Below are 280,118 nucleotides of genomic sequence, written 5' to 3'. Positions count from 1 at the left end.
ATTGGAGAAGGGGAAGAACTTTGTAGGCAGGTTGAGACATAGACATGTTTGCACATGTCAAAAAGAAACCAGGCAAATCTAACTCATGTTAGTCAGTCTGTTGTCGACTGTATATTTCACTCTCAGGCAATTCTGCAAGTTGAAAAAGGCGGTTGAAAAATTAGCCAACATAATACTACATTATTATTATATTACAATATTATTATTTTTGATCTGTCTTGTTTGTTCCAAATATATGGATTGTTTATTTTATACAGATATTTATCTACATTATACAATTTGCAAATGAGCAATTTACACTTGATGGATGCAGTGGGAGACCATGGAGTAAGCACAAAGTCCTACATGTATACAATAAGTGCAAGGAGATCAGGCAAAGAAAAGCACTGAAAGTTCATAGTAAGTGTTAGTTAGGCATGTTTGGGCGTTAGAGATGTGAGCAGAGGAGATCCTGTCAGAGTACTAGCATTGTTCAACCATCAGTGAACCGCAAACAAGACCGGTCTGGACTGTGATTGTATTGTGTGCACGGATGGTAATGCCAGAAGAAATTCCTCGGAGGAACACAGACAATGGAAAGGAGCATAAGCCTGTACGACGAAGCCAAAAATAGGGTTGTGCACCCTAGAAGTAACTCTGAAAGCATTGACTGCTAGAGGGACAAAAAGCCGATAACTGACCCCAAGCCAGTAATGTCTATTGCAAAGTAGTATAATGCCACAGGTGTTACTACACCTCAACCGAAATTATTACTGTTTTAGGTATTTCTATCTGGGAGTAGAGGCGTAATTGAAGTTTACAAGTCTGGCTGCTTGGGCATTGTGTCAAGATGGGATCCCAGTACCAATGGAGCACTCCTGTAGCGATGGGATGTGGTAAGGATGTTTGTCCTTGCCATGACACATTGACAGAGTGCCCAGTGACATAGGAGTCAAACAAGAAATTGCTAATCCCGAATGCCCATGTCGGTAAGTACAGATAGCATCAAAGTCTGCTTACAGGTCCAACAAGATAAGAAGCGGGGGCTCAGCTACACCTCTAGCTGTCCTTGGGGGATGTCTCACAGGCAACATTTGTTTCAGTGGAGGGGCCACTCTTAAAATCTGACTGATTTGGATTGAGGAGGCCAGGTTTCTCCTGACACAGGCTATAGGCATGAGGTCAGAGCAGAGCAGAGAGACTCTGTGGCATCATTGGCCTTTGATAAACAAAATGTGCTAATTGGATGTTAGGTCATTCTCCAGCTAAAGGTGAACTGAGTACTCAAACAATAATGTATTCTGAAAAACTGTCACACAATTTTCATCAATCAGTGCTGTCACCTAATGGCTTCCTAGGCCTGAAATATATCCATGATTAAAGTACTACTGCCCTCCAGTGGCCTTTTGTGAGGACAACATCAGTCCAATAGGATGTCAAGGGATTGATATTTGTAGCCTGATATGGTCAGTCTTGTTCTTCTCTCTGTTTCCAACCACACTAAGTTTTGTCTTGTCCCAGCGTGTCAGTTTTATACTCAATCACATTTCAACAAATAAATTCAGAACCTTAAAGAAGCTAAGAAGATGCAGATAGAGAGTGGCAGGACCTAAATGGACTTAATGGAGTGACAATATAGAGAGTTCACTGACAAGTGTTAATCTGACTCAATGCCAGATGTTAGCCTTTAATCTGTTCCATTAAACAGGAGTCTATTGTTAGAAGTTCAGGGTAATCTTGAGAATAAGAGTGTGTGTCTTGTGACATTTCATCAAGAGGCCATTACAGTCCCCTTGTACAACAGAATCACTGTTGCATGTCGGTTGCATAAGCAGAGCCTTTTTCTCTAATCACTCTCACCTTGCTTGACCAGCAGCAAATCAAAAGACCCTCCATGTGTATTTCTATTGATATATTAAATGAAATACAGGTATAGCCTACAGCCTCTGTGAAGAGAAACCCCAACTAACCCCACCAGTCTTTTACCAACAAAGCAAAACATAACAGCAGTATAAAGTATATTAATTATCCATTGCCAAAGATTTAAGGGATTTTACCTTGGCCTTAAGGAATTGTGATGAAAAAATTGCTTGTTGCAGCCTTACATATTCATGCTAGAATGACCTACATACCTAGAATAAGCTACCTTGACACAGTTGCACTGAATAAATACACACACAAAAAGAATCATTGAATTAATCAATTAAATTCAACGCAACTGAATTTGAGCATAGGCACAATACAAATTGAAATAATACAAGTGAAAAACAATACAACCAGTATTGTTTTAGGAGCTTTGGGGGTTTTTTTTAAGCAGTTGGTTACTTTGTACAGTTGTGCAGGTGATCAACCTTTGACACTGACAAGCATTACATATTCTATAATACAGTATAGCCTATTATTAATAAGACTTTGAAAAGTATGTGTTTCTGTTTAGGGAATAGCTTCTTTTACTGACAATTATTTAATCAATACAAAAGTGTATTAGGGTGGGCTGAATATGAGTATCAGTTTTGTTGCATTGCTCATACCGGCACCTGACCATTTGTTTTGAGACAGACTTAAAAAGTTTCAGGATCATCATCCATAAATAACATAAAGTCTAAAAAGTATTAGTATCAGTGTCAGCCTAGTGTGTTTTCAAAGATAACAATAACATCGATATCACCAGCTTTCCCCCAGCCCCTCTCCTCTTCCCACCAGGAATCTGATGTCATGGGAGGAGTTTGCGTTGGGACCCACAAAACTTTTGCTTGTGCTCGTCTCGACGCCACGCCTCTGTGCAGCGTTTTCCTCCGCGCGTTGATTTCATACCAAACTCATACTTGGCATTCCGCCTTTTTTTCTGTGTCAAACACGGTTATTATAACTTTATTTTTCACCGAGGAAATACTCACGGTTCGGGAAAGAAAACGCGGCGGCGGAAAGAAAAGGCATAAGGAGAAGGAGTGTGTGCCCGGGAGAGCAGGGGCAGGAAAGCCGTTGTAAGGTGAGTGCGCTCCGGGATAGTTTCTTTGTTGTGTGTGCAGCAGCAGCAGCAGCAACTTTCACGCCGCAGCAGCAGTAGCAGCTGCTGCTTCGCTTCGTGTTGTAGCCTACGCTCGAAGTTTTGGGATTTTTGACATATTTTGCATTTTCCCGCTGCCACTATGCTGATTCAGTGCCTCGTGTGTTTAGCGGGGAGTTCCTTTTTTTATTTACTCACCCGCTCGTGCTGCAATTGAAGTGACTTTCTAGGCGTCTCTCGCTGAGTTACTTTGTGGAGTTTTTTTCTTTTGAGGTATTATTAGCCCGCAAGCTAACCAACTAGCATTTCAGCTCGAGTGGGGTTAGCGCTGACCTGTCTGTAACATTGTAACATATATCCACCGAAGGACAGAAAGTAGCATTTCTCCTGACGCTTTGAAGTCTTTGTAGAGTTTTTTTTTAACTAGCTTACCGGGCCCGGCTAGATGGAAGTTGTTATTTTTTTGTTTCCACTTGGGAGCCAAAGGCAGATTTGCCAACTCACACACAGTTAGCCACACAGTTACCATTGAGTGTGATTTCATTTCACCCCCCACCCCCCTCCTTTTTTCTTTTTCTTTTTTTTTACGTGCTAGCAGATTCGTGGGATTCATTTCTCGATACTATTTGAAAGTTTCTTCAACACGTGAGACTGGTTTTACGGGTTCAACAGAAGTCAGTGAAGAAATGCATAAATAACACCCTTGTTCCTCCACAACACAATTAGTCTGACTGAATTATCAAAGTGGTGTGAGCTGTGACCTTTTAAGTTCACGTCAAGTTAATGCAAAGTGCCTTGAACAGCCCGATAACTTTGCTGTTGAATAGTCCACACTGATACTTGGAGTATTCAAATGCAGGGTGAAATCTGAAAGTGCTATGATGAAATCAGGCTTCACAGTGTCACTGCTTTTTTTTTCTTGGAGTAGAAGACAGCCCGTAATGTGCATGTGTCTTGTTGTCAGTGTTTGCTGAGCTCATAGCTTTATTTAGCTCAAAGCTCCAGCCACCAGCCCCTCAGAGCACTAAACACCTGACCTTTTGGCCACTGGGGGCTGTGTTGAAAATGGCAGAGCTGCATCTGACTTGACTGAACTATGTCCTTAATTTAACATTTACCATAAGCCTCCTCGGTGACAAAGCTGTGGCTATGATGCCTCGGTTGAACTCACAGTTTCCCTGAATCCTGGCCAAATTGCTCTGAAGTAATCTTACACTCTGTCTGGATGCATTTCCCAACCACTTTAAAGCATCACCCACACATCAATGTAATCCAGTCCTATCAATAGACAATATGCTCATGCTTTGGTCAAAGTTTGTGAAAGAATCAACTCATTTCAACTTAATGTTTATTCAGGTAATAGGAGTTGTACTGGGTTGCATTAATATGTTACACTGCAATAGAAAAGTGTGTGTGTGTGTGTGTGTGTGTGTATGTTTGTGATGCAGCTACACAACATTTAAAAGGGATGTGGTCAATTTCATCACTACCACAAACCTCAACAATGTGCCTTGTCAATCAAAACTGAACATTACTGTATTTCTTGGGCTTTCTGACTCAGCTGTTGCATTGTACTGAGTTACATTTTACATTATGTACGATAAGTGACCACTGAGTACACAAAAGTTTGCTATTTAGCCTACTGTTAACAAATATATCAGTTGCATCAGTGTTTGGGTTAACTGAAGTGATTTAATCAAAGTTAACTTCAGATTTGTTGACACTGGCTTTACTTCGTCATTGTTTGTGGACCCGCAGACATGTAAAAAACAAGAATAATTGCTAAATGAACCTTTCTTCAACTTATTACACTGTTTTTTCATCTTTTGCGGGCTCTTTGTGGTTAAGTATTTCCATCTCAGAATATTATAAGGCGATAAGGGTCCTGACTCCTGACGATGTGTAAGTGTCAGCTACAAGGTCAACAGATATTAGATAATAAATAACACTTCAAAATGAAGTAAATCATCCCATTTTTTCTGAGTGAAATATAGTGGTCATGAAATAACACTGGTGAACTGTGATTTGCTGATCTTTCGAAAGTCAGGCCAAAGCATATAAAATCATAAAAGCAAAAGAAACGTTGACAGCTTAGTCACCATAAACTCAATAGCTCATTGGAAAATAATATAAAGTGTCAGTAAAAGAAATTATACACCTAACATCAAAACATGGGGTGAAGATCAGAAAGCACAAAGAACACTGACATCAGTTAGTATCAGTTTTTCCTCCTGTCCTCTGATGGCCTCCCGCCCAGCAAGTACCACTGGTACAAAGAGGAGGCGCTGGTTTGTCTCAGACAGTTGTTAGGTTCACAGCAATTTGTCAGTTTTTTGAGCATTGTGGAAAACTAAGATAATCAGTCAGACCACACAAATTATATTAAAAAAAAAGATTTTTTTTCAAACAGTTTTGCCTAAACTTTGACAGCACGTTGTGGTTGTGTAAAAGGGTTAAAACTTAGCTTTTCTATGTGCTTGTTGAACAGGTGGTTTGCTAAAGTTCTTATTACACTTTTGACAGTAATGCCAAGTATAGTAATAATTGTCAGCACAAGTTATTTTTACTTCCCATAGTGTCCATAGCACCCTCTCTGCCCTGTTGCTACTCTGTGTGGCGCATACAGCCAAGCAACATGAACGCAAACAATACAATATACAATAGATGTGTGGTGATTAATGTTTATAATATATTGCTGGCTGCTGCAAAAAAAAAATCAATGTATGGGAAATGATGCATTGATTGCTTACAGCGACTTATCGCGGCGGCCCCAGAGACAACATCTTCTGAGTTGCTGCCATCCCACACAGTACTTTGAAGGCTGACACATTTCCTCCCCTTGAATATCAAAATGTTCTTTTGAGCTTTGCTCTTTCCTAACCATCTCACCAGTGCTCGTCAAATCTCTATGGCAACAGCACAGTCCCGTCAGCAGTGATTGAAACTGGGAAGGCCCTGTGCAGAGAGTGTCCAATAAGCCCACCACAGCAGGGGAAGCTCAGTGACCACACTGATCCTCTGTGGTTCTCCTGTGGCCGGGACCATGTTAGCCACACTCTGGAAAACATTACACACCAAGCAGCACTCATGTTGCATATGTGTGCCTGTCTTTGAGGAGAGTTGGAGCATCTTCAACAATAGCAAAAGAATGTGTAATTTCCTCATGTGGCCTAGGCAGGCAAGGTTGCGGGCTTCTGGGAAGTTCATATGGCTCGAGTGTTGCCTTTGGAGCTTGTTTCTGTAAAACGCTTTGCCGAGTAGAACGATTAACCAGTCTCACCGTCCCTAACTATAGTCAATTTGTCATCTATCATCTTCCATCTACTGGTGTAACCTTAATAGCTAGACCAACTGGAAGTGTCTTCATTGACCTTGGCCAGTGTCTCATACATTTACAACCTCTTAATGTTTTTCCATTTTGTTTGTCAGGTCTTTAACCCTGGATGCCACAGCTATTAATATACTCTACCCATGGAACCTGTAAACAACTTCAGATGAATCTGATCTCACTCTGGGTTAAGTGTGGAGACATTTGAAGTCCAAGAAATCTGTCACCATTCTCAACAGCCGCAAAGTTAATCCTGGTCCCGTCAGTCCATCAGAGTGTGTGTGATGTAGATTAGTAAAAACAAACTTCAGGGCCACCCTGGAGTTTAATTACTTGCCTTGCATTGGCGCTCATGCATATAAAACACATGCTTGTTTTAATTTGTAAGCATAGGATGCCATAATATTCTTCTGTTGTGATTAATTGGTCTCCATTGCTAATACTGATAAAAGGAAAGTTCTTTCCTAAAGGTATGATAACAGTAAAACATAGCATAAAGTTACTTTAATACGCAAGGTTACAAACTAGAGCTGCAAGAATCTATAACTTTCATCATTGACATTTAGATTAACTTTTTGAACAGTGAAGATTTTGAAATGGCCATGACCACGGTGCATATGGTACAGCAGGACAGCCTAAACCCAGTGGGTGTGGCCATCAACAAGGCCAGTTCTTGATTTTTACTTCTTTGGGAAACCCCTTGTCCCTGTTTCCAGCTTCTAATACTTTGCCATGATTTTTTTTATCCAGTCTTAATTCAAACCATATTTTGTAACTTCAGTCCATGTGCAGTTCATGTCTGTCAGAGCTTATCGATACTATGGCAGTTTTTAATACAGAGTTTCAGTACCCATCACTGCACACAACACAAATTATTGGAGCATGTTGTTGCTGCCTGAGACTGATAAAACTGTTTACTAAGAACACTGCCGCATTATCAGAGCCTCTCTGTGTTTTAGAGGATTAGTCGTAACAAAACATTACTTGAAACTAAACAATTCGTCATCAATCTGGTCAGACTTGATTGGCGGGCTGGAGTGTGCTCAACGGCTGCCAGTTCAGTAGGCTATGTAAGGCTTTAATATTAAGGACTGGCCTACATACTATTTTTATTTTTGTATTTATGGAATGGCATAGTGTCACTACTCTGTATTTACCGATATGCAAGTTGAGGTATCATGATAGTGTGAGGGGAAAAAAACTGGCACTGGAACATCTCCCGTCCTGATGCAGTCATACAGGATTATTCTCTGTCTCTGTTCCTCCAAAGAATGTCGTCTGGCGATGCCATCGCTGCACACAAGGCAGTCATGGTGGAACAAGTTACCAGACTCAATCAGAGCAGGGACGTCTCTCTCCAACTCTCAAGAATCCCTTGAGTCATCTCTTCCTTGATCGCCTTCTTTATTAATTTCGCTTATGCACTGTTGCCCATAAAGTTGGAATCATTTTGTTTTCAGACACATTCCTAGTTTTATTCCTATTTATACACATCAGTATTCACCTTTTACCATGTGCAATGGTTACATACTGAGTCCCAGTTACCAGTTTTGAAGCGACATACACTTTATCTATCAAGACTAAATCATATTGTCACAATCATTTCATGAGAAGAGGTAAAATAAATATTTAATTCCAACTTTATGGGCAACAGTGTGTGGCCAACTAGCACTTTCTGTGTGCTTTAAAGGCATTTATTTACCTGATCTCCTTCCACTTTGTCTTATTTCATCCAAACCGATCACCTATGGTCAATACTGTCAATATTTGTTCAGTGCACCAGCACCTGACAGGCCACCAAAACAAAACATGTCGGCTTGTGGAATTTCTACAAAGTGTATAAGACTGATATAATGCACAGCATTTGCAATCCTTGCCAAAATGTTGTTGTGAGTGTAGGGGTGTGTATTGTTGAATTCCAGCTGTTGGTGAGATTAAGAAAAAGTAAATGTTTCAAACCACATAAATCACTTTGGTTTATCATTACCACCAGTGCGCAGACTATACGCTTTAGGGTTTGTATATTCTGCTTAAATAGATCCCTTAAGCTGGAATGTATTTTTAAAACACCCAGGTGACAGCTGCATTAATTTCTTTAACCCTGCTGATTGCAATTGCTTTTTTGTCTAAATTCATCAGCTATCAAAACAAATACTGCTCTGCTTTCTCATCATGGCGGATATTTTGATCTAATGCATTTTTAATGTGGAACAAAGCCTTGAAACTGGAGTTCAGAACAAGAATTGTCAGTAGGACTTTTTCTGTTGTTGTTGATGCGCCAAATTTCTCACTTATTTTTCCTATTATTGGGCTTGAAGGCCTTTAATTGATAGGACAGCTGTAGAGAGACAGGAAAAGGGGAGACGGAGAGGAGGAACGACATGCAGCAAAGGGCCACCGGTGGAATTGAAATAGAGCTGCTGTGGCGAGGACTATAGCCTCTGCACATGGGGCGCCTGCTCTCCCCAGTGAGCTAAACAACGGCCCGCACTAATTTTTTATTTGTATATCATTTGTTACTTTCCATCAGTAACCGCCAAACCCCCACAAAAATTATAAAACTGTGACATGTCATCAGAAACATGTCATTGTCCTAAGTCTATATAATATGCTTTGCAGCACTACAGAGTTATTTGAAATATATCGTCCTGTGTGTTCAAGGTGTGTTGTGGCCGGAGCCGTCATCATTGCGTCGGAGTGGAGTTGCCGTGGCAGCCCTGACGGGGCGCAGGAGGAGGAAGGCAATGGAGAGGGACTGGCCGATGGCGCAGACCGTGGATTGGACGGTGACCCTGAGGGAGTGTGGAGTACAGACATTGAGCAGAGCTTTCAGGAAGCTCTGGCCATCTACCCTCCCTGCGGCAGGAGGAAGATCATACTTTCTGACGAGGGGAAGATGTATGGTGAGGAACGTTGTATTTGTTGTCATTCAGCAGTCTTATTATCTCCTTTTGCATCCAGTCTCTTTCCCCAATATCTAATCTAATCCAAAGGCCAAAGTTGAAGTCTACATGTCTGTAGTGATTGCATGCTGAGATTGAACATAAGGGGAAAAGACAACAAAGTTGTTTGTGAGGAGCTTTGACCAAACACTGTCTCTCACAGAACAAACAAATATATTTTGCAATAATCACTCACAGTTGCAGAATATTAGGACAATATTTCACTGTATACTGTATACAGCATATTTCATATTACATGTAATTCAGATTCCACTGTACATATTTGTGGTTGTATGGGTACACCACAACTGCAGAAGCAGAAAATAGATTCATAAAGAAATCTAAATGATGTAAAGCCATGTAACATTAGGTTAAGTTGTGTGTACAGTGATACTGTTTAGTAAACATAATTTATAAGCATGAGGGCCCAATAGTCAATATCCCATCTGTGCACACTCGCTGACTCTTCAATTTCCCAGAATAATAGAGTATTAAACTGAAACTTTATTCCTGATGTTGTTTGGCTCCCTAAGGAGCCACAACAAAGCCCTGTAGTGATCTGCTCTGTGCACTTTGGAAGCCAGTGGTTTATTGATTCATCCTGTAAAGGTCTCTTGGTTTGTACCCCGGTGATCTGTTTGCAGCAATTTTGTGAGAGGTCATCGGGCAGCCAGCCGTGATGGAGCGATTAGACAGTGGGGTCAGTGGAGAGAACAGAAGACCTGACATTTCAGGCCAGGTTAAGTTAAACATATGCAGGCGTTGCTCAGTTGCATAGTATCTGCCAACTGACTGGTTCATATTTGTCTAACCACTACTATAGTGCTTGCACTCATGAAATGTGACCTTTGTTGTTTTTAGTTGGATCTTTCAGGATGCTGACTTTGAGCAGCGCTTTGATGTATTATGACCATTTCTTCCTACTTTATTGAAAGGCTTGGCTGGTGCTCAACATTCCTCGCATTTTTCTTATTTTTTTGGCTGAGAGTTGGCATTCCCGCCTGCAGCAGTCTGTGTCATGCATTTGTGTATGTGTGAGGGTCTGTTGAGAGGCGAACGGGATATGTGATCCCGCGCGACAGAAAGGGAAAGTTTGTTTCAGCATTGCAGGATTTTCTCCTTTTGTGGAAATGTGGGCTCACTCACTGTGTTGACCACCCCCACTTCCCTCTCAATAAACAAGAATAGTCCCACTGGTACACACAGTCACACATTGGAAAGCGAAACTGACACTTAGAACATAATACCCGTGCTCCTGTTAACCCACCAGTTTCTCATTTTCAAACCAGTATGTAAGGCGACGCCCCCACACTTTTCAGTCACTGCCTCCGCACACAATCTAGTGGGAAACTTTAAGAAACCCCCTTTTTATTGTTTGAGTTCTTAAATTTGTTGTGATGTGTAGAAACGGTTAGTTTGACTTTAGAAATGCATGGAATGGTTTGGTGCACTCTAATCACCTTAATCCGGTAATCACATCATATATTATAAATCTACTAAAATGTTTAACAAGCAGAGTACAGATATTCATAGCAACATTTGAATTACTTTATACTCCACATGTACATTTCGAACTTGTATGCACCCTCCAGTAGCATATCTGCTTCTATTCAGGTGGCAGATGTTACAGAAACGGTACTGGCAGTTTGCCAGAGGCCTGTGTACAGACGAATGAATAGAAGTCTTTTTCAAACATGAAGCCGACTCAGAAAAGTTGGCCGTGCATTTATGCAGTACTGTTCATGTCTGCAAGTGTTCCATCATGTAGATAGATGTAGATACCGCAGTCAAGCGACTGAAGTACTGTATTTAGTACTGATATCATTTAGCTGGAACAATCAACCTCAGTTTCGCTTCATGCACTAAGAAAAGAAAACATTTCAACAATTAGGATTATGCAATCCCAGAATATACTTGAATATGAGGACAATATTAATATAATTCTTTAAAATGTTAATATATTTAAAGCTTTTTCATCAGACACGAATTGGACTGTGTATGCAGACTGCTGGACTTGACATGATATTTTATTATTTTGAACAGTTTTAGTTTGAATAGTTAAAAAAAATAAACAATGGACAACTTGGAATAAATGTTTGCTTATTTAAAACCAATGTTCACTGTCAATTGGAATAACATATTCAACTTAGAAACCCCCCCCCCCACTTAGACCAGGCCTGTCGGCTTTGAACTTTGTCTCCTTGCTGTCTTCACTCTCAGTCATATGTTACTAGCATGATGTCATCCTGGATTATGGTTTCAAGTATGTGTTTCCAAATTAGGATGATCAGCAGACAGATCACTTGCCCTTGCACTCATAGGTTGACACACATTAAACAGGGGCTACTTGTTTATATGATGATATTCTCATGTAGTAGTAGTAGTTTAATGAATTTGTCTTAACTCCCATAACTAATGGGTTAGAGAGTGCAGTGAAGGTTTGTTTCAACACCATTTCTGTCTCAGCTGTGTGCAGTGGTGTTGTATGTGGTTTCAATAAATTATAACGGGATTCAAGAATTTCTGTCCCCCATACACATGTGGTGGGAGATGCATGAGCATCACCGACGTATTCTTAGAAAAGATTTAGCTTTAGAATAGTCATATATTGTTTGTTTTGGTAGATTTTCTTCATGTGTTCACCTCTGCTAGGCTTTAATCACTTGCCTGTGAGAACTTCGCTAAATGACGAAGAACCAATTTAAGACTAAAAAATAAGTCTACCTAATGTGAAAAATAACACATTTAACAACCAACTTATATAGCAATAAATAGCAACAGCAATAGAGCTATCTTTAATAGTATTTTTAAGTAAATTAAGTTTAAATTTGCTGAATGGCTATTGTTCTTATGTTTAAAATTGTTATAAAACTTCACTTTGGTCTGCAACTTTATTCCTAGCTTTTTGATAAATACAGGCTTAGGTGGAAAAAAAACTCCAGAGTTAGTAAATTAAATTTTGGAGGGGTTGTAGTTGAATTTTCCCATTTACCGGCAATATTAATGCAAATTGGGACAAAAACAGGCTCATTCATCTTGAAAAATGCATGTTTGGCACTGGCGCCCTGCTATCCCTGCTGAGAGGATCACACTCTGTATCCTCTAAATGAAATATGTCACTACTAAAATGTTAGGAGTTATATCTTATTTTTTGTCTTGCTGATTTTATTTTGGACCCAGTTAAAGAAGTCCCCACATACACCCCTTTTTTAAGGAGATATTCATCTCTACTTTCAACAATGAAGCAAATGGGCAAAGGCTTAGTCTGAAAAGTGAAATAGATAACACTGAACAAAAGGAAGTTCATCTTGGAATATAATGCCGTATTTCCTAACTTCCCATCTTACCGATATCCTCTCACGTTGAGGTGTAAATTAGGCGCTGTGCAGCAAATCTGTTGAGTTCTTGTGAAAAACCCTTTAGCCTTTTGTGGTGTGGTGCTAGGCTGCAGGAAAGTGCATGTGTCCTGTTTTGGGAATTGGAGCAGACTGCTGTGTCTGAGTCAGCCCCTTTTGTTGATTTTTGGGGAAATCTGTGTTCTGGTAACTTCACAGTGCTGATGTGACTCAGCCTGATGTGACCTAAGTCCCGACAGCATCGCACCACTTCCCAGAAAGCAGGATGGTGATGGTGATGGTGATGATGTTAGAGCACATGTATATGTGAATAATTGATTGCGGTAATGGAATCAGTATGTAAGGTTTACTTAATCACCTTTATCTTGAACTTCTCTTTAGGTTTTTGCAGCGGAGTGAATCAAAGGTTACTCACCAGTTGCTATTGTCGACAAATGGGTCATCAGGTGTGGGTTGGGGATGGGGGAGGCAGAGAGAGAAGGGCTGACCACGCAGTCTGTGCTGACCGCAATTTGGAAATCTGTTAACTATATGATGACCGCTCCTCTCTTTTTACCCTGAATTCCCATCACTTGTCCATCTGCTTAGGAGCACAGCCAGCAAGCAAGGCAAAATCCAAGTCCAAATTAACACAGGCTGTCCGTAATGGGAATATCATACAGCCACATAATTGAAAGCTTGAACGTTTGTGTCTGTGTGTGTTAGAGACACCTCAGGCTAAGCACAGACACATTAAACTTTCATATTATCCTGGCTTCCTTTCACGTGTATTTTGAGGATGGAAAATGTAATTGATTTTCTCTTTCTCTACACCAAAACTTGATCACTGAATCCAGTACAACTTAAAAGTAGATGTGAAAAAGTTTAAATCCTCAATGTCACTGTGACGGCTTAGCTGAAAAACATGGGGGGACTCGAGGTCTTGCCAGGTTTGTTATGATTGTACTTAAGAGGATTAGCATTGTAAGATAGAAACCAAAATAGAGACCGTCTGGTCTGTACTGCTGGACAGTGTAGTGTTTCAGTAGACGGTAGATCACGTTCTGATTATTATTAAAGTATTACAGCACTTGTCATCACTCCCTTCTGGGTTCAGTGAATAAACGAGCTTGATTGCAGCAGTTGAATGTAAGAGAGTGGTGTAATTAAAAGCATGTGGATCTATTTTGTGACTGTACCACAGAAAAATAAAAGCAGGACCAACTCTGGATGCATTCCAGTGAACAGCGTCCCATATCGGTATCAAACTTGACCTAAATGGTGGCTATCATCATGGTTTTTAACAGCCGTTTTCCTGTTGCCACAGTAGTTACAGATAACTATCTTAGATCATTTCGATAGAAAATTGCACAACTCCGTTTTTGAAAACTGACTTTGTCCAGTTTTAGTTCATCATAAAAAAATTATAGGGTCTCACACACTGCAAGTCTTGTTTTGCCAACAAAAGGGGGCCAGCAAAAGGGGACTGTTTACTACCAAGTAGGTGTACTGTAATAATGTGGATACTGAGTGAGGACAGGCTGTAACAGAGGGGTGACCGAGTTGTCGGTCACATTTGAGCAGCAGGCATATTCTGTTTCAGTGATCTTTAGGAAAATGTTGACCCTCTGTCTCTGTCTCATCCAATGTACAGTCTGCCTGCTGACACCCATAAATTATCACATAAAAGCTAGTATTCAAATAAAGGCCCCAGGCAAAACCTACATGAACAAATAAAGGATGGTTCTTCTCACTATAACAACTCACATGACAAATTCAGTTTAATGTACCACAGCACTAATTCAACAACAGTCATTTCATGCTCACCACTGCACTGCTCTGAGTATCTCTTCTTTTCAAGTGTAACACATATCAAAGGGAATACCACTTAACCTCTAATGTGTGTGAATCTGTGGAAAGATTTGACATGTCTCTTGCTGTACCAATGGAATTAGTGATGTGGACATGGACATTATTCTGAATTTATCAAGACAATAGCAAAATCTGGGGAAAGTTATGGTTTTATGTTAAAGTGGGGGCGGAGGAAATGGGAAATAAAAACCTATCCCAAATAAAGGCCTGGCACTTTGAGCCACTGACACACATAAGGGTCAGTAATAGGAAATGTATGGTATACTGGGTGAATAAAGTATACTTTTTTTACTCCATGGCATCTTACCAAAACACATTTGTGTATATTTTGTTGGCAGACAACATTTGTGTGTTTTTAATATAACTGGTCTCACGTTTCAATTCCAGGTCGAAATGAGCTGATAGCTCGCTACATCAAGCTACGAACGGGGAAGACACGCACGCGCAAACAGGTTTGTCCAGATGTTTTTGAAGACATAAGCATTTACATGTGTTAAAATATAATGGGATATTACTGGTGTCTACTGATGTTTTCTTTATGTTGTAAATTACTCATTCACCTTGTGAGAGACACAGTTGTACAAAAACTATCAAAGAAAGACTGTGTATCATAATATATTTTTGCCCTATTTTATGAATAAGAGCTTGTTAATCTTTTGAGTCTACATCTTGTATTTTTATTCAGGATAGAAACCACACATTTGTAACCAGTATAATGACAATACAACTGATTCTGTTCTGTTATTATGGACGATGGCTGTTTAAATTGCAAAAAATCATCATATGTGTCCAGGTGTCTAGTCACATTCAGGTTCTGGCACGTAAGAGGGTACGAGAATACCAGGCGAGCATCAAGGTGGGTGCCCGCTCTTTCAACTCTCCCTTCTCTCTGTAGTCACATCGCCTCCTCTTTTCCTTTTCTTTTTTCTTTCTTTTTCCTATATCCTGTCTTTCTTCAGGTCTCTAGTCACCTGCAAGTCTTGGCCAAGAGAAAGTCTCGTGAGATTCAGTTTAAGCTGAAGGTACACATGCTCACTGCCTTTGCAATGCTAGCCGCTTCGCTCTGCATGTCCCCCCAGATCCAGCTTGACCCACTGAACCAGCAAAGATGTCTCTGTCAGAGCTTATGGCAGGTTCAGACTTCTGTGTCATGGTGTTACAGCACCTTCCTGTTAAACCGTAGTTGACCTGCACCCCCTGATAAAAGTAACAATATATCATGTGGACATCTAAAGAACTAGTTGGTCTGATTAGTCCAGTTGAACCGACTCTCCTACCTTTTCACTGCTTAGGCAGCTGAGAACTCTTTTTTAGATTTTATTATATTATTTTATCTATTGCTGAATCCAGTTATCTGAACCTAATCTGAATCCTTTCAACCTCGTAAGGAATTTTGTCGGGTTTATCGTACAGTATTTCTGAGTGAACTGTGAGCTTAAAATTACTTTAACTCAAAGATGGTGAATCACATTTTATTATATCTGGTGGCAGCCATATCAATGCTCACAGTCTGTACCAGTTAACATAACTACTTAACAAGCTACTGTCAACATTCTTGATTTAGAACGAATAGATTCAGATTAAACTTGTGATCACACATCAGTGTTACAGAGTGATGTGTTTTTTCATAAACTGAATACAAACACCAGCTGCAGAGCTTGTATTAAAGAAGAGGAGGAAGAGAACAGCAAAATGAGGAGGAGTTTGTGTCCATTGGCTGCAGTAATTTAATCTACCATTGTTATTGTCTGTTTTGTGAAACAACTTACTTTGTTCTTTCTTATTCGATGAGAGATTCAGTCATGCCACAATTTAACTTCTTCAGTTGAAATGGATCAGGTTCCTAGACCCCATCCCTAAATGCATGACATCCATGCTATGTTGTCGTGATGCACTATACTAACATATAAGGCAGGAGCACTGGAAGGCCTCGACGGAGAAGAAAAAAAGCTTATTACATCTTAGTTACATGATCATAATATTGTTAGGGCGCTGTTGTGCACTAGGTGTAGCGGTGTGGCAGGCTCAGGCTTTGCAAACTCCTTGTGTTATCACTTATCAGACATTTTCTTTGGTGCGTGCTTGTCAGCTTTACAGGCCTCATTCATTTGCTTTTTGGCGATATTTGAAGTTGTGTAATATAATTGGTCATTTTTGTTAAAATGCATGGCAATGGACTATTTTACAGAGTTTGTGGCCTAGGGTAGAGTTGCATGAGAATCAGTAGGTGGCATGGTTGACCTAAGCATGTACATGGCTGTAGTACATGCACACGAAGAGCTGCATACACACAAACATGCAAGAAGATTTTAACGAGCCACTCATTCATGAATTTCAGTTTTCTCCCTTGACACAGTTCTGATCTCGCTCTTGAACGTTTCCCTCAGTTCTTTATGTCTTTTCTGTTTAAGCACTCTTCTTGTGGTTTTACCATACCCTGTTATAAAGGCTGTTTGTGACATCATTTTTGCACCAAAGGCATTTAATTTGCTGCTCTCTAATTAACATTTGGAGAGGATCAGTTGTTCAGATTTCCAGGTCAGTATATTATCTGGTATGAATGTCAGCAGTCGGCATTAAGGCGGCACAGATTAACGGGATGGAACTTCTGCTGCTAATGTAAGAGAAATGTTTTTGATTTTGAGCTTAGCATGTGGGATGAGGTAGGTTTATAGTTTAGTCACTTGTAGCAGTTCTGTGCAGTGGGCAAGGTGTTTTCCACGATTGCCCAACAGTGACTCTGTGATCTGCTTTCATTTTGTGTGTGCTGAAGTTAATTAATATCGTGTTTTTTCTGCCATAGGCCATGAACTTGGTAAGTTTTGGTTACACATCTACAGTTTTCTGCTTCAGGCTTAATGCTTTGTGGTGGGCATCACATTACTTCTAGTCCACAGTGCAGTTCTTCTGCCAGACTCAAAAATCCTGCTCATTACTCTTTTGTTTTTAGTGGCTTTAGTAAAATACTGGTGATGGCTCCAGTTAGCTCTCCTAGCCTGCTAGCGCGGTGCCCCTCCTGCTTTGGCATCCCCCTGTATCTGCTTTGCACTCTGTCCTGTCTTCCCTCATTACTGCATCATGTTGAAGTAAGTTGGCTGGCTCGCTGTCTAAACTGGCCTTGAAGTTTTCGCTGACTATGTAATAACCAATTTTTTCTGGCGAGGTTTTTCAGGACGGAGCTTTTTCATTGTGTGTTACTTTGTTTTTCTCATTCAGGACCAGGTATCCAAAGACAAGGCACTGCAGACGGTAGCCAACCTCTCATCAGCTCAGATTGTGTCTGCGAGTGTAATGAAACCCCAGACTCCCTTCCCTCCACCAGTCAGAGTGAGACGCAAACACACAGACAGACACACATCTGTTTTTTTTACCTTCTGGGTAAAAGTCTGAGTAATACTATCTACCCCCGTTCCCTTCTTTCCTTTGTCTAGTTTTGGCCCGGCCCTGTGCCAGGACAGCCTGGACATTCTCAGGAGTAAGTATCACTGGCAGATGACTCAGTTTTGTTTGTGAAATCGGAGAAAGTTTTCTTATTAAGTTGTAACAGTTGCTCATTTTTCAGTGTTTATCTTTCTGTTTACAGCATTAAACCCTTTGCACAGCCACCATACACTACACTACCAGCCCCTGTTCCTGCTCCTATCAGTAAGTACTGTACGAACACCGACCAACTGATTTGACCAAATTGTTGTGATGATTGTCGTGTTCATTGTGTTTTCCTGGTTTGAATGTTCGGCAGGTTATGAGCCCCTCCCACCACCTCGCCCTCCAGCTATAGCAGCTCCCGTATGGCAAGACAGAACCATTGCCTCATCAAAACTACGGCTACTGGAGTTCTCTGCTTTTATGGAGACGCAGAGAGAGAGAGAAACGGTAAGGACGTTAATTTTAATGAAAAATCATCATTGCCTCTACATTTTCCCCTACTCCTGTCTTTCTTACTGTTCCTCCTCTCTTTCAACAGTACAAACATCTTTTTGTACACATTGGCCCATCGAACCCAAGCTACAGCGATCCTGTGCTGGAGTCCATCGATGTGAGGCAGATTTATGACAAGTTCTCTGAGAAGAAGGGAGGCCTGAAGGAGCTGTATGAAAAAGGGCCGCATAATGCATTCTTCCTTGTCAAATTCTGGGTCAGTACACAAAACTACAGTTCCCACAGTGACAAGACTTTTTTTTTTTGACCGATGTTTTTGTCACAGGAATTCAGAAAATTTGACAAATCATCACAAGTAGACAGGGAATCATGGGGTAATGGTGCAACAATTTTATTCCATTCATTTGCACCATAGATAGTTGGTAGAGTGAGTGTTTGTTTACAGTTGGAGGTCATAACCTACTACACCACATGGGGGAAGCAAAGCTCATGTGATGCTAAAGCAATGGTTTCAACAAGAAACAACTTATTCACTAGTAGGTGCTTTGATGATGTTACAAGCATGTTATTTGACCTACACATGCAGAATCACTTTTTTTTTTTTTTTAATCTGCTTGAGAAGCCATATTAGTAATGTTGAGTGATAAGTGTATTTGGCTACATGTGTGTGTGATTTAGTGCAGTTAGTAGTCTTTTTCTTATCATTTTCTACTCTGCTCTTTCCTTTCACATTTACTTTCTGTTTACTTTCCCCCAGGCTGACCTGAGCAGTGACATCGAGGAGGGTTCTGGTGCCTTTTACGGTGTGAGCAGCCAGTACAGTGGAGCAGAAAACATCACAATCAGTGTTTCTACAAAGGTCTGCTCCTTTGGTAAACAGGTAGTGGAGAAAGTTGAGGTGAGAAAATCAGCTCAGTATTTTAAGATACATAAAGTATGTCAGTATGTCGTATCGGGCAATGTCAATATTAGTTTTAATTGAGACGCATGATTTCCTCCCCATCCAGACAGAATATGCACATTTGGAAGGAGGGAAGTACGTGTTCCGCATCCATCGTTCGCCCATGTGTGAATACATGATCAACTTTATCCACAAACTCAAACACCTGCCAGAGAAATACATGATGAACAGCGTACTGGAGAACTTCACCATACTACAGGTGTGTATATACTGTATGTGACGATGCTAACCGTTTCGCCAAGTGGCCAATGGCCACTTGACAAATTGATTAGCACATCTTTTATGGATGAGTGAGTTTAACTTCAGTACCGCTAACTGCCACACGCTGTCACTTCTCCTAACTGGGACCTCGTGATTGTGTCTATACCCGCGGACCTCCGTTACGTGTGTGTGTGTGTGTGTGTGTGTGTGTGTGTGTGTGTGTGTGTGTGTGTGTGTGTGTGTGAAAGTTAACTATATGACCATTACAACAAATATTGTTAGATACTTACCTTGAGAAGTTGTGATGTAATAGCTCCTCCCTCAGAGCATTTCCTCACAGAGAGATGTGGGCCACAGCTTTCATTGAAGATATCTTTATTGAGCCAACTTTGAGATTTTGTAAACATTGTTTTACAAATTTGTTAGCAGAGATAATGGTCATATATTCACCCAGTTTTCTGATTTTGTCTTTTCCAGTGTTTAGCTAAAAATAATAATAATATGGCTGAACCATTTCATCAGATTACATACTCATTTGGTCAGAGTTATTTTTTTTTTCGTTCCACCATATGTCCCTCTTCTCCCGTCTCTTGCCAGGTGGTGTCCAACAGGGAAACTCAGGAGACTCTGCTGTGCATTGCCTTTGTGTTTGAAGTATCCACCAGCGAACACGGAGCACAGTACCATGTTTATCGACTAGTTAACGACTAGCAGCACGTTGCGTGCCTGCAGAGACTCTCCACAGACTTTTTCATGCATAGAGCAAAAAAACACTATTTCCAGCTCAAACACACACAAACCCCACTCCTCTACTCTAAATGCACTCGTTTTAGCAGACCAACAGTCCCACTGCAGTCACACCCGATGTTTAATGTGTATGCATTTCCAATGCTGCAAACCAGGCCCACGTATAAGTGAGTGTGCACAATTCTCAATGCCAAGCTCGAATTATTACAATTTATGGCATGTGCTTTCTTTTTACAGAGAAATTTATTCACTGACAAATATATATAATGAAAACATAAAATAAAAGAAGAATATTAAATGAAGTGTAATAGATGATATTCTTCCATCCTATACAATGAGGTTGAATCTGTGATGTACTAAAAATAGGCCTTTATTAATTTCTAGACAGTTTTTCATGCACACATTTTTAAATCACAGTTGTGACTGATGTGAGACGAGTTTGAATATAGGTTGGAAAACAAACCATTTAATCAGTGTTAATGTAACTCTGCCACAATAACTTTTTTTTCTTCTACAGTTTGTATTGTCTCTGTAAGGTAGGAATTGAATGAGCCTGTAATGGTGTATCTTCTGTCACTGCTTTAAGTGGAGTCGTGATCTTCAGTTTGTTCGATCAAAAACTCTGAAGGATCATATGACACCAAGAATGAGTGTGCCTCTTCTCAGAATATAATGCACTACAATGTAAAGACATACCGGTCGTATTTATATTTGAAACACAGTGTCACAAGTGTATAGAGAGCCATCATTTTAGGTGTTTTTTGTTGTTTAAAGGTCTCCAGTGGTACGTGGTGGCGTTGGAAAAAGATTTGTGCTCAAATCTCAAGGAGGTGTTGAAAAGTTTGACTCACTTGCCTTTTGGAAACAACAAAATGGTTCACACACGGTTTCAGATTCAGTTCACACTTGGGTGTCAGCAGCAGCAGAATTACCTTTTACTATTAGACACAATACTGTTTTTACTCCGACTGTGTGGGCTTGCTGCAGTATTTCTACCTCCACGTGAGTTGGGATGAGAATGTGCTTTGGTTCATAAAGCCTTAACCTGAGGAGCACTGATGTATAGGATGTGTACACTACACTTGCAATGGTACTGTTTTATAAGCCAAAACTAGGTAAAAGACTTGTTTTTGTAAAGATGAACTTTGATCTCTTTTGTATTTTACCAGGACAGCTAGAAGTGTTACACTAAACATCATAAATGATGGCTGTTTCAGTTTTTTTCTTTCTTTTTGATGTATGCAAAATGTCTGGTACAGACCACGCTAAAGATACCCATACCACACTTGAGTAGATTTTTGCCTGATAACACTAACATACTATCCAACTGACACTTGCTTTTTTTTTCTTTTGTTCTATGTAATGGTTTTGATTTCTGGTACACATGGCTACCAGCATTTTTTTTTTTTACTTACTTGACGCTATCACACCCTCTCCTGACGGGATCATGTTAAACCATGTGGAAAGTAAGGATTTGTCTTTTGACCATATATCATGAAAGTAAGAGCCAACTGGCTCAGTTTAAGATAAGATCTTCATTTAATATTCACTGTGTGGTTGGCCAAAAGTGTTTTATTTTATTATTATTTCTTTCCTATCTGTGTACTCTGGTTGGCTGTGCCTCATCACTCCTTTGGTCAAGGCTGCTCAGTGAATTAAAAATGTGCCTTCATGCTGTACCAATAAAATCACAAGGTGTTTGCAGAATCATGTAGCCTTAAGAGTCTTGATAGTCACATTTAGACTATTTCATTAGACAGGAAATCATACATAATAAAATGTAAAAAAAAAGATATATGTAATTTTTCACTAGAATTTCTAATGCATAATTTTGCAGTTTAAGTTCTTGCACAGATACTTTTGTAGACAATATTTGACATTTGTCTTGCAATGTTATTTGTTATGAGGAAACATTTGTATTTGTATTTGTATTTGTACTGCATATTTCTAGCACCAATACCATAAAGATACCCAAACCTAATCTTGATTATTAAATCTTCAGTGAGACCCCACTTCTGTGATCTCAATTTTAAAGTCAAGGTCAAGGTAATCCTTATTACCCCCAAAAGCGACTAACAACTAAACTAAAATCAATAGATATAGCACAGCATTAATATACAATTGAAATCATCTCACTGCGTCATCACTGTTCACCTCCAAGTTTGATACTATTGATATTTAGTTCTCATTTAATCTGCCAGGTGGCGCTGTTGCTTCAGTTTTACCACTGCTGTAATCATGATCAGTTGGAACTTGTGACATTCATCCAGAGCTACTGTGTGTGTCAAACTGGCAGTGTGCCCCTTCACTTGTCACACTTCATTATATGTCATCCCTTCAGTTTCGCAACATTTTCGGTTTTGTGATCACATAACACCCGTATGTTAGCAAAGATCGTTTGCTAACACAACGGTGCTATAATGTGATTAAATACAAGTTCAGTGGAGGTCAACTGTACATACAAACACAATTCATCTTATCAAACATCACGCTTCTATAGTTCTGTTTCTTCAGCATGTTGACCAAGTTGTATGCATCACATCTGTTGGTATAGAAGTCATTGGCAAAAACTACAGTAGTCTTCTACATTTAAGGTTTTATTCAACATGTGCAGCATTCATGGAGTGTAACCACGTTTCAGGGAGAAGATAGGCTACTTATTAGAAAACTGGCAGACTGATTGACCACATACTATACATACCATTGCAACGCTGTGTATTGAGGGCAGAGGTTGGTAGTTATCAGCAGTAAAGCTTCTGCTATCTCACCTTATGCACATATCCAGTTGTATAACTCCACTTCAAGCCTAATGCAATCGATAACACCATAGGACACCTGTGGGTGTGTCTATGCCTGAAATTCCACCTTAAAGCTCAGCATTTCTCAGGATCTTTCAATTGTACATATATAACATATGACATCTGTTGGCATCCCTCCAAGGTATACATACATGTTGAGTTTTGAGTGATGAGTGATTTTCACAACTTAGAACACGCTCTGGTATTTTCCTGTGTTTACAGGGCACTGCTTTTTCACATAAACTTTGTCACATGTGCAATTTTCAACAAAGTGAGGAAAACATCTTCTCAACCAAACTGAGAACTTGACCACATTGGCCAAGCAAGCATGTCAGGTTTAATTTATATTACTTTTATAACTGCAAAATGTGTTGCAGAGCTTTAGAGTGATACTTGGCATGATACACTGTCCTCGGTGTAATATTGTCAAGTTTATAAACAGCCTGTTCATTTCCAATATTTCTCTCACTCTCTCTCTCTCTCGGGGCTCTTTTGTTTACAGACATTAGTCAGTGTTTTATCTGTCTGTGAAGGCTCCACTAACGAAAGCCATGTTGCCAAAACTGTGAGTGGTGATTGGTGACACGCACACAAAGCCTTGAGGCAGGGTGTGGTGCTTACTCCTGAGTGCAAGAATTTAACTAATATAGTTAACAGGTTGCTCTTGGCTGTGTTTGAGCTTGAAAAAGTCCAAGTATATAAGTAAATAGCAAACTCATAACTCATTCTAGTCATCTTATCAGTTAATCGGATAAAACCATACAACCCTGTCCTGGGCCCAAAATCTCACCTAGATTTAACAAATCTCTGACTCATGAGTCTGTCTTTCTCTCTCTCTTTCTCCCCAGGAGGGATATACCAAGAGGGGCTGGATTTAGCTGCTCCCACTTTGGCTCACCGCGGTCATTATCATTAGCACATTGTGCATTGCTTGCATGACAGGATTTTATTAGTTTGCAGAGTTGAAGTGAAGGGTGTGGTGGGAAAATATCACCTGAAAAAACGTAGCCAAAACAATCCGGTTGTGCAGAGAGCATGGGCTCATATTATCTCCTCCTCTTCCATTCTCTGCCCTCCCCTTTTTTCCCTTTCATCTCACTCGTCCTTTTCCCTCCCTCTCTGATTCCTCGCCTTTTTCTTTGCTGCCGTCTCAAGTTGACTTCATGCCCCGACCTGTCTCTCCTCTGTGCTCAGCAATTAATCTGATCTTAAAAGTTCAACCAACTTAACCCTCATTGACATTAGTGTAGCCTACATATGCATGCATCTGCACGTTATTGCTCTGTATGCTGCAGATGTGTCTGTTTTGGTGAGATTTTTCTTTATTTTCCCCCTTTCTTTGCTTTTTTTTTTGTATGATCTAGTATGATCTATCTTATTGGACTTTTTGTTTCTTTAAATACCACATCAATTATATATAAATCATAATCATTAAATCATTAGAAAACTCTTACTTATACTAATTTGCTAACTCCAAAATGATAAGACATCATTACATCAACAAGTTAAATTAAATACAGTAGGCCTTATGTCTTGGAAAGTATATTATTGCAGCTAATTTCAACTAGGCTAGCACAAGCCACTTTTTTTCCATCAACAAAAGCTAGAATAGCCTACAATTAACTCCTACTAACAAAAGGCGTACAATTGAAATAATAACGTAGGCTACCGGAGTAGGACTAAATGTTTTGTCTTTTCATTATTCTGTTCTTCTTAAATATGGGAATTGTGGTAGGCTATGTTAAATTGTATTTTCACTACTGTCATCTTTAGTCTATAGGCTAGGCTAGACTGTAATGCCAGGTAGAGGGAAGCAAAAAGCATTTATAGCAGACAGCCAGGCCAGTCGCGGTTTCGTTGCATTAAACTTGAGCATATATCACAAACTCTATAACCTCCATGTTTGAGTGTGTAGTTACCGGCCCCTCCTCTCCGCACCTGCACGCCAACAGCTCCTGTTCCCACCTCGACGGGGCGCGGTCCCGAGAGGTGGAGCTGAGCTCACCGCCGCGGCTCTGCTTACACTAAACACATCTACATACTCGGCACATCCGCTGCTCTCACTTCACCGAGTCTGTGCTGCACTTCTCCTCTGGGTCTCAGTCTGGGCAGCTTGTTTTTGTTTTTTTCTATCTCTCTTTTCTATTTAGTGGCGGGAAGTTGGCTTGTATCAACCCCGGTCACTACGATAAGGACACTGATCCGGGAAGATGATGGCTCCGGAGCCGCTGCGATCAGCGATGACCATCATTAACGCGGAGGACACGTCGCTCGCGCTGCCCTCCGATGACAAGCTGCGCACGGGACAGCGGCGCGTGCTGGATCAAGTGCACACCATCAAGAGGAGCAAGTCCAAACCCGGGAAGAGCGAGTCCCCCTCTCCTTCAAGTAAGGAAGTTTTACAACCTCACAGTTGAAGGAAAAACATGGCATGTTAGCCTCGGTTGTTGCTTGCAATTTAAATAGAGGATGCTAACAACATGGCTAATAACCTGTGAAAGGCAAATAAGAGTTTCCTGGTAACTTAGTTTCCTGTGAATGTGGAATTATTTTTAAAGACAAACATTTCTGTTTCCAGCCTGAGACAGTTTAATTTGGAAAAAAAGCAACAGTTGCTGAGTTGTAGCTTATAACTTCTGTTTATTGTTTTGTATTTCGCCTTCATTGAGAATGCGGCTGCTATTAGAGGCACCATTACAGATGTTAATCACTATTATATATAGTTTGTATCACAGATGTGAAGTGTCACATCAGGGTGCTGTTGAACATCACTATGAGCTGTGTTGGTGTGGGCTCGGCACTGACACACACACATACACTGGTGAACCTGAGCCAGTCAGGGTCAGGGCTGTTTGCTGTGAGGGAGGAACGCAAACCCACATACACACGCTCATTTTCCAATTTAGCTACGTTTTAATCTTTCGAAACAGCTCTGGTATTTGGCATAAGAGCAAGAGGCATTATACAGATCCACCAAAACTGAGAAACAAAATATTTCTTATATTGTGAAATGTGTGCAGCTCCTCCTGCAGAGTTAAGATGCAGTGTGTGGTGGACAGAGTAGCCTTTGTTACTGTAGAAATCTCTGAAGTAGACAGTGTATGATATTTTACTGCTTTACTGACACTGTCATTATTTGAAAGGATTGTGAACTTTACGGCTCACATGATAAGACACCTGTGAACTATTTAACACAGCCTTCATCTGCAACTTGTGCATATCAGAACTAGTTAATGAACAAGTTAACAAGACAAAAACCTGCATGAAAAGTGGAATTGGTTTGTCTTTTTGTGTCCACATTAAGGACAAGTTTAAGGCCTGGCAGGGAATACTATTCCCATGACAAAAAACACAAAGAAATAAACACTGAATGATAAGAAAAACAGCCACAAGGTCAGAGTTGCACACACCCCTCAGCATACCCAACTACTCTAAGCTTTAATTGTTAGGCAGGGAAACATGCCGTTGAAACATTATTCCGAGTTAATGTCACCGGTGAAAGATGATAAACTTTGGCATAACCTGGACACCAACTGTATCAGCACCCATTCCGTTCCTGTCACAGTGTATTGAGCAGATCTTATCAAGCCACACAGTTTAGGTTTATGTGAGATATCGACTCTGATGTTTGTGCTGCTCTTGCTGCCACGATGGAGGCAAACAGATTTTTCTGTGCTGAGGTTGAAAGGTTGAAGGGGAAGGATCGGAATGCTTAGAGGAAAACATAAGGAGAGATTTGGCGCATGCCTCCTGTCAAAGGTCCATCAAGAAGGTCGACAAGGAGGATTTGCTCATCAGAATCAGTCGATGCTTGTTTACCTTTTGTTTAGCGCGAGTAAAGTAATGAAGTGTGCAGATGGTTCAGCTTTGCCTTGTTCAGATGGAACTGTTTTCCACTGCAGAAATTGTCTTTCTGTATACAAACTGCCTAAAGCACGGTGTGTTGATTACCTAGAGTAACTGGTTCTGAGACGTGTTACTATATGTTACTCTATGAGGGTGGCAGCAGAAGATTCAGATCGCTGAAAATCACAGCATATGAATCTGAAACAATCTGCTTGGCGGGACAGAAGGCAGAAAGACGTAAATGTGACATAGGAGGACTGACCCATTATGACCACCTTTAAAGAATTCATCATCGCCTCCACAGAGTTTACATGTCGTATGTTCAGTTTGTGAAGATGATTATGCCAGAGTTTTGACTGCAGTAATCCTGTAATGGTGTGTCAACCGTCTATTTGGCACAAAATATGCAGTGTGCCTCATATACACATGAATCATTCAACAAGTCAGACAGGTGACGAAGGTGCAAAAACTTGCTCCCAGGTAAACAGTGGATTTCCCTTAGTTCATGCACAAACTCACTGACATGATGTCATGTCTGTTCCTCTGTATGACTTAAGGGTTGTCCAGCATGTATAAATACATGTGTGTAAAGATCTTCTAAACAAAGTAGTTATAGATCAAATATTTCCTGTTATCCATTTCAAAATTTAATCTGACAATAAACATATATCTTAACAAATACTTGGATGGATCTACTTAAACTACAGCAACAAATAACTGAAGGAACACACTTTAAGGTTAAGTTTCATCCTTCAGCTTTGTTTTTGAATGAAAAATAAAAAAGATAAATTAATTAATTAATACAATTGAGAGTTATGATAAATATAAATTAAGCAAATCATTTCCCTGTTTTAAAATGCAGCGTCTTTGATTTTAAATTCAGGTATTAATTAATTGAAATCAATAAAACACAATTTCAATCAATCTGGCTTCATGATAGCACCTTTTTTTCAAGAACAGAGAAATTTTAAATCAGGAATAAAAAGTACTGTGAAAAAAAGGAAATAACCCAGATGATAAAATAAAGATAAATTGTACAAGATTCTTAGCCTAGAAATCTAGACGCACCCTAGCGGCAGCAAATATATTTGCTCCGTAGGTAATGATATAGTCTGGCTTGTCAGGCTACAAGATTCTATAAAATGTGTTTATATTCGATAAACCATGAAAGCAGATTATTTACTCAGCGACACAAACTTGGGCCATTCTGATGCCTCTGTACACAATGAGGTTAGATAATTGTAGGTTTTCTCAAAGTAATAGGCAGTGTAGTATAATTTCAAAGGGAACATTGAAGCAGAAATCAACATAAACATGTCCACGAACATTTTACATCTCACTATAGTGTAGAGCAAAAGTGAAAAGACATAGCCTAGTTGAACTATGATCGAAACCTGTTGCCCGCATGAAGACACCCTCACTTTGTCACGCCAGCTCGATGCTCACTGGAGGGTTTATCTTCCTTGACATCAATCAAAAATAGGTGTGTTACCAAGGGCTTTATTTTTTCAACTTTTTTTTTTTCTGTCGCCGCGCCCTATCTTTAATTTGTATTTTCAACTTTTCTCACGTGTTTTCTTTCAACAGGCTCAATGTCACCACCACTGATGTCTGTCGATTTTGGATCATTCAAGTTTGCTCCAACCAAAGCCAATGGCAACTTCACCCGCACCAGCTCCACCATGTCATCGGGCTTCACCAAAGTGGTAACTGTTTCATCCATGTAACAGCACCATTTGTTGATGTAGACATAATCAGAGCAACCCTTCTTCCTTTTATAGATTCTGCCCTGAGGTCAGGGACAATTTTTTCCCCCTATAATTCAACATTTATTACATTGCTGTTTAGCCATTTGTTTCTGGTTAGAAAAATTAAAGAAAACATGCTTGTACATCGCCGTACATTCATCAAAAATATTTATTTATTTTACACCTGCTTTCATTTTTGTCCATAAGAAAGTTGTATGGTAAGGCAGATACTTAAATGAAATGAAAAACTGCTTGACCATGCAAAAGTAACAACAATGAAATAGTAATGAAAACTATTGATTGCATAGAAGTAACAGTTTATGGAAATCATCGCCTTTTCATCATAGAGACATTAAAAGACAGCCAACCTGCCCATCAGTAACACAGAAGCACATTAGCGAACATGTTAAGTCTTGTTTGTTTAATGCAAATACAAAGACCATAGTGTAAAAAGGACAGGTTGTTGTTTTACACTGAGTTATGTTCGGGTGCTGGTCCTCTGGGCAGAACAAGGCTTGTTCTTTCCCACAGTTTCCAGTCTTCTTAGCTATTTCAACTGGCTTTTGGCTCCAGCTGTAACTATCTGCTGGATCTAGCCAAGTGTTCATCTTTTAAGAGGTTCTTTGAAGAACTTGCACCTGGTTTGACAATACAGTTAAGAGTGAGTAAGACTTTTTTTTTCATTTGGGCTTAACCTGCAAAAATGCTGATCTAGTCCTTAAAAGACACACTCCCTTATTATTAATATGTAGGTGTTAACCGCCAAATGGGAGGATTCACTCAGTCATGTGTCATTTGAAGGGTGTTGTTGGTTTAATACATGTGCTGTATACATGCACCTACATAGTAAAATTGTATTTGAATTGATTACAGACCATTCTTATAATCTGAGCTCATTTGTTACTTACACCAGTTGGAAGTTCATGGTTGCCAGATTATAGTCGAGTATCCCCCGTTTCCCAGTCTTTCACTTTCATTGTGAGAATCCTGATTCTCACAAGAAGATTCGGTATAGAACACCCAAAGCCATTGAAGCTCTTAAACGGGACTTAGGGGAGCAGAGATGGACAGACATTTATTTAAATAAAGATCCAAACAAAGCATATGAAGAATTTCTGTCTGTTTTTACCACCTTATATGATAAACACTGTCCCAAGAACAAAAAAGAAGAAGAAATATGATGACAAACCCTGGATTACGAGGGGATTAGAAAATGCTTGTAAAAAGAAAAATGTACTTTATAAACAGTTTCTAAAATTGAGAACGAAGGAAGCTGAAAATAAATATAAAAAATATAAAAATAAATTAATAAGCATAATGAGATTTAATAAAAAGGATTACTACCACAAACAACTAGAAGAGCATAAAAATAATACACAGGGTATATGGAAAGTGCTTAACAGTATAGTTAATAAAAGTACAGGAAAATCAAATTACCCAAATTATTTTATTTAAAAAAATCAATCAATTACAACCAAAACAAGGGAGATTGTAAATGATTTCAACAAGTATTTTGTGAATGTTGGTTATAATTTAGCCAAGGAAATTGTGAACCCAGTAGTAAAAAATGATGTAGACGAAAGCACTATTAACATACACCCAAATACCATCTTTCTTAAAAAGATAACTGAGAGGGAACTAATTGATGTGGTAAAAACATTTAAGAATAAAAAATCTACTGACTGTATTGATGTTGATATGGCATTAGTAAAAGATATTATAGATAGTATAGCTAGACCTCTGACCCATATCTGCAACCAGTCATTCCAAACCGGTATATTTCCCAACCAAATGAAAATAGCAAAAGTCATTCCAATATACAAAAATGGAAATAAACATCAATTTGAAAATTACAGACCAATTTCTCTACTTCCACAGTTCTCAAAAATCTTAGAAAAATTATTCACCCATAGACTCGATCATTTCATAGAAGCACAAAACTTACTAAGTGAACATCAATATGGGTTCAGATCCAATCGATCCACCTCAATGGCTGTAATGGAACTTACAGAAAAAATATCATCAGCAATAGATAAAAAGGAATACACAGTAGGTGTGTTCATGGACTTACGAAAAGCATTTGACACCATCGATCATAATTTGTTAATGAGGAAGCTGGAAAGATATGGGATCAGGGGCATAGCATATACATGGCTAAAAAATTATTTAGACAATAGAAAACAATATGTGCAATTAAATAATGAAAAATCTGACTTGTTGAGGATCACATGTGGAGTCCCACAAGGTTCTGTGCTGGGTCCAAAATTATTTATTATGTACATTAATGATATTTGTAATGTGTCCAAGTTATTACATTTTGTTTTGTTCGCTGATGACACCAATTTACTTTGCTCTGGTAAAGATCTGAGGCACCTTCTGGACACAGTGGAGAGAGAACTAGGAACGATAAAAAGATGGTTTGACATTAATAAGCTCTCACTAAACTTAAATAAAACTAAATATATAGTATTTGGATACCGAAAAAATTTAGATCAAATACAAATCATGATAAATAATATTGAAATAGAAAGAGTTAATATAAATACATTTTTAGGAGTTATTTTGGATGACAAACTAAGTTGGAAACCACATATAAATCATATAAAGAACAAAATATCAAAATCTATTGCAATATTAAATAAAACAAAATACATCCTCAACAAATGCTCATTACATTTATTGTATCGAACATTTGTTGAGCCATACATTACTTATTGCATAGAGGTCTGGGGGCATGCGTATAAAACAATTACAAAACCAATTTTCATATTACAAAAGAGAGCAATAAGGATAATCAACAGGGCCGATTATCGAGACTCAACAAACACATTTTTCATAAACCTACAGATCTTGAAATTTAATGATCTTGTGGACTATAAAACTGCTCAAATTATGTATAAAGTAAATAATAATCTGCTTCCAGATGGTGTCCAGAGGATGTTTCAGACCCGAACCAGTAGATATGAACTAAGAGGGACTCATGTTTATACAAAAGCAAAAGTACGAACAAATGTGAAACAGAGATGTATATCAATTACAGGAGTCAATCAATGGAATAATCTAGAATTAGAAATCAAACTGTGCAACACACTTAATAGATTCAAAAAGTTATTTAAAAATAATATTATTAATAAATATAAAACTGATTTATAAATACCAGTGTGCTTATAAACTGCAGTATGTAGAATATGCGTTTTTTTTGTTTGTTTTTTGTTTGTTGTTGTTGCTCTGTAAAAAAAAAAAAGTTTTAAATTGAGTGAACGAAAAATGTTAATTTAAGAAGGGTAGGCAAAATAAGCTGATGCTTCAGCCTACACCTTTTCGGTCAAAGTAAATTGATTTGCTTGTTGTGTTTTTTGTTCTGATTTATTTTGTTTTGTATTTATACCTTTATATTTGTCTACTGTATTTGTTTTTATGAGACCGAAATAAACATACTAAACTAAAACTAAACTTTCACTCTCATAAAGCCATAATAACACTCAACTTTGCCAACTTATAGTTGCTAATTAGATCATGCCAGTAACACAGTGAGGAATTATAATGGCAAGATGGTTTCAGATGGGTAAATATACTGGTAAGGACACTTGAGCAACACTGACAGGGTGATGTCCTTACTGTGCATACACACGTATTGACCTTTTTGTTTATCCATGAAAACAACAAACAATTAGCGTTAATTTATTTTCCATAGATGCAAGTGTGGATTTTTCACCTTTATATACTGTATGTGTGTTCATGTGTAGTAGTGAGTCTGTGTGAATACAATGAATAGTTTACACAACATCGTTTTGTATCTAACACAAGGGTGTGTGTGTGTGATTTCCTCATATCAGATATTGTTTTTGTAAGTCATTCTTAATTTCAGTCTTTTCACAAGGAGTCAGGGCGAGTTCAACTCATCTACAGCACTGGACTAATCCAAATACCACAGAGGATTAATTCTGACTTCACCACTGTGTGTGTCTGTGTGTGTAAGTGTGGGTTAGTCTGACCTGACCCACTCACAGTGAGTTGAGGCATGTCTAGGGAGTGTGAAGATGTGTTCTCGCTGATGAATGTTGTTATTCATCGCACATCATTGTATGCACATCAGTCCCCTCCTGCCTCTATAATCTGCATGTTGATTCTGTCACCTCATCGAAATTCCACGCAAAATTAATTATTTAGTTGCACTGCAGAGCTAATGGCCACAAATCAGTCAGCGGATGCACCTCACTGACTGTGAATAGAACTTTGAGTCTGCTTTCTTGTGTGGGCTTGTAGTTGTGTTTTCAAGAAAAAATGATGAATTACTGTAGAGTTCATCTTCAATACAGCAGCAGCTGCATTACTGAAAGTAAAAACGTCAGAATAGTGTGAGAAATGAAAACAAAATTGCAATCCAATCTATTTAGCAGTGGTGGAGTTTTGAGTTGCCGACATTGACCATTGATAATTGATCACAAATTAAAACATAAAAGTTCCACATTTGATGATTTGATCATGTTTGTTTAAAGCAGAAGTAAGCGATCCGGTCGTTTTGGCTAACTTTCTGTCAGCCGATGGAGTTAGCAGTCCCCGCCCTCGTCCCTACGTCACCACATGCACGCGCATCCCTTGGCTGCACACACAGAGAGGACCGCCCCTTTATGCCGCTCTCTCTCCTCATTGGATAAAGGTTGTAGGATACAAGGAAAGTTTTCTCCTCGGCTTACAGCAGAGCAGAGTGACTGACAGACCCGTGTTTCAGACCAAACACTCTATATAAGTGATTGCTGTCGGAAGATATAACTATTTAAAGGGACAACGAGGAGTTTCTATTTGGTTATAAAAAAGTCTCACGTTAATGTGGATGAATCTCCGCTACCCACACTTGTTAATGGGCCCATTTTCGATAAATATATCGTTTAGTCTCTATCGTTATTTTGTTATTATTAGTGGTGGTGGAAATGCTGGGCGAGCCGACCAGCGTTTCCTTACTTTCGGTTTTGCGGACGCTCATGAGAATAACGCCGTCGAATCGCCGTTTGTGGTCTGAACTATCTCTTTGAACCTCTGACTTTAATTCTTGATGAATGAAAACATGAGTCCGTCTTGCGCCGGTCGAAGAATTCTATGGTGCGCGTGGAGGCTCATAAATGTAGTGTGAAAACACTTCGCTTTTCCAAAACTCCTCGTTGTCCCTTTAAGACTTAAATTAACACAAATATTCCGCTTACTTCTGCTTTAATTATGGTTGTTTAATAAAGAGGCAATGGGTGTGTCATGTGCACACCCTTCGCTTTTCTATTAGCTCAACGTTTTCTACATTACTGTTGGTAGTGCTTTTTTTTTGCAGCACCCTGCCCTCTTTTAAATGTCCTAAATTAAATGTATGACAGAAGCATCACACTGTGTATACACACGTTGCTTTTATTTGCTCTGCAGGATTTGCATATTATAAACGATCAAGCATAACAAGTATTAACAACCCCAATTGCTCGCACGCTGTCAGTTGTTATCAAGTATGTTACCGACAGATCTCTCCTCCATCATGCAGGGCTGACGTGACGTGGTCACTAAGCAACCAGCTCACTTTTAAATTGAAACAGGAAAGAGAGATGGTATGTGTGTGCGTGTGTGTTACCTGCTTAGACGATATTCCTTCCTTATGAATTGCACAAATCAAAAGGTCAACTAATCAGCCGCAGTGATTTACTGTGGGAACATTGTTGCGATCAAGAGAAAGAGAAGGCTTTTCCTGTCATTGTTTCAGTGGTGTACATTTCCTCCTCATTAATGTTCACCACACTGAAATTTTTCAAACCAACCAATAGAAGACAATTAGGACAAAAATTGATTTTGAGAGTGACTCATCTTTGAAGCAGGGAAGGACATGTTCTGTCATTTTGCTCGAGTTCAATCTATGCCAAGTTTCCTTTTAGATTATTGTGTGGCAAAGCCTGAATAGCGTGTTTTGTACAGACACACACACGCACGTACACAAGGTCAAAAAAGCAAAGTAAACGTGAAAAAATAACGATGCATAATTACAGGAGATTAAATTATTACGTCATATCAGGTTGGGGAACGTTACTGAGTACCGTGTCTAACTAACACACACAAAGCTCCTCTGTGAGAAACCGCTCAACTGTGCCAGCTGTCCTACAATGAAACCAGCTCCCAATGAGTCAGTCTCCAATGGCAGATATTACGTTACCTCGGTGTGTGTGATTGTTTGGGGCATTCTGCTGCCCTCAACATGAAGTGAGAGGGACGGGAAAAAAAGGTATGCAGGTCAAATTCTTGTCTTGGATAACAGCGAGTGTCTTTGAAAACTGTTCTTGTAGAAAGTGGGCTACCTACTTTCTGTTTTTTTTTTACCTGCGCTGTTGCTACAGAGAGGCCCTCAGGTTAAACAGTCTTTTAAGCAGGTTACAGCTAAGCTTCATTTTTCCACAACTTGCTGATGTGGATTTCTTACCATGTGTGCATCTTTCAAAATGACCTGGATAAAAGGGCGTGTGAGGCTCTGTCATTTTAAGACCGATCATTATGGAAAAAACATACTGGGAGATAAGATGTTTATTGCAAATAAATCCCTTGACCCACCCATTCTTTCTTTTCTTTTCAGAACACTCAGAAGAGTCGCACTCTGTCCACTCGAACTGCGGGGCAGTACAGCTCGTCCGCAACATGGGACCAGAAAAATCAGGTTTCCACCTGGCCGAAGAGTCCCAACGGGATGACACCCAGTCGCAGTGACCCTGCCTTGGCTGCTCCATTCTCTCCTCTCCCAGCACCTGTCATGGTGATCACTTATTTTTTCATTCTCTTACTCTGCAGTATGACTGAAGTTCCTAAACATGTTGTGAAAAATGTGTGTAAACATAAAAACTGCAGTACCAAATTGGTAAAAGTGTAAACTGCTCCTTACACAGCAAGCCAAGGGGCAGACCTATCAGAGCCAGAACACCCTCCAGACTCGTGTCCATAGAAACAGCACCTACTCCATGGTGAACGGCAGCCAGATGACCAGCAGCCAGACACGCATGATGCGGCCGCCTTCTGCCCAGTCTCACACCGAGGGAAAGATGGGGACCATCAAATTAACTACGAAAGCACTACAACAAACAGCGTGAGTTTACTGGCTTTCAATTCTCATTTTCATTCCCAAACTTTTCCCACAAAAATGAACAAATAAATCTATGTTGTTTACTTGAACTTGTAATTGATCAAGTGTCTGATTTCTACTATTTCTCCAGAGTGAACACTGGGATAAACATGTCAGATGTGACCCTGAAAGAGGCCGTAGAGTACCTGTCTCACACCGATGAGAATTATCAGCAGTTTGGAGCAACGTTCATCCAACACACCACCTTCAATGAAGAGCGCGCCAAACAGGAGGTCTGAGCACTCGTACAAATGATTTACTGTTAGTGATTCAACTGCGAACACACCCTCTAAAAAGGCGCGCTTGCACTCCGCTGTTACTGTCACATCGCATTTATGTTAGGTTTGTTTTGTGTTGTAGACAGACACACAGGGTAACACTCTGTGAAGACCTACGCGTAACCTGCCTTGAGGGAAAGGGAGGAGGGAGAATTTATCATTGTGTTAGGCTGATTTCTGTGATTGCAATTTACACTGCTGTCAATGTGATGCCACGCCCATGAGGTCTCCTCACCCGTTCCCTCCCACGTTTCTGTGCCACAGGTTTTGCAGCTGGGGGGTATCTCTGCTCTGGTTTCCCTGCTGCGGAGCCCCAATCCTGCAGTGAACCAGGCTGCTGCTGGAGCTCTGAGGAATCTGGTGTTTAAGGATCAGAACAACAAGCTGGAGGTTCAACACTGTAGTGGCATTGCGAAGGCCCTGCAGCTGCTGAAGGAAACTGATTCAACTGAGACTCAGAAGCAAATCACAGGTTGGACACACATAGTGGGGGTGTAACTTACTGTTTACATGCCCTAGCCCTGTCCCTTCAGGGAGAACCTCACATACACAGAGCTAAAACATGTGCTTTACAACATTATGGTCTCCTTTATTTATTCTCATAGTTTTTAGTTGGACTTTAAGATACCAAAATAAAAGAAGAAAATATCAGAACAGTTTAGATACAGTTTGGTTTACTTTATGTTTAAAGTTAATTTCCAAATTTTCACATTGAAAACAAGTTCACACAAGAAACACCACAACTAGATCTTTAACAGTAATAACAATAATGTGAGTTATTAAAGTCAGACAATACCACAGAAGGCATGTGAGAACATTCAGAAATAGAGGTCGGTGTAAACCACATATAAAAGACCGAGATAAAATCAAGGGTTTACCTGACTGCACCATATTCAGTATAGTGTACAAAAAACATTGTTCCCAGCATTTAATGAATTCATCAAAACATTTTCAAAGAAAAAAAATTGTTCCTTTGACTATCATATGTGATAATCTCAGAAATGTGTGGTAGATTTTTTTTAAATTACTTATTCATTTGAATCTTCTTGTGACACATAGGTCTGCTGTGGAACCTGTCCTCCAGCGACGAGCTGAAGGAGGAGCTCACGGCGACGGCGTTGCCAGCTCTGACTGAGAATGTGGTGATACCGTTCACCTGCTGGTCAGACAGCAGCACCAACAACAACATCCACCCTGATGTCTTCTACAACGCCACAGGGTGTCTGAGGTGAGAGCATTTCATTCGGTTCACGCTGTACTTTTAGATGGATGAAATTTAAGAACCACAATCTATCCTCATAATTCCCAATACAGTTTATTAAATAAATCAACAAAAATATCCAATAGATAACATACCATAAATAAATCCTCAAATATTTTTTTATCTCAAATCTTTTCTCTGGCTCTCTAAAATCATGGTTTGGGTATTTCTGCACACCATGTTGTCTGATCACCATGATCCAGTTTTTGCTCACAGGGTGTGACGGTGCATGTTACCAGTTGTGGAACATTATTGTCTGGTTCTTATGTTTTTGTGCAATTTTAAATGCATTAAATAATGCGTGCAGGAACCTGAGCTGTGCCAAGCAGAGGGAAAGGGAGGCAATGAGAGGGTGCAGTGGTCTCATCGACTCCCTCATGGGTTACGTCCAGTCCTGCGTGGCAGAGGAAAACCCTGATGACAAGGTACAACTTTGAACACACAGTCACAGCAAGATTTTCTGTTCTTGTTTTTTCCCCTCATCATTTACACAGGCCATAACAAATAGAGATGAAACAACAAATCAGTTTTATAATAAGATAGAATTTTTATCAGTAGCTCTTTTGATGATTGAGTTCATAAGTGTTTTCTGGACAAAACAAGTTATTCCAAATACTTTGAGCTATGGGGGAATTATGACAGGCCCTTTTCAGTAAGATAAATCAGTAACAAAACTAAATACTGATTGCATAGGGAGGAGTTGACATTAATTGCATCACTGATTTTGAGGATTTTGTTTATAGGGATTGTTTATAGGGACAGTATTATTTGTTTGTTTATTAGGTCACACTTTGGTTTTCTGGCTCCTAGCATTGTTATTTCTGTGCACGTTGTCCCTGTCACACTGAATTAAAGTTGTGTGTGTAGCTGTGGTTGGATTCATGCATGCTGGCTATATATTAGTTAATTCCTGTAAATCAGGGTGTGTTAAGATGAGATGCTAAATATATCACATAAATATAGTACATACATACTACAGATACAAATACAAATACCCATACATCCCTTTGAACATATGTATGCGCACTGACTGCACATCCGTAATACATGTACAGGGTCAAGAGGGTAAATAAATCAGGCAGGTGAAAGGTAACATGTAGTCAGAGCTCTCACATGAACATCCACCTCGTCTGTGGAAGCTTTGGGCGTGGAGCTTAATGTCATGTCTGTGCTGGTGGTGTTTACAGAGGCCACTTTAATGAAGCAGTAAAGTCTGACTGGTGTTGTGGCTTTGTGTTGTCTGTGCCACAGACAGAGAGAGGATTTGTTTTGTTTAATTTGTGTCAGTCCCATCAAGGCAAGGCAGGGCAACTCTAACTGGAGATTCTAAGTCTTTATTGTAAGGTAGGAGACTAGTGCTGTACTGTATGCTTACAACTAACACATAACATTTAGAATACACATGGTCATTTCTCTTCTTTAACTAAACCCACACCAATTCAACTCATTTATTTTGGTCAACAGTTTGTTTGCTTCCTAGAACAATTCATCCATTCCCTTTTAAATAAAGTTACCAGCTGACCTTGTTAGCTGTTGCCTGTTGTTAGCTCTTGCCTGCTTTCATTGTAGCAATTTGTGATGGGCAGGTTTTTTATTAATTCCCCAAACAAATTGAGTCTTTCTTTATCAAGTAGGTGGAACAGATGAGAAGTAGGCAGTGTTTCTTTTATGATTTTCATAATCTTTGTATTAGTTATTGCTTTTCATGCTCACTTACATATGTGCATAAATGCAGCAGGTAGGTCAGACACTGCGCAGTAGATTCATCAGTTAATAAGTGCTCTTGTCTTCTTTAGTCCGTGGAGAACTGTGCATGCATCCTCCATAACTTGACCTATCAACTGGAGTCGGAGGCCCCTGAATGCTTCAGCAGCTACTGCCCTCAAAAAAACAGCGAGCAGGGGGGCAGGAAAAGCCCCACAGTTGGATGCTTCAGCCCCAAGAGCAGCAAGGCGCAGAAGCAGGTGGGCATCAACCAACGCGCCTCCATTTGTGTTTGTGTTGGCTAAATCATGACAGACCCTTTAATGCCTTCATTCTCCCCTCTCCCCCCTCTTCAGCATCTAATCAACATGAATCAGACACTAGAAGACAGCACCCCGTCAGGTCAAAATTGGCTGTGCCATCCCAAAGCCATGCAGACCTATCTGTCTCTGCTGGGCTCATCCCAGAAAGACTCCACCCTGGAGGCCTGCTGCGGTGCCCTGCAGAACCTCACCGCCAGTAAAGGACTGGTGAGTGAGAAAAAGGATGATTAGGATTAACCCAGTTTGATTTAAGAGACGAGAAAATCAACACAGAGGCGGGAGGATTAATGACACATCAGTTCCATGAATAAGATGAACTAACTGGTTTTGTGAGAAAAGATATAGGTTTGTCTCCATGATTCAGCGGTTATTAGAGAATAGAACTGGAACTGAGAAAAAGGGAAAGTGTGAGGCATGCATTGTCAGGGGTTTACAACGTTAAATCAACTGGATTTCACACTGCAGTTATGGCGTGATGTCTTCTTCTCTCTCAGTCCTTGCACGTTTTGTCTTTTCTGTTTCAGGGGTCTTCTATCATGAGTCAGATTCTGGTTCAGAAGTTGGGTGCGCTGCTGCACTTGCCCCCGATGTTCAAGTCCCAGAACCCCAGCCTGCAGAAGACTGCCATGTCCCTGCTGAATAACATGTCTCGGGCCGGCGGTGTGCAGACCACCATGGGTGAGGAGAAGCATGAGTTCTGTTGCAGGTGCGTGGATGTCGCTCTAGTCGACACATATCTGATTTACTTTCTTCCTTTATCCTTCTCTCAACAGCAAAGCAGATTCTGCCTGAGCTCACAGGCCTCCTCTCATCTGGCCCTCGGGAAATGGGAAAAAGCGATGACACCATAGCGACAGCTTGTAACACAGCACGGACACTGATGTTGGCGGACAGTGAGGTCAGCAAGAAGGCCATCTCTAATGAACTGGTGACATCGTTGGCTGACCTCAGTGAGAATGGGTGAGTTTTTACTTTTTCATCACCTCGTGGGAGGGAAACTTAACTGCGTCTCACTGAACTGCCTGAAGCATTTTGAGTTGACTGACTTGACTAAAGAGTTTTTAAAAGGTCCATAAAATGGCCATGCTTTGCCTAATGAATCTTGAGGTATTTTTTCACACAGTTAGTGTGGGCTTTTATCTGTTTCGAGATCTATGCAACAGCGTGTGGCACTAACATAAAAAACATTTAATATATACAAAACAGCGTCACAGTCTTCCTGTTTCTCTTGATAAAGTCATTGTCAGTAGTTTAAAACAAGTAAAATTCATTCGAAAAGAGACTTTGGCACTGATTTTTTTTTTTAAATATACCCTTTCACTACTGTGAACATTAGAAACAAAAATTAAATTCACCTCTGCTCTACTTATGAGAGACACATATCTTCAAACACAGGACGAGTAAAAACGAAAACTGGCGCCTATAATCCTCCCAAACAAAAAGAGTAATCTAATCTACCATCAGCACTGCAGCTGCTGCTGTAGTTTATTGTCAAATGGTTATTTAAGCACCAAAACAATCTCTCAACTTTTATCTCAAAGTTTTTGGAAAACCCATCATGTGGGTTATATCTGAAATGTCTATATTGCTTATTGTCCTGTCATCCATCTCTTTTTTCCTTATGTTTTTTTTTTTTTTGGTGTTGTGTTTGTGTCCTGTCCTAATTTCCTTCATCCCTGTGTCCCAGGTCTTTCCCTAAAGGCAGCAAAGCAGCCGGCCTGCTGCTCTACAACTTATGGAACGAGAAGAATTTGCAAGGGGTTGTGAAGAAGGTAAATTAGACAGTGGCGAAGTGCAAAAATGTGTGGTCGACCTGTGAGTTCAATCCTCAGAAGGCAGACTCTCCAAACCTATTGTTCCTTTGTGTCAAGTTAGAGCCTAGCACATGCTCCCACTGCTTTGTGCAAGGAGCAAGAGGAGGGCCGAGCTGAAATGGGTGGGTGTTTGTTATTACTCCTCTAGCTCGCACAGTCACTTTCCCTTCCCCGCCTGCCACACCCAAGAGTTCAGTGAGCACAGGAACAGTCACACTGGAATCCGAGCAGACTGGTTTTCAGTGTTCGCTCTCGAACATGGGTGGAGTTACGTGTGGAAATTTGAAAACAGATGAAGAAGAGGTCAAGACAGTGACAGTCAGAGATGGGCAGGGTGGGGAACACGCAGAATGCATGAAGCATTTTCTTTTTAATGCATGTATGAGTATGTGAGTATGAGCAAGTGTGCTGATCGTATCAGCAGTAATAATGCATGTTATGAAATATGTTGTGTAATTGATGAGGACAAACAGTGTCTTGGCTCGGAAGAGATTGAAAACACTTGGTTTCCACACAGTCATAATTCACTCACGGCTCCACCGAGCTAAAGAGCTTTTCCTCTCACACTCACCTCGGGGGTGTGGAGTGTGTGTCTGTGTGTGTGTGTTCATGTGCTTACATCTGTCTGACACTTCCTTTTGCTATTTGCTCCACAGCTGGGATTGGCCAAGTCGCTATTTGTCAATGACAACACCACAGCACTGTACAAGACGATGCAAATTATTGATTGAATATGATGGACACCGCACAGGCCAGGAGGTAGGATTTGCTTCCGGATGCTTGTAGCTGCATGTATTCAGGATTTAAAGGCTCGATGGGGCCAGAATGAAAATAATTTGTATTAAAGGAATTACATTTTTTTCTCTCTTTTCTCTTTTCCTCCTTGCGCTCAGGTGTGTACTTGCAGATGGAAATCAGCATGTTAAGACACTGCTGTGGCCACACCCTTGCAACAAGGAGACTAAAACGCTTCATATAATGGCCTCGCTGAAAGATCTCAATCTATTAGGAGTCAATCATACAAGATTTTGTACATAGTAGAAAAGAAAGTTTCTTATTTCGGTAACCCTGCGGTGTTGAAAGTATTTAATTTGGATATGTTTCTGTCTGTGTACATAAATGGGTGAGTGTGTCTATGACAGGTTAAGTGTGCGTATGCTGAAACCTAATTCATGCAGCATTTGAGATACAATATACGATAAGTCGAATGGTACTTAAGACAGTCAGTGATTATTCTGTTTGAGAGATGACATTTCTGTCCAAAGTGGCTGCAAAATAACATTTTGGCTGTGAGGAGTGATCAGCATAAGATGAAAGTAGAAAGAAAATATATTCGAGGCTAAAAAACAAAATAAGATTTTTGCATTTATGATACTGTAACAACCAAATGAAATCTTGTGCACCTCAATAGCAAATAGTGTGCTCTGCAGGTATAAAGTAAATATATATATATATATTTTTTTTTTTTAAATCAGCTTTTTGATTTCTAATGGGTTTAAGTTAATAGCTTCAATATGGTTTAATACGGTGAATGTGCCGACTCTATGTTAGACTGAGCAAGAGCTCAGTTCAAGACAGAGATTAAGGTTTCAACTTAATAGCAAAGAAATGCTAAATTTCTAATGTTTGATGCAGTTTATTGGATTTTTTTTTATTATTATTATTATTTTGATACTGTTTCATTAAAAATGAGTAGAGCAGCTGTCATGCTGCACTAAAATGGCTTGACATTTTCTGCAAACAGCACACAGCACATATGAAGCTACAGTTAGCTTATCTTATCTTGGCGTAGCACAAAGACTGGAAACAGGTGGAAGCTGGCCTAGCTCCAACTAGCAATAGCTGCAACAATTACGCCTACTATGTTTGATTAATCTGGACAAAAAGCAAAGTGTTGAAAAAAAAAGTTTTTTCTACACCTGGCTAACATACAAGCATGTTACCTTGGGTCAGAGTAGAGGCAGGCTACCTGTTTGCCTATGTTTCTGGTCTTTGTGCTAAAATAAGCTCATATGCTTTTTTTATTTAGCCTCACATGTGATGTCTCCTCTACCCGAATATCCACAGCAAGAAACTAACTTCCCAAAATGTCAGCCTGTTTGTTTTTTTTATTATTAATGTTTGCACCTTGTTCTATCACAACACATTGTCATTAACTTGCTTTTGAAATGAACAGGTTTTGTTTTATCCTTTGTTCGTTTTTTTTTTGTTTTTGTTTTTTTTTCACATTCTCTTTCATAAACTAAGCAATAGGAAAGGAATCGGAGAATAATCAATAACCTGTAACAGTTGGTGCCTATACAGTTCGATTGGCTTTGTGTAAAACCTTAGAGGTCAAATATAAAACTCTTAAATAGCTGATATGTGCTCAGTCTGCACACAGAGACTCTTGTAAGTGGACAGTGGCTGTGTGCTACTTTAAGTTGAGAGGTGCACATTCAGATTCACAGTAAAGAGTACTGCTCTCCAGGCCAACTGCAGTCTTGTTGACTGAAATCAGATCTAAAATACAGCACACAAAACAAAACAAAAATTATATATTTATATAAAAGTTCAGATACTTAAATACTAGATATAGATACTTACATCAGAAATCATCACTAAAGCTTACCTAAAGAGATAAGATTCTTGGTAACTGTGGGGACTCCCCACAGCTCAACACTACACTGCTGGAGACTGCTTAACTGCTTGGTTAATTTGCCTCAGTCAGATGTCAGCATTGCTTTAAATCTGTTTGTGGAGAAATGTATAATTAGGACCATTCCCTGTCATTCAGTTGTAGAATAAACAACACAGATGCATCTAAGAGTTGGCTTTTTTTTAACCAACACACAGAAAGTATACACTTTGTTCATATATGATATTTACAAAGTATAATCTATTTTGGGAAACACTGTTCATCATGTGTTCATCATTTCTTAGACTTCTTGAACTAATTACCAGGGTATTTGCGGTGTTTGTGTATGCATACCGTTCTCTGACTAAGGGAACAGCTATGAAAACAAAACAGTTTAGTGAGATTTAAATCAAAGGCTGATTTTGAATGTGTTTTCTACATGATGCACTGTCTTTACACAAAAGTATGTTCAGCGTTAGTTTCAAGTATTCACAATGGAGTTTCCTTTTCAGCATGATTTAGATTTTGACTGGTTTCTTTTTCATTCATAAAATGATTCACAGGTAATGAAGTAGCAGGATAAACAACAGATAGCCCACAGACTTTCTAATATCTCCATGGTTTGTTGACACATAATAAAACACATTGCACCACCTCTGACTCATACGATTCTGGAGAAAGATAACTCTTGTAAAACCTTTGTGTTCTTTCATTCATGTAAAACACTTTATTGTTAACTAGAAATGTTCTGGGTTTCATTATTATCCAGTTAATGTTAATTCTAATTAACACTGCAACTCCACACTAGGATCAGGTGTGGGCGTGTGTGTGTGTGTGTAATATGAGTTATAATTAACTGCAACATCTAAACAAATATAAATTCCCAGATAAAATTCATGAATCATAGAACCACTGACAGAAATGCTTGCTTCATTGCAAGTTTTCATTTTTACATTTCCAGCGAATTTGCCAGCTCATCAGATTCACATGAACTTCACTCGTATTTGCATTTACCTATCTGATCAAAACCAAGAATGTTCTCACATAAATCCACCTTGAGATGAGTTCCTGACAAATTTGGTGGTGAAAGAGGAACATCATTTCTTCATAATAAGGATTTTCCCCCCTAAATTACTGGAAATGACTCATTCTGTGTGCGTGTAGTACATGTGTGTATGTGCACGTGGGTGTGTGTTGGGAGGAGGTCTGGGCGTTGGCCCAAGGAGCATCATGTCAGTCCGAGTCATGTCAGAGCCTGTCACTGAGTTGGAAGATGTTTATTTCCTTCTAGGCTTTAGACCATTGTCTGGTTGTACTTCATTTACACTGAGATTTGATTGTAAACCAACAAATGCAGCTGCATTCACGGTCTGAAAGAAGCAAGAAGCAAGTGGTTCAGCTGAGATGATTTTATTTACACCATTAAAGACAGAATATCTCATTGAAATGATGGGGAAAATGAAAGAGTGAGACAGATAATTGGTTATAATTTGCACTGCAGGTGGTAGTTAAGGGAAACGGGCGGGACTGGGTGTGGAAGAAAAGACACTTAGCCCTCAGTCTTGACATTGTGGCTGGATTGAGTGCTCATGGTGACACCGCTCATGCAGCATTTCAGCATCTATTTCCTCAGGCCTCTCTTGCTCCTCTTAGATCTGTTGAAAACAAAGAAGGATTATGTCAAGCAAACAGCAGGTCTAACTAGTTTGTCCACAAAAAGCAGTCAGAAAGCTGCCATTTCCAGATCACAGAACCCTCTCCGGCCCATTCCAAAAATAACAAGGCGAGCATCTTACGATGTGAGACACGCTCAGGCCTCTGAGAGCTTTCTGTGCGACTGTAACAGGTGTGACAGCTGACCTGGCCACCACACCCATATGTTGAAGTAACAGCCTGTATATTACTGCAATTACAATTGCAGTAATATTTAATACTCTATTAGTGTTCCACGGTTGCACAGCGTAATTACAGTTTTTTGTGAACTGGCTGCACAAGTTTACTTAAATCTTTGAATAACAGGCCTGCACATGAATAACACTGGATATTTGCGCAAAATTTGGCAGTCAATAAACAAGTTAGCAGGCCTTCCTTTTTCCCCCCGGGGTGATTTCAGAGGTGAAAATCATGCTGCACAGTAACAAAGTGTTGATAGCAACAGCCTGGGTATTGAGCTTCTTCATGTTCTGCCAGATACTAGACAATTAGACTATGCATTATGTGGGTGGTGCAGGTGTGAGACAAATGTCATTAGTAAGTCAAGAAAAAGAGAAAAAAAACATCTCACGTTTTCTGATGATCGCTGACACGGTTCCTCAGCACATTAATCTGGAAAAAAGAAAACATGAAAACATTTACTTTCATGATGTCTGTTATTTTTCTGTGTCTTTAATAATCTGAGCTGTGTGTCTTTTCCCCCACACACCTCATATTTCTGTCTGGAGAACTGGTACTGCAGTTCAAACTTCTCAGCCTCCAGCTGGTACATCCACTCCCACAGCTCCGTGGCTTTGTCCCTGAGAGATGAAGACATTTGTGTCAAGGAATTGTTGTTTATCTCTGATTTCCCTTTAGAATGAATAAAGCAATATTTTCACAGAAATGATGCCTTTTGTGGTATATTTATGTCTCTCCACCTACTTGAGCTTATCCTGGTTCATGTGCTCAATGTCCAGACCTTTGCGTCTTTCATTCAGGATCTTCTTCTTCTTCTCTCTCTCAGTCTGCCGCTTACCGCTGCGTTTCTCTGTCTGTGGGAAGTAATTCATGCCCTCATGGTCTTTCATTACTTGAACATTTTGGAAATCCTCACACAAAAAACCCTGCATTTGCTCACCAGCTTCTGCATGTACCCTCCGAAGTGGAGGCTGGTGAGGGTTTTCTTCTTCTTAGCATCATCCTCTGCTTTCCTCTTGGCCTCCTCCTCCTCCTTGCGAGCTCGCTCGTCCTAGAGAAACATGGATCAAGAGTGAAAAAGAGAAATGGTTGAATGCTGGCAACTGTGTAGTGTACATTACAGCAGCTGGAACAGGACTCTACCTCAAGACGCTTCTGCCGCTCTTTCTCTCTTTCACTGCGGATCCTTTGCTGCTCTGCTCGCTCAGAACGGCGTTTGTCCTGCAAAGCAACAAATGATCCCATTTTCACGTATCAGATTTAAGCTGACTCTGTATGTGTGTGGTTTACAGTAGGTTAGCCACAGCATATGGAGCTTACAATCCTGTCCTTGAGTTGAATGAGCTCATCTTCTTCCTTCTTTCTGCTCACAAAGTGAACCTCAATCAAGGTCTGGAGCTCCATCAGGTCCTTCTCCATCCTTTTACGATGTATATCCTACAGACATGGGGATTTGATGTTACATTCGCTTCCACAAAAAAAGGGTACAAGTAATTATATTTGTATGAAGAATTATTTACACATATGAGTCTCTTTTAAACAAGAATTTAATTCAGCACAATATTAACATTGACAGATGTATCCCAGTTTATCATCCACGTAGTTTATTTAAAATTGTTACTAATAATAATGGTTATGATCGTGAAATACTACTACCATAGTAATGATACTGCATAGAAACCTATGTGTAGTATAGTATAGTAGTTTATTAAAGGATAGTATATTTTATTAATATTACCTATATTAATTAGTACTGTAATTTACCATATTATGTTATAGTATAGTACTTTTAAGTATTTCATAAATTGTAAGTAAAAGGGGAATCCCATGTTTTGATTCCACTTACATCAAAATCCACCTTCTCTCCATCTGGGATCTTGGGGGGGATGAGGTTTGGCATGATAAATGGCCTGGAAAATGAAAATGAAAAAACAAAACAAAAAAAACAGACAGTACAATGAGATATAGGGCAGAGTAAAAGAAATGTTGATGAGTAAATCTTCAGTCAGTCTTTATGACTGTGGATGTCAAAAGATAATGAATACAATTTCCCTTCAAGTCCATTCATGCTTGTCTTTGCCTGTACGCTGCAGATACGGAGAGGCACATACCATAGCCTATATATATATATGTGTGTGTTATTTGAGATGATGGATGGGTCTGTGATTAAGGTGTGAGCCATTTGTGCAGTTAAGATATGGAGTAAATATGGAGATACCTTTCACAGGATTATTTTGATGCTGAACAGCTGAAGCAACCAAAAAAAAAAAGTAGGCTAATGATTGTCTGACATGTTCTGAACATAAGAGGAGTCATGGTCACTCCTAACACTCTGCAAAAAAAACAAAAAAACAAATGTATTTCCCAGAAGCTATGCTTTTAATTCAAGAGCTTTTTTTTTCTTTTTCTTTTCCTTTTTTTTCCCGCAATAAATGAATTTGTCTTTGCACATCCATGAGTGTAACTCACTTGAATTTTGGCTTAGCTTCTTCCTCTGTGGACAGAGAGAAAAAATAAAAGATATGAGCTTGCTTCCAGACACACACCCCCCACCCACACACGCAGATCTCATAGTCACAAGGAAATGCCAGCATGTTATGACAGTTTAGTGTGTGTTTATAACAACTGTAACTGAGCTGAAAGTTTTCAGTTTCAGTCTTTTCAGTTTCTGCTTCTGAGGTTACATGCAATAAAAACAGTATCAGAATGTGCTGGCACTCATTTTGACATAGTATCAGAAAACAGTGTTACCCTCGCCTTCCTCAGCTTCCTCTTCTCCATCTGAAACACAAACAAACAAACAAAATGTTTGAGAGGTTTTTATGAACTTAATGGTGCGTGTCGAATGACTGCTAAGTTGTATTTTACTACAAACAGAGAAAATGATACGTCAGAGTGCATGAGGAGGAAATCGGGCAACTGTTGGCTTGTCTGTGTTTGGGTGAGTCAACAGTGGAGTGCTCAGTGTGTCACTTCATCATAAATAACACCATGGAACAATGAGAGACATTGATAATAAGCATTAGGTTTTAAAGACATGCCATCTGTGACCTATGAATGACACTCAACAAGCAACAACACTCGTAATAGCACTTGTTTGCAGGATTTTAACTGATGTTATACTTATGTAACACGCCTAGGTCACAGTGTGATACTTAGGCACGGGAGCGTACCTATGTTCCCTCTTTTTGAAAATGGGTCCTATGTTCCCCGTTTTTACCAAAAAGGGTCTTATGTTCCCCGGTCGCAATACATACTGGGGAACATAGGACCCTTCTCCCACCCGTTCCCCTGCTGCTAGACCGGCCTCCCCTCCCTTCCCATGGACCAGTCTACCACCCAGTCCTCCCATCGAGCTGGCCAGCTTTTTTTCAAAAAAAGGGTCCGATGTTCCCCGCTGTTGCTGGTTGATGGACTCTCTCTATCTTGACTCTCTCTATCTGGCCTGTCTAGCCTCTACCTGGTCTTTTTACTAAACTTAACCAACTCCTTTCTTTATTGCCTAAACCCAACCAATGGGACAATTCCACTTCTCACTCAAAGTCACAACTCAACTTCTCACTCAAAAATAGGCAAAAATATGCCAAGTCACAACTCAACTTCCAGGTATGGGACCAAAAATTGCATGTTCCCCGGGTCCAGGACCCGGGGAACATGCAACATCCTGTGTTCCCTGCTTTTCCCCAAAAGGACACAGGACCCTTTTTCTAAAAAAGGGTTCTATGTTCCCCTGTCCCATACAAAGTGGGGAACATAGGACCCGGGGAACATAGGGATGATCCCCTTAGGCACAGTGCTGCTTTGAGCTAAATGCCAGTAGGCCTGTGTCAATTTGCACACAACTTAAATGTGAACATGTTTAACTGATGTAAATATTAACATACTAATATTTGCTAATTAGCATGAAACATAGCAACATTACACCTGAGGCTGAAGTTTGCCGGTATAATACTAAATTAAAGCTAAGTGTAGCTATGGAAAAGTCATAGCTAAAGAGTCACTTTTACTAGTTTACTAGTTTTTGAGTTAAAATCCCACAAGGCCAGGGTTCCCAAAATTTAATTTAAATTAATTTAGTTTAGTTTAATTTGTAGGCTATAGCATTAGCTTCTGGCTAGATAGCCTACCCCCTTTGCAAACCTCAGAACTGCAGAAAATGTGCAAATAAATAGATGAATGAATAAAACCTCTGACTAATGCAGTATAATTACATTTGGAACATTATTTTCCTTGTTAATACTGCAGCTATTTTTGTGCCCTACATGCTAGCCAGCTATTTTAGAGGCAGCGTACTTTGAAGGTGTGTGTGTGTGTGTGTGTGTGTGTGTGTGTGTGTGTGTGTGTGTGTGTGTGTGTGTGTGTGTGTGTGTGGACACAAGGCCAACAGTAGTTTATGACCTGATAATTGATGTTTGATTTGCAGACAGTAAGCATGATAAATAACATTTCAAATTGATATGAACTTGATTTCATAGGCTACTCATGAAATAATTATTTCACTTTGAATTACACTTCATCATCCTTCCAATTTGCTGAGGACCCCCTAATGTCCCTTTGGCGCCCTGGCCCCCACTTTGACTGGAGGTTAAAAAAAATAAATCAATAAATTGTGTTCACAAACTATTCTAACAAGATTGTAATTGCGTGTGACACATGGGCAAAGGTTGACGTGTGCTAAATAGGGCGTTTGTTAGTTGAAAAGCTCAGATGAGTATAAATCTGACTAACATCTCTGCAGTTTCATGTGAGTGAAAGGAGAGAGAGGGAAAACGCCCAAACACAACTGATCTGATTAAACGTGACATCAATGAGCCAATTCTGACTAATGACCTCGACTGTTAGGACCGGTTGCAATAGGAGGCTTGAGGATCTTCTGACACAGAGGCTGATGTGATTAAGACAAGAGACAGTGAGACATTTGAACTTCACACATACCAAAGTGAAGTGTGACTGAGATAGCATATCATTTCTTGTACGACTGTCTCATGGTTACTGACAAAATAAATTAATCATCATCGCCCTGTTGTCAACACATGACAATACACTTGGAAACTGTCATGCTGTGACTGACTTAAATGTCTTCACTCAGAAACAACAACCTCGCGACAGTTTTTTCCATAATGAAGTCCCTCACCTTGTTGTTCACCTGGCTCCTCCTCTGCAGCTGTGGTGTCTTCCTCCTCCGCGGCCTCTGGCACAGAAGGAAGCGGTAAAGAAAACATGCATTTCAGTGAGTTTGACAGTCTTAAGATGTGATATTGGCTCTATGCCATGCTCAAATAATCACTCTTCTGTGGGAGTCACCTGTCATTTTTTAAAGTGTATTTTGCACAGAACGATGTAGGAGAACAGCTGTTAAAGCCCAATCAGTTTATTTTTCTCTTTCTCTCTCTTTTCCCTTGTTTATGCTTTTTGGAGGTGTATTATGTTACTGAGGATGATGGACTACAGAGGCCAGATAACATCTGATCACTTCAGACTGAGAGCTGGTGAAGTGGTGCTTGTTTGTGTGTGTGTGTGTGTGTGTATTTATGATGACATTTGACTCTCTCAAATCTAACTTGAGATCATCAAAAGAGAGAAAAAGAGAGAGAGAGAGCAAAGCAGTAAAGTAAGTCTGAAATATATGATATGATCAGATGATACTGAGAAGTAATAGTTGTCTCTATGGAGGACAAAGACTGGCCTTTAAAATGAATGGACAGTGGACACACTAACCGTATCTCTTGATTACTGTCCATTTAATTGTATATAATTTCTATTTCTATTTTTTCCTTTTAGTAACATCTAACTTTCAGCATCTACATGTTGATAAGGTAGGTTGTACTAACCTCACTCCATCCACCAGTGTGCAAAGGTCTGCTTGATGTAAATTATGTCATCAGTGGTTGTATGCTGTGGTGCAGGTGTCCACCCACCAGTTTGTTATAGCCAAATCAGTGATGTGTGGATCATTACATCCACAGCCACTGTGGTAATCTGATCTGGCGGCCATAAAAATGTACACTCTGATCAAAAGCAGAGGGGTTGTGGGTGAGTGAATTAGCACACATCCTAATGTATGAGGAAAATGTGAATGTAAATGGCTCAAATTATGACATATTGAGCTTGCTGGGCTTGTTTTGATTTATTGTCTATCCTAAACTGTGCACCATATCATCTTTTCTCCCTAGAAATGCAAAAAGGAATGAGATTACAAATATATAGAATAGAAACATCCTTTATGTTTCTATATCTATATGCCTCTATTTTTGCCCTCCACTAACACAAGTCATCTTGTGACATTGATTTTGAAAATGTTTATTGGACATTTTCAGCTCATGTATTTCTCATTAAAATGCTCATATGAACCTTGAGATATCAGAATCTAGAATAATCTGCGAGAACATATCATTTAATCCTTCAAATTAGAATTTCCCCCATAATGCATATACGTACATCATCACACAAAATAATTTCAGATTAAAGGTGAGATAGCTTCCCCAAATGGAAATGGAAAAAAAGTGAAAATCTTTTCAGCCCAAAGCTCAAGCAGTACCTTCCTCTGCCTCCTCCTCCTGCTCCTCCTCCACCTCCTCCTGCTCCTCCTCTGCCGAGCGAAGCACAGGTCTGGTTAGTGCAGCCAGACAACTGGCAAAGCAGCCAGCAGCATTCAGGCACACACAAAGAAAGACATAAAACACAAACTAATAAAATATGTCTTTCAAAGCTTGGTGAGATATAGCATGACCAATTTACTAAATCAGCCATCGCTTTTTGTACGGCACACCCTGACTGTCGAGACAAACCAGTCCACCTGTCCACCTGTCTCCCTGGTGGCTTTTGATGTTTATAATTAATAATTATTGTAAGGTGCTAAAACTGTCTTGTAAAGTTATTGTACCTTCAGCAGCTTCCTCTTCTGAGTTGGCAGCCAGGGAGACACACAGAAAAGGAATTAACAAATGGAATCACAGAAATGTGGGTTATGGTAACCCAGGTTAATACACACAACCCCTTTTGCAATAATGCCACCAAGAAAATTACAAACAAAAGAACAGGATGCAGGAAATCACCATCAGGACCCTGAACAAATAACTTTAACATCCTGTATATTATCAAAAAAAAAAAAGTTACTGCAATTTTTGACTCCGCAAGGAAGTCCCTTAGTTCAAATGCACTTTGTGCTTCATCGTGATAAGCCCCAGATTTTAGGAATTGGGGGAAAAAAACAAGCACCCTTTAATTATGAAGTGCTGTAGCCTGTTTCTCATTTACGTCATTAAATTATAGGGCTTAACAGTCCCAATACTTGCAGCCATGGAAACTGCATGCTGAGTAGACAACCAAACATTTTCATTTACATGAGATACAGCAACCTTTCATTTTAGATCCAGTTATTGCTGCATGTAGTCATGTACTGTATTATAGTATCAGGTAACTATATTAAGATCAGTAGATTATGCAAAGAAAACATCCCGCCTTTAGTTTCGAAAGTAGATCAGATCCTTATAAGTTATTGTGTGTTTTAGAGGTGATAGTGAACTTGAGATGAGTCACAAGACAAGTTCTTACCTTCCACCACCCTGTGAAATTCAAACAAATGAATAGGTTATTATTCAGAACCCATCTGCAAATATAGCATAGCAATCCACTGTGTCACCTTTAAGGCAGCATGAAGCTGCAAATCCAATTCAATGTAAAGAAACTGCATGTCTGTACTTGTGCTCTTGTGTGTTTAGGTAAACAGAGCTTTGCTTCAATGTTACGCATCATAAATGAAAATGAGTTTCAACCTACTCTTCGTACTCCACTTCCTCGTTGTCTGACATGGCAGCAAACGTTCAGGTGCGCAGCAGTGGATCTGAATGTTAAACAGACGCCTTAACATTCCCCTTTACATTCTCACCACTTCCTTGCGACAACATTTTTTGTATCTTTTTGCACACAGAATGTGAGACACTTACCTAGAGATCAGATGGAGCGATGGAGAAAGAGAGCTGATGGACAGATTGAATGTACAGCAGAGGAGAAGTCCTCTCTCTACCAGTAACGTGAGGTGAGTCTCAGAGGGCAATGGGACTGGCTGTGTAGTGGGAAAAGGGGGCTTTAGGACCCCTTGTTGTGTTATTAATAAACTTTTAGATAGCATGTACTCTTCTTTATCACCATTCCCAAAAAAGGCCACTGTGTGCACGGCTGTGGGCCACAGTGCCGAAACCATCCAGATAAGTCCACAGTCGCTCACTGACAATGATTCACACACACACATGCCCACACACACACTGTGGCACCCAACCATGTATGGCATCCTGCCACTGACAAAACACAGGCATACACCTCTTTATCTTCACTCTCTCTCTTCTAAAGATAAGCCGTGTTCAAATGTATTTTATGACTTCACACTGTTTCTGTGTTGTGGTTGAGGAGTTGAAATAAATATTTGGCAGACATACTGTATATAGGAAAATGTTTTATTCCACAGACAGGCAGCATCATGCTGACAACACATTACATTACAACACACTTGCCGGAAAAAAAACATTACATTTTGGCAGATTAGACAAAAACATACAATTAAAAACTTCAGGATTCCCACTGCTGTTATTTACAGTTTTTCTCATTTGCTAAAACACTAAACCCTGCTGTCTGAACCAAATTCTCAGTTGCCTGAACCCACTGATTGAATCAGTCACTCTTATGGCAAAACCATCAGCACTTTTCATAGACACAACTTGTGATGCAGTTTTGCAAGAAGAGTCTGATTGTGTTCACAGTTTAGAGAAAAGGAGAGAAGCTTTCAAGAAATGTGTCTTAGCAATCGAGAAAAACTGTAATAAACACAAGCTTGAAGACCTTCACCTGTTTAAAGTGCTTGAAAGAAATTACACATAGTTAAGGCAAACAGCTGAAGAGTTTTAAAACAAATATGTCACTGCCATCTCTCTTTCCTGTCACTTTCCTTATATTCTCTTTACCTTGTACTTTTTTTCTTATCATCACTCCATACAACGTCTTCGTTCCAAACCTCCTAATTTTAAAAAGCAGACTCCTCCTTTTCTTTGCAGCTACAACTTCAACCCTTTTCTTAGATTTTTCCGTCTGTTCCTCCCATGTGCTTTGGCAGTGACAAAAAAAGGGAAAAAAAGAACATACAGTATAAAGGCTGAAGACACAATCAGTCAGTCATGGCATTCATTAATCTCCCAGTTCTCTTCGTCTCCTCTCGTCATTTTCTTCTTTATCCTGCAAATTACCACACAAAAATGACAGCAAGAAATATTTTTTCATTTCATATTTAAATTAACTTTGTCATAGTTGCTGTCATAGTAGCTTTCTATCTGCTTCATTTAGATAACATGTCAACTTTTTTCAGAGTGTCCAGGCAAAGACGTACCACTGTGTGTTCTCTTTTAGCACAGTAATCCTACCTGTTGGACATGTTTCACTTGTGGATTTTCCCAGGGCTGTCTTGAGAGACACTGTTCTCCCCTCGGTTCTCAAACAGGCTCCTCTTGCTGGTAATGTCCACATGTCTCAAGTCCTATAAATAGTAGCGAGAAAAATGCACTTATTTGTCAATTAACCTTTGACACAGTAGCAACACAGGCAGGAAGGATATATATAAAATATATATTCTGTATACATAAAACAGGATGTGCTGATATCTGATGAGCTTCACATTCATTTCTCTTTAAAGACAATGACCTTGGTTTTGCTCAGTTATATCAGAAATCACAGTGTCTTTGTAGACTATAGTGTCATGTCACAGCTTATCTCAACTGAAATAACTTATAATTAAACTTTTGGTTAAAGTGAAGTCAACTATCCCATTAAGGCCTAACTTTATTTTCTACTCATCGTAAGTCAAAGTCTGTGTGAACAGATCAGAATATGAACAAGGATAGTCATAGAAAAGTAATGTAAAATGTAAAACAAATGGAAAGCGAGGAGAACAAACTGAAAAAAATAAAAGCCATCCTGCTGAGGAGTCCAAGGCATGAGTAACTGAAAGAGTAGTACTGCCCTCTAGCTGCTCCTGCACTTAAATTGCAACATGACGCAGTTTCAGTGGAAGTGCTGCAATGCAAATAGCCTGATTAATAGGTGACTTTACAGAGGGACTGTGTGATGGCCCAGTTGGGCTGGACTTGTTGAGCCAGCGGTTGATCCGGTCCGACATCCCTGATGCAAAGCTCCTAAACTCCTGGTAAAACCAGAGATGTGAAACAATTAGAGTCCACTCATGCTCACAGTGTCAGTACAGAGCTACAGTATAACATTGTAACACGTACCAATTAATAATGTAGTGTGTGTATAGCACTTTCTAACTCTTGTAAATCCAAGTTGTTTTTCAATAGGTGTTCCTCAAAATCCCTTGTTACCATTTATTTGTTTCATTTTATAATTTTTTGTCATAACTAAAGATTAAAGTGCACATGTGCATCAAATACAGGACAAAACGGGAGCAATGAGTTTACCTGTCTGGAAACTCCAGGGCTGGTGGAAGCTGCTTCCTGCTGCTCCTTCTCAAAGAGTCCTCTCTTCCTGGACACCTCGTCCAGCAGGAACAGGGTCCTCTGGGTCACGTCTGGGGATCGCGTTACTTCTGACTTCTGCACATATACAGGAAGTAGAATCCAGAGAATATATCACTTATATTACTGAGAGTCATGATGAGTTATGATGTTTTGTGCTCTAGAATCCGACCTGTGCAGCCTGAGCCAGTCTCTCCATTTTCTCCTGGATGGACCTTGATGAAATCCTCTGCTTGGAGCTGAACAAAACAGTACATAGCCTATAGTGTAAACACACACTATCCGGCCGCATTTACTCACTTTGACTGAAATTAAACTAGAAAAGGAACCAGAAATAGGAACTCACTTTCTTGTGAAAGATGATGCCTTGTCTTCATCTTCATTTTGGTCCTGATCCAGACCCAAGTATATTTAATATTAGATGCAGTTTAAATCATTTATGTGCAATTTAAAAATAGTTTCATAGTCTGTGAATTAGTTCAATATCCAGATGTGATGAAATACAGCAGATCTCACAAAGAGCCTTCATCTTGCCACAGTGATAATATGATCATTCATAACTTCTGTTTAGCACTTTTCTGTTTTTAAATGATTGATTGAAATGCTATACAACAAAATGGTCATTATTATATTTCTCTATTTTTACATCTGGTAATACGAATTGTTATCTTACTGTGTTGGATTCAAACTTCTTGGAGGCCATTCTCACACTCGCACTAAAACAGAATCAAACAATTTGCATTTGACAAAAGGTGGGCTGACACAAAGCAACTCAAAGTAAAAGCACTGATGTTTCTTTACCTCCTCTGCAGCGGTGCACTCCCCTCTTCTTTCTTCCTCATCATCTGTGGAGGACCAACAGTAAGACAAGCACGCATGTTAGCAGACCCAACAGTCTTCCGAGTGTCAGAAGAAGTTCATGACCAGCACAGCCTCCTCTCTTGTGATGTGCCCAGGTGTTAACAATGCAACCAGTCAGCAGTCAGAGCTGGTAAATACTGCTTCAGCTATTAGCATAAGCCCGAAGCTTCAGAGGCTCAAGCAAATCATCCTGTGCTGATAGTCTGACACGTCATACAAGATTAAATCGTGTTTTAACAGTCAAATAGGCAACACTTGATGGTGACATTTCCGTGGGAGAACGTGTGTGTATGTTTGTGTGTGTGTGTGTGTGGTTAGGTTGATGTGTTTACCCTGAAAGATATAGTCCTGGAACTCTGTCTGACGAAGGCAGGTTTGGTCGATTGTTCAAAGTCGCCATTGGAGGAAGAGCCATTCTTGCTGGTCTGAGGTAAAGTAAAATAACTTGAACATCAGAGTTGACTATTCCCAGTCAGAAGAAGATGAGGTGAAGTTCCCCAGAGCATCTCTTCTACACTTCCACTTTCCATTATGGAGCCAGTATTAGTTTGTAAGTTGTAAGTACAAAGAGTGTGACTTTCACTCTTCTAACACTGGATGGTGCTGTTGTTTTATTGAATAAATAAGCAGCTGCATCGGCACTTTGCAAGCACTTTGACAAGCAAAACATGAAGCAGAGATAGTTATGCTGTAAATGATGTCATCTGTGTGTGTGTGTGTGTGTGTGTGTGTGTGTGTGTGTGTGTTTATTGACCTACCTCCTGTGTGTGTCCGTTCTGAACAGGGCTTTGAGATTCCCTGGGAGTGGGACTCTGGCAGGGCGATGGCCAGTGTTCGCGGGGTGACATGGGGGAAGTCGGAGAGCGAGGACTCTTGGGACTCATGGGACCTTTGTCGAGGGAGATGGACACAGAACTGCAGCAAGAGAGACACAAGTGAACTGAAAGGTCAGTTGAAGATGTGCATGAGAAAGCACCCAGTGATCCAGGAAAAACTCACAGTAAAGCTGCAGAGTATTAAAGTCTCTACTGTTCCCCAGTCTGCCTCCGAAATATTGTTTTGTACGATCTATCTCTCTACTGTTCGGGGGCTATTAAAGGGTTAGGGTTAGTGTTTTCATATATTAATTTATCAAAACACTCTTGAACAGATGATAAGATTTAGAGCTCTTAGTAGCTATAACAGGTTTGCAACATCAACAAACTGACTGAAATGTATATTGTAAGTGATATGAGACAGGCTTGTGATATCTCAAGCCAAGTTCACAGAGGCTCAAAGAAATTCAAGCAACAAACAAGTGAGCCAGGAGGAACCAAAGTTGCATCAAGACATCCCAATTCTTCAAAGCAACAGAATGATTCCACAGAGATCACTGTCTTGTTATCCTGGTGTTTTAGCCAGTGTTTGCACCCACCAGCTTTCCAGCTAATCATGACAGGACAGAAGTCTGTGATTAAATACTGTGTATACTGTATTATATGGAAGTATGTACAAAATTTCAAAATACTGTATTTAGCATTTAGAGAGTTGTCATCTGAATCTCGACAAATATCCCTAGACTTGTTTGTGGGCACATATGGTTGCCTTATAAGCAGTAATCCATTCACCACTCTACTAGTCTGTCCTCTGCTGCCGCATTTCAGTTTCCTTGTGTGGAATCAATAAACCATATCTTATCTTTAGAAAAGGTTTGATCTATATTGGGAATACACTCACAGTCACTGCCAAGCAAAAAGAAGAATAGAAAGTCGTGCTCGTTAACCTGACAAACTTGCGATGCGGGTTGGACAACGGCTTGGGATCAGGGTCTTTGCTCGGCGACTCGCCATTTTCAAGCTAACAAAGAAACAAACAGAGTGGAAACAATCAATATGAGCACATAGCATACAAGCCTTTGTACAGAGCCACCTCAGACACACCTAGCATTACATAACGCTCTACTGTTATGGCCTCATTTGCAGATTCAGTGAATTAGAGCCGCCTGCAAGTGTAATAAAAGATAAAGTTCAAATTATGACCTTAAACTTAGCTTATCAAAGTTTTGCATGCTCTGTTGATTCAGTGGAAGAGTCCAAGTCCAGCAAACTGACAGGTGATGAATATACAAACAGTCTTTAGCTCCATTTCCTCAAACCGCATCATTTTAATTTATATAGTGTGCTTGTATCAGACAATATAGATGTAGACAATGCTATAGATTCTACATCTGTATACATGTGAGTATCATGTAGCCTCTCTTTAAATATTTGCTTATCTAGATAATTCTATCAACAAACACTGAATCTTTCCATCTTGAACATGAGAAAACATGAGAGTGAGATCTTTCCCTGAGGGGACAGACGGTGGTGAGTTGTTGTTGTTAGACTCTAGAAAAAGATTAACACAGCTCTCTCTGTGTGGGGTAACACTTAACGGTGATTAACCACACTGTTGGTACTGTAGCACTGTGTTGTGACTCGGGCTTCTGAATGAAGGTTTGTTGCCTGCCTACCTGTCTCCTGTCTGACAGGAAGATACTACATGTCAGTTCTGTCTTCAAGCAACATCTGTCAGTTAGGCCAAACTAGTGGATGGACTGACTTGGAACTTTTCACAGTCATATAAGATGAATCCTAAAGAGTTTAGTGACTTCCTGAACTTTACTCTATCGCCAACAGGAAGTTTTCACTTATCCCGTCAGCCTCAATTGCAATGAGTTGCTCTTGTTGACACATGATAACTCCACTTTATAAAAGGCAAATTGTATTACGAGGGTAATGAGTGACTCCATTCTTACTTGTCTGTTGGTGGTGTTGGTGTTGGTACTGCTGCTGGTGCTGCTGCTGCTGGGACTGTAGGATGTTGTCTTTTGGGGTGGTTTTGGCTTGGTTTTCACAGAGGGCAACCCACTGCCCTGCTCCTCATCCAAGTCCCCCAGTAACTCTACCCTGGCGCCCCCTCCTCCTTCGCTGCCGGCCTCCGCTTCGTCATCGCCTACCTCCTTCTGCCGTCTCAGCGTCTCCACGTGTCTCATCCTCCGCTTTTCGTCACGGACTCGCAGCATCTCTACGAAATCCAGCTGCAACTGCTCCGCACTGGAAATAAATACAGACATGACCGATATATACTATATACTGTATATGATGGATCATCTCTAGAGAGAGGTGCCTGTCTGTCCTGTGTCTGATCAGGTTTCTCTAATGAAAGGCCCTACAGTTCCTTTCTGTCTTTGAAGACTGCTTCTGCTCCAGGTACTCAGCTGGAGGTGTGTTTGACAGCCTTTCATACTTTCTATGCATGATATCAGGTTTTTTCCATGCGTTTGAAAAGTGTACACATGACACACTCCCAGGGGCAAAAAAAAGAGTAAGAAACCCCCATGTCTGTTTCTGAAATCCAACCACTGTACTATCAGATAGGGGTGGATTCTTACATCCCAGCTTCCCTGTGGCTCCATTAGATAGAAACCAGAAACAGAAGAGAGGAGAGAACTACTTGATCATTTATAGCGACAGAAAACATGATCAGAGAGTCCACAAATTCTGTTTTACTAAATCGTGAGAATAACCTGCTGAGCCCCTGGGACGTCTCACTTGTGGCGCCTGTCCCAGTGGTGGGGCTGTTGCTGGGGGTGGTCGTGTCGCCGGGTGCATCTAGGTCAGCGGTGCTGCTCGAGCTCTTCACCCTCCTCCTCTTCTCCCTCTCCACCTCCTCCTCGTCCTCCATTGTCCACTGGCGTGCCAGGCTGAGGGCAGGGTCAGAATGCACACAGAGAACATATAATAACACATAATGATCAGTGGACGAGAACAGAAAATGAAACAAAGGCGAGGAGACGAGACGAGGCCCGGGAATAATGTAGATTCACGTGGCAGTCAGTCAGACAATTGGCCCTACAGAAATGAATCCAACTGAGTTGCTTGTTTTTGTAGTTGAAAAGCAAAGATTACCGACATAATAACCGTTAAACGAAACCTGCCGTACTTGTTCATCAACTATTTTATTTGCAAAGTGACAGTTGCCTGTGGAAGTAACTTCAGTCAAATTCTACATGATATGCATCATGTGTGTGTGTGTGTGTGTGTGTAGAAAACACAGCATTTCTTAGGTTTATTGCCACAGGCAGTGCAGCAAAGGTGTGCTGTTATTTAGAAATAAGACATTTTGGGTGATCCAGTTATTTCTAAACTTAAACCATGGCTTTATAGTTTGTTATTCAAACATCACAGCAAAGGTAGAGGTGCCTGTACTAACATTAGTCAAGATAGCAAGAGAGGAAGAAAAAAGCACAGTGTTAAAGAAGGTTAAAGTAGGCTCTTTAAGCTGCTGACTAGATCACACAAAGTCCCTGAGTTAATATTATAAAATCTGTTTTTCTCAAGATAAACTGTTTGGAGTGAAGTCAGCTCAGTGAATAAAGTTAAAGCCTATAATGTCTGACAATGTAACAGCTGCTGAAGATGTCATACACTCTCTTTGGAAAATTCAAGAAAGAGTAAAACAACGATCTTACCTGGACAAAGCCGACCAGTTTTTCCGACTGATGGACATATTGGACCAAACAAAGCAGAATCAGATAAATAAAGTTTCCAGGTGCACTTCACTCAAAGACAGGAAAAAGCCGAATGACTGGCACTCTGAGGACGACAGTGAAATAACAGTTCAGCACGACACAAAGCAGTCCACCTTTACCCTGACGGTGTCACATGACCACAAAGGTAAGCTACCCACCTGAGAGAGAGAGGGAGAGAGAGGGAGGGAGGGAGGGAGGGAGGAAGGGAGAAAGAGAGAGAGAGAGTTTCTCCTTGTATGGTGGAAGTGTGGTAACTCTGATAGCTGTGACAGTCACTCCTGTAAAGCCAGTTTACCTGATATTATAACAGGTAGCAATACAACAAAAATAGAGTTGGTGTACACAAAACAAGACAGGAAAAAACAGCTGTTAAAATTAGTTGTTATTTTTTTTAAAGTAAAGATCAGTTGAATTGGATTGACTAAAAGTAAACAGAGAGGTATGTAACAATGCTTTAATGAAAGTCTAGCTTTTGTTGCTTTGTTGCACTGGGCAGTGAGCCTCTTTGCAGTGTGAAAGAGACTGTTTGCTTCATGTCTGGCCACACCTTTTCCCGAGAGCCCAGTGTGCAGGACTCTGACCCAGACTCAGACTAAGTCCAGCACACACACACACACACACACACACACACACACACACACACACACACACACACACACACACACACACACACCCTCCACTTCGCCTAACTTTAAACCACAGCTGTACCTGCTGGGTTTTTTTGTGCAAAGCAATAGGCCACAATAATGAGGGTGAACTGCTATCATGATAACGATAAAGTGATAAAGTGAAGCACATGATTTCTCCTTCCTTTGTGCATGTACATGTGCAAACATGAGTCTGCTCCAATTATATTTGGAGAAGATTGGCTTATAGCATGTACTATTACTGTAAGATGTTATCTTATGGAACCAGTTTGCTTGTCACTCCCTGGCCAAAGAAGCAATGCATGCATGTACAGTGTAGTTTCATTAGAAGCGCTGAAGGCTGAACTTTGTGTAATTGTGTGTAATAATATCAGTGTGTGCCCTTACACTGTTGCGATGTGTTATAAAATTAAAAAGTGTTACACTTTCAGGGAAGACCAAGCCGAATAAACAGAAGTGAAATGGAGCCTCCACTTCCCTCAAACCCATACATGAGGGAGAAATTCAGGTTCTTTGCATCCGCAGGGAGAGACGATAAGGAAGCACTTCTCACAGTGTGCTCGCTGTATGAGCATGCAAAACAGACTGAAGCGAAAGAGGACTGTTTTACAGCTGTGGACAGATGGCGAAGCATATCTGCAGAAATGTGCAGCATGTAAGCAAAGGTGCCTCTACGTTATGTTACAGTAGATGTGCTTTTCTGAAAAAACCTTCTCTTTACATTCCTCTAACCCAAAACAATAATCGAGAGTCCTAAAACCTGACTCATGACTGCATTGTTAGCACTGTAGCCATTTGGTCATGAACTTAGTTCATTGACGAATTAACTTTTTGACCCTTTGGCAGCACTGGATGACATAAAAACATTCACTTCAATGCATCAAGTAGTTAAAATATTTTGGGCTCTACTATAGACCAACACTGTGCTAACATGGTCCTAAACACAAAAGGCTGTGCAGCCTGTAAGTTTTTTATAGCTTTGACAGAACAAAGTCTCTGTTGACCGCAGGCTGCAAGACTGAAATCCTGTTTGATTTAATGCTTGCTTAGTCCTCTTGTCAAAGGTGTGTATCCCAGATTGCGAGATAACTCTGGCTAATACCTGGACCACATATTTGTGTTTCTTCATTGTCAATATGTGTCTGGATCCTCTGGCCAAAACTATGTATATGCACTATGTACAAAATGTGGACCATGAGTCTACATAACAGCTAAAATACATTTAGAAAAAAAAAATAGAATTTTTCTATTTCCCAGACTCTTTTTTTATCACTTCACTGCAGCCACTGGTCACTGCTCACACATTTGCTCAGAAAAAAACACTAAGAAATTACATTGAGCTTTATTAGTTTTCATGTGAATACAGCAGGTGAAGTACACATCCTTTTTTCTTTGCAATGTATAAAACCACAGCTCATGCTAATCAAGCAAGAATATCAGATATACAATTTTATCTTACCATATTCTTAGCTATAATATTAAGCCTGCTGAAGTCACCATGCTATCCACATTTGTATATATGAGATACAAGCTGCACATTATGACATTTGCCTGCAAACATAAATACAGTACCTGGGGTTCAGGTGTGTTGTCATTTATGAGAACAATAACTGTTCATTGTGCATAGACAGTCATTTTAACAACTTATTAAAGAACAGCAAAAAGGAGAGGGGGGAAACCTTGTGTGTGGGGGGACATCTTATCACCTCCATGGCAGGAGCATACCCAAAGCTGAGAGTGTGAGACAGAGATGCAGAAACTGAAAAACAAGTTACAAAGCCAATTCAGATGCAGCAGGACACGACACCAGCCCATCCTCTGTGTTCACTGCGCAGGACCCTTAGCAGCGTCGAACATCTTCTTCCTTCCCTCCATCCCTGACATGGCTTCCACATTCTTCCTCCAATCGCTGTCCTCTACCGGCCTCTTCTGCAGACAGATACATTAGATTAGTAGATAGATGCTGGTAATGACAGGCTGAGAACAGTCTTTGTTGTTGTTGTTGTTGTTTTTGTTCAAAGAGACTGAACTACACCAGGTGCAGAAGTTCTTATTTTATCTAAACCTTAGAGACCCACACTGTCAACTGGGAATTCTCTTTAGAGAGCATCATAGTTGTGTAACTAGTCCACAGCCCCTAATACACCCAAAGACACACACATCTCTGCAAGCACATATACAGATACCAGCGTTGTCTTATCTGCACACGCACACGCGCACACACACACACACACACACACACACACACACACACAGTGACCAGTGAGCAGAACCGGTCACAAAAGCTACTGTTCTGTGTACAATGGGAACATTGTTTTGTGTTTGGTACTGCCTCTCTCACACACACATGGTCACCGCCCTGCATTGGCCTGCTGCTCGATATCTCAAACACACCTTTCACACACACACACACACACACACACAGGCACTAATAGATTCACAAACACAGACTTCGATGATGATGTCATGTGTATCTGTAACAGCTACCTTGCCCTTAGGAAGCTACACAGCCTGCTTGGGCTTGCTTGATGATGCTGTCTCTCTTTCCTTCCCTGTATGTGTGTGTATGCGCGTGTCTTTTCTCCACACAAACCTTCTCAGTATCCTCTTTCTTGACAGACTTGAGGTTTGCTCTGAGGTCCATGGAGACTTTGTGCTTGGAGCCCAGCAGCGAGCGGAGGATGGCGTCAGCAGACACACGAACACGTCGCAGATTGGGCCTCTTGAATTTCCCCCTGAGATCCAACACCTTGATGTTCAGATCTTTAATCTGGGCCAGGGACAAAAGACAGTAAGCATTTCTCCCTGTAACAGTACCTCTGTGTCCCAATCATCAGATCATGGAGAAAATACCACATACCAACCTCACGTGTGTTGAGCATAACTTTGGCTTCAATGTCATATCGCTCCTCATCCACCACATCTATTTTGGCATGGAGCTCTCTGCACAGATCCTATACAGATACATTAAGGTAGTGAATGAAGACAGAAATGTGGCAAAGGTCTCAAGAGGGTCCACGTTGGGGGAAAAATGTTTTACTGTAAACTTGGATTGCCTGCAGTATTACTGGTGATGCAGCTTTCAGTGGTTTTGAATAACTGGGAAGTGAGTGGAGAGCAGAATGGGGCAATGTGAGGTGATGTTACCTGTAGCTGCCCAAGGCTCAGGCCGCTGGTGTTCAGAGGAGGAGCTCTCTCTGCCAGATACTTGTGTTTCTCCTCTTCTTTGACAACGACCTCCTGCTCTAATTCCTCCTTGGCCTTTGCCACCATCAGACTCTGCACAACCATGAATTAGCATGTAGATGATAATGTATTACAGGGCACTTTTATCTTGTGAAGCAGTTGTTATATAAGATAAAACTTTTGGGTTTATGAATGTTCAGGGTTTAATGTAAGAGTATCAGGGGACACACAACAGCTCGATGACCTCTGCTGCTCTCCTGTGGTTAAACATGTGTATTACAAAACAATATAAAATCATGCTCACCTTGAGCATCAGCTTCCTTGAAGCTGAGATCTTTGGTTTCCTCTGGATCGAGAACACAGTTGAGCTCATTACCACAGTTAAAATCATCTTCTTGCAGTTCAAACTATATTACCTGAATATTTCCTTCTTATTAGACAATATTCTTTAATGATATCAATGATAAACTGGACTTACCTCTTGCCTGTAAAAGAAGGACAGGCAAAAATTTAAGGAAAGACCAACTTTTCGAAATAATGTCAAAACAAGAGTTGTGTGTGTTTCTATGTGTGGAAATTACAGTTAATGGTCTATAATAAGAACACAAAGCCTGATCACTCACACATGCTCAGGCATCCTGCTGATTGGGTCTCACTGGAGGAGAGACAGAAGAGATTAGAAACAAATACTCAAACACACACACACACAATGAACAGTTGTCAGTGTGTGTTCAACAGCTTTTCAGGGGTAGATCATCTTTCTCTCCTCTCTATGAGCGCTCTCGCAGAATGTGGAGTCATGTAAGCAGGCCAATCAAGGAAAACCCTTCACACTCACTTTCACCTTCTTGCTGCTTAGCACTGTCTTGACACTTTCATGGCTCGAATAATGAAAAATCCCTGCTTTTTTCCCCCTGTATACCACACCTACACTTTCCAAAAAGCACCATATTATGGTTTTTGGGTATGTGGAGCAGCTCAACTAAACTGGGTATATTTTATATATGTTACATATTATAATTTAGATTAAAAGAAATGTATATCTACACTCTGAATTATCTGGACTTTGAATCAGCTGTAACACTGAACACCATGTGCTGTGAGTACAGGAAAAATAGCTGAAAAACATGCAGGAACATCAAAAAACATGCTTAAAAAAAATATATGCAGCTTAAATATGTCCAAAAATTCTAAATAATGGGTTAAATAGATTAGTTATTAGCTTTAGGTAAATGGTTAAAATCGTTAAAGTATCTCATATAACTGAAATATCCTGATAAATGGTAAAAAAAATAAAAAAAAATAAAATAAAAAAGAAAGAAAATGGCAAAGATAGATACAGTCCATGAAAGTAAGGATAAGTGATTGGAACAAAGCTAAGTGTACAAAATAAATGGTCAAACTCATTAAGTATGGATAAATGTTACCTTGAATTAAAGAATAAATAGAAGTTTCAGAGGGGTAATACCAAAAAATGAAAATTGTGAAAAATGTGGCTCATTTAAATGGCTATAATGTTGACTTCATTTGTCAACCCCTCCTCTCCCCCAGCATCAGGCCCTTCTGCCCTTTATCAAATCATCAAGTAATTATCAGTCTCACCTTATCTCACCCTTTCTCTGTTTATACCCCTCTTCCATTTATACGTGTTGGTTTGAATTGGGAATAATGTCACCTAAGACCTCCTAGTATGACGGGGTTACAAACTGCTCCAGCGGATTAGGAAAATTCCTCTCTGATAGCCATCCCTCATCCACCTCTCTCGTCTCTTATCCCCATCTTTCTCCTGAGGATTATCTCAGGGAGAGGAATTTAGAGTGGCCTGTCTCCCCAAATAGACCGGGGGACATCTGATAGACAGCTGTGGAGGCTGATTGTGCTCTGGGGTGCCCAGCCTGGATCAGGGATTTGCTGCCAGTAACCCATGGATGCTTGTGAGCCTCTGTGGTGCAGCCAATTTGGCAGTGCAAAAAAAAAAAAAAAAAGGCAGCCAAAGGTGCTTTGGAAAGTTCACATCCACCTTGGATTAGAGCTGATTTGGCTCCAGATTTCAACCAACCTGTTCACATCATTTCACTCACTCGCAGTGTTAAGGTTAATGCAGTTCTGGTTTAGGTTCAGTTACAGGGTGAAGTCAAGCTACAATTTAATTACATTAAAAGAACTTTATAGATCCCCATTAATGTCCTTGTTTACTGGATTGAAATTACATACACTACATACACTGATCCCCTAAAACACAAGGAACATGCAGATCTGTTGAAATTAAAAGCAGCTGAACAATTGGAGCCAGAATTGTCTGAAAATTAAAAAAGGATTTTTAACAATTAAATGTTTGTTCCAGCAAAATCTATTTAAATTGTCATCCATTCATTTTTATCAACAATATGCACACAGTAAGATGAACACCACACCTGAATAGCTTTGGAAACCACACCATGAAGGAACCTTACCAGTGTCAGAGGCAGGAGAGAGAGAGATGCGACGGCAGCAGAGGCAGGATGGACAGAACAGAGATGGAGCAAACGATTTGGTCTCAGTCTATTTAACTGCACCACCCATTGTCTCCCTCTCTCTTTCTCTTTTGTTAGTGGAGGCTATTATTAGCCAAGCCCATCTCTCTTCCAGTCTAATCTCACTCTGTCCATTCGTCTCTCACAGATTTGTTATAAACCTTGAGGCAAGCAGCTGGAGCCTGGAGCTTTGACCTTGCACAACAAAGGAGGATGAAGGCGACTCATGGTGAACTACTGGGGATGTGTAATCCATCAATTCATAATTTTGGTCCACACTGAAAGATTTTAGCAACTTTTTGCAGATGCATCATGTACTATGGTCCTCAGAAGATGAATCATACTGACTAGTGAGCCCTCGACTCAAACTTCAGCACCAGCAGCAGATCAACGTTTCTATCTCAGAAATTAATAGTTCTCAAGTGATTAATCCAGAATTTGGTGATTATTACACTTTCCCCTATCTTCAGATTAGATTAAAAACAAATAAACAAACAAACAAAAACACAAACAAACAAAAACAGGAGGCCCTGTTAGGTAAAACCAATTACCTCTACTATAGCTACACACACATATAACATGCCAACACGATGAATTAAGAGTGTCTAACATGGCATTAAGTAGTCTACCTGCTAAACAGCATGCCAGTGTTGTCATTTGAACATATATTAGCATACTGACTTTAGCATTTCAGTGGCTAAACTTACAGAGCTGCGAGCATGACGGTAGATTCTTATTTATTCACACCTAAATCTCAAAGGACACATCAAAATACAAGCCATGCTTGCCTTGCAGGGAAGCCTTAGGGAAAAGTGCAACACACAGGATCACTAGATGACTGATGTGATTTGTAACCAAACACATTTCTGAATTAAATGTTGGAATTAAGCTGCAGCAAAACAGCATAAAAATGAGCATTTTTTAATAACAATTATTCTGTAAAAGCTGCAGTCTTCAGAACTCAATTTTCCTATTTAAACTGGGTAGTAGCTACATATCATAGTACATGTTCAATACTTGTTGTACTGTAACATGCAGGTGCTCTTTAAAAAAAAAAAAAGTCAAATTTTTGTCTGCCAATATTTTTGGGCATAGATTATAGCTAAATTACAAGGTTTACTATTACAACAAACATATTGTGGGGAAGTTGCATGCATGGTATTCAGTTAACTCAGTAGGCTAGGCTACTATTCCAGGAACTATCATGTGGGGAAAAAAATGTAATATTTCACAGTGAAATGGTATTTCAAACTCATATGTAGTCCTAGCACTCTCTCTCTCTCTCACACACACACACACACACACACACACACACACACACACACACACACACACACACACACACACTGATGAAATACTGTTGGCTTAGCATTAATGGTGAGGTGAAGCAAATAGAAGCCTGCTCTAAAGACTGAAGGATTGCCAAAAACCTAGATATGCAAACCACTGAAAGGTCTCACTCTCTTTCACACACACACACACACACACACACACACACACACTACACTATCAGTGTACAAAAAGAAGTCCAAGTCTCCAGTCAGTGTAACAAGAGACACATACAGACCTCTAGTGGTCAAACACATGTAGCACATAGCAGCTCACTTCACGGAAGCCCATGCAGAAGAAATGTGACTTGTAAAAACATTTTGAAGAGTATAGTCTTCGTCAAGCAAGTTTTCTCTTTCATCAACAAGCACTGACAAATAAGTCAGGTTAGTGGTGCTATCTGCAACAGCATCAGTGTCAAAATAAGGCAAACACTAATGCAGCTTGGACTGACCTGTGTTCTAGCATTTGGTTCATGAAATGACAGGTGTGTGTTTATCTGCTGAGAAAACCAGATGCCCTGGACAGAGGTTGTGATGTTTAGACAGGGCATCTCACTGAGTAGTGTGAGCACACAGACGCTTAAGGACACACTGCACATAACCACACAACCAAGCATACACACACACACACACACACACACATACACACTGGCCATCACTGGGTGCCTCTGCTCCTTGTAGCACTCCTGGGCCCTTGCTGACTCACGCGGTGTGACTTCGGGGTTTTCCACCGCAAGGAGAGAAGTTGCTTCACAATCGGCCCTTTATCCCTGACCTGCACTGAGCTCCACACACACATGCACACACACAAACACACAAAACAAGCTTGAATGCACAATATATGCTAGTCCTCACTAACGAGTGTCCGCTGATGCAGAGACTTTGCTAAATTACATGCTGGGTGTGCACATAAGCTCCTGTAGGTGAATATGTGTGGGTGGATGTTGGTATGCCTCAGGCTCACCGAGCTTCTCATTAGTCCTCCACACTGCTCAGAACAAAAGGTGTCCTGGCCACAGTGTGTGTGTGTGTGTGTGTGTGTGTGTGTCTGTGTCTGGGGTGTGTGCATTTTCCAGAGGCTACAACAGTAAGGTTGCACCACAACTGGAAACAGGCAGGCTTAGCAATTAATGGTCTAAATAAACTGCAACTGTCTCTTTAGAAATAAGAAACATTATGTGCTCCAGTGCAGAGAACAGCAGTGTAGAAGTGTTGGACAGAAATAATGAAAATGAAGTGAAAAATATCAGTACCTTGTGTGATACTGAAAAGATGTATTTAATATTGTTAAGCATGTAATACTGTACATGGTTTTTATAGAATATAATAATATGAGCAAAATAATTATTCTTCATGTGCAGCTTTAAAAAAACAAACATGCAGATCTGTTCAGTCTATAACAAATTAAGACTGAAGAAACAAATAACTCCTGTTTCTCCGCAATGTTGGAAAATGCTGAGAAAATTCGCCTTATATAAATTACATTTTTGAATCATCAAGGCACAGGTGTAAACAGTGTCCCAGCTCCACAGTCTTTGTCCAGATGACACCGTCGTTTCATTATGCAACGACCTCCATGTTGACCTTGGTTACTGACAGAAAAAACAAACATATCCATGCTAACAGCATTTCAGATTCCTATGCTTTGATTGACAGTGTGAATAACCTCATAGGAATATGAGCATATCTGCAGCACTTTTTTTCAGTCCATTAATCCATATCCAGTGTTGGCTGTTTGGCGCATCCCATCATGCTCAGCACCACAGAATCAAGCTGATCTGGTGTCTTCTACCCTTCATCACTCTGATTGGTTCACTCGCCCAGGAAATAGAAAGGCCTGAAAAAGAAGAGACAGATTTTTAATATTAATTTGTTACTTTATATATTGGACACTGATGGCAGCTGATGGTGTCACTATAAAGTGCATTTGTGGTGAGTTATAACACTGTTACCACGGCTACTAAGTTAATTTGGGCACTTGACTACTGCAGCGCTCTTAAGGAATCATCGCTGCAGATTCCTGGACTGTGAGCTCATAGTTCAGACTTGCACACTCCACTTCATGAACATTCAGCAACCAGTTTCAGCACATGACACTGTTGTCACATGGTGACAACCTAAATATTGAAAAGCTGATATTGATATATTGGGAAATTGGCTCTGGTCACACACCACGTGCTCAATCGTCTTCATATCAGTGAAATACATAAGTAGTGACTCTGTGAGTATGTGTGTGTGTGAGTGTGTGTTTAAAAATACTTGGCTGCCTAGTGAGGGAGAGGCAGGCAGATGTTATTTTGGAGGCTCACATTGCATCGTAATTATGTCCTCAAGTGAGAGTGGGTTTGTGGTGCAGTCAGGGCAGATGACGACCGTTGTAAGGAAACATTGACATGACTTTGACTCAACAGCAAAACATTTTAACACTGAAGTGCGACTTGTAAATAACCTTTAGCATGACTGTAACTTCAGGCCTGAGGAGAGCTCCATAGCTATGAGCCCCTCTCATCCCCAAGAGCCTGGATGTTGTCATTCCACCAAATCACTGCACCATCTTGTTTCATATTAGCACCCCTTCAACTACAGAGGGAGGGGGTGGGGTTACCACTGATGCACTGGAGTTTTTGGGATCTTTGATGGCAAATGGTTGAGAACCTCTGGCAGGAAGAGGTGGGGCAAAGGGGTTAAAGTGATGTTTTGACATAGGCTACATCTGTTTGACTGTCAATCTCACAACACAGAGTTAATTACAGTAAAGTGAAACTGAGGCTTTGCTGCTGTGTGGTGATAACACTCTCTCCTCCAAAGCCCAAACATAATAGATAGATAGATAGATAGATAGATAGATAGATAGATAGATAGATAGATAGATAGATAGATAGATAGATAGATAGATAGATAGATAGATAGATAATTTATTAGTACAGACTCTGGGTCCAGTTAAAAATACAACAACAACAACAACAATCAAATAATATTATAGTGAATGAGTTAATGAATGAATGAAGAGCCTTTTCAAATCCAGACTAAGTCTAATTCATCTGTCACCCTCCCCTTACCTCAGAGCTCCACATCCTCCCCTGTGCTGCCCAGGTGTGTTGTTGACAGGTGTCTGTTCCTCCCGGTCTGAATGGCCCGTAGGTTCTTGTAGCGCACCAGCGCCAAAGCAATCTCCGCGTTCCACGGCGTGCCGTCCTGCGGACACCGAAAGTCAATTTCCTTCCCCGTGGCCATGACCACGGTGAAGTACACCAGCCCCCGCTTGTACTCCACGCAGTCCACCGTGACCATGCGCTCAAAGCGGAGCTCCTTGGCTTTGGAGTTCCACGCCGAGCCCGGAGCATCACCGTCGCCGGCGCCCTTGCAGTTGTGCAGACGGAGCCCTTCCTCGGTGAGCACGCAGCGCTTCTTCTTCCACAGCTGGAGGAGCCCGCTGCTGCGCTTCTCCAGCCTCCCGTCTCTCATCACTTTGACCGGGAGAGACATGGCCACCTCGAGCCACGGTCCTCAGACAAGAGCCCAAACTTTAAAAGTCCTCGGCAGTGGCGCGTATCGGGATGAATCAATTCAAAAACCTACGCATCTCTGGTGATAGATATCCCTACCACTGTTGTCCCTCAGGCAACAAAACATCCGTTTATGCTATAGGTAATGATGACAGCCTGCACAAACACTGACACAGTGGCTTGAGCAAGTTCCTTTGGATAAATCCAGTCTGTGCGCAATGACAGCGCACCGTGGAGCCTGGTAGGCTGGTCTGCGTGGATATGTTTGAACATGCCCAGCTCCTCTGTGGACCTTCTCCCCCTTCAAGTGGAGCACACCGCCTCCTCCCGGTGACGACAGGAGGAGACCCATACTGTTTATGAAACGCTTGTGTGTGTGTGTGTGTGTGTGTGTGTGTGTGTGTGTGTGTGTGTGTGTGTGTGTGTGTGTGTGTGTGTTAAACAGAGCTCTATAATGGTTTTTAACTTAAATGCAGGTGAGTGGGTTTAGCCACCTCCCACTTTCTGTCTCTCTGCTCAAGAAAAGCTTCCCCCTACCCCCAATATTTAATATAAGATGTAAGCTATAGGTCAATTGCTCAAAAAAAGTGTTTATGTCAAGCTGTTTTCTCCTGTCTCTGCTGAGAGCAGGAATGTGAGTGGGAGGCTAAAGGGTGGATACCAAGTCAAATGTTGTAATGTGTGACTGTGTGAGAAACAAAGTGCAAGGAAGACAGGTTCTCCAGAGCAGACAGAATGATGATTAATCTGCCAATTACCGATCATCACTTTTTGAAAATCATGTAATTGGTCTAGGGTGCTGGGGGCAGGCACTTCCAGTTGAAACAGTGATTACATAACATGAAATGACAGAGTTAAACTCTGAAAAAAAGTCTTAATGAGGGGAGTTTAATTCTTTTTTCTTTTCTTTTCTTTCTTTCTTTTTTATTATTATTTCCTAACACCTTTCTACACCACCATAACATGGCTCAATTGTCATGAGAGAATTTGATCTGAGATGAACTCTGTGGGTGGAGTGAGGTGGTAAATCCCTAACTCTTACAAGATGCTATGGCCTTACCTTATGCAGCATGATGTGTCACAGTGATGTTATGTCAGGAATGGAATGAATGTGTCATTTATTGAAACTAAAACACACCACATCACTTCCACGTTCCACTGCAAATACAAGTTTCACTCATAAGTGTTTACATAAGTTTGCACAAATTGAGAAAAGAAATGGCACCAAAATCAATGTGTTTTACTTTTTTATTTATCATCATGCTGTGTAACATAGACTGCGGTGAAACTTTTGATAGTGAGATTTCCTTTGGAGAAAAGAAAACCAAAAGAAAAGGGTGTCTCAGAGCGGATAGTGCAAGTCACAAATGCAGCTTTAAATAGATCAGAACATCCATATTAAGAGCGGTGTATGGGTCAAAATTTACTGTAAATAATCAACTTTGATTTGAATGTGACTAGAGTGGTGTTTTATTCCCTAATCCTACTGTTTATGATGCAGCTTTTTAAAATTCAAGCATGTGTTGGTAAGGTGCATGTTTACTGCCCTCTGCAGGAAGAAGACGGGACTGCAGTGGTCTGGAAACAGTCTATGGCCCTACTGCGTGTGCGCCAGCGCCCCGGCTCCCAGGCCGTATCCAAATCCCTTGGGACCAAAGTTTTTGCCATAACACCCTGGAAGACAGAGAGGTAATACATGAGTAAGTCCTTCGGTATCAACATCAGGTGTTGCACAGCCAACTATCCCCATTTTTTAAGTAGCCACATTAGGCCATATTGGTCTCACAAATATGTTTAGGCCTATTTATTGGTTCTTTTATTTACTTATTTATTTATTTATTCATTTTATTTCTCAAATAAAATTGTTAAATCATAGTGCGTTAGCACTTCATCTTATTGAACTTGCACAACAATAATGGTGCGAAAAACGTAGAATCTGTCGCTCAGTGCCGCCAATTAAATTTACCTGAACGATCGCGCTACAGGTTTCTAAAACGTCTTTGCTACAAATCATAAGGTAAGTTAGGTAACTTTATCTTATTTCACTTAGCAGAGGAGGAAATCAAAACTTTGTTTTGCTTTCTTACTTCTCCCCCGCAAAACACCCACAGAAGGTAAACGCACACGTGGATTTTAACCATATTGTATTTTAGGCTACAAGAGGGGGGGGAAATGGTGTTAGCCTAAATGTTGCTAATGTTAGCTAGGCTGTTTGTTTATCTGAAGGTTCTGCTGACGAAACAGATTCATCTTTTTAATGAGACAGACAGATTTCACGATTGTTTATAAAGTACAATTTGTTTTAGTTGACTTTATGTTTTCTGTCTTTGCTTGTTTAACAGCTCTGTGGTCAATTGATGTGTTTGTGATCATTTTGCATCAGTTTGTCTTTGTGCCTATTTAAACTGATTCTGACTCAGACCCTCTGTGGACCCAGTCAGTCTGTCAGAAACCTTTTTGGGTTGTATGAAATGATGAATAGCCTACTAGCCTACATTGAGTACTTCAATAGAAACCACCATAATACTGGGTGTATATACTGTAGCTAAAAAACAAAAAATAATTTTATATTTGTTTGTAGCACTGTAGCACAAAATTGTCTGTTCTCAATTCAATAAGCACAAAAACTGCAAGCAGTGGGTGTAACAAGCTTTTGAGCTCTATTTTGATGATTTTAATGTTGTTGTGTGCTTGAGGATATTTTTCTGAGTTTGTGGGCCCTCTGCCCTCTGATTGTCTTTATGACAGCTCACTTTGCCAAAATCCCCGTTAAGCTTGGAGATTGTAGCCCTCTTAATAATCACACTACTTATTATTAGTTAGCTGTATTTAGATAGTTGCTTCCTTATCATTCATCATCTCTGTCCTGTTCTTTCAGATTAATGCACCATGAAAGGATCAACATGGGTCAACCACCCCTGGCCTCACTGCTCTAAACCAGCATGGAAAACAGTTGGTATGTACAGTAAAGGTTGCATTTGCGTTTAATTATTTTTCCATTTACACACTAAAGTAAGAGAAAAAAATCTAATAATAAATAAAACATTTTAAGTCATTGTTTTATGGGAGGTGAAGACAGTGAAGTTTTACCTTTGCAGTAGATTTCACCATCCTTATCAGCTAGTGTAGTTGACTCGAGGCTCTTCCCACATGTGGCACAGGTGAAACATCCAATCTTATGCCACGACTGTAAACAAATAGAAGATTCATATTGATACGGGCTTGTTTTTGCATGCTTGTGTGTGCATGGGTGTGTTTGTGCTTACACTCCCAGCTCCAATCACTTTTTCTGCAGCATAGACGGCCTTGCCACAGCGAGGGCACTTGTCTGAGCCTCCAAACTTCTGAGCCAGCTTGGATGGGTTTGAGTTGGTGGTGGGACGATGAGGAGCGGGTCTAATTGAAAAAAGAGAGAGAGAGCGCAAACACATAGGATAAAGGGCCATAAAAAGACACAAAGGTGTGTGTATGTTGGTGTGTGTATGTGTGTTACTCACTCGTCATGTGTTATACCCAGAGACTCTCCCTTGTCCATGCTCAGGGTGCCTGCACCTTGACCGTAACCGTAGCCTTTTGGCCCATACTTCTTGCCGTAGCATGCCTTGCAGTAGATTTCATCCATATGAACAGCAACAGTTGTGCTGTCCAAGTTCTTCCCGCACACCACTACACAGTCAGACACATGCACACGCACACACATAAATACATGTTGATGTTTTGCATATTTGTGGACATGTTTTTGAGCACATTCATGTTTTTAGATAAACTTTCTATTTCCTTTTATGGAGCAACTCTAGAAAACATGTTCTCATCCAAATTCCATCACAGGAATGTCTGATTACGACGTGGGAACACAAATAACTCCAGTCAGACCTCTTTGAACCTACATATTTGTTTAAGTTGAGGCAAGGAGAAGCTTTGTTTTTTTAATTTTACAATAAAATCTTTTAATGGTATTAATTCCTGATATTCAGGAGGAAAAAATACACCTACTGCAATTCTAAGCATAACTTATACTTTTCCAAGTGTATTTCTTTATTCACCTGCATAACAGCGCAGACATACAAGGTAAAACTGGAAATGGCAGCTCTACTATAATCATATTTTTCAGATCTTTTTTCTTTTTCTTTTTATGAATCCAACTAATTAACAGCAAATTAGCCTCTGAGAATCAAAACGTATACTGTAAGTATTATAGCATGTGAAATTCAACAAAACTTTTTTTTAATTTAAGCAGCCATATGACATGACTGCATTTTCTCCTGCAATTGCTCTCCCTACCTGTGCATACATTTTTCCTAAAGAATATACAAGCAACAGTCCACATAAGGGGCTATATTACTTGCGGCCATAATGACAAGTGGCAGAAGTTAAGTGGTTTCCAGAGTGACAATCACAGGAAGCAGCATAGAGTTTACTCACTGCACAGGAAGCAGGACCTGTGGAAGCTCCGCCCATCACACAGCACCTCCTCTGCAAAGTAAACCGTCTTCTGACAGCGGCCACACTTGTTTCCTCCTCCTAGTGGCATCCTTCAGTGTATGCAACACCAACACAGAAACACACACACAAATATACACAGATGCTGTTAGTCTGATGATGTGAAGACTAAAGTTTTTTTTAAATTGTATTTTGTTGTCCATTAGGTGTCTATAAGCATAAGGGATGTGGCTAAAACTATACTAATGATCTTTATATATTCTTCCACGGTATAAAATCCAGATGTTATTTTACTGAACTGGTTTAAACGCCTCTCATTTACATGTAAAACTAGGCTCAAAACAGAAAGACAAAATGGATCAAACTACTAAATTCTTTTCATGGCCATTAAGCAAACACATTTACAAGAGTATTTGTTGTGAGAAATCAATTTAAACATCCATATTTAGTTGCCTGTAATTTTGGCTTTGTCAGGCCAGGCCCACAGACTGTAATTTCATGGCTGCCAGTTCTCTGTGGCTTGTGTGAAGGAGCAGAAAACCAGAGGCAAGTGGAAAAAAAGGATGAATTCCTTTTTGAGGGTTGATGAAAGTTGCTCTCTCTTGAAAACTTAAAGGCAACCAGTGTGGAAATAATGTTGAAATTGGACTTTCTGCGCAGCCCTTAAATTGTTGTGATGTGGAAGGCCCTGGCATTCTGCCTGTTACTACCCAGTGTGTTTCCCAGCATGACCCTCCCAGTCCATTCTCATGTGTCCACATTCCTGACCGTGTAAACCCTCCCACCTCCCTGCCCTGTCTCACACACCGTCTACTCCCTGCCTGACCGTCTGTCCCGTTGTGCTTCACTTCAGAATTCACTCTCAATCTGGATTATATGTTTGTTTTATCAGGCAGGAAGAAGCTGCACCTCTACCTGGGTCAGCTTCTTTTTTTCAGCGGTCAGAGGGAGGAGCCGAGCTGTCAGTGCAGAGTATGAAGTTAGGCCATTTCCTATCACCCTTGGACACGCTTCCTGTTTTTTAATGTTTTTTGTATTAGCAAGTCATAATGTACAGGTCATGATATCATCCCATGACTCACCCGGAGAAATCCGGCTCTACCAAACTGTCTCTTTCTTCAAAAATAAATACAACACCCCAAAATTAAACATAACCTCTGTGCCACTGACACCAGAATGGTACTTAATGTGAATATGAGCTCATGGTATGATCTTAAATCATTGCTCAGAGTGAAGCACTGGGTGGAGCACTTTGTGTCAGACTGCTGCTGCCGTATTGTGCCTTTAAGTCATTGGTAGCACCTCATTTTACTTGTTGGGGTTATTCAAAGGCCAGACAGTAAAATCTCAAGAGATATGGTATGGTAATAAATGACTGCAAAGAAGAAGTTATGCATGAGTATATGAGTATTTTCTGGCGTTTACATATAGATTTATTAGGGTTGTAATGTACAGTAATAAATGATGTTATACAAAGACTATCACATAGAATATTAAAGTGCTGCAACCAAGGGAAGCAATAATTTAGTTTTCTTTGTTCTTTTGCTTGTTTCATTGCTTTGGGTTCACACCCAGTTGTGTGACAAAACTTGAAATTGAAACAACGAGGACAATTCAAACTAACAACTAGACATAGCCACAGAGGTCTGAAATGAGTGAGGTTGGGCCACGAAGCAGCACGACTTACAGGATGTGAAACGTAGAGTCAAGTGAATTCATTTGAGCAGCCACAAGATTATTTTATGTAAAATGCTCCTAGTTTATGTATTCAACAGTCCTGGAAACACAACCCAGTGCCAATGAAAGCAGAAATGCCTGGAATGTTTTTGTACCCAAAGGTTTTTTCCTTCCATTTTAGAGCTTTCCAGTGGCCTAGCTAGGAAAGCATGAATTGAAGTGGTGAGTCAGAAGTGTCAAATAACGTTTTAACTCAAATTATGTCATTTTTCAGCAATTTTGGAGCGAATTCAGTCGATGGGCAGAAGGAGAAGATGCAAGCTTGGACAGGAGCTGAGTGTCATGAAGTGGGAATGACCCAAACTCCAAGCTCCAGGATGAAGTGCATCCATCGAGCAAAGGGTGAGAAAAAAAAAAGATGAACAATATGACGAAACACGTTATCTCAGAAATTAAAAGGGGAAGTCAGTCAATATGTGTTTAGATCTGTGCAGATCTCTGTCTTGTCTACTCTCACTGTCATCACTTGTCATGTCACAAGAATTGACATGACTGCAGGACTGATAGGAGTCACATCACAACAGACTGAGAGGTTATTAGAGTACTTCTGGCACTATTTTGAGATGGGTGCGGCTTATGATTGCTTGTCTATTAATCCAGGTATTTGTTCAGTTATTTGCACAGTTTTCTTGGGGATAAATTGTGGCACATGATAACGGAGGCTCTGCAAGTTTAGGCATGCAGGGATGCAGGGAGTTGTACAGGAATGCTAAAATACAAGAGAGTGAAGCACAGTGAGGGAGCTTTAACGTCGTAGTAAATATCAGGAAGTCCGTTGGTCATGAAGTTGATGCGACCATGTGACATTTGTGTAATTTATGATTAGATTGATATCCGTTTTGCCAAGTGTTCTTCAGTCAGTGATCTTCACTGTATTGCCTTAAAGCAGAGTGCATGAATATTATCTGTGTCCTGTTTTAGGTTTTAGTCTAGTTCAGTGTGTTACTGTTTAACTGCATGCACGTCATAGCTCTCCAAACAAAGAGGTCTCCATCAAAGCTTCATGGAAAATAAATTTAGATTGTGACAGAGAATGTTTAGTTTATCATGCATCAGCAGAAAGATTAGGAAAGATTAGGATACTGTAAAAAGCAAGCACAAGGCAATGAGCTCAAGCAATCGGTAAAGTGTTAACGGTACTTACCTGTAGTTTGTGGGAGCTGTCAGTCGGTGATGATGGACAGGTTGAAGTTTGACTCCTTGATCTGAATGGCGTTAGCACAGCACCAGAGTGTGTTCAGGAAACCAGATGACTAGAGCGAGGTGGAGGAGTTGCACTTTTAGTCTGCTAGAGAAAGGTATCCAATCGTGTGACTCGGTCCTGATTAGTCAAGTGGTACACACAGGCTCAGACACACTGCTGCTATGTGCCTCTCTGCTCTTCCGCTGCTCCAGATGTGTTGAAGGGGAGGTGCCTCTGTTGTTTCTGCTCCAATCTGCAACTTGCTGCGTTGAGGAACAAGGGAGTTTCTGAGTGACTGGCAAAGAAAAGGAGAGAGAGAGAAAGAGAGAGAAAGGGGAGGGAACTAGGATTGCAAAATTGTGTATTTTACATCAGGAATAGTTGATGCCTGCAAATAATAAGTGTTAGAATAGGAAGATAGACCTAATGCTGAAAAGTATGAATTTGCACTTTTGCACTATAACGCCTTCTCCTTGATTTTAGGCTTTACTTAACATGAAACCATGCATGCCATGATAGAGATTTGCAGCACAATAAACAAGAGCTCCGCTCTGTGAAAGCAGTTTTATAGTGTGTGAGCTGCAGTGTGCAAAATACCCATCAATATTCGGGGGGGTCCCTAACTCGCGATTGTTGCGCAGTACCGTTATTTTTTTTTCTTTTTATAAAGTAGGACTATAACATTACAATAAGCCAAGAAAATTAGCCTATAGCCTAAAAAGGAGAGGCAAAGTTGTGCATTACAATGCAGAAAGTAATTGATAATAAATAGACGATAATTCAATAAATAAAAGACAATAATTGGCACCACACTGGCGCACTTGAACAATGAATAAATGCCAGGTATAGGAGACTGGCGCGCGATCAGGGCAATGCAGAAACGAATAGACAATAAATAAAATACAACAATTAAAATGAATGAAAGACACCAAACTCGTGCACTCAAATAACAACCAACTGTATAAATCTGGAGATCGGAGACTGACGTGCAATTATGTGCACGAGATCCTCAGCCTGCAACTATGACCGATCATGTAGCCTTATCTAACCATCCATCTGGCAAATACGTTTAAACACAGCATTGAACACATCCACAAATCACATTCGTATAACGGGCCATCATGAAAATTGAAAAAGCACAGACAAATAGCTCACAACAGGCGCCTGGCCAAACAACACCACTGGGGGTTCAGGCCATAGTATGCTGAAGCAGGCTAGCCTCTTACCTTAAGTTATTTTCCTGCCTTAATGTCAAGCCAAGGGTTGCGGTATTTCCATTACCCCACCTGCTTAGGTGTAAAAAAAAAAAAGAAAAGAAAAGCGGCCAATCACCAGTGCTAGCAGCAGGGGCTGCGGCTACGTCTTCAGAGCACTCGGCCTCAACTTCACTTTCTTCGGCAGAGGGTGGGAGAGGAACGGGATCCTCTGTTCTGATAGCGATGGGCTGGCGCACATGGCTAATTTGCATAATGCGCAGGTGACACGGTTCAGCTTAATGTTAAACGAATAAATGTTTTGAATTATGAATACTGGACATGGTGATCTTAAACACATTTAATTGACCACAATAAAATTATTGTATTATATTATATTATTTATTTTTTTGACAAGATTGAGACCCCCCTCAGATTTTGCTTTTGAGTCTTTCAGGGGGTCTCAAGGGGTTAATCGGGGGGGTCCGACCCCCCCAAACCCCCCCGTATTTCGCACTATGGTGAGCTGTCTGTCTGAATGTGCCTTGTGAGGTTTAACATACCTGCACAGTGTCATTATCAAAACCTGTTTACAGGACTGAAATATGGGAAGAATGACTTTGGTCTCCTCTTAGATCAAGATTTATTATCTTGGCCATTATCCTGAACGTCCTGATTATTCTTGTTGTTGTCAGATTTTGTTTGATTGACTGGTGATTTTCTCTTCTATTCCACGTTTGATCTTATAAGATGGTAATTTCTTTGCTCTGCCTCTCTGGAGAGGTTAACCTTTAACAGATAATCAGTCTGAAGAGTCAAATGATAAATCAGCTGTTTTCCCTCTTACACAGTAAATTGGACGCAGAGTCAAAGTAATCCCGGCCTTTGTGCTCTATCACCACTTCAGTAAATGACCTTTGGAGACTAGCTCTTAAAGGCCACTCAGATATGCTTAATGGATAAGAAGACATTAAAATAAAATGGACTGTGGAGCTGATTGCTAATGCAGACTGAGAAGACAAAGTTGATGATGAGCTTGGGGCTTCATAATAACTGATATCTGCTACCATCATGTGGTCATTGTTGGTACAGAATATTAGTAAAAAGCTAGAAGGCTCACATGCAAACACTGAATGTACATTTTCTTATATGAATTAACAGTACCAATAAACACATTAGTGTTGTTTTATATTTTTGCATGCAGGGTTTTAACTAATATTTTCATTATACTTTAAAGCAGAAGTAAGCGATATTTTTGTGTTAATATAAGTCTTAAATAGTTATATCTTCCGACAGCAATCACTTACATAGAGTGTTTGGACCGAAACACGGGTCTCTCAGTCCCTCTGCTCTGCTCTGAGCCGAGGAGAAAACTCTTCTTGTATCCTACAATTTTTATCCAATGAGGAGAGAGAATGGCATGAAGGGCTGTGTGTGCAGCCAAGGGATGCACGTGAATGTGGTGACGTAGGGACGAGGACCAATAGATCCATGACGAGGGCGGGGACTGCCAACTCCGTCGGCTGACAAGAAGTTATGGTGCGTTCAGGGCAACCCGTAACTCGTGTTTTTCCGACCAGTGAAGTGGTACCAGTTCGATCTGGTGCGAGTTCACAGGTCGGAAGTTACGAGTGGCCGTTATAGTGCACTTTCACAGACAACAGGTCGGAGAAACGCGAGTTGCGGGTTGCCTGGAACGCTACAAAGTCGTAAGTCGTGACTTGAAGCTGTAATTTCAAAAGCCTGCCTGGAACGCAGCATTAGCCAAAATGACCGGATCGCTTACTTCTGCTTTAATTTTGAAATAATTTACTCTTTTAAATTGAAGAAAACAGAAAGAAAATCTAAGAGGACATCTCCAAATGTTTTACTTTGTTGGACTTTTATCTTCCTGCAGACCACTTAGATGAAATATTTCAGCTCTATTTAATCTTGTTAATATATTTGATTATTAGTTGCAGCCAAGATATAACCTCCTAGGCTGGAATATGAAGCCAACACAGAGGTACTGTACTGTACTGCACTTCTTCAGATGGCCACTGGAGGCTCCCTTCAAAAGTGAATTGCATACATTGATCAGGCATAACATTATGACCACTGACAGGTGAAGTGAATAACACTGAATAACACTTCATCATGGCGAGGCCTGTTACAATTTTTACATAATTGCCGGATCACTGTTATTTGAACTGACCACAATTCAATCAGGACAGACTATTTACGACAAGAGAGCCAGGTTTGAAGATGAAGATGAAATTACATTTATTGTGCACAAAATAAACTTAAAAGTTATACACCCCCCCTGGGCCTCAACACTGGTGATGGTAGGGAAGCTTGAAGTCGCCTGATGAGGGAACTTCTCAGTTGAAGATCCAGATTAAGACAGTCTGTATCTTGATGGAGGTGGTGCAGGGGTGGAGGTGGGCTGAGAGTTTTGCTGAAATGAATTGCTGGATGACAGTAGAGCACTGGAAAAGAGAGTAACGACACCACCATTGACTCCCGTGGTAAGGGTTTTGCGAGTGACAGGATATGGGTATTGCAAAAGCGCCCAGAAAACTCATTCATTCCAATGTATGTGTGTTGCCCACTTGCTTGTAAATTGATGAAAACGGCAGTGTTTTTGTTTTTAGGTGTCTTGGTCATATCAAATTATACCTATAATTTGTTTATTACAAAATGTAGATTGAAACATTAATGTAGACAACTATTTATTTATTTATTTTTTTACTCGCCTAGGTGTTAATATTTATCTGTAAAGGATCCTCAATGATGCTATTAACGTGGGTGATCTATAAATGTCCTTAAATTATTGAAAATACCACACTTGCTCATTCACCAACAATGCAGAGATGTCAGTTCTTGGGCGCTTTTGCAATACCCATATTCCTCCATCAGGAGGCGCTTCCATTGAACCAATGCGTGTCGTTACTCTCTTTTCCAGTGCTCTAGATGACAGGAGAGAGAGAGAGAACTTTTAAATGTGATGCTAATGATTGATTGGTGGAGAGAGAAAGAGGATGGCAGACAGTGATTGGTTGAATTATGAGAATAAGGGTGGAGCGAGAGGATAGCGGGAAAACAGGGAAAGGGCTTTGAGGCGTGCTTAAAGAGATAGTCTTCCTGTCTGAACTTTCGCTAAGCTTCATTTATTTGTGCTCGTTAAAATCGTTCCATTCATCTGTATAAAACAGCTGGGTGAAACTAACAGAAATGTCACATTTCCATCACGAGCAACATGATGGAACAGCTCACTCATGCTACTTACCTATGTACAGACTGGTCGCAAACATAGAAGTAGTCAGTTCACTCATAAAGGTTGTCAGCTGTTATAAGTGCTGCCTTAAAGCTCCAGTTGGTAAGTTGACGAAAGTGAAAGTAAACTCCGCGACTTGGTCGGAAATTTCAAGACAATACTCCGTCAGGTCCCTTTATGAACCTCTGCCAAGCGCCCCACACACACACAGACACACACACACACAAAGTAGCCATGAACGCACCCACAGAGAAAAAAAAAAAAAAAAAAAGATGTACCGTATCCATAGCACGACGTGTAGGAGCGGCGATTGGCTGCTCCTCCTGCTCCCTCTACCTGACTGGTGGAGAATCGTCGGGCGCGGTGGATTTTGGCAAATACGATTACAGGCTGTAGGTGGAGCCAGAGGAGTTGGATTTTGTCCTAAATTACTCATTTAATGTCTGACCATCAGAATATAGTGACAATTCCAGCAAATATGACTGAATAATTGTTACCAACTGAAGCTTTAATTCTAATGTTCACATAGTTCATGAACACAAAGTCCCAGACAATAATTGTATGATTAGGAGGGTAGCACTGTAATTTTCATGTGAAAACAAAAAATCAAGATTTGCATTAACTAATAACACATGGTTTTACTACACGGATTATAACAGGCAACCACACACACACACACACACACACACACACACACACACACACACACACACACACACACACACACACACACACGTAAAGAACATTATTATACTTCAAGGTTAGCCAAAACATCTGTAACTGGTTGATGCGCAGGCACAATTCTTGATGAAATGTGTTATATACTGTATAATGCATCTGCAGCCTCAGCTTGAGGTTGAGGCGGTCGGAAGTGTGGTCTTTCCTGCTTCCACCTTCATCTCTGGAGCTGGCCCCTCCCACCATCTCCACAACTTTATGAGGCTCTTTAGCTCAGCTGGAGATGCTGTGGTAAAACAGCAGCTGGTTACACAACACGGAATCTGCTGTACAGATCACATGTTGCACTCTCTACGGAGATCACAGAGGAAATGGTCTTACTTTCAACTTTGTAGCTCTCAAATAAGACAGTTATAGATGAATGTGATAGGATGCAGTCTGAGATCATCCGCAGTCATATCTAACTGGGACACGGATGTATCCAAAATAATCCTCAATCATCTTAGTATCTGATTGTGATGTGTACAGAGAAGTGAATTAATGTGAACTTCTTATGGTTTATAGACAGTTTTTTTTTTAAACGGTAACTGACATTTAAAGTAAAGGCAAACCATAATAACTGTTGTAGCTAATGGGTCGATAACAATTTAAAATATAGTAAAATTCTTGAAAAAGATTGTCAGACAGAAGTAGCAGCTGTGCATACTACTAGCTACCTGTGAAGTTGTGCGACTGTCACCTCTTGTGTTTGGTGCTGTTATTGGGACTGGGTGGACATTTTTACTCCCTGTGATCTACAGTTAGCTGCTTTAACTTGTCAGTACAGGTATTGTAAAAGCACAAATAGGTTAAAGGCTTATCTTAAAGGTCGAGTAGGAGATCCTTGAAAAACAGTTTGAGCAGACTACATTTTAAAAATACACAATTCAAAAGTCCAAGCCCCTTTCTTCAGGCTCCAGAGCACTGGAACCCACAATGCCTGTTCATTTCTGCCGTAACATTGCTGTAACTGTTTCGTTGAAATTAGCAAGCTAGCATAAGCTCTGGCTCTGGCGTCATCTTTTCCGTATCGTAAATCGCTGAAGACTCTGCATGTGCAATTAGTGCAGGAAGAGTGGTCTGTGCAGAGGGGAAGAGGGGCAGATGGCAGTTTGACAGACGCATCATGATCCAATGACTTGTATGGTGTTTTTACAGGATTGTCCGTTCCATAGGTGACTGACATTTTTCATTTTTGTGAAAAAGCAATTCATTAATTGGTTACAATCGGGGTGTGAAGTAGAGGTAAGATCGGGCCTAAAAAATCCAGAGTACGTGGCACTTTAAGAGAGAGAGAGAGATGCCGCTGATATTTGTGCTGCTCTATAATTGCTCTATTGTAAACATCAAATTGACATTGGTTCCTGGTGTTGGTTCCTATAGCAGAGTCCATGTGGAAGATCAGACCGACAAACACACAGACAGACAGCGCGCATCACCTCCAAGGCCGGTGCTGCAGAGAGGGAGAGAGAGAGAGAGAGAGAGACGCTGCGCTCTCCAGCCAGCTGACGTGTAGTTCACCTGCAGCTCACCTGCAGCTGTTTTTTTTCCCTAATTATTTATTTTATAACAAGTATTCCTCAGTTTAGTATCTCCACACATCGTTTATACATTTCTATAAACATATATTAAAAAAAAAAAAAAAAAGTCAGCGAGAGAGAAGCCCGTGTGAAGAGGATCTCAAGCAATACAGAAAAAAAAATGCTCCAGAAAAAAATCTCCCCCCCTTCCTTTAAGGCAACTACTGCATTTATCATAGGGCACACAAGATGGCAGTCAACTGTCAACTCATAAGCAGTGCTTTGCAGTATGGTTGAAATCGACCGTTCTACTTTCTTCAACGTTTTTTATTATTCATTTGGTGTTTGGAATACAATTTGATATAATTCACAGGAGAACTCTGCAGTTTAATCACACACACACCTGTTTTTATGTACTCTGTGTTGGGGTCAGATGATGAGGACTGGAGGAAATTTCATTTTAGGAACCATTTTGGACAAACAGCCTCTGTAATGATACTTTATTGTAATAAATGACAGGAGATAAGTGGCTATTTAGTTCCTGCTTGGTGAAATGATTACACCTTCAGTGCTGCGTGCTCTATGTGTGTCAAGTTATTTTCCCAGACCTTTTTATAGCAGACTTTGGATAATTCAAAGTGACACAGCTAAAAATGTCTTCTGTAAAAAAAATAATTAAAAAAAAGGTGCGTTTTAAAATATTTATTTGAACTGACTTCCTCTCAAAGTGGAATACTAGAGTGAGGCAGTCTGGCCCATCAGGTGTCACATGAGTCACAGTCATACACGCACATACAAACACACACACACACACACACACACACACACACACACACACACACACACACACACACACTATAGAGACAACCTCGGGATGCTGATACACTTCAGATGAAGAGCTGTGGTAATTAGATACTAACTTTCACAGGGAACTGGTGACTTCCTCTAAGCTGAATCAATGCAGTACTTGTCCTATCTTTCGTGTGTGTGTGTGCGCGTGCATGTGTGCATGTGTGTATGTGTGTGTGTGTGTGTTTTAATTTTGCTAATCTCAGTGAAGCTGCACATCTGAGGACGCATGTTCCAGACAGTCAACATGTTAGAGTAACCCGCCCCCACCCCCCCTCGCTCAGCCCCTCCAGATGCCCCTCGGGGTGACTGATACAAGTGTCCCATTGTCACAACAGCGTCTGTCAGGGTCTGCCTCTCATTGGGGGGGGGGGTGGACATGCCTTGGAGGACATCAGAACATTAGCTATGACATTAACCCCCACCCCTCAACATGCACACACACACACACACACACACACTCACACACACTCACTCATTGCAGACGCTTGCACGCCGCTACCCATAATCCTTCTGCTACAAGTCACTTCCCTTTTCATGAGCCACTGAGTCAAAGCAACAGATCATTTGAGTGTGTTTTGTTCTTGCAGTCGTCGCTGTGCATCAGTTTTTACTGATAAATCCAAAACTACCAGGAGCTGGAAACACAGAAGAGGGGCCTCAGCATTTATGTGAGTACTGTGAGCACTTAAGTGATTGAGGGCTCCAGACCATAATGTATGTTCGTGTATGTGGGGGGACAGAGGGAGGAGGGGCGTGTATGTATACAGTACAGTGTGTACATCTGTGTGTACTGTATGTGTGGGGGAGGTGCTGTGCTTTCTGGGTAGCATGTTGTGTTCTAATAGCGCTGCGTTTATCAGTTCATCGTGATTGGCTGATCAGTTGATTTATTTATGTGTCTGCAAGCTGCCACATTTTCTATTATTTATGAATTTGTCCAGCAGAATCTTGCAGAGAAAGTCAAGTGCTAGCACCGTCAGTCAATGGCTGATCAATATGTGATCAGCCAGAGAGCTATGAGCTGTAATTCACTGCAAGGTCAAGACTGCAAAAACCTTTACAGACCGCCCCCTAAAGATTAATACACACACTGTCAGACAATAACATGTCATGATTCTTAATACTCTTTTAAACAATACAGTAATTAACTGGTTAATCTATGCTGTAAGGATGATGAATCATGGACACAATTGTGTGAGTCTGATTCTGTTTGTGTATCACAATTCTCATTAAATATTCAGCATGGTCCCTTAAGTCAGTGTGTCAAACTGTAAGCCAGCTCAGCGGAAATATGAGATGAGAGAGCGGACAGATAGAAGAAAAAATAAAGAGATGGAGAGAAAGATACAAAAGTAACTGTTGAGAAAGAAACTGACAAGCCAATAAAACAAACCAAAATCCACAAAATAAACTGATTTTATTTCTGTTGAACTCATAAAAAACAAACAACCTATGAAGAAACACAGGGAAACAATGTCCAGTTGTTGAAATAGCAAATAAATTGCTATTCAACAAAAACCTAGGCCACTCAGTCTGCAGAGCTTTTTGTGTTTTAAATTCAAATCCAATATACCGACCAAGGAAAAGTTGAATGAGGATTTATTTTTATGTCAGCCTTACAGCAGGTGATCCAATTATACATCTGAGCCTGCTCCAATACCAACTCGATGGTCTGTGTTAGTTAAATCAGTCACATTTACCACGATCAAAAACGTATCACGATCCACAACTTGGCTGACTTCTCAATGTTTCAAGACTTCTCCAAAACATCAAAACTGCTTTGTAGCGTGATGACCACCTGAATTAAATGACGCTGTATAACTGTACAAGTTGCAACATAACAAGTTTAACAATAGCAAAAATCAGCACTTAACATACACATTGACTATTATAGTATATGGACTTTAATAATTTTGGAATCTAAATGTCTTATCAGCATGTTTTATTGTTGTTGTAAATATATAATCTATTTAATTGGCTTTTGTTAACATGTTTGTGGCCTGTTGAGTGTTTACTCTCAATCAAGCAATGTCAGCGCAGTAGTGTGTCTGACAAGAACACAACATTTTTGGTAACACTTTATAATAAGTACCCACTATTAAGCATTAGTTAAGCATTAAATACTGAATTCTTCATTTATAACACATGAATACTCATTAGTATGTAGTTTATAAACACAGTTAAAAATGTTTTACTCATTGATGAGCACTAACTGTACAGTATAAACTACATACTAATGAGTATTCATGCTTTATAAATGAAGAATTCCCTATTTATTAATGCTTAACTAATGCTTCATAGTGTGTACTTATTATAAAGTGTTACCACATTTTCTTCTGTTGGTAAGAACTATAGACTGGCTGCATGTGATGAGGATTTTACAGCCTGTGGTAGATGAAGACAGACGGACAGTCTGTCGAAGGAGAGTTCACGGTCAGGCTTGGGGGTGTGTATTGTTTCTCTCTCGTCTGCCAGCTGGGGGAAGACGTCAATATAGAGGGTTTTACTCCAGTCTGCACGTGTGGATTTCTACATCACCGCCTCCTGATTCCAGCCTCTTTTGTATCTCCTCCATTTCCCTTTGTCGCTTTCATTAGAGGTGTGGGACAAAGTAGAGGAGTGATGGATGGGCTGCCCGTCCTTCAGGCTCATGCAGACATGTGCACTGAGCAGCAGGCTATAGCCACAGATAGAGACTTTAATTATACGTGTGTGTGTGTGTGTGTGTGTGTGTGTGTGCGTGTGTGTGTGTGGTGATGCACATTTTCATTTGTCTTTGGTGGCGCTATCATTAGAATGCCTTTTTTTTTTGTTCATCCTGCTTTCTCCGACCACCAATTAGACCTCGAAAGCAGGATGATGGGTTTGGGCTTTTCACATTTGTGGCCACATCTGCTTAATTACAATGTGTTACTCACACTATACAGGCAGCCTTGCAAGTACACACACACACACACACACATACAAACCACACTCATCGAGCTAATGGGCCTGCCGCCTCTCTTTCTCTCTCTCTCTCTCTCTCTCTCCCTCTCTCTGTGCCTTGGCTGGGCTTGTATTTCACCTCAGAGAGGGAGAGAGCACAGCCAACAGGTCCATTACTGCGAGAGAGAGATGGAGATGGAGAGATAGTGACTGTGATGAAGGGAGGCAAAAAAAAAAGAAAGAGAGGGGCGGAGATACGGCTGCGGGCGTACTGCGGCAGCAGCAGAGCGGCATGACGTGATAGAGGAGAGGAATGACAGACAGAGACACACACACACACACAGATACACATGCTCGCAGCTCAGAGGCCTGCCAGGCAGAAGTGGACAGAAGCAAAGGCAGGGACTCAGCTGCACGCACTCAGCAGCATACAGATCGGAGACAAACTCAGTTGATGCTTTGTATCCTGATGCTTGCAGGGGGTGAGTGTATAACCTTGTGTTTATTTTTATACAAGTTAGTATTTAATATTTGTTGTTTTAGGCATGTGTAAACGTGGTTGTTGTATTGTATATCATTATTACCCTGTGAATCTTCTCTTCTCTCGTTTGTGCAAAATCCAACTGTGATTCTGTGAACAGATGAACACAAACACTACATCTTGAATCTGATGTGTTCACAGTGGTCTCGCAATCAGCGGCGTAACGGAGGGATGGCAGTACAGTGAGAGAGAGAGTCAAACAGAAAGAAAGGCAGAGCTTAAGTGGGATGAAAAGAGGTGGAGAGGGGATGAGAGAGGTGGGGGTATCCTATTAACCAGGGGTGACATGATGTGATCGGGCTGAGTCAGCTTTATAGGGGCCGTATGACTCAGTGCAGCATGCATAGCGGACATACTGTAGAGTGTGTACATCTGAGGTGGATGAGGAGAGGATCTGCAACGGTGAAGCAGAGTGGAGGGAAACAGTGCACACATGGTCATGTTTATATTGCTGGTAGTCTGGTTATGCTCTGTGTTGTTTAGTTTGTGGCTGCGCGTGTTTGTACCACTAAACCAGCTTCTATAATGACTCCATCTGGAGTGTGTGTGTGTGAGCGTGTGTGTGTGTGTGTTAGATCTTTGCGTCTTTCTGCTGCTTTATGAGTGATTCACGCTCCCTCTAAAGAAATCCTGAGACTCCTCAGCTGATGACTTCTCCATGTGGTTGGACTGATGCTGCGCAGCTGAAAACTCTGTGACACCAGCTTTGGGCCATTTTTGTGTTTTGAATTGAATCCAGTTAAGTTGTTATCCTCTCAGTGATTGAAACAGTCTGAGAAGCCAGTGTCTGACATGAAAAATGTATTGTTATGAAATTTACAGGGTTCCTTTGCAGCAGATTTGATTGATTTGAATGAAATGCTGTGTTGTGTCAGGATGTCATTGTGGGTCACTGTAAAGTAAATTTCCATTTGGGTCACTGACTCATGATAACATAAACAGTCATCATTGTTCAGACAGACACTTTGTCTTTGTGTCCCTGTGTGTGTGTGGAAGTTAAGCTTTTTATGCCAAAAGATGAGAACACTGATTTAATCATAGAAAGTCACTTTGAAAATGAGTCACTTTGGTACGGACGCCCCTGATTGGATGAAAAAATATTGTTCTTGTTTGTCACAGCTTCCTGTCTTGGTGAATGGTGAGGCGGCGCGGACCAATGGGAGGGCAGCGGTGAGGATGCAACAGTGATCCAGGAAAAAACAGCCCCATTGTTCCTGGGACGTCGGAGAAGTGTGACCTCCCTCCTGCCGGCTCTTCCCGCTCAGCTTAACGGACACACTGAAGGACTCGCTGCCCCCAGTGACAGGTAAGACACACGTGTGCGACAGCAGCTCTGACACATGACATCTCCTCATAGGCTGTTTATATAGTTGTTTTTATGCTGTGTTGTTGACTTCTAAGAAAACTCTACCTCTCCAGGAATTCTGACAGCTCGATGTAGTTTGTTTGAACCAGTGCGCGTTCCTAGTGCTGTAAGATGATTTATAACACACACACCATTGCAGTTGTTTCTGTTGCTGCGACTATAAGAAGTAAGAAGTAATTACACACATCTACAGTCGACTTTTGAGATCGGGTGACACGTATCTGCTAATGCCCTTCAGTTCACAAACAGAGAGGTCTGTGCTGCCGCCTCAGTTATTGATTTTGTGATGAGTCAGAGGGTGTTCGTCACAAGGCTCACCCTTGTATGTGAGCCTTGTGTCTGTGTGTGTGTGTGTGTGTGTGTGTGAGAGCGAGAGCGATGGGATGTTTCTTTGATCAGACGAAACTCAGTTCAGGCTCGGTGTGTCATGGGACAGAGAAGCCAAAATGGTGTAATGTGGTTATGAAGTTAGAAGCTGACATCTAATTCCAGCTGCCACGCCGTCCTGCTCCTCCCCTCCTTCCAGAGAGCGCCTTCCAAAAAACTCGTGTCTCATCTAGTGCAACTGTCTATTTGGAGATAGGCAGAAAATTACACAGAATAGAGGAGAGAGAAGAAATCTGGGTCCTGCCGGTCGGTGCAGCTGCCCACAATGACCAGCAGGTGTCAGTACCAACCTTGCATAATGAAAGGGAACCGGCCAAACACTCACATTCACCTTCAAAATAGAAATCTTCTCTGTGTTTATGTGTCAAAAGCTTTGGTCTTTTTTGTTTTGTTAGTGCGCTGTTGATTATTTCATGTGGTTCCATTATTTGTATTTTTAACGGCTTGATTAGGGAATAGCTAATCCAACTCCAAATCAGTCTTGATAAGTAATCAATGGTTTGTCTCTTTGATCACATGAAATGCCAGAAAATCTCTTTAACAATGCGTCTTTCCTCTGAATTTAAAACATTGAGAGGTTGCTGGTCAAAACAAGCTTTTGTAAATAAGGGCTTGGTTTTTATTAAACTATGATAATTTTATGGACTATTTGATAATTCTGTTATGGGGAAAAAAATGGCAGTTGATTGTTAGGTGCAGGGCTGAAGGGCCTGGCCACTGACATTTTCTTCTTCACCTGTTTAGGACAAAATTCTTTGCATACCTCTGCATAGGCCAAACCAAAAATCTGATTTCTTTCACATTTGTTCATTTTTAGACATCTCCACAAATTGCTGCACTTTCTCGACTAATTTCTGTAATCGGATGAACCATCGGACCGACGGGGGAAAGCGTCAACAAGCCAACAATCCAACCATTGTCAAAGCACTTACGTAACAGAAAGATACACAAGGATCTTGTCTTTGAAGCCTATATGGAGTCTGAGCACATGATGCAGAGAACATGCTCTATATGTGTGACAAGGTTGTGCTGTAAAAACATCCCCATATCTGTGGGGGAATCAGAAGAGAAATTGATTTGCCAGTTCACCCACTCTCTTACAGCTGCTGGGTTCAGTCAGCAGAGATATCTTATTGTGTCTTTTTTTTTTTTCCTCCTCTGGTTTCTTCCTCTGTCTGCGTGTATATACACACACAGAAATCCACCCTCCCCACCACCATCTGAGCCTCTGTACATCCTTACGTGGGCTGCAGTATCGTACCAGGATGACCCCTGTGTGTCCCCAGGGATTGGCCAATTTCCATACATATAGATACACGGCCAGACCGCACCTGTGCTCCTGGAAACCCTTGCAGGAATTTTATCAGACAGAAATTCTGATGCTCATTAGTGACTCGACCTCCCAGGAGAAAGAGACGGAGAGGAACAGAGACAGGGGGTTATGGGAAAGAGGGGGTGGAGGAATTTAGAGAGAGAAATGAGGGGAAAGGAGGATGGATGATCACATCTGTCTCTGTTTACCTTCTGCTGCATCACTGCTGCCACACGCTGCTGTGCATAAGCATCGGGCCAACTATGACAGAGCACCAGTCCTCGGCAAGACGCTTTCTCACGTAGGCAAGAGGAAGGTGTCTCTACAAAGACTCTGTCCTTCCTTTTATAAGAAACCGAAAGGTTATTTTTGGAAAGGTTTTGAGTTTTTGAACTGCAGCAATTGTGAAAAGAGACAAGCCTTCTGCTCAGACTGCTGGGAAAATGTGTGTGCGTGCTACACTGTGTGCAACACTGTGATTAGATGTGCTGTCAAATAATCCAACATGTTATCCTCGTGACTTTGATGGCTTAATTTGACACATCTCTGCTTTTCTAAAGACAGCTTCCCAAGAAATCTTCTGGCAGCGGAATTTCTGACATTTAAGAAAGGGCAAGAAGGGCTAAGCGTTAAATCTGCGTATTTGGAAGTGTGCGTATAATTATATTGAAATCTATTTGCACTGGACTGTTCCAAAGCAAACGTCACGTGCTATACAGAAAGCAGAAGTAGCTGTTCACTGTGGCTTGCTGTTGTAAAACAGAAGAGCACAAGGAATATGAAATATCTTAAATAGCTCTCGGGAGGTCTGTGAGCATCTGGGATTAAAGCAAATCAGGTGAGGATGATTCTATTACTCCACCAAAGGTGTCAAGAGACCAGCTGAGAGCAGTGTGTGAGTGTGCGGATGGTGTTTGAAGGTATTATGTGGAGATAATCAGTTATTGGAGAACATAACACTATAAAAACGCTTGTAAACGTTGTTGTGAGCATGTGTCTGTGTCTGAAACCCGGTCTTGTGTTTTGAACTCCGAGCAGGAAAATCAGATTGCGCAGACGCTCCACGGCTGACTGAAAATAAGTTCAACAACTCGTGGTTTACCATGACTCACTTTGTCATATGTGCTTGATTCACACGCTCACATACCATGGATACCAGCTGAGCTCTGCGACAAGAATCTGATTATCTCCAATGGAACTTTAATTTTGTTTAACTTCTAAATGGGTAAACAAACTTTTTTGAGCTTGCTCTTGTGCCTGATGGTTTCATGTTGTTGTTGTGGTTGTGTCTTGTACTCACTACCTATAGGCCAATGTTTTAACTCATTGTAGATGTCTCTCTTTCTCTGTGTTTGTCAGATATGAGTGGGGGAGTCAACGTGAAGTCGGCGCCCCGCGGGCCTGCCTCTTCAGGAATCCCCCTCCCACGAAGCCTGTTGCCCCCTTCCCCCAAAACAGACCTGCGCCGCCGGGCTAGTGAACTGCCAAGGCCTTCGATACACACCCCTAAACATACACCCACACATACACCCACACACACTCCCTTACACACACCCACGCACTCTCCTTCGCTACGCCCCAGGAGCTCCAACATCCCTGGTGCCTCCTCCAGGGACCTGCTGAGAGATGCCAGCCTGAAAGGTCAACACTTCCACCGGGCCGGAGCTCTGGCCGCTCCCCAGGTGTCTCGCTCGGCCTACAGCAGCCCGCTGACCCAGCGCCGGGTACCGCCGCCGCACTCCAAAGACACGCTGGACCTGGGAAAGCACGCCCCGTCACAATTAACTCACGATGGCAACCGCAACAGGAACACGTTCACCAATAAGAACCAAGCGTTGGGAGCCAGCAACCTGCGTCCGCCGCACCAGTTCAGGAGAGGGGACAACTCCAACTTTGTAACGACGAGCGAGGTCATCCCAGGAAGAGAAGAAGAACGGCCGGAACACCAGCCGGCCCAGCCCACCGTTACCAACGGTAACCTCCGTCCCTCTCTCGCTCCAACCAGCTACGAGCACGCCGGCAGAGGTCGCAGCGGCTCCCTGAGCCAGTCAGATGAGGAGATGGGGACTCCTGAGGACAGTAGTCTGGCCTCCTCTCCGGCTCCGCTGCTGCTGCCACCACTCACATTCACCATGCCAGTTATGTCCAAAATGGCTGCTGACACGCAGGCTCAACACCTAGAGCAGGAGGAAGTATTCACAGAGACACACACACCCAGAGTCAACATGGCTACTGTGGCTCCCTTTAGCTACAGGTAAGTCGCCCATGTACACACACACACACACACACACACACACACACACACACACTTATATCATGAACTCTTGTTCAGTAACCTCTTTGTAAAACTATTCTCTGGCTATCATCATATGATCACTCTTTCCTTAAAGTGTTTCACAACCCCCCTCTCCACTGACACTAACACACACACACACACACACACTGTTACTGAAGACCAGCCCTAGAGGCCTGTTTTGGCCATTTCAGTCTAGTTCCCTTGTATCTCTTCCAGTCATTCAGTTGTGTGCATACACACACTTGGTGTTTTCTGGAGCAGAGCTGATTGTTAAAGTAGCTTCTTAACAGCCTCTGGGTTCACTCAATATACTGTTGTCCTTTCTCTCTCTCTCTCTCTCTCTCCTTCTCTCTCTCTCACACACACACACATAGACTCTCATTCATCAAACTTGTGTAGGACTTGGTGTAGATCCTGGTGTAAATATCAGTGTATGCCAGGTGTCACGTGTGATCGGTTTCTTATCCGTCCTACAGTATCACTTTATTGTCTACACATGGTTTTTAATTCACCTCACTTGCTCAAACACTTTCTCAATTGCTAAAACACAGCACAGTTTTTGTGTTTACAGTTTAGAGAAAAGGATGGAAGGTTTCAAGAAATGTGTCTTAGCAATTGAGAAAAAACTGTAAAAGTAGAGTTAAGTTTTCAACATGGGCTGTATTTGAAGGCTACTTGTACTTGTAGTTATTCATCGTTATAACATTGTGAAGTCCGCATGACTGCATTTGTCCCTAATGATCTATTTCCAACACAGCCACCCTGCATGTTATAAGCTGAGTCAGACTTGCGTACACCACGCCAGACTGGTGTGAGATTTTGTGTTCGCCACCCTCACATTCACATTGATTAATGCCGATCCTTACGTCAGATTTGGCGTACGCCCATTTTTTGGGCATGTACACACGTTTGATAAATGAGGATCATAGTCTCTGATGATGTGGGATAAAAATAAGAAAAGAGAGAATCTAATAAAAAAAAAAATAGAATCTGTGTTTGGTGTGTGTTGTTGAGTGGTGTGAGGTGTTTTAGAGAAATGATTCAGTCCATGGGAAATAGATCAGCCAAAATAGGAAATAGTTAATAAGTGAATGCATGGTGCAGTGTACTTTTGTGTCTCTTTTTTACCTTCATGATGATGGCTTATTTACAGTGCTCTGTGGAGCATCTGTGATTTTGGTTTTATGAAAATGACACATCTGGGGGATGTCCACTTTCTCCTACTGTCATACACAGTGGCTTGTGTGTTGGATTGTAATCATGTGATACTGAGGGGATTTGCATGTTCAGTAACTGATGTGCGATGGCTTTGTTCATCTTGTTTTGGCAGGCTGCAGCAGGTACAGGAGAGTGATTTTTCAGTGGATGATCTGAGCGACTGTTCATCCGGATCCATAGAAGTCTGCTGTGACGACCTAACACCAGGTTTGAGGCACCGATACACATTTTTCCAGAACTTTTTTTGCTTTCGTTCTGTCTCCATCACCTATTACAAATCATCAGGACTAGTTTTGTCTGCCCGGTTAGCACCAAGAGGCCAAGAGCTCTTTCTGGCAGGTATTGGTGCCTACTTCATGGCAGCCAGACCCAGACGTATTTACTGCCACAGAGTCATAAATGGCGTCAGACGGGACATGCCAGCAGCCAACCTTTGGGTCTCATTGTGGAACCTGAATAGGCTCAGTGAAGGCTAAGGGACAACCATTCTCTGTCTGTCACGCTGCTACTACTCATCCCTCAGGAGCCACGTCTGAGGTTAGGTGGCCTGATGTTGTGTGTGTGTGTGTGTGACTGCAGCGGTTCCTCGATGAGGACATGGAAAAGAGAGATTGGCCCAGGATGTTCAGATGAAGGAAGATGGCAGGGGTGATGTGGATCAGTAATGGGGGTGAAACGGGGCACTTGTCAACTTGCTGTCAGGCTGCATTAAATACGTGTTGATTTCAGCTTCGTCCAACGAGTTTGAACTTTTCCTCCCCTCACATTTTCACTCCGTCCCTCTCTTGCGCCTTCTTCCTTTGCGTCTTCATTGACCTAAAAAGCCACACTCCCCGGCACAACCCCCCTCCTCATCCTTTTGAGTAATGGTTTGCTCAGTACCCGCAGCCATTGTCATGCATCACCATGGTCAGTCTGAGTCTAGAGACGTGGATGTGCCTCAGAGATATGACTTTATCAGTGGTTTAGTGAATCATTCCCTTTGATGTGGTGTCAGTTGGACAGGAAAGGGATTGACCGCTCAGCTTTGGATGCTGCAGTCCAGAGTTTGTGTGTATTAGGTTTGAACGGCCAAAATCTCCTCCAGGTTAAACACACCTGACAGAAATGTACAGTGTAGTCAGAGCACTGAGTGAGTCAGTGTGTTTGTCTGTCTGGCTGTTATTTTGCACACTGAGTGGAATGAAACTATGACAATGGGTTTCCGCTTTTAAGAATTTTAGAGGTGTTTCCATCTTTGGTAGGAATTGATGATCCCATCAGTGACCATTGTTTTATGTTTTGATATTTTATGAGTCAGAATTGTTTATATTTCCATGGTTCACGTTATTTATAGCTAAACTTAAAAGGCACAAAAATGAGTGGGAATAAAATCTATTTATATCTAAAAGGCCTGATTCATTTCTTATATATCTCTCCTGTATTAGAGTGTACAAATAGTAAACAAGAGTTTTGACAACTTTGACCATTTCTCCAATTATAATTTCATTGGTTTACATTTTTACATATCTTGGGCTCCTTTCTGTTTATAATTTATCAGATTTACAGGGGAGCGGTTTAAAATGTGCAACACAAAGACAGAAATGAATGCATAAAACATCACCGCCTCAGTTTTCTGTCACAATTTAAATATAAAATCAGAACGGCTAGACCACAGAATTTAATATTAAAGCACTTTCAGCCCAGAAATAACATATACATGTATATACTGTATATTGATCAACTATATTACAATTTACCATAGTACATGTAACTAATTTTGGTTCCATTATCTATTTTGAGGCGGCTGAGGAAGTGCAGCAAAAGAAAAGAAACATATTTTGTACTGAAACACTGTCAGGGAGTTAACTAGATACTCGAAATGTTTATTATTTATAAAATGTGCCAGTTCAATTGTTTTCAAACTTTACTTTTTTAAAAACTGCCAGCTCTTTGGGCTGCTGGTGGACCTCTGATAAAGATTAAAAATTAGACTTCTACTGCATACAATGAACCTTGAACCACACTCAGTACTATATATGATTGTTATTATTAATAGTTATGAATTATTTAGCATACAGTGTATTATGTCAAAGTTTAGCTGTGACTATGAAGTTTTCGCCTCCATTTATCTGGCCTGTCTATATCGAGAAGTGTGCAAATAAAACCATTGAAAAGCTTTTTGTAGGTTTCAACCAGCTGGTTGTGGAAAGGGGGATGGTAAGTGGTGGCGGACCAGCCCCAGCCTTTAAAGGCCTTCGGCTGTCGTGGGACTATGGTTGTGGCCTTGTAATTGCTCCCTAGCAGGCGTTAGAAACAGACCTAAAGTGTCTTAGACTCCTCTGAAGCTGCATTTACATGGAGGGTGGGCTGACACTGTAATAACTGTAATTTAGGGAGTTGAGGAAGGAGGTGGAAACAAGGGAGGAAGACAAAGTTTGGAAGGGAGGAAGAGAGAGAGGGGTCAGAGATGAAAAGAGGAGGCTGATGAGGTCACTATGTTGATGGGTTTTGTTTTTGTAAGGACCAAAGAGAAAAAACAGCAAGGTCTCCAGTCCAACACACAACACAAAGCCAAATCATGATGTAATTTTGTAATGGTTGTCCTTAGTGACTACGGTGAAATAGTCGTTTCCTTGAGACTGAATGTTTTCCATATGCTTCCATTCAGCTAGATTGAATCAGCAGTAACATAATCAGCGCTTAGATTTTCTATCCGAGACCCTAATAAAGACCTGAACATTTAAAGTGACTGTAGCACCATGTGCTCTTTCAATTACACCACAGACCTCCTGACCCCGTCACTCTCTGGAGAGGGGCATTTGAGCGTGCGGTCATGTCCGAGCATGTGTGTGTATGTGTGCTGATGTATGCGTGTGTGACAGTACACAGATGGTGTTTGAAAGATAAATGCGATGTGGGCTGTGTATCATTTTTCATCTCCCAGTGAGAGTATGGCCTGATGCTCCCTATGGACTCGCCCAAACTCTGTCAGCTGTCCCTCGCTCTCTCTCTCTCTCTCTCTCTCTCTCTCTCTCTCTCTCTCTCTCTCTCCTTCTCCCTCTCTCCCTTTCCCTCTCTCTCTCACACTCACACTCTACATAGACATACAGGACTGATTTACATCTGAAAACACTGTCCTCAAGGATATGAAGCACTGTACAGCGTCCCACATGCACCACACCCCATTATCTGACATTGTCATTACGGAGATAAAACAAAGCAAATTGTTCTTTCCAGGTGTGAGTTTGACCCGTTATTGTTAAATTAATTGGCATTTGCTCCTTTTGAAACAGTCGCAGTAGCACAGTCTGGACTGGAGCAGAGATTTCATTATGTGCTTCTCAATGTGAGCCAAAGAAAAGTGTTAGTGGCCATGTGCCAGCTTGTTCTTGTATTGTACTGCTTTGTTCAATGATTCCCATTATCGTAATTTCTTAATGTTTTATATACACTCAGCAGGTTCACCAAACTAACACTGATGCAGTCTAATAGAACAGCCCTGAAATAGATTTTCTAATCAGAAGGCTGCAGGTTGTGTTGATGTTGAATTTTATTGTGTTATGCTGGAAGGTGTTTTTCTTATTTTGTCCACCCCATATACATATCAATGGTTAGGCTGAATGAAATTAGTCAGTCATGTCTTTACAAAAGGTTAGTCCTCACTTTCAAAATCATATTTGTTGTCAAACTGAAAATTATTTTTGAGCATGTTTTCTGCTTACTGCAGCTTCTTGGAGTTAAAAAACCAAAACAGTCACTAAAACTGCAGATCCCACCAGTCATCGGGGGGGAGAAAGATGCCATACTCGAAAACATTCTCAGACAAGCCACACCAAATGCTTTACCAGGACTGTTTGTTTTCAAACAATATTTTTTAAACGCCTTTCAGGATGAAGACCAACTGGTTGGTTTTCCAAATGGACGTCTGGTTAATAGCTCCACCTACGTTAAAATGCAGCTCACAGCCTCCTTCCTCCCTGAGCTTTTTCTTATGGAGCCTCCAGTGGATGACACAGTGTCAAACAATGCTAGAAAACAGAAACTCCACTCTTCATGATGTAATACTGTTCAACAATTGAAGCAATGTGGCTCCACAACTGTTTCAAAAAAAGCTTAACATTATAACCTTCATGAAGGTGTGAACTGTGAGAACGGTAGTCGATTGCAATAGTTTTGATGTCCATAACAATGAGAATGTCGTCTGTGTGTGCAATCAATGCATATCTGATTTTTCTGTGATAATATGACGAAAGACTGGAAATTGATCATGAAAAATCTATGAAAGACAAGATGGTACTTTTCTCAGCTGACAGAGATTAAGTCAGTTACTGTGATAATACTGTAAGCACAAGTCAACATTGTACTTTTACATTGTGAGTTTTACATGCACCTTTATAGGAAAATGAAATAGCTATGAAGGCTTTAAATATCTTTTTGAAAGTCTTTTTCTATTGAATCCTAAATACTTGTATATATGTGTGTGATTATCAGTGATACATATGCATACGAGTTTAGTGAAAAAATAATAATTCAGTGGATGGTTTCACATACCTAAAGAATAAATATACTATTCCCTTTGAGGCATTACACAAAGAAGCACATTTTGAAATTTACTTTTAGAGAGATAAAAAAGCATATGTTTAATAATGAATATATGAAATCAGCTTTCAATGTATACATCCCATGGAAACTATTTCTTTAATGCCCCTGGACAGTTTAGTGAATAGCATTTCGATAACCCCAGGCCGCATCTCTTAGACAGTGCGTAATCCTCTTTGGCCAATCTAATCAGAGAGACATATGCCGATTTAGCGTCGGACAGTGATGAGTGGTTTAGTAGCTTTGGGGAAATGATCAGACGTAAGCGTGGACTAGATTATGTCCTCGCTCATCTCCAGGAGTGGGGCAGTAATCACTATTTAGGGTTTAATGTCACGACCTGCTCTATATTTGATCCCAACTTTGACCAGTCAAGAGTCGTGTAATGCAGTGCCAGCTCGCATGAAGCGGAGGCCACGTTGTTTCTGTTAGATAGTGAGTATGGTGGGGAGGAAGACATCACGTGTGTGGGAAAGGGAGTCGACTCGCCTTAAATGCACACATGAATGCACATAATATATATACACACATCTGAAGCTCCTTATTCTCCCATTCGTCTCACACACAGAGCCATCCAGCCCTTGTGTGCCAATGCGCTACGACAGAGCTGCCACCTCCTCCTGCCAGCTGCCCCCCAACACTCCACCCCACCCCAACCCTCACTCCCCCTTCACCCGGGAAATTTCCTTACAACCTAGGAGGCACACAGTAATGGCTGCATTAGACAGAACAAGAGATGAAGGAGGACGAGGGGAGGGGAGGGAGAAGGGTGAATTGAGGAATGGGTGAATGAGTGCACACACAAGATCCTTTTTGACCTCTGGGGTGACTCCCAACCCAGGGAGTCGAGTTATGGAGTCAGTGATGTGTGTAACCTCCCTGTGTCTCTGAGGAACCACACACACACACACACACACACACACACACACACATACACACACCCACTCACACAGGAATGGAGTCACTGAGACATCCATCTATCAAATTAATAACCCTTAAAGAATAAAGCACATACTCCCAATGTGAATGTGTACAGTTACAGTATAAAGATTTAGGATGCAGAGTCCTTACAGTCTATATTCACATATCTGTTTAATTCAGTATTTTGTTCATCTACTTCCGTATATCTCTCTTATTTAAGCAAGAGCAGTTTTCTTTTTTTGCAACTAACAGAAGCACAAGTGCACTAGCGGAACACACTCACACATGGTGATGATATCGCTGCTGTCTGCGCACCACGCTGTAACCAAGCAACCAGCCTCTGCAGCACAGCTTTTTGGGATACCCCTGGGAAGTGTGCTGAGAATGTCAACACTGATGCGACTGCAGGGGGGGAGCATCTACAAAGAGCAATTCCTTTACAAAAAACACACACTCACACACTCACACACAAGCACATTCATTTTTTTCCCCTTTCTCTTTACTTAAAGCTTCTCTGATTGGCTCTGGATGTTTTTCACCACTCAGCTGAGTGTGGCTCATGAGTCACCCTGGGAGAGAATGGTGTTTTTTGTTGGATTAGCATCTGTGCCTTGTGGATGCATGACTGATAACACTATTGTCATGGATAGCCTTTAAGTGGCTGAATTACCCAAATGCCTAAGCCAGTGACTCATGTTGTGCATCATCAGTACTGAGTAAGACCGGCCAGAAAGGTGTCATTGTGGAAGAAACTCTCATCCACACATGAACGTTTGACTCAGACTCGGAAGCCACGTACTGTACGCATCAGATTGCCTTCTCTGTGTTTTGTGTGTAAACAGGACATTAATAGCCGTGTCATTGTGTTGGTGCACTATCGTTGTCGAGTGTGACTGTGAGCGTTCCCTTGTGTACGAGTGCGTCACGGTCTGGTATTCTTCCCTGTGTCCTGTGGACCCCATGCATTAACGCGCTGGCGGACATAAGCGAACGTTGCAGGAGTGGCGAGGCGCTGAGGCAGGATTTCCCCTCTCTGTCTTACTGGCTTCCTCTGCTCCTCTGGCACACATACAGAGATCCTTCCTCACCCCATCCTCTTCCTCCTCCTCCTCTCACTTTTCTCGTTGCCTCGTTTTCTGAGATTATCATTTTGCGTTCTTTCATTCCGTCTCATTTTCCCCTCACCCGTACCATCCAGTATAGGCTTCTTCCATGGCGTCTGGTGTCCTGACATGCACCCTCTCTCTCCACCTTCTATTCTCAGTCGCACTCTCCTCTCGTCATTCATCTTATCGCTCCTCTGCCCGTTTCGCGCTCGTCTCAATCAATTGTGTAACTCTTTTTCTTCTCCTTCTTGCAAACAAAAAGGCAAAACAAGAGGCACCAGGAGGGAGTGAGTGACAACAGGGAGTGGGTGAGAGTGAGAACGCATGCCATCTGTTTAGTCAAAATGGGAACAGCTCCTCTTTAAGTTTAGTTACATTCAAAGCAGCAGTGATTTCCTCTTCTCTCACAGTACTTTTCCTTTCATCGCTGGAGACCCGGTGTAACCTTGTAAACATGCATATAATGCACCACAAAATGTGTGTGTGTGTGTCTTTCTGGCTACATGGGAGCTCTGTTGAAATACAGTAGCGAATCTGTTCCAAAGTGGTTAAAGATGCTAAGGCAAATATACACATGCAAAGCACTGAGACTCCCTGCCTCTTTCTGCCTGTCTGTCCGTCTGTCTCTCTCTCTCTCTTTCTAATTCACTCTGTGATTTCAATCTATCCATTCATCTCTATATCTCCGTCTACCTGTCTCTCTTACCTTTACTTACCTTTGCTTAAAAGTGCCTTTATGTGTGTCTGGAACTGTTTGCCCATCATCGTTGCAAATTTCCCCAAGGCTCCAGCCACTGTGGTTAGGCCACAGACGTGTTCACACACACACACACACACACACACACACACACACACACACACACATACAGACACACACCTCTGTAACTTACTGAATGTGTCTGTGTGTACGTGTGTAGATTAATACTGAGCAGTGGCACTCATCACGCTCTGAAACTACCAGCTTCTCTGAAGTCAGGCCAGATTGCTCAGGTCAGCTGGACACCCTGCACAGACGGCATGCTGGGTGTGTGTATGTGTGTGTGTGTGTGTGTGTTTGTGTGTGTGGAGTAAAAGAGAGAGAGACTAAGCAGAAAGAGAGGGAGAGAATATATGTTTACATCAGCCGTATATTAAAGTGATTAGACTGTGGAGCCAGAGAGACGAGTACTGGAACAAACAAGTAACTGTGTGCTGCCAACACACACTTCACCTGTGTGTCTATGTGCTTTCAAGAGCACTGACGCGTTTCTTTGCCCCCCGTGCACCACACAGACCTGCCTTGTGCGCGGTCACTCTCATTTGACCAACCTTAATCCCTCATCAGGGAGGTATAAGAGCTGACGTACAGCACCTATTAGCCTTAAATTACATCCCTTGCCCCCCCACTGGCCTGCTACCAGCCCCCAGAGCCCCCATAACTGTCACCGTGCAGCTCAGGCCTCGCTGTGGCATACAGTAACCACCTCAACATTGGCCCTTTTATTAAAGCTTGCTGCTTCTAATTAATGACTTTAGCCTTTACACAATAAAACAGCTAATGTTATGTCTGTGTTTTGGTCTGCTTCTCAGCTCCTGTATCAGACGCACTCATTCAAGGCCAGATGGATGTTAGCTTCTTGGCAAGTGAGCTGTGTGCGCACCTTAATGATTGTCGTTGTCAATTTTGAGTGCAATAGGCGCCAGTTTGGTTTCTGTTGAAAAATAAGTCGTTTTTGAAACTACCTCCCTAACACTGAGTGGGGGATGTGAGCAAACAGGACTTTGCCTGTTTTCTCTCCGGTTTAGAGTCAACCGATTTATGCAAATGGAACAGAAAATGGGCTTTAGCCCAACAGGCTGCTTGTCTGACTACTACTCCCAACGGTTTGAGGCCTGATAACATCATAGCTGTAGGCGCTGCTGCCTGCGTACAAGGGAAAGTGAGGTGCACTAATGGTGCATATGCACTACTCCAGTTAAAACGGCAAGACCTGTATGCAGACAGGATGCATTAATACATAAAAACAAATTGTACTGCAAACAGTTGTATTGATTGTTAAAGAGTTATTATGGGCTTAAAATTCATTTTATGCCCTGTCATCATGATTACCTCTAATGGAAATAAAAGCATACGAGAACTGAAGATAGTGTATTTCTCTGTCTCTGTTTATGTCTCTCTCTCTATATCGGATCTCCACCTAGCCCTTTGCGTTAGGAGGAGTAACTGGAATTCTGTAAGAATTTAAAGCGTAGACAGGTCGAACAGGGGTGATGATGGCGGTAAAACCAGTGGATGATAAAGGGAATGAGGAGGAAGAGGACGGAGAAGAGTTACTGTGTCTTGGGTTGATTTTAATGGGATGTCCAGAGCAATGAGATGACGTAGCTGAACGTGCCAGAGCTAACCGAGATCCCTGGATGGGAGCTGTGGCTTCTCTGGGCCTGTCTCATCAATGTGACACACTCTTAGAGACAGACACACACACACACACACGCACAGACATGCATGCATGAGGAGCATCGACAAAAATATAGACACATTCACACTCCCACACATTACACGCACGCTTGTTTTAAACCACTGAAATATCGTAATGGTTGTGCTGACTGATGGATTGAGTTTTGACTGATGATTGCCTCTATATTAACTGGAGGTTGGGGGGGGGGGGGGGGGGGGTCACAGTAGGAAGGAGGTTAGGAAGGAAGGAAGGAAGGAAGGAAATGAGAAAAGAGCAATGGAGATGAATGAGGAGGTAATATGAGTCAGGCTGAGGGGTTGTGTGGTGATCATTTGAGGTCTGTTGGCTACTAATTGAAGCATAATTAGTGACTGGCCGATCCCATTGTGTGTTAGGGACTGGTAAATGTGTGTCCTGTTCTCCTTTCCTAAGCTGATCCTGCAGTCACGGCTGGTTTTCAGATAATTTGAATCAGCTTAATCATGGGTGGGCCTCTTGTGTGATTAGGACTCATAAGAAATTCCGAATGTGAATGGATGAATAGAGCAGCTAATGTGATTATGAAAGATTGTGTGCGTGTGTGTGCGTGCAGGGGGTCTTTATTTTGGCTGCAATTTTTGGCATTCAGAATGATTTGAGTCACTCGCAGCTGAGCTTAATAAATACACTTTGTCTTCCTCTACTCTTTGTCTTTTTCTTTCTTTCTTTCTTTCTTTCTTTCTTTCTTTCTTTCTTTCTTTCTTTCTTTCTTTCTTTCTTTCTTTCGTTCTTTCGTTCTTTCTCAAAGAAGAGAGATAAGAATAAAGGGATTAACTGGTGAAGTGGACAAGGGGAGTAAAAAGAGGGATTAGAACCCCTGAAAAGGATGTGAGTAAAAGAAAGGATGGCTGTTAATGCAACACGGGAACAGGGAAGTGTTGAGTTTACACAAGATGCTGGTAATTTATCGCCAAGCCCTTATGTTCGCACTCACTGGTGTGTGCAGCATAACACAGCATCTGCGGAGTGTGTTTGAGAGAGAGAGGAAGAGACAGAGAGAGGGAGAGCGAGAGGGAGACGATTGGTGGGTGAGTCAGCCAGTGGGAGGAGAGCGAGTGAGAGACAACAAGAAAGAAGGAGGGAAGGGAAGAGGAGGAAGAAGGAGAAGGGAGGGTGAATGAGCCAGCGGGGGTAGAGTGAGCAAACCAGCGAGTGATAGAGAGATAGAGGGAGGAGAGCGAGAGAGAGAGACAGAGAGAGAGAGAGAGGGGAGGGGGGATGTTGCTGCTGCTGCTGCGACTCTTTCTCCTGTCAGTCGGCTGCTGCTTGCCTGGCAAGCAGGAGGGAATACAGAGCAAGCGTGCGGCAGTGGGGAGAGACTGAGGAAGAGGCTGGTCAACGCTGTACATTGTTCCAGCAGCGCTATTGTCATCTGTGTGACACAGGGAGCCGCTACACGCTGTGAGGGAGTGGATTTAGACGCTAGACTCCAGATCTGCAGATCCATGGATTACCAGCAGTGAGTAGGGGTGACTGCTACTGCCACTCTACTAACCCACTCGTCATTTTCAACAGAGAGGGGTGAACCCACAGTCTCACAGCGGGGAGTCTGGCTCAGTCTGGACCCAGTGGAGACAGTGAGGCAGAGAGGGAGAATAAACCAGACAGTCCTGGGCTTTTTACACCTTTCTCTCTCCCCATTCTCCCTCCATTTCTTTCAGTCTGCTAGTCTGTGTTTCAGAGTGTGTCACTGATGCTGTTGCTTGGCTCTCTGCAGGGGGGATGCTGGAGGCTAATGTGGCTAACATTAGCATGACGGCTAAGCCCAGAGAGCTGGACCTCAGGTCTGCTGCTGTCTCCTGCCAGGATACTTCGGCCCAGGCTATGGCCTCTAGGAAGCCCCCGCCCAAGCCCTCTGCTCTGCCCCAGGGACCTTCGCGTCCCTCTGGGTCAGAGCTCAAGGTCTACCGGCCGTCCTCCGGATCTGTCCCGATCCCGATCCCCAATCCATCCGGTCTCCGCAAGCAGCGATCACTTAGCAACTTGTGCGTGCTTACTGATGCTGAGAAGAAGCTGCACCTGTACCAATCTCCGCGGTGGAATGATGATGCCAGCCGGCCTGGCACCGGCCCCAACAAAGCTGGGCAGACTAAAGCGGGGCAGGCTGGGGGTGGGAGACCACCTCTCTCTCGGACACTTTCAAAGTCAGAACAGTCTCTTTTCCAGGGAAAGCCCAAACCTCTCTGCTCCCCAACTGTGACTACTAATGCAGGGAAACCGAGTCGAATTCCTGCTCCTGGTAAACCACGGGGACCCTATGCTGAGGTCAAGCCCATCAGCAAGGCCTCGGAGGCAGGCCAGAGTGCAGACACAGACCCTGCTGGCCATCCAACCAAAGCTAACTCCAATGGAGCTGGGAGTCCTGGGACTAATGGCAAGAAACCAGGGGAGAAGGGCAAAACTGCAGCTCTGGCAACAGAGGAAAAGAAAGAGAGGAAAGGGGTAGAGGGGGAGGACAGTAAGGGCTTTCTGAAGGTGGACCCTGAGTTAGTAGTGACAGTTCTGGGAGACCTGGAGCAGTTGCTGTTCAGCCAAATGCTTGGTGAGTCCGCTATTTCTATCCCTATTTTGCATGTCAACATAGATGTTCAAGCATGACACCTAACATCACCGACGACGGGATATGTCACCAAGTTCACTTACTCATTGGCTCAGCGGACACTGAAACATGTAAACATCCTCGCCTCTCTTCGGCTCCGCTCTCCACACCCAAACTGTTCCCTCCAGCTCTGGCTCTAGCACCGGCATCAACAGTGAATTTTAAATGAGTCGAGTCTCTATTGCAGCACAGCATAATGTCAGTGTGTTTTTCTAAAGTGCTTTTTTTCACCACATGACGGTGAGAGCCCCTCACTCTGTAGCTCTGTCACATGTGCTTCGTTCATATGTGTGAAATCGATTTATTTTACATGTATTTTGCTCAGATGTGTGTCTCAGAGTGTGTATGTAGTGTACACCTGCTCTGTGAGCTCCCGCCAAGCAGCTGAAGTAAGCATTTCCACAGGGCTGACATTGTTTTGTTGTGGATTCATGAGCTAGCGCAGGAGTGTTTTGTCCTAGTCTTATGACCCACTGCCACAGTGAGCTAGATATACAGTAGAATAACCAATCCAACACCTGTCTTTTATTCTCTCATTCTTACATCATTAATCGCTTATTTTTCCACGTTCACCACTATGTTGACAAATTGTGAAACCGTAAGCGGCCCCACCACACGTGCATGTGTCTGTTTATGCAGCGGTTCAGAGGTTAAATTGCATCTTTCATATCAGCACTGCAGTCTTAGCTCGGTCTTGGCCCACACCAAAAACCAGCCATTCGTTAATAAAGGCCGTGTGAGTGGGGACTAGTGGGGTGTGTGTTTTCGCTCGGTAAATAAAACGGCAGCATATTGAGCAAGGCTCTGGGTCACAGTGGGCCACATATTTAGCCTCGCACCACTCCCTCACCCCACCTCCCCTCCCCACCTCACCCCTTCCCTCCCTCCCTCCCTCCTCCCCGCTATTTCCATTGATCTCCGGGCCACTGACAGATGGTCACTATCCTCCCTCCCTGCCTCCTCACCTCCTCCCCCTGTTACCGGGGGCAACGTGTGGGAGGAGAGAGGGGAATCTGGGGGGGTGGTGGCATGGGCAGGTAGTTAGCGTGCTGCCATGCACACACATGCTTCCATCAACACACCGTGTCACACACATGGAAGTGTGTGTGTGTGTGGAGGGGGTGGATCTACTATACTAGGAAGTTTTAGCTATTGGGGTGTTAATGTATATAGAATGCAGACTGAATCTGTGACTAATAGGTCAAGCTGGGGTCTGAAATCTACGCATCTCTGTACCTATCATCCATTATTCATCCCATATACACACACACACTCTGTGGGTCTGTATTCCTCCCTCCATCTATTGCTCATTCTCTTTCTACCCCTCCCTCTCAGCAGGGGCAGATAGCATCAGAGAGCAAGGGAGATGTAGAGAGAATAGTGTAGCAGGTCGATTATACAGTATCTAGCTTGATATGAGGAAATCATTTTCTGTCTATCACCGTCCCCCTCTCTCTGTCTCAGTCCTCTCAAGTCATTTCCTCTTTTTCTCTTCACCAGCACCTCCTGCAACTCAGCCCCAGATCACAGCTTGTGTGACCTTGCTTTGAGTGTTTCCGTGCACTCTGCATGATATGTGTGTGTGTGTGTGTAAGTGTGTGTGTGTTGTGCATCTTTTGTGTGACCTTGTTCCAGCCCTCATTGTGATGTTGTTGGCCACACCAACGTCAGGCAGCCAGGTAGGGAGGCGGGAAAAACACACACAGAACCAAAAGTAGAGGGTGTAAGAATTGAGATAAATGGAGGAGAAGTGAGAGGGCTGGCCTGCATCCACACACGGAGATAATAAGAGTGGGCAATCTTCCAAAAAAAGAGAAAAAAATCACTTCACACTCTTCATAATCCACATTCTGAATTGCCATCTTTATCAGAGTGGTCTTCTGCATCATTTCCCACATTGCCCTCAGCTCTGAATGGCAACATATCCTAGTTAGACACAATTTCACCTCTTCAGTCACCTCTTTTCCATCATTTGCTGTTTACATCTCATCAGATACAAATGAATGGGGTTGTACTCACCCAATGAAATACTCTCGGCATGTTCCTGTGGATGAATTGTGTTATCTCTAGTTGTCTTACTGAACCACTCCCACACTGGCACAGAGTCCTTTTTTTTCTGGCACCTGCTCCTCATTCTCCATCCTGCAAGCACACGTTGAGATGTTTCTCTTTTATGTCATGCATGGCAGAGACCATATGATAGAGACACATGATATGATTTGGAGAATCAGCATAGCCATCTAGTCGGCAATCATTCTGACAGCTCTGAGAGAAAGAGAATAACCCTGGAGTAAAATAAAGGTAATAGCTAGTCTACTAAATTTCTTTCTGGTATCTCTGATGACTAAATGTAGCTTTGGGTCAGTGCAGTTTACTGTACCAGAACCTGCCCAAGGTTTATCGCAGGAACCACAGCAGGTGTGTTGATTAGTTATGTGCATACCCTTGTGTATCTTTGTGTGTGGTGTATGTGTATGTGTGTGTTAGGGAAAGGTTAATTGTAACTTGCCCTGTAGCTCGCGGCTGTGGGCTCATCCTTTATCATATCTGCTTCTCCATTTCCGATGGGAGGCACAGCTAATTGGTTTCTGCTCGGCGTGCTCTGTCATAGGAAGATAGATTATGGATGTTCAATGGATCACTCCGAGTGATCCGCTCCTCCCTTTTCCCATACATAGTCCCACCTTCCCACATACATGAGAGCAATGCCAGTCCGTTCTGTGGGATATTACATGTATATATCATGATGAATTGACCTTAACTCACTCAGAGCCAGTTGTGTTGGGAGCTACATGTTAGCTACAGGGTGTAGAATATGTGCCTGTGTCTTGTGAATGTCATGTTGCATGATGGCTAGCTGCATGCATGGTGACACTGTCCTGTTTGACTACAGTAGCGGGCAAAGATAATTGAGATTGCCAAGGAGGACTAACCGGGATGTATAACCCAAGATCATAAGCTATGCACACACATATGTTCAAACAGAAGAAAAGAAAAAATCCTACTCGAGGTTACTTGAAGGTTAGGCCTATACATTTATCTTGTGAGGCGATTTAGGATTAGTTTCAGTATTATCTGTTTTCTTTAATCGGACATACATGTTTAACCACTGAGTGATGAGGAGCTTTTTCCTAATTCAATTTAGAGAATTACTTGACTTGTGTGTCCACAGGCAGCAGCTTTAGACGTTCAGCACTAATTCTCTTAAATGCATCATATATTATAATATGTTATCAGCTCTGGCATGCAAGAAGAAGAAGAGAATAATGAACTGTGAACCTGAATGGCACCTTGTAAAGCGTACGCTGCACAGGCGGCCAGAGTATTCTAAAGCACTGAATCTCAGATGTCTGCCGCTAATGACACCTTACGGTCCCATCCAGCACCCATAATGAGGTGTGTGGGAGAGGGTAAAGCTCCCTAAAGCACTGGCCTTTCCCAGCATGGGGCACGGTTTACAGAGGATCCAAGTCTAAAGAAACTAGCAAGCATCCAGATTAGGCCTTGCATAAAGATAATGAGAAGATTCAGCCTCCATTCCACTAATCACGGATCTATCACCGTGGAAAGGGACTAAAAGACTAAAATGAATTACAGATTAAAGCCAAAAGGACATGTGTTTATATGGAGATTTGGGTATTTAGGGGAATTTTACTTTATGAAGGATCAGATAGAGAATATAGATTTAGGTTAGAAGATTGGAGATGATGTGTGGGTTTTTGGTTTGAGCTGAACTCACTCAAATTGGGGGACTGTGTCGCACGTGATGATGATGATGATGATGATGATGATGATGATGATGATGATGATGATGATGATGATGATGATGATGATGAAGGCTCAGCCGAAAAGAACCAGACGCAACCCGGTGACACATGAATGCTCATGCTAGCAGCCTCCACTGCCAGTGTGCTTGTTATTTTTGTGTGACATTGTATTGTGCGTTGGTTGTGTGGGCACAATTCTTGTGGCGAATGGTTCCTGCATCCTCATCAGCTGTCTGTGGAACAATACACTCCACAGGGGAATCGACAGAGCCTTTAAAAAAAAACTGAAGAAACACTCACACACCAACAGGCAAACAAAGACACAAGCCTGTTCAAGAGAACTTAAGAGCGCTGTAGGAAATAACAACAAAGCACCGCAGCTTTAAAGCTCACACATGCTCACACATGCACATTTAGTGTGTGTCACATCTCGTCACTGATATCCACACCTATCTATCAGCTCTTGTGCGTTCATCCTCGTGGCCGTGGCGGCTTATTTCTCATGCTCCGACCCCGCACTGTGATCACAACAGCGCTGAGTGTCTAATGCGATGCGGGTGTGTGGACAGAGCGCCCGGCTCTACCCCAAGCTTCGCTGACTGAAGGATTCAGGGCAGTCGTCCTCTCATCGAGGAGGTGGTGACAAGCCAAATAAACACAAACGCCCAAGGAAAGCGAGGAATAAAAGCATCCTTCCGATCCTCCCTCACTCCCTCTCTCGTCCTGTCTTCCTCTTCCTCCCTTTCAACTCTGATATGAGTTGACGGGTAGCAGTGTTCTGTCACCAGTCAGACGGCAGAGAGGATATTTCTGGTACAGCTCGATTCAGGAGGAGGACAGAGGCCATCTTTTTACTGTGACAGGGATTTTTTGACCAGGGAGTTTTCATATAAACAGGAAGTGTTTGCACATAGGGATACATGGATGATTATGTGTTTTTCACTACGGTTGTGTGTGTATGTGTTTGTGCATGTGTGTGCGTGCGTGTGTGTTTACAGAGCTTTGTGGTCAGTCTCTTAGGACTTAATGCAGGAGCCATTGCATTAGTGCTGTCTGCTTCCTGCCATCCTCCTCTTAAATCGTATTACTACTACTCTGTGTTTTTGTCCCATCAGCTCATACACAGCACACACTGCTTATCACAAAAAAAAAAGTTATACTATTATACCGTTCATGATATAGTCTGTTCATTTTCCAACCATCACTCTGACACTGGCAGGGCTCTATACGTTTTATTTCTGTGATGTTTGTATTGAAGTTTTAAGTGTTTATTGATGTCTCTTGAGCACTCGCCTACAACGAGTGTCACGGGAAAATTACCACTAAATTGCTACAGGATGAAACAGCCAAGTGAGTACTTACCTCAGATATGCTGACGAAAATAGAGAAGATGGATGAGGACATTGTATGATACTGGTCATAAACATCCTATCCAGGCCTGAAAATACTTTAATGTCTTTTCCATATACATAACACTACATTTATGGGACTGTAAGTCTTTCAATCCCACTGCTATTCAGTTTCTCTTTTTGTTTCATATATTTTCTCACCAATCTTACCAGAAGATAACATCAATGTTGTGTATACACAATAAGAAAACTAGGATATGATGTAATATAGTTTCTTACTTTCATGTCATTGCATTTGTGAGGGGAGTAGATGAGACAAAGAGAGAGTTATGTAGGCCGTCTTGTGATAAGGAATACTTGGTATTCATCCATTTCTGTTTTATTTGTGTTTTCTTCTGAAGTGTCTCAGATAAAAGTGCTCATTGTTACTGATGCAGTTGCCTGCATGTTTGAGATGTTCTGTAACGCAAGGAAACGTCATCAGTCACGCACTCACTCACATAGGCTACTGTATACATCTGACTGGGTCTTATGACAGTATCGGGGTCGGCCCCACACCAGTGAAGGCTGCAGCTGAAGGAATGGCTTTTGATATAACACCTCCTCTGAACCCATTTGTTGAACTATAAATATGCAGTTGTGTAGTTTTGATAACAAGTTGATGACATTGGCCGTCACCTATTTCATGGTAAAATTTGTTTTTTTTACTGCAGAGCTTGAGTGTTTGGGTTTGGGGAGAAGGACAATCCTTTGGGGGTTGATGGAGATTTTTTCATTCAATTACTATGAAGGTAGCTATGCTTTGAATATTCCTGGTTTTAGTGGGCTAACTATTCTTTATGACAATATTATATGTAGAGGATTCAGTGAAGTACTTTAATATGTCACAACAATATCAGGTTGTTGTATCAATAAACAGCTTTTTATTTGAGTTTCCAGATGTGTCATAAGGATAAAGTATATTATGATATAAACAGGTAGATTGTAGATCGTAAACTGAATATGTTTGGTGTTCGGTGTGTTAGTCAGACAAAACAAGACATTTGAAGGTGTCACCATTTTGACATTTATGATTTTTCACCGTCTTTTCACATTTTATGAGCCAGAAAATGATTGACACACGTCATGTTTCTCATGAAATAGTGACTCAGTTAGATTTCCAAAATCATTTTGAAGACGTGTCTGTGCAACTGTTAAATTCTGCCCATGTGCGTCACTCTGCCGCCTTTTCCAACATTTCAGTGAAGACTCTTGCTCACTGGCTCGCTGTCATCTGTCGTACCGTCTCTCCCACAGCGGGCAGACTGTCTGACATGTGAGAGCGGAGCTGCAGCTGGGTTTAAGCACATCATAAAACACAGTTCCACAGGAAACAAGTCTCTCGAACAAAAATAAACCCAAGCATTGCCACACATTGTGGTCTGCCTTGGCTCGTTGCTGGGTTTATTTAGTATGCGTGTAAGTGTGTGGCTGTGCGCTTGCATGGATGTGTGTGTGTGTTACACGTTCAGTATTTAGATTTATTCAGATTTAGATCCAAGCAGAAGGTTTTCAAGTGTGTACGCACAGGAATCACAAGAGCTACAACTGAAACATCTGACTTTTCAGAATGTCACACACACACACACACACACACACACACACACACTCATTCCTCGAAGTCTAATCAGAAAGGTTAGAGGTGAGATGTACTTTTGATATTACCTTGTTGAGGTCTCGACCTCCTTCACTGAGACAGTAAACTTCTCTCAAGTCACTTAATGCTTCCTCATCTTCCTCCTTAAGCGGATAGCGCTCTGACCTCTAAGCAGATAGCAGGGCTGTGGTTAAGGAGATATGCCGGGTGTGTTTATGTGTGTATGTTTGTTTGTGTGTGGGTGAGAGCCAGGTTTAGTGAGGAAAGGAGATCTGGGCTGAGAGGATAAGAGAGTAAAGATAGAAGATTTTAATTTTGTCCCAAAAGCATCCTTCCAATCCTCCCTCACTCCCTCTCTGGCCCCGGTCTTCCTCTTCCTCCCTTTCAACTCCGATATGAGATCCATGATTTCAGTTTTGTCCCAAATGCTTCTGGATCTGTTTGTAATACTTTCACATGTCTGTACAGTAGCTGAGTTTCTAAGGAAGTCAAAGTGTTGCTCATCTTCTCTGTCACGGTTATGGAATCGCATCTTGTATCAGGGTTTTTCCACTCTCTAATGGATTTCACCATCAGCTGCTCGGAACCGTTGCTATCTCTCAATTTCTTTTCGCCTCGTTGCACATGTACGTCGATACGCTAATCTGACAGAACTGCTGCATCATATGTAGCTTTTGAACCAACAACTGCTCAAACTTGTTGTACACAGATGCAATATTTTTTGCTCTGATATGCTCATTAAGCATTCAAGTCACACATCAGATACAATCTGCAAGGGCTCTAATATCCTGTTGCAACATCCTGGTGAAGCAGATGAACTGTGGTGTGTGTGTGTGTGTGTGTGTGTGTGTGTGTGTGCGCGCACAAGTGGGTGGATGCACATTTGGGTGCATTAGCGTGTGTTTGTCCGCGTTGTCCAGATGTGCAGGAACGGCTGTATGTTGTAATGCTTCCTGTTTTGCAAAAAACTGTCTGAGGGCTCAGCAAAAACAGAAACAGAAAAGACAAGGAATGAGAGTGTCCGACTGGTCACGTCAGACAAAATGAGAGGTAATGAACCGTCTAGGTGCTGAGTTCATAGACATTATAGACCGTCGTTTATCTGGGTTAAGCTACCGTCGTCTCACATTTCCATTTGTCGCCTCCACACTGTAAATAAAAAGCTGAAAAACAATAACAAAAACCACGGAGGTTTAACCAGCATCCTGTTTGTGCGATTGTTTACATCGCTTGTCAGGAATGCTCTAATGATTGCCTTTGCAGTAGACAAACAGCCACTTCGGAAGTGTAGGACTATTTTAAAGACTTAACACGCGACGCTCTGGGTACAAATGTTTTACAGTGCAGCATCAGTGATGCTCAACCCCACCCATCCATCATGTGATAAGAGTACTGTAGCCCGAGGAAGGGGGTTACGGTGACACTAATGTATCTGCACATACGTGAACAGGACGGGGACAAATGAACTCCGGGGGGAAGGAAAGAAAGAATAGAAACAGGAGCCATTACTCAAACCTTCATTCGTATTCCGCAAAAACTGAAGCTGCTGCCAGTGAACACACACCTTCATGTGTGGGAAGATGCATGAATACACATATAGCCACCACAGGACCGCACTGTCAAATAAGGATGAGATATTACTGCACATATAACACACACACACACACACAACTGCAGACTCCTCCTGTAAGGACAGAGCCATTAAGTGAATCTTTGGGGAGTTTGTTTCTTTCTAATGGAGAGCAGAGCCAAGTGAACCAAGAGAGGAAGTCAAGTGGACTGCACTTTCTCCTATTTTTTTCCACTCACTCTGTCTGTCACATTTTTGTATTTTTATTATTGTCCAAAAAAAATGAAGATACCAAAACTAGAAGTGCATTCATCAACCAGTAAAGTATTACTTGCATATCCAATGTCTGATATCTTCAGCATCTCTCATCGTTGTCTATTAAAAACACATAAATGAGTCACACTTGCGCTGGCACATGTTACGAATCAGCATAGGTACAGTAGTTTATTTTGAGTCAGTGCTTTATTTTACTTTAAGGTTTTATTCATCTGTAGCAGAAACTACTGTAGCCCCAGTCGGCATTTTTGTAATCAAAGAAAATATTTGAGGCGTTTTTAAGGATTTGCATCTTCACTACGAAGGAGAGAAAGTGCAGAGCCAGATTAAGACCGTGTTGGGTTTAATCTTCTCATATGTTTTCTTTGCCATAGAAAAAACCTTTAAAAATGTGGGGGTTTTGTTAGACTGCAAAATGCCACAAAAATTCCCATCAGACAACTCTGAGTATTAAAAGTTTCTGTCATGTATTTCACCATCCTTCTTGAGCGCTGTGTGAACTTCTGCCTTTTTGCTGTCTGCTTTCCCAAGGATTCAAACACAAGCTGCTTAACTTTGCTGCTAATTCAAAGGCCAGCAAATCTGTTGAAAGGACTTGTGACCACACCAAACCCACATTAAGAGGGAACGGCCAGTGCTTCTCTTTATAGCTATTGTACATTTTATGCAGTCTTGCCATTCTTTGATCTTGTTGTGGTGTAGTAAGCAGAATATGACAAACTAAAATACCCTCTTGCTTTCCTGCTTCACACCCACTTTACACAACTTGCCATTTCTTTGACCTCAGCCTCGGTTCTGCCCCTCTGTCGGTTTGTTTTGTCTGTTCTGATTGACTTAGGATGGACTTAGGTCGTCCTGCACACGCCGTCCATGCGCGCACTTAGAATAACACTCTCACTCTTAACTTGCTGACTCTCTTTTTCGAGAGTCTGAGTGGGCCATTATGAAAGGCTTCTCAGCTGGTTTCGCAGTCTCTTCAGAGCTGGAGTGTGTTTTCACGAGTGTATCGAGAAGAGGCAGGTGGAGCTTCCGACTCAACGCGCACAGGCACAGGCACATGCAAGCAGATACACACTCGATTTAAACCAGATGAGTGTGTAATTCATCTGTACCCCCAGAGAGCTGCCAGTGCTGACAGGGATATTTGCATCCCTAATTTCCCCAGCACCGCTGTTACACCCCCTCCCCGTGCCAGCTGGGACAGCCAGGGCCAGGGCAGAGACGGGACAGGAAGTCTTTTACAGACATGTACTCACACACACACACTGAGACACATGCACAATCATGCAGACCGTATCTAATCAATTTGACGCCAATGTTAAACAAAGCTCCGTTTAGCATCATTAAAACCGCCCAATTAAAGCCTGCATGTGTCTGAGTGTGTGTCTGCATGTGTTTGCATGTTGCATGAGCTCTTTGTTCCTGCTAGACACTCTCAATTCTGAGCATTTTAAAGCTGAAAAGTGTCTCCACAGCTTGAATGTCCACATAGCACTTTAGTACCTTTCATGTGAGCACCTTCTGCTGAGCAAAGTTCTATTTTTGTGTATATTTTTTTTGTTACGAAACACTTGCAGCATGTGAATGTGTGCGCCTGACTGTGTATGTGAGAGTGAGCAGCAGAAGGTTGGATCATAGTAACTTCATCATCTCTCCACCAAGCTCCCTGTCCCCAGGGCTGCCTAATCAATTGTCTGTGTGGCCATTCTCTTTGGGAGAAATCAATTGAGCTTTATAAATCTGCTCTGCGATTTTGGTGTGTGTGTGTGTGCGCATGTGTGAGTGCACGTACGCATATAAATATGTGTGTATGTGAGAGAACAGTGTTTAGTCTGCAGCTGTTGTTGAGATTGACACCTCTTGCAGCTCATGATTTGCCGTCCCGCTCATTAGAGTGCCCCCCCCCCTTCACCTCAGTAGCCAGCTGGACTGATTCATAGGAGGGGTGGTTGTGAATGGAGTGGGTGCATGTTGAGTGTGTGTATGTCGTCAGGGTCATCTGTGCTTGTTTTTGTTCAGGATACAGAATATGTTGTTCTGAATATTGCATTGCATTTTTTTTTTTTGAAAGGGAATTTTTATTTAATGTTTAACAAAAACAAAAAAAGGCAGGTCTTTGATTGTTTCAAAAATATCTGGTGAGAATTTATAAATTGAAAATGATGTATTTGATGGATTAGATGGATGGAGAATAACTGAAACTACCCTGACTTCATCTTTTGGTCTCAACCTGTCCCTCATTTCTAGTAAATCTCTTTCTGTGCTCATTGGGAGTCAGCTGGCAGAGTTCTAATGGTCTATTGAACTGAACCTCTAGGGTGAATAGACTCTCCCATATCGTAGCACCGTAACTCTTTCATCACCATCCCCCCATCACACATAAATACACACCAGAGAGCAGGAGGGTTGAGAGAGGGCAGAGGTCAAGGTCATGTGATGTGTGTGATTAAGGTGTGTTGGTTAGCACACTGTCTGAACGTGTTAGTTTATTTGTGTAGATGTTTCTTGGGCCTGTTTGAGATCTTAGTCATAGCTCCAACCCCATGCTGTGAATGATTTTGCAGCCTTGACATTTCTGTTAGTAGCCTATACCAACAAAAGTGGGAGCAGTTTGACGTATTTTTAACTAATTTATACTGTAAATTGAAAGTAACCAAATTTTATGAGCATGAATAATGTGTCTACAGTGTATCACTCAGTCGTTAAAATGATCTCGTTTTTTTTTGGTGGCTCAAATGTTTTTAAGACGATTTAGAAAATCTCATTGTCTTTTATTGCATCCCAGTCGTCCAATCCCCTGGGGGAGCAGTCTGAAGACACACACACAGACACGTAGTGTATGTGCGTTTGAAACAGCAGTGAGGCTGCACGGCCCAGCATGGAGCTATGTAGCCAAATCTGAGCAGATTATAGTATATTAGGAAGGGGTGAGACAAATGCCACAGTGTGTCCCCCGGTGGGTTTAAGTGACAAAGGTTTTAGCAGTCGAGGGGGCACAGGGGCAGAGTGCAGTGAGCGGGCACCGGGACATTTTGACTGAGTGTGTGGGTAGACAGACAGGAGGGAAAGAGACATCCAGACAGACGGAGAAGTGATGTGACCTGCATGGTCTTGAAGGACTACTCTGTGGCTTTGCCAGTCTGACTGCCATCATATTTAATTAATTTTGCTTCACTGCCATCTGGAAAAAAACACCAGTGTTCATACTATTTGTATTACTCTTGTCATGTATTTCCTCTGGTTTCACCATTTTGTTCCCCTGTTGTAGATTTATATTTCTGGCTTTGTTTTGAACATATAATCCCAGATTTTGGCCACTGACTGCACGGACTGAACATTATATTATTACCATAATATGACATGATTATCAGCCTGCGTAGTCAGTTTTGAGCATTTAGGAAACACCCATGAGTTCATCATTTAGTAGTTCATCCTTTATTGTTTCATATCTATTCAGGTATAATTCAAAATAACTCGCTGTATGTGTGTATTTAAGTGTGCATGTATCCTAAATATATGTCAATGTTAGAACAGGTAGGCTGTGTTTTTTATTATCTTATTATGTAACATGGCACTTAATCTCTAAAAATATCCTGTGTGTGTGTGTGTGTCTGTCTGTGTGTGTATTGTGCGTACACCCCCCCTGCAGACCCGGAGTCCCAGAGGAAGAGAACCGTGCAAAATGTTCTGGACCTTCGACAGAACCTGGAGGAGACCATGACCAGCCTAAGAGGGGTGCAGCTTAGCCACAGGTCAGCCACACATACAGCCATCACACACGCACACACACACGCGCATAAACAAACAAGACGACATCAGTCTAAACAAAAGCCAAGAAAAGGCAAACAAAACAAATAAGCCAGGAATGGTTTGAGAAGAGAAAAAAGCAAAGATCAGCAGTTGAGATGGGCAGATTCTTATTGACACGGCTAACAGTGTGTGGGGGTGTGGGGGTGTTAACTGCCTGTTTGTCTGTCTCTGATCAATATCAGTATTCCTGACGGACCGGTAGCCCTTCGTCTGTCATTTTCTGCCTGCTCGACTCTCCCTCTGCGCCGGTTAATACGGAACTGAAGCAGGATTAGCTCAAAGCTGACTTCAAAGCCGGCCCTGCCAATGCACACTCACGACTCACATTCACACACACAACAAGACATGCAATAACGCTCTGATTAATTGCATGTGAGCGTGTGTGCGTGTCCGTGCTCTCCCTCCCTTTGCTTCCTGTCTGTCATTGACTGATTTCGGTTGCGTCCAGCCCCATCTTCGTATTTTGTCCTTGAGAGCTTCCTCTCCCGTCTGCCTGTCCATGCGTCTCCTGCCTTGTGTCCTCCCTCTGTCCCTCAGTGGGAGCTCCCTACATGAAGAGCAAATTTAGCAGATGGTTCCCCACTAAAATTCATTTCCTTCGCCATTCATACTTTTACCTTACCGTAATAACCTTGAATCACTTCCTGCTGTCCCAAAGGACATCTTCTGTTTTTGAAGCCCACAGGCTGTCCGCGGAAGTTTCCTGTACAAACAAGATGTCATATTTCCTGTGAAAAACGAGTGTTTAGAGTGGGAAATTTGCATGAATTAAACAAATGGACTGGTGAGCGAGCAAACTGTTTTGTCTCCACATATTTTCACTGGTACAGTATACTCTGCATGTGTCACAAGCAGCAACCCTGTGAAAATCCAATCCAACAAGATGGGTAGCAGCCTCACTTTCATCCTCACTCCGCCTCCCTCCCACTTGTTTTATGTCAGCGGTTAAGCGTTTTTTCTTTTTGAAAATGTCTCTATTGACAGTTTTTGTGAAGATGTTTCTGTATCTTGAAGACAAGATTAATGTTAATGCAGCAAGCGAATGCACATACTGTCACCCAGCTTGAGAGCCAGCAACTTTTAATATGCTAATACTCATCATTCTCAGCCCGGGCGCTAAGCAGGGTTGTGCTGTGCTGCTTTAGCACAGGGGATGTGTGTGATTCTGTTGTTACTGAGTCAGAGGAAAGTGACGAAGCTCAAAACATAAAGACGTGAGAATATGAATAAAAATAAACTAAAAATAAAAAAATTTCAAAGCATACACGCACACAGAGTCAACTAGATACCAACTAATCCCAGATGCCTCTTAAAATCGGTAGAAGGCTTTTTCAGAGGGGGGCTCTATGAGAGAAGAGGATGGTGGATGGGGAGAGTAGGATAGAGGAAGAATATCCTCATATTCAGAAAAAACAGAGGAAATTAAAGACGGACATTCACTTCCTGTCTGTCAAAACTGTCCCTGTCATTTGCAGCTCTGTAGGGGAGCTCTCTGCTGTGAATGTATTTTAATCTGACAACATGTCCTGTTTTTCATCCCATAGCTGTGTGGAGGGAACCATGTGCTACGACAGTGATGAAGCTGCTGCCTTCTCTGTTTCCAGCCTTTCAAATCGCTCCTCTCCGTTGTCATGGCGCCAGGGTCAAGCCAGTCCCCGTCTACAGGCTGGCGACGCCCCCTCTACAGGTAACACCCAGACAGACATTCCCCTCCGGATCAACCACACCTCTCGCATCCAGCTCATCGAAGCCCTGGATGACTCCGACCCGTCCTTGCTGAAGGCAGATTACCTCAGCGACAGCGACCTCGGCGGGAAGAGCCCGAACGAAGATGACGAAGATGATGATGATGATGATGATATTGATGATCTGGGGAATGGGTACGTTCTGCTGCTTTTTATCTTCAGATCAAGTGTTTTCGCCCTTTTCTCATTAACATCAACGGCAGTAAGAACATTTCCTGTCCACATGACGCTGCAGCTTACATGCTTGTAAGGTGAATCCTGCCACCTGCCAACTGTTACCCCACAGCTGCAGTCCAGCTTACAGTTGGTGATTTACCCGTACAACAAAAGCCTCGATCAGCCCCTCTGTAATGCATCACAAGCCCCCCTCATAGTGTCTGCTGTAACACTGGCAGCTGTAGCCCCCCTGATGCAGCTGGCTCTGCCACAGTCGGAAAACCGCCCTCTGGCAGAGTCCGGGAATGATGTCACCATCATCAAGCCCCCTCGCAGAGATCATCCTGTCATATTCAGCTGTGAACCCGCTGGCTTTGCCAGCATGCCTCCATGTGGAGGACCCCTCGCAGCGTTGGCTCACCAGAGCCCCCTGGCAGAGCTAAGAGGCAGATGTCTTTGGAAAATGGGGAACTCATTCTGTCTCGCCAGTATAGGACCAGTCAGAGTTGTCAAGGTCAGAGTTTTGTTTTAAAGTAGCCATGGTTTCCTTGGATCAAATCTGAGATCACACCAGAAAACAAAACAAGGGCTATTTCTGTAGCAGAGTTGTTGCCGTGGTTGTGGTGTTTGTCTTTGAAACTGTTCTCCCTGCTATGATTGATACATCTGCTAATGCATCATTTCGCACATCACACATGTACGCACCTTTTTGTTCAGTTCACACATCACAGCTGGCCAACTCCAGCTGCCTGTGGCAGCAAAGACTGCGCAGTTTACAAGAGGTGTGTCATTGTCTGTACCCTTCAAATGTTACCTTCTGTATACTGGGCTGCAGTGGAAGAATCTTGGATCATTTTAATATTAATGGGATTGTGTCTTAGTGTCTTTGTGGGTGTTGTTGATGCCAGTAACTAGATGACCCAAAAAGACTGTTTTGTAAGAGATCCTCCTGGTTAGTGTCCAAATTGCTATTTATCTGCCTGATTTATCTGCCACAGAAATAGATTAAAGTAAGTTTTGAAGGTCTAGCGAAGAATGAGTTGAGTCTGAGTTGTGTTCCCTGGACTTTTCGCATTTGTTTTGGAAAACTTGCAGCTTTTGTCCCATTATAAGAAGGTATGACACAACGATTTCAACTCGGCATCGTGTTTCACTGACCAGCCCTAGTGCACAACATAGAAAAACACATTATCTCATTGTAGGGTATGATTCTAGTCGTATTTGTGTGCGTGTGTAAAGTCATCCAACCAAACAAACAAGAAAAACCCCATTGCTGGCCACAGCTTGACATCTCCATGGTGACCACAAAAATGCTCCCCCCCTAGCCACCAGGAAATCAATTGCAACACAGTTTGGCTCCCTGTAGCTTTACAGTGTATCTGGTTGTGGCTTTCAATTACTGGTTGTACAAGTTTATATTGTTCTCTGTGTGAGGAGTTAAAACCAAAATACAACTTCTGTGGGCAGGTTTAAGAAAAAAGATTGAGAAAGAACTAATGTCAAAATAGTCTCGCAAGCTTTTAAACAAGAGACAAAAGAAAGTTCAGCTGGTTTTATCATACTCTTTCTCCTTAAGATCATACTGTCAAATGAATTTATTGTTGAGTTATATGATTGTTGAGTTATAAGTTAAGATATGATAAGATGAACTTTATGGCCCTATCAGCTAGTGCCTAATGTTTTATGATAAATCTTAGACTATTGATCTGTTAGCAAAATTGTTGTTGATTGAATTCCTGCATTCTCATTTTAATTTGAGTCTGGAGTTTGTTGTGGGGCCTGCTGCAGCTTCAGACTGATATTCATTAGCCACTAGAGGGCAGGCTGGTGCTGCTGTCTCCCCCTTTTCATGCTGCTCTCTCCACCCTGTCAACTTCCAGTAACCCCATGCTGGATTACTCTCTCTTATCTCATAATTTATTACACTTCCTCATCCATTATACATGGAGGCACTACCCCTGTCATACAGAGGTCACACACTACCAGATCTCATCCCTGGCATATATAATACATAGGATTTCCGCGCATACATTATGCACTACAAATGCACACATGTTCTTTGTTTGGGTTGTGCTGCCCTCATCTCTTTGTTCTGTAACACAGCAAAGGAAACAACAATAAATACAACCGTCGTCATAAAATATATGGATGAACAGGATTTGACTCAGCATGAGTCTTGCTGTGACTCACCTGAGTTTTATTGTATACACATGAATCACATTCACACAACGATAGGTTTACAGTGCCTTTAACTTGACCTGCCTGACTCACAAACCCTATACACTGACACATACACACACATATGCACTGAGTCAGGACCCCTTATGTCAGTTATCCATTTCCTGTGCGTCTCTAGCCGAGGCCTCCGCCTGTCTGAAGAGTTCCACTTACATCTGGAACCAGGACCCTCCCGGTAACCCCCCACCACCACCAGCACCACGCACACACACACTCTCACTTACACACACATCATTCTCGCTGGGAAACAGCAGGAAAGGGGGTCCATGAGGCGGTCATTCCAGTTAGTGTGAACTTACAGTCAGCAGTGATGACATTTAGTCCAGTGAAGGCAGGAGGAATTTCATCTGTATCACTACATCTGTATCACAGCCCCTTCATTACTTCCTCTCTCTCAAACGGTTTAGTGCCTGTGACACAAACAATATGGGCAAGCTGTTTATAGAAGAGCTAACAACACTAAGTAAAATAGTGAAATGCTTAGTTTAAGTGGGCTTTTCAACATTTAACATTTTTTTGGTAGCACCTCCTGTGTATTGATGATTGTCTGGGGCTCATCTGGGCTTCATGGATGGTATCGATTGCCATTGTTGTCATTCGAGGAACGATAATGGGCTCAACATGCACTTACACACGTGTCATTGATCGGTTGAGCATGAGGCTTGTGGCTTGTTTTCTGCCCTGCTGGGCGCAGACGCTTTTGATTCTGGATGGAAGAGCGACCTCCCATTAGTACACGCACACGTCTCCATGGTTACGCTGTGAGACAAGCTGCTTCACTGCACTAAATGCCTGAATTATGAAAAAAAAAAATTTTCTCAGAGCAGGACACACAATGACATACACACTAACCTCCCTGAAGCTTTTCAGAGTGCTGCTTGAACTGCTTTCTAGAAAAGCAGAAGTGAACTGGATGTTCAGAGCAGTGCAGCAAACTGAAAGAGGAACTTTTTAATAAAGAAACAACATGTTTTGTACTCAAGTGGTGCCAGGACTTAGTTTTGATGTCACTTTTTTAGCTTTATTCAGACATTGGGGTTCTTTTTCTGCCTTTTATCTGGTAGATATGTGACCACATCAGCAGCACCTCTGATTAGGTGTCACTGCCCCGACACCTTATCTCTAGTGTGACAGGGCTTCAAAGGATTTTCACTATTAAGAGTGTGTGTGTGTATGTGTGTGTCAAACTGGCAGTGTCTGCCTTCACTTATCACACACTTAAACACGTGTCTTCCCTTCAGTTGTGTGTGCGTGTGTGTGTGTGTGTGTGTGTGTGTGTGTGTGTGTGTGTGTGTGTGTGTGTGTGTGTGTGTGTGTGTGTGTGTGTGTGTGTGTGTGTGTGTGTGTGTGTGTGTGTGTGTGTGTGTGTGTGTGTGTGTGTGTACAGAGCAGTTTTTTTTGCCTAGGTTAAGCTCAATCCAGCTATACTCTGACCCCATCTACTGGCCAAAAACTAGAACCTCACGCACACAAGGAACCTAATGCAGCCTGACACATCTGATTAATGAATTCCTCCTCCCACCACATCTGGATCAGATTTACGTTACAGGTGATAGATCCGCTTACTCATTCACTCTCTCTTTCTCTCAGTCTGTCTCTCTCCCTCTCTCGCACGCATACACACACATACACACACACCTCCTCTTGATGTGATCCTCAGTGGACACACCCAGGGCTTTCCTCTTGCTGAGAGCCAGGTCTTTACTAATGTGACTCATACTGCGGTCCAGTTACAGACGCCCTCCTAAAAAAGAGAAATCACTTTTTCCCTATCTACAGTCACAATGCAGTCATGAGCTGTGATTAAAAATGTGACCTATGGGGCACCAAGTGACGCAGGAGGTTAAGCAGGCGCCCCATGTGTTGAGGCTAAAGTCCTCGCTGCAGGCGGCCCCGGTTCAAATCCCGCATCGGGCGGCCCTTTCCTGCATGTAATTCCCCCTCTCTGCCTCCCCATTTCTGAACTGTACTATCAAATAAAGGCATGAAAAGCCAAAGAATATACTTAAAAAAGGGCTCTATATTAGATATGGTGCAACAAAAGTGAAGAAAACTGTACGAATGATGCTGTTTTTGTGAGATCCAGATGATAAAGACGTGCATTAATTCAATCTAATCTGTGAAGTACATTAGATTAAATGCTTTCGCCTGCATTTACATTTGTAATGCGCCATTAAAACCATGTTAACATCTCTAATGACTTGACGAGATGGAAATTGAATCTAATAGCTCACAGAATATGAAGGGATAAAACAACAGGGAAAGAGATACATTTATTTTCCCACTGCAGTTCAAAATATAGGACCATCTGATCTAAATGTTGACAGGTCAAGTACATTTCAATGGGTCTGCCTGATGATCTTTATACCATATTGGAGTAGAAATCAGTTGCTGGAATGTTAACAACAAAATGTAAAATATGATTTAAAGTTTAAGAGCTAAGAGTGGAAATTTTATCAGCCTCTCGGTCACTCATTAGTTTTGGATGTGGATATATTGCTCTCTTTCTTTTAGGATAACTGTGACAATCTCTTAAAATTAAGACATCTTTGACGTATATAGTCACATTAAAGTTTATAATGGATTATGTATACAACAAAAAACTGAGCATGATCCTGGTGAGTGTGACCAAATGATTACAAATCCTTTCCATTCTGTCCAATTTGTGATCCATTAAACTATAAAGGGTCCCTATTAAAGAACCAACGTCTCCAAAAGTCAGTCCAACCTTCATTAGTGAAACTCTTGAGTCTTACACAAATCTGTGGACAGAACTTATGCTACTTCTCACAAATGATTATTTTAACCACTTTGTTGCTTTACCTTACACATTAAAATACTCTAAGGATCTGTTGGATTCCAGTCAGGGGCACACTGGGTCAGGTTATAGTTTTCGCTTCTTTCTTGTTTGAAAACCTCTGGAGACTGGGAGGCGTCATCCTTTCGTTCAGTATTTGGCTAAATAAACTTCAGTGTGCCATCTATAAATGGTCGTGGCCAGTACTGTGCAGTCACTGTTGCTATCCTTGCCAGGTCCATGCCAAATATACTGGACCCCATCTGATCTAAACAAATTTATTTTGGTTTTACCCGACCAACGAATGTGCTGCCAATATTCATCAGGCCTATTTTCATGTTCTTTGGCCCAGTGCAATAGCGCTCTTCTCTGCAGTTCTTTTGAGCAAGTTCTCTTCTCGGACACTGTCCATAGAAGGTTGACATCATTGAGGTGACGCGATCAATCACTGAAGCACCAGTTTCCATAGATATCCATGTTTCCAGTTAGAATCACTTCCAACGCAAGGTTCATTGTAACAACTGTGTTTCTCATATCCTACTGATGCTAGTCACATTGCATTAAACAAAAATGTTACTAGATACATTTATACATAATACATTTATCAAAAAGTGACGGTGTTCTACGCAACATAACTTTTACTCATTAGTTGCTCAAATCAAACCATGTCACTATGCATGATGCTGACTTCATGGGGTCGACAGCAAACTCCAAGAATGTCAATTATTCACAAAAGCATCATAACCAATAAATAATGAAAGAAACTACTCATTGAAGTCTTCACTGCCTCTTTGTCCATTGATCGGAGTCAGACACAACCAAGCATTGATGCTCATGCGCATGATTGCTGGAATAACATGTCATTCATTTTCAGATTCAGATTTAGCTTTATTTGTCCTTTGCAGGAAACTTGTTTTCACAAACTCGTACAAACAAACATTTTTGTTTATGGGGGCTGTTGATGAGTTGATTGACAGGGAGACAGGCCTTTCTTTTCATGTGCAAGTTTAACAGTAGACGCGATGCTGCGTGTGTGTGTCCATCCATAACTGTACAGAATAGTCTATTTACGTGCTGAATTGTCTCACTGTATCAATGTGCTTTTAATTTCCACTTTGATATTCCTCCCTTTCTCGTTTTTCTCTTTGTCTCAGTGGCAGCGCGTGTCAGAGACGATTCACATGAAAAGTTGATGAGAGGCAGATTGAGGTGTGGTTCAGGAGGGCGATGGGGCATGTGTTGCTCTTGTCAGCCACTACCTGCTCTTCTCTGGGCCTCTCTGGCTCTGTGCAGCACTCCTTTGGCTCCGTCTGCTCAGTGTGGCGTGTAATCAATTACTTTTCCTGTCATTATGGAGAGAACTTGTCTGAGGGGAGGAGTGTGCTCTTTCTTTGTTCCAGCACGTGTGGGCAAAACACTAGAGAGAACACCCATGGAGAACGCACTCACACACACAGCGCCTCTAAATTAATCAGAGCTATTCACCGTGATGACACTGACAGTGTATGTGAATATGAGTCATGTGGATATCACTGTGTCTGTCTTGTGTTGTAGTATTCACACCAATCTCTGCATTTTGAGGAGGTTTTTCTTATATGTTACTATATTATTTGTCTGCTTGGCTTTTTTTCTCAAGGATGATGTAACCGGCTCCAGCTGTAACAGCAGGACGCCGCTCACAAACAATAAAGACATTAATCTGTTTGTCTGCTAAAGTGGCACAGACACACATGCACTCATATACACATATGCAAGCACGCACACACAAACACATTAAAAGATTTAACACAGTAACATATGGGGCTAGAGAGGGATTTGCAGCCCTAGAGACCCCCCCGACACCTCCTATTTCAGTGAGAAAAACCTCCTTCTGTACCTTTTTTATACTCTGGTGTTTGCAGAGGCTGTTTAAGCCACATGGTTTCATTATTAACCCTCTTAATGCACTACATTACACTGCGTAGTTTACTGTTAAGACAAAACAAACAATGGACAAACCGTGACTAAATGTGGCTTTCTTGTAACTGTTCATCCACAGTGACTTCCTCTGTTGCTTAAGAAAATATTTGCTCTACTTCTTTTCTTCCTCCACCCTTTTTTTTGTCTGTCTGTCCTCACACAGACGTACAGATTCATGTAGGATCACACACAGTGCAGCGTTAATGGCGAAGCAGACGGCAGTCAGTTGTTGCAGGAATGCTGGACCTGTTGGTCTGTGTTTAGTTTGACTGTGAGCCATCTCATTATTGTGAAATATAGTGATGTTGAGCAATAAACATGTTCTAGATGGGAGCTTGGGAACTAGATTTAATCCCCAAGGACAGGTATTCCCACATTCTGATTGGGAAGGAACAAAAAGTTTGGGAAAGTTAAGAAATCAAATCTTTTCTCTGCTGCTTTGCTGCACTTTCCTTGAACTTCACAGCATCTATCTTCCATTCCCAACATGAGTATTCTCTCTCTCTTTCTCTTTAAGGCCATGTTAGTCAGCTTCCTCTCTCCCACCCACCACCCAACCAAACGCCAAAACCACTGTCACGGCTACTGTTGCCTAGAAGCCCCCCACCCCACGCAGAGGCCCGGTAAATCCCTATAGAGACGCTACAGAATAATCTCCGTTAATCCCTGGCTTCCTCTTATGGCAGGTTTGGAAAAGAACAAGGGAACTCAGGGATATGATCGGCAGCCTGCAAGGACAAGGGGCCATAGATTGGGGGTTTATGATGACCATGGTGTATGTGTGTGTGCATGTGAAGGACCCCCACATAGTTCAGAGGGATGTGTTACCATGTCAACAATACGAGCGTGCAAGTGAAATAAATGGAGTTAGTGAGTGTGTGAGTGGAGCTTCTTAACTTACAGAGGTCAAAGGTCATGACTTTTGCCTGATGACCAGTTTCACCACATTTCCTCTAAGGAAAGAGCTGGATCCTGCTCTTCCTGAAGATGTTTTTAATTTTCTTTATTTTCTTTTCTCATGATATAATCACACTCGACCTACAGAAGAGATGAAACGGAGGAAATGACCTGAAAATAACAACTGATGGTTAACATGATGCTAAACCAACAAGCATAGTTGTGTAAACAATAGAGACCGACATCATTCAAACAATAAACCATTGCTTTTTAGACTTCAGAGGATGGCTATAGATTGACTTTGTTGATTCTTACATTATTAGAAAAAAAGTGTGTAAAGGGTGAAATTCACAAAAATAGAATAAATCTCACTTGTCTTGAGTGGTATCCAGCCAGACAAGTTAAGGTCTTACTTGTTCATGTTGTTGGATATCTTTCTCTGAAAGATATCTTCCGCCCCAACATTTCAGTGGAGGTGAATGGAATTTGGTTTGTGTTGATCACATCACTGAAAAGTTATAGCATTTAGTAATGTATCAGCAACATGTCCTTTGAGAATTTGTCCCCCCATTATTCTGAATAGTCCAGGCATCACTGTAAAGAATTTCCATTAGAAGGACTACCTATAGTACAGGAGAAAAAGAAATGACCAGCCTTGATATCCTAAGTCTTAAAAGCTTTCTTTTTAGCTCTTGATACAAATCCCAGAGAGATGCCGCAGTGAAAAGGCAAATAATCAATTTAATATTTCAACAACTAACAGATAGATTAGGATAAAGCAGGGGCCGACATTCATGGTCCACACAGGATAGATGGTGTTGACTTTGATGATCCTCTGACTTTTCCTCGAGAAAAACGGATCAGATTGACAGTTTGTTTGTTTGAAATGCTTAGAAACTATTGGATCAATTGTCCTGAATTAATCGTCTGTTCACTTTCTTTTGAATTTGAATCTCGTGCCATCATCAGAGCAAAACTTTGTCCACTACTTTGGTTTATGACCGAAGATGTACCCGTCAGCCTCTTGCTGTACTTTGTGGTTAGTACAGATGTCAGAATGCTATATAACACTACAGTTCATGAGCGTTGTTAACATTATTCATGGTTGACTTCAGCATGTTCGCATCATTGTGAGCATGTTTCTACATGCTCTGCCTTCCAGAGCTGCTTGTATGGCTGTAGACTTTTTCTACTACAAAGTCTGTGATAGTGTGTTTGGTGCATTATCAATATGAAAGTGGACACTGTTTCTGGAAGTAGATAACATCATTTAAATGTGTTACTAATTTTAAAAATGTGTTTTTAATTATATATTATAATGTATATAATTAGCTAATCTGTGTGGCTAGATGTAGTAGCAGAGGAAATTCATTGTTATGTAAAACTGTTGCTTTCAGTGTTAAATGAGTATTTTCTTTGTTATTAAGAGAAGGACTTTGAGGAAATGATCAGGTTCATTCCTCAGAGGATTGGTTCCCACAGTCAACTCCCCACCACCACCACACACACACACACACACACACACACACACACACACACACCCTAACCTTGCTCTCACTCGCTCATACCCTCCCTCTACATCCATACAGCCTTTAAAGTACATTCTTAGTTCCTCGACAGGGGGTAAATGAAACTGCATGGTTAAGGACAAGCTTTTTAGGAGCTTTGGATAGAAGCTGTCTCAAATCTACGCTGCATACACACACACACTCACAAACACACACACATACAATATGCAGACTTGTGCTGAGCCTTGGGAGTTTAACAGTGGGGTGTGATGGGGGTTTGAAATGCGCATAAGACTTAACCTTGCTTCCCTCCCATTGACTCCCACCGTGTTATTCTCTAGAGCTGTTTGGACATTAGTCACACACTTTTCTTTTTGCCCTCCTGCCATCATGCTCCCTTCCTGTTCTCCTCATTACACCATCTCTTAATCTCAACCTTTCCTGTGTGCACCAGTGCTCCCAACAGTGAACATATCCTCATTATTTTCCCAAGGAACACAGGTTGAACAGGCTGCAGCAACCTGTTGAGCCATATTTTAACTCTCTTGTATGCTGGCTGCTTTTTGTTGTCCTTCTTTCTGTGTCTCTTGAAAAAGAAAGCATCTTTGAAGTCAAGTTCTTTCAGCAGTTCCACTTTATATTGTTCTCAACAAATAAGTCCTCTCCAAGCAAGAGCCTAATTAGATGATTTTGGTGGTCCAGGCATGGAGGGTCCCTCAATTAACCACAAGAGAAATTCTTAGACTGGGACATACAGGCTTTGATGTTCAACCTTGAGTGTGTCACTCTGAGGTCATGTTTTCAGCATTTGGTTTTTAAAACGTTGGCCTGTTGTTAGTGAGCTCATGGACTGAGCATGCAGGTTCAAATATACAAACTGTGGTCTGACTCTTCCTCTGAGGGAGGAGACCATCTGCCAGGAAATCACATAGTGTGTTTGTGTGCGTTGACAGATTCACATTTCCAGATTAAGAAACAGGTTCATAACTCATCACACAGACTTAGCTTTGTGGTGGAGGATCTAAACATACAGCTTCTCCTGAGAAAATCTGTGAAAAAAAGAAACAGTTTTCATACACATAATACAACTTACATGCTTGATCTTGAAAAGTCTTTGAAGAAATATGTTTATGTAACTTAAATATTGTATATTCATTACTAAATGCACAAACTCAGTCAAGGTTAAAGTAACCAAAAATACAAAAAAAATGTGTTTTTGTTGTTAGTTTATTCAGTTTAACAGTTAAAAACTGCTTCATCACGACTGTGGGAGTTTGATTTGGTCAGATTCGATTGAGCAAATATCTAATGGGGAAATGGTCTCACCACAAGGTCCATAAGTATGTCCGGTAAGAATGATTAGTAATAATGAATTATTTATTATATTGAAGTTTCTATCTTTAATCTTTCATTCTCAACATTGATCTCACAGCCAACATGTACAAGGAGTCCTTAAAATGGTAGTGAGAAGATGGAGATCAAGAGAATACATGGTAGAGATTAATTTACATACTTTTGATCATTTTTGAGAAGTTGCTGAGGGTAAAGAAAAAAAAAAAGTTTTTAAAATGGACTTCCAAATTATAAAACAATAATTGATTGTGTGATTGTGGAAGAAAGTGTGCAAAGCAAGTGTTGTGGTGTGAAGGTTTTGCACACTCCTGTTGTGACAGTTGCGTCCAAGGAAATGAAAAGTTGGTGTGATAATAAAGGGGAGTATTCCGGTCTGATAACTGTGTGTGAGCGGGTGTTTTGTGTTTGTTGATATGCAGAATGTGGCTCAGCAAGTGTTGCATGTGTGGTTGTGTGTGTGTGCTTGTGTGTGTTCCTGGTCTGATAAGGGGGATGAGTTTTCCCAGGTCTGTTGTCTCTTTCATCACCAGAGTAGTGACAGGTTCCCAGGGTCAGATGGACGACCCTTCCTGTGTACTGTCATTACATAGTTACATCACCACCTAATTATACTAGCCCACTTCACCAACACACACACACACACACACACACACACACACACACACACACACACACACACACAGGGATGTTGAAAACAAGCTCTGTGGCCTTAGATACTGAGTGAAAAAGAGGCTATGAAAGAGTCGCTCTTTGATGGGGAGAGGCAAATAAACAGAGGCACAGACAGACAGAGAAGGCATGTCTGGACATGAGTCAGCGGTCACAGTAAAAGCTGGCCAGACGGACGCAGAGCGCCGTCCAGCTACCCTTTCCAGAAACTCAGATGAGAGTTGACATAAATCAAGGAAAACGCTCACACTGACTTGAGGAGGATTTCAAGTGTGTGAGTGTTTGGGTGCACATAGAAACTGTTTTCCTTTCTCTTTAGTAGTAACGCAGGGCAACAACGATGGCAGTGTCTCCACACACCTGCAGTTCAGCATGCCAATGTGCCAATCAGACTCCCCCCCTCTCTCTCTCCCACACACACACACTGTGTGCCCACCTGGCCCTGTGTGGTACGGGTGAGCAGTGGCCTGAAGAATCCTGCCTTTGTTCCCGCTGCACTTAAAAAGAGTGTGTTAATGATCTCTTTTTCCCTCTCTCTGTGGGCGTGTTTTCTCCGATCTCTCTATTTCTATCTCTTGTCTTTCTTTCTCTGCCACTCACACCGTTTTCTTTCTCCATTCATTAGTGAAAAGACAGTGTTAATTATCTCCACCCCCCTCCCCACGTCTGACTGTCTGTCTCTCTCTTTCTCACCCTTCATTCATTTATTGAACAGACCCCTGCAGACAGACACATCTATTCACTGGGGTCCACTCAGTGCATAAAGTGTTTAAACACCACTGGATGTTGTTAAGGGGGCAGAGCTCGGTGGGAGTGGATACATGATACCCGTTCTATTCCTGTGCAAGTCTCTAATAGCCAATACACACTCTGTTACAATAGAAACACTAGAGTCATTTACCCTCGCTGCTTCATTATATCCTGATTGAGGCTTATTCATGCCAGCCACATTTTGGCAGTGAGCCAGCGTTTCTTCCAGACCTTGTCAAAGATATTCACTTGTAATAAATCAAAGTTAAAGAAAAGTACACTTACTGTACTGACAGTTGAAGCTACTTAACTGGAGTGTATCCATTAAACTCCACTTTATTCTGACTATCATCTACATTTCACTGGGAAATATTGTAAATTCTATCATCTGACAGCTGACAGGTTCAGATATGATGCAGTGTTACTTCGACAATATCAAGTAGTCAAAATAACTTCACATACAGCACTTAAAAGACCAAGACCAAATATTAATAATTTACTAATTATACAGTAGGAATTACCAGGTCTGCAGCTACAGTAGGCAGATACTCTGCAGCTCTTATGAAGAAGTTATGGACCATTACATTTCAATTGTGAATGCCACGCTAAGAAATTAAAGGGCGAAAAATTAAAAATAAAAAAAAAATATTTCACCTGCAGCAGAACTTTATTCTTACCAACTGTTTTCTAGCTGATACATAATTGATAAATGATAATAAACCCTTTAATAAAAATGAAAAAGTTTGTAAGCAGAAAGAAAGTTTATAATCACTAAATGCTATTAGCCAATAGGCTAGATATCATATTAGGAGCCTTTACTGCGGTAGTGGGACGAATGCTCCATCTACCACGGTTCAATATTTCAAAACAAATGCCAAGTTTGACAGTTGAGTGTGTGTGGGAGAGTCGGTGGTGGTGTGCCGGTGCCGGTGCCGGTGGGTTGTGTCTTGCGAGTTGATCAGAGATTTCCTAGTGTGAATGAAAATGACTCGCTGGAGAGAATGTGATGACTGCGTGCTTATCCTGCGGCTGAGTCCGCGTTTAAGCCTCGAAGCGCTTTTTTGGAAAAGGCACAGCTGGTCGCGATCAGTAAAACGGGGACTGGAGGAGGAGGAGGAGGAGGAAGAGGAATTTGGGGTGTTGCCTTTCTAACCATGCCTCCCTCCCTCCCTCCCTCCCTCCGCTGTGTGTGTGTGAGAGAGAGAGTGTGTGTCAGAGTGGAGGCACTGCGGGAGTGGGTCAGTCAGTTAACGCTGCTGACTCGTACAGGCGGTTCCCCGGTTATCAGCGGCGGAAAGCACCGGGTGGATTCTCTCTCTCTCTATTCTCTCTCCACATCTGTCTCTTCTTGCTTCAGACTGAGCCGTAGCGGCGGGGACACGCGCTATGCTGAACGGGAACAAAGCGGCGTGAAAGCTGGACGGTTGTAGAATGAGCGGGCGCGTGCTGAACGGCAAAATGCTGCAGCTCCCGGCTCCGCAGCGCGCGGGGAGGACAATGCACTTTCTGTCAAGGTAAATGGATGAGAGAGCAGAGCCCCGCGTGTGATGATGATGTGTGACCCCACGATGCCGGATGAGAGGCCAATTGACGCGTTGGTGACATTGCTTTTGATTGCGTAAACGTGAGACAGTTGTGAGGTTATCAGACAAGACGGTGGTGAATGGGTTTGTAGAAGCTCCGGCGGAACCAGTGCGTAAAAAGCAACAGCAGCAGCAGCAGCAGCGTGTCTCGTTGATAAAACTCCAACAGCTGCATGGTGGCACGTTTCATTATTGTGACTGACATGCGCTCACATTAGCCTGTTGTAAGATAATGTGTCTCAGTCTAGACGTAGACTGAAGGATGGGCTGCTGGTGAGCATATAGATGGAGCTATAGTCTGTACAGCTGTAGGTAGGCTATAGGCTATAGGCTATAGGCTATAGACCACAATGCGCAAAGGCATAATGTTGAATCAGCAATGTTTTATTAGAGAGAGCAACCAAAGGGCAGACAGACTGTCTTGTCGTAATAGAAATCTCGGCTGCACTAGAGGGACGCATTGTTGCAAGTCATCTAATGAGAATTGTACGGATGTGTCAATGGACGTGAATGCAGCATGCGGATGTGTAGGCTACGTGCATGCGGCTCTTTAAGTGTTTCAGCATTTTTACGCTCTGCTGCTGCTGCTGGCATGTCCATTGTCTTGAGCAGAATGCGATGACAAGTGGTTGCCGTGGTGTTTGGTGGCTCAGTCAGCACAGGGCAGGTATGCACGCATGCAAGCATGTTGTAAGTGAGTGTGGGTGGGTGTGTTCCTATTGATTGATCTGCTGCGGGGACCGGACCGCATTCTCCTGAACGGCTGACCTACATTCTGAACGACGCCTTCTCCCCGTATATCAGCCGTGATTGGGTGAAAAAGCAGTCAAGCCTCCTTTCAAATCATCTTTATGCCCACGCCATGTGAGAATTATCTAACTGTATGTCTTAATGTGTGGGCATATGTAGGTCAATTGATACGTGTGGGCTGTTGGTGGCGGCAAGACAAGTGCATTCAATAGAGAATTTACTGCAGAAGGAGAAAATCTGTCGAGAATTATTTCTAGGAACAATACTGGAGCCGGTTTGCCTCACAGAGATGCATCAAGACAACATGGACTGACAGAAACATGCACTTAGGGTATTGATTTAGTGCGTGTGTGTCTGTGTGCGTGCATGTGTGTAAAGAGTTTCTGGGGGCGGGCACTGGGGGTCAGCTTTGCTCTTTTTGCTCAGCTGACCTCTATAGCATCCATCGACCCTTTATGTAAACCCATTAACAGAGTGGTCTAATATCAGAGCCTTAGAGAGAGACACACACACACACACACACACACACACACACACACAGAAACACTTGAAACCATCTAACTTAGCACACCATAAAAACAGCTAGAGTGCTTTTATCTTTGTTTGAGTTGGGCAAGTGTGCTTAAACAGACTGGCTGTCAAAAATGTAATAAATGGCCAAAAACATATAATCTGACAAGCACATGTTAACACACACACACACACGTACACAAACACACAGTTCAGCTCAGTCACCAAACTACATGACTTAAACCAGAGGTTAGTCTTTGTATCCTTAAGCCAGCATGTGGGTGTCAGCATGTGTGTCTTTAATCAAACATAAAACATGCATCATTAGCAAACCAGTTCCTGCCAACACAAAGATTTGATCAACTCCATTAGTCATATTGAAGGAAATCCAACATCAACTTAATCTCTGTCCCTGTGTGTGCTTGTGTGTGTGTGTTATTTGTCATCTGAACACTATACAAACAGTCTTCTCAGCAGGACCTACGCCTATCTAGATTCACCTCTGGTTGACATAACACAACCTCACCTCCGTGAGCTGGTGGTGACATCACTCATTAACACAATGTCACACACAAATGGCTTTGTTTCTTTTAGTTTAATAAAAATGGCCACTCAGTCACTGTGATTCAGACCAGACTCATGTCACGGCTGATGTCATTCATCTGTGCATGGGAAGTGTTGCTCACTGTTATAAAGCAGGTCTAATTGGTTGAAGGCTGTCGCAACCTCTGATCATCAGCAGTGTTGTAATTAAAGCTGAAATCCATAAAGTTTTCTCATAAATCATGATCATATACATCTGTATGGAGGAGGAGTGGAGCGAAACTGCACGTTCGCAATGCTATTGAGAAATACGTGCTGGTCAGGTTTGACAAGTGGCACCTGTCGCCAGGCTGTAACATAATGTAACATTTTCCCTGCATCCCAGCAACAATAAGACACATTAACAAATGCAGCCCGGTGTTCATCCCACACCTAAACAGGGTTTGTCTATTGTGGGAGAGTTAAGGCCTAAGAGTCAAAGACAGATTGTTTTGGAAACAGACTTTGCTGATTCAGTGAGAAGGGTCAACGGCCTGATTTTCACGCCCACATGAATCATGATTCATGAAGAAGACTCATTATTCTCCAGTACGCAAACATGTCGTCACAAGTAAGGATAAATCTGAAAACACAAATTAGATGTTGAAACTTCTTAATCTGCTTTGACACTTTTAAGGGTGTTACAGTGTTGTTGTTCGTTTTGGAAACAATGGAACGATTGAAAACCTTTATATCTCTCCTACTGGGCATGTCCAGGGCGCTTGATCCCGCAGCTGATGAGCCAGACCACATGACTTGTTATTTTATATCATTCTAAAATAGTCTGCAACACTTCATTTTCAGCTTCCACACTGCCAGCGTTTTCAGATTTATTCACAATGGCTTAATTTTCTAAAGAACCCAGAGTCAGTGTGGATGAAAGGCCAAAACAGAGAAAAACAGATGACCGGAGTAAATTCATGCAGCTACTGACTCTGGATGCTTTGTGATTAAGGGAACAAGTTTCTTGTCCTCCCTGCAAGGTCATTAGGGAGACCTGAGAGCACAACAACACATGCTTGTAACCTGTGCTTGTAAGGCACATGCACTGTTTTATTATACACACAGGAGCCTGTGTTCACAAACAGAGCTTATATTTTCATGAGGTGGTGCCTCCCGTGGTTTAGTGAGTTTCTCTGTTACATCAAAGCCTGAGAAGGACCGACAGACACATAACATTGCACCTTAACAGGCTCACTGGGGAGCAGAGTGAAAGCTATACGCCTTCAATCAGTGACTACAGAGAGTAAAAAAGCTCTGGATGTCATTTTCACCTGGTAGTGAAGCGTTGTTTTGTTTGTTTTTTTAAGAAATTAAGAATGACTGAAAAATAAAACAATGCCTTTCATTGAAACTTCATGGCTTCCTTTGAGTGGAATGGAAATTGACACTATTGGTCAGGTTTATGTTGGCCCGATGAACTTGAGGCTGCGGATTCCGGTTTGAATGGAACCTCTGGTTCTGTCATTTTATTTTTATGTGAGCTCGAGCACTCGTGCATTGGTATGCATATGTGTGTCTGCATATGTTGGAGGATTAGGGAGTGGGTCCCCAGAATACACTCGCTGGAATGTGTAGTGTGTGTTTTAAGCAGCCTAAGGGCAAGGAATGTCTCCCAAACTCACTGTAACAACTTTAAGTGGCATGACCAGGGTGTGCATGTGTTATGAGTGACAGCAGGTGATGGGTGTCCACTCCTGTAGGCTATGCCTCAAGGCCCGTCCGTCTCCCCCACACCACGTCCAGCAGGTTTACGTATGCATATGCACAAAAATACACACACAGTGCCCCTGTCTGTCCCGTTCACCCACAGCATGGGAGTAATGTGTGTGTTTTAAAAGGTGCTTCATCGCAGCCAGGAGGAGTGAAAGAGTATCTCTGCCTCCAGTCAATGAGGCTTTCATTCTTTGCTGTTCAGGTGGTGTTTGGACAACCTTTGGCAGGTGCATAGCTCTGTTCTGCTCAGATGTGTAGCCTCTTTGTGTAGCTTGACTCAATTTAAACAATCACATTTGATTCCCATGTTCTCACTTTATGCTTTCTCAATCATTTTCTTACTTCAAAACCGATTCAAGAGGAGCGGCTCCACTCCAGTCCATACAAGTAACATCTCACAGTAATGTGGAAGCCTCCTGTCTCCTGTACTAATCAGGGAGATTAACACATGATCAAGCGGGTTGGCTAATAGTTGATTAGCTGTTGTCATCAGAAAACACGGATGTGACCGGCAAATGCAGATCAGGAAAACATAAGCTGCTCCTTCCTACATTGCAGATTCTTTGTTTGGGGAGAGGATGACTTTTCAGATTTTATTTACAGATCGGTCACCATTTGTTCCAACTGAGGCATTTGGTTGCCATGTTGAGCCACTGCCCCTTTTTGGCCCGTGAACTACGGCCCATGTCAGGCTGACATCATAGCCCCTCCATCTGTTCCACGTGCATGAGTGTGTGTATGACAGTGTTTGTTGTGGTGGGCGGATCAATATTAATCATGATTACTGTAAACTGATACAAAACTATAGCTAGATTTCTCAGTTCATAGCAGTAATTCACATTGTCGATTGCTGACAGGTTTTGCTGCATCATATTTTCACTGGTTTTGTTGCTGGTGTTTGTTATGATGTGTTTGACTTTGTTCTAGCAGGATATTACAGTTCTCAGCCCTCTGCGCCCCAGACAGCTGTCGATTGCCCGAGGTTTACATGGCTCCAGGCTTTGTTACTTTACTGTATTCTGTTGATCAAAAAGGCAGCTGTCAGAGGAACTGTTTGTGTGTATGTGTTTGTTCTTTTGCACATGTCTGCAGCTCTATCTCTCGCACAGCTGCTTCAACTTAGCAGGAACCTGGAAGAAACGTGCTTCATTCAAAAAGTGGCACCTCCCTCTCTTTCTCTCTCTCTTCCTCCTCTTCCTTTTCCTTTTCGTCCTCTCGCTGGTTCCCCCTCTTTTCAAACCAAAACATCCCCTATGCGCAGTTAATTCACACAGCCGTTAAGTCAGCTGACACGTCTGGAGGGAGGCCAGGGGTAATCCTACCCCAGGATCCAACCCCTGTCCTGGGCCTCCGTGTGGTGGGGTTCCCCTTGTGAGCTCTTCCCCGTTCCTTAGCCCTTGAGTTTGGGCTGGGAAGCGCTACACACTGCACCGCAGGCTGAACTACTTATGAAGGTGATTTAAAAGGTCATTCCACCTTGTCCCTGGAGTGCCGTCCCTCTTCTGCTTCCTGCTCTCTCATAGGGAAGAGAGGGACTTTGGAGGTCAGTGGTTACTGTGTCATAGTAGAGCACTCCTGGTCAAAACCTGATGCACATACCCGGGACATTTTAATGTGTCTTTTGTGAAATCTAACACTCTTTGACCCAATTTGTCACACACCCTACATTAAGAACACAAGGACACTGAGCGGAGAAATTGTTTTCTTTAGGCCTTATTCTGCAGTTGAATGGCTTGAGTGACTGCATTCAAAGACCAGGGGCAGCCTTGTTTAGACTTGGGGCCAGTAACCTTTAAACTTTAACCCTGTTTGAGCTGAGTCAGAAGAAGACCAATGCAAAGAAAACTGAGAAGACAAAGAAGAATTTGTGACTGGTTTCTCTCAAGGAATCCTCTGTGCACCTCTCTCTACTGTTTTCCTTTTTGGGCCTTACAGTATGAGAAGATCAAGACAACCCAGTGGGCGTCAGTATGATCAACAGTCACACGCGTTTTGGTTCCAAGAGTATTTCAACACTCCCAAGTTCCTTATATGCAGCTTGGAGCCTTTCACAGTTTTGACTGTCCTGTTTCATTTCAGGAGGATAAAATAGTTCAGAGCCAAAATCTGAATCTGGGCTGCGACGTGTTGAACTCTGAACAAACTTGGTCGGTCCACCCAGGGGAGGTCAGGAGGAGAGAAGAGATTCAGAGACAAATTTGCTGTCTGAGAATTTCGCTGAAGCAAATTCTCCTCTCCTTTATCTGTGTGGCTTACCCTGTCCACGGATCTCCACCCTCCCCCGCATTAAGATAAAAGGAAAGAAAAAAGGATTTTAGTGACCAAGAGTCCTGATGCGTTCAAGGGCTTTTTCAGTGCTTTAACTTTCCATCCAGAAAGCCCCAAGCATTTGTAAAAGTGTGTCCCCGTCCTTGTGAGGAGAACTTGGAAGAATTATGCACCGCAGTATTCTTTCCAACGCACCTTGCAGCCAGTAATATGCAGACTGGCTGACATTTGTGTAACTCGCTCAGGAGCAGAGCTGTTCCCACCAAATACTAACACACGTCTGATAGATAATTCAAGTCTCACCATAGGGTACAGTAGCAACTCAGTGCATTTAATGTACATGCGTTTGGTCTGTGCGTGTGTGTATGCGCATGTCCTGCCAACCTTGCTGTGTGTGTGTGCGTGTGTGTGTGTGTTAACCCCCCAGGCCATTACTGTCAGGGTTATGCCTGTCAAAGGCACAAGAGGGTTTCTCCTCTCCTTGATGGCCATTTAGGGATGTGACCTCCTACTGGACTCACAGTCAGACACACACACATACACACACTACACCTCTCGCTGAGGCCCCTGGCCTGCTCTGATCCTGGTGGCAGATGGAATTAGCTGTAATTATGAGCTCATTAACTCCAGCCTGTTCTGTAATCCCCTGTAATGCCCAAATACTGCTGTGTGTGGTGTGTGTGTGTGTGTGTGTGTGTGTGTGTCTGTCTCTGTGCATGTGTGTAGACAAAAGACTGTCCAAGCAACCATTACACATTGTTCCATTTCACATCATGGAAACAGGACAGAGAGGAAATAATAAATAACATGGTAGAGGAAATTAATTTCTGTGTTGAGTGTGTACCCAAAGGCCGGCTAGTTCTTAATTGGGTCTTGTCAGTGATTTACTGTAAGTGTTAAACAATACAACTCAGCAGAGAACCTGTATTGAGTAGTTAATTAAAAGCCATTTTAATGACAGATTTGTTGCTAATTACTCCACATGTGCCCCAAGACAACAATATTCTGCCGTTAAAAACTGGTAGAACCAGTCATTTATCAGTGTGGGCACAGTGTGTGCAGACTGCAGAGGAGCAGGTTTTTTTGATAAGAACATACCATGACTCCAGAGAGCAGCAGATGGCTGGTACTTCATGGAAATCAGCAGCTAAAGCTACATTTGTAATCAATCTGTCTGCATCCTTAGTACAATAACAGATAGGTAATGTATACCATGATCACTATAGCTGCAGTATGTCTGCAGTGGTCCCACTGTGTTCTGTCTGTAGCGGCCGGCTGTATATGTCAGAGTTTGAGGCTTTCAAGATATAATATGGGCTGGGCCCCCACAGGGGATTCCTACATAGCTCTATATATGGTGTTGCAGTGATGGATAATCCTATGCAGAAGAACACAGCAGCTTAAACAATCAATGCAAACTACAGACTGTTATGAATGTTCATGCCACATTTCAGTGGCTCTGATTTCTACTTTCCATTTGATCGGAAAAATAATGGTTTTACTGGAATGATCTGCTGTGCTTTTAAGCCATCAAGGTGATTTTCAGATCTGTGTGTGTGTGAGTTGGTGTGTGTTTGTTTCCTGGTGTTAAGCCGCTGAAGTGGTCCAGGGACCCATAGTGTTAGCCATCTGTGCTCACTAACCACACAAACACTCTCTTTCAGTGTCATCAAGCAAATGACCAAATTCATGCATTTGATGGGAGCTTGTTCTCATAGTCATCATCTTATTCTACTATCTAAATAGGTTATAATCATGACTGTGTAAATAAGAAATACATGTAATGGGTGTGGCTAATGGCTGGTCATGCTGCTTTCCCTCGCAGATGAGTCACTTTGTGAGAGAGTGGACGTGTGTTTACTCCAGTGTAAACAGTGTGAGAGAACATTCATCCCTGTTGATTTTACATCTTGTTTGCCCAGACTGAAACCTTAAAGCAGAGTTGCTGTTGCTAATTTGGTTTTTATGGTTTGCATGTTTTTTTTTTCTTTCTTTTTATCTGTCAAACTTTCTGATTTTAAGCATCTTTACACCTGCTGTGGTGGAGGAATATAGCATTTTGGTGGCTGTGTGGTAAATGAGTCTATCATAGCTGCAATGTGTTTTTCTGTGTATATAAGCAGATGTGTCCCTCACCCTCATGTAAGGGCCAAGTCTCCTGCTGTTTACTTCATCTTCAAGCTGGTCCCAGATCTGTCTGCAAGTACTCAAGTGTACAGACAGACACACAAGCGCAGACAATGCATGCAATGCACTCAATTGTCATTTCTTGAACCAGTTACAGTCTCGCATATTTAGCCTTTAGAGAATCTAATGACTTCAGCAGCCCTTTCATGCGTGCCCCCTCTGGTCTCTGAACTGGCTGCCCAGTGCCAGTCTGGCAGTCCTCTACTTTCCATTTGCCTGAAAAGGCATCACTACAACCAGGAACCCGTCTGATTTAGCAATTTTGGGTTCTGCCATGTGACACTGTGGATTTTAATAGGAATGGAAAGTTCCTGTCCACTGTCGGCCTGCAGAAAGACTTTCCATGAATTTACACGTGTGAGAGAGACAGTGTCCAAATATCACCCTGGATAGGACACGTTTAACCCCATGAGCTAACAAAAGTTGAACTTGAATTCATAGTATATTATTCACAAGACCTCAAACCTTTCTCCCCTGCTTCTACTTCATTGTTTCCAGCCACCTGTTTTTATGCACATTTTCAATTTGTGCATCAAGAAACCAGAGATAAATCCTAGTGAAAACACTGGAAATATAAAAGGTAAAAACAAAATCATCCACGAAGATTGAAATGTTTAAATGTTGATAAAAGCAAAATGGAAAAAGGCTCAATGGAATCATGACATATGAACCATGTGGCTCAAAAAAACACCCACAAAAGTTTCTTCTCCTCTTTTATTGACATCTCACTGTGCTCTTTTCCTCTACACTGGTTAAAAGCAGCTGACTGGAAAATGAGTACCACTAACTATCTCTTGAAGCTCTCACCTCCTCATATTCACATCACAACACTGGCATCGAAATATGCAGATTTTCTGTTAAACTTGAGTCAAAGCAAAATGTAAAAAAAAGAATCTTTGTTTTTTTTTCCTAAACCTGGGATCTCTCACTAGTCCTTCCATCAATCAGGAGGTTTAATACTGCTGTCAGCTGTTAATTGATCAAATAGTTTAAGGTGACATGATTTCACATTGATAAACATTTCAAAATGACACATGATACATAACAAGGTTGACAACATTATGCTTCTCTTTGCTATTGATCCGTTGTTTAGCAGAGGGCTTAACATAAGTGCACTAACATTTGCCATCATGTGCATCGACTATTGATGAGGTCATTACTTAATTGTTTCTTTTCAATCAATCCCCTGAGTGCACCTCAGTCCCCACCATCACTGCCGTCATCTGACATTGCAGCAAAGTCAAAAATCCCTTGGTTGGAATTCAGCATAGAGCTTCTGCGGCACATTCCTCCAAATGGCCCTCATGCAGTTTTAGCAAATGTTTGATTAGATGGAGCAGCTTATCAACCAATACTGTTAAGTCGTTCCTCCTTAGGCTGGCAGGACTCCAACTCCCAGCAAGCATTGCTCTAAAAAAAACCCACAGCCAAAGCAGCTTTGTCCCTATAGTGGCTTTTTCCTCCTTCTGGAAGCTGCAGTATTTCTCTCTCTCTCTCTTTCTGTCTGTCTCCCATCCCTCGAGAGGAGAGGAGAGTGCAGAGTGCAGAGCTCTCATAATGAGCAGAAAAAAAAGACGATTCACGTTGAGATCAAAACAATTGGCTTCATAGTCTGAAGTGTGGAGGAGCATAGAAGCTTGTTAATAAAGGCTGACTATTTAGCTCAGCAGCAGATATTTAACTATTCTCTTGATAGCTTGTGAGGCTCAGTGTTTGTGTGGGCGGGCCGGTCCTCTCAGCAGACTATAAGGAACAAAGAAATCATGTCTCTGTGAAAGGAGGATGTGGTGTGTAGATTGTCCACCATGACCTTTATAAATCTGGTAAACGAAAGGGAAACATTTAAACCATTTAAAATATTCTGCAGCTCACAGCCGGAGAGGATGATGAAATCCTAGTTTACTCTGGACAGACCACAAAACGCCTCACTGTGGGTTTTTTCTTTTTTTCCTCGAGGTAGAGTCATAATGTCACGATAGAGTAGGAAACCACTTGTGTGCAGCTGGCTCGTGGTGACGGGATACACAGAGTGTCCATGTGGCATACTCTGTGCTCAGCTGGATGCTGCATTTCGCACATGGTGCACTGGAAAAAAAAAACTCAGCGGTCAGGTGGAGGTGAAAAATGAGTTTAATCAAATGTGTCTCAGCTTAATTGACATTTATTGCAGCCCAAATCGAATCACCATTGATATTCAGTTTGCTCATAAAGTCACAGTAATTGGATACCATTTTTCAGTGTCTTGATCCTCACCCTCCACCCTCACCCTTAAACTTGAGTCAGGTCTAAACCCACAGAAGACAATAAAATCTAACATGCATTATAAAGGCAAGCAGGTGTAGTTTATGACCATGCTTTACACCCTATATTTTAGTGACATCACACATGATGTAATATCATACTGTAAAACCATAATTTCATCCATTACATCTTGAGTGTTGTTGGTAAAAGATCAGCTTTTTCAGGAAGTGTTACAGTGCTGTAGCTGACTGAGGATAGCTTGCTTTTTAGAGGAAGCTGCACTGTACTGTAGGTCAGGCTAATTAAAATGAATATAAATGTGACAGGGATGTGGCTGGACTAAAATGGTGCTTGCCGTGAGACACTAGCTAATCTGCGAGAGGGGTGATGTAGATGAATTAGGTGCTAATATTATCCCTCAGTCTCTGCAGCTGCTGTCGAAGAATGAAAAAGATGAGGCGGCGGGAGGAGAGATTATAGCAGGAGATTTCAGCTGCTGCTGTTGAAAGAAGGAAGGATGGAGCGGATTGAGGGAGAGGGGGCAAGTAGGTGGAGGTAAAGAAGACGATATGAGAGACAATCCTCTTGAGAGAGCGCATTGTGTCCTGATAATTTGAGAAGTTTCTGTACGTGTCGTCAGCTACTCACTTCTCTTTCCACTATGGCTTTCTCTTTTCCATGCGTGTCAGTTCACTACTTTCTTCTCTCCTTACATAGCACTTCACCCTCTCCTCTTGAGTATCCTCATGCTCATCGCCCTCATTTTTAGCTCAGCTCCTTTTATCTCACCCAGTAGAGTTGATGGAGGGCCATAGAAAAAGTTGGATGACAGGGAATCGGATTTTGGTCAGCTCCGATTGAGAGTATCAGGTTTTGGCCGGGAAATCAGAAAATTCTTTTTTAGCCAGAAACCTTTGGACGGACTTGGACAGACAGAGTTTCGAGACCTTCAAATGATATCTTCTCAATTCTTTTGGGACTTGAGAAAAGATTTCTTACTCTCAGAATTTAAAGGTGTAGGTCATGGAAGTTAAACTGAACGTAATTTTCAAAGCTGAAGGCTTTCTAACTTACTGCCAAAACAGATAAACTCTAAGAAGAACTTATGATGTTCATATTGGCGCCACTTTGTCTAAACTCTAATTTACTCTTTGAGTCTCTGAGGCGTCTTTTGGGCTCATCAAAGCAGATTTTAATGGAAAATCTCACTTTGTTCTGACAGATGTAATATTTTTATTAAAAGAAGCTCATTTCATTTTTCAGAAGAGTCTGAAAACACAATACAGAATTTATCCTAGGTAATACAAATACTCAATTTTCTTCTTTCATTTCCACTGTGAGATGATGTCACAGATAGTCCTCTGTTTTAGATTTTATGCACCTATTTTGCTGGTGATGTCTGGTGATCCCTGAACTCGTCTCCTTTTTTATTGGTTGCTGTTTTCACATCTATTGGCTGAGCGACAACCAAACCAGCAGAGACTGTCTTTGTACTGATTCTTATCACAGCTGAATTATTCATCAGAGAGGGCATTATCATTCACAGAAGCCTTGGCGGACACACAGATACAATAACTCTGAATAACAGGATACAAAGAGACAGGTATTGCCTCAGAGCAATGCTGATGGTAAACCACAGCTGCCACTCCCAAAAGGAGGTTTATCATCCAGCAACGGGTTTGTTCAATGGAAAATTAATGACACAACCAGACAAATGTTGTACAAACAAATCACCTCTATGTGTGAGTTCAACATTTATTAGCTCCATTGTGCATTTTAGTACTAATCTGGTGTAAAACATGTGTCCAAGTTCAGCTTTTATGGAAAAACTACATCCGTCTTAGAAAGTCGTTAAATCTCTAATTGTGTCTTGAAACGACACATTTTGTCATAAAACTAGTGAAATCATCTGCCAGTTGATAAGATAATTCAACATGTTCTCAGTGCAGAGATTGAGTTTGTTTGACCAATGAACTTTTAATAAACCATTTTACAAACATGGGGAGTCAGATGTGTTTTGCACCTTGTTAACATATGTTATATATAAAACAAATTATTTCATAGCTATGTTTATTGTTCTGAGTTGTTTCAAAACAAACAAACAAAAAAACACGATCATTAAAAGGAAAAAAAATACTATAGCATCCCACTACAAGATTTATTTTGTACTTGTTTGAGCTTGGTTCTCTGGATGGGGTCTGACTCAATTTAAAATTTGCCCTAAATCTTAGTCTGGCATATAGACACGGGAGCTTGACAGCCACTTCAGACGTAAAATCACGTCTGATATCCACAGGCTAGACAGGGAGGGCTCTCCCTTTTGCCCCTCTCCCCCTGATCCCCGCCATCAAGTCCCCCAGGGTACACTGTGACCCATTCAGGCACCCAACCGGAAGGCCCATGCCGCCTACTCGCCCCTCCATCATCGGATGTGCCATAGCATACGTGACCTCATTAGACTAACCCTGCCCTTTAAACTTGCTTTACTGTATAGTATGATATTGGTGTAACCTATTGACCCTAATGTGAGGAAATCCCCCAACCCCCTAACTTCCTAAACATGACCTATTTATTGTTTACAAGCATGTGCTCACATGTGCTCCTCTTAGCCCCCCACTTCATCCCTCCTGTAAATCATTGTGTTGAGCTGGATGGCAGATTTGTGCCAATTATTTCTTGAGGCTTATATGACTTGATCTTTCACATTGCTGTAGATATACTGTTTTGATTCTGGCGATCCTCACTCAGACAGGAAATGTTCAATCCCAAGCAGATTTGTTGAAGGAAATCAATTTGCTAAATCAGTTGAATTTATATTTGAAATCATGTTGCAGTAGACACATAATGCTATTATGTATTGCAGTAAGTGCAATTTTGTGGTGCAATTTAGGTTTAGTTACAGTGTGTATAGATTTGATATACAAAGGTGATCACTGCAGGGGTTCCCCGACCTGTTTATGTCAGGAGTTTCAGACCAAATGCTCATGGGGGAAAAGACAAACAACAAAGCAGATGTGTACCAAGTAGACAGACTTCATAGTCCTGGCACAGACTCTCCTACATGTACTCGTGGGTGCATGCATCAGCGTATATGTTCCTCAGTGCTATTTCTGTGTGTGTGTGGGTTGAGATGATGTAGAGGGTGCTCTGAATTTCAGTTTGCCAAGTTCTCCCTGTCTGAAACTTAGGTACAGTATATAGAGCAGGCAGCTTTTCAAAATGAGGCCTTTGTATGAATATTTAATCAAAAGACATGGAGCCAAGTGAGCCAGTTGCTGATGTAACTGAGCTGGTGGAGCTTGGTACTGTATGCTGAACAAACACTGAGGAGGCATCTGAGACAGATTGCTTTGTTTTCTAAGATATTCTTGGGCATGAGGATGTGGTGGTATGTGATGCTTCATCAAACCCTGTAGAGATTAGCCATCATTATCATATGTATGCCCTTTGAGAGACAGGGCAAAGGCAGTTTCATGAAGATACTTGATGGCACAAGTTGACGGAGACTCCCAACCACTGGCCACATTTGTCCACCAAAAATAGGAGGACACCTCAACTATCCGTCTGGGTTTGACCTAATTAGACACATAACAGTCCTGCATTTAACACAAGTTGTTTTGAGTCCAGTTCAATTGATCATTTCATCTTTTTCTACAAGTTGTGGTCCTTCAAAACAGTTTTAACTGAATGATGCCTACTGCTATCGAGTAAAATGTACGTGAACACTCAATTTATATTGTTGTATGCATTTGATATGGTTTGACACATCTTCTTTGTCATTGTTTCTTTTAGTTGGGATGAGAGCAGCTCCATCAGCAGCGGTCTAAGTGACGGTTCAGACAACCTGAGCTCTGAAGAGTTCAACACGAGTCCCACCCTCAACTCTCTTCCCACCACTCCGATCGGCTCCCGCAGAAACTCAGCTTTAGTGGTAAGTAAGGCAGGCACACACAAACACACACACACACACACACACACAAGCTTAATAGGTAGACTAGACACAGCAGTCTGCACCAAAGTATCAACAGTGTGTGAGTTGAATACAGCTGTATTAATTAAGCGCTTAATCCAGTGAGATATTGATTAGGTGTTGAATGATGTGTCATACACCGTGGTGGTGCACTGAGGACAAACACTCACACAAATACACACAACAGGCAGCAGCAGGACCCTGGCATCAGAGACAAAGCCTGATTAGTATTCTATGCACATCTATAATATTTATCACATCTGCAGTGATCAGCGATTGCCTCAACACACACACACTTCATGGTGGACAGCAGCGTTTTTCCACAAAGCTCTCTTTTGGTCCATTGTTTTTAATCTTTTATAGAAAAATAGTCTGAAAAAGATCAGTTAGTGAAACCATAGACCTGTGGTTACTAGTCAGTGATCTAATCTAATCCATAAAAAGCCAGAAAAAAGCATTCAGTATCCCTAAATGCTTATACGTATGCCACTCCACTCAGTTTATCCAGAGAATGTAGTTTTGGCACACTTCAGTAATAATTAGCCTGGCTGACTCGAGTTAGAAACAAGTGTCCTGAGTGGTTATGTCTGTTTCGCGCAATACACTGAAGTGCACTTCAGTGATGTGTTTTTTTTTTTTTTAAACCTGCTGTGGGAACGGGAGGATTTGGGACCTGTGACCTCAGTGCATCTAAAATCCTGTCTGCAGCTCTGCTTCAGTGTCTTAAAGATCCATCCGTAGCTATAGCTAGTGTGTGTGTGTGTGTGTGTGTGTGTGTGTGTGTGTGTGTGTGTGTGTGTGTGTGTGTGTGTCTGTGTGTGTCTGTGTGTGTCTGTGTGTGTCTGTGTGTGTCTGTGTGTATGTGTCTTGTGTTTTCCCAGAGTGTATGATCTAGGTCACACCTCCACAATGTGGTTTATGTGACTGATGTAGTGGGATTGTAAAGGGAGAGAGACAGCGAGAGGCAGAGGGAGTTGAGACAGAGGGTGGAAATCTGTGTTACCATAGCAACCAAAGTGCAAGGATGCTGAGAGTGCAGGTCTTTGTCTTCCCTCGTAGTATATACTGAAGGACAGGTCTAGAATATGGCCATCTGCACACACACACACACGCACACACACACACAGACAGACATGCGCGCGCACACACGCGGCCATCTGCAGTCCCACATCCAGGCCAGCGAGCTGGAAGAACCGGGGCGCCTCCCTCCACGCCTAGTAGCAGGAGTCATAGCAACCATTACCCCCCCTATGGCATCATTACCATGGCAACCAACCATCACATCATCATGCACTCGACATTGTCTAATACACATGGCTCCCTGTTCTCTCGGCGTTCTCAGCTGATGTTTCTCTTTATCGGTTTCCCTTTGTCTCTGAGTCCTGAAGCTATTTCTTTGTCTCTGTGTTTGCATGCTTCCTCTTTTTTTGCTCCTTTTTGATTTTAATTTCCTCAAAAGGCAGCTCTGGCTTCACATCCACTCCTCTCCCACATAGTGTAAGATACTGTATACTCAACAGGGACATGAGGTTAAATGAGGGTGATGAGTAAAGGGGGCATAAAGAAGACATGTTACAGAGAGGGAGGTGGTGTATGTAGGTGGTACAAAACCTGGATTTCCTCGTTTCAATATGGAGGTGGATCAAGTACTAAAGTTAATACAGCTTGTTTTCCCAGTAGCTCCGTGTGTGCGCGTGTGTCTGCCTATCTGTCTAACTGTCTGTCTATTTGTGTTGTTATCCCTGTTTTGTCACGGCTCTCTGGCCAGATGTGTATCTCATCCACTCCTCTGTTTCAATAATCAGGGAATGTGTGTGAGGAAATGACAATGTTTTATCAACAAGGTCTGGTCAGACAGGACACACACACACACACACACACACACACACAGACACACTCCCCTCCTCATGTGATGTGAACCTGCCCATGGGGTCTATTGGTTTTAATAAAAAAGGAATTCACCATATGAGTCTTCATGAGAACCCCTGTGAAATGTCCTGAACTGGCACACACACACACACAACACACACACGCATACATAAGGTCCAGCTTCATATTCACACACCTACTGATGCATTGTGTAACCGTTTGTTCCCCTGCAGGGGAGAGTAAAATCTGCCCCTGTGAAAACCAGCGATATCCATCCTCCTTCAGTAGTCACTCACACACTTATACAATCATTGTTTATTGCAAGTCCACACCACAGAAGACCTTGACTCAGTAATGGTCTCCTTTTCGCATTTCCTTTAGTTTAGCATTTGGCTTCTGTAGTGGATGTGTGTAGGCTATGCTGTCTCTTTTCCTAGCGTGTGAGTCTTTGTGTCTGATCTGATATTTGTGTGGTGGAGTGTGTGTGCATTACATACTGTCTGTGCATATATCTGTTGGGCGGTTTCTTCCCCTGCTGTCTCTATCCACGTCTCTTTTGAAGTGTTCAAACAGAGCATACAATAGGATTTAGAGTAGGGAGCGGAGGCATCAGTCGCTTAGGTTTTAGGTCGGCCTGGGTCAAACTTGTTTTTCTGCTCACAAGGCATCGACATGAGCGTCTGAGTCCACACCTCTTGTCAAGTATCAAACTGTGACCAACGATGAACACTTGAGTATTTTTTAGGGGTGTACATTGTTATTTCACAAATGATCCAGTCAGTTGTTTTACTGGGGTATCACTCCTGTGTCCCGAGCTAACTCTGTGGTATGGACCCAGTCCAGAATTGAAGTTGTACTATTCAAGTGTGGTTTGGAGAAATACATGTGTACTACCAATACAGTGGAGTCCCTCATTGGAGATCAAGTTGGATTTATTATCATTTAGTATTATAATCATTTTACTAGTGGCACGCGAAAAGCTATTTCTTTCCTGTATCATACTGTATCTGTATGAGTTCCAACCAGACCAAAAAGAGGATTGAACTTTTTATGATTAAAGAAATAATCCAGTGCTTAAAATGTCCCAGTGTAGTTTGGCACAACAATCTTAACTCAAGGTTCACTTACTGTATACGAGTTTTAAATCGTATCACGTCAACAGAGCTAGTTTGTTTGAGGGTCAGATTTGTTGACGCATGAGCCTAGTAGCTGTTATGATTTCATCCATGGCACTCAAGATTAAGGCTATCCGAACTCAGTCTATCGCTCAAGTTCCTGTTCCTACACCAGGAAAAAGTATTATGAAGATTTTCCTGTTTGTATACACAACAATCTCAGTGGGACAGGTACTCAATACAAAGTCATATTAAAGATCCTCCCCAGATTTGAACAGTATGCCTCAGTCTCCAGTCTAGCCAGTAACCAGTCTAATAAGAACCACACCCAACAACTCTCAATAAAAGAATTTGTTGTAGTTTTTATGTGAATCCAGAAAAGCTTATTTCTCCCTCTGTTTCGATTTCTTAAAGCAGCCATGGTCCCATGGTGCTTATGCTCAGTTTTATTTTTTATGTCTGGCTGTCAGGATGTACTTAAGTGTGTTGGCTTTTAGATTTAGATAGGCAGAGAAAAGCCTATCTGTAAAGCACACAACCTTTCAGAGACAGACAATTTATTGTCTCCATGTTTTTACTCAGATGTCATGCACTCATTTCTTAAACCTTATCTCAATGCAGTGTCTCTAATCATATGTCTGTCTTTCTCTCTTTAGATGCGTACGGATGCAGAGAAGAGATCTCTGGTGGAAAGCGGTCTGTCCTGGGACCCTGACGATACCAAACCCAGCCGCAAGAGCCAGGGCAGCAGCATCTACGACACAGGAAGTCTCAAGTCCGAATCTGCCAATAAATGGAAAAAGACAAGGCCGCACGGGGAGGGGATGGAAGGAGGGAAGGGCGAACTTAAAAAACCTCAAACCCTGGGTCAAGGAAATGCCCTGAAGAAAGGAAGAAACCCACCTGTGGGAGTCACATCCCCGATCACCCACACCTCTCAGAGTGGGCTGAAAGTAGCAGGTACGTGCTGAAACACACACACACACACACACACACACACACACACACACACACACACAATGGGATGTAATATATATAGCTGCAATTGAAATGATTTCATAACCTACGCAGACTGACACATTTCTCTGGCTGTCCTTTAATATTGCCTTCTCTCTGGCAGTCACACACCCACACACAGTCACAAACACACACACTGTCTTTGTCCCACACATTCATCCACAGCTGCAGCCCACCCTCTGGGCCTTTAGAAAGTGGTGCCATGTATCAAACGCCCATCACCACCCGCTCCCTTCCTGCCAGCCAACCACACACACACACACACATACACACACACACACACACACTGACCAACAGTGTTTTTTTTTTCCTATTGGGCCAGTCTTTCCTCTCCAAGCTTTATTTTTGTGTCGGACAGAGAGAAATTTATAGCACAAAGATAAAGGCCTTGTACCCAAAACAACCTGACCAGAGACTGTGCGTGTGTGCCAGTGTGTGTGTGTGTGTATGTGTGTGTGTAAGTGCATGTAGACAGGTCTGACATTGTGCCAGTCTTAAAGAGTGTCACCCTCACACACAAGGTACAATAGTGAGGATTGTGCAGCTGCCTTTTAAGCTCACCATCTGTGTGCTGTTTACGTAAGCACATCCATACGCACACACACATACAGTATAGACAACCAAAACAACAGGATATTGGTTGTGCTGTTGTGTGCCAGTGTCCATGGGCAGTGTCTGTGTAAATAGTTCCCTTTCTGTGGGACTGCCCTGTGTTTGCATTGCCAGCTGTTGAAATGACAGATATGCCAAACAAGTGTGCTGAAGCAGCCTATGATCTATGAGCCAGACTTTTATTGTTTCTGATCTCAACAGTATGAATCTGCCATCGAGGCCACTCGGTCCACAAGCAAGTTTCAGACTCCACTTTATCAAATGATTAGGTCAAGCGAAAGCAGACTGGAAAAGGTTCAATTTTGAAGAACTCATGAATTTAGCCAAAAGAGGGGTGGACGTCCTTAGATAGTTAGAGAGGTCTTTATTGCTCATGCTTGAGTTCAGTTGATTGCTGAGGTTTGGCAGTATGGTGTGTAGCATTTCCAAGAATAGACAAGAACTGTGTCACATTTCCATACTGTGTGGAAATCTGTTCAGACCCCCTCAATTATTTTGTCACGCTGAAATAAAAGATGTGTATTTTTCCCCCATCAATCAGCATTCAATGTGCCATAATGACAGAGTGAAAACAAAATTTTAGACACACAAGAAGGTGACCTTGTGAGATTTCTTGTTTTGTTTCATTAGCCAAAACCCAATTTATGATATAAAAGACAGAACAGCAGCAAATTCTCTTGTTTGAAAAGCTGCCTGCTACCAGCTATTATTTGGTAGATTTCCTTTACCAACGAATTAAATGATTACTTTAATGACAATGACCAATTTTCCAATTAATTCCCTTTTTGTTTTATCTCTGATTTTATTTTATATTGACAGAATGATTCAGTAGACATACAACTACACAAAAAACTTTGCCTCAAACACTTTAAGTTATTAGATGTAAATTGATTTTATTTGGTATGTTATGTAACCTATTCCCATAGTATTATAAATATAACCCTGCTTTTTCTCTGAGGCCCATACATGTAACATCTGTCAATTGTCAGTTTGTTCTTTAGGCGCAAACTTTATTCTTGTTGTCCTCGGTTTGGGTGTTGTGTGTTGTTTAGATTGTAAAGCCCTCAGAGACAAGTATAAAAGTGAAACTGACTCAACTTGACTACTGCCAGTTAAATTTAACAAGAGATATTAAATGTTTTTCAGAAGAATTAATACTTTATTTTATTTTGTTGTGTGTTTGTCTGAATGTTGGTAGAGCCTTTAAACCCCCGTCCATGATTTGTGCTAATTTTTCCCAGCTGTTCTCGCCTCTGTTTCCCTTGTGCATAGCATTATGGGACAATATTAACCATTAATAGGACAGTCAAACATCAAACTGCTTTAGCTGCTTTGGCAGCGACAATAATTTCACATCTGGATGAGTATATGAGATACGTGTGAACTGTAGTTTGGAATTGGGACACAGTGTTCATTACTCTGCTGAGCAAATGGGTGATGAAAGTTATTTATCTCCGTCTTTGTTTTCTGTCACATAGACTCACACTGACACACATCTGCAAATGCATTCAGGCACCCCTCTGCAACAAATATTTACAAACCTCCCCTGTACAATCAACTGGCGCTGTATCTCAACAACCACATGTACAGTATTAACACACATGTTGTGTGAGAGGACGTCAGCAGAATCATGGCCTTAAGAAATGGGGCGACTCGTGTTTGGAGTGTTAATCTTCATTCCACATTTTTCTCTTTCCACTGCGCTCATCTCTCCCACAGTCACCTTAAATAGAGGAAGACTTTGGAGAGGAGAATTTAAATGAACCATTTTCCTTTAAAAGAGGGCAATGATGGACATTTTATGCACAGCATTTCTCTGACTGCCATCTCCATCTCCTCAGACATGCAGGCCTCTAGCATCGAGACACGTAGTGATTCACAGTCTCTTCTACATATGCCACTGTCAGACTGTGAGCTCCACTGTCTCCACAGCTGGTGTCAGTAAATCAGACTGCATATATGTCAAAATTATACCAAACGGCTGGGTTCTGTCAGTGTATGTCACTGCCAACTGTGTGTGTTTCTGCAGCCTAATGTTCTTGACTTGGATCGGGCAACGTTGCGGTTATACGATGGATTGGGTTTATGACTTGACATGTAAACCCAATTTTCACATTTACGAAAGAACTCCATGCGTAATGCGTTGTCAGTGTCACATTCCTATAAGATCTGATCACTGAGAGCTGTGAGTATGTGTGTGGTATATATATGTCTGCCCCTTTGTGTGTGTATGTGTCTTTTGTGGGTTTATAAATACCCTTAAGTGAGTCCAGATGTCCCCAGGCAGCACGCCGGTGGGTCTCATTCAACAGCAGTTCTTTGACTCTGTTAATGCCTTGTATATAAACCTCCCATAACAACTCCCATTAGATACAAATTAAGAGCGTGGGCTCACACTTGTGTGGGTGGTACATACAGTGCACATGTGTCTAATAGACTGTTTTTTCTCCCTAATAACTTCCAAACAAGTCCAATTAATTTGCCAACTGGGAAATGTATGTAAGTGTACAAAATCACCCATATTCCACCAAGTTATCTTCCACTCCACCCTCTTTCCCCAAAGAGTCTTCAAGAGTGGAGGATTTCAGCTACACGGGGTGTTTCATGCAGTTTTGTGCCCACAGACACGCTTCATGAACTTGAACACCGGTTTTCCACAGACATGTTGCACATGTTAATCTCAGCACTGCTCAGCTGTGACACACAGACCTGCACTTACTGGAAAACCAGAGAAAACTATTTTAGTTCATTGGGATGGAAAAGAGGAGTAACTGTGTGATAACAGTGTGTGTGAGGGTGAAGCTGGCTGTGAGTCTGGCCTACATACTGTCTGTCTGCTCAGACAGGGATATGTTTTTATCAGCTGACACAGTCAGACCTTGTAGGTGTTCAGATAAGATAACATGTCCTAATATGGCGTGGTTAGTCTCTCTCACAACAAGAGGCTCTTCAGGCATTAGTAAGTTCATGCTACTCATCAGTGTTTTTTCCTCCTCTACCTCACTAGGTACTATGAAGTCAGATGGGAAGCCCATGGATAAGTCTCGATTAGCAGTGAAGACTTCAGGTCTGCAGCGCTCCTCTTCTGATGCTGGTAAAGATCACAGGAATGGCACCGGTGGAGGTGAACAACGTAAACCTCCATCTGGCCTTGTCAGACCATCAACAGGTGGAAACTTTGGCTTCAAGAAACCCACCACAGCTATCAGTAACGGGACAAACCATGCCGGTATACCCACTGCGATGAGCACGGGTGGCAGTGGCATACCCAGTGGCTCTGCAACTGTGGGCAAGATTCCCAAAACATCAGGTATTCCTGTCAAACCAGGTGCCGGTGGTGGCGGGGGAGGACGTAAGACGAGTCTGGATGTTTCAAGCAGCGATCATAGCGGTTTTCTGTCCCCAAATGCCAGGACGTCCCTCCAGTACCGCTCTCTTCCTCGTCCTGCCAAGACAAGCACCCTGACTCTAACCCGACCGAGCTCGGCTCGCCCAGTAAGCACGACCATGGACACAGGCTCTGGACTGATGAAACCCTCCACTACAGCGCCACAGGGCTCGAGGCTCAAAGAACCCGCCTCAGGGCTCAATTCTGGTACAGGGCTGAGTAAGGCAGGGAGCCGTGGGATCCCAAGTCCCAGCCCTGTCAATCAAACAGACAGAGAGAAAGAGAAAGAGAGAGCCAAAGCCAAAGCTGTGGTATCTGACTCTGAGTGTGGAAGTGGGTCTCTGAAGGGCAGTCCTGCTCAGACCCCCTCAGAGAATGGCGGGAAGGTACAGGGACTGAGACCCCCCAGCAGCAGCAAGGGCTTAGATCTGCCCTCACCCAACACACACAGGTACTGAAGTTCATACTCTGCTACAGTCTACAGTATACATGCAGTACAATTTCACCCAATGCAAACACAAGTCTCAGTATGCATTAACTTAATTATCTTGTGTTGCTTTTAGGTTATCTGGGGTGCGGAGCCTGGTGAAGCCTCCATCCATGGCCCAGCTTGACAAGCTGAACTCCAACAGCCTGGAGGTGGGGGTACAGGACTCCCTGCCTCCAAAGATTCCCCCGTACTCTAAGCTCCAGGACCTGGCCAGCTCAGCAGGCAGCTCCACCAGCTCCTGCCTCACCCCCAGCCCTGCCCCGTTACTTAACGTGAACTCTTCGGCCTGCTTCTCAAGCTCTGGGATAGGGTTGGGCCCCAGGCAGGTCTCCTCACTCGGGGTGGAAGGGAGCGGAGGGAGCACCTCTCCCCTGCTCTACCCTCGTCTGTCTGGGCTGCATCGGAGCATGGAGTCGTTGCCGCTCCAGATGAGCCTGGCTCCAGAGCCCCAGAAGGATAGAGAGAGTCATAGTTTGGTGAGAGGCTACACCACCATAGAGTCCAGGGACAAAGAGAGACAGGAAGACAGAGGCCCTCCTGCCAGCTGGAGCTCTGGAAGCAAAGTCTCACTGACTCTCACAGACAGGTGAGTTCAATTCTGCTGAAAAATGATCTTCAACTGTACATGTTTTAAACCCAATTAGAAAGCAGACTCTTTTTTTCCCACATCATTACTACTGCCATGTAGCACCATCTGCTGGTTTGTTGTGGAACTACAGCAGCATCATTCATAGATCGCACAGTGAAGGCACTTTTTTCTTTGCAACAATCACACATTCCTCCTGGTGCTGAATGCGCTGGTGGAAAGGTGAATTAGTTGGCATTTAATGACAAAATGATGTGCATAATTATGGAAAAGGTGTGGAGTTGTTTTGCGAGCTATGGCATTTGCAAAGAGCAAAGAGCAGCACTTATTTGCACCTGCAAAGACAAAATAGAAATAATAAGAAGACATTTAAAAAAAATGTTTGTGAAAAATAATGGATGTTTCTGGTCTCGTATCATAATGACTATACAGTATATCAGAATATTTTTACAAATTATATTTGTGTGTGTGTGTGTGTGTGTGTGTTTGTGTGTGTGTGCATGCAATTTATTCTGAAAGCCAAAGTAAGAGCGTGTAATACGAAATGTCAAATAGCCCCTACAACAATTTTGTGTTACATTTGTTGCAAGTTATTTTTCATAATGAGGAGGCTAAAGTTCAGGCAATCTTTTGGATGCACATCAATCCACACACACACACACACACACACACACACACTCAGACTAAGGCTTCACTAGGCTGTTATTACTACAGGCCTATTATCAGTGCTGCACCAGCCTCTCTGACTGAAGTCATAATTAGTGGCTGACACCAGCTGTCTGCCAGTCTTACTGTGCCTCTTTGTGCCTGCTGCCTGTTCTTGAGAGTTTAATGACTCCCTGCACCAGTGGTTAAATAATGACATTGTTTAATCCCCACAGTTCTCAGAGGGACAGAAACACACTGCCAAAGAAAGGTTTAAGGTAGGTTGAAACACACTCATACACACACACACACACACACACACAGCTAAACGCTCCACACACTGGACTGTCAGGCTGATTGTTTGACACCATTTGGGCACAGTCCTTTAATTGCACACATACAGAGATCCCATTGATAAGATCTGTTCTGAATGACGGGCTGTGGTAATCCAGCCTGCAGGGCTATTAGACATCATTCCTTTCACTGCTATTTCAACCCCTGCCTTAATCCCCCAAAAAATGTATCTAATTTGTGGCAGCATGTTGTGTATCTTTCCATTCTGATGTGCTGTATATACAACGCACTGTTTCACTGGACATCGTCTGACTAATGTATGATTTATGCAGCACACACACATACAAAGGTCTCAGTGTTAAATTGCTTACATTTATCTACTCATATTGAGATGTCACTGGTCACAACAGAGCTGTATATAATGAGTCTATTTTCATAATTATTGTTTGAAATATTTATCATAAGGGAAATATGATATCTTCAGATTACATCTAATCTAATTGATCAATCGACTGATTTTTACTACAACATGACATATGACCTTGTCCTCTGTCTGTGTAGTTTCAGCGGTGCCTCCCAGGTTGAGGAGGAAGGGAAGGAGAAAGGAGAGAGGAGACACTCCCACACCATCCTCAATATGACAGACTCACTCACTCTTCCACTGCTGTCACCACCAACCTCCCTGCCCCGCACCTCTAAGACCAGTATGGGTGTGTATATCAGTGTAGACACACTCTTATGTATGTATGACTATTGACTGGATATTAACTACAATAGTGCTAAACTACACTGTTTTCTTGATAGTGCCCAGCCCTGTTGGTGGGCCTCCAAGGATGACTCGATCCAACAGCATCCCAACACACGATGCTTCTATGGAGCTGTATGGAGCATCTCCACTGGGCAGCACGCTGTCGCTGGCTGAGCGCCCCCGCAGCATGGGAATGGTTCGCTCAGGATCCTTCAGGGACAAGGATCCTGATGAAGGTGAGCCCACTGACTGATATTTGTTACATAATGTCTGGTGAAGTGTTGTGCAGTTTGATGTCTGATTGGTTTATTTTTTACTTTCCATTCACAGTTCATGGGTCTGTACTCTCTTTGGCATCCAATGCCTCCTCAAGCTACTCCTCGGTGAGTGTGGGCGGCATGCAGACTCAGGTAGATACAGTTCAGTTCAGTATGTGGTATTGTTTCTATTTGTGTATGAGTGTGTATGGATGTTTGCGTACGCAGTGATGGTTTCTTCTCGTCACACTTTTGACAGTAAACACTTCAAATGAGACTTCTTCCCTTGAAACCTGCCTCCCCTCCTCTCCTCTCCTCTCCTCTCCTCTCCTCTCCTCTCCTCTCCTCTCCTCTCCTCTCCTCTCCTCTCCTCTCCTCTCCTCTCTTATCTTATCCTCTTCTCTCCTATCCTATTCTATCTAATCTAACGTCTTAACTTTTATTCCCTCTGCTACGAAAGGCTGAGGAAAGGATTCAGGGAGAGGTAAGTGTTTTCTTTCCTGCAGTTTCTTCTTCCCCGTTTCATCAGTTTCTTTCCTTTCATCCATCACTTTCATCCCTGTGGTCTGTGGGAGAAATACTCCGTCGTTCATTTCACGAACACCATCCATTTTATTTACTCATGTAATGTCAGTCCTCGTCAGCTTTAATAACCTTGGTTGTTTTGTAATACAATGCTCTCTTGTTTTTCCTCACAGCAAATCCGCAAGCTGAGGAGAGAGCTGGAGTCATCGCAGGAGAAGGTGTCTAACTTGACCACACAGCTGACAGCAAACGTACGTACTGTTGGCCTTTTAACCTCATTAACGTGACAGTGCCCACTTGCATTAAGTGTTTTAATTACATGTTTTTCTTAGTGGGTTTTCTCAGGAGAAATGGTTCAGATGAAGTAATTTAACTTAAAGTCTTCAGGGTGTATTCTTAAATAAATGACAGTTTACTCAGAAATGTTTTTTCAACGATGAAAGACAATTTTCCAATGTGCACATGGAAATAAAGGAAATGCTCCTAACTTAGCAACACTGGCAACTCATTTTAAAAAACTGGGCATCTTAAAAACTGAAAATTCTACAAGTGAAAAAATAATAATCTGACACTAATGGGTTTGAGTGACATTTTGATGTCATCATTTCAGCCCCGCTATGCAACCTTTCACCTCAAGGCAGCTTTAGAAGTAGTTGTAGCCCCTCCCTCTGATTTAACACCCATGTACTTGTCACTCATCTTGATGAACTGTCCACCTCCATCACATGAGGCCTGAGGCTGAGGTAACTGATACTTAAAACGACCCTGTCAGTGTTGGACAAGGAATAACAGGCAAAGAAGGATCAATGTCAGGCTGCCTTTAGCTTTGTTGTTGTTTTGTATCTAATGCTTCCTTCATTTAGCTTTTTTTCAAATGATTAGACTAAGTTTAGGTAAATAGTTTTTCTGTGTCACGGGGTCACAGACTGATTTATTTTAATGTGAAGACAAACAAGACTTGCGTAGTCTACTAAACCTCTTTCAGATTAAGGTAGTGTACCAGTCTACTGTAGCATTGTTTTGTTTTTTTTAGCTCAGACCTCAATCCTTTTCCCTTCACTATTTAATCAACCCATCCAAACTCTTGCTGCCCTTCCTGTCAACCAAGTCAAGGAATTTACTTTTGATATGAAATAGCAAAGAGACACACAGAGAGTGATTTAATATCAAAGCTGTGGTATGTCAGTCATAGATCATTTCTCTCCAGTCTCAGCACATTTCTTATCCGTGCGGGCCTTGAATAATGCTCACCTCTTCCTGAACTTCTCCCCAATCCACTTAGCTCAGCCACTCACACACACATACACACAAAAAGGTGCCGCACCCTTTCTTTCCACTCTGAAAGGTTGTTAATGAATGTCCACCCTGTCAGCGTTTTCATTGGTGCATGAATACAGCACAGGCATTATGCAGTACAAATCAATCAAGGGTGTGTGTGTGTGTGTGTGTTTCTTCCCACAGGATATTTTTTCCAAGCTCTTTGACCTTATGCAAGGGGAAGGAAAAAGCAAAAAATGCTCAGATGACAATATAATTAGATAAATGACTGGGGTGTAGCCATTATTTTTATACGTTTTATAAAGGAGAATAGGGAAGTAATTTTCTTCTCTACTACCGAACTAAGGTGGATGTGTGTGAGGGAGAGATTAGGGAGGAGGGGAATGTTCTCCAGGAGGCAGCCTTTTCAGCCTTTGTGTGTTATTCAGCTTTTTAACACCTTGTATACAAGGAATAAAAGTCAAAGCAAATGTAAAATGTGTGCCAGAATGGGTCTGAGTATGGTAGTTCGTATCTGCTTCTTTCAGAATTTTATCCTGTTTCCTGTTAGACAAATATACATAGATGATTGGTTTAAGGGGTTTTGGTTCTTTAATTTATGTTTCTTCTTTTCCAAACAGGCAAATCTGGTTGCTGCCTTTGAGCAAAGTTTGTCATTGATGACAGCCCGGCTTCAGAGTCTGTCAATAAGCCATGAGCAAAAGGTAACACCGCCCAACGCATCCTGAATGTTATACTGAAATGCTGAATTTCTTCCACATTCCACCGTTGTGCTCGTCGTCTGAGCAGTGAGTCTAGAGGTTGCAGCGTTTGTGCAAACATAGAGCGAGGTGACTTTGATCACAGCCTGCAGTGAGGAGCTAAATGTAGGTGAGAGGCCGAGGCTGCAGTTACACAGTGAGAAGAAGATGCTGGATCGATGGGGGAGGGCGGAGGGGGGGGGGTTCTTCACTTTAGGCTCAACAATAACATCAGAGTGCAAAACATGCACGTGCACTCATGGCAAACATCACATTCCTGCATTCTTCTGCCTTTGTATCGGTTTTGGTGCGAATAAACCGATCGGTGCCTGAGGCGGTGTTCAGTGAGTGTTTGTGTGTGTGTGTGTGTGTGTGTGTGTGTATAGATGTGAGGAGTCTCTCTCAGTGCTTCATGCTTTGCTGCTCCCTCTGAAAGCCCCGTCTAGACCGCTTCAGAAAGTCTTTGTTGTTCGTGCCAGCGCGCTGACCTGTGAGGCTCAGCCTGGAGCACAGGCTCTTTAACCTTGAGGAGATGGGCCCGGTGGCTCCATTTATAGTGGAGTGGGATCGACTTCAGCACACAATAAATGGCACAGAGAGGCTCTGCTGTTTGGGACTCTTTGTCCTTTTGAACTGCTCACATCATGAGGGAGATCAAGCCCGAAAGGTGTGTGACCTCTTACTGAGGGTTTTAGTTGCAATGCTTGACTAAAACATCAGGCAACGCCACTCTTCCCTTAAAAAGTAAGAAAGAAAGGAGACGAACATAATCAAGTTATCAACAAGTATCATACATAGTGAAATACTACATTGCCATGGTCTTAGATTATTTACAAAATGCCAATTTCTAGAGTGTGCAAATAGGATTATCAAGGAATAATACATTCCAAAAGGTATGAATTTGACCCGGAGTGAATATGAAACACTTGTGATGAAACTTTTAAACCTATCCGCTTCTTTAAATTCGGTTACACAGCTCAGAGAAACAAACTGATTCATCCTAACCCAGCTCTCTGACATTTATTCATTTCATGTTTTTGCAGGACACAGAGCTGACGGATCTACGGGAGACCATCGACGCCCTGAAGGCAAGGAACGACGAGGCCCAGGCTGTCATACATGGAGCTTTAAACACCTCAGACAACATGAAAGGTTTGGAGATTCACCAGCTGACGCTGTTTCTTCTGCCTCTCTGCACATCTGCCCGTGTTTTGATGTTGACTTGCAGTATCTTGGTTTCCAGATATGCGTATTCGACGTCAGAACTCATGTGAGAGCATCTCAAGTCTGAACAGTCTAACCAGTATGTCGAGTGTTGGCAGCTTCAAGGACCAAGACGCCAAGAAGAAGAAGAAAAAGAGCTGGGTAAGAATGGACGCATGTGCTGCCTTGCATTGCAGTGTTTTACTCTCACAGCCTGGTGTTTGTCTGTGTTCAGCCTGTTCACCTTAATGATAACGACAAAGCAGCATGAAACATGAAGTGTGACCAGTCTTTCCCTCCTCTGTGTTGTGTTATTTTGCTCTTTTAGGTCTTTGAGGTGAGTGTAGTCATTGTGTCCTTAGAAAGCCTCATAAGTTTCTTTCAAACAGCATGATGGGCCATCTAAAACAGCAACACAGTTTTCAAGTACCCTCCATCTCTGCTGATTCATTGCCAAGGCTACTGATTGGCTGCCTGTTCTGTGAATATTTTAATTGCTGTAATTCAGTTAAAAGTGGCAATCAGTAGACATGATGTTCCTCTAAAAGTGGTTCTCAGTTGTTAGTTATGTTTTCTTTCATTTCCTATGTGCTTTATTTTCTATTTTATCCTCCTGTAAAAACTTGCGCAGGCAATACTATGACCAACATCCAGCTTTACAAAGATAACCCGTACTCACACAGCAGCTGGGGTCTATTTACTGTGTTCCAAGATGGATGACGTCTCTCCACTTCCTCCCAAAGGCCAAAACCGCTCACATATCAACCCAGTCGCATGTCAGTTAGTTGTCAACTGAGATGTTGTACTCCTGTTTTACAGCATCAAATAACTAATTAAAGCCAAACGTATTAGAAATTGACCTACTGCAGCCAGCCACTGGGAGGGGTTTCAGTATTGGCTGTTTTGGCTTCAATATTAGGGAACTGTTACGTCATCCATCTTTATATGCGGTCATTGTCAGGTACTTAATCTGCAAAAACACATACTGACTGTAACTGGCCTGTTTGCAGAAAATTATTAAAGGGAATTGTTTGTCATTTTGGAAATTCAGTTATTTATTTTTTTTAGCTTTAGATATTACATTTGCCACCAGCAATTGGTTAGCATAGCTTAGCATAGCCACTGGAAAAGGAAAGGAGAAAGCTTTCCTGATTGTCTCAATGGCTAACAAAATCTACATCTCTGATGCTCAATCAATTTCTGTGTAGTTGAATCAGGTTGTGCTTTGCGGTGAGTTGCACACTATGGAACAATGACAAACTATTCCTGTACGTTCAGCATGTGTCAAATTAACAATTCTAACACAACCTTTTTTTATCCTCGTAGTAATAAATATAGTCAACCACTTAATATTGGTTCAATAGTCTTTCTGTCTCTCCCTCCTTCCCCTTGCCTTCTGTTTCTGTGTAGCTGAGGAGTTCGTTCAACAAAGCATTTAGCATTAAGAAAGGCGCCAAAACCTACTCTGACATTGAGGAAATTGCCACCCCGGACTCATCAGCTCCCAATTCCCCAAAGATGCCTCATGAGGGGGGAGACGGAGGGGAGACTCAGCCTCTATCCCTCAAAACCTCAGCTTCTGCCACTTCCTCTGTGTAAGTACCCAAACACCTAACTCCAGCTCTCAGCTAAGTCTGTTTAGTCTTCCTGACTGTCTGGTCCTGATGTGCCTCCTGTCGCCTTCAGGATCATGGAGTCGACAGAAGAGGGAGACAATGAGGAGACAGCGGTGTCGGATCTACGCTCAGAGCTTTGGGAGAAAGAGAGGGAACTGACAGACATCCGATTGGAGGCCTTAAGCTCCGCTTCTCAGCTGGAGCAGCTTAGAGAAGCCATGAACAACATGCAGGTTTGTTTTTTACACTATGTGCACGTTCAGTAAAGTATATATTCAAAGTATAGAGGGATTATCAGTCTACGTCACTCTAGCCCCGACGACATTCTATTGCGCATGTCGGCTGCAGAAAGAGAGCAACAAGAGCCGCGATCACGTCTTGTTGTGCTGTTAGTTGCACTTAGCGTTTTGATAAAAATAACAAAACGCGCAAGTTTTATAGAATACCATCAACTCGCACCCCTTTCAAGGCAGACAAGAGAGAAAATAGTACATTGGAGATAAATTTCAAGCAATATACAGCAATGTGTTAAAGATTGGTTTGAATGGTGATAAAGCTAGATATACCCGCAGACAAAGCAAATGAGTTGTGAAATGTTTACGACAGTGACTGAAGACGAGGTTACATAGTAATGGAAAGCTAGCTAAGATTAATTAATGGTATATTATTTTTAAATGACATACCCAGCCATGCAGGTGCAGGTGCAGTTTCAGAATGCAGTTGTTCTCCCGTCCTCTTGCCTTGTCTTTGACTAGGCAGCACCTCAGTCCTCAGAGCCACAAAGTTTTGTAATCGTGTAAGAGTATGTCCTGAACATGATTGTCTGTTGCATAGCTGTAGGTAGGGATGCGCATTGTTGTTTTTAACCGATAACCGACGCTCGTTTACCGATGAATAAACGTTAACTGATTAAAATGCTAATGAGTATCTGTGGCTTGTGCCGATCGGCAACCCGATCCTCAGTCCTGAGAAGATGATTGACAATGTTCTTTGTTTGTTTTTTTGCCATTATAAAACCTACAGTCTATGTATAAAATACACACTTTTATCAATCGGTGATAAACTGTTGTAGTACGGTGACAACATCGCTAGCTAACATCGCTTTGAGTAAACCAGATTTGTGGAGTAAACTTCAAAGTAACCAAGACAACCGGTTCTTTCTGCAGTCAGGTTGCGCACGCATCCACCGTGTTGGTAAACAAATAATCCCTCTATATGTAAGAATGATATTGCAGTTGTGTGGCGATGTAACTTGAGTTTTCACTGGCTCACGTTCTCAGTCAACGGTGGAGAATCTGAAGGCAGAGAACTGTCACTTGAAAACAGGAAGTCAGATCAATCTGCCAGGCTCTGGTCCCACCTCCTCCACCTCGCAGCCTTCAGGCCTGGCCTCTCTTCTGGGACCCTCGCTGAGACAGCCAATGAGCATGTCGCTCACCAAGTCCTTCAGCCTCAGTCTGAACGACTGCAAAGATCCAGGTAAGAGACGTTCAGAACCCTCTCCATATTTGACATGGATGAAAAAAAGTTATATTTTATTCATCCACTGTTTCCTCCTCCTCCTTTCAGAAGTGTCCTCAGTTGACACAGTGAGTGTAACTTCACAGCGGGATGAGGTGTGTGCACGAGTACTGGTCCGCATCGGAGATCAAGCAGAGGTAAACACTGAACACCTTTCGCTAGAGCTGATATCCAATCAGGTTAGTGGCTTTAAAATGAACCACTTGGAAACCCTGCATTCTTTCTTTCTCCCTCCATGTGTGTGTAGGACAGTAAACAGCAGCAGGATTATTACCTGGGCTCAGTGCTGGTCAGTGCAAGGACTGACTGGACCTGTCTCGACTCTCTTATAGCGAAGACCCTCAGAGTAAGTCAATAATTACCCACTTTCACTGTGTAGACATTAGTGGTTCTCACAAATGGGCTAGCTGTGTTTTAATGGATTAAACTTCATACATTTTAACTTTGGCACTTGGATTTTTCTTTTTTCTTTTTGTTCAGGACTACCTAACTCAAGTGGACCCAACAGCCAGCCTGGGTCTGTCGTGTGATTCGTTGCACACGTATCAGCTGAGCCAGGGAGGCCTGAGGGTGATCGGAGGGGACAAGCCTCAGGCTTCACCTTTTCGTTGTCTCAGCAATGGTTCAACCCGAATATTTGTCACCTTAAAAGGTTAGTGAGTGTCCTCACCTGATAATAGAAACCATGCTTGTAGCTTTGCATCACAAACCATTTTGATTTGGTTTATTTATGAGCATCTAAGCAGCCACTTGAATATCATTATGCTATGATTATCAACTTTTATGGTTTTGTCAAAATTTTGTTCACCCCCTTATTTTCCGCTCTCTGTCTCCATGTTTTTGTTTCTATCTCTAGGTCTCAGAGAAAAATGTGTCGACTCCCTGGTGTTTGAGACTCTGATTCCTAAGCCCATGATGCTGCACTACATCAGCCTGCTGCTGAAGCACAGGCGTCTGGTTCTGTCGGGGCCCAGTGGGACAGGAAAGACCTACCTAGCTCAGCGTCTGGCCCACTACCTCCTGCAGCGCAGTCGCAGCGACTCATCTGAGGCCGACCATGAATCCTGTCTCCTGGGCCGCAGCCCCGCTGTCACTTTTAACATGCATCGGCAGTCACAGAAGGTAACAAATAGCTCTGGAGTTTCATCAGCGAGATCTGAATACTGATTTATTCACAGTATATATTCATTTATTCATCTTTATTTTGCGGTCACAGGATTTGCAGTTGTATCTGTCCGACATGGCGAATCAGATTGACAGAGAGAGTGGAGGAGAGCTGCCACTGGTTGTTATCATAGATGACATCAGTGATCCAGCAGCCATCACTGAGCTTGTTAACGGAGCACTTACCTGCAAGTATCACAAATGGTGAGTTAATTCAAACTGTTTAAGTGTTTTACTGAAGATTTACTGTAAAATAAGATCTGGTTAATCAAAGTACATCATTCCCTCTGTTGGTTTTAACAGTCCATACATCATTGGAACAACAAATCAGCCTGTGAAGATGTCGTCAAACCACGGACTGCACCTCAGCTTCAGGTCAGCACAAAGACAGAAAACCTTTCCACAGCCACCTCTGCCTTTGAAACACTTAAACATATACAAATGAAGATAATGAAACATGATATCTCTTTGTATGTTGTCACAGAATGGTGATGTTCTCCAACAATGTGGAACCAGCAAACGGGTTCCTGGTGCGGTACCTGCACCGTAAAGCTGTGGAGGCCTACCAAGAGGAGGAGCAGGACTCCACAGGCCATCAGGCTCTCCTCCGTGTACTCGACTGGGTCCCTCAGCTCTGGTACCACCTGCACACGTTTCTGGAGAAACACAGCACTTCAGACTTCCTTATAGGTGAGAACAGAGAACAGAAAACAGGAAGGAGTAGTTGTTTGTGAAAATGAGAACGAAAAACGTTACAAAAATGTCTACCTCCCCCAGGTCCCTGCTTCTTCCTCTCATGCCCAGTATCAGTGGCAGAGTTCAGGCAGTGGTTTATCGACCTGTGGAACCACTCCATCATACCATACCTCCAAGAGGGAGCCAAAGACGGCATCAAGGTGAACACACACACACACAGATACACTGCAAAGGGCATCACTAGTGGTAGCAACAAGAGTATTGTTGTTTTATACATAATTCTGTCTGTTCCCCAGGTCCATGGACACAAGGCAGTATGGGAGGATCCAGTGGAGTGGGTGAGAGGCACCCTCCCTTGGCCCAGTGCACAGCAAGACCAGTCCAGACTATTTCACCTACCTCCCCCCAGTATAGGCGCACCCAGTGAGGAGAAGAAGCCCCCCAAAGATACACCTCCACCCAGCACACTGGAGTCAGACCCACTGGTGAGTTTGTTTGTTTTGTTTTTTTGAGACATGGGCAACATGTCAGTCTATCAGCCCATCAAGAGAGAATTCATTCAAAAATAATTCAGATAGTAGACAGAAAGGGCAGACTATGCATGAGACATATAGTCTAGACTAGGCATGAAACGAGGGCATAGGGTTAAATGAAAGGAGAAAAGCATCACTTCAAATTGCCAGGCTAGGTTGGGGATGAAATGAATAGAAACAGCAGTAATTAACTGTAGACTGTCACGTGCAGCAGAGGAAATTATGTTTTGAACTTTCCTTTAAAAGCTGGTGTCAAATTTGCACCCTTGTTAATCAAACACAAACACACACAAAGAGAGATTATGATCAGTCATCAGTTATTTTAAAATTTGTGTCACAAATGTATTAAATGTATTTATCAGATGTCAATCAGTCACTGTAGTAATGACATGAGTCATTTTACTGATATTTTTTCACTCACAGTTCCTTGCAAGATGAATACACACTTTTAGCTCCAAAAATGTCTTGAACCAATATTCAAAGAAAAGAAAATAATGTTCAGTTTTCTATTTTTCAACATTTCACAAGCCAGATGATTATCTCATATCTCAATGATCATAGAAACACTTGGCATGTTTGTTAATGCTAATGACAGTATTACTCATAAGCTGTCATAACACAAGTTATACTAAGGGAGATGCATTTCGAGAAATACGTCATCCGTACCAAGCCAAAACTAACCCTGGAAAACAAAACATGTCTGTTAATCTGCAGTTTGACTCACTCTGCCTCTCTGTCTCCTCCAGATGGCCATGCTGCTGAAGCTCCAGGAGTCGGCCAACTACATAGAGTCTCCAGAGCGGGACGGCAGTCTGGATCCCACTCTGCAGGCTACACTCTGAGGATAACATACGACTGTTGTCAGTCAAGCTATGGAACTGTGGACTCTTTATCACGGCTGACGCAGCGAGTGAAGTCCCAATGAGACTTTTAAGACTCAATAATGAACATTACTGTGTGCTCAGTGAGCAGTTACAAAGCTAAATGTAAAGGATATAGAGAGATTATGGACGAAGGGTTTGCTCTGCCCTGCTATTACGACATTGGAAAGACAATTAAACTTCTTTCATAGGAAGCTGTGATGATCATGTCAGGGAAAGATATTGATTGGTCTCTTCTCTGCCCCCCCAGTTTGTCCCAGATGGGTTGTTGTTGAATCTGCAAGTGCATGGTAAACCGGAATAGTATGATGCAAAATATTACCAATAGTCCAACTGTTCAAGACCCATTTTTTTCCCTTTCTTTTGTTTCTGTTTGACTGCCACAACTTTCACTGTCCAACTATTGGTGCTTACTGGTTTTTCGTAGAAGGCACGTGCTTCATTTCTGAATGAAATTCACCTCAGAAGTAAAAAAAAAAAAAAGTCTGATTTCCCCAAAAGTAGGAGCATCACATGACAACAGCCTAAAAATGCACTTTATTTTCTACATGTGGTAATTGGATTTAAGGCGGCTGTGTCAGTGACTGTGCATCAAATGGGGGGCTATCAGTTTGGCCAAATCATCAGCAGTTCATCAGTAATTCCTGTAGATGGCAGCTTCGAGTTACTCCTGCCTCAGTGCCCTCCTGGTGTGCTTTTCCGTCTTTTATCAAAGGTGCTCAATAGAATATACCGGTAACACACTCTAAATAACACAACTATGAAAATGGCCTTGAATGTTTTCTTCCCCTTTCATTTCAGCCATTGATGGATGTCAGACCTCTGAAGCTGTAGGAGTGACATGCATGGGTGAATGATGAATTGAATAATGAATCAGTTTCAGGGTCTGTGCAGAAAAATGTCATAGGCATTTGACTCAGTAGCCAGTGGTTTACTCCAGTAATATACTGATCCTAACATTGACCCTATACTCAACATAGTGTATTGTGAACACACAGAGAAAAAAATCAAGAACTGCTTGTTTATCTAGTCTGCCAAAACGGCCCACCACTTCTGGCTATGCTTGCTTCTATCCTGTATTTAGATATCAGTCTTAAAACACAAACTTCTCTTGTGATGGCTGAGGATACAGCTTTGAAAATCTTGATTTTGTAGGTTTTTATACTGGGTCATCTTCACTCTGCATACTGCATACAGTATTTCATCACCTAGTATATGTATATATACAGGATATATATACACCAAACATGCCGTTATCAGCAAGACAAAGACACACCTCCATCACCCCTGGTTCATTTCTCATAAATCATCACACAGGAGGAAGAGGCGAACATTTTCAAAATATCTGTCATCGAGTGCTAAGAATATGTATAAAAAAAAAACATTTCCTTCCCCATTGCGTTTGCTATTCATGTCTCTGAGTTTTTTCATTCTGTAGAGATCAGTTTTCTTCTCACACATTGTTTTAAGAGTTACTGTAGGAGTAAGGGCTTCGGGTAAGAATGGTTGAATCTCAATTTAAAGTGGCTTCCTCTCATTTCTTTCCTCCATTGTTTTGCACATAATGTAAGTTAGAAAGTACTAGATTACAGTGAGTGTCTATTGCTCACACCTTGACTGTTCATGTGATGAAGGAAGACAGCAAAAAAAAAAGACATGTAAAAAGAGGATACATTTAAACCTCTCAGCTCTGAGCCCCATCACCCTGAAGTACCTCAGACTGCCATATTCTATCCAGATGCTCCTCTACTTTCCAAGCAGCCGAGTGCAGGTGGAAAGTAGAGACATGATGCCTAAGTCTATCTGTGCCTGAAACACAATTTGGCCTAAAGCTGCTTTTGAGCTGCTTCAATCTACCACACAGAGGCCTCAATTTAGAGGAAACATCTGTACTTCCTCTCACCTACTCTGATGTCACTTTAATGTCATCACCTTGATGCCCTCATTTGGGTGGAGAGTGGGTTAATGATTTGGGCCTGTTGCTGGTAGTTAAGGTAACGTGTTTGTCGGTTAACTCTGCAGTAGATGAGACTGTGTGTCGTAACTGGACTGCTTGTGTGTGGTTTTAACACCATTTTAACCTTCATGTTTGAAAGGTTGAACATTGTGAGACAGTCTCTGCAGCGTGAGAAACAGCATAAGAACAGATCAGCCTGGAGATGTAATGTTGATGCATGTATCCCTGGTGTGCTCCCAAAGTTTTTGCTTCATTGGACCTACCACACTTAAACCTTATCATGGGAGAGATTTTTAATAACTGGATATCTTCCTTTTTTGCATTGTTTTTAAGGGCAGACATTTGTTTTGTTTTGTTTTTTTCTTATGCAAATATTTGTAAATGTTTCTTTCTCTTTTGTACATGACATCACTATTGTAAACACTGTAAATATGTCAGTGCATCTGCGACAACAATCACTAAAAAAAATTGTAGAGGTCTAAGAGAAGGCATGGCTCCTGTATGCAGATAACAGGTGTACTCAGTGGTTTTATTGTCTTCCTCCTGTAGGAAGGAGCACTTGGCTTAAAAGGGGACCTAGTAATGGTTGTATGGCATGTCTCTATAACCACATCAAATCCCATATGTCTAACATTGAGCAATGGACACAATAAAGTCATGCCATTCTTCACATCACTACCTTGGATGTTGGCTTTCATACTCTTTTCCACTGGAGGGCGCTAATTTCACTGTTTCTGACTGCATGAGGCTGTGGTGATGTTAGTAGGATGTGTTTTTTTCTGGGGAAAACAAGATTTGGGCCTCATCCTGTTTCAAGAAATGCCAAATTATTTGGCATTTCTTAAAAATAATTTAATGATTTGATTAATGACGTGTAAAAGTGAAAAAGAAACGTTGGAGGGGTTATAATAAGGCAGGATGTTTCCTGTCTGTGTAGTTTAGGGGGCCTGACAGAGATAGGGAGGGAGGCATCAAAGTCTGGGAATGGGTGGAGTTGCGCACAACCCCACCATCCCTCACTCACAGCCCTATATATTACTTAAGACCCTCTTGGCTCCTCCATCCAGAGGAGTAGCCGTCTGTCAGCGCGATGCCAGGCAAACCTGCGCCCATCAAGAAGTCCCCGGCCAAGAAGGCTGTGGAGAAGGCACCTGAACCCGCCCCCGCCCCAGAGCCCGAGCCCGCCCCGGCAGAGGCTCCACCCGCACCTGCGGAGGCTGCTCCCGCTGAGGCACCGGCTGAGGCGGCGGCTGCCCCCGCCGAGGGAGAGGCGGCCCCCGCTGCCCCAGCTGAGGACACCCCCGCTGCGGAGGAAAGCGCCCCAGGTGCTGTACCATGGAGCTAAAGTCAACTTAACCACGAAAATTCCTTTTTTCTTTTTGCAGTAACTGGATTGGAGGTTAGCTCTACTGCTCTCAGCTAGGTTAGGTTCTCACAAGCATGGAGCAATAAATCACAGGCTGCTGCTTTTGTTGGTGACTAGAGTTTGGAAGCAGAGAGGTAACTCTCTCCAGTTTAGTAGGTACAATCAGCTGAAAATAGTGCTGCACTAAATCCTCCCTTCAACATTAAGAGGGTTCACTGCAATTTTATAACCTCCATAAAGTGGTATGGGGGTTATAACCACACCTAAGAGGTGTTGATTCAACTTAATGGTCATTTTGGGTGGTTGTAGTTTGTGATGTTATTGAACTGCATTGTGATAATGACTTGCATTCAAGAGAAACACAACTGTGTAGTCTATAATGCACCAGCACAGGTTTTCAGTACTGCCTCCACAATGACCATAAAGTTGAATCAACAACTCACTGAAACAGTTTCAATAAAAACCGAACCCTCATATAGGGAGGATTTATTACAGCACTGTTGTATAAGGGTTTATTAGTTTTATCTAATTGCACCTAGTAAACTGCCAGCTGAGAGTAAATGAGCATCATTAGAGAGAAATATTTCTAACCAGTGTAGTCACGCAATTTCCCTTATGTTGCATTTGTGGACACAGTGGCTCCTGTAATTCAAACCTTTTTTAATTTTAGTTGTAAAGGTCCACCAGAGGAGCAAAGCATAGCAACAAATTCAAAGTAGAGAAATGTCCACAATTTATATCTGAATTTATTGTTATGTTGTAATCATTTAACCTACTCAGTTTTACTGGAAACTTGTCACAGATAAAGTAGGTGTCCGCAGATGACCAGTGAACAAACACACTGTGACCACTTTGTGAAAAAAAGAAAAAAAAATTTAATCCTTGCACCTGCTCTAAGTCACTGCATGTGCAGCAGAGGAGAACACAAATTAAGAACAAACGCAGTGTGGCCATTTCACTTTGTAAAGCGTTGTATATCAATCCGGTCTTCTGTTTTATCATAGGGGTTAGGGAAATTTCAGACAATGCATTAATAATGATACATTTAAAATAATAGCAACATGATCAAAAGTATTTCAGATCAGATGGTTGCAAACCATCCAGTCTGGCAACACAGTAATCAGGGCTGCTGGAGACTGGACATTGCAGCTTATACTGTAGCAGTCGCCATACTTAACTTACAGTAACTGTGACTGGACAAATAGACCCAAAGCTGAATTGTCTTACACAGGATGCCTCCTTTATTAGCTGCAAATATGCATCTAACATCCAGCTGCTTGTTGTAAATCACAGTATCATTAATGCTACATACTGTTCATGACTTATGACCATTAACCCTTTAGAGTCAATTATCCATTGTATAAGTCCCTGTTCCTGTAAAAGGTAACAACAGGTAGCAGCCCAGAATACAGTGGACTTCTATAATGGTTAAATAGCTGAAACCACCATATCTACATCACCCCCAGGTACTGCTAACACCTGAGATGAACCATTGACTCTCACTCATTTGTGCCTATTTTTTCTCATTCAAATTTCCCATGGATGTCACTCACCTGACCTTGGTGTTAAAGTACATAGGCGGTGGCTGTGGTAGAGCGACTGGTTTTGTTTGTGCCCTCTAACCTCAACATGTAACCCCCTAACTTCAGCTGAGGCCGCGGCCGCCGACGGAGGAGCTGATTCAACAACTCCTGCTGAGGGTAAACACACACCACAGGCTGTCCACGCAAACAAGCTGTAATGCATGATATATGTTTGTGTGTGTTACGTTGCGTCCCACTACGCATGCCGTGTATGCCTATGGCTCATGATCTATTATGTGTATTGGTATTTCTGTGTCTGTCATGTGTGAAATTTCCTCTTTGAGTTCTGTGTCTTTCTGAAAGTCCATGAGGGTTTGGTTCTGTGTGTGCAGATCTCCTACATTGTGTCCTAAATGTGTTCAGGGGTCTGTTTTTGGGTCATAATTCCACCTAGTCCTGTCAGCGTGAATACAGAAAGCCTTTGTCCACACTGCTCTGTCTCATTGCATGCCTCACTCGAACATATCTTGATCAAATTAGCTTGAAACAGATTAATTTCCTGCATGAGTAATGTCATAATGTAAATTGCTAATTGTCTTCCCCTAATGGTATTTTAATGCAAGCTGCTGCTCCTGCTGCAGATGCTCCCACAGACAGTGAACATAAACCAGCACACAGACAATAACATTACTACTCAGCCATAAAATACACTGCAAACATTGATGACTTTGTTTAACATAATCATCAATCAAGTGCCAGCCACTATGCTTCTCCCCAGCTGTGAGAACAACTGGATATTTTACAAACCTACAACTTCCTGGGATCTTTTCCAGTAGAAACCCCAGAAATGTGATCGGGATGCTGTAGCACATATGCAAATTTGATCATATTAAAAAAGTTATTGCTTTGGAAAAGATGCTGTGGGGATACATCAGGTCCTCATTGCTGGCGTTTGTTTCCATAATAACATTAACCTCCTGCTTTGCTAGCTGCTCCAGCAGAAGCTGCTGTGGTTGAGGAACCACCCAAGGCCCCTACTCCTCCACCTCCTGCAGGTAACGCCAACTTTACGCTTTGCTGTTAGCTTGGTTCTGCTTTGAACACTCAGTCATGGTCAATCTGAAATGTTACAACAGGGATACATTGGAAAATCTATTCCGAAATGAGATTTTTACCATGTGAAGTGTGTGGTAACGAATTCTCCAAGATGGTTAAAACTTTTGAGAGTTTGTTTGGATGTTTACTCACATACTGATGGAACTGAAGTTTTAATTGTATCTAAAAATTCTGTCTTTAATCTGGCCATTTGGTTTATTCTTTCAGTCCAATCAGTTAACAAGCAAAAATACAAAAAATATCTTGTTCCAGCTTCTCAAGTGGGAAGATTCACTGCTTGAACAATATTGGGTGTGGGGTGTTTGGTTGGACAGATCAAATGTGTAAAAACCCTGGAAACTGTGATGGATACTCTCTTCTTTGTTCAAAATGATTAAACTGTAAATACTGATAATTAGTGCAGCCTTTTGTTTTCAGTGTCGCCTCAGGTCATGCTCCGCTTTAACCAGTACTTAATCTGCTGTGTTTGAACCTCCCTCAGTCCCCACCAGCGCTCCTCTGGATGTGTCTGTGGAGGACGTGAACGAATGCAGCCTCACCATTAAATGGAAGACGCCGGAGACCATCGGCGACTCCGGCCTGGATGGATTCGCCATCGAGTACTGCAAGGATGGAAGTGAGTTCTGTGTATGTGTGTGTACAGTATGTATCTGAGGCTGCGAGGCCTGCACCTGTCCCTGGAGTGTCAGAGGGCAGATAGACTCATAGCTGGGTCCAGGCCGTATACGGCAGGCAGCATTTCACCGGCTGTCACTGTATCTCCTGACACCACTTTTAGAAGCACTCGTTTGCTCAGATGACAGCATGCCTTCTGAGATTTCATCATGTTGGCCAAAGGGTACTTCTTATGGGCAGGTTGTTTGTAAACTTGTGTCGACAGGCGATAAACCACTTAACATGCCCCATTAAGGGATGTTTTACGCTTTGTGAAATTATAGAAAACTCACATGTTTAATTGTCTTTATGTACAACAGCTGTAAAATCTGCAGTAAAAGCTACACACTAACACCAACCATGGGTTTCCCTGCAGCGACAGACTGGGTTGTTAGTAACGAGGAGCTGACCCCAACAAACCGTTACTGCATCAAGAATCTGACAACCGGCGACCTGCTGCATGTACGTGTGGTGGCTGTAAACCCTGGTGGCCGCAGTGAACCTGGGACACTCGCTGAGCCGGTGCCGATCCGTGAGGTTGTTGGTGAGTGGCAGCCAGTGTCATTTCTCAAAGAGGACAGCACAGCAGTGTGCACTTAAAAGGAAATTTCACTCTATGAATCAATGCAGAGAAAAGCAGTTAAACCCCCAAACTGCACTTTTAAGATTGTCCCTGTAGAAGCTGACACTTTCTTTCAAAGGAGTAACAGATATGTCTTATGTGGTAAAATGAGGATTTCTGTCTTCTGTATGTGGAGCAGGGCTTTAGTGTCCAAAAGTGCAAAAAAAAAAAAGTCCAAAAGTTGTTTGGGTTTCTCTCCATAAATTTGTCCAGAGTTGATATTTGAGGTTTTCACTTGCCTTCAGAAGACAACTTATAAGATTGTGTATCTCTTACCTCTTTATCAAGAGCTCTCTGATAGTTGTAACTTATGACCTATCCTTAAAATACTCATGTTGCAACCAGGGAGGCAGTAGTGGTGTTGACCACCGGGGCCTCAGATAGACTGCACAGATGCATGCACATAAATCTCACAGGTGCTGACATGTGCTTTCATTAGCTGTAAATCAAGCTTTCAGTCATATGTACACACATCCTCAACAGTAACTGCAGGTTTGGCATCACAAATAAGAAGGTCAAGTACACAAATTTTCTCCTTGTTTCTTACATTAATAGCAAGTCTATGGACAGTCTTGGTGGAAAAGCATTAGATCATAGTAAAGTTTAATTTAGCACTCATCGGCATACTGTATAAACATAATATAATGTACTATGCTATTTTTGTTTTGGCACTCCAAAAGTCTGAACCATCAACTGTTTTTTGTCTGCAACTTGACCATTACTGATAAACCAATTGTATATGAAAAATCGTAAAGTAAATAAGTAAATAATTGATGCTTGATTACTGAACTGAATTTAGGCTCTACAGACATACAGGATCAGGGGCATGGTATAAACACTCACTGAACCTCTCATAAGTGAAATGTTCTGCCCTGACAGAACATTTCCAGCAGCCTCAGCTGCACTGTGTTTAGTGCTAATTAGCAAATATTAGCATGCTGTACCAAGATGGTTAGCTTGGTAAACATTATATCTGCTAAACATCAGCATATTAGCAGCTATCATTGTGAGCATGCAGATGTAAGCACTTAGCTCACAGAGCTGCAAGCATGGCAGTTACTACAAATTTTCAGTGGAGATATCAACAAGTGTTTTTTTAATAATAGCCTACCTGACTTTGAGAAAGCTAAAACAAAAAAAAGAAAGAAAGGGAGCTTTTTGAAAAGAAGCCGCTTCTACTCCAATTAAATGTCATACAAGAACTCTGCTTGTAGTCTATTGTAATCCTGCCAAACAAGCATATAATGTCAGCTTTAAGATTCAGTGAATTGGGTTTTAACAGTCAATCCTACTCTATAACATCTAAGAGGCAGGGTTTTTAAAAGAATTGGCAAAATTGGGCACCTTTGCTAATTCCATTTGGACTTTAATATATCAGGAATTGCCTTTTTCACAGTTAAATGAAAGTCAAAGTCAAGACTTTGAAACACATGGACACTGATTTCCTCACATCTCTTTAGTCTGCACCACCACACCCACATACATAGGTGGTTTGCTGAAATCGTACTGTCAATTTCCTGTTTGTTTGTTTAAACCAAACTTGGTTTCGTTACTGCAGCCGTGAATTACCACCGGCAGTCACACTGAGTCACATTGACGTGGTGTAGACCTGAGCTGACATACCCCAGTTATCCACTTTCAGTGGTGCAGCTCGCTGTCTCTGAGCTTATTCGCTGGTGTGGGGTTCAAACCACTGCGAACAAACAGGAAACTTAGGTGGAGAAATGCGGTCATGCAACCAGAACTGCTGGTCATCTGAGGTGAGCGAAACGTGAGCCTAATTGATGGATTCTGGGTGGCTTGTTGGGTTGTAAATTCAGCTGTGTGTCAGTCACACACTGCTGGACCAGACATCCATCTGATAAAGACATGCTGTCCTACATATGCTGAAAGCCCCCACCCCCCCACACCCCACTCAACAAAGACACTTTATCCAGAGACAAAGACAGATTACAGATTGTTTGCAGGGGGCCTTGCTGGCTGCTGGATACTGTAATGCCTTCAGAACTTCTGGGCATTGCTGGGAAGTGTGTTCATTAGTGGGGATTAGTGTTTGAGCCAAATCTGGAGGCAGACCTGATCTTCATGTGGAATGATAGTTCCAGGAGCCCGATCCCAGCATCTGCCGATGTGCTAAGGTGACAAATGTTAGAACTAGGTGGATGAGATATTTCTGGTCAAGAAATCAAGTGGTATGGAGAGAAACAGGAGAAAATGTGACAGTGAGATGGGTAGAAAAAAGATGGACAGGCCATTGATATGTAGTGAGACAGGAGGACATGTGGAGTGGATGAGCAGAAGTGAAGGCTACAGCAGGGTGATAGGTGATGGAGGGCAGCAGCCTGGTGGTTTTATGTATCCTGTAAGCCCAGAGAGCTTTTCAGACATTTGCTGCTTATGCAGAAACATGCGAGAGATGCTGTTGCTGATACTTAGCACCCAGCCTGAGTGAAACCACCCAGCATAGCGGCTGGTCTCACGGAGCCCAACCAGCGATGCAGCTTCAGCCATATGATAGTCCAGCTATCTTTTAGCCATAGCACACAAGCAGTCTTTGCAATTGATTTAGGTATTTACAGTTTTCAGACACTCTGACTCTAAATGTGACGTTGAGCCGCTCCTGTCAGCTGAAAGTGACGACATCTTCCTGTTGCTTCTTGTGCATGACATGATGGAACACGTGTCGAGGTTCTCGTCACCATAGCTATTTTGAGAGTTGCAGGTCAGGATGAGGGGTCTTCCTCTTTTGCTTCTCTCTGCCCAGATACTGTGCTTTTCTGCAGACATGCAATGTGTTGTTTCGTGACAAGTGTGATGTTGTTTTCCAACCGAATGTCAGACGTTGGGTTTATCTATGAAAGACTAGATCTAAGAATGCAAAACAATTGTTTGTTTTTGTGTCTTTACTCCTGTTCTTTCTGTGTATGTCTTTGTGTAGGTATAATGAAATGTTATGACTAATAACATTTACAATGATATTGTGTCTGCAGCCGTGATTAATGATCATTTTAATATTGATGAATCTAATGTTGATTCAAATATTTAAAATTCAAAGATATTCAAGCTGTTATTTATATCACAGATGAAAGTTGAGAATATTTGGAATTTTTGCTCTGAAAATCAATACCAAACCAGTTCATTTTTGGTTACAGTCATAAATCATTTTAAAAAATCCACCTTTAAAAGACAGCACCATATGAAACAATCTGCTTTCGGCAAAACTGTTAAAAATGGATAAAAACTTTTGTGGATTAATTTTAGCTCCCTCAGCAATGATGCTTTTCTTCACTATGGCCTGCCTATTTTGATCTTGTTGACCTGTCATTTTGAACCTGCACGGCCCCACTGGGGACTGTGCTTGACACAATTTGTACTCTGCACACTGACAGCTGGTAATGCTACCTATGGCTGTCAAATGGATGATTGGGTTCAGTTGTCCAGGTTATATCATATGTTAAGAACAGCAGATGAGTTAATCAGATTAGATAACATGGTGGTGGATGAGGCACAAGTGGAACTTGAGCTTGACTTGAGTTTCTATTTTTCAGACCGACCCAAGATCCGTTTGCCCCGTGTTCTCAGATCCCGTCACGTCAAGCATGTTGGAGAGCAGATCAACCTGGTCATCCCGTTTCTTGTAAGCCAGCACAAACATATATTTCGTAATAAAAGTCCATAAGTAACTTCTATAAAATCATCACACTTCAGCTTGTGTCACCTTCGTCCTCAGGGCAAGCCCAAGCCTGTGGTGTCCTGGCTGAAGGATGGTCAGCCTGTGGATACAAAGAGGGTCAATATCAGGAACTCTGACAAGGACAGCATCCTGTTTATCCGCACATCTCAGAGGGAGGACTCTGGTGTTTACGAGATGACTGTTAAAGTGGACAGCTTTGAAGACAAAGCCAACATTACAATCCAGATTGTTGGTGAGTTGCATGTGGCACGCATGTTTGCACACAACATAAACAGGTTTGCACACAGAGTATGTCCTCATGGCAACAGGTGTGCGTGCAACATGTGTAAATGTCTGACTTATTTCAGACCTCCCTGATGAATCGGCTCGTTAGTTTTGAGACTTGTGACTTCCTCCTACAGAAATCCAAAGCACTAGCCAACATACATCACACCTTTAACAACAACGCTCTTTGACCCTGTGTTTGAATCTGCTGTCAGCTGCTGCAGTTGAACATGCAGCCACACATTAGAGGCATTGCTAAACAAATATGTAAATCATTTTTGATCTATCATGGCTGGGAGCAGACATCTTACTTTCTCTGAGGAACACACTGCTTATGATTTGAATCTTCTTTTATGCTGTAGTTGTGATGTGTCTCCTCAGAGCTGCCCGGTCCTCCTGCCAGTGTGAAGCTGGTGGACAGCTGGGGCTTCAATGCTGCTCTTGAATGGACTGTTCCCAAGGATAGTGGCAACACAGAAATCACCGGATACACCATTCAGAAGGCCGACAAAAAGACTGGGGTAGGCAGATGTTGTACATGTACAAATCTACTCATTAACAAGAGCCCAAAGTAGAATTTTTTTTTTTTAGGTTCCAGCCACAACACTACATTAACTATCCTCCTTGGTTGTAAAAGGGTATTTTTTTATTCCACATTTCTCAACAATGTGTGTGAATTAAGGAGTACCTCTGCAAATGTAGCCACACACTGAGGCTCATGTAGAAACTGCAAGACCTGTTGTTATCCAGCACGTGCTGCTTGCATTACTTCAATCAATCAATCAATCAATCAATCAATCAATCAATCAACTTTATTTATATACCAAATTTAAAAACCACAAGGGAAGCCAAAGTGCTTTACATTGAGACATAAAAATATTTAGGATTAAGGTAAAAGGCATAACACAAGCACAAAGTCACTTCAAAAAAACAACAAGAAAAGGCAAACAAACAAAGCAAAAAGAAGTTGAATAAAGGAACAAACCAGCTCACTGCAAGTGCTTCTAGGGAATGACAGACAAAAAAATGAAGGTGAGTTAAAGGCGAGGGACTAAAAGTGCGGCCTGTCTGACATTCAAAGGCAGCTCATTCCAAAGCTTGGGTGCAGCAGCGGCAAATGCTCTGTCACCTCTGAGCTTCAGCCCTGTTTAGGGACTTAAATGAAGGGGAAGGAGCGAGAGAGAGTGAAAACTGTTGGAGACAGTGAAAAGAAAATCCTGAAAGAGGATGAAGACAATGGATTAGGAAAAGATAAATCTGTCTATATAAAAGTGATAGTCCATGGTTGATGATTGGTTGATTGACACCCCTTTGGTAATAACCCATTCCTGGCAATGTTGTACTGAACGAGCCGTCTTGTGTGTTTCCACCTGCAGGACTGGTTCACAGTGCTGGAGCACTACCACAGGCTAACCGCCACCGTCTCAGACCTCATCATGGGCAACTCGTACACCTTCAGAGTGTTCGCCCTGAACAAAGTAGGCATGAGTGAGAAATGTGCCACCACCAAGGACGTGGCCACCATCCAGAAGACAGGTGACTCTTTTGATATATACAGTACTTTAATTCTCCTGGGGTCAGATTGTGTAAATGAGCAAGAGTTTTGGAGGCAGGGCTGCAGTGGGTACTTTACACTTTAATGAGCATGTGTCTGCAAGAGTTGTCAGTGTGTGTTTGTGTGTGTGTTTAAAGAGAGGACCTGAGGAGTGGAAGTGGCTTTGGCACTGCTTTAATCATAAGTGGGCAGCTCTCTTGGCCAGTGCTCAGCTGCTACCGAAATAGATTTAAAGAGGCTCCGACATCATTAAGACAGCTGTGAGAGCAAATGTTTTTCTTGTATGTGTGTGTGTTTGAGGATGTGTTTATATTTACCTGTGCTTGCCACCCCCAAAATGTTGTGTGGTGACGTCCTGTAGGTCAGTACACTAAATCTCTGTGGTTTGCAAAGGCCTGTGCATACCTATGTGTTCCTTGGTATCATGTGATGTTTCTTTCTGTTCTCTCTTTAATGATCTGAAAGGAGGGGAAGTGGCAATAACACAATATTCAGTTGACTATATTTAGTTTGTTCTCTGCTAAGCTTTTGACTATTGACTATTTCCTTCAACTGAAAACAGAATTTCTATTAAGCATGTGCTGCACATTACTGCAAATGTATTGCCTGTGGCATTGTCCACGGGTCATCAGCTTGTGAAAATATGAACATTAATTATATATTATATTGTTATTTTTGAAGTATGGTGGCCCTAAGAGTTCAACTCATGCAACTTAATGCAACGTCCCACAACACGGCACTAAAGATTTTTGGGCCCCCTCGAAAACGAGATGATACATCTCAAGGGGTTTATCCAAATAAAGAAATTTCAAAAATAAAGTGATGAAGCCGGATGGAACTTGTTCAATGCCCTCTTATGGCTAGTTGTGCAGCACATTCATGTGTTTGCATAATGTTTTCTCAAGTTACAGTGTGTTGAGCTGACGGGGCCACCATACCTAAGTAATCTTACACAACCAGTGAAGTTGAAATGTGCAACTCCTGGCTGAAACAACAACAGTGATAGGAAGGCTAGTTAGTTTCACAGTTCTGAACATTATTATACAGACATATAATTGCATTTTAGGTAAAGGACGAGCTGAGAATTGCCAGCTTCTTGCCTGCAGGGGAGATACAGAGAGAGATACATGAATTGTACAAATATGTTTTTGAAAGCTTGAACGCAGCACAAACTTTTGAATGAAGGAGAATATTTCCTTTCCTTTCCTTGCTCACCCACTACTCAGCAGATGTTACATAATCATCATCCTCTAGTGTTCACTCAGTGCTCCTGTATGTCACATCACTGCAGCTGCTTCACTGTGAAAAGCTTCCAGTGCTGTCACTTATTACTATTCCTCAAATACCTACCAAAGGATCATGTATTCAGACTGTTGTAATTTTACAGGATACACTCAGATCTTTACCTTGCTCCATGTGTTCCCACAGGTATTGTGTACAAGCCTCCTGAGTACCAGGAGCATGACTTCAATGAGGCACCAAAGTTCACCACAGCCCTCAGCGACCGTGCCGCCACTGTGGGATACACAACCAAGCTGCTGTGCTCTGTTCGTGGGTCTCCCAAGGTGAGACACACACTAACTCGCTGCATGTCTCTGTATGCCAGTGCAGTCTGAATACAGGCCCATGGATCAGTGCATCCAGGGTAAAATATAAATATGCTCAGTTTCTTTACCAAAGACCTCATATTATCTAATATAAAGACTCGAGACCAAATATTTGCCAATAATGCCGTCAAAGAAATAAGAGTTAATTCAATCACAACCCTATCATCTATTATCTTGGAGTGCATCTTGTCCAGGATCACGGTGGTGTTCCTGCTATGCATCACTGATAGCTACAGTAATACCAGCTGTTGAGTGGTTGCTATTTTTACACCTGATTGGATGTTAGGAGCACATGCTCACAGCCAGGACACCCTGGGGAAACATCTGTTGATTATATGGACAAATGAAGGATAGGATGTCCTGTCAAGATTTTAGGCATTTCTCGTATGAAGCCTGAGTCCTTTTTTTTTCTGATCTGTTATCCTGGATTTAAAGGTCCAGTGTGTAAAATGGAGGGAAAACCGTGACATCATTCAGATTCTAGTTTGCAGTGCTCACTCGCTCGCTCACACTCACCCCTCCCATCGGCCTCCGAGGACAAAAAAACTTTTTTACCACCATGACTGGTAAACAACTGGAGTATTTCAGGAGCATGGAGCAATGAGGTGAAGATCTAAACCATTTTACAATATGTCTGCTGTTTCCTCCTCCTTCTTCTTTCCTTCCGCCTTCTTCTTTGTTGGCGAAACTTGCGAAACGTGTTCTCTGGCTGGCTGGATTTTCTGTTGGGGCTGCCGTACAAACATGGCGGCGCAAGATGGCAACACTCTAAAGCAAGACCCTTGCTATATGTATATATAAAAGAAGAATTATAAGGCAACAAAAATCAAACAAATTTTATTTTATGCGAACATATTCATGGGTTATATATTCAGATTTTGCCAATAAACCATGCCAATTATTACACACTGGACCTTTAAACCATAATGTTCTTAGTGAAGAGAGAGCACGGTACAACTGCTTCAAATGAGGTATTAATATCACTGCTGTTCACTGTATAAATGGGGCTGGGCTTGCACTGGAATGTCTGTATGAAATCTCAGTATGTCTCTCACTGTTCTTGGCGACCACTGCTCCGGTTAAACATATCTTTACAGTTGTCTGGCTGACGCAGACAGCTTAGGTGGCCAGCCATGATGGACATGCATTCGATTATGTGTCCTAGCCGTCCTTGGCCTGTCATCAAGTACAGCAGTGGTCGGACAGTGTGCACACCCTAGAGTAGTCAAGACAAAGAGGAACTGGAGTTGGCTCAGGCTGCAATCAACATTTCTTGGGACTAAGAAAAGAGGGAGTGATGGTTAATAGACTGGGTTGGGCTCAAAACAGCTGAGAAGAGATAACAAATGCATGTGTCTGTGTGCACGGGAGTAGAGTTGTTGATGGCTCGTGACACACTCTGCGGACTCCTGCATTTGAAAATAAGGATTCAGCTGTTGATTCATGCTCTGGGCCTACGGATCTTTGTGTAAACCAGGCATCTGCAACCTATTCCACAAAAGGCCGGTGTGGCTGCAGGTTTTCTTTCCAAACAAGCAGCTGCACAGTTGATTGGTCAAACTGTGTGCTCTTGGTTGGTTGGAACAAGAACCTGCAGCCACACTGGCCCTTTGTGGAATAGGATGCCCATGCCTGGTGTAGAGTCTACCCAACAAGTCTAAATTAATCTTGCTTGCATGGTTGTTCCTGTGGCCTAACAGGCTCGGATCCTTCAATTAGAGCAACTGGGTTGTAGAAGCTGTGTGAAAACATATCCACACATCATTTGTAGGGGACCATGGAAAGAGAGACATTTAATACTCTCCTTACTCTGGATGTGGACCTAACCCATGGTTGACCCTGTTCATATGAAACTCTCAGATTAATCCTTAAAATGTCAACAATCAGAGACTTAACTGTATTAAGTCACATAATTACATAAAATTAAATTTCTCACCTCAAACACTTTCTCTTTATAGCAAGTGTAAATTATATTATATCACATACAGTATATATGTGGCCTGCAAGTGTGTTAGTGAGCCGCCTTCTCTCAGCTGGCACAGGGTACACTGTTGAGGAGGTTTGGCAGAAAGGCATGTAGTGTGATAAGTTGTTCTGCTGCCTCTGATAAGGAGCTGTCACATAAAGAGGCAGAGAGCACCGAAAAGATAAGGAGGAAAGACAAAGAAGACACAGTGATAGGAGGTATAGCTTAGTGTCCTCTCATGGCTGAAGTGCAGAAGGTACTATTTTTGCCACCTATCCAGACTGCAGCTCTGTTATCAGTGTGACTGATTATCCCAGTGAGATCCATAGACACGTATGTCCAAACACAGAAACATGATGGGACAGAGGAAGATTATAAGAGCAGCAGAGACAAGTGGAGGGAGGATTTACTTTTTTTGTTTGGCTTGTTATCTTAATGTCATTTAGACAAAGCTGACCACCAGGCTCAGAGATACGCAACACAGGTGATGAGTTTTAACTGAAGGTAAGATAAATTAAACTGAGCTAAAGTGCAGTGTAAGATTTGATAAAAAAGTAAAGGTTGGGGAGGTCATTCTCTGGACATCTGTACAAAATGTCCTAGTGATGCATCCTATAGTCACACTGCTATCATGGCTAGAAATGTTTACACACCGGAATCCTACTTTTTTCAATCATCTAGCATCCGATTCCATCTGATGCACTGATCCAAACTATGATCTCATGCAATCATATGAAACCTGCACTTCTCCTCACATCACCACACAAGCAGCATTAATGTGTGTTGGAGGTGTTGGTTTGCAACAGCATCATCAACATCAGCAGCATCTGCTCCACTGCCAAAGGGTCAAATATACAGTGCTTGGTCGACATGAAAACATGTCACTCAATTTGTCATGCTCCACCTCCTCCACCAGCAGGGGTAATGACAACTGAGGGTACCCAACGGATGGCATTAATTTTCACCTCACAGTGTCTGCCCACCTTAGTACAACTTTTTTTGGGGGGGTCCAACTTCATTTAACATTTAAATCAAATCCTTGAATGCTTGAATGTCAAAATACTGATTGAATCTTTGTGAATTAAAATTTTATACTAAAAGTCAGAGGACAGCTGTTACCTCACTACAGAATGACCTACATACTCCTGCAAATATTTGCCCTTCTTTACCTTCTAAACCAATACGTGAGTTCTCTCACTGCTTAAAATAGAAGAAACATCTATTTTGAAAACTTATCATAAGCAGAACTAAATATGTTTAAGACATCAGTGAGCAAGGGTCGAAGACTCTCTGCTCTGAGATGCATCAGCTGAGGTGTAATTCAATAACCAGAATCACCTTGCAAGAAGTTGGACGATGAGGAAATCCATGCAAGGAGAGTGTCACTGAAACCCAGAGCAGTACATATCTGAGGTCAGGAGAAGGTTTATGTTATTCCCGTTATACCTAACTGTCACGCTTAGGACAGACTGTCTGAGCTCCCTGCAAGACTCAGGTTGAACAAACTGAATGTCGAGTCTACTCAGATGTTTTGTGTGCAAAAAGATTATGGATAGATACAAAGTTTGAAAAGTGGCTCTAATACAGTAGAAATAAGTACATGTTGTGAAACATGTATGCATCTGTATGCCAAAGTTTTAAAAAGCTCAATTTTTCATTTTTTAAAAAATAATTCTACAATATCATACTTGAAAGGATAGTAAAATTGATACTGGATACAAAAAATGTTATTTCATGGGCATCCATCAAGAAGATGATGAGATAAGACTGGACAAGTGAACTGCTGCTGATTGTACCAGTGAAAAGTCAAGAGATCACTAGGGTCGACAGGATTCTCTGGCCACCATGAATGTCTGTACAAAGTTTCATGGTCGACCATCCAGGAATTGTTGAGATATTTAATCCTGGTGGTGGGGCCGACAGCGTGGCTAAAAAAAATCATCAGCACATGTGATGCTACAGTTTCAAAACAGCAGCATGAGCTGAGAGGAAATCTTGTTTTTTGGCACCATAATAAAACAGGGAATGTGTTTATAGGGTACAGATTCATTTTTAATGACTGTCTCCTCACCCACTCTCAGCCAAAGATCGAATGGCTGAAAAATCAGATGATCATTGGCGACGACCCCAAGTTCCGTCAGATCTCCAACCAGGGCATCTGTTCCCTCGAGATCCGAAAGCCGTGCACCTTCGACGGAGGCGTGTACACCTGCAGAGCCAAGAACGCCCAGGGAGAAGCTGTTGTCTCCTGCAAGCTGGAGGTCAAACGTATGTATCTCCACACAAAGTTATTGTTAAGGCTGGTTAAAAGAAATTGCAGCAGCGCCCCATATGCAGAGGCTACAGTCCTCCCCCTGCAGTCAGCCCCGGTTCGAATCCCGCAATCGGACGGCCCTTTACTGCATGTCATTCCCCCCCCTCTCTGCCTCCCCATTTCCTGTCTCTCTATACTATACTATCAAATTAAGGCAAAAAATGCCCCCAAAAAAGGTAAATAAAAAATAAAATAAAATATTAGTGCCCACAAGTCCCACAAAATCAACAGTGTGTGGTTGCCCTGCAGACGTTACTCAACAATAGAAAATAGTGCATTTGTTGGGTGCTGTTTACAGTTCTGGATTTAGTGCATTAGTCACTGTTTACAGCAGTACATATGTCTGAGTGATGACTGAAAATAAACTGCAGTGCTCTTTTGCACGGTAGTGAAATGATCTGCACAACAGCAACCAAACAGTGTTAACAGTGGAGGTCTGTTTGATCAGACTGTATTCACAGTTAATAGACAACTTCCATGGGTATTCTTTGTCCCTTTTGGTCTTTTCATGGTATTTGTTAGAAAGACATGGATACTATCACGAGATTTATCCTTTAGCAGCCCTTTAAATCTTGGGAATTTGAAGAATCTGTTATTTGTCCCAGCAAATAATTCCTATTTCCCTGATCTCAAACTTACATGAAACAGTGTAACTGATATACGAACCCATTTAAAAGCATAATTAATCATACATGTCTCTCCCAACAGAGGTTACGGTTGCAGATGCTGAGAAGGGGAAGGGAAAATAAACTACAATCTACATGTCCAATGGTAGGTAACAAAGACAAATAAATGCTATTTTTTATTTGTGCATTGTTTTGAACACAAACACGATACACATAGACAAATTTCTCTTATGCTACAGCTATTGCAATGACAACACACAGCTCATTACTGCTTTTACACATGAAGCCAGCGACGACGAAGCTCAGTGTGGTGGGCTGATAATGCTCCTGTGTCTGCTGACCCTCCCTGAAATGCAGTGGTCTTAAACCCAAAGCATCAAAATAATGTTGCACATTACATGTTCCGCTTTTGGAAGTGGTAATGTGGCAAAGGTTAATGTCTGTCAAATAGAAATTCCAAATTTCATATTTTTACAGCTTTCATGTTTCTATCTATACCCTCACTATGAGGCAGCTATGTTCATGTTTTGGTACTGGCACTTTCATCTAAGCTTTTCAAATGCTCGAGGGGTGTAGTCTTTCAAGGAGTGCCAGGGAGGATTTGCTCACAGTGTCATTTCTACTGCTGACAAGAGAAGCCCTGTTTAATTATTGTTTAAAAAAAAGCACGAGGTGCTGAGAGAGGGAGTGGAAAGATGAAACAGACAACAGGGAAAAATGGAGGGAGAAGAGCAGGACATTTGAGCAGAGAAGAACAAGGAGAGAGATGATTTATTGACATGTCGATGAAGAGATGCTCAGGATGGTTGAAGATTGTAAACAAGTTAGAGAGTGAAGGATAATGCTTTTATCTAACTGTAAGGGACATACCACTGTGAAACACTACAACTGCCCATGCTTACTGTACATCGTGAGCAAGAGGCTAGTGTATATCTTAGATGGCACTTCCCACACTTATTCTCTTTCCTCATCTGTGCTCACTAGCCTTCACCCTGGTCTTTGAAAGTTAGACAAGAAATTAATTCATTAAATAATTTGGATTTTTCTATGCATGGTGCGGGACATTTGATAATTACTTAAATTCCTACCCCCACCACACTTGGGATTATTATCGTATTAACACTGGCAAGTGTATATCCTGTAAGAAAACTGACCAAAGACTGAAAGCCAAAGCAGCTTTAAGAGTTTTTTTTTTTTTGTGTGGGGTCTGCTTTTCAGTTCCTAATTTAATTCCTGTTTAAAGCACTTAACTGATGACTGGTGAGGATTTTGACCTTTAAGGAGAAATCAAGTAAGACAGCTGACAATGAGCTACAGTAAAATAGATTAAAAACATTAGCTAGCAAAAGGCATCAAAATTCATCTCAGAGTGGCCTCAGCAGCACACGGTTGTTTTTGTCATTGAAAAACCATGACCACTGCCAACATTTTGTACTCTTAGATGAAGATTGCAGTGTCACATTCGTACTCAACCTTGAACGTAGAACCTCAATTCTCAGTCTTACTTGTTTGACGTAAGCAAATAAACTGGATGCAGTTGCTGTGCAACATGTGCACTACAAAGTTGACCTTCAGTACGCTCAGGGACACATGTGTGTTCACACTATACTGCTAATGGGGTCACATGCCTTCCTGACCACCCCTCCAGCGTGGCTCGAGTGATCAGACCTTAATGCATCCTGGATGTATTTGGATGCGTTCACACCTGTATTTACAGCTGTCCACTTGTGATCAGATTACCAAAGGAGTCATTTCATGTCAAGTGCAAAATGCGCCCTATAGATGATGTGATCATGCTTGTGAGTCAGTACAGGGTGTCGGGATGCGGTCCCATAAGGCACAGCCATACATGGGAGGGCCCCTCAAGGGGAAAACGAGGGATTAGACAGGGAGCGCCTTTGGGTGGGGGCTAGGGGTGATGTCAGCACGGCACTCCACAGCTTCTAAAAATGACTCCAGATGATCTGACACACAGCCAAACTCTTCACATTACCATGAGTCAACAGGCCAAGTGGAGTGCTCTGGGAAGAAGGGAGAATGGGCTAAGGGGACAAAAACCAAGCCATTTAATCCTTGATGGAAAATACGCAGTGGATCTCACACACGCACACAACGTCATGCAAATCCACAGTCTCGCACACGCACTCAGTTTCTCCCAGAACATTCTTGGCTAAAGTGAATATTAACACCTCATGACCCCATTTAACCCTCTTCTTGCTTTAATTATCTTTCCACCAGTGGCTTTTAAGGACCAGCAGAAGTCCAGGTCTTATGTTTTAAGGTGGGTTCATGTGTATGTGTATGTGTATGTGTATGTGTATGTGTATGTGTATGTGTATGTGTAAGTGTATGTGTATGTGCGTGTGTGCATTAGCTCATATGTAATAAATCCCTCTAACCTTCTCTGTATGTCTCTCTTATCTTGTCCAGAGTGTTTGAGGAGGTGAAAGAAGTCATGGCTGGCTTTGCAGCAGTGTACATAATGAAGAAAGGGACAGAACATACCAACATCTCCATATCTAGTTCTACCAGCACATCCCAACTCACCCACTCCCCTCAGCAGGGAGGACCCATCCCAGTTTGCAAGTTATTTTAGTTGGTTACATGTATGTACGGTTATATTTACCATGTTTTTCTGCCTGTGTCCTTTTGCTGTTTGTTATAGTATATACACGTACTTCTCAATAAAACAGTGAATCCTTAGACATGCTATTGCAATGGCTATATTGATGTTTAATAAAAAATGTATTTTATTATATATTATGTGGATCTCTACACATATTTCTAAGCAAAATGCTACACAATGTTTTGGGCTGTGTAAAATGTTAAAAAAAAAAAAAAAAAAAATCATGGTGTGTTTGCAGATTTGTCATTTTATAATGATGCACACAGATCGTATGGCTGTCAAAGTGTGTCATGGTGGCAATGTGAGTACAGTGATAACTGTCACTCTGGAAAAATACCATTGATATGTTTTATTGGAAATACAATTCCAATTTCAGTATATTCTGTAGTATCCTCATCTGCAGAATAACATGAACTATACTATATTAATTAGAAGTGAGGCCAAACCATTGTGGCAGAACAGTAACAGGTGCAAACTGAACATTCAGGCATAAAGGGTGAGTTTCAAGTTTAAATTTGAAGACATCAGCAGAGTGGTCGTCCCAGAGGAAACGGCTCTGCAGCCAGCAGACATCCTTCTAAGTCTGGGGACTCCAAAACTGTCCAGAGGACTTTGGGGACTTCAGCTGGCTAATGGTCAAGGAGGCAGGTGGTGGGTTGAGGAGCCAGCACCAGCTTAGACAACGATTCAAGAGAAGTAATACCAAAACTTGCTGGGCAGAAAGAACTCAAAACATGATGCTGCAATGGTTTCTGTTTAAGAATTTTGTTTAAACCCCCTACATTTCCTTACAGAAAAACATAAAATTACGATCTCTAAAGGGGGAGCAGTTAAGAATGGCTGCTTTGAAATCAAAAGGAGATTGAAGGATTGTTTGTTTAGGATTCTTACAGTAGAAAAAAAAATGCATGCTTGTCTAACTACACACATGAGTGCTAAAGCAGATGGACCAGTGTATGACGTGGTAAATAGGCTATTGAACTGAGCGTTTCAATTGGGTGAACTAAATAATTTTCTGAGGAAAGAACCCCTTTCTCTCTCCATGGCTGGCCCTTTATGGCCCTGCAGGCCATGGCCAAAATGTAATGCTATCACCCAAATGTCAAGACTTTATTTTCCATATTGTACATTAAGTTTAGGCATTAAGTAATTAAATTGCCCAATGTGCATGTCACCGGGCACTTGATGGTCGGAGCGTTTGGGCTACGTACCTGTCCAGGTGTTTTATAAGTAGCCAAACGGTGATCTAGTATTTGGAACGGTCCATTTAAACGGGGGGAGACTCTCTCCGGCTATGCGGGTTTCCCACTTTCCCTCCATAACTGATTTAATGGTATCACCCTAGTTTAAACGCCTACAGACGTTCAAAACTGAGAAGCGCACACGGCAGTTTATGTCATCTTTAGGAGAAATTGTCGAATAAAAACGTCATTTTATGTTCTTTTAGGATAAACAGCTTGACGTCAAAACGTACGTTTTAGACCAAATTTCTCCAGCAGGTAGAGAGTAACAAGCACAGGTTGGTGAAGCCAATCCAACGTTGTGCGTGAGCCCCCAAAAGGCCCTCATAGCCTATCTACGTATATCTGGGGGCCGTGCAGGCTGACAGGACCACCAGAGAGGGCTGGAAACCTGGCTGACTGACTGCTGACTGGCTGCAGACCTGAACAAACACGACCAGCCACTTGCTCGTAAGGGATGAGCCCTGCATAATGTGCCAAGTAGGTTGTGGTAGTGCTAAAGCTAACATGCTCTCTACCAGGCCTGAGATGTGTGAAGTAGATGTGTTATAATGTTACGTCCAAGTGACGGTCTGTTCCCCACAGCCCCGCTCACTTTCAAATGATGGGCGACGCAAGCGAAGCGTGTGCGTAAAGCTCGTACCACTGTTGAACTACGGGAAGTGCTAAGAAGAGTCAAAACTCTTTTTAAGGCGATTTTCCACCTTGTTGCAGCTCAAGTCAAAGCAGAGAAACAGACTAGACATGGAGCATCTGTCACCCCAGCAACTCTCATCAAGAATTAACATGCCCAGCTTTCTCACTGACTTCCCCAAATGACAGGTTAGGCGAACTTTGATTTTATTTTGTAGATCTTTCATTATTTTGTGTAGTTTTTATATTTATTTTATTTATTTTTTGTCCATGCAGTGGTAATGGTCTACCTTCCTTAGTATTTGCTCGGAATGCAAAGATATAGGCCAAGTGAAATATCTCATTTTGTGGCCATAATTACTTTGTGCACTTTTGATCATTTCATTCACTTTTGTCCATGCAATTGTCATGGTCCTCCTCAGTTTCTATTACTGTGGCCTGAATGCAGTGAAAATGCCTTGTTTTGTTTTTGGGTCTTTATTTTGTACAATTGGATATTTATTCACTTTTGTCCATGCTGTTGCATGGTCCTCCTCAGGTTCTTCTGAATATATATTTCAGTTTCATTCCAGTTTCATTCATGTGCTCTGAAATGCACTTTGCTCAAAAAATGAGTATATTATGTTAAAGACTTGAGTTTTCAAAGGCTTTTTTAAAATGCATTTGCTTGGTTTGAATTCTATAAAAATGGGTCGCGACTTAATGATCATGGAAAAATGTGGGTCCCAGAGTGAGACCAGTTGAGAACCCCCGATTTAACTAAATGTAATTGCTTAGCTCTGAGTGTGAAGACCCAGGTTGTTCTGCAGGTTATATGGCTGACCACACCAATCTCCAGCAGCAGCTGGAGTAAACAGAAGAACTGAGGTAGATAGACAGGTTTCTTCTGGTGGCCTTCATCAGCCTCATCCAAAGTCTCCAACATCAAGGTGAGACTAAACCGACTCAATCTTAAGTAGTGCAGTATTGGAGATGAGATAATAGGCTAATAATAACAATGGATTTAATTCATCAGCTGATTTATACTTTTAAAAATGTGCATATTGCAGCGATTTGCATTTTAAAACAACAAAGTTGCAGGCCTATGGTCGACTCTCAGTTGTGATCAGAGATAGTACATTTTCTGTGTTACACTGACACCTAATGGTGTGTATATGATGAGATATTACTGTATGTCATATCATGACATCACCATCTCTACTGGAAACCACTGAGGGTGATAGCTTCAGCACAATCACTCTGAATAGCAAGAAGACAATGGATTATTATATGAAAAAGTTTTAGGGGAATTATGTAATTGTGACCAAACTCCTTTCCCATTATATTAACCTGAAGCATTAAAGACACCCTTTTGTCTTCACTTGAAAGCCACTTTCTAGACATAAAAATGGACAAGAGTTCAGTCACAATTAATGTCCCTTAATACAGTCACTACAGTTAGTGAATGTTTTTTTAATAATGTTTCACATTATCTCCTGACTTTTCAGAGTGATTGTGCTGAAACTGTCTAGAGAGTGACTAGAAGGATGTGGTTTTAAAGGCTGTGGTTGATGGTCTCACAGAGGTGTTAAAAAATGTTTTTAAAAAAATAGAAACTTCCGGCCAGGTTTCCATCATCGTGTCAGTCCTATATGTTTAAAAAGAGCTTGTGAAACTGCAGTAAGATAATATAGTCACTACAGTTTTCACACAAGCTTTGGTTCTTAGATCTGCCCGCTTCTAATTCTGTCAAGAATCAGTTTAGTTTCTCATATACAGTAAGGGTTAGTGTCATTATAAAATGTAACTAAGTGGTACATTTATTGTATTGATCATTAATATCAATACTATGAGTTAGGAAAAGAAAAATGTCTTTCAAACACTCTCAACACTCAACCTATATACAGAGTAAACAAATAACACAGTATTTATTTGATATGCAACACAAGTTGACCTATCAAGTACACAATTAACATTAGAGCAAGTTGTTTCAATTCCTTAAAACGTCTTGTCACTTTTCAGCAGAAATCAGCACTTAAAATTCATTTTGAGAACAGTGTGGTTGAAACACATTTCCTGTTGCTTCAACAGAAAAAAAGCAGATGTCATAGAGACAGGAAAGCTGCCGTTCTGAGGTGAGTGTATTTGCACGCCCATCTAGTCTGGGTTCTGTTTCCTTTGCTGAACTTCACTTCAAAGTAGATGCATGAATCGACTCAGCAACACACTATCTATATGTGCAGCTCAATGGAAAATGTGGCTTATCAAGGTCTTCTGTGTGATATGTAAGTTTTTATGCAAGTGCATTCATTTTTGTGATTTGTCAAAGTATCTGAAGAATATTTTCCTGTACATTCAAAAAATGATTTTCACTGAAAAATGATCATTGTCTGGTTTCACAGATTTCACTGCCATTTGTGCAGCCAATGAAGCAGCTGATGACGGTAAGAAACTCTTTGACACACTGACAAGAACTAAGGCCAGATCGGCACTTTTTAATCGCTGAAAACTTTGTATAGCGTCATACTAAACATCTGCCACATCTGCATTAAGTAGTCACGTATTCTGTTTCCACGTTTATTTATGTCAGTGTATTTAAATATTAAATTTTTTAACAGTCTGTACTACATGCGATACAGACCAAAATGATGATTAGGAAGTAAAGCATGGGTTATGTAAACATGAGGAACACAAAGTACTTCGTTGTCATGAGCCTGACAGTTCCTACAATTCAGTCTGCTGTTAGTGCAAGTTCATATTTCATTGTTCAGTCATGTAAACGTGTTTTTGTTGGTACTTTCAAAACTCTATTGTCCATGGAATGGCCCAGGATAAAATAACAACTGATGTTATATTGTAGCGTTCAATAATTGTTTTGGCTGATTGTTTTACCACTAAACTTTACTGATGCTGCTGGTTAAACCTCACTTGACATGACATGCTCATACCTGTTCTCTGCTTCCATACAGTCACTACACAAACTGTGACAGAAAGTAGGGGAGACCGGGGTTGGTTGGCTACAGGGGTTGGTTGGCACACCCCTGTTTTCTGGCCTCCTGTTGGTCACAGACTCACAAATGTGACATCAAAATGATCATCTTTTTGAGCTGCACTTATCTAGTTTGTTAAAACATCTGAAAATGACTCACTTTTTTGCTGAGGGCAAAATATCAGTTTTTTAGTGCCAAAAGTAAAAAATTGCCCCCCACACTTAAAGTGTTATAAAATTGCTTTGGATAAAGATATTGGAAATGTGTTACTTCCAGTTTGTAGAGATAGGAGTCAGCTTCAATTTGATATGAAACTTGAAAGTCTTTGATGAGTGATGTTAACTGGGCAACATCATATATTCACAAAAGTGGGTTTGTTTTGGTCGGGGTTGGTTGGCACACTCATGTCGGGGTTGGTTGGCACACACAAACCAACCCCAACATGTAGTATACATATATTAAATGTGATTAAACATAATTTCATACAATTCAGTGCACTGAGTGCAAGAAATGGGCACATGGCTTATGCAGTGAAATGGGCTACAAAGCCTACATATGCCAATACTGTAATTCCAGTGATTCTATATAGGCCTAAATGTAAATAATCTGCATCCACCCCACACAGCAAATCTAAAACACAGTGAGATGGAAAGAAATGATAATACAAAGAGGTGATATGCTATATTTAAGAATAAATTCTATGTTCATTGAATATTTTCTCTTTAAAAAAAAAAAAAGCTCAAATCATTTACTTTTTAATGTTCTGTGTACGTGTTATCTTGTTCGTGGCCTTAAATGCCCTGTTTTAGTGTTATACGTGCAAATATGCATGCATATACTATACATGCTATCTTCTTAAATTTGAATATAGAATTAAATTTCCAATGTATTATTATATTGGTTGCTTCATCCATTCATTTTTACATTGTGCCAACCAACCCCATGAAGTGTGCCAACCAACCCCGTGTCGGGGCTGGTTGGCACAAGTGCGCAGTATGATTTTATTCATAAATAAATAGATTTTAGAATATAACTGTGGACATTGAAATGTGTTTAGTTAAAGCTGACACCTTAACCTTTCATTTAATGCTGGTTTGAATATTCTCACATAAATGATGCCAGAGAGCTATGGCAAAGAGTGAAAAGTGTGCCAACCAACCCCGTGGCTCCAACTGTTTATGGTGAGATTTAACCTCCGTCATTTTACTGATCATACATCTACAAGAATAAGAAGGATCATGCAGCTCCTTCTAATATTTTGAATTGAATTTAAAGCAGTACAGAAAGCCATGGGTGATATTTAGGTGTATACAGACAATGGATTATGTAAAGGCTTCCTGAAAAAAACATCACTCTAACTCAGAGTGTAGCCTACATCATGGTATTCTGCTTCAGGATGAGAAATGAGAAATGGAACCAGTGATATCACCACGGGTGTTGTCAAAAGGTTTTATCAGTCATGTTACCTGTACCGTACTGATTTGTATCTACATAACGTCAGTGCAGTTTGACTCACTGCCCTTTACAAGAAACCTGCTTTAATGTGCAAAATTAATCTGGAAGAAACAATACTGAATATCAAATTATTCATATCAATTAATCTAATCTAATGTGAAATTTTAATGTGACAAACTTTGTAAGAATATTATCTTTAAAAATTAAAATGTAATTATATTCAACTCAAGAGCCACATTTAATGTGGCTCTTTTAAATATAAAAAAATCAGGACAAAAAAACAACAACATTAAAAACACTGTAGCTCCTAATGCTGCTGGGGGCCTAAGTGTGCATGGTAATTTCAGCATAATGTTATTTTTTCTAATTATATGAATTGTATGAAACTTCCAGTGCCTCCAACACCATCTTTGCAGAACAACACAGCCTTGGATGTGTTTCCCAATGAGAAAGTGGTATTCAGTTGTGTTATCAGTGGCAGCTCTGACTGGACCTTCACCTGGCACAGAGATGCAGTTGAACTAAAGGATGCAGACCAACATGTGTCTATCTCTGCTGAAGGATCAGTCCTTACAATCACTGCAGCAACATCCACGGCAGGAAGTTATTCCTGTAAAGGTCTTCACAAAACAAGGGCCGTTGCCACTCCAAACAGCAATCCACTTGCAGTCACAGTTTATGGTAGGTTTCTTTACCCGTACTTTTTTACTCAACGTTTGTACAGAGTGACAAATAATTTCAGCATAATGTTATTTTTTCTAATTATATGAATTGTATGAAACTTCCAGAGTTTCCAACACCATCTTTGCAGAGCAACACAGCCTGGTTGGATGTGTTTCCCAATGAGAAAGTGGAATTCACTTGTGTTATCAGTGGCAGCTGGACCTGCACCTGGTACAGAGATGCAGTTGAACTAAAGGATGCAGACCAACACGTGTCTATCTCTGCTGAAGGATCAGTCCTTGCAATCACTGCAGCAACATCCACGGCAGGAAGTTATTTCTGTAAAGGTCTTCACAAAACAAGGGGTGTTGCCACTCCAAAGAGCAATGTACTTGCAGTCACAGTTAATGGTAAGTTTCTTTACCCGTACTTTTTTACTGAATGTTTGTACAGAGTGACAAATAATTTCAGCATAATGTTATTTTTTCTAATTATATGAATTGAAACTTCCAGAGCTTCCAACACCATCTTTGTGGAACAACACAGCCTGGTTGGATGTGTTTCCCAATGAGAAAGTGGAATTCAGTTGTGTTATCAGTGGCAGCTCTGACTGGACCTTCACCTGGCACAGAGATACAGTTGAAGTAAAGGATGCAGACCAACATGTGTCTATCTCTGCTGAAGGATCAGTCCTTACAATCACTGCAGCAACATCCACGGCAGGAAGTTATTTCTGTAAAGGTCTTCACAAAACAAGGGGCGTTGCCACTCCAAAGAGCAATGTACTTGCAGTCACAGTTTATGGTAGGTTTCTTTACCCATACTTATTTCCTGAATGTTTGTACAGAGTGACAAATAATAACTGAAATGTCACCATTTTGTGATCAGGAAACCCAAAGCTGACTCTGAAGCGAACACCAGACTTTGACCAGATGTTCCCTGGAGAATCTGTCACCTTCACATGCAGCGTTGATGAGTCCTCTGGATGGGAATATTTGTGGTACCACAATGGAGATGAAATTCAAGCATCTAATACTGGTTCTTACACGATAAAGTCCATAGATCATTCCAAAAAGGGAGATTATCGCTGCAAAGCCAAGAGAGGCAAAGAGCCATTCTACACAGGGGAAAGTACTTCATCTCTGCAGGTCTCTGGTAAGCAGACCTTTGTCCCGGCCGTGTCACCTGTAGGTCGAACCTCACAACAGCCATTATCACCACAGTCCACTCACCTGCATGAGCCTCTTTTGTGAAGCTGGCAATTTGAATAGCTAAATGATGCACTATATATTTGTGTTGCTTATTTCCAGATCCCCCTACACTTACTGCGAGGCTGCAGTCTTCCTGGTTGGATGTGTTCAATGATGAGATAGTGACATTAAGGTGTGAGGGTGGTGACTCTAAGTGGATGTACACCTGGGAGAAAGATGGACAGAAGATAATCAGACCAGATGATGAGGAATCATGGATTTACAATATCACCTCCGCCACTCAAACTGATAAAGGAGCGTATACCTGCCGAGCTCATCTTGGACCCAGAAGTGTCAGCTCTCAATTAAGTAACACAATTGATGTGAAAGTTTATGGTAAGATTTCATGCCTCTGTACAGCACTAATCTGTTAACCACATTAACTTAACTTTAGTATTAAAATATTCTCTACATTTCTATGTCTTGATCATGATGGTTATTAATTAATGAAATTAAGAAGAGTGTCAAAGGAGGAATAAACCTATAGAGAATCACTGACAATTGTTGCTCCTCTTGGCCTCACAGAATTTTATAGATAGTCACAGTTCAGTGTAGCTGTTTGCATTTACCGTTCTGGTTAACTCTCAGTGCTCTCAGTGCATTGTTCTCAGTCTCTTAATAGCCACTCACTAGCGGCTCTGTATCAAAGGACAGACTGACAAATTAGGTCACCTAGAAACAAGCTGGTGTGAATATATTAGGGTACTTTTCAGCTGAACAAATGTTTCCCCTCAAGATTTGTTATAGAGACTAAAAACAGAACTACGAGAGGGTGAACACTGGACTTACATTTGACCAGTGGCCAGAGACTGATCCAAACCGATTATAATGTTGTTCTGTAGCAGTTACATGTGTTGGCTGATTGTTAACAAGCTCACCACATCAGCTTAAAAGGTGATGATATGTCAGTTTTGGTTTTACACCATGCTTAAACGCCTATAGCCTTGGGTGAACGCCCAGTGTGGCTCTGCCTCAGAGGTTACAAATTCATACTGAAACCTGACTAACAAACACATTGGATCATGTTTGTCTAATCTACACAGCCTGAGCCAGACTAGTTGTGTCTTTGTTTTTTCAGTTTTGTGCTAAGCTAAGCTAACTATTGGTTGCTGGTTAAGGGATGTGAATATCAGGAATCAGTCTCCTTAGCTCTCACCAAGAGTGGTGCGAGATTTAATTTTAAGTGCTCATATGGGTATACACTCACCCTTTATGAGGTACCCGTGCACAGTCTATTACAGTAGAACAGCTCTGTCATGAATTCTACTTTTTTGAAATTTATAACGTTTTGGAGTTTTAGTTGCTATTTACAGAAATGTGTACCTTTAAACACAAACCTAAAGGTCTTGTTGAACTAGACTATAATATAAAGAGGTCTTTCTATTTTTGTTGAAAAAGTTGTGTCAGAATCTTTGTAAAGTGGCTACTGTGTGTATAAGACTGCAACACAAGGTTTGGGGTACAGTGTGGCAGTAATATTGCATTCTGTTTCAGAAAATACACCAACAACAACTTTGAGCCAAAGCCCTCAACACAGCCTGATGTATGTTGGAGAAACCGTGACCTTCACTTGCACGGTTAGCGCGTCCTCTGGCTGGAGCTATCAATGGTACAAAGATGAGAATGAACTCTCACCATCTTCCCCCACTAACACCATCAGCATCCCTCTTCGTGTCTCTGATGGGGGGCAATACTCCTGCAAGGTCACTAGGAGTGTAACAACATCAACAAGCACCAAAATTCCCCTGGACGTTCGTGGTGAGTAAAAAACAGCAAAATAGTATTATTTCAAACAATGTGCACAAGAAATTGTTTGTGGTAAATGCACAGTTTGCTAATCATTCGTTGTAATTCAAGTCATGTTTGACTTCAGTAAAACAACATTTCAAGAGCATCTAGCTTCCGTCATTTTGTGCTCTCTCTGTTGAAACAGGATGTTGTGGTGTGCTATAATGAAGGGAGGGATAGCTCAGAATGGTGCTGTACTTCTACCATGCCTGTGTAGCACAGGAATAGGATGTTTTGTGCAATCTTTGATCTCAGTTCTTCTTCTTTTTTTTAACCTTTTCATGTTTATTTTCCTTATCTGGCTTCTTACTTTCAAGGTCAAACATGAAACCTTTTCTCATTACACACTTCCTCTATACTTTTGTTATAATTTTGTTGTGTGTGCTAGTGTACAAGCTAGTGCCGGCTATGCCTTGACTTGTATCTTTCCACTGATACGATATTATGTACAAAGATGCAGAGGCTGAAACAACTTTTCAATTAGTTGATGAAGTTGTTATTTTTGGTCAAAATTATTTGTCCATTTGGTGTATCTCAGTAAATTAGCTGCTTGTCTTTGTCTTATTGAAAGTAAACTTTTGAAGAACAAAACTGTCTGTCTGACAAAAACCATTTGAAGACATGCTGTACTAGGAAATTGCAGACCACGTGATTACTCAATTCCTCAAGAAAATACCCTGAAGATAACTTGATGAATAGCTGGTTTCAGTCCTACAAAATGATATCTTAAAGGATATGTGCAGTGGCTAATGTGTCTTGTGTGGTTTTAGAAATTCCTGTTCCATCTTTGACGAACCTGGCCCAGTGGTTGGATGTGTTCCCCACCGAGAGTGTGCAGTTGAGCTGTGGCATGAGTGAAGGCTCTGGCTGGAAATACACATGGGAACTAAATGGAGAGAAGGTCCAGAATGATAATGATGTGTCTCTTAACCGCAGTGCAACAACACTTTACATCCGTTCTGCTTCAGCTAAACATGCAGGACAATATCTGTGTAAGGGACACCTCAAGGGCAGATCAGTCCAAAGCAGGTCCAGCGATCCACTTACTCTCACAGTGTATGGTGAGTTTTTTTTATATATTCATTGAAATACTTACTTGATATACTGTATATTATTTTAGGGAATGTTTTCTCATGTGAGGTGTGATTACCGGTAAGTATTTTTGGCGATTAGGCTAAGTTGCTGGAGTGGAACAAATATGTGCTAAAGCTAACTTTTGTCATTTTACACACCGGTGGTAACAGCATGTTTATTTACCCTCAGGTGAGAAACCCAGGCTCATACTGACACAGGATCCAGAGTACAGTGTGATGTACCCTGGGGAATCTGTCTCCTTCAGTTGTCACATAAATGTCTCCTCTGGCTGGGAATATCTGTGGTACAAAGATAATAATGGACTTGGTGCATCTGATAGAATGTATTCAGTCAACTCTGTTGTGACAGCTGATAGTGGATTATATACATGCCAAGCAAAAAGAGGCAGGAATCAGGTCTTTCACACTGATTCTAGTCAGGCTATACAACTTCAAGTTCAAGGTAAGTTTTTGTTGACTTCCCCAAAAATATTTTATTTTCTGTAGCTGACTGGTCAGATATTTTTTCAACAGTTAACAGCTGCTGTTATGACAGAATATTATATAAATATACATACCGGTAATTCTTCTGCTTTGTGTCTTTAGGGGAAAAGCCGAAGGCTTTGATCACTCAAAACCCAGACGTTAACCAAACGTATGAGGGAGAGACGGTGCTCTTTGAATGTTCAGTTGGAGTTTCGTCAGGTTGGAAGTATCAGTGGTACAAAGATGAAGTGCCACTGTCTAACAACCATGACTTATCAATCCATAATGCCAGTTCATCAGATAGTGGGACTTATAAATGTGTTGCCAAAAGAGACAAATCAGAGTACAGTGCAGAGCCCAGCGGACGGTACTTACGTATACTGGGTGAGAATAATACTTTCTATTGATGTGTTGTGCTCTATATTTAAATGAACCATGTCTACAACTGTGTATGGATTTCATGCTGGTCAACATCTTCCAGAATAAAGATACATCTCAAGTTTTTCACGTGATTTAAAAGTGATCGAAATGTGTTTTCAGAAATTCCTGTTCCATCTTTGAAGAAGGTGACCCAGTGGTTAGATGTGTTCCCCTCTGAGAGTATGCAGATGGAGTGTTGGAACGATGGCAGCACCAACTGGAAATATACATGGTACAAAGATGGACAGAAGGTCCAACCTGGTAAAGCGGTGTCTTTTGACTCGGATCAAAGATTTCTCTCCATCAGTTCTGCTTCAGCCTCACATCGTGGACAGTACAGCTGTTCAGCAAAGCTTAAAACAAGGCACGTCAACAGCATCATCAGTTCTGAACTAACACTCAGTGTTTATGGTGAGATTTTTTTATTTTCTTCCTTTTTTGTTCTTGCTACAGTTCTAACATTTTTAAATTCAATGTTTTATACTGACTATAAAATTGTCTTTTTAAAGCAGCAATGTGAATTTTCTTTGCAAATACGCATATTTACTTTCTTGCCAACTGTCAGACTACAAAAGCAATATATCTGTCATGTTCAATGCAAAGCTGCAGCCAGTCAGTGGTTGGCTCCATGACTTGGTGCATGAGGGAAGCAGCTAGTCTGGCTCTATACAGTACATAGGTTAAAAAATCCACCTATCTCCTTGTGACCAATGCTCCCAGCAATATTAATTATGTGACCATTCTTAAAACCTAACCCTAACCCTGCAAGATTATTTATTATTAATGAGCATGATAGGAGCTGGTTGTCAGCTGATTCCCCTGCCTTAAGTCTTTATGCCACGCTAAGGCAAGAGGGTGGCATCAATCATCTCATCCACCTCTTGCAAGAAAGCGCAAACATGTATTTTCAAAAATGACTATTTCTGTAAAAGTGGACTGAGGAAAACAGTTGAGGGGAGAAGTTAATCATATTGGTAAGGAAGTAAGGAAGTGCAGTTTCAGTAAATCAAAGTTGCCATTTAAAGCATCTAGTTAAAGGTCAGCTTTTGGTTAATGTGCAATGCAATTTACATTTAAATGCTGTTTTACCTTTAGACATATCATTTTTTATCACCCCTCAGATGATAAACCCAATGTCACACTGGTGCAGAATCCTGAGCATGAAGACATGCACACCGGAGATTCAGTCTCCTTTACCTGTCACTTTAATATCTCCTCTGGGTGGGAGTACTTGTGGTACAAAGACAATACTCAACTTACAGAATCTGGAAACAATCATACCATCAGTTCTGTTGTGACGGCAAACACTGGGTCATATTCTTGCAAAGTGAAAAGAGGAACAAAAGAAGTCTTCCACTCAGACCAGAGTAAGGTTCGCCAGCTCAATGTCGAAGGTATGTTTTGTGTTCTTCCTCTTTCATTGTTTTTGTTTGCACACAAGTGTTGAGTGTGTTTATTACAGCTGTTACTGTGTTTCTTCAGAACGCCCACAGGCTAAGATAGTCCTGCTAACTGGCTGGTCAGAAGTCTTTTCCACTGACAGCTTGGTGCTCACATGTGAGGTGATGATGGTGGAGAGCAAGAATATGACTTGGAACTACACATGGTAATGCTCCTCAAAAAGGTCCTTTAATACTGTAGGATCATTTTCAAAAATGCATTACTATGTGTCATGTGGATTTTCACCTTGCTAAAAATTCAACAATGCAGAAAACTCAACTTCAACAAAATTGTGAACAGGTTCAAGGAGGACCAACCAATTGATGGGATGTCTAAGAAACATTTCGTCACACCCCAGAATGACCCAAAACAGAGCTCTTACACTTGTTGTGGCGTTCGCGACGAGAGACCATTGTACTCAAAAAACAGTGATCTTTTCAAGACCAAGAACCTTCGTGAGTACAAATGAAGCCTGGAAGGTGTAAATTTTAATTCTGCTAATTTCTCCCTCTCTCACTGATTTTTATTTTTAATCTGCAGTTTTGAAGAGGAGGGTGCTTCTGTCCATCTCTGGCTGTATCTTCTTTGGCCTCATCGCCGTCTTCCTCGGTTGCATTGCCCTCAGAGTCTTCCGAAAACCAGGTGTTACTTAAATTTGGGACATTTTGAATGCATGCATGGATTGAATGCAGGATTATAAATATCATCTTCATTAAAGTAGTTATAATCAATAATGCTTTAATAACAATGTATCAAGTGATACAATGTGACAGCATAGTAGAGATACATCTACATTATTTCCTTTGAAGGTTTGTGGTTTCAGCTCATACTGACGTCTTCACAATATCGGAAAATAACAAACAAAAGCCACACTGAGGTCACTGTTTTTTTTTTCTAATCACATAGATCTTGATGAAGACAAACCAGAAGAGGAAAACCTGTTTCTCACGATGGCTCAGATGAAGGACCGTACTGGTATGCTGACACCACCCCTCTGTGGTTTTTGGTTGCTTTTTTCATTTATACTAAAGACACTGTTCTGAATTTACTGTTCGAGAAACTCCCTATGTTTTCATGGTGACCTTAAGCTGTGGTGTTCGTTTGTGCTGAAAGTTCATTCTTCCCTCCTGCAGATGCACCCTGTCCGTTGGTTGAGTACATCACGGATGCAGCGCTGAATTCACCACCTAAAGGTTAATGACCCACACATGCATAATGCGCATAATTAAAGAAAAACAAAAAAGTTATCTCTAATAGGTCTCCAACTAATGTTTATTTTCATTCTTGATTAATCTGCTGTTTTGTAGGGTTTATAAAATGACAAATAACAACTATTGGATTAACTATCATTATCGTTTTCTGTCCACAGCTGGTTGATAACATATCGATTCATAGCATCATATCATTCGCTGACAGTTTCTGCTCTTCTTGGTTGTATTATTAAAAAACTGATCTGATTTGCAGAGGGTGATGAGAATGGCACGATTAGCAGTGAGACGACACCCCTACCCATAACCACACCAGAGGAACAAGGTGACATTGCATGTCCACTTTTCGAATGAAACATTTCCTCTGTTAGGCCAGTTTCTCTGTAGCTGACATATAATACTGTATACTGTATTACTGATCGCTCTTTCCACACCTCACTCTTATTCTTGTTTCACTAGCTGTGACGACTGAGAGCCACGACAAGGAAGAAAACGGTGGCCTGGCTTCCTTCAAGCAATGAGTCACTGAGGATGTATTCATGTCAGCATAATAGGTCATTCTTTGCAGGCTGAAATCTATAGATTATAGTCTATAAACTTCCGACAGCCCTGTGTTGCTGATTATATACCAGAGTGTATTAAACCTGGAGAGAAAAGGTAGCTATTGCATGATGCTTATTGCTAGCAGGGCAGAAAAAGTAAAGTAGTGCCAAGTTGAGGCCTCTGTATGTTGGGTATCATTGGATATCTAAAGAATCAGCTTTATATTGTCACTATGTTAATATTTATAGATCACTGTGTTAGTATTAGTCTTGAATTACACCTGAGTCTCATCATTATTGTTTAAATGATGAGGTTTGTTCGCATAGAAACAATCTTACTTGTGTAAAGTGGTAGATTAAAGTTGACTAAAGTCATTAGGATCCTTTTTCTGTGGACAATGTTGGCACAAAATTCTAAAGGAAATAATCTAATACTGTAGTTGACAAGATGGACAGACCATCATTGTATTTTAACTGCATATATTATTCATGTATTACTCTGCTGGACTGCATAGTGCTGGTGGCAATTGTACATTTTTTTATTATTTTTTAAATCTTTGTTTTGATGAATTAACTGTCAAAGGTACTGCTAAACTAAGACTTAAACTAATTATTTATGCTGTCATCATCAGTCATACACATTGTTAGCTTTCAGTTATTGCATGCATTGTGCATAATGTCATGTTCTGCAGGGTCATTTATCAGTTATCTTTCAAGTAATGTTTCAGTTCTTAAAACAAACACCAGATGTCACTAGATTTAAGTTAGGCTTGTCCAAACCTTATTTAATATTGTTTCAGCAACAATTATTGCCTCGTTTGGATACTGTATTATATATTTGCCTAGAAATACAACAATTTTGTATCACCCTGTGAATTTTTTACAATAAAAAATACAAAACTTTGTCATTAGTGTTCATTAAAACATATATTCATCCAGTGGTGATTTCACAAGTAGGTTGATTTGTGGTTCAGTCGGTGGAGAGTTCTGGAAAGAAGAAAAATAGCACAATTATTCAGGTGAACCTCTAAACCAACAGCTTGTTGACACAGAAAAAACAACAACACAACAAACACCACACTTAACACACTCACATCTACTTGAGGATTTCAGCCAGTTTCTCCACATAGTACTGGTAGTTCTCCTGACAATCCTCCCAGGGTGCAAAGCTCTGGTCCTCCTTCTCCACATACGTCTCCCAAACATGCAGGAAGTCAGAGGGCTTCATCATGCGCAGTTTGCAGCCAGCACTCGCCAGAGCCCGCAGCCCTTCTACTATCTCCGGCTGCTCCCACTCAAAGAGACGGGAGCAGAATATGCAGAGACGGACCTTTTTGCGCTGCTGGAGGATGTTGGTCAGCTTGGCTGCACAGGCTACACAGGGACTGGATGATACATACCATGTGATATCATACTCCTGGGAAGAGTTAGGGAGCACCTGGGAAGGAATTTATATTTATAGGAATTTATTGAGGAGAAAAATCATAATAGAAAAGGACAACTGCTTGGAGACTTATAGAAATCAGATCTCTGGTGGGATTTAACAGTGAGAACAGCTGGGTGTGAGCATTCATTACCTGTTGAAAGAAGGCCTCTTCAGCATGTGCTGTGGCATGTTCATCCTCCATATAACCTTTCAGAGGCTCCTCGCTGCCTCCTGCTGTATCCACTCTGAAGCACAGTAGGGTTTTGTTCCTCCCCGATGAGTACTCCACATTCCTGAACTGAAACTTGAAGTAAAATGGACTCATCTGTTCCCTGGTGGGCAGTGAAAGTGAGAGTTTCCTTAAATCTCATGTAAAGTAGCCTGTTTCCTTTTCAGTGAGCTTGAAAACTAGAGCTTTACAAAACACGTACACATCACTCACTGCCATCGTCATTGGATGTTTTTAATTTGCACATAGGTTGAATTACCAGGGCTAAGTGGGAAAAAAACAATCATCATAATTCATCTGTCAGCAACACTTTAAAAGTAGCTTGTCACCTTTCACTGTGGTAACTGGAAATACCTTTCCAGTCATTCACTTATGATGAACTTTTCAAACATCTATGGCTTTCAGACAATGGTTTAAAAAAGTGATGATGGTGAGTGCTCAATACAGACAGTGACACAGTGCAGAGAATATTAACACAGTCACCGCAGAGTAAACTGGTGGTTCTATAAATATTACTGGCTTTTAAATCATCCCATAATCTGTGAATGTGCCAGGCCCTTTGTGACTCAACCGCTGCACAAAACACATGGCCCTCTTTCTTTTAGTAATGTTATATTATGCACGAATATCCAGATGGATTACACAAATAGGTCCCTATAGCTTTGATATCAAACAGCTAATACTCAAAGGTAAAGAATGGGGAACAGATGCTAGGTGGAGTGATACAGCAGAGGCCGGCGTCTGTGTCGGCTCTGTGACTCATCCCTATTCTTACTGCTGCGTTAGTGAGGATGGCAGGTGCAAGTTGTTAGTATCCTTCCTCACTGAAATCAAATAGGACATATACAGGGAACAATATGGCCTAGACAAAGAAGAGCTCTTTAATCTAAAAAGGAAATAACATAACATATACATAAGTGGATGTGTTAGACAGCAGAACAGGTGTTTAAGTAAGACATGCTGACTTAATTCTTCTGGTGTGTGTATTAAATCGTACCCACCCTGTGACAATCTCAAACGGTGGCAGCTCAATGGGCTCAAACTCTCCATTTTCTTCATTTTTCTCCGGCTCTGTACCTGTTGCCCCTGCACTTTCCCCATTCGTCTTCTCCTCTTCTGTCTTGGGCTGCTCTGGGGTCGTCTCTGGCTTCTTCACAGGTTTTTCAGGCTTTTTCACACTTTTCTCCTTCCCTTTGTCCTTTTCTTTTTCTTTATCCTTCTCGCCATTTGTTTTAGTTTCCACCTTCTTCTCTTTCTTCTTAACACTGAACCGACTGTTTCTGTCAGCCATGATTTTGTGTAAGTGGGTGACAGTGTTAGATAGAGAGAGAGGGAGGGAGAGAGAGAGGGAGAGATAGTCTAAGTGGAGTGATAACCCTGGTGGATTTACAGAAATAGATCCTATTGTGCTGTGACTGGAGTCACAACATGTGCATGTCTGACCGGGGCAGGGGTAAGTGCCTCAGTCAACTCACTCCCCCTCTTTCCATGCCCTGGCTATTAAAAGGCCAAATACAAGAACAAGATTGACTGCCAACATGCTGCAGGATGAAAGTAGGGCAGGATAGGACTTACATTTCCTCCAACCACACTTAATGCCAAAATAAGAACTGAAAATGTCATATTTGCGTATAAATGTATTGCCTTAAATACAAGGAGTGGCAGCTTTTTAATCTATGGGGCTTTAACTGTCAACAGGCCAGCAACAGTAAGGTTATTAATAACGATACTTGGTTATGTGTGTCTGTGTGTATGGGGTAACCAGGGATGTGTTGATACTGAACTCCACTTTTGTTTGTGCCAGCACTCATGTCCTGCAGCCCATTAGGCCTTTGCAAAGCGCCAAGGCCAGCTAAAGGGCACCCCAAATCGGGAAAGACCGTGAGGTGAGCAGAACAAACAAATACAAACACACAATGTGCAAGAAGAATATTTGTCTCTTGAGTGCAGTGTGGCCCAGCGTGCATGTGTCCGTGAGCAATCAATCTATGAAATCACCCTGCATCAATACGGCCCTCTGCCGAGGCCGTTGTGTGGGGGAGGGGGAAATTGGTTTTGTCGGAGTGTGTGTATTTCTGTGTCTTTGTGTGTCTATATACAGACAGAAAATGGCTTTCTGCACTGCAGATGTAATAACTTGAGGCATAAGGGAGAGGGTGGGAAGGAGGGGGCAGTTCAATTACAATTTCCTCCACTCCCTCGGCCTCACTCTATGCCAAGTAATTCATTTCAGAGGCAATTACCAATAGGACCGCAGCCCGGCCTGCTCGTCTAACTCTAACTCGAATGGATGAGCTGTCACAGCCGAGAAGGGGAGGGGGGGATTCAAGCTGCTCCACATACACTCACAAACAACAACACACCCGTGGGGGTGAGCAAAAACACTTCTCAAAGATAAGCACACTGACACATCCACACAGATATCTAGCAACACATCTAAATCCACAGAGACATCCTGGGGTGATAATCATTAAGATCACAGAAATCTTTGATAATTGTGATCTATGGAGGGAAATCTCATTGTATCTCACACAGATAAAAACACTTCCTCTGAGCAACAACAAAAACAGTAAGACTATGGGGTGAAGCAGTTGGTTAAGAAGAGACACAATCCTACAGTTCTCACCATAACATCACTGCAATTCCTTCATCTTCAGGCTGATTGATGCTGTTGTTTATTGTTCTGCGTTAATCATAAAGCCTTATTCTATGTATTTAAATACTTTATGCCTCCTGAATCCTGATGTAGCATGAGAGAACGAGGCTACAGCAACCACACATATTTGAAGCCATTTATTTCTGTGTCCTCCTGCAGTAAGGTTTGTGGTCCTACTTTGGGGATAAGGGCAGTGTAGGATGTGACTGCTGTCTGCCTGCTGACTCAAATCTAACTGTAATGGAATTACTTGCAATTACCCAGACTCCCCACTGGCCCAGCCCAGAGTAACAGAGTCTCTGTATAAAGGCGAACACACACCACATAGTTCACAGTTTCTCCTTCAAAGCAATGCTCTGCACAAGTGGTTTCAAAAATATTTCCCCGAGGTCAGGCGAAGCAAAAGTCTCTGTTATGCCACATGCACTCATTCTCTGTTAGCCTTGTGGGGCAGAGACAGGGTCAAACTCATTTCAATTCCTCAAAGTTCAGAAGTAGAATTGGACATGAAATTGAAAAAGGGAGAAAAAAAACTGCAGATAATGAAAATGAAATGGAATTGACCTTGATTCTGGCAGAGTACACGTGGTGTTATAAAGGACTGACAGAGGAAAAAATAAATGAATTAGGGTCACAGAATGAGATATATGAAGCATATTTCAGCTCTTCTCCACCAGCAGAAAAAAGCTGGTGTGTGATGTACACACATGCACTCACATCCGCAGGCTGCACAAACCTCTACGTTAGGAAGTGAAACTCATTTATTATGATGTCCCATTGATGAGGCATACGTACAGAAAAAGAAAAAAAACAATAAAGGGATAACATATTGGTAAGCTGCTGTTAACGCTCTTTCAAAAACAACATCAGCTGAATTAGTCACAACCTGGGGTTATTGTATATTAGTGAAAATAAATTATATGCTACAGTATGCAATAACTGACCATTTGGTTTTTGTAGGTATATCAGTGTTGGCTGGTACAGACACAGGCTGTGAGTTGTGGTGGTGGTGCTGGGGGGGGGGGGTTCCTGTGGCTGTATGAAGACCCTGATCAGGCAAAATAAGTAAATACATAAATTTTAAGCTGCTTCTAGTCCCTTCAGTCCGCAGCAGTATGATAGTCTGTATGCAGGCCACATAGTAAACAGACAGAAACCCTTTTATACTCAGCCTTTGTACTGAAATTCTGGTTAGTTTCACTCCATCTCAGTGTAGTATCAGAACTGTGTTATGTTGCTAGCTCACTTTCCTTAGAGAGGAAACGAGGTTAGTATCCAAGGAGTAACATTACTGCAGGTACAAAGCTATCAGTTGCTGTTTAGTTAAAAAAAAAAAGTTTGACCCTTAGCTCTAAGTCCATAATAATCTGTAATTGGCTTTGAGGTAGATGAGCGTCTCCAGGTTCTTTGGTAAGATGCGGCCTCTCTCTGGCCGCAGGCAGCGCCCGGCAGCCGCGAAAATACTTCCCACCACAGTGCCACAAGCAGGTATGGTAAATGCCCTCTTGGCCACCTGGGCAAGCAAAGGAAAGTCAATTGCTTTACGCCGCCAGTAATGCAAAGCATCCTCATCTGTGGGTTCCTCTCGTAGATATACAGCCAGCTCCTGCTCTAGGCTCTTGGCCTGTGTTGTGGGTCTCTGCTTGATGAAAGAGAACAGCTTGCAAGGCCGAGAAAGTGAGGAGACTGGCGAAGGAGCCGGAGCAGGAGGAGTCTTGGACTGAGGGTGTAGGTCTGTTGTGGGGTTTATCGGGCTGGAGGCTGTGGAATGTTTAGATAACTCCTCTAGGAGAACTTGTTTGTGCCAGTCGGGGTTGCTGCTCCAAGTGAGCTTGAACTGGGGGTCCAGAGCGGTGGCGGTGATGTAGAGCGGGTCCTCCAGGATAGGAGCCAACCGACGCTCTACTGCCTGGCTGAGGCCCAACAGGAGAGAGGGGCAGTTGGGCGTTGATGTCTCAGAAAGATGCTTACGAAGGCCCAGGACACACGGCAGCCCCAGGCTGATGGATACATGTCTGTCTGTCTGAATGTCTGCCTGTCTGTCCCCATGCACCATGTCCCAGGCTTCAGTGAAGGGCTCCAAAGTGTCTGTGAGCTCCCTCAGGAGGGCTCTCTCCGAGGAACCCAGCGCCAGCTCTCCTGGACCACTCATCTCCTCCAGGAAGTCCACGGAGTCTAACAGCCGTCGAAGCACCTGGATAATAAAATAAAAAGGTTTTGGTAAACATTTTAGATCAATGGGAACACACTCTTTTGTTCATGCAGAAAAACTACTGAGTCTCACAATATAAACCTTACTGAAACAGTCAGATAATCAGTCTATTAAATTAAAGTTATTAAGGACACATACTGTGTAATGGTAATACTTAACCTATCATTCATAAGAAGCACATAAACATCTTATAAAAGGTTCATTTGCCTTTTTTCTGTGATAAAAACTAAATATCTTGTCTAAAATTACTGTCATAAATCATTAAACACTTAAAAAATGTTCGTTTATAGGCGTACAATTACAATAATTATAAATTGTTTATTAAGCACCTATATTTGAGGTGTCACAGTATAGCATAGTAACTGTGACAATAAAAACATTGCATATTTATATTGTGATACAGATACAGATGTGATAACATCACAATGGCAGATCAACAGGCCTTGTCGACCTTTTTGCTTATCAGCCCAATTTGTTTAATTGTACCTTTTGTATGCTTTTGTTACACTCTGTCTCCAAATTAATTTGTCAGTAAAAGGAAAAAAAACACAAAAACAAAGTTAAGGTGAATTTGCGAAAAACAAACAAACAAAAAGTCTAGTATTACTTCCCTCTAATTTTCTATACTTATGACTTTAATGTTCTTACTACTATGAGTTTTTTGGGCCATGATAATCTTGTGTGAGATATTGTGACCTCCCTGCTTAGAACACTGCTTTGCGACTTATTAATATTACATACCTTAAGCTGTGCAGCCCAGTCTCTTACTATAGGAGGGGTATTTCGTGGTCCTCCCATTGTCAGCCCAGTACCATCAAACACCTGGCTGAGTTTCTCAGGTGGGACAGCAGAGGTAATGTAGTTGTAGAAGCAGGCTGCCTTGGCCAGAGTGGAGGAGAGCTGTGGACAAGAGCGCAACCCCTCTCTAACACACTGTTCAAGAGAGCGAGAGAAACAGTCCACCCGACAAACTCCTAGACCCTGCTCCAATGAGTCCTCCCAGTCTGCCTCATCTCCCCCATCACCATGGCCGTTCCTGATCCCTTCCTCCACGTCGTTGCCATTCCCCATCTCTTCTTCATCGTTGTCATCTTGAAGGTTTGCATGACGAGGTGAAATCAGGAAACCAGGAAGACAGCATGGCTTTAATGTTGTTGTTACCAGGAGAGGGTCCGCAACAACACGAAATGCTCTCCCAGACACCCCATGAGAGTGGCAAACTTCATCAAAATCTGACAGCACACGACTCCCAGAGCTGCCACCAGACAGGGGAAGGCACGCCAGCAGAGCTGAACGCATCTGCCAGTCAGATGTGAGAAAATGGCAGGTGACACCAAGGTATCTACGGCGAGAGACAGAAGACTCAGCAGTGAGATACTGGAACCAAGTTGTAACTGTGTTGTTTTTGCTTGATTTGACCTTACCCTGACGTGGGTCCAGAAAAGCCCCTCCACAGATCCAGGCTGAGACTGAGAGCGTGTGCCGAGGCCAGGGCCTGACGGGTCGTCAGCTGGACTTGGTAGGTGTAGGCTGGAAGGAGCTGGCTGTGGATGTAGTGCTGAGGCTCTGGAGTGTAACGAGGCTCTAGGAGCTGCAGCAGCTCTCTGAAGCCTTGATTTTCCACTATGGACACTGGCTGCAGATCGCGCACAATCATCTTAGCTATGGCCTCAGAGATCAAAACCTACAGTGACAAAACCCAGTGTGAATGACCCTGATTTTTACGGCAGAGGATTTAATTGCAATGTCAAATTGCATAATGTAACACTTGTCATATAGGATTACATAAATAGAAGGACAGTTATTTGCATCTGAAGTGGTGATGGACTATTATGCACACCTGACGTGGGTCGTGTCTGTCAAACTTGGTCACCCCTCCGCCTGAACCTCCTCCTACTCCTCCCTCCACATTTCCCAATCCTCCAATACCACCTCCTCCTCCTCCTCCTCCTCCTCCTCCCACTCCGGTGCTGATGGGAAGAGTGAAGCGGGTATTCCCTCCATTGCTGGTGAAACTGTGCAGGGAACCAGAGGAGTAACCCTCTCTTTTCATATCCTTCCTTTTCACAAAGTCATCATACATGGCCTGGTGCTTCCGCTGAATGGGAGAGAGATAGAGAGGGACACAGCATTGTTAACTGGCTGACAGGTAGAACACTTAGCCTAATTCAGTGTTTATGTGTCTACAGTAGGCTACATCTCCTCACCACACTGCCTTGTCTAAATATCAGTATCAGCAGACAGTGTGTGGGTAAACCTGACTGTAGGGCCAGCTGGTTAGCTGATACTGACACTAAATAAAAAAGATAAGAGAGATAGTAAGTGTGCAGGATCCGTCCCTTCATGTTAACAAGCACACAATACATTTTGATTTTGAAATCATTACCTTGAGATGTGTTACGAAGTTGGACGTGACGCTCCGCTTCGCCTGGATCCTGGTACCACAAGCCTTGCAGTTGGACTCGATTTTGCCATTTTCACCTTCAAACACAATATTAAAGTAATCCAGAATAGACACCTTCGAAACTGACGCCATTGGAGCCAGCAGTTCCTCTGCCGCTGAGTGAAATCAACTTGCGATCAAGGGCAATCTGAGTGCGAGGTATCAATCTCACCTCGGCTCTGATCATGAGCGCAGGCCAGCGTGTTTACTTCCCCAACCCCTGACCACACATCAACAAATGTTGCTGCCAGTTGCGCAGACAAAGGGAAATTGAAGGACTTGGCGTCGCTCGCACGTCCGAAATCGGCCACAACAAATCGCGCTCCGCGAGCTGCTGCGGATGTCTGGAAACATCAATAATCAACCAGTGAAGCTACATCCGTTGTTTCTGCGCTCCCATCCGTCGATCGGACGCAAGTGGAGGGGAGGCAGAGCGGTGTGTTTCATGGAGGTATGTAGCCCAGAGACACTATTATAATTGGACCAGGAAGTACACACAATAAACGGGAGTTTCGTATCCCATTTCGACAGTTCCCGGTAACGTTCGGCTGTCCCCAGTCAAGATGCTCGGATCTGAGGGAGGTGGCGCTCGGTCAGATGTTTTCAATTACACCCATGTCGTTATAATAAGAGGAGGCAGCTTCCCTCTGATATTGTAGCATTTTCAATACGATTTTAAAGTAAGATCAGATATTTTTATTTGAAATGTAGCTACACACACTGACCTGATAATCACAATAAAACAGAAATCTGAATTAAATATAGGCTAAAAAAAAAAAAAAGATAATTAAACGGTATGAGAGAGAATTTGATAACACTGATTAAAAAAAAAAAAATCAAGAAATTTCAAGGTATTTATTTTTTAATGCTAAATATAGCCTACCCCCACTTTCCTCTGCTTGCCCACTTTGCACTAAGACAATAACATTTATTCACTTAAAAAATCAGTGCAACAAAAAACACAACACAAACCACACGCAAACATAAACATCAATAAAGCCTCCGACAGATACCACAACATAAGCTGCATGAAACATCCTAAGGTGTCAAGCACACGATAATGTTTAAGAAGATTATTAAGTATGATCCAATTAACTTTTAGGAAGGCAGCTGCAGAGAAAATAGATCAAAATCTATTTATTGTTATAACTGGATATTTATCAAATAAAAAGGATAAACAGACACCAATTTCCCCAAACCCTCCAACCTACAATTCTAATTAGCTTATTACTGATGTATATAGCATCAGTCAATGATTTATTAATAATTTATTATTAATAATATGAATATCCATAATTAATGAAGACCCCAATTTCAAATCATAAACTCTTTGCAGCTTCATCAGAAAGCGGAGGTGATCGTTTATTGAAAAAGTTCAAATAGTTCTATATTTATGAATGTGTTAAAGTTGGCAGCAAAGACTTAACTGATCCTGAAAAATCCTCAAAGACAGCGCTCACCATTCATCCATCTCAAATGGGCAGCACATTTCTCAGTCAAAACAGCATCTAATACCAACTAATCATCGAGAGGGAACAGCTACTTTTGTGATCTTCACTTTCAAATCTTGTAGTTAAAGTTCAGTGGTCCCTGAATTGTAATCCTCTGACTCCAGGCTCTTCTCAGATCATCTCTCCAGCTTTTGTGTCTTTGCCTTTATTCAGTCTGCTACCGTCTCCGACTGAGAAGCTGAGGTTTTCTTCTCCTGGAGAATGTGTTTGTCTTTCATACTGTCGCTCAGCTCCTGTCTGGTGTTCAAAACTGCAATCTGTAGGGTTGCAATCTCAGCGGACAGCTCTATAACTGTAATATGACAGAAATGGAAGAGAGAAAATGAAGGATGAGGAGGAGGATTTACAGGTTATTCACTCACAGCATGATGTGTGTACACTTAAATCAGCACAGATAAAGTGGTGTTTATCAAACACAAATATGTAACATTTAGAAATAAATGTACACAACATACACAGCCTTTATTGACTGTCGAAACCAGCATAAACATATGATTTCTCTTAATCCTATATCTGTACAACCATATCTAAGATAATTAATCTACATGTATACATTTAATCTATCTATTGTTTGGAGTATGGGAGCTCTGTGCACTAGAATCCAATGTGGCGCCATGAGCTCATGACAACTGTATCTGGAGAATATGCATGCAAATAAACAAATAACAATCAAATGAGGAAAACATCTTTACCAATGTGACAACATGCTGCAGGCAGAATAACAAAGCATGCTGCAAATACAGAAAATACAGCCAAATGAACTGCAAACACTGACAACACAAACAGACACAGAAAACACAACATATACGCCTGAAGTTACACAGACCAAAGCTGTTTAGGATTATTATGGTCAACTAAAACTAAGACTAAAACTAGCAGTGAAAAAATAATTTAGGTAACTGAAATGAAAATAAAATAAAAAATAAGGAAAATTAAATAATAACTATAATGAACAATGCAAAACTTATTAAAATTAAACTTCATTGCAGATAGAACTAGAAAATGTCTTTGCATATATTTTGAGAGTGCCACAGGGGCCGCTGCCGGGGATGTGATCAAGGGAATTAAACCCATGACCTTTTAGTCAACAAAAAGCTACTCAGAAAGACTCATGATAATTGTAATGGTAAATTTGTTTTAATCACTTGAGATGTCCCCACATCCTGCTTTCCCCCCAAGGTATCAGATCTCCTTTTGTTTGTTACCCATTTGTGTATTTTAATGTCTAGACCTTGGAATTGTAATTTCAACCTCTTGGTAAAATACCCAACCTCCCACCTTCTCACCAAGATACCAGACTTTTAATTGTAATTGTAAATTCAATTCCTTTGCATTTCAAGTACCTGAGATACCCAAGCTCTCACTTTCTCATCAATATTCAAACCCTTTTGTATTTTAAATTGTGTTGACTAGACCTCTTAACTTCTCACCTAAACACAATACCCTGCAGGATGGCCCAGGTGCCGACCCCTGCAGCAGACAAAGGGGTGTGGAACATACCTGAGGGGGCGTTCCTCAGGTATAAATGTTTAGGTCTCCCCATTGTCTTTGTCATTCTTTACTATCACCGCTCGGGTGAGGACTGACCTTTCCTTGCAAGGAAATAAAAACATGTCGGCCGGCAGAAGTCTCTATTTCATTATTCACCAACAGCAAACAGCTAAAAACTTCCTCGACATAATCTTTCTCTGGGCTCTGACATTGAGGAGCTGTCAACTTGTTTATGTGCATTTGTGTGTTTCATAGTGACGTCAGATGCACGGGAGAAAGGGGTCAGAAGTTGATTAACTGCAGAGATATCAAAGGAGTCACTAATTCATAAATTGACCAACCTCAGCTGTGACTCTGGCTTGAGGCTGAGAGGTTGCCACGGAAATGTGACTGAAATAACTGAAAAACTAAAACTTGGACTAAAACCAAATAAAAACTAAACTTAAACTTGTCAGTTCCTCAAAATAAAAACTAAAACTGCTTAGTCATTTTTTGAATTTAGGGTCTTGTATACATAAACAAAACACTAGGTGCATGGCAAATAGATCCAAAAATATACCGTAGTTAAAATGGAAGTAAATCATTAGTCTTTTTTAGATTGTGTCTTTTGCATTTGTAGTTTTGTTATGCTGCTTGTGTGTTTTCCAAATGAGCAAATAATTTGCCTATTTTTTTTTCTTTGCTGCCTTTCTTTTCTAGATTCAATATACAATCATGCTGGTGTAGATATTTTCTTCATTTGCTTGCATTGTGTCTATTTGCATGTGTTTCTCTTCATGTGCATTATGTTGAGCCAGTGTAAGAACCTCAAGAAAACTGTATCAATTTTTCCTACATATTTTTCCAGCATAAATGCTGCTTTGTGAATGAAAACTATATCCATTCTTTAATATAAAGTGATAATCTACAGTACCTTTAGCCGCATCCAGAGCTCTCAATTACTGCCCTTTGTATGGTCCCACTTTAAATTTAAACTCTAATAACTTTTTACACATACTGTATATGGACATGTTACATGATACCTTGCTTGAATGATGTCTGTGCTTGTTTTAGAGACTGCGGCACCAGAATCCCGAACCATTTCAGTGGATCTTGCTGTGGATTCTGTTCTCTATGTTTCACTTTGGCTACTTCAGGAGATTTCTCACTGCTCGCTTTATCATTTCCTTCTTTTTCCACGATGTCCTTTTTAGATTTGTTTCTTCTCCTGACACCTGTGAAATTAAATAACATAATGAATTTCAAAATAAAACAACAGATGCAAAAGAGATAGATTTTTAACATCACACAATCTCACCTTCCTCTTGAGGTCCGATATCCTCTACGGAGCTCACATCTTTTCCAGGCTCTTGGCTCTGTGTAACTCTCTCTGTGCAGAACTCCACTTCATTGCTGTCTAGTTTTCTGTAACACAGGAATCCCAGTTATAAAAAAATATTTTCAAAACTGACAGTGCACATTCATTTATCTTGGAGCATTTATTTCCACATGTGAATTCCTCACCTGGCATGAACACAGACCAGTGGCTCGATCTCACTCGCATACTGAAGTGCAGAGACCTGTTTGTTTCCCATAGAATATCGTGCCTTGGACATTGTGAACCATCCCTAAAACAAAACGGCAACTTTACATTACACATAATGCATGGCAAAATACAAGCCTTCAAACATAAAACAATACATTGTGAAGGAAATAATCCTGAATAATCAGTAAAGTATAAGGAGGTTGGGTAACCTGCTGAGGAAGTGGGCCCATTCTGATTGAATGTAGGACATTTGACAGTTGGAGGTTCACAACAGAGAGCCTTGGCAAAAGACATTCACCCACAAAGAAAATGTATCATACCTGGCTCTGATTAATGGATTTACTCAGTAGGCTATAGTAGGCTACGCATACATTAATTAAAGGGATAGTTCAACATTTTGGCAAATTGGCCCATTGCCATAATCGCTATAGTCATAGCAGTAGGTTCATTACCTTTAATTGTAGGTGTAAGCTATTTTCAGTACGGCGGAGCGCAGCAGCTGGCTGCTCAGAGCTACGCTATGGAGGCTAACGGAATTTCTTGGTTTCCCTCATTAAACTCATCAAATTCAAAATCCCAAAACTCCACAGCGCTTTTGTAGACAAGTTGTGACCTGCACAACCACCACGCTATGAGATAATGACGGAACGATACGAAACGGAGCCGTTTTCGAGGTAAATTCATACAAAACCGCTGATGCGCGTTGCCAAAATGTTGAACTATCCCTTTAAATTACATTACATTACCAAATATTTAAGTAGGCTATAGGCGCCTAAATTCTATTTGATGATTCAGTAGCATAGAGTAGAGGCCTCATGTAAATTCCACATGATTCAGTTTTTTTCTGTATACTGACCTTTGTATGATGAAAATAAAAACCACTCAGAGTATAAAATTCAATGACATCTGAATTTTACTTTTTGTGCCTAAAAATGTGGATACTGCTGTCTACAACTTCTTCTTTTTTTCATTACCATTTGGTCTCATGATTATCTTGGCCAATAGTTTATGTTATCTATAAAACAGGCACAGAGTAAATGATCAAGTTTGTCTCAGTGTCTTTTGTCTACAAACCCCCAATTTGCTACAATCCAGGATGAAAGGTGGAAACGCAGCATTCAATTATCAAAAATTGATCGATCTACAGCTACAGCTCTATTTCAAGAAGACTACGGGTGCTTTTGTAGCCTACAGATGCAATTTGTGGGGGGTGAATTCTTTAATGGAAATTACAGTCAAAGTGTGCTAGTGTGGATCGCGCTATGCTACCTGCTCTATGAGCGAGTTGAGGGTGGCTCGTTTTTCCTCCAGTAACTCCAGCTGGTCCATGAAACGCAGCAGCTTTTCGTCCAGTGACAGAGAGCTTTCCTCCAGTTCTGACACACCCATGTCGGCTTTTTCTTCTTGTTCAAATCCTTTCTCATAAAGCCTTTACCAACGCAGTTTTCACTATAAATCAGCCGTCCAAGATTAGAATAAACTGCACCCCATACTTCCGTAAAGTATCATGTGACACGTCACATGATTTCCATCACGTGTACAGTAACTGGATGTCGTGCTCGCGGTAGGCTATTACATCTTTCAAATAGATTATTTAGGGTAGGCTAATCTCGAGGTAAGTATTTTCATGGCAAGCCTGTTGTATGGCTGTCAATACGTCCAACTGCTCACCCAGTGTACTTATCTTGATTGTGCCATTTTAGCTTCATTCTCCAAAGCCGTGATCGTGAAAATATATTCAAAAGGGGAAGTTCCCATACCGGGAGTCGAACCCGGGCCGCCTGGGTGAAAACCAGGAATCCTAACCGCTAGACCATATGGGACTGGTGTTGGTGGAAAGAAATACCATACTTTTTCACTGTTATATAGTTGGGCAGTGCATGGTTTCTTATGTATACTGAATGAGTACAATGTACCATCGTAAAAGTAGCGCACGCATGTTATATACAGTCCATGGCACGCACCAACACTGAATGTACTCCTAGCTAGGTAGTCACTAGCATTAATATAATAGCCATGGTAGCTAATATTAGCTGGTGGCAAGCTAACTTAGCGAGTTAAATTTCACAGTTGGGACAACTTCAACAAACTTATAAAGACAACGACAAAGCACACTGCGTAATTTAGTAAACGAATCACTGTGGAGCAACAACCGTACAGATTTGTGATATTATACGTTGCTACAACCCCTTTTACAGTCTATGCGTATAACCAGGTTATTTCAGATCTTGGTGGCTGGCTACCAAAACTGTGGGATCAAGTCAAAAATTCGTACTTGTAACTTGAGTTTCGTAACTCGTAACTTCAGTCAAAGATACTGCTTCGTGTTGCAGCCATAGGTTCTTTTTACAGTCTATGGTTGCAGCTTGTAACTTCAGGGTCGCACTTGAAGGTGGGAAATGTGTCTTCTTTTTTTTTCGCAAATGCAAAAAATACTCCCACAGATACCAAACATTTTTACAGTTGGACAAAATTGTTTTACAGCTACAAAACATGTGAACATCATTGTACAAGTGCAAAAATCTTTTTGACCATTATTTAATCCAATAATATAGCTGTTACCATTAGCCAATCATATAAAAAAGTAAGGTATCAACCAACTAACTCTTTTGCCGTTGAGCACTGAAGATGTAGCGAGAAACATCAACGAGATTACAACACAGCGCTCTGCCTCCTTTATAAGGCCTTCTGTTGCGAGTTGTAGCATCCCTCCCAGTAGCTCGCCGTGATCGTATAGTGGTTAGTACTCTGCGTTGTGGCCGCAGCAACCCCGGTTCGAATCCGGGTCACGGCAGGGATAAATACCCTGGCACGGCTTGGGAGGTCTTTTTTTTTCTCGACATACGAAAGTTATTATAATTATGTCGATATATCCATCTATCTATCTTGGAAACTCACGTATTTGTCCCTGAAAGTTTATAAGTACGGATAAAAACATTCAACTCCTTCCGAAGTGGTAGAAGCACCTCGAAATTACACCAAGGTACCGAACATGCGTGCATGAATGAAGTCACTTTCCACCACTACAAATGTTGCTAAATCTTATCATATTATAATTTATTGTCTTAAACACAGTCCCGTTTCATATATCATGCAGTAAGTCAACCTTTACCCAGTGTTGTTGGCTTTTGCCATGAAAAAGGCGGACAGCCCTTTCGGACTAAGAGGCGCTCTTTCATTGGTGGTTACCGATGACAACGTTAATGTTCCGAGATGAAGAGCCAATGAACGAGCCGGTCGATCGCATGTGTCGCTAGGTCTATGCATACGGTCTTCTGATTGGTCTTTGTAATCACAGGCAGCCGCCCCTCACTCAAGTGATTTCCGCGTTTGACTTCACCTGTAGGCTACTACTATGGCATGTAGTTTAAACAGAAGTGGACTACTGCATCTCTGAGATATTAACACACACATAATACACTCTTTATTTAGTACAGAGACTACACTGCACTACCTATTTTTGATTGCATCACTGGTAAGGAAACAGATTATTGCTTTTTTTGTTGAGTTACACATTTACATTTGTTACATTTGTGATCTAACTTTTAATAGTCTGAAGCTATAGTTATCTATTATATCACACTGTTGAAATCAATCAGTCTTATGCCTATTATGTCTGTGTTTTTGACGTACAGATCATGGATGCCTCTTCAGCAACTGGAGTTCTTCATCCCTACTGGCCCAGGGACCTTTTGATTCCCACCTATGTTGCCAATGACCGATCAATGGGAGAGATCCTTGTGTTTCTATTTTCTGTGTCCGGTGTGTTCCTGCTGGTGACCTGGCTGATCACCGGCCGGAAAGGAGCCACTGGCAGGCTGGGGGCATGGAGGCGCCTGGCTGTGTGCTGGTTTGCTGTCTGTGGTTTTATCCATGGTGTCATTGAGGGCTGGTTCTCACTATATTATGATATTATTCCAGGAGACCAGAGCTTCCTGTCACAGCTGTGTGAGTATACAAACACAAAGCATGTCATATAATTACGTGCAAGCATTACATTGTATGTTGAAGTTTTAGCTCACACACAATTTTTCTCTCACAGGGAAAGAGTACTCCAAAGGAGACAGTCGATATGTAATGTGAGTTCATTTTTGCACAGAATTATGTGAAACATTGGTGTAAAAAGAAGGAACAATGCTTTAAGTAATGGCATCTTGCATGTATTTTTTCTATCCAGAGCTGATAACTTCACTGTCTGCATGGAGACTGTGACTGCTTGGTTATGGGGACCATTCAGCTTTTGGGCTGTGTTTGCCTTCTTGACAAACAAGCCTTACAGATTTGTCCTTCAGCTCATCATTTCATTAGGTAAGAAGGTGCAACAACAACTATGCCGGTGACTAATAGACAAGCTAAATATCAGTGCCCAAGTTGTTCTTTTTTAATTACAGGGCTCCAGACTAACTTTTTTTTACTAGGAGCACAGTGGCCCCTAACTTAAAACTTTATGAGCGCAACCAGAAAATTTAAGGGCACATTCCTTTTCATTCATGATCCTCACACACATTTGCCTGACACCTGTAATGACAGGTACCAGATTCTTTGAGTTGCCACTTCCATGTTTCACCAGTGTTAAAAGTAAAACGGCAAATGTACTGGTTACACATGTGCAAGTAGATGGAAATTGTACGTTCACTGTCTCAAATTTTAGGAGCAAAATGCCCCCATTTAGGGGCAGTCTGGCGCCTTGAGTTAGCATGGGTTTCAAACAATAATTACCTCTAAAATGTATATTGCCACTAATAGACTGATCATCTTTTGGGAAAAGCAGACCTAATTCTTACATCCAATGAATGTCTATAATATCTGTATTATCTGATTCCAGGTCAGCTGTACGGAGCGGTACTTTACTTCTTCACAGAGCACAGAGATGGCTATGCTCACAGCGAGTTGGGACATCCAATTTACTTCTGGTTCTACTTTGTGTTCATGAATGCGTTGTGGATCGTCATACCTTTGGCACTCATTGTCGATGCATGGAGACAGATGTCAGCAGCCCAGACACACACTGATAACACAAAGTCACACAAGTCGAAGAAGAAGTGAGGGGCAACAGGCAAAAACTAACTGGTGGACTGTGGCACTACAAAGGAAAAGAGGACTGGGGAAAACATGCGTTTTGTTTTTATGAAAAACAGAAGGGGCAAAAGAAATGTTTACTTCATTTGAGTTGGACATGCCTCATCTCAGGTTGTTAAGTCAGACCTATTAAACTGAATTTTAAATTTGGATACCGACAACAAGGGGCTCGTTTTAAAGTGCAATTTCTTCTTTGTGAATTTGATAATAAAGCTTTGAATTTTATTTTTGATTGGTGAAGCCTTATGGAGAAGACCAAAATAAATGATCTTTGTTCCTCAATACCATCTCAATGTCCTTTTTTACACACAACTAAATATCAACATAAGACTGTCACAACTCTGTTTAGTGGGAAATCAGCCGTGTGTTTACAGAGAAATCAAAAAACAATTTAGTTTCTCTATTTTGATAGGAGCAATGTAATTTAAGATCCATGTGTTACACAAGGAGATGATATTTACTGTTCATTTTTGATTCTCTGGTTGGGCTTTTACATGTAGGTAATGGATCAGACTGATATCCAGTTCATCATATGCCTTAAAACCATGACCTATACAAAATCCTCTGTCCATGCTCACTACTCTGCAGCTTTTACATGTAACTTGAAGGATCTGGGTTCGATTATCGGGCTTGGGCTACTTCAATGTGGATTTGGGATATTCCCCTTGATCTATCATGGGTTACCTGCAGATTTTCTGGCTTTAAGTCTGTCTTTAGTAGTAGTATAGTCTGACTTAGCTACTTTAATAGCACGTTTCACAAAAAACATTAAAACATTGCATTATATTACATTAGGCTACATTACAGAGACTGGACTAGATGTCTTTAGAAAAAAAAATCCACAACTCACACTGTCGACATCTGAATTGACAAACCCTATCGATACACATGGAGAAAGTGAAGTCATTTGCCTCCTATGGGCTGCCGTGATTGTTTGTCAGGAAAGATGGAAATAATGAACCGATTGGACGAGATCAGCATGTGTCTCAGCCCTCAAGTGAACTCGACTGGCACCGATAGGCCTCGTGCTATATCGGCGGGCTTCTACCATATCGTTAGGCTACTCTACTCTACTGTTGGTGTAAAGACAGAACATGAGGTATTTTAACGTGTAAGGAAAATGCATCCAGTAGCTACCAGTGAACAGAAATAAACGCTAGCTTAACTGTATTCAAAAACGTAACTTTAGATACGTCATCGGGACACGACGTTGAAGTTAGCCTCAGATTCGCCAGCCTCCGATCTACATCCATGCCGAGATGCCTCCGATTCGGCACTTAAGGGGAAAGTTAAGAGGAAATTAACGTAACGTGCAGTGCGACTGTTTGTACACTGATCGTCAGTTATTTGTGACACTTCTTGATGTAAAAACAGTTTAGACATTTTTGGTAAGACATTAACTTTGCCTGACACCCGCTATTGTGTTTGTGAAACGTTTATTTTATTTGTGAAAATGCTTAAGGGGAGATTTCACCGTTTGTTTGATACAGACCTCAATAGACCAAAACCACTGTACCCAGACTTCTCAAATGGACTAGATTAATCTACAGGCCCAGAAGATTCAAACCTTGATTCCATTTGTGAAGTCTAGGCATAGTGGTTTTTGATCAGGACTATCATAGTCTATGCTGAGAAAACGGTTTAAATCTACCTTTATAGCATTTTATATAGCATCAAAAATAGAATAAAGGTTTCACAGATCAGAAACTGTGTTATAATTAATTCTTAGCCTCTTTAGGATAATCAAGGCCAGATTTGAGAGGTACAGTAGTTTTTGACCTGGACCAGGTCTAATGTGGTCTATGAGAAAACGGTGAAATCTGCCTTTATAGCATTTTCACAAATAGAATAAAGGTTTCACAGATCAGGAACTGTGTTATAATGAATGTTTAGTCTCTTTGGGATAGTCTAATCCAGATTTGAGAAGTCTAGGCAAAGTGGTTTTTGATCAGGACCAGGTCTAATGTGGTTTATATGCTGAGAAAACAGTGAAATTTGCCTTTATAGCATTTTCACAATTAGAATAAAGGTTTCACAGATCAGAAACTGTGTTGAATGTTTAGCCTCTGTGGGATAATCTAATCCAGATTTGAGAAGTCTAGGCAAAGTGGTTTTTGATCAGGACCTGGTCAAATGTCGTCTATACGCTGAGAAAACAGTGAAATGTGCCTTTATTGCATTTTCACAAATAGAATAAAGGTTTCACAGATCAGAAAATTTGTCTGAATGAATCTTCGGGGCCTGTAGATTAATCTAGTCCAGATCTGAGAAGTCTGGGTACAGTGGTTTGTTTTTTGATCTGCACCTGGTCTAATGAGGTATCAAACAAAAACGGTGAAATCTCCCCTTTAGTAGCCTATTTTCACAAATAAAATAAGCGTTTCACAAACACAATAGCGGGGCCGGGGGTCAGGCAAAGTTAATGTCTTAGGCTACCATAAATGTCTAAAATGTTTTTACATCAAGAAGTGTCACAAAAAACAGACAAGGCTACAAACAGTCGCACTGCACGTTACGTTAATTTCCTCTTAATTTTCCGAATCGGAGGCTAACTTCAGCGTCGTCATCGGGACAAAATCCCAATACGTTTCATGGTTACGTTTTTTAAAATACCGATATCATGTCGATAGCATCCGCCGAAATAGCTCAGTTGGGAGAGCGTTAGACTGAAGATCTAAAGGTCCCTGGTTCGATCCCGGGTTTCGGCATTTTGATTCGCCACTGCAGAGCGTACCCGAGCAGGAGAATACAGAGCCGCAGACCACCCTTTATGGAGTAGATAGATCAAGCACGCCACCGTGTGGGCAACATTTAACATGACAACATTTGTATTTTTTCAGGCCCCATTTCATGCATTCACGAAGAGGAAATTCTCATATCCTTGTGACATTAACAATAATAAGTAAGCATCATGAGCAAAATGCATTTAAAGCATTGCATGGAAGTCGCCTACTCAGTATTTCAGGAAAATGGCTGCAGCAGCATCTGCTGTCTGGAATTAATTACATGGAAATAGCAGCAATTACTCCCATTTGAGCAGCTGGACCCACATAACATTTGTTTGTTTAAAATGTTGTTGTTTTTGATAATGTAGGGCCTACTTACTATCATAAATCAGCTAATGCTTTGTTACTACAATCTGAATTTGTGAAATAGCTAGCTAGTAGTTGCTGTAGAATATTTTGACATGTAGCTCTTTCCTTCAGGAAATTAATGGAGAAGAATAAGTGGCATGAAAAGACAATCTTCAAAGTACAGGTGCCTCAAACCTGTACTTAGTACTGTATGTGAGGAGATATGCTAAATACATATCACAACTGAATACCACCATGATCTCATGGACACTGCACTCTGATGAGCATTAATTGCAGCAAAAATAAATTGTTGACACATTGTTTTTACTTTGAAGCAGTTTGAACATTCGGCCATTTCACACACAATCAGCAAAAACAGGCCTCTACATTTAAGCTGAGGAAAGAGATACATAGTGAATCATGACAAACGCCCACATTGTCCTGCTGATAATATCTGACGACAATCTGATCATCTTTAATCCTCAGCTGAACATTTTGCTGAGTCTCAGTCCCAACTGCACGTTTGTCTCTTTCTCCTTACTTGCTATGTCCTTCAGTGCTTTTAAAGCAGCAGGTGATTCTGGTTGTAGCTCCAGGAGTTTTCTAAAAGCTTGCTTGGCCTCCTCCAGCTCATTCACCTTCTGGCAGGCCTGGCCCAGCCGGTACCAGGCTTTAGCCCCACCTGGTTCCAGCTCTGTTGCTTTAGCTGCACTGGCCCTAGCCCGCTCTGGTTGGTTAAGTTTTAGCTGACACAAAGATAGGTTTGAGTGGAGCTCTGCTTTGATGGTTTTGAATTCATTAGCTGAAGGAGGGTGCTTTGTTTCATCACCATTGCTTGTGTCTCTCTGTTCCTCTGCTTCTTGCTCTTGTCCTTTTTTCTCCAGCTCTCTGACATGGCCATAGAGAGTGATGAGGAGTTTGAGGGCTCGGCTGTAGCTGTCTGCAGCTCCCCACAAATCCCCACTCCTGAATCTCATTCCACCCCTCTCCTTGTGTGATTTCACCCACCCCCATTTTTCAACAGGGGACATCTCCCAGGATTCCCTGCCCGGTGTGAAAGCTTGGAGTTCAACGGTGGCACATAAAGGTAGGTGTTCCTCTGCAGGTTGTGGAACAGAGACATTGGATCCATGTCCAGCTGAGGAAAGTAGTATCTGAGGAGGAAAATACAATAATTAGACATCCTGTATACGTAGAAAAAATTACTATGAAGGGCAATCACAAAGGAAAGCAAAACCAGAAAGAAGGTGAGATTACTTTTACCCAGATGTCAGGGACCAGGGCCAAATTATTACATTATCAGCATGTGTAAATTCTTATCTTGTATTCTGAGAGCAGTCTTCTTTTTAATGCTGTCCGTACTAAGTCTTCTTTTTAGGCATCTCATAACAAATTTCACAGTGAACAGAGAACTATTTCTGCTACAGAGAATGATTAGTTTTGAGTGCCACTTGATATTAAAACAAAGTAAAAGTGGGAAAAGCTGATAAATCAACATATACATTCTCATATTACTGAAAATATCTGTTGTGCCACACCTATGCAAAATATTTGCACTGCATTTTTACTTTTTTGTGTATTGAGGTGACCTGGCAGCATCACCTAGTGTGAACAAAAATGAAGAAAAAGTTGCACACTGCAAGGGCTCCTATAAGTATAATTTAATAATAGTGACAACGTTTTGAGCTATTGCTCTTCCTCAGGTCATACACAATAATGGGAGACGCCATCTTTAAAGAGTGAGTGGTCACATGATCACAATAGCTCGAAATGTTGTCACTATTAAATTATACTTATAGGAGCCCTTACAGTGTGCAAGCTTTTCTTCATTTTTTTCAGTCTTATTTTTTTTTTAGCTCTGCACCTGCACACAGTGTTGTTTATGGATGTGCGTGCGTTTCTGCTACTTAGCATCATCTAGTGTGGCCATGTCATGAAAAGGACTATGACTATGTTACCACAGGTTGATAAAGAGGGAGAGAAAAGCAAGGATGGGCAATAAAGTTAAAAAAAAAAAAAATCTATTCAAGGATAAATTCTGCACACTCTCTTCGCTCTTACCTCACATTTCTCTCCTGCTCTCATCCCCTCCAAACAAGCCTCTGTGATGTCACACTGGCCCTCCCCCAGCCTCAGTGTGGTCCAGTCACCCAGTGGGACCTGCAGCACGGAGTCCTGACACCTTGGGAAGGCTGTTATCATTGCTTCTGTGACATCGCCGACTGCCTGGTCGGGTTGGATCAGCTGCTTCTCATTTCCCTCATCAGAAGCTGAACTATCGGTGTCTTCCATGTTAGCTTTAAGCCGCACTCGGACTTGACACAGTGAGCCCAGCCGTGGACAGGAACCAGCTGAACGTGCTGGAATAGACAGAGACATCATGTAAGATAAATTACACATTTTTATTCTAAACATATACACTGAAGATTGATCATTTAAGAGCAACGTACATGTAACATATCCAGCTTCAGACCCAGATTGTTGACTTTCCTCTAGTGTTTTCTTCTTCTGGACTCTCCAGAGGCCTCTGGGACACACTGACACCCAGGAGGTGACGTCAACACTGTCATTATCACTGTGACATTGCAGCGTGTCCATAGGGGGAAATGGATCCATCACTGGGTTGGCAAAAATATCAAAACATTAACCATCACAATCACCAATTCAATGCACATTAGAGTTGGTATTTTAGACTAGCAACGGAGCTGCAAACAAGTTTGTGTTGCCTGATGTGTGCTTGGGACTATTACTTTTTACTTTTTATTATGGTACTTCCTGTTAAAGGAACATTTCCTTTTCTTCAACATTTGTCCAGTTTTTATTTACAGTTTAATAGATTTACTTTGTTAAAAACGAATCTAATCCTACCTTGGTCAGAAAGAATTACTATGTTCAGTTTGTTGACACTGGGGAATTAGGAAGTCCTTTCAATCTAAATAAATGAAAAAATACAATACTATTCAGCAGCACCTCAAACTACATCCTCAGTAATGATCACACAGTTGAGTCGGTGATTCTCCAACACTGTACGTCACTCGAAAAAACAAAACAAACAAACAAAAACATGCATCTCATATTCTGTGCGCACCATGAATCGATGAATCAGGAAAACGCCAGACTAGACTAGAGTAATCGACCATCGAATGATTGACGGGTAGTTGTAGCACTAGTTACAATCAAGTACCGACCTGTTTGACAGTTTTCAGGTAAACATCACACACCAGTAGTTATTTTACGACTGTTTCGCCATGACAGGGAAAGTTATCGATCAATGCAGCAAAACAGATCAGACTAATCGATCACCATTTGTCCACAAAACAAAGTAGCGGTGCAGTTACAGCATCATCAGCTATCGAGCCGAGCCAAAGCTCCTGAGCTTCACGCATCAGTTAATACCTGACTAACTGCTAGGTGTAACTAAAAGGCATCTCGCTTACCTCAATGTGAAGTATTATTCATCCCATCAATGAGGAAATAGTTACTGTCAATCGTTCAGCGAACTGAACAGCCAGTGGGTACTTTCTTCTTCTCTTTCTCTTTCCCTCATTCAATCTCTTATTCTTCTGCTTCGTTCTGGTTTTACGTCAGTTCAGCGGTGCAAGAGCGACACCGACTGTTCCGGAGTTTAAACGCGCATCATTGAATTATGGCTGTATCATCATTTGCTTCATTTATTGTCAAGCAGAAGTAGCCTACCGTTTGCATCTGAATTTATTGTCTGTTCTCTCTTCTCTACAAATATCTACTTTATACACAAGTAGGCTAATAAAATACAGGATGCTTTGTAATTACTGCCTGACTGTAATGTTGATTACTAAGAGACCATGCAAGAGGATCTTATTAGCTTTAGACAATGTCACCAATCTAAGGAATAGCTGCATGCAGATTTTCACACCTGTGACCAAAAGAGTGCTTTTTATTGCAATTGCATAAACTTCAAAAACAGAAGAAAAAAAACATTGAAAAGGTTTGGGCAAACAAATCCTTTGCCAACAGCAGCCAGTGACACAGACACGGCCATGGTGGGAAGAATAGATTCCAAGAAATAAGTCAGATTACAAAGTTAAAATGAAACAGATTGACGTCTAAATAATCTGAAGCTTTTCAGTTCGCCCTCATCGTCCACTAACTGTAGCATCACTCGAAAATCTGTGGATAAATCTTCAACATGACGACACAGCCTACAAATGTCTATTTTTCCCTACATATAAACAGTATTTTGGGGGCTTCATGCCTTTAATTGATAGGATAGTCATAGAGAGACAGGAAAGAGTCTGTATGAATGCTGAGGTGGTGTAGATGGAATATGTAATAATATGATAACAGAGAAAAACACAATAAAGCTTAGGTTGTTTTACAGTAATTGGCGCCTGGTCAATGTTATACTTAAAGCTGTAGTTCAATGAAATTCATTATAAACTACACAGTATTTTATCTTTTAGCAGACAGCATAGGATGTATAGAACTCAGAAGAGCTTTGACTCACACACACACACGAGCAGTTTACATCTCTGTCTGTGTATTGACCTTTGACTTGCACCACTCATGTTTAAGTCCTGTGTGTTAATCTGTCCTGTCAGTATGAGTTAAGGCTCTATCTTTTGAACACTAGAAGCCATTAGGTCCAACAGAGGAATACCACAACCTCTGTGTGTACGTGTCTGTGTGTGTGTGGGTGACACAGAGAAACAGAGAGGAAGAATGTCGTATACTGGGGCCTGTTTAACCCTTGATGAGGATGAGACCAGGTAATAAACTTGCTGAGATTGCACCGCTGGATAAGGGGAGCCATGCAGTTTTAGTTATAGGTACCCTGATGTGAACCTAATGGAAAGTTTCACATGTCTCCAGGAGTTCATTGAAAGATTCATGTTGTAGGTGAATATGTAGACCTGTGCCTCATTAACAAAGGCACCTGCTATAATACAAGTGTTGTAAACAAAACTACACCAAGTTACAAACAAACAATACACATACACAAACATCCACTTCTCAGCCATAAAACATTTTGTGCATTTGTGCACACTGTAATTTCCCAGCTTGGGATCAATAAAGTTGATCTATCTACTTAATATAATTACGGGTATTTGAACTCATTATTTCTGTTATAAGGTTTACTTTGACTACTTGTTCCTCTTCATTGTCATTTGCTGGATCAATACCATTAACAAACACATTAAACAGTTCCCATATCTTTTCAAACATATCCTGCCTTCCTTTTCGTATGTACATCACTCTCTCCAAAGGAAAGGTTGTGAGCATTTGCTTCACCCAATATGTAACACTTGGCCCACTGATCCTTTTCCAAAACATTGCAATGGATCTTTTGGCGTGTAAAAGACACATTCGTTCACTTTTGTTGTATTTGTGACCTTTTGGGTAAAGTCCTATAATAGCAACCTGAAATATGAAGATGCATGAGGATAGTAACTCTGAAGCATAAATGGTTCAGAAAAACAAACAACTCTTAAACTCATCCAGGAGAAAGACTAAAAGATTTTGCTCGATAAGGAGACAGTGATTATATCATGGTGAAGTGACTAAGTTAAACTACTTTGTAATTTCAAGCCTGGATTTAAACACAAGCCTATAGAATTTGTTTTATGGACGCAACATTATGACATAAAGTTGCTACATTTCCAATTAAAGGTCATGAAGACCAGATGCCTGACTCATTTTCCAGTAGGGGTCTCCCTCCTCCCAGCAATATGGCATAACTTGGATAGGATGACTACATTGTACCATACCACGTCCTGTGTAGTTGATATCACCGGCTGGGTGATATTGACCACAGCTTTGCAGCACTTCTATTATGACTCTTGTTGCAAACACTTCTTCCAAAATGTTATATTTATTATGTAAGTGAGAAGTAAGTAAATTAAAAGAACATGTGACTTCTGACAGTTTGCTTACAGAAATCTGAGGAGTCTTGCAAAACTATGACTTTTGTGAAAGTTATGTTCACAAGTTTGTTGACATTAAAGAGCACTAACTCTTGCTGGGAATATTAGTTTGGAGTGACCATTGTTGTTTTCTAGGCGCCATAATATAACCCACAATTCTCAAAAATATTACATAAATATGTTGTGTGAGAGAGTACATCACTGATCATTTTCAGCTGAGTACTCTTCTCTCCTGACTCAGCAAGTGTTTATATCCTAAGGGCTCTTCTACGTTCACAGCTAGTGCTGTATCATTTCTACGTGTACTAATTCTGTGAACCAGAGCTGTAATCTGAAAACATTTACAGTGACTATCCATTTTGAGCAAGTGATGCACTTTTGCAGGTTATCCACTAGGTTTTGCAGTTTGTACTAATTGTTTTGAGAAATGCAATAACTGTTGTGCAAATGTTAATAGTATTGTGAGAAAAGCACCAAAGCGACTGAAGGGGAGTGAACTATGTATGCCCTATATTTGACCTCTGTTTTTCAAAATCAATAAAAATATTTGAAACAGAAAAGCTGAGACGTGTCAGCAGACTGAACTAGAAGTCTGTTCCAATATGCCAAGGAGCCAGTGCAGTAAAGACTGAAACATCCTTCGACCACAACCTGGTTAACCATGCCTCATCTAGCAGACAGTAAAGAAGTGATTGTGGTGATTTGAGATGTTCTCACACTAGCCAACCAACTTTCAAGTGAGGCCACCTTGTTAAACTCAGAAGACTTAACAGAAAGATTTAAATGTGTGTCCTCTGTGTAACATTGAAATAACAGCATGGTTGAACTCCAGTAAATGTAGTGAGAGCAGAACTGGTCCAAAAACTGATCCACACCAAAGAACAAAAAAGTTAGTGACTCAGCAACATCCATTTTCTGTTTGACAGGTAATAATAATAAATTTTATTTGTAACGCACTTTATATTCACCAAAAAATCTCAAAGTGCTACAACAGCAGCCCAAAAAAAAGAAAAGAAAAAGAAAAATGGATAGGATGGGAAGCAGCTTGTTCCACAAATACCTGTGGGTCTATTGACTGTATCAGTATTACCACAGTACCCTATAATTGCAGTGCATTTCCATTTAATTTCAACTGCCTTACTCAGGAATAATCAGAAATATTTTTCGCTGTGATTACAGATTTGAGAACATAGGGGAAAAATACTACCCATACTGTCCCACCATCTCTCCTTATGGCTCTCTTTCTCACACACAAACCAGAACCTTCATTTCTTTAATCCTTCTCCATGTGTTACCCATATCATCTCTTTATTCCCTGCTTCTTCTATCTACCCTCTCCTTCAACCCCCTCACCTTCCTCTTGGCTCCCACTGACTTCCCAGCTGGCCTCTTGTGAAATATCCCAGTGGGTAAATTCAGAAGCATGTATCCCAGGGCTCGTGGACCGCTCTATGTTCGCCAGAAGGGCGTTGCAACCTGCCAGTAGTTGGGTCCAGGGAACAGCTGCAACCTCAGCAGCCAGGGCTTAGCGCTGCTAGGAGGGCTGGTACAACCTCCGTTCGCCTCTCTGAGGGGTTCAACATGCGTCATTCTGGGAAAAGGTGGCGTATGAAGAGGAGTTCAGCAGTGTGCCAGATAGAGGAAGGGGAGATAAAAGGAGACAGATAGATAGATAGATAGATAGATAGATAGATAGATAGATAGATAGATAGATAGATAGATAGATAGATAGATAGATAGATAGATAGATAGATAGATAGATAGATAGATAGATAGATAGATAGATAGATAGATAGATAGATAGATAGATAGAGATTTTCCATCATGAGCATTGAGATGGACCGACCACCAGCAGCATCACACAGCGTAACTAACTGAGAATGTCAATCACACCACAGAGAATATCAACTCAACACAATCTCCTGGCAGAGAGCACGAACGAGGGAGAAGGTGATAAACTGAAAGAATTTCCTTTTCATCTACAATATGGTCACTCTCTTCTTAATAGAAAAAGACAGCAGGGATATAGTGAAGACAAAGTTATCTCCCTACCTACCAACAACTCTAAACACTGAGCTTGTCTAACATTTGTGTTTGGTACAATATTGCAAAGAAAATGAAATGACTAGTATATAAAAAGTATATAAAAAAAACGAAACCAGTTTGCCTGTAATCGCTTTATCATACATTCCCTAACACTCTCAGACACCAACACACACACACACACACACACACACACACACACTCACAACTTACACGACCCTGACCAGGCCACAGGCTCGTAAACAGATCGGGCCACACCACAGAGTGTTTATCCCTCACAGTGAGAGCGACCACAGCACATAATGTTGTCATGTGTCGGTGAGCGTGTTGAGCACGTTAACTGTAGCTAGTTTTACTCTCTCGAGGCTGTTTGTTGTTTATAGTTACAGACAACAGGCTCAGACTTCTTTATGTAAACGCAGTGTGTAGGGAGAGGCTTTATTCTAAGTGGTTCCCATACTCAGCATTAGAGGGATACTTCACCCAAAATCGATAATTCACCAATTTTCTACTCAGGGTTTGGAGAACTTTCAGAGTTATCAAAACGCTTTTGGAGTTCCAGAGGGGGTCCGGCTGGCAACAGATTTTCATATAATAGCGGTGGATAATGCTCTCTTTTGAATCGTCCAAAACAAACATCAACAGAGCCACTGGGAACTACTACTACAACAAGGCTAAAAACAGAGATCAAATACATTTTTTCCGAACAACTTTTTCATGCCGCGGCTTAAAGACACTTGGGTCAGTACGGACAAGCAGTATGGAGGTATTTGGATGTTTCAGAGTGTGTATTTTGGACGATTCAAAAGTGAGCACTATCCGCCGCCATTATGTGAAAATCCGTTGCCAGCCGGACCCCCTCCTGGAACTCCAAAAGCGTTTTGATGACTCCGAAAGTTCTCCAAACCCTTCCTTGGCCTCGATTTTGGGTGAAGTATCCCATCAATACATTAGACCATCATACTTCATCAGAACTCCTCCACTGGACTGAGTTCAAATTTAGACAAAATTGAGCAGATGAAACTCAATTTGTCAAAAAATTGCTAACCACAGGCTTCTGAATTACTCCAACGTTTACTATTGTTTTATTCTTTGGGCAAATGTCATATGGCACCAATGTGCTGCCAGTCCAAAGGAGTTTGATTTACTGAGGTTTCTAGGTCAAGTGGGGATCAAGGCTGATCCTGAGGCTGATTAGAGGCACTGAAACAATAGGGTCAAAAGAGACAAATCTAAGTAGAGTGAAAGCTATCACTCTGCCACTTATAGCACCAACATGTGGCATTTAGTTCCTTTTACTGTCATAGAAGTATCACTTTTAAATCGATCAATAAAAAAAAATAAAAAAAGAGACAAAGCCTGTCTTGGTGCATGGCCTTATAATTCAGACTGATTGCCAGCAGAGTTGCACAAGAAGTGAAATATGACTTTTCTCTCCTATTAGCATCTGCCAGGTCAGGGCCATTCATCTACATTATATTGTCATGATGAGATTGCTCCAACTGCAAAGGAAAAAACAGAATCCCAGCTCAACTCCCAGGGTAACAAGACATCATTGTATTGCATCCTGATGTGGCAGATGCAGTGTTTCATGCACATAACCTGCAAATTCATGTCATGTTCTTCCAACAATCTTAAGTCTCACAACTGTGAAATGTGCATCAGTTGCCATTAAAAACTGTATGATTGATTCACGATTTTTCCTATAGGACACAGAGGGAATGTTAATAACACATCGGTGCTCAAGCGGCTGATACAGTACCACCACTGCAGCCAGTCAAAAACACTAGAACCAATAACACCGCATATCACAGAGAGATGTATCTTTTCTCTCAATTACTATCAGACTCTGGACACCAACGAAGATGCTTATCAAAGCTGTAAATAAGACTATGAACGAATTAGCTGAATGACAGGAAATAAATCACCTGATGGTGGTCAGTCATCCTGATGGTCCAAGCATCTAAAACGTGAAGATCTGCTTGTTTGTTTTTTTCTAATATCATATTAAAGTTGGCAATCTTTGGGTTTGGACTCATGAAGGTGACTTTCCTGTTTCACGGAGCAAAACAAACAAGTAGTTTTATGGATTACAGTCAGTTACAGCATAATTAACATGTACGTCAACTGTATACACTGCTTTAAAATAACACACATTCTCTACACTGTTAGTAACTTTTAAAAGTAAAAACGTTTTTATTCATTTATTTTCACGTGTTTTGCACCTATCTTTAGTCCTCATGCATGTATATGCTATGTATATGTAATTGTGGGTTGCATAAAGTAACATACTGTATTTTAATCAATTATTGGAAAGAAAAAGATTTTATCTCTTTCTATTCCTTGTTACCTGCTGTTTTTAATCATAAACCCTATTTAACATAATTGTAAAACATACATTTTTGCAGTACAAAACATAAATCTCATGCACCTTATATCTCATATTCAAGAGAAGTGAAATTTCCAAAATGGTGCAAATAAATTGTGTTTATGTTTGAATGCAGTAATGTGTCAATTCAGAACAAATCGGTATCACAATTACACCAAAGCATCAGAAGAGAGAAGTTAAATTTCTGAAGCTGTGTTTGAAACACACAAACCACTGCCGCTCCTCGGTTGTTCTTTGGTGAGGTGATTAAATATGCACCCACCCACAGACATGCAAACGTGCACACACAAAGTGTGCCACAATTTAGCCATTATTGAACACATTTAAAACATAGCATGCTAATATGCCGCTGCCCACTAGCAATATGGGGAATCTGGCATTAAGTAAGGGTAAATTAGTTTTATCTGGAGCATAAACAGGCTCCTTAACTCCATTATGTTGTTTCTCTGGGGGCCAGTTATACAGTCGGACCTGCACAGCCTGAGTAGGAACCCAGTGAGGGGAGGAGATGGCTATCGGGAGCCACAGGGCAGATGGGGGGACCGTTTTTATCGATGCACACGCAGTAATGGGGTCTTCCTGTGAGGGAGCCTGAGGAGATTCTTTTGACAGAGCTTTCATGTGCTCTTTTGCTGTTGTGTGTGTTGTGTGATCGGACAAAGTCACTGTGAGCCATTAGGTCTCTGCACGCATGCATACTAGCACACATCTGGATATGCTTCTCCTCAAACAGTCATACCTACATACAGTCTGGCAGTCCATGTGACCCTTTAATACTATCTAAGGACTTTTAGATAGACCTCTCAGTATACCACCACGACTGCAGTATCTGTACACACACACGCACACACAAACCTGCTCATGTCATGTCACAATTTTTACACGCTTTCCTGCCGATGATAAATTTAGTTGCTCCCTGATGTCTGATTATTTGCAGAGGATTATTGGTTTTTTGAGAAAGTGGCCTTTGTAGAGTAATCAGCTGAAGCTGTGTCTGTATCTCCAGATGATGCAGACTACAGTATGAGTGGATTTGATGATAAAGTTTGGTCGACAGATCCATAAAGATTTTACTGCTGTGTTTAGGTGAGACCTTGACTGTGAGGCCTGGAGTGTTAAGTTAGTCATGTATCAGCTGCTCGGAGTTAACGCTGCACCAGCGGAGCTCGCCCACTTGCATCTCTCCCCGAAGAAGTGAGTTAATTCATCGTGGGTTAAGAGAGCAGGAGAGCCAGAACTACAGAGAGAAAGAGCGAGAGATAGCCTAAGTTGGCCTTTGAAAAGAAACACATGTCAGGATTCAGAAATCACCTGGCCAGCTGTGATTTATACAGGAGTTAGGTTTGGATCAGGGTCTGAGGTCTGCGGAGGGGGTGAGAGGCTCTAATTCAGACCAGGCTCCAGTCAAAGTAACAGTTAGCAGCTCCACGGTCTGTTAGCTGGTCGACCGGGGCATGTCCTGTCATGTGTGTCTGTCAGTTACACTTGGTGGTTTCATGCAGTGCTCTCAACAAGCTGTCTGTGGTGGGACAAACCAGGTCAATCAGATGGGGCTTGTATTTGTTCTTGGTGAGTTGCCCACTGGCCAATGGCTCAAGGAAATCGCATAACAGCACTGGAATGTCTTGGATGTAGTGAGCCAGCATTTATAGTAAAGATGCTGGCATTTATTATATAATGGATATTAGCCACAAATGTTGTCCAGCACAATGTGATGGATAATCTACTGAGGAAAGCCCAGAAAATTAAAGTTTTATGTGCATAATTTAATCATTTACAAGGATTTCAGTGGAGGCCAAATTTAATTGAGCGTCTGTGGTGCCCTGTATGTGAAAGATCCTTTCAACTATAACCATTATTGCAGCATGGGCATGAATACAGGATACAGGCTCACTTGCTGTCACTTCTTTTCTGCAGTCTGTCAGAAATCCTCCTCATGTGGTATAGCTCCAACATGTTTTGTTTTGTCCCAAGTTAGTTGTGAAACAGTTTTGAATCTGATTGTAATGGTCCTTGTACTGTACCTTGCATCTTTTCACCATGGCCAGGATCTGGTGATAGTGTAGGGCTTTGATGTGTCAACCATGGGTGGTCCAGGTCCAGGTACGTATCTACAGACAGAAGATAAGGAAGAACAATTGTTTTGTAAATGGACAATTTGATTCTCACATGTATATTCCTGTTCTAAAACTGGCTTCTCCTCAACAGCTGTGCCAGATTTCGATGCCCACGTTTTCATGTTTTCGGAGCTGAGGTTGTCAGTGTGGGACTGGTGGGGAAGTGGTGCCATCCAGTGGCAGCTGAAGGAGAACTTGTATCATCCTTGTATCATTCAGGGCCAGTCCCATGAACCCGTAAAAGCTTGGGAAAATGAATCAAGGATGCTGAATGGGAAAAATAGGTTTTTCTATCTCCAAATCATGTTGCACAATCTCATCAGCATGACCTTGACTGGGTGATTTTGTGCCTTATGGTGCAGTTTCAGTATAAACCTTTGAAGGTTATAATCATTCCATCGTGAATCACAAGTATCAGACTCTTCCCTGCAAATTCCTTTTCAGTTTCAGTACATGCATTGGTCCGACCTGTCCTGCACCCTAGGGAAATATATAGGGTAGTGTGAGGAGAGGGCAAAGGCAGAAAAGGGTAGCCCACCCATTGCAGTCCAACATGCGGAGGGCAGATGTACAGGCAGGCGTACAGGGCTCTTTCAAAGTACAAAAGATTTGTCTAAATAAGACCCAGCTGATGTTGCTGTTTTCTCCGCAGACCCAGCCCTCTCGCTTTCTGGTCCTGCACCTCGCACTCATCTTCGTAGGCCTCTTTCGCTAATCCTCTCACACCATTTGACCTATGACTTGGTGCCTATACTTTTTCACGCCCCCCTCTCCTCTTTTGTTCTGCTCAGAGCGGGTGTATGTGTGGCAGATCTCAGGGGAGCAGGTAATGTATAAATCTATAGCAGTTCTGACATCTCACAGTCTCTGGTTCCCATTTGGTTTGATGCCCTGCAATCAGTCACTCCCTCTGCTCTCCTCGTTCTCTTTCTTTCCTGTTCATTGTTCTCATTCTGGAATATTTTTACAAAAAAGTTCCTCTGCTGCACAAAAAATTCATATCACACACTTCAAAAACACCCACATCCAAATTAATGGTATCTACTCTCATCATCTCTCCATTGTATTTTTTTTCTGTCTCGTAAGCAGCTGTGTTAAATTGACATATAGTTTTAATGAAAACCTGAGGAGACTCGGTGAGTATTGTTGCTGACAGCTCACAGCAGCAGCACTTGGAAAGGTGGGGGGTGAGTTCCCACTCTGTTCTTTCATCTCCAGTCATATCAGCTTGATCAGTGAAATGGCTTAATGTGGACATGTGTTTCCCCCTGCTAACAGTCTGCTACAAGGCACAAATGCACACATACACACTGAATGAGGAGGAGAGCGTCTGTTTCAAATCCCACAGAGAGCTGGCTGATAAGGTGGTCTGTGAGATTTACAAGACCTTTAATTTGTTGTTCATGCTGTGCCATGTAAGCATGTTGTAGTCTGCCTCTTGTAGACTCAGTCTGAGTGCTTTACTTGTAATTTCAGAGGTTATGCAACAAAAATCACTTATTGAGTCAGATGTTTCAAACTGAAACCACACATATTTCTTTTAACTCCCTGTCTGTTTGCTTTCAAATATTAAGAAAATAATTAAAGAGACACTTCAATTTTCTGAGTAAAAAATCTCCTTGTTTCTGAAAATTTGATATCTGTCTGTTCAATAGCTGGAGCGAGGAAACAGTTAGCTTAGCTCAGCATAGAAACTGGAAACAGTTTCTGGAAACAGCTCTATCTAAAATGACAGAGACATGTAGCCCAGAACTATTTCAGCACATAGCCAGCACTACAACCTCAATGTGTTTGTACAGTAAACAAAGAAGCAATAACATCTTCTTCCATTGTTCTGTGACATTTTACTTGCCATTTTTTCAACCATCACCAAAATTAACTATTTTGAGTAAACAATTTACATCATGAAAATTAAACACCAAAAATGAAATGTTTGTTTCAAATCATAATCATAAAGATCAGTGATGGATGTGTCAGTGCTGTATGTCTGTAGATGTTTGAGGTACAAACAGAGTGGTGGGGCAGAGTAGGATGACAAAGTGTGATTTGAGACAATAGTGGGGGGTTAAGTGAAGAGGGCAAGATGCTGTCCCAGTGAGAGTGCCCAGAAGAGGAGAATGAAGAGACAGAAGACCACCAAAGAAGACCTTGGAGTTGGATTGGGAGCACATGGTGAGTTGTCCAGGCATTGCGGTATTTGTGTGTGAGGGTAAGAAGGGCCAGGGGACTCTAAAGGGAGGGTGGCCAAATATATTTGTAACAGGAACGACAGATTCATAACAGGACAACAGGACAAAACCTGTTTCAGAGGTGGACGGTGCATATATTCAAGCAGCACTGTCTTGAGCACAATCTTGAGGTATTTGTACCTTCCATGTCATGTGCCTTTATATTTTAACTTCACTACATTTCAAAGGATAAATATTGTTACTCCACTACATTTCCTCATCAGCTACAATCATTCGATGCTGTTGTTGAATTTCATTTTACTAGATCACACCTGTTATTCTGAACCCTTCGGGCTCACGACCGTTTACACAAATGGAAGTGTTTAGGCACATATTTAAGTGACTTGTCATTAGTAGCTCTGAAGTTTTTCCTCTCTAAACTTTTGTTCTCTGACCTAATGAGATAAAATCACCCAAAGAAGCCAAAAGAGGCAAAAAGTGCCTAAATGTCCTCATACAGCCCTCTGGATTTATCATGTGGTCCTTTAGAGGGGCCCAATTTGGTTGGCTTGGTTGGCAACCACAAGACTTAGTTAAAGCAGAAGTAAGCGATCCGGTCGTTTTGGCTAGCCGATGGAGTTAGCAGCCCCCGCCCTCGTCATGGATCTATTGGTCCTCGTCCCTATGTCACCACATTCACGCGCATCCCTTGGCTGCACACACAGCCCTTCATGCCGTTCTCTCTCCTCATTGGATAAAGGTTGTAGGATACAAGGAAGTATACAAGAAGTTCTCTCCTCGGCTTACAGCAGAGCAGAGTGACTGGCAGACCCGTGTTCCGGACCAAACACTATAAGTGATTGCTGTCGGAAGAAGATATAACTATTTAAGACTTATATTAACACAAACATTCCGCTTACTTCTGCTTTAAATAGCCTACCTCAAATTTTAAAAGTTATTAACTCCACCTTGACAAGCTACAACAGTAAAATGCTTCTTTGATATCTATACATCAGTATTAACAATCAAATGTCACATATGATGATGTATCAGTTACCATTTTCTGCTCTACATTTGCTTTTGATACTACAAAGGTTTTTTTGTGATACACTCAAGTACTTTTACTTTACTAGGAGTTTAAATGCGGAATGAGGACATTTGCTTGTAACTAGACTAGTGCCTGCAGTACACCCCAACAAGGAGAAAAATGCCCTCAAGCTCTCTCATCCTCAAGATCTACTGAAACCTGGCAGTGACAAAACCAGGAGATGCTTCCAGGCCCTTGAAGCAGTTCAGAGGCTGATCTAAGGCTCGGTCTATCTCAGTGCGTGTTAGATCTCTCGAGACGGTGAGAGGGCCCGTCCATCACAGTCAGAGATAGTAGAGTTTACTGAGAGCTGACATTAGAGCAACATTTCACTCTGACAGTCCAGGACAAGTGCCAGCCAGCTGCCACAGATATGCCAGCTTTCACTGGACTCCTTCAGCCAGCCACAACACAACTATTGTTAAAATATGGCGTGAAAGCTGGTGTTCTTCACCAAGAAAATGTTTTCATTCTGATGCCAACAGTCTCTTGCAGTTTTTCGACATTAACCTGGCAGGTATAAGGGCCTATGTATATGGAGCTGGTTAACTGGTGTCACCAGTTCACAGAGGGCAGAGTGTGCAGCTTAAACATTATAGACAAATACACACAATACACATCCACTTGCCTGTGACGTGTACACATCTGAGTACAATCTTCATCTTGTCGAATTTTTGTACCAATATGTTTAGATTCTGGTAATATTGTTCTGACATAACATGCTAATATCAATAATACGAAAGTTATTGAAGTACTTTTCATCCCACCCAAGCTGAAATCAAGACAGATTTTTTTGTCCAGGATTTACCAGGACAGGAAATTGAAAGCCAGAGACAGGCTTGCAGGGCCTCAGAGTCTTTCAGACATGCCTGCTGGGCTTGGAGGAACACACAGGATGAGCTGACTTTGACCTCAGTGACATTTGGACAAAACCAGAACACCAGAAAATTGTAGAAACGACATTAGACTTCAGTCTCTAATGGGGTGAAAAGATGTGATCATGCCTTAATCACGAATTTACATGCTTGCTTGCATTTGACTTCTGAGCCTGATTTCTGAAAGGGTTTTCCTTAATAACGTTATCAACTGATGCGCTCGACAAACACCAATTACACACCGATTACACACTCAGACACCCGGGCACATACTTCTGGAGTGTGTCGATGATTTCTCTATCACCAGTAATGGTGATGATGAGTGTTTGATCAATGAGTCACGAATTTAGTGAAGCATCGCACAGCCATGTGTCACTGAGTGTACACAGATTTGTTTGGACGTCTGGGATGTAGCAGTAGGCTGGTCTGAGTTCACTTGCTTGTCCGTGAGTGTCTGTTTATGTTGCATAAACTATCTCTTACATCCTGTTGTTGAACTCATCTTAGCATCCTTGTTTGGTGCAGTAGCATGCATTTACTTCATTTTATTTTATGTCTTGGATTTGTGACTCAACATATTGGTCACTAAGGGAAATCCCTAACTTCACACATAATGAGAAAGGATTTTACATTGTTTGTCACTGATTTTCTCATTTTCTGAGTGATGTGTGTCATCTAGGGTTGCAACTTTCACTTATTTTCAAAATCTGACTGTTTCTCAATAAATGTATGAATAATTTCCCCATGGCCCGAGTTTATGAATTGAGAATATTTACGACTAATAAAAAGCAACAAATCCTCACAGTTTAGAATCTGGAAATTGACAGCATAAGACTTTTTCTGCTTGGCAATGCGAGTCTGTTGGAGAGTTTTTGGTCTACCACATATGCCCGCAAATCTAATCCAACTATTTGATGGACAGTCATGAATCTTTGCACAGATATTCATGGTCTGCAGAGGATGAATCTTAATGATTGATGATGCCCTCACTTTTCCTCTGGTGCCACCATGCGGTCAAAATTTTAATTCGATTTTTAATTTGGTGCATGACAGCATTACTTGACAACCAATAACATCCCCATAAGCTTCAGCTGTTTATACCAAAGACTAACAGAGCTGCTAATATGGTTGTAAACTCTGTTGTTGTTTTTTTAAGAGGTTCTGGTTAATTTACTGCCTAAACTTTGTCAGTAAATCAAATAATTATTTCAGAATTAGTGTCACGTTTAGGACTGAAACAATTATAGTAGATAATATTTCATATTTCATGCATACTAAATTGTACATGTGAATTGAAAAATAATAATATACAAGTTATAAAATAACATATAATAATTAAAAGGAAAATGATACAGACTTAGGTCCACGTTTGCATGAAAATATTTTGGGGTTGTTATTGTCCTATTGTTTCTTCAGACAGAATATGAGTTAGACATATTTTTTGAATTCATCATTACTGATACCCCCTACTCAGATGTATTAGCGGACCCTTGGCAGACAAATATAAACAGGGTTTTAAGGGTTTGATAATACTGTAGTGTGGAGGTTGTATATGGGTTGCTGCTACTGTTTGTGCCAGGAATACTAGTCCCTGTCTGAGCCCCTTGATGTCTGCTGAGTTCACTCAGGTTGGTACTGGAGAGACTGGGACTGGGGGTGACCACCATGCTGGAGTCCTACCTCCCAGTGTGTGTGTGTGTGTGTGTGTGTGTGTGTGTGTGTGTGTGTGTAGTACAGAATGCCTGGGACTAAACCGCATTTGATTTTTATACGCTTGTGGCTAACAGGAGCCAGATGTAGCTGCCTCCAGGGAGCTTAGCAGTGAAACAGCCATTTATTTCTCTTTTTCACTCTCTTTAATGAGATGTGTACATACATACTTCTATGTGTATGCATGTAAAAACAGCCACAAAGTCACAACAGCATTTGCATTATGTCTTTGCTGGGTAATAGAACTTGTATGACTTTGCTCGCGTAGCAGCGCCAAAGATGGGATGTGTCCTATTCAGATGACAGAGCATGAGGAGATCCGTGATTTCATCACATAGAGATAAATGAGAAACAATAGATCAGAGTGTCAGAGCTCTGAGGACTCACAGTTCTCTGGATGCCTAACCTGGCCCTGAGACACGAGAAGATTCATGAAGGCTGAGTGAGAGGTGAAGAAATGAGCACACACCCACACACAAAACGCAGTTAGATGGTCAAAATCCTTCTGAAGAACAATGCTGGCATCGAGATTACAGGGCATTCATCAGCTCATTAATGAAAGTCACTCACTAATAATGACAAATGGGATACTGAAATTATTGCATCATGCTTTTCCGGCTGAATGGTTCTCTTCTGAATATATGCATAGCGAAGTATTGAAAGTACAAAGCAAAAGAGAAGCGATTTAAAGAGAAGGGAGAGTGTTAATTGAAAGCGAATGTGTCTGTGCTGGCTGCTGGTCAGAGATGGGCCCAGGTCCCAGTTGGCTTCCACTTCAAAGGCCCTAACCGCCTGTCTCGAGCGCACCTGCAGCCGGTTAAACCCTGCTCTCATCACTCAGGGAGCAGAGGAACCTCTCCTACAACTTAGAGCCCTCACCACACAGCCTGTAGCCAAAGGGCCCTAATGGCCCTCACTCAAGAATTCAACCCAACACACCGGGTAGCCCATACAACTTTCACTGCAGAACTGAATGTCAATCACACGGTGTGAGTGATCACACAGGGTTCCTGCAGCCTCAACCGCAGGGTCAGTGCCATCTCAATCATAGGTCACACAAGACGCTATAAGCATCACAAGGCGGTCTAGACTGAGGCTTTCACAGACCTTCAAATACATATGAATTGGTCACAGAGAGTCATCAAAATGTGTGCTTGCTCTTTTCTGGTGTTATGTTTATTACTAACTTGTAGAAATATAACATCACCATCTTGAGAAACTTCTGAGGGGGGAAACAAATGAAAACCAAAAAGGTACAAATTGATCATTAAAATCAACCCTGTAAGAAAATGTTCACGGATGGAGGATTAAAATAGATTCATTTCTCTGCATTTGAACATATCCATATCATATTTTGTATTTTTAGAATAAAGATGTGGCTCATAATTAATCATCAATCACCATCAATGATTGTGTTTGCTTCCCATTTTAAACATTCAAATAACATAGCATATACGTCACTTCCATATTGCTTCCACCAATGACAAACACTCACCAATCATTTGGACCCAGAATGGTGATTCACTTGAGAGTAAAGGTTTTAGGCACTTGAGATGTTTAAATTCTTATCCTTCACACAAAGTCATCAGGGAGGTGTCAGATCAGTCCCAAATCCATTCTGCAGCATGAGAACAGCTCCGAACACACAGCCACAGTTAAGTACTATTGCCAGAGACAAGAAGAACAAGGAGTCCTGCAGCAGATGGTTTGGCCTCTGCCGAGAACTGATCTCAACATCATGTCAATCTGAGGTTACATAAAAAGACTGAGAACCGAAGTTCCCCTATATTCTTGGAACAACCTATGAGTAGCAAGGTGAACCTATGCTGTTTGAAAAGAGATGTTAACTTTCGCTATTGCTATTTAGCTGCTGTTACACCAACAGGTGCATAGCTTTTGATGTTCAATTGTGTTGTGATCAAGTGTCAGCGTCCTCCGCAGTTTAAATCTGTAAAAAAAATAAAAATAAAAAATAAAAAAACCCAGATTAATCTGTCCCTGAACAGCAACGGTGAAGATACAGCCAGCCACATTGTGGTGCATTGGAGGATGCAAGAAGTTCAAACGTTAATAACACAAACGTCAAGCATCAAACCTGATTCCTTTACTCATCGTCAATGTTGACTTGTTTCCATCACTTCTTTTCTTTGACAAAAGTTAGCCTGCTAACCAGCTGAGTCACAGTACAGGGCATTTTATAACCTGTTGTATTTTAAACACAACAATGGCTGAGGCTCTTGGCAAAACTGATCAGGAAATAGCTGTCAATGCTAACACTAGATGTGTAGTGAGAGCCAAACTAACAAATAGCACATTTAAAGACAAAGAGTGGTCAGACCAAATATTGATTTGATTTAGTTTTCTTTTTTTTCTTTTTCTTTTTCAACTGCACTTTGATTTTCTGTAAGTTAGTTAATAAAAAAGGTATTATGTCTAAAACCATCTTCCCCTGTGGATTGGATTCTCACTGTAAATTCAAGTCAGTCTCATCTGTCTGGTTTAGATAACATTAACAGAGATGGATTTTAATGTCTCCATCTCACCAAACAGGACCTGCAAGACTTAACTGTTCCTAATTTCACTCTGGAACTCCCTCAAGACCTCTGTTCATGTAGCACACACTGCACAACACTCAACCTGCCTTAAAACACAGTAAAGGAGAGAAATACAAAAGTATGGTGGAGTTTAGCAGACTAAACAAACACCAAAGAAGCTTAGGCTGACCTAATCCGGACCACAGTTTCTTGTATGTGCTACATACAGAAATAATTAAAGCACACACATAATGCGCAGCATGCAGACAAACCCAGTATCTTGAGTCCAGTGCCTAAACCCTCTTTGATAAGATACCAAACATGCATTGGCCCACTGTAGCTAACCACATGATCAATAACAAGACTAGGTCAAAACCTAATATATCTGGACCACCTATGATCAAATCCTGATTTTATAACCACAACATCGTCTGACAAAATCACCTAACAAATAAATGAAAGACAAACACTGTGGTGTGATCTCAGCTATATAAAAATGAGGAAATGAAAAAAGACACACTATCTTCGTCGAAGTAATTCTTCCAGGATTTTTCCTTTATTACAGTCATAGTGGGAGAGATACAGGAAAATTAGGGAGACAGAGGAAGAGAGGGAGAGAGAGGGAGAGAGAGAGAGAGAGAGAGAAAGAGAGGTTGACAAACAAAGGGCCACAGACCGGACTGAAACACAGGCCCCAGGGCCAAAACTAAACCCCTAAAGGTGTGTACTCTTGCAGGTGAACCACAGGAGGTCCCTGAGATAGACTGCCTTTCTTTCATTTGAACACTCGCACAGCTCACAGGCTAAGTCTGGGATTCATAATAGTTCAGTGTCATTTACTCCAACTCAAGAAAGTAAGAGACTTTTAATAGAGGCAGGTTTTTATGTCTAGCGCCCTCTGTTTGATGTGTGTAAATGGTCATAGCTGTTAATATAAAGCCTTGTTACTGACAGCATCTCTCTCTCCTGCTCCCTCCTTCTTATGCATCCCATCAGCATCACGACACAGTGCAGTTTTGCAGCAGGTTTATGTGTAGTTTCTTTGAAAAAGAAATCAAATCTAACAACAATGTGCTATGTTGGCAGCACTGCAGGGTGTCAACACCCTCCTAACAGAACCTGCTTGCACAAGAAACTCCAACACAGTCACAAAAGCATTCAGTTGACTAGTGGTGGAAATATGATCAGTCAAACAGTCAGTGATATTTCTGGCCCCCATACTGTTGTTGCCCAGCAAAATTTTTTTTTACTTTAAATAAGCTATAACACTGTGTTCCCATGCAGGGAAATGCACATTATGCATGATCATTTCATGATACAAAAATATTGATAAGAACAGCTTTAACGTAGCAAAACTAAAATAATTTATATAATTATCAGCATCTCACTTTACCATTCAACTACTTTGTCTTTCGCCAATGGGTGCAATAAGGTAATGATGCAGAAAACGCAGGAGAAACATCAAAATCATGCAAGCTGAGTTCTGATTGCTGTCCATGTTCTGTTTCAGCCTTCAACATGTGAAAAATATCCGGCATTGAATGATTATAATGCTTTCTTCTAATTTAGTTCCCAAATAAATTAATTATGGAAAACAAAAGCACATTCCATATACATGGCTGCTGCTCTACCATAATCTCTCTCATATCTCAGTCTTGGTATACAGGTTGACTCACTTCTTTTCCCATATAAAAAGTAGACAGAGGAGAATGATTCACTGTTGCAAGGTTCAATTCCCTGATTCACTGTTCACTATGCTACCTCAGCTAGCCACCATGTGACCAGCTGCCCATGACCTGCAGAGTACGGCACACAGACAGTCCCCCACTAAAACAGGAAACTACTCAGCACAAACTCAGTTCCACTGAGTAGGAGCAAGGATTGCTGTGCTGCAAAAATGACCAGCATCCATAGAGGTAATTTTTTTTTTTTTGGATCATTTTAAAACATTTACACTGTAAAATTCAAATGTTTTGATTGGAGTTTGAAATGAATGTAGACGGCTTAAAGTATATCCCAGTCTATCTCCTCTAATAGATGACATATACCTGATTATTTTTGTTTGTGTGACTGTTTGTCTGTGTGTATCATTGTCCCATGCCTGTTTGCTGCCAGGGGGGCATGCCGGTTTTTGACTAACAAGTGTCTGTGAGATCTGTTAGACGTCAAAGAGTCCATGCTGTCCCAGATATTCCTTTGATGTCATCTGTGTCACCTGCTCCACACTCATAGTCTGAGCCTGTCTGTGAGAGTGCATGTGTGCATTTGTGTGTGTGCATGCTCTGAATTTGTCCAGGATGACGCCATCCTCCTGCAACTTAGTAAACAGTCTATTAAAGAGTTATCACTGTTACATCTACACTTCACTTCACAGGGGCTATAAAATCTATTAATGACAGGGTATCCTAGGGATAAAGAAAGAAAGGGTCACAAGTATGCAGAGCTTAGCCCTATAGAGGCCAACCATGATGTAACGTAAGGGTACATAGCGTAGCAGCAGTTATAGATCTGTGTCTAAGCATTTTTTTTGCATCTGTGCAAGTACTAACTTTCTGTCAATACATGCCTTCTGTTGCACCCTTTGCACCAGGGGAAAGTGGCTGACAACAGGCTCCGACACCTTCTGTGAGAGCTAGCCAAACGTTTTAGAGGCCTCTGGAGTTCCAACACCGCTGTGTTTGTTCAAGGTAGTCCATCTCTGTCGGCAGATCTAAATTTACAAGACAATAAATTATCACAGATCTGGTTCTCTGGCTTGCACGCCTGCACACGCACAATGTGGCTTGGCTCTCCCTGAAGGACGGTGTATTTTTAGGGTCTGTGATGTATTCTGACCTTTCATTAGCTTTATGGATAATGCTACTGGATTTTCAGTTGATTATTATCTAAACAGCCACTCGGCTCTAGTCCTTTCATCCTCGCAACTACTTAACATGCACAAATTATTTCAGTATTAAATCTGTCTCCAATAAGTCATCCTGGAGAAATTAGAAGCTTCAGAATGGAGATTGTCTTCATTGGGAGAACGACAGCATGAGTCATGGTGTGCAAACGTCTGAAACGATGTGTTTATGTTTTCCTCACAAGTGGCCACTTGTGGCCACGCAAGTCATGACAGTTGCCGGCCAAGCTAAGCATGTTGGGAAGAACTGAAAAACGGAAATTAGTGTCAAGGCCAAGTGACAGTGGCTGTAGTAAGTATGATGGAAACAAAACAGTCTGGTTATGTAATTACAGAGCACATAAAGTCCATGTAGGTTAATGCATAGGTCCACAAAACATTTGACTTCGGCACAAAAAAAAAAGAAGCTATTTCTTGTTTCAAACCAACAATAGTCATTACTGTTTAAAAAAAATCCCTGACATTAAAGCTATATTTCAACATTTTGGCAAATTCGCCTATTGCAATAATCTCTATAGTTTTAGGAGTAAGTTTATTACTCATGAACCTACTCCTACTGCAAGCTGTTCTTAGATCGGCGGGGCAGAGACGCGAGCTCTGCACGGCGCACGGTACTTTCGCCTTTCCCTCATCAAACTCATCAAATACACAATCCAACAACTCCAAAACACTCTCGTGGAGAAGTTATGAGCCGCACATTCACCATGCTATGAAATAATAATGGAACATTACGAGACAGAGTCGTTTTCGAGGCAAAGTACCGTGCACCTCTGTTGTGATAGCTGAGTAGCTTGCATCTCTGCCCCGCCGATCTAAAAACAGCTTGCACCAGCAATTAAAGGCATTGAACGTACTCCTAAAACTATAGGGATTATGGCAATAGGCGAATTTGCCAAAATGTGGAACTATCCCTTTAACAAAGTCTTTATTGTTGTAACCATTAGGACAACACTTCTTGAACCTTAATAAAGTACTTAGATCAACCTAAACCATGGTCTCCCTCTCAACTTCTTAACTTTTGCACCTAAACTTTAACATTATCACATCATAAAACTGATTCAATTTCCAGCAAGGATTTATAGTGGATTTGGAAACACACAGATAAATTATGTTTTGTCTCGCTGATCTGGGCGTCAATTCAGCATGAACAAAATATTCTGCACTTATTCATCTTTCCTGATTCCTTTCACATCAACACGAGTCTTGGAGAGCTTCACTCCCTTCACCTGTGTCTTGTTCTGACTGCCCTCATGGACCTGCCCAGTGTTGCAGTTTGCCCCTTTGCGTCCCATCTGTACTGGAACTCTGTCCAGACTTGACAACAGGCTGTCCTCCCTGCTCCAGCCTGCCAGGGGATGGGAATACATGCTGAGCTCATCCCTGGACTGGCTGACTGGTGACAGGCCACAGCTTAATCCCCACAGGGGACACATTACTGGGCCATTAGTCCAACTCTTCCACCTAGAGTGCGTTCCTGTGGCTTGTCCTTGGTTCATTCAGCCCATTTCCTTTTCTAACTGCACCTTTCCTTTCAGAAATAATCCTGAGTGATTATAATGTATCAACACAGAAATCAATTGGATTAGTCCAAAACCCCTGCCTCTGTAAATCTCACATTTATCCCTCCTTCACCCCCCAATGCAGCATTTAAACAAAGCAACCCCCTTCAGTAATTTTCCTCTGAGGAGATGGTTGCCAGATTGGACCCCGTACATCAGGGCAAACTTTTCCTCCAACTGACAAGAAGGCACTTGACTCTGTTATTGTTTATGAAGAGAAAGCTGGGGTCAAGTTCACAGGCTGGGAGAGAGAAAGAAAAAGAGAGAGAGAGAGGGAGAGAGAGAAAGAGAGAGAGGGAGAAAGTCTGTTCCAGCTCCAGCCCCATGAGAGGGAGCATAACTCAGCCGTGTTTGTGCTTCCCTAATTCCTTTTGATTTAGCAGAAAATTGTGAGCTGAGCTGCAGCGCACAAATATTCACCAGAGCTTAGCGTCTTTGCCTCACCTCGCGGCCTCTCACAAACCTGTGCCCACTCCGCTCTGTGTGTTTGTGCGTGTCTGAAAAAGTGTGCGTGCATGTGTGTGTCTCACTCTGACAGCAGCCTGCCTGCCGAGCTCTAAGCAGAAATACAAATGTCGCTAAAAGGAGCTTAGCTTTAACAGCAGCTTGGGCATAAACACTAGAACTGTTTTCTCAAGCTTTTGATGAAATAGCAGTTTGCAACAGCTATAGCTAATTCTAATAGTTTCAATTCCGACAGGGATTGTGCCGATTTGTTTAGTTGTTTGTTAGTATTACTGGGTCAGCTGAATCACCCAGTATTTTCAATCCAATATCACAAACTCCTTGGAGGAGTTCAAGACTACGTTGATAAAGAGACGAGAGAATGAACTGGTGTCTGTAAACAAGTCACAAAGTGGTTTATGAGTCTTTGGATACTACAAACGCAGCTTTTAATCTGTCAGGACCCGTTCAAGGACAAATCAGAAACCTCAGAGATTTGATGACAAACGTCAACGCACTGCCGAGCCTGAAGACAACCTGCAGACACACCAAGCATGAGAACAAAGGTAAAGATGGTCTCTCTCCAGGGACAATGTACAGTACAGTGTGTATGTAGCCTACGTGTGTGTGTGTGTGTGTGTGTGTGTGTGTGTGTGTGTGTGTGTGTGTGCATGCTTTATTCCAGCGCTGTCTCAGCACTCTCTCTCTTACACATGTGGTTCATATTTAAGCCATAGTGCTGTTCCACTGGACGATTTGGCTCTGTTCTCCCAGTCCCACATTCCCTACTTTTTTCTCTGACTTTCACTTCTGCTAAGCTTTAGGTGGTGCATGACTCCAGACATGACACGTAGTTGTCAATGATAATAACTTTTAAACAATGTCACAGGTTTACTTACTCCACTTTATTTATACCTTAATCTGGGAGAGAACACACAATTCAGTATTAACATGATCTATGTATGTTGGATTTGGAAAAAAATTATGTTTTTTACCCACAGTCCTGGACATGTTGATGTTACACAAGTTCAATATGAATCTAAATTGATTTTGGGTAAAAGAATATCTATGAATATGTGAACTACAACTGCTGCATTTTCCTTACCCATACAGCTGTCACTAGTCTAATCATCCATTTTCTACACATAAATGACTACATTCTGCAGCATTTCACTTTTGAAGAAAAAAAAAAAGTTAATGGGAACATAATAAGAAAAGGAAACGATCATTTGAAAAGCACCTTTAGAAATAAATTGCGATTTAAAATCACCAGTTTTCCTGGTTGTAAAATGAAGGCGCCATCATTAATTACTGTAGGCTAGTTTCTGTCTGTGGTTATAATGTAACGCATATTAGAACCGTCCCGTCATCATCACCCCTCATCTTAGCACCAACGCGCACACGTCTCTCCATCCATCCTTCTTTAATATCTCCTTCCTAGTCAAACTCTGTAACCCCTACATCTGCCCAATGGGCGAGAGGAGCTATCAGCAGCGAGCCCTCCCTCATCTCTCTCTCTCTCCCTCTCCCTTAGCTCTCTCTCTCCCTCTCCCTCAGCTCTGACTCTGTCCACCGCGCACTAATAAAGGAGAGGTCCGATGCGAGCATCCGACCCAGCGCAGACTCCCACAGCAGACAGAACCGCAGCCAGTCTCACATCAACGCATCCCCCGGCTCCAGCTTTCATTCGGACCTTTTTTTCTCTACTGCCTCTAACCTGAGCACACACTAAGGATATGTGTTTGGGGAGATGACTTGAGAAAGTGAAAAAGCCGACACTTGTTGCTTGCCTCACCAGGTAGAACCTCCAGTCGTCGACAGCCAGAAGTGCTCAGTGGAGAGTCTGGTGCGCACATGGCACCGAAAACGCGCTCCTCATACTCCTGACAGCCGCGCGACATGGAGCCCCGCACTGGATAACGAGGCCTATACCTAACCTACTGAATGGGTGCTTAGCCTTTGCCACATCCAACCTTATTTAAGTTGGGCATTTTCTTCTGAAACCTGTTTTTTTTTTTTTTTTTTTTTTGTGGGTGTGGGTGGGAACTTTTTGTGGTTAGGAAAAAACAACAACAACAACAACGCACAGAGCCATGCTGGGTTTAAACAGGATTCCGAGCCTCCGGGCAGCGCGGATTCGGAGCTGTGGTTCGCCGGGAGTGAGACTCTCATCCCGGTCTTCTTCATGCCAACACCCTGGTGCCAGTTCGAGGATTTACTGTGCGTGTCTGTTGCTGCTGCTGCTGGTGACGCCTCGGGTGGACTCTTCATGGTGGTGAGTCTCCATCCATCACACCTATGGCCTGCCTGTCTGCCTGTCAACAACATTTAGCCTATACAAACTGAAGTTGTATATTTTTCTTTTGGAAGTAACGTAATTAATTAATCAAATAATTAACTAATTAATAATATTTTTATTGTTGATATTATTACAAATTGAATTAAAGAGGACAAGAGACAGTGGTTTGGGGCATTCACTCATGTTAATGATTAGAAACGAACGGCTAGTCTGGCTTTGAGTGTTTCTTTTAAAAAACTTTGAGGATCCACACTGCCAACGAATTTAACTTATGAGGAATATTTTATTAACCCCTTTTCCAAACGCAACAGCAAAAGCCATTCCAATTAATTCGGTGCAGCTATTTTCCAATAGCAGACACACAAGGCCATTATGAGGGTTGAGGGTTTGCATCAGTTAATTTATTATGCGGGGCACAGGCCTCCACTGTATAGCCGACGGAGCTGTTCTCATCGATGTTGCAGTGCAATGTTGCCGGCAACATTTTTAAACTTTATTATTCTCCTGCTTGTTTTTTTCCCCAGCAAATACTTTAAACGCATGGGGTTTCATAGGCTATACTTTGTCATGAATGAGTGCACTGCCTTGTAATTTTTATGGAGTAATGACTGCAAAGAAAAACTCTTAATGTGTTTTTCTGTCATCATTTAATTTAATTCCAATTGACTTGCTCCTGTGAGGAAAAAAAGAGAAACGCGACGGGGCATTAACAGTAAGAATCCCCTAAATTATGAGTTTGTGAATCGGATTCAAGCTTAAGGATTTTGTTTCTAAGACGCATTTTCTCCGTGTCAGTTTGTTGGCCTGCCATATTGAGGAATAATAATAGAGCGATAAACGTAATTTATGTCGGCGCTGTTGGCTCAACGCGTGTTCAGCTCAGCTGGAGCCTGCATTAGACAAGGCAGAGCAGTCATTAATTCACCAGGTACCACACACGCACGCGCGCGCGCGAGCGCACACACACACACACACACACACACACTCAAATGACTTCACTAAAATACCCCCAAACCAGCCATCTAGAGCATAGGTGAGGGGTGAAAAAATATCTCATTGCCTGCGTAATAACATTCGTGAAAATGTCCATGTGTGTGAGTGTGTTTATAGGAGAAGTGTCTGTGTGTGGGCGGGTATGGATCGGGGTGATGGAATACCTAATAGTTTGTGTAGATTAAAAACAGTTATGGGGAGTAGTGGGAAGAGTGTGTGTAAAGGCTTTGGCTGGACATTATTGGCTTTGAAGGGAATTTAGTGGTGGAGAGATACACTATTTAACTGTTTATCACATTTCTGTGTGGGTACAGTAAGTGATGATATGGACAGTTAACAGTCCAGACTCGCCAAAATGATTGTGGTATGTTACAGCAACTTGAGACAGGTGGAAAAATGGATGTATAATTTAATAAACGATAAATACATGACCACCTACAACCTTCAACTATTTCTCAAGGGATATAAATTTAACGCTGGTGTTCATCATCTTGCATGGGCATGTACCCGACTTAAGTTCTCCATCATCCATAAAAGCAATGTAACTTGATTTTGATGATCAGCCGCAGCTAATTTGGGAGGAAACCTAAATCTACACAGTGAAATGATTCCTTACCGAAATTGCTACAGAAAACGATCAGATTATTAATATCATTTTTCTTTCTTATATGATCCAGGTGAGCATGAAAAGATGACAGGGCAGAAAGAGGTAAAAGTGATATGTACTGCAGTGGGTTGTGGTTACACTATCAGAAACCAGTGGAAGTCTTCAGTGTCTTTTTCCTATGATCCACAGTGTAGTCGCAGGGCTTTACAGCATGTTATTTTAGACCTATGGAGAGTGATTTACTATCCAATAAAATCCACAAGTGCTCCTGACTTTCAGAGAGAAAGAGAGAGAGAGGGAGAAAATTAAGCGTGAATTGCTGCTCAGCCTCTTCCCTTTGATGAGCACTCTGTTCTTATTCCTCCTCTCTAATCGCACTCTGGAGAGTAGAGAGCCTCCAGTCTCAATCCTATCGCTCGGCCTCATAAAACACAACCACACAGCTACACGCTCCCCTGACCTCCCCTCGCTGACCTGCCAAAGCCACGCAGCCACCGAGCTGCAAGAGGTCTCATGCACACGCACACGTACAGGCACGTCATGATTAGGTTTGGAGTTTATTTTGGGCAAACAGCATTTATCCAGATGGGGCACTGTGAAAAGTATGTTTTATTAGGACACGGGGAAAGATTGGAAGAAGCAGACGGGCAAACTGTGAGTAAGATGAGAGCAATCAGGCAGAAGACGGAAAGGAGTGAAGAGAGTAAATGGGTTCTTAGTTTGACAGAGTTATTGGAGGCCCCAGGCTTCTTTGTCTGATTTGTGACAACATGATTTCAACTGTCCGATTGGGAAGCATTTAAACACACGCAGGTCTTGTGGGGAGAGGTTAAGTGCTTATTTATTTGGAGAGTGGAGTAAATGGTTTCCACTCCCCTCCTACTCGCAAACCTTAAACTGTTAAGTGTAGTGAACTCTGACTCATAAAGGACCGTTACCGCTGCTCTCCTTCATGCCACTCGCCACCTTTGAGTGTCTGACCACATGTCTATACACCTACCATGCGAGGCTACCCATATGTGTTCATCCATTGCATTATACTGTTTATCACTGCAGCACATTGTACTCCAGTTCAGTTCAGATAACGTGTGCATAATTATGTACATTAGCGCTGACTCGGATCAAAACCAGCTCGAACTTCCCTTGTGGTTCTTCTGCATCCTCAGGTACATTGGTGCGCTGGGGGCCCGTGTGATCTGTGACAACATCCCAGGCTTGGTGAACAAGCAGCGGCAACTCTGCCAGCGCCACCCAGACATCATGCAGGCCATCGGTGAGGGCACCAAGGAGTGGATCAGAGAATGCCAACACCAGTTCAGACACCATCGCTGGAACTGCAGCACACTGGATCGCGACCACACCGTGTTTGGCCGCGTCCTGCTACGGAGTAAGTCCATGTGTGTGTCTCTACGCGTACTAGTATGTCCGTCTCATTACTGCCTGGCCAAAGAGCATGGACGAGGAGCTCCCATCTCCTGCTACCTCACTTCTCAATCTCACCCTTCTTCTTCACTTTCACTGCCTTATCTCTCCCTTTCCCACTCTGTCCTCCCTTCGCTCTGTTCTTTCTGCAATCTTTCCTCCGCGTACTCACATATGCTGGTGCTCCGTGTTTATAGTCACTAATGGACTGTTGTAATGCCTTACGCCTCGTCAATAAACACACGGGCTTTGAGACGTGGGCTTGTCGTCATTTTGTTTTTCCACTCCTGCCAGATCTCAGATGCATGTTAACATGCATACATTCCTCATCTTTGTAGCTAGTGCATGTATAGTTCCTCCTCATGGAAGGCTGTTACAACTGCATACGGTCTAAATTGTGAATATTTATTGAGGCAAAAGCTCTTCTGTGAAAATACTGCACAGCTAACCTACACTAGATCATGCCTTGAAGTCAGGTGGTAATTTTGCATGGAAGATTAAATGACAAGTTACTCATCAACATGCCTTTATTTTCAATGATGTGCAGCAGCCGTTGTAGATCATTACTGCTGCCTTTTAAATGCAGAATTGTGCCAAGACACGCACTCTGTGACACTATATCTGCAGGATGATGCCTTTGGATTATGCTGATTCTCCTTTGTTGCACAGATGAATCAGACATGCTGTATTAACATGAGTTCATCGTAGAGTTTCTGGATGCAAGCTGCACAAGATGGTTGTCTCTGAAAATGTAGTATCTGACAGCGTTGACTCTTTTTGGATTGTTATTGTCCCTTTTCCAGCCATCCTAAGCATGTGTGGGGGCTAAGGATGCATGGAAGAAAAAGTAGCAGATATGGAGATACAGGCAGCGTGTGTGTCTGTGGTGGAGAGGAATAAACAGTAATGTAGATGTAAATATTTAGAGAGATATTCTCACTGTCAGACAAACAGCGCAGGTTTGAACGATGACCAGCAATGCCCTCCTCCATCCTCCTCCACATAACGCCCCCTCAGCACCCACTGCCCCCTTCTCCTCACCCCCACAGATGAAATGGGACATTCCAGTGAATACAGAACAAGCAGGTTGGATCACACAAACTCTTCTGGCCCAGGACTGATTCAGATAGGTTTGCATTATGAGCGTACACCTTATTTTCAGATACAAAGTGCCACACCTCACAATGAGTAAGATGTCAAAAGCTTTATGATGTTATTTTAAAGTGACGGTGCTTGAGCATTTCCATTTCATATATTTTTATTCTTCTACTGCAATTTAATACAGTTATCATAATTACTTAACACAGCAACAATGCTCAAGTGTTTAAATACTTCTTACAACTTCAGGTGCTCAAACAAAAACGAATATCTGTATGAGCTGATGAGCAGATATGGGAAACAAATGTCCTACGTGGCCCTTTGTTAACATGCAACTGCGAGCTAAGCTGATATAACCACAAGATTAAGTCTAACACTCTGTTTACACGGGACTGTGTGGTGAAAGCAGCAGCGCAGCAGCACAGCAGCTTCGATCGTCCATCAGTGTCCACGGAGGTTTGAAGCTAGGACGCCTTCAGCCAGAGTGGTGCTACGTTGCCACCCACATTTTGGCAACGTTCAGAGACACAGGCACTTTAGGTCACAGCTTCACATAAGAAGCACAGGTCTGCACAGACAGCTGTACTGATTAAAATAAAAGCATATCTGTTTCATCAGATGTGAGACAGATGACTGAAAAGCGCAGCTGAAATGCATTCTTTGTGGACAGAGTTTAAAGGCACCGCGGTAACATCCTAAAGACTGCAAGTTAATTACGGCCATAAATATGACAGTGAGAATAAACAGCATACTGCCTAATTTGACGAATTTGTTCTTTTCCTGCTGCTACAGAAAAAGACTTGCGGGTCATTTGAAAAGTGGTTTACCCTCTTGGCAGCTGAATAAAAACTTGACAGTGAACTGCCCATTAGAGAATGAGATACTGTGCATGCAGGGTTGACGATTTCATTCTGATGATGGGTCCGAAAAAGAAAGAGTTCATCATGTGGGGATCATGAATGTGCTTTCTGCATTTAATGGCAAATTATTGCAAGACTGGATGAAGTTATTTTAGTTTCAGATCTTTGGCTTTCAGACAGCAGATGTTAATTTGGCTGGAAAAAAAGGTTGCATGATAACTCAAACTGGCATCCTCTGGGAACCATGAATCTCCACAATTATTGTGGAAATCAAGCGATTACTTTTTGAAGTAACTTGTCATTGATCAAAGCATTGTTTCCAGATGGTTGGTCAAAAGGGAGCCAGAGTGACCATAGCTATTCAAATATCTGGCTCTGGGTGCAGGTTTTGGACTGACAGACTAATTGACTGATTTGGGCCATATGAGCATAATGTTAACAATAAAGTAGGTTTTTTTTATACTTTACTGTGAATACAGAGGGAACCAAATGAAAATCACGTATGTCTGTTAGACTCATCACATGACTTTCTGGAGAAATCATTCCCACAAAAAGCAACTGTGAAAAAGGCAACTGTGACCAAATACTATGTCTAATTCTCTATGTGTCTTTGGCCACACAATAGTTGAGTCATATTCTAAGGAACTACAGAGACCAAGAAAGAACAGATGAGCACCGCAATGGTAGATAATGCTGTCATGACATCACCCTGTAGCTGATTAATGGGGTATCACTGTGTCTGTCTTTAAACAATTTATGTGAGCAGAGGAGAGCCCCGCAGCGAGAATTATTTCCATGATAATATTTAAACAGAGCTGTCCTATACTTCACATCAGGCCTGATATGTGCCTGTCAGCTGCACCTTCACATCCTGATAGCGCACCTGATGGGAATATACTATACGTGCAGGTTAATACTGTATGTGACCTTCACTGGTCCAATAGTTTAGGTCTAGGACAACACAATATATTGAATATATTTAACCTTTCTCTTCCTTTTGTCTCTTGTTCTTTCTGTGTGTGTCTCTCTCAGGCAGTCGTGAAGCGGCATTCGTCTACGCTATCTCCTCAGCAGGAGTGGTATATGCGCTAACTCGCGCCTGCAGCCAGGGGGAACTGAAGACATGTAACTGCGACCCGCATAAGCGTGGGCGGGCTAGCGATGAGAGAGGCGAGTTTGACTGGGGTGGCTGTAGCGATAATATCAACTATGGGATCAAGTTTGCCAAAGCCTTCATAGATGCCAAAGAGAGGACCGTCCGAGATGCACGGGCGCTCATGAACCTACACAACAACCGCTGTGGCAGAACAGTAAGTGTGTGATTACATCAGCACTAATTTAAATAAATATGTATTAAACCAGACATTGAGAGGTTTACCTAACTTTGCAGACTTTTGCTTACCCAATCTTTAATATATCTGCACCTTGGACACACTTTATATCTGACCAGTGTGTGAAAAGATTAAAACATAACTTAAAAAAATTAGAGATTCACAGACATTCCTATAACAACTGTGAACTCGTCTCTATGTGAAGGATTCAAGCTCATCTTGGAGCAGTGTTATATTCATATTCCTGAATGCCTTGCGTGGATGCCTTTTTCCCACACTTTCTACAGCATCATCAGTGTTCTATATTAGCTAAGGTTGTTTAACATCAACGACTGGCTTCCAACACAACACAATTAAAATTAAAGTTTCATCCAGTGAAGTCCATCTTGCCAATTAGGAATGTGACTGACAATGAGGTAAAACTAGGGTCAACATCAGCTAGTACCAATTACGCCATCGCTGGTAGTAAACCCTTCCATGCATTCACCCAAACATCAAATGTCAGCAACAGGTTAGGTCACTCCATCTTCTTCCACTGGTAATGCTGAAATCTACCTACGACATGCAAACTCTCATGTGAGCTACAGTACAGGATTCTGACCGTAGTTCGCTAAACAGCCACCATGTCATTAATATAAAGGGTTCTCTGAATGTTACCTTTAGTACGTTCAACATGTAATGCTGCTAACTATACCTGCCAGTATAGTAGTAATGATCCTACTGGTCCCACCTGGTAATAATAATAAGCATTTTTATGACGTGATTCCACCAAATCCCCATATGCAAATCAGGTAGGTGGAACGTGACAATTAATGGAAAAGTTAGGTGACCTATCAACTTGTTGGAGGGATTTTTTTGTCCTAGCAACAGAGCCAAACTCTACTGGCTGCATTCACACCCTGCTGGGTTCCAGTCTCAATGCGAGCTAGAGCAGATCCAGATGAAGACTGACCAATCTGACAGCACTGCCAATTGCAATGCATTCTGAATTTTAGGGTTGTCACTTTTATTTGAAAAACAAAGTTTGAACATGCAATAATCTCTTTAGCCTCAGAAAGATCGGTGTATGAACTACAGCAGGGAGAGTTCCCAAAGTGCACTGTGCTTTTGTTTAGTCACTGTTTTGAAATACTGACTCTTCACTCAAGTGAGGCATCAGAGACACTATGACAAAACAGAAACTTAGTCACGTACTGAGACTGAAAATTGGGTAAGACAAAGTTGAAAGTTGAAATTATGAATATTTATGTTGATGATTTTGTCTGTCTTTATCTAATATGAATTTGGAGCAAATTATGTGGTGTCATTCTAACTTCATTGTCTCCATGGACTAAGTTCAGTGATAGATTAAAACAGTTAAAAGAGACCTGGAGATTTTCAGGATAACATTATGAATGTAGGTTTGTAAGGCTTTGAGCACCATGAATAAAAATCCATCCGCCTGAAAAAGTAGAAATGTAACAGACAAGCATCTCAACACCTGAGGAAAAAAAATTCAAAAACATGCTGCATTTTTAGATGAGGTAAAAGAAAATTTCACAGTGGCTATAGCAACATAGACCTTATCTCCACTTCTCTCTATGTATTTAGGCAGTGAAGAAATTTATGAAGCTGGAGTGCAAATGTCACGGAGTGAGCGGCTCTTGCACGTTGCGGACATGCTGGATGGCCATGGCAGACTTCAGGAAGACTGGTGACTACCTGAGGAGGAAATACAACGGGGCCATCGAGGTGACGATGAATCAGGACGGGACAGGCTTTGCTGTAGCCAACAAAGCTTTCAGAAAGGCCACCAAGAACGACCTGGTCTACTTTGAGAACTCTCCTGATTATTGCCTGCAAGACAAAGCAGCAGGTAAGATAGTGGAGTGGGAGAAAGGTAGAAACAAGAGGGTAGGGTGGTCTGACAGCTGGGGAGAGGCAGTTTCTCATGGATGTTGATGGATTGCCCCGACTGTGTTATGTGTATGTTGTGTGTATGTTCATGCATGAATAGTGTGTTTGTGTGTGTGCGTGTGTGAATGTCAGTGTGTGTAATGGTAGTCGGATAACACAGCAGGCCTCCAGTGTGATGTCTGTGGAAGCTAATATCCTTGTGCCCTGAGGACATGGTCGCTCTGTGACCACCTGACCTCTGTCAGTTTCTGTCAACACACACACACACACACACACACACACACACACACACACACACACACACACACACACACACACACACACACACACACACAGAGGCATATATACACAACCACATGGTCAGAGGATGTATTGATCAACCTTTGATGCACCTATTCACTAATGACTGTTGCTGATTGGCCGACTGCTGGATGAAAAGACTGTCACGCAAACTTTTGGGATATCTGACATCAACGCCTCCATCATTCAGTGACTCTGTCCACTCCTCCCTCTTCCTCACTGCCTTTGTCTACCTCTCCCTTCATCCCTTCATCCATCCTCCCCCTCTTTCTCACCTTCCCAGAGGAATCCACAGCCTAGGGACACAAGCAGCTAATTTAAAAAAAAAAAAAAAAAAATCACTTCTTTCTGTCTGTCACAGCCTCTCTCTCTCACTCACTCTCTGTCCGTCTGAACTAAGCGTAGCTGGAGGGCAGAGTGGGCCTCAGAGTGTGAGAGCCTGTCTGTCTGTCACGCTCCACTGTCCATTTAACCCACACACACATACACACACACACACGCACACACACACACAAACAGAGTGGCTTCAAAGGGAGCAGTGGCTTGGGAAAGGCAGTGTAACTATAGGCCACTCTACCAACACTGCATAGTTGTGTGTGTGGGTCTGTTGTTCTATGGGCAGCTTGTTGTGATAGGTAGCCGTTCAAACAGGGAGCTTCTCACACCAAACACCAGCACTAATCTCTGTGGGGATGACATTCACATAAGACACAGTCAGACAATATGCAATTGCATTAGATAATAGCCAGACTGCTAAACACCATGATACATTTAACTACAGACACATTTGTATGACAATAACCGATACAGAGTCGATACAGAATGTGTTTGTATTTGGTTTCATTTATTGACTAAGTGCTCTACATAAGTAACAAAAAAGTTGAAGAAAGGCAAAAGTAGATTATGTTGATTAAAACACTAAAACAGCATGAAAGCATGAATTTTTTAGGGATACATTTTGAAAGGATAAATGACAAGGGCGTTAATTACGTAAACATATTGTCATGCAACCAAATTAATTGTTGTTCAACTTTGTTAAAATGATGAAGGGTTCAAATTCTTAGAGCAAGTGCAGCAGTAGATGCTCATTTATCTTAGAATGTGACAGGTGCCCAGGATTTTTTCACTTATATAGAAAACCCAATGAAATTAAATGTCAACTAGAGATTGCATTGAAATAGGGAGGCTAGTGGAACAATACATGTCATGTCAAGACTTAGGGATGATTAACCTGGCAATTATTTTCTCAGTTTACCACTTGGTCTGTTTTAGAAAAATGTAAAAATGTCGATAAAAAATTCATAAAACCCATTCTCAGTTGCCTATAATAAAGAAATTCACACAACTGAAAAGCTAAAACTAGGTATTGCCTTTTGGTTTAGAAACCACTTGAAGAATTATTCAAAAAGAGCAGATACATTTTTTTTGTCAGTTAAGTAATCGTTGAGTTTGGCTCTCCAAAGCAATGATCAACCACTTGCTCTTCTTTCAGTCAAAGTAAAGCATCAATGTCCAGTTAAAAGAAACAAAGTTAACTTTCAGCTTCATTGGTTAACTTTTTTTCTGCTCTTTTCAGGTTCCCTGGGCACGGCTGGGCGGGTCTGCAATAAGACATCACGTGGTACAGATGGCTGCGAGGTCATGTGCTGTGGGCGGGGCTACGATACCACGCGAGTCAAGCAAATCACCAAGTGCGAGTGCAAATTCAAATGGTGCTGTGCTGTGGAGTGTAAGGACTGTGAGGAGGCCGTGGACATACACACATGCAAGGCCCCAAAACGAGCCGAATGGCTGGACCAGACCTGAGGACACGCCCCCTTCGCCCATGTAATGCAACCCCACCCCTTTCCCCTTTGCAGGACATCCTGTGGAACGTGGCATTCTGGGAAAGTTTGTCTGAAAGTGCTCTGCGTCTTCCGCCCTCCCCTGCCCCCACCTTGGTTCATCATTGCATGGCTTTTCTACCTGTCTCTGTGAAAGCACTAGAATTCAGTCCCCATCAATATGAATGAATACTCATTACCCCTTTTTGTGAATGGCCCTGTGACTGAACTGCTGGGATCAGATGATGAACAGTGAAACCAGTAAACACTTTGGGGTTCAGGTGGATTGGGCTTTTCATCAAAGATTCAGTCCAGGTGGCCTATTTTCTAGTGTGTGGTTCTGAGTTACAAATGGTTTGCTGCTTTCATGATGCTTTAAAGACACATTTTTACATTAACTGAGCCTTCAAACATATCCAGTATTATTACATCAACATCATATACTCACATAATTTTCTCTTTTTTTCTGGGTAAATACACTTTTATCTACCAAAAAGAATACTTGGTTGGACTTTGGGAAGTAGCTTGACAAGTGCACTTTGAGAAGTGGACATCTAAGCGTAAGTTTGGCTTTGTGTGGTCAAACTGAAGTCCAGGCAGAGGACTACGAGAGGACATGGAGATGGACACCAGATAAAAAAAAATGGACGGATGCATCATTAGAACTCTAATGCAACTGTTAAGGAAAAAAAGAAGAAAAAAAAGAAAGCTGTGTAAAGGTGATTTATTTAAAATTGTTAAATGTTGTTTCATTTCTCATCTGCGGATGAGACTGCACTACATTGGCTGACATGAGGAGAGAGAAGTGCACTCCCATTATTATGATTATACAGCATACTTATGTTTTCTGTGTGTTAGACAACAAACTGCCGCCAAGAAGAAGAAGAAGGATGATGATGAAGAAGAAGAAGGAGAAAGCCTGGATGGTCATTCAGTCACATAACCACAACATCAGACAGATTTCACTTCTCTGCTCTCCAGCTTGCTTGTATAACATTGTGTATATTGCCTTATCTAAACAGATGTTCATATGAAATATATGGTGAATTAGTATGACACTGGAATCTTTGTTTTTTGTTCGGACAGACAAACGTAGAGAGGTTGAAGGCAAGAAAGAGAATAGATATCGCCAACAGAGCAGAACTAATTAGCGTGACTGGACAGGATAGTGAGTCGTTTCTGTTGCTCTGCTGTCATAACCTGCCGTGTTATTCCCACACAGATAAACACACACTATCACATCTCCTCAACAGCATGAGTTGAGAGACACTGGGGCAGTAATAATACAATCTATGTCTGCAACAAAGGCTGATTCTGTGTGGATCAGGGTGGGGTGTGTTATATCAGTCAAGGGGAGGGAAGTGTTTGATTAAAGGCCCAACCTAAACCCCATCCCCTGCTGGCCTCATCCCACCCCTCGCTATGTGGAATTCCAGGTGGGTCCCAGGCTAATGACTAGATGGCCATAATTACCCAGGGCTGTTGATAGCCGGTGATTGGACATGGTCGTGCCACAGAGGACCTAGTGTGGGCTCCTGCTGGGACCACATTTAATCAAAGGCTTCTTGGCCGGCTTATCAAAGGGAATACTTTCCAGCAATCTTCTCTGCCTCAGCCCGCTCTGCTTCCCAGACTCTCAGGTCAGTTCAGCCTCTGGTATATTAAAACTTCTGATAACATAAATTCAAAAGAGCACACAAGTGTAAGGTTAACACAAAGGTAGTGGGTTACCACAATGTAGAAAGAAGACAACACCTCAGATCTGCTGAGATGGAAAAGGAAAAATCTGGTCTTTGCTGGTCCATTCTTGTGATAAATGCTGTATAATCAAGACTTTACATGAAACAATATTACGCTGCTCATGATTCACTTTTCAGTTTAGCAGTCGTATCTGCCCCAAAAAGATACCTCAGCATCCCTGGAGAGGTCTTTTAATAGCCACGGGAGGCCCATATTGTAAGATAAGATAAGCTTTATTGACCCTCAGGGTAATATTATCAAGTCATTCCAGTCATCGAGACTATTCTAGTGCCAGCGTCCTGTGGCAGAGTCTATCTGTGTGCTGGATGCCAAGCTGATAGCATTCCTGCTGCAAAGTATCACAGGCAAATTGTTAGTCTTCACAACTTAACAGACAAAGAAGAGGAGAGGAAGATAGCACTAACTGAGGACACAGAAATGAGCTATCATGATCTGGATGCTATTTTTTTATATATCTGGCCGGCAGCTCTATCAGTGATCATAACATACTCATCAAATACATTTCCGAGATGTGTAAATGTGGTAAAATCACTAAAAGAAGTCAGACAGGGCAAGAAACCAAACCAAACCATACAGGTTTTAAACTAAAGTAAAGGTTAACCAAACAAATATAAAAGAGAGAATAAAGACTAGACTCTGCAAACATCCGTCACATTTTACAGATCAACTCTGTGGCCTGTGACCTGTTTTATTAGCAGTATTTGCAGCAGTAGTTTTCCTGCTTTTTGCCAAAATGACCAGAACTTTACTAAAACACTATATGAGTGTCAGTGATCTGACTGTGACCAAATCATAGACACAAGCAATTCAGATTCAACCTTTGCTTCAGGTAAAGGCTGCACAGTAACACAGACATTGCTGCAGTATCTTTAGACTACAAGCCATGCACAGGACAAATGGACACATGCCCGCAATCAATTTTTCATCATCAGTTATTCTCAACGGTGTCACCCTTTTTTTATACTTGTTTCATACTGTCCCACCCTCTTTCTCCCTGTCTCTCGGTACTGACAGTTATGTAGATTTATCAACCTTATGTCCAGGCTGTAATGCATGTCAGTCTGGTTGCCAAATGACAACAACCCTGAGAATAGAGGATGAACTTCACTCCACTTTCAAACACACACATGCACAAGTGTGCACAGCCACACACTTAACGATGTGGAGGTAGAGAGACATGGCAGGGCCTACTGTACCACCTTGACACAGTGCAAGAGCTGACTTGAACATCTAGCTTCAAAGTCCAGCTTCTACTGAGAAGCTGAAAAAGAAAAGTGTGTGTCAATGAGAAGGAAGGCAACGAGTTACACAACGGATACGACGGATACACGGAGGGGAGAGAGAAATGTATAGGGTTACTTCGAGACCTGGCAGGCATGTTTATCAGCAGATCTTAATCTGAGCAGAAAGAACTGCGTTCCCCACAATTCATCATCATTACTCGCCCAACCTGCCACCTCTCCCTGCCTGCCCAAGTTCCCTCCACCTCCCTCCTGCGTGATGCTTCTGATAGGGCTTTTGACACCCCACTAACAGTTCCCCCCGTAACATTCACCTTGGGGTGGTCTGGGTGTCAGCCATGCGATCTGTTTCGCACACATATTCACATGTACATACCTGCAGGCTGGGATAGGACCCCCCCCCAGAACCCCCCTGAGCCCACCTATCACCTGTCTGGTAAGCTGCTCAGTATGTAAGCAAGCCTTTCTAGTCTGTCACTCAGTGACTAGAGTGCATACAAACATACAAGTGTGTGTGTGTGTGTGTGTGTGTGTGTGTGTGTGTGTGTGTTGGGATGAGTTCAGTCCTCAGGGTTAGGGAAACCTAGGTCATTTTTTTCCTCAGCGGTTGGAAGGGGAGTCTGGAGAGGTCAAGGGTCATAAAGTTTAGGTGTATCAACAGCACTATGAACAACCAGCGCTGATCTGTCTCCTATTGACACCTTCTAACCATGAGTAACTTGCTCATGGAGCTCAGCTCTTCTCTGGCTCGCCTGCCTGAGGTGAACTCAGAAGAACACCTGCTCTGCCAGATTAAAACCTGGCCTACAGTGTAGCTGCCGACAGTGTCAACCCATCCATTCATCTTTCATCCTTTTGCCCTGCCTCTGTCTGGCGGGGTGGGTGTCAGCCATTAGGTATTGGGAGATGCAGCCTTGTTGGGAGCAGGTTCGGATTGGGAGGCTGCGGGGGAGCAGAGGGTAGGGTAGATTTATTAGGGAGCTCAGACTAATATTTACATGACCTGTCAGGACCTGAGGGGTGTACAGACAGAAGGGGAGAGAAAGTGCGGGTATGAATTGCAGCGTGTGCAATGAGGGGGAAAAAAGAGGATTACAACACAAAACACTTATCTCCTGAGCAAAAAAAGGTCCCTCCATCACTGCCAACCCCTTTGCCCCCGGTCTCTCCACTTTCACTTTCCGCCTCCTTTTGCTCCGTCATTTCCTAGAAGCATTTTGATAACCAACAACTGGAATATCACAAGAACATTTGTTCTCTTTTCTCAGAACATTGGCCTTTCCACATCCACTCTTTGATCTGGCATGTTGCTGACAAAAAGAATAAAACTGGAACAATTCCACTCCATTGGTGGAACAGTATTTCAGCACCCACTCACCGTTGCATGTAAAACATTTCCGATGTGTCTATAATTGCTCCAACTACTGACACATACAACCGCATGCAGGTTGACCTCAATGAATTTTCCGTGGGCAGAAAGCCTGTGACCTGACACAGCTCCAATTTGTCATCCATAATTTATCCTTGATATAACTCACTCGCTTCTGAGTGCAGGAGTGAAGCTCAGAGTCGGCTGGCAGAGCGCTCAGCAGGTTCGGCTCACCAACGGACACAATGAGGGTTAAAGGACAAAGCGAGCCGGTGCTGAGCCTGAGCTGGACATTTACAGACGGTGGATTCTTCACCGTACAAGGTGTGGGCTGCAATGTGACGAGGTTTGTATATGCGTGTGACAGTGTGAGTGTGTTTATCTCCCTCTCTGTGTGGGAATTTACAGACACACCTCGCAAGGCACAAACAACAGTGACCTGGAAAAATAGTCGAAATTCCACCAACATACCAGGGAATCTAGGGGTTTGGGGCTGACAATACACACAGACACACACATACACAGACATCAAGAGAAAGAGGTGTGGGAAACAGAGGAGATACAGGGTCAGGGTCAAACTGTGTAGGCCTCACAGACATAGATACCAGTGAGTGATACCAGCTGACACACACTGATGCTAACACTAACAGTGATACCACGGCTACCTGAGTGACACTGATAGATAGCGCTGGGCCATCCCAGCATGCACACACAATCGAACAAGACACTCAGCTCATCCCTATAACTTTTAATCAGGGATGAGAATTACATAAAAATATGTGAGTGTAACAGACTGGATGCAGAACAAATAATAACATCAAATGGGTGAAAGGTGAATGCAACCACTGGAGTATCTACCTAGACTCAAACATATTAACAACTGTGTGTTTATTGTTGCTTAGAGTGGTGTAGATGTGTTTACCACACCACTGCAGCCTACGCACCACTCCCAGTCTCCGAGACTCCTCACCTTTAAAAACACAAACCACTAAAAGATACACATAAATTCACTTGTACAACGAATCCCAAACTCACACCGCACAAACAAACACTCTCCTTGAGGAATGCTGGTGAATGTTTTGCTTGTGTTTTGAGGTGCACATCGTCTGGAATCTACATGAAATCACAATAAAAAAAAAATCTCATAGGCACTTAGGTTGGCCCTGACACGTTACAGAAGATGTGGGGTCATCCTCATCATCCAATATGTCTTTTAAACAATCTGCATTCACAATATATACCGCTGATGCCTGCAGCCCAGTGTACCAGTAACACACCTATAGACACTTTTGCCTCACACTGGGGTTCACCAGCTTCCAACGCTGAGACAACTGATCGAGAGCAAGGACACAGTACAGTAGCTTCAGTCGTTCAGTAAACAATGGTAAACAGAGCAAGCGCTCGGCATGAAATGGAGGAATACCGCTCACAAAACATTTACACAGAGCTGCCACGGGGAACAATATCATTTCAGTTTTACAATAAAGTGCTGGTGTAACAAAAACAACAGAAGGAAACTCATCTGTCCCTCTCGCTGGTCAGCGGGACTTGTTTATGTTTCGGCCTCCCACTCTGTGTAAGGAGATAATTCAATCAAGTATAATAGAGCTTTCACACAGGCTTAACCCAGCGCTAATACTAATACTAATACTACATGAGCTAAATCTGGAGACTGACCTCATATATCTAGTATTTTATTCTAATCCATGTCATGCCAATAAATGAGATGTTTTACCGGAACTGTTAATGTCTGGACTTTGTTATCACATATTTGACCTTTTATTATGAAATCTGAGGTAGATTTCAACTGGCTAGTACACACAGCATACAAATGATGAAAAGCAACAACAGACTAGATTTTTCTCCACATTAAAAGCTACAATGTAATGTGTAGGTTGTGAGGATCCAACAATCTACCTACTTACAGAAAGACGAGAAATGCTTCAGGCATTGGAATCACAATACTTGAAGGAACTGTGCTATTTCAGTCATGCCCGCTGTCTGCCATAAAGGCCTAGACACACACCACACCTTGTTTTGTGTGTGCACCCGCTTGCTGACAGTGTTATGATTCATCTCAGACTGGAAAACTGTTCCTCTTGTGCAGACTGCAGAGAGTGTGGGGGGCACACAGTGACGTCAACTTCCCTGAACTACATAGATTACAGATCACACATCACATGGATATATATGAAAAGATACACATGCACACGTAAACTGCACAGTCCATGCAAACATTCATGTCCACTATGTACCTGCAAACACATAAATGGTGTTTAAAAAAACAAACATATATCACTCTTATGGTCTCACAAACTTCCTTGTGCAGGGAAAAGTATATGTAGAGTAGAGTTACTGACTGACCAGCTCCACTGTTCAAATACATAATACTGTATGCACTAAAACTAAAACTAGCTCATTAAATTCTATTGACACCTTAATAAGGGTAACAAAGAGGGGAGGGAGGGGTGGAAATTATACATAATGCAAGAAAGATGGTCTTCATCATGGCTACCTTGTAATGATACATTTAAAATAGAACCCATGGTTTACAATAGAAGAAGTTATGATCTGCCCCTGTGTGGTGCTACTTGGAGGATCAGATGCCACGGTGACAAGATGGTCTAGTGCCGTGCTAGCTGGTTAGCAACAGACCCAAACAGGCCAACACTGGCATCACATTAAACCACTGGCAACAGCTCTTGGTGCGTACAGACAAGAAGTTTGATGTTGAACTCGCAATATTTCATCTAGACTGGTTGTGAATGTTGATCAGGTGGCAATAGCCCAAACCGACATATATCTCCTTTAAAGGCATAATTGTACGTGTGTGCATGGGATTTCGTTTTCACAAGTAACAACACCATAACGATGCTCACATCTTCATTATTGGCTTGGAACTCCATCTTTATCAAGTGTTTGAACTGGGATAGTTTAGGGGAAAGTAAACAGCAGTCTAATGTGTTTATCAGACACTAGAGCACACACCAACAGCTGTTTACCTCACAGAGACCCGAGTTACATACAACAACAACAGCACGAGGAACATGTAATCTGATGGAGTTAAATGATGTAAGGGAAGGTGATGCTGACAGGGGGTTTGTGTCTTGGATTAGTTAGGGGGATCTGAGAATATGGCCACCCTGCATGTAAATATCCTGCTGCTGCAAAGTACTCTCTCTAACCCTAAAGTTTAAACCCAGAAAGGGAGAGTGAGGGAGCCAGAGAGAGAGAGAGAGAGAGAGAGATGTTTATGCTTGAAAAGCCTCCTACTCCTGGTAAACAAATCAATAAACATGATTCCACTTCACGACAATACACCATGCCTGACAAAACTACAAACAGCTATACACGCAGGAAAAGCTATAGAAACAATTGACTCTCATAAATATACATCGAAGAATACACACATTACACACAGGCCATCACCGGGACCGTCTATCTCAGTTACGGCCATAAACCCTGAAATCTAACATGAGCAACCACTCCAACAGTCACTTAACTGCAGGGATTACACTTTACCTTAGGATGACAACAGCAGCAACTTGTGGGGTCCTTGCCCAAACACAAATAAATTAAATACTGCAATTTGCCCATTTGTCCTAATACAGAAAAGCAAAAGGCATCACTAAATGTGGTTCTGACGCACTTTGTATGCTGAATTGGATGGCTCTAGCATTAAGTATTTAGGTTTGTACATCTTCACTGTCAACATTGTTTGTGTGTCTTGACCAAATGTTTATGTGTATCAAAATTCTCTGGACAAGAACATTAATTCTTACTTTATGCTTCCTTGTTTTCTCATTCCTTTATTCGCCAGCTTGAGACTAGAAATAAAAAATCAAAACAAGATGTTTTTAAGGTTTGATATTTAGGTTTATTTGCGTTCTACTTGAGACTGAGAAGATCAATATCCCTCTCATGTTTGTATGGTACAAATGCTACCATCAGAATCTTAGCTTAGCGTACCGTACAGACAGAAAACAAAAGGGAACAGCTAGCCTGTGTCTGCAACAAGGTAGCAAAGCCTGCCTGTTACCTACCGGCACCTCTAAAGCTCAACAACTGAAACGACAGTTGTGCTTTACAGGAAGGTATATGTCAACTATTTCTTGGCTGGGTGCAGTACCTTCTGGTGTCTTGGCTGATTGCCTGGTAACATTATGGTGATATGTGTCGTTGTGACACCTCAGTTTTTGTACAGATTAAACAAACCAGATTAAAATGCATGTGATGATTATTTAATCTTGTTTGTTTAATCTGATGTACCAGTTTTAGTGTCTGTATATAGTTGGTATGTGTGTGCACAGTGGAACTGGATAGTTGCTTTATTTCAAATATCTTTTTTTGTTTGGCACATGGACAAAGACCTCGCACATTGCTGCTTATAGTAGGTGGTTCACCTACGTCTACGCAAGAGGAGGGGGAGAGGGAGAGACGGCAGTTTGATTGGGCGTAGGCAGAACTAGAAATGAAGGCATCTGATTGGTTTTTCCTTTTTGGAGCGAAAAGCATGGATTGGTCACAGTCGGATTATTTTCGTTCCTTTTTGTATTGACTACTCTCAGTATAGAAGGACCATTTCACCCAGTATAACAAAAAGTGTTTCTGAACATGATTACGAACCATAACTTAAATCAAAAATAGTTTCCACCTTATATAATCACTTTAATTGATCTCATGAATTTTCAGTGCTTTCAAAAATTTGTATTTACTTCTGTGTGTGTGTGCTCCATGTTATTGTGGAGGTGGTCAGTAAGACATAGGTAACACAAATAGCGGTATACATTGGTGTCCACTGACCAGTGTATTATTAAGTTAAAGGGACAACGAGGAGTTTCTAATCGGTTATAAAAAAGTCTCACGTTAATGTGGATGAATCTCCGCTACCCACACTTGTTAATGGGCCCATTTTCGATAAATATATCGTTCTGTCTCTATCGTTATTTTGTTATTATTAGTGGTGGCGGAGATGCTGGTCGAGCCGACCAGCGTTTCTTTACTTTCAGTTTCGCAACGAGTCATGAGAATAACGTAGCTGAATCACCGTTTATGGTCGTAACTACGACGGTATGTGAACCTCTTTGAACCTCTGACTTTAATTATTGATGAATGAAAACATGAGTCCGTCTTGCGCCGGTCAAAAGAATTTTACGGTGCGCGCGGAGGCTCATAAATGTAGTGTGAAAACGCTTCGCTTTTCCAAAACTCCTCGTTGTCCCTTTAAGTTACTAAATCTTACTTACTGAGCACTTTTCATATTTACTGTTCATCAGTTAAAAGGTGTTTGTGGGCATTGCTGGAAAAGACTCAACTACTGTAAGTGGATACAGGTGAATAAATAGCATCAAAATATAGAAGGCATGGATGACAATGACTTCACAGACAAAATTACATTCATACGTCAAAGATCTGTCATAAATCTAGTGACAGGTGACACATCTGCAGAATACAGGATAAGTAACTGACTCAACATCTCCCCACAATTGTTTCAAATGGGAACCAAGGGCAACTTTATAAGATGTGCTGTAGTGTAATGGACTTGTTCTCTGCAACTGCAAGATTTTCCATTGCCAAATAGTCGAAAAGTCAGATTTACAAGTTGTGCAAACTTGTAAATCTGACTTTTCGACTATTGCTATCTGACTATTGCGACTCTGCCATTTTGACATTAGCCTGACAGTGCTGTTGAGCAGTGGTTACCAAACTCTTTGTTTGATGTGTCTCCATAGCCCCTCAGTGGTCTTTATTGACACCACCAAACATCCAATATGTGTTTGGTTTAATTGTGAGCTTAGATGTAGGATACT

General features: G+C 41.7%; 16 protein-coding genes and 3 non-coding genes across 41 annotated transcripts; 9 read left to right on the top strand and 10 right to left on the bottom strand.

Moving 5' to 3' along the window:
• The first annotated feature begins 2,753 nt into the window (after positions 1 to 2,753).
• On the top strand, positions 2,754 to 21,958 carry tead3a (TEA domain family member 3 a). 6 transcript variants are annotated; one of them, XM_085782114.1, is made up of 13 exons: positions 2,754 to 2,968; positions 8,976 to 9,217; positions 14,851 to 14,915; positions 15,423 to 15,485; positions 17,267 to 17,278; positions 17,680 to 17,790; positions 17,895 to 17,938; positions 18,047 to 18,108; positions 18,203 to 18,336; positions 18,428 to 18,598; positions 19,100 to 19,240; positions 19,350 to 19,502; positions 20,102 to 21,958. In XM_085782114.1, the coding sequence occupies exons 2-13, from the start codon at positions 9,211 to 9,213 to the stop codon at positions 20,213 to 20,215; spliced, it is 1,077 nt and encodes a 358-aa protein (XP_085638240.1). In that variant the 5' UTR covers positions 2,754 to 2,968; positions 8,976 to 9,210; the 3' UTR covers positions 20,216 to 21,958. The 6 variants fall into 6 exon arrangements, with proteins under 6 accessions (XP_085638240.1, XP_085638239.1, XP_085638242.1 ...); XM_085782113.1 differs by lacking the exon at positions 15,423 to 15,485 and adding an exon at positions 15,257 to 15,319; XM_085782117.1 differs by lacking the exon at positions 2,754 to 2,968 and adding an exon at positions 15,257 to 15,319.
• Positions 21,959 to 25,177: 3,219 nt separating this feature from the next.
• Positions 25,178 to 43,612, top strand: pkp1a (plakophilin 1a). Its single transcript, XM_085782111.1, has 15 exons — positions 25,178 to 25,437; positions 28,483 to 28,601; positions 35,239 to 35,415; positions 35,546 to 35,742; positions 35,870 to 36,011; positions 36,321 to 36,528; positions 37,116 to 37,284; positions 37,625 to 37,742; positions 39,114 to 39,281; positions 39,378 to 39,551; positions 39,869 to 40,022; positions 40,118 to 40,304; positions 41,032 to 41,116; positions 41,815 to 41,917; positions 42,052 to 43,612. The coding sequence occupies exons 1-14, from the start codon at positions 25,260 to 25,262 to the stop codon at positions 41,887 to 41,889; spliced, it is 2,151 nt and encodes a 716-aa protein (XP_085638237.1). The 5' UTR covers positions 25,178 to 25,259; the 3' UTR covers positions 41,890 to 41,917; positions 42,052 to 43,612.
• Positions 43,613 to 45,169: 1,557 nt separating this feature from the next.
• On the bottom strand, positions 45,170 to 53,233 carry tnnt2a (troponin T type 2a (cardiac)). Of its 3 annotated transcripts, XM_085782119.1 has the most exons (13): positions 52,552 to 53,233; positions 52,207 to 52,257; positions 50,803 to 50,859; positions 48,420 to 48,449; positions 48,138 to 48,162; positions 47,515 to 47,578; positions 46,989 to 47,105; positions 46,812 to 46,889; positions 46,609 to 46,719; positions 46,413 to 46,522; positions 46,198 to 46,288; positions 46,060 to 46,100; positions 45,170 to 45,430 (listed from the first exon to the last, which is right to left on the bottom strand). In XM_085782119.1, the coding sequence occupies exons 6-13, from the start codon at positions 47,566 to 47,568 to the stop codon at positions 45,397 to 45,399; spliced, it is 636 nt and encodes a 211-aa protein (XP_085638245.1). In that variant the 5' UTR covers positions 47,569 to 47,578; positions 48,138 to 48,162; positions 48,420 to 48,449; positions 50,803 to 50,859; positions 52,207 to 52,257; positions 52,552 to 53,233; the 3' UTR covers positions 45,170 to 45,396. The 3 variants fall into 3 exon arrangements, with proteins under 3 accessions (XP_085638245.1, XP_085638246.1, XP_085638244.1); XM_085782120.1 differs by lacking the exon at positions 52,552 to 53,233 and having other exon boundaries at positions 52,207 to 52,262; XM_085782118.1 differs by lacking the exons at positions 52,207 to 52,257; positions 52,552 to 53,233 and having other exon boundaries at positions 50,803 to 50,890.
• A 1,442-nt stretch (positions 53,234 to 54,675) lies between these two features.
• lad1 (ladinin) lies at positions 54,676 to 61,732 on the bottom strand. Its single transcript, XM_085782109.1, has 14 exons — positions 61,539 to 61,732; positions 60,594 to 60,770; positions 59,823 to 60,120; positions 58,809 to 58,882; positions 57,805 to 57,961; positions 57,379 to 57,471; positions 56,987 to 57,030; positions 56,859 to 56,901; positions 56,532 to 56,575; positions 56,358 to 56,424; positions 56,129 to 56,263; positions 55,765 to 55,854; positions 55,079 to 55,191; positions 54,676 to 54,893 (listed from the first exon to the last, which is right to left on the bottom strand). The coding sequence occupies exons 1-13, from the start codon at positions 61,574 to 61,576 to the stop codon at positions 55,093 to 55,095; spliced, it is 1,359 nt and encodes a 452-aa protein (XP_085638235.1). The 5' UTR covers positions 61,577 to 61,732; the 3' UTR covers positions 54,676 to 54,893; positions 55,079 to 55,092.
• Positions 61,733 to 63,618: 1,886 nt separating this feature from the next.
• tnni1a (troponin I type 1a (skeletal, slow)) lies at positions 63,619 to 66,082 on the bottom strand. Of its 2 annotated transcripts, XM_085782108.1 has the most exons (7): positions 66,055 to 66,082; positions 65,910 to 65,916; positions 65,736 to 65,777; positions 65,393 to 65,524; positions 65,110 to 65,199; positions 64,839 to 65,015; positions 63,619 to 64,174 (listed from the first exon to the last, which is right to left on the bottom strand). In XM_085782108.1, exons 1-7 carry the CDS (start codon positions 66,066 to 66,068, stop codon positions 64,070 to 64,072), a joined length of 567 nt encoding a protein of 188 aa, XP_085638234.1. In that variant the 5' UTR covers positions 66,069 to 66,082; the 3' UTR covers positions 63,619 to 64,069. The 2 variants fall into 2 exon arrangements, with proteins under 2 accessions (XP_085638234.1, XP_085638233.1); XM_085782107.1 differs by lacking the exons at positions 65,910 to 65,916; positions 66,055 to 66,082 and having other exon boundaries at positions 65,736 to 65,839.
• Positions 66,083 to 70,528: 4,446 nt separating this feature from the next.
• phlda3 (pleckstrin homology-like domain, family A, member 3) lies at positions 70,529 to 73,170 on the bottom strand. Its single transcript, XM_085782106.1, has 2 exons — positions 72,335 to 73,170; positions 70,529 to 71,112 (listed from the first exon to the last, which is right to left on the bottom strand). Exon 1 carries the CDS (start codon positions 72,759 to 72,761, stop codon positions 72,336 to 72,338), a length of 426 nt encoding a protein of 141 aa, XP_085638232.1. The 5' UTR covers positions 72,762 to 73,170; the 3' UTR covers positions 70,529 to 71,112; position 72,335.
• Positions 73,171 to 74,035: 865 nt separating this feature from the next.
• LOC146984716 (cysteine and glycine-rich protein 1-like) lies at positions 74,036 to 80,407 on the bottom strand. Its single transcript, XM_085782105.1, has 6 exons — positions 80,103 to 80,407; positions 77,204 to 77,313; positions 76,279 to 76,447; positions 76,048 to 76,177; positions 75,872 to 75,968; positions 74,036 to 74,455 (listed from the first exon to the last, which is right to left on the bottom strand). The coding sequence occupies exons 2-6, from the start codon at positions 77,310 to 77,312 to the stop codon at positions 74,379 to 74,381; spliced, it is 582 nt and encodes a 193-aa protein (XP_085638231.1). The 5' UTR covers position 77,313; positions 80,103 to 80,407; the 3' UTR covers positions 74,036 to 74,378.
• A 7,818-nt stretch (positions 80,408 to 88,225) lies between these two features.
• On the top strand, positions 88,226 to 173,223 carry nav1a (neuron navigator 1a). 11 transcript variants are annotated; one of them, XM_085782093.1, is made up of 33 exons: positions 88,226 to 88,347; positions 92,265 to 92,451; positions 95,570 to 96,464; positions 97,837 to 97,931; positions 108,527 to 109,351; positions 121,656 to 121,758; positions 123,361 to 123,696; positions 151,518 to 151,656; positions 155,336 to 155,639; positions 159,316 to 160,147; positions 160,260 to 160,772; positions 161,654 to 161,695; positions 162,273 to 162,421; positions 162,516 to 162,695; positions 162,790 to 162,869; positions 163,177 to 163,200; positions 163,415 to 163,492; positions 165,140 to 165,223; positions 166,303 to 166,411; positions 166,503 to 166,624; positions 167,873 to 168,057; positions 168,149 to 168,311; positions 169,359 to 169,557; positions 169,648 to 169,736; positions 169,847 to 169,945; positions 170,080 to 170,251; positions 170,456 to 170,721; positions 170,816 to 170,967; positions 171,067 to 171,138; positions 171,248 to 171,453; positions 171,541 to 171,659; positions 171,756 to 171,944; positions 172,739 to 173,223. In XM_085782093.1, the coding sequence occupies exons 3-33, from the start codon at positions 95,572 to 95,574 to the stop codon at positions 172,832 to 172,834; spliced, it is 6,915 nt and encodes a 2,304-aa protein (XP_085638219.1). In that variant the 5' UTR covers positions 88,226 to 88,347; positions 92,265 to 92,451; positions 95,570 to 95,571; the 3' UTR covers positions 172,835 to 173,223. The 11 variants fall into 11 exon arrangements, with proteins under 11 accessions (XP_085638219.1, XP_085638222.1, XP_085638221.1 ...); XM_085782096.1 differs by lacking the exon at positions 163,177 to 163,200 and having other exon boundaries at positions 162,790 to 162,842; XM_085782095.1 differs by lacking the exon at positions 163,177 to 163,200.
• Positions 173,224 to 175,891: 2,668 nt separating this feature from the next.
• mybpha (myosin binding protein Ha) lies at positions 175,892 to 194,895 on the top strand. Of its 4 annotated transcripts, XR_015036165.1 has the most exons (13): positions 175,892 to 176,155; positions 178,709 to 178,774; positions 179,317 to 179,451; positions 179,866 to 180,033; positions 183,660 to 183,748; positions 183,842 to 184,037; positions 184,451 to 184,590; positions 185,446 to 185,605; positions 187,053 to 187,189; positions 191,279 to 191,465; positions 192,220 to 192,282; positions 194,376 to 194,418; positions 194,568 to 194,895. XR_015036165.1 is itself a non-coding variant. In XM_085782091.1 (12 exons), exons 1-11 carry the CDS (start codon positions 175,921 to 175,923, stop codon positions 192,258 to 192,260), a joined length of 1,554 nt encoding a protein of 517 aa, XP_085638217.1. In that variant the 5' UTR covers positions 175,892 to 175,920; the 3' UTR covers positions 192,261 to 192,282; positions 194,568 to 194,895. The 4 variants fall into 4 exon arrangements, 2 of the variants coding, with proteins under 2 accessions (XP_085638217.1, XP_085638218.1); XR_015036166.1 differs by lacking the exon at positions 178,709 to 178,774; XM_085782091.1 differs by lacking the exon at positions 194,376 to 194,418.
• Positions 194,896 to 198,811: 3,916 nt separating this feature from the next.
• LOC146984713 (hemicentin-1) lies at positions 198,812 to 210,836 on the top strand. Its single transcript, XM_085783211.1, has 19 exons — positions 198,812 to 198,901; positions 199,019 to 199,060; positions 201,455 to 201,742; positions 202,238 to 202,528; positions 202,613 to 202,879; positions 203,035 to 203,310; positions 204,469 to 204,732; positions 205,533 to 205,823; positions 206,026 to 206,298; positions 206,442 to 206,705; positions 206,862 to 207,152; positions 207,863 to 208,135; positions 208,224 to 208,347; positions 208,482 to 208,636; positions 208,722 to 208,823; positions 209,088 to 209,156; positions 209,315 to 209,374; positions 209,646 to 209,714; positions 209,849 to 210,836. Exons 1-19 carry the CDS (start codon positions 198,823 to 198,825, stop codon positions 209,908 to 209,910), a joined length of 3,540 nt encoding a protein of 1,179 aa, XP_085639337.1. The 5' UTR covers positions 198,812 to 198,822; the 3' UTR covers positions 209,911 to 210,836.
• On the bottom strand, positions 210,690 to 212,891 carry apobec2b (apolipoprotein B mRNA editing enzyme, catalytic polypeptide-like 2b). Its single transcript, XM_085782080.1, has 4 exons — positions 212,588 to 212,891; positions 211,509 to 211,689; positions 211,026 to 211,369; positions 210,690 to 210,918 (listed from the first exon to the last, which is right to left on the bottom strand). Exons 1-3 carry the CDS (start codon positions 212,875 to 212,877, stop codon positions 211,028 to 211,030), a joined length of 813 nt encoding a protein of 270 aa, XP_085638206.1. The 5' UTR covers positions 212,878 to 212,891; the 3' UTR covers positions 210,690 to 210,918; positions 211,026 to 211,027.
• LOC146984711 (zinc finger BED domain-containing protein 4) lies at positions 212,721 to 219,395 on the bottom strand. Its single transcript, XM_085782066.1, has 5 exons — positions 218,841 to 219,395; positions 218,295 to 218,552; positions 217,879 to 218,138; positions 217,196 to 217,796; positions 212,721 to 216,436 (listed from the first exon to the last, which is right to left on the bottom strand). Exons 1-5 carry the CDS (start codon positions 218,988 to 218,990, stop codon positions 215,594 to 215,596), a joined length of 2,112 nt encoding a protein of 703 aa, XP_085638192.1. The 5' UTR covers positions 218,991 to 219,395; the 3' UTR covers positions 212,721 to 215,593.
• Positions 219,396 to 220,148: 753 nt separating this feature from the next.
• Positions 220,149 to 224,937, bottom strand: vma22 (vacuolar ATPase assembly factor VMA22). The gene is made up of 5 exons (XM_085782055.1): positions 224,694 to 224,937; positions 223,403 to 223,506; positions 223,197 to 223,303; positions 222,922 to 223,113; positions 220,149 to 220,700 (listed from the first exon to the last, which is right to left on the bottom strand). Exons 1-5 carry the CDS (start codon positions 224,811 to 224,813, stop codon positions 220,558 to 220,560), a joined length of 666 nt encoding a protein of 221 aa, XP_085638181.1. The 5' UTR covers positions 224,814 to 224,937; the 3' UTR covers positions 220,149 to 220,557.
• Positions 224,938 to 225,175: 238 nt separating this feature from the next.
• trnae-uuc (transfer RNA glutamic acid (anticodon UUC)) lies at positions 225,176 to 225,247 on the bottom strand. The gene has a single exon. It is a non-coding gene; the product is annotated as a tRNA-Glu (tRNA).
• An 899-nt stretch (positions 225,248 to 226,146) lies between these two features.
• Positions 226,147 to 226,218, top strand: trnah-gug (transfer RNA histidin (anticodon GUG)). The gene has a single exon. It is a non-coding gene; the product is annotated as a tRNA-His (tRNA).
• Positions 226,219 to 226,751: 533 nt separating this feature from the next.
• On the top strand, positions 226,752 to 228,785 carry ebp (EBP cholestenol delta-isomerase). Its single transcript, XM_085782087.1, has 5 exons — positions 226,752 to 226,899; positions 227,060 to 227,372; positions 227,467 to 227,503; positions 227,602 to 227,732; positions 228,250 to 228,785. The coding sequence occupies exons 2-5, from the start codon at positions 227,063 to 227,065 to the stop codon at positions 228,468 to 228,470; spliced, it is 699 nt and encodes a 232-aa protein (XP_085638213.1). The 5' UTR covers positions 226,752 to 226,899; positions 227,060 to 227,062; the 3' UTR covers positions 228,471 to 228,785.
• Positions 228,786 to 231,138: 2,353 nt separating this feature from the next.
• trnaf-gaa (transfer RNA phenylalanine (anticodon GAA)) lies at positions 231,139 to 231,211 on the top strand. Its single transcript has one exon. It is a non-coding gene; the product is annotated as a tRNA-Phe (tRNA).
• A 669-nt stretch (positions 231,212 to 231,880) lies between these two features.
• On the bottom strand, positions 231,881 to 235,169 carry fkbpl (FKBP prolyl isomerase like). The gene is made up of 4 exons (XM_085782054.1): positions 235,015 to 235,169; positions 234,028 to 234,195; positions 233,639 to 233,937; positions 231,881 to 232,731 (listed from the first exon to the last, which is right to left on the bottom strand). The coding sequence occupies exons 2-4, from the start codon at positions 234,191 to 234,193 to the stop codon at positions 232,060 to 232,062; spliced, it is 1,137 nt and encodes a 378-aa protein (XP_085638180.1). The 5' UTR covers positions 234,194 to 234,195; positions 235,015 to 235,169; the 3' UTR covers positions 231,881 to 232,059.
• A 22,605-nt stretch (positions 235,170 to 257,774) lies between these two features.
• Positions 257,775 to 270,645, top strand: LOC146984704 (protein Wnt-2b-A). Of its 2 annotated transcripts, XM_085782073.1 has the most exons (6): positions 257,775 to 257,874; positions 258,866 to 259,583; positions 262,374 to 262,594; positions 265,620 to 265,897; positions 267,509 to 267,773; positions 269,691 to 270,645. In XM_085782073.1, exons 2-6 carry the CDS (start codon positions 259,402 to 259,404, stop codon positions 269,918 to 269,920), a joined length of 1,176 nt encoding a protein of 391 aa, XP_085638199.1. In that variant the 5' UTR covers positions 257,775 to 257,874; positions 258,866 to 259,401; the 3' UTR covers positions 269,921 to 270,645. The 2 variants fall into 2 exon arrangements, with proteins under 2 accessions (XP_085638199.1, XP_085638200.1); XM_085782074.1 differs by lacking the exon at positions 257,775 to 257,874 and having other exon boundaries at positions 259,323 to 259,583; positions 262,374 to 262,598; positions 265,624 to 265,897.
• Positions 270,646 to 280,118: the final 9,473 nt, after the last annotated feature.

The sequence above is a fragment of the Trachurus japonicus genome, chromosome 7 (assembly GCF_045865225.1).
Source record: "Trachurus japonicus isolate A0001 chromosome 7, Traja_1.0".
Lineage (NCBI taxonomy): Eukaryota > Metazoa > Chordata > Actinopteri > Carangiformes > Carangidae > Trachurus > Trachurus japonicus.
Note: the sequence above shows the minus strand (reverse complement) of the source record. Positions and strands in the feature narration are given on the sequence as shown.

Excerpts from the sequence above, each read along its gene's own strand:
- phlda3 (XM_085782106.1), bottom strand. The coding sequence starts at position 72,761 with ATGTCTCTCCCGGTCAAAGTGATGAGAGACGGGAGGCTGGAGAAGCGC.
- LOC146984711 (XM_085782066.1), bottom strand. The coding sequence starts at position 218,990 with ATGGCGTCAGTTTCGAAGGTGTCTATTCTGGATTACTTTAATATTGTG. Across the intron at positions 218,139-218,294 it reads ACAGACACGACCCACGTCAG|GTTTTGATCTCTGAGGCCAT; the intron begins GTGTGCATAATA and ends TTGTCACTGTAG. Across the intron at positions 216,437-217,195 it reads ACTGGGCTGCACAGCTTAAG|GTGCTTCGACGGCTGTTAGA; the intron begins GTATGTAATATT and ends TTTATTATCCAG.
- vma22 (XM_085782055.1), bottom strand. The coding sequence starts at position 224,813 with ATGGGTGTGTCAGAACTGGAGGAAAGCTCTCTGTCACTGGACGAAAAG. Across the intron at positions 223,507-224,693 it reads TCAACTCGCTCATAGAGCAG|GGATGGTTCACAATGTCCAA; the intron begins GTAGCATAGCGC and ends GTTTTGTTTTAG. Across the intron at positions 223,304-223,402 it reads CTGGTCTGTGTTCATGCCAG|AAAACTAGACAGCAATGAAG; the intron begins GTGAGGAATTCA and ends CCTGTGTTACAG.
- LOC146984713 (XM_085783211.1), top strand. The coding sequence starts at position 198,823 with ATGAATCGACTCAGCAACACACTATCTATATGTGCAGCTCAATGGAAA. Across the intron at positions 198,902-199,018 it reads CAAGGTCTTCTGTGTGATAT|ATTTCACTGCCATTTGTGCA; the intron begins GTAAGTTTTTAT and ends CTGGTTTCACAG. Across the intron at positions 201,743-202,237 it reads ACTTGCAGTCACAGTTTATG|AGCTTCCAACACCATCTTTG; the intron begins GTAGGTTTCTTT and ends TGAAACTTCCAG.
- apobec2b (XM_085782080.1), bottom strand. The coding sequence starts at position 212,877 with ATGGCTGACAGAAACAGTCGGTTCAGTGTTAAGAAGAAAGAGAAGAAG. Across the intron at positions 211,690-212,587 it reads CCGTTTGAGATTGTCACAGG|GGAACAGATGAGTCCATTTT; the intron begins GTGGGTACGATT and ends ACTGCCCACCAG. Across the intron at positions 211,370-211,508 it reads AAGAGGCCTTCTTTCAACAG|GTGCTCCCTAACTCTTCCCA; the intron begins GTAATGAATGCT and ends ATTCCTTCCCAG.
- LOC146984704 (XM_085782073.1), top strand. The coding sequence starts at position 259,402 with ATGCTGGGTTTAAACAGGATTCCGAGCCTCCGGGCAGCGCGGATTCGG. Across the intron at positions 259,584-262,373 it reads CGGGTGGACTCTTCATGGTG|GTACATTGGTGCGCTGGGGG; the intron begins GTGAGTCTCCAT and ends CTGCATCCTCAG. Across the intron at positions 265,898-267,508 it reads ACAACCGCTGTGGCAGAACA|GCAGTGAAGAAATTTATGAA; the intron begins GTAAGTGTGTGA and ends CTATGTATTTAG.
- nav1a (XM_085782093.1), top strand. The coding sequence starts at position 95,572 with ATGAGTGGGGGAGTCAACGTGAAGTCGGCGCCCCGCGGGCCTGCCTCT. Across the intron at positions 160,773-161,653 it reads TCACTGACTCTCACAGACAG|TTCTCAGAGGGACAGAAACA; the intron begins GTGAGTTCAATT and ends TAATCCCCACAG. Across the intron at positions 171,454-171,540 it reads CACTTCAGACTTCCTTATAG|GTCCCTGCTTCTTCCTCTCA; the intron begins GTGAGAACAGAG and ends TACCTCCCCCAG.
- ebp (XM_085782087.1), top strand. The coding sequence starts at position 227,063 with ATGGATGCCTCTTCAGCAACTGGAGTTCTTCATCCCTACTGGCCCAGG. Across the intron at positions 227,373-227,466 it reads GAGCTTCCTGTCACAGCTGT|GGAAAGAGTACTCCAAAGGA; the intron begins GTGAGTATACAA and ends TTTCTCTCACAG. Across the intron at positions 227,504-227,601 it reads GGAGACAGTCGATATGTAAT|AGCTGATAACTTCACTGTCT; the intron begins GTGAGTTCATTT and ends TTTTCTATCCAG.
- tead3a (XM_085782112.1), top strand. The coding sequence starts at position 17,322 with ATGCTTTGTGGTGGGCATCACATTACTTCTAGTCCACAGTGCAGTTCT. Across the intron at positions 17,939-18,046 it reads CAGCCTGGACATTCTCAGGA|CATTAAACCCTTTGCACAGC; the intron begins GTAAGTATCACT and ends TTCTGTTTACAG. Across the intron at positions 19,241-19,349 it reads AGGTAGTGGAGAAAGTTGAG|ACAGAATATGCACATTTGGA; the intron begins GTGAGAAAATCA and ends CTCCCCATCCAG.
- pkp1a (XM_085782111.1), top strand. The coding sequence starts at position 25,260 with ATGATGGCTCCGGAGCCGCTGCGATCAGCGATGACCATCATTAACGCG. Across the intron at positions 40,305-41,031 it reads GCTGACCTCAGTGAGAATGG|GTCTTTCCCTAAAGGCAGCA; the intron begins GTGAGTTTTTAC and ends CCTGTGTCCCAG. Across the intron at positions 41,117-41,814 it reads TGCAAGGGGTTGTGAAGAAG|CTGGGATTGGCCAAGTCGCT; the intron begins GTAAATTAGACA and ends TTTGCTCCACAG.
- LOC146984716 (XM_085782105.1), bottom strand. The coding sequence starts at position 77,312 with ATGCCACTAGGAGGAGGAAACAAGTGTGGCCGCTGTCAGAAGACGGTT. Across the intron at positions 75,969-76,047 it reads AAGTGATTGGAGCTGGGAGT|TCGTGGCATAAGATTGGATG; the intron begins GTAAGCACAAAC and ends ATTTGTTTACAG. Across the intron at positions 74,456-75,871 it reads TGGTGAAATCTACTGCAAAG|GGTGTTATGGCAAAAACTTT; the intron begins GTAAAACTTCAC and ends TCTGTCTTCCAG.
- lad1 (XM_085782109.1), bottom strand. The coding sequence starts at position 61,576 with ATGTCCATCAGTCGGAAAAACTGGTCGGCTTTGTCCAG. Across the intron at positions 60,121-60,593 it reads ACGTCCCAGGGGCTCAGCAG|TGCGGAGCAGTTGCAGCTGG; the intron begins GTTATTCTCACG and ends ATTTATTTCCAG. Across the intron at positions 55,192-55,764 it reads GGCCATCACACAGTCCCTCT|GACTTGAGACATGTGGACAT; the intron begins GTAAAGTCACCT and ends TACTATTTATAG.
- tnnt2a (XM_085782118.1), bottom strand. The coding sequence starts at position 50,890 with ATGTTTTCTTTACCGCTTCCTTCTGTGCCAGAGGCCGCGGAGGAGGAA. Across the intron at positions 47,579-48,137 it reads GAAGCTAAGCCAAAATTCAA|GCCATTTATCATGCCAAACC; the intron begins GTGAGTTACACT and ends TTCATTTTCCAG. Across the intron at positions 45,431-46,059 it reads GTCAGCGATCATCAGAAAAC|ATCTAAGAGGAGCAAGAGAG; the intron begins GTGAGATGTTTT and ends TGTTTTCAACAG.
- tnni1a (XM_085782107.1), bottom strand. The coding sequence starts at position 65,822 with ATGATTTTAACTGTGGTAATGAGCTCAACTGTGTTCTCGATCCAGAGG. Across the intron at positions 65,525-65,735 it reads CAAGGAAGCTGATGCTCAAG|AGTCTGATGGTGGCAAAGGC; the intron begins GTGAGCATGATT and ends ATGGTTGTGCAG. Across the intron at positions 65,200-65,392 it reads TGAGCCTTGGGCAGCTACAG|GATCTGTGCAGAGAGCTCCA; the intron begins GTAACATCACCT and ends GTATCTGTATAG.
- mybpha (XM_085782091.1), top strand. The coding sequence starts at position 175,921 with ATGCCAGGCAAACCTGCGCCCATCAAGAAGTCCCCGGCCAAGAAGGCT. Across the intron at positions 180,034-183,659 it reads GCCGATCCGTGAGGTTGTTG|ACCGACCCAAGATCCGTTTG; the intron begins GTGAGTGGCAGC and ends TCTATTTTTCAG. Across the intron at positions 184,038-184,450 it reads CATTACAATCCAGATTGTTG|AGCTGCCCGGTCCTCCTGCC; the intron begins GTGAGTTGCATG and ends GTGTCTCCTCAG.
- fkbpl (XM_085782054.1), bottom strand. The coding sequence starts at position 234,193 with ATGGATCCATTTCCCCCTATGGACACGCTGCAATGTCACAGTGATAAT. Across the intron at positions 233,938-234,027 it reads TGAAGCTGGATATGTTACAT|CACGTTCAGCTGGTTCCTGT; the intron begins GTACGTTGCTCT and ends TGTCTATTCCAG. Across the intron at positions 232,732-233,638 it reads GAGCAGGAGAGAAATGTGAG|ATACTACTTTCCTCAGCTGG; the intron begins GTAAGAGCGAAG and ends TTTCCTCCTCAG.